The 259,116-nt window shown below is 52.1% G+C and overlaps 1 protein-coding gene across 1 annotated transcript; it reads right to left on the bottom strand.

The window, feature by feature from the left end:
• Positions 1 to 77,773: 77,773 nt before the first annotated feature.
• On the bottom strand, positions 77,774 to 230,047 carry YLPM1 (YLP motif containing 1). Its single transcript, XM_075332314.1, has 18 exons — positions 229,115 to 230,047; positions 197,981 to 201,760; positions 197,608 to 197,710; positions 197,307 to 197,511; positions 197,133 to 197,228; positions 195,891 to 196,080; positions 195,708 to 195,826; positions 195,496 to 195,626; positions 195,278 to 195,340; positions 195,079 to 195,198; positions 193,211 to 193,387; positions 191,298 to 191,381; positions 188,295 to 188,378; positions 186,978 to 187,061; positions 113,192 to 113,243; positions 78,347 to 78,468; positions 78,094 to 78,258; positions 77,774 to 77,938 (listed from the first exon to the last, which is right to left on the bottom strand). The coding sequence occupies exons 1-17, from the start codon at positions 230,014 to 230,016 to the stop codon at positions 78,112 to 78,114; spliced, it is 6,459 nt and encodes a 2,152-aa protein (XP_075188429.1). The 5' UTR covers positions 230,017 to 230,047; the 3' UTR covers positions 77,774 to 77,938; positions 78,094 to 78,111.
• Between the last annotated feature and the right edge of the window lie 29,069 nt (positions 230,048 to 259,116).

Genomic DNA, 259,116 nt, shown 5'->3' with positions numbered 1-259,116 from the left:
CTGCAGCATCTCAGGGTGAGGGGGAGGAGATATCTGCACCATCTCAGGGTGAGAAGGAGGAGACATCTGCAGCATCTCAGGGTGAAGAGGAGGAGACATCTGCAGCATCTCAGGGTGAGGAGGAGACATCTGCAGCATCTCAGGGTGAAGAGGAGGAGACATCTGCAGCATCTCAGGGTGAGGGGGAGGAGATATCTGCGGCATCTCAGGGTGAGGGGGGGGATGATATCTGGGGCATCTCAGGATAGGGGCGGAGGAGATATCTGCGGCATCTCGGGGGGGGGGGGGGGGAGAAGGTTGGGATATATCTGCAGCATCTCGAGGTGGGGGAGATATCTGCAACATATCTGGTGGGGTTGAGATATCTGCGGCATCTCGGGAGGGGGAAGATATTTGAGGCATCTTGGGGTGGGGGGGTTGAGATATCTGCGGCACCTCGGGGTGAGGGGGTCTTTGGCTTCTGGAGGGGGGAAGATATCTGCGGCATCTCGGGTGGGGGGGGGGGGAATTGGCTTCTGGAGGGGGAGGGGGGAGATATCTGCAGCATCTCAGAGGGGTTAGAGGGAAATACAGTTGTGCTCAAAAGTTTACACACCCCAGCAGATGCTTTGCTTTCTTGGCCTGTTTTCAGAGAATATGAATGGTAGCACAGTCCTTGTTTCCTCTCGTGGTCAGTGTCGGGTGAAGCCATTTATCGTCACACTGTGTTTTCTCTCTTTACATCATAATGACAGACCCTGATGAAAAGTTCCCATCCCCCAGTTCTTAATTACGTGTATTGTCCCCTCTAACATCAGTGACAGCGTGAAGTCTTTTGTGGTAGTTGCGGATGAGGCTCTTTATTTTCCCTAAATGGTGAAGCTGCCCATTCTTCTTGGCGCCTCCAGTTCCTATAAATTCCTGGGCTTTCTTGCATGAACTGAGCTTTGCTTGAGTTCTCCCCAGCATGGCTCAATAATATTGAGCTCATGAGACTGAGGTGGCCACTCCAGGACCTTCACTTTGTTCTGCTGTAGCCAATGACAGGTCGATTTGGCCTTGTGTTTTGGATCGTTGTCATGTTGGAACGTCCAAGTACATCCCATATGCAGCTTCCATATGATGAGCGTAAATTTGTCTCCAGTATTTGCTGATATCGTGCTGCATTCATCTTTCAACTTTGATCACGTTTCCTGTGCCTTTATAGCTCACACATCCCCACATCAGCGATCCTCCTCCATACTTTACTGTAGGAATGGTGTTGCTTTCATCATAGGACTTGTTGATACCTCTACAAATGTAACACTTATGGTTGTGGCCTCATCGCTCCAAATTCCCTTGTTCCCGAAGTTTGGGGGCTCGTCTCTGGGCAGTTTGGGGGCTCGTCTCTGGGCCGTCTGGGGGCTCGTCTCTGGGCCGTCTGGGGGCTCGTCTCTGGGCCGTCTGGGGGCTCGTCTCTGGGCCGTCTGGGGGCTCGTCTCTGGGCCGTCTGGGGGCTCGTCTCTGGGCAGTCTGGGGGCTCGTCTCTGGGCAGTCTGGGGGCTCGTCTCTGGGCAGTCTGGGGGCTCGTCTCTGGGCAGTCTGGGGGCTCGTCTCTGGGCAGTCTGGGGGCTCGTCTCTGGGCAGTCTGGGGGCTCGTCTCTGGGCAGTCTGGGGGCTCGTCTCTGGGCAGTCTGGGGGCTCGTCTCTGGGCAGTCTGGGGGCTCGTCTCTGGGCAGTCTGGGGGCTCGTCTCTGGGCAGTCTGGGGGCTCGTCTCTGGGCAGTCTGGGGGCTCGTCCCTGGGCTGATCGGGGGCTCGTCCCTGGGCTGATCGGGGGCTCGTCCCTGGGCTGTTCGGGGGCTCGTCCCTGGGCTGTTCGGGGGCTCGTCCCTGGGCTGATCGGGGGCTCGTCCCTGGGCTGATCGGGGGCTCGTCCCTGGGCTGTTTGGGGGCTCGTCTCTGGGCTGTTTGGGGGCTCGTCTCTGGGCTGTTTGGGGGCTCGTCTCTGGGCTGTTTGGGGGCTCGTCCCTGGGCTGTTTGGGGGCTCGTCTCTGGGCTGTTTGGGGGCTCGTCCCTGGGCTGTTTGGGGGCTCGTCTCTGGGCTGTTTGGGGGCTCGTCCCTGGGCTGTTTGGGGGCTCGTCCCTGGGCTGTTTGGGGGCTCGTCCCTGGGCTGTTTGGGGGCTCGTCTCTGGGCTGTTTGGGGGCTCGTCTCTGGGCTGTTTTGGGGGCTCGTCTCTGGGCTGTTTGGGGGCTCGTCTCTGGGCTGTTTTGGAGGCTCGTCTCTGGGCTGTTTTGGAGGCTCGTCTCTGGGCTGTTTTGGAGGCTCGTCTCTGGGCTGTTTTGGGGGCTCGTCTCTGGGCTGTTTGGGGGCTCGTCTCTGGGCTGTTTGGGGGCTCGTCTCTGGGCTGTTTGGGGGCTCGTCTCTGGGCTGTTTGGGGGCTCGTCTCTGGGCTGTTTGGGGGCTCGTCTCTGGGCTGTTTGGGGGCTCGTCTCCGGGCTGTTTGGGGGCTCGTCTCCGGGCTGTTTGGAGGCTCGTCTCCGGGCTGTTTGGAGGCTCGTCTCTGGGCTGTTTTGGAGGCTCGTCTCTGGGCTGTTTTGGAGGCTCGTCTCTGGGCTGTTTTGGAGGCTCGTCTCTGGGCTGTTTGGGGGCTCGTCTCTGGGCTGTTTGGGGGCTCGTCTCCTGGCTGTTTGGGGGCTTGTCTCTGGGCTGTTTTGGGGGCTTGTCTCTGGGCTGTTTGGGGGCTCGTCTCTGGGCTGTTTGGAGGCTTGTAGGTGAGATACTTTGTGGCATGTGCGCAGTAATGGCTTTCTTCTGGTGACTGGATCATGCAGCCCATTTTTCTTCACGTCCCTCCTTATTGTGCCTCTTGAAGCAGCCGCACCGATAGTGTTCAGTGAGTCCTGGATTTCAGCTGATGGTATTTGTGGGTTTTTCCCGGCAGTTGCGGCTGACGTAGTTGTTGTTCTACCTGATCGTGGTTTGGTTTTTACAGATCCCTGATTTCCCATTTGTTAATCACACTCTGAACACTGCTGACTGCCATTATCAATTCCTTGGATATCCTTTGTATCCCTTTCCTGTTTTATACAATACAACTATCTTTTCCTGTAGATCCTTTGACAATCCTTTTGCTTTCCACATGACTCACAATCCAGAATCGTCAGTGTCTGGAGGAAAGATGCCAGAGTCTGTCTGGACCCAGAAATCACTCAGCTTTTCTGCACTCACTGATTACAAGCAGACAGGGCACAGGCGAGGATGTCGCCTTTATTTATGTCACCTTCGTGCATGTTATCAGCCACAGTCACTGGGGTGTGAGAACTTTTCATCAGGATCATCTGGATGTTTTTGGTTGTGATTATGATTTATAAAGAGAAAACGCAGATGACAATAAATGGCTTCACCCGACACTGAGCATGAGAGGGAAAAAGATTGTGCTACCATTCATATTCTCTGAAGACAGGCCAAGAAAGCAACAAATCTGCCAGGGTGTGTAAACTTTTGAGCACAACTGTATCCGCAGCATCTCAGGAGGAGGGAAGACATCCGCTGCATCTCAGGAGAGGAGGGGGGAATATCCGCGGCATTGGAGGGGGATAATATCCGCGGCATCTTGGAAGGGGGGGGGATATCAACGGCATCTCAAGAGAGGGGGGAGATATCTGCGGTATATTGGGGGCAAACAGATGTCTGCGGTATATTGGGGGGGAGCAGACATCTGTGGCATACTGGGGGGGTGGGGTTGTCCACACCACATCAGTGTGGGGTAGAGGGTGGAGATATCCGCAACATCTCGAGAGGAGGGGGGGGGGGGGGAGATATCCGCAGCATCTCAGGGGGTGGTGAACAGGTATCCGCAGCATCTCGGGGGGGGAGCAGATATCAGCGGTATATCGAGGGGGGGGTAGATATCAGCGGTATATCGAGGGGGGGGGTAGATGTCAGCGGTATATTGGGGGGGGAGGAGATATCAGCGGTATATTGGGGGGGATATCCACAGTATATGGGAGGGGGATGTCTGCGATATATCGGGGGGGGATGTGTGGTATACGGGGGGGGGCAGATATCAGCTGTATATTGGGGGGAGAGATATCAGCGGTATATCGTGGGGGGGAAGATAGCGGTATATTGAGGGGGGATATCCACAGTATATGGGAGGGGGATGTCTGCGATATATCGGGCAGAGGCGATATGCGCGGTATATCGGTGGGGATGTGTGGTATACGGGGGGGGGGAGAGATATCAGCTGTATATTGGGGGGATATTCACAGTATATGGGAGGGGGATGTCTGCGATATATCGGGCAGAGGCGATATGCGCGGTATATTGGGGGGGTATGTGTGGGTGCTTATCTGCGGTATACGGGGGGGGGGGGAGATAGCGGTATATTGGGGGAATATTCACAGTATATGGAGGGGGGTGTCTGCGATATATCGGGCAGAGGCGATATGCGCGGTATATCGGGGGGGATGTGTGGGTGCGTATCTGCGGTATACGGGGGGGGGATATCAGCGGTATATTGGGGGGATATCCACAGTATATGGGAGGGGGATGTCTGCGATATATCGGGCAGAGGCGATATGCGCGGTATATCGGGGGGGGGGGATGTGTGGGTGCTTATCTGCGGTATACGGGGGGGGGGGGGGAGATATCAGCGGTATATTGGGGGGATATTCACAGTATATGGAGGGGGGTGTCTGTGATATATCGGGCAGAGGTGGTATGCGCGGTATATCGGGGGGGATGTGTGGGTGCTTATCTGCGGTATACGGGGGGGGGGGGGGGAGATATCAGCGGTATATTGGGGGGATATTCACAGTATATGGAGGGGGATGTCTGCGATATATCGGGCAGAGGCGATATGCGCGGTATATCGGGGGGATGTGTGGGTGCTTATCTGCGGTATACGGGGGGGGGGAGATATCAGCGGTATATTGGGGGGATATTCACAGTATATGGGAGGGGGGTGTCTGCGATATATCGGGCAGAGGCGATATGCGCGGTATATTGGGGGGGATGTGTGGGTGCTTATCTGCGGTATACGGGGGGGGGGAGATAGCTGTATATTGGGGGGATATTCACAGTATATGGAGGGGGATGTCAGCGATATATCGGGCAGAGGCGATATGCGCGGTATATCGGGGGGGGGGATGTGTGGGTGCTTATCTGCGGTATACGGGGGGGGAGATATCAGCGGTATATTGGGGGGATATTCACAGTATATGGAGGGGGGTGTCTGTGATATATCGGGCAGAGGCGATATGCACGGTATATCGGGGGGGGGGATGTGTGGGTGCTTATCTGCGGTATACGGGGGGGGGAGATATCAGCGGTATATTGGGGGGATATTCACAGTATATGGAGGGGGGTGTCTGTGATATATCGGGCAGAGGCGATATGCGCGGTATATCGGGGGGGATGTGTGGGTGCTTATCTGCGGTATACGGGGGGGGAGATATCAGCGGTATATTGGGGGGATATTCACAGTATATGGGAGGGGGGTGTCTGCGATATATCGGGCAGAGGCGATATGCGCGGTATATTGGGGGGGATGTGTGGGTGCTTATCTGCGGTATACGGGGGGAGATATCAGCGGTATATTGGGGGGATATTCACAGTATATGGGAGGGGGGTGTCTGCGATATATCGGGCAGAGGCGATATGCGCGGTATATCGGGGGGGGGGATGTGTGGGTGCTTATCTGCGGTATACGGGGGGGGGAGATATCAGCTGTATATTGGGGGGATATTCACAGTATATGGAGGGGGGTGTCTGTGATATATCGGGCAGAGGCGATATGCACGGTATATCGGGGGGGGGGGATGTGTGGGTGCTTATCTGCGGTATACGGGGGAGATATCAGCGGTATATTGGGGGGATATTCACAGTATATGGAGGGGGGTGTCTGTGATATATCGGGCAGAGGCGATATGCACGGTATATCGGGGGGGGGATGTGTGGGTGCTTATCTGCGGTATACGGGGGGGGAGATATCAGCGGTATATTGGGGGGATATTCACAGTATATGGAGGGGGGTGTCTGTGATATATCGGGCAGAGGCGATATGCACGGTATATCGGGGGGGGGGGGATGTGTGGGTGCTTATCTGCGGTATACGGGGGGGGAGATATCAGCTGTATATTGGGGGGATATTCACAGTATATGGAGGGGGGTGTCTGTGATATATCGGGCAGAGGCGATATGCACGGTATATCGGGGGGGGGATGTGTGGGTGCTTATCTGCGGTATACGGGGGGGGGAGATATCAGCGGTATATTGGGGGGATATTCACAGTATATGGAGGGGGGGTGTCTGTGATATATCGGGCAGAGGCGATATGCACGGTATATCGGGGGGGGGGAATGTGTGGGTGCTTATCTGCGGTATACGGGGGGGGAGATATCAGCGGTATATTGGGGGGATATTCACAGTATATGGAGGGGGGTGTCTGTGATATATCGGGCAGAGGCGATATGCACGGTATATCGGGGGGGGGGGATGTGTGGGTGCTTATCTGCGGTATACGGGGGGAGATATCAGCGGTATATTGGGGGGATATTCACAGTATATGGAGGGGGGGTGTCTGTGATATATCGGGCAGAGGCGATATGCACGGTATATCGGGGGGGGGGGGGTGTGGGTGCTTATCTGCGGTATACGGGGGGGGGAGATATCAGCGGTATATTGGGGGGATATTCACAGTATATGGAGGGGGGTGTCTGTGATATATCGGGCAGAGGCGATATGCACGGTATATCGGGGGGGGGGATGTGTGGGTGCTTATCTGCGGTATACGGGGGGGGAGATATCAGCGGTATATTGGGGGGATATTCACAGTATATGGAGGGGGGTGTCTGTGATATATCGGGCAGAGGCGATATGCACGGTATATCGGGGGGGGGGATGTGTGGGTGCTTATCTGCGGTATACGGGGGGGGGAGATATCAGCGGTATATTGGGGGGATATTCACAGTATATGGAGGGGGGGTGTCTGTGATATATCGGGCAGAGGCGATATGCGCGGTATATCGGGGGGATGTGTGGGTGCTTATCTGCGGTATACGGGGGGGGAGATATTAGCGGTATATTGGGGGGATATTCACAGTATATGGAGGGGGGTGTCTGTGATATATCGGGCAGAGGCGATATGCGCGGTATATCGGGGGGATGTGTGGGTGCTTATCTGCGGTATACGGGGGGGGGAGATATCAGCGGTATATTGGGGGGATATTCACAGTATATGGAGGGGGGTGTCTGTGATATATCGGGCAGAGGCGATATGCACGGTATATCGGGGGGGGGGATGTGTGGGTGCTTATCTGCGGTATACGGGGGGGGAGATATCAGCGGTATATTGGGGGGATATTCACAGTATATGGAGGGGGGTGTCTGTGATATATCGGGCAGAGGCGATATGCACGGTATATCGGGGGGGGGATGTGTGGGTGCTTATCTGCGGTATACGGGGGGGGGAGATATCAGCGGTATATTGGGGGGATATTCACAGTATATGGAGGGGGGTGTCTGTGATATATCGGGCAGAGGCGATATGCACGGTATATCGGGGGGGGGGATGTGTGGGTGCTTATCTGCGGTATACGGGGGGGGAGATATCAGCGGTATATTGGGGGGATATTCACAGTATATGGAGGGGGGTGTCTGTGATATATCGGGCAGAGGCGATATGCACGGTATATCGGGGGGGGGGATGTGTGGGTGCTTATCTGCGGTATACGGGGGGGGGAGATATCAGCGGTATATTGGGGGGATATTCACAGTATATGGAGGGGGGGTGTCTGTGATATATCGGGCAGAGGCGATATGCACGGTATATCGGGGGGGGGGATGTGTGGGTGCTTATCTGCGGTATACGGGGGGGGGAGATATCAGCGGTATATTGGGGGGATATTCACAGTATATGGAGGGGGGGTGTCTGTGATATATCGGGCAGAGGCGATATGCGCGGTATATCGGGGGGATGTGTGGGTGCTTATCTGCGGTATACGGGGGGGGAGATATTAGCGGTATATTGGGGGGATATTCACAGTATATGGAGGGGGGTGTCTGTGATATATCGGGCAGAGGCGATATGCGCGGTATATCGGGGGGATGTGTGGGTGCTTATCTGCGGTATACGGGGGGATGTGTGGGTGCTTATCTGCGGTATACGGGGGGATGTGTGGGTGCTTATCTGCGGTATACGGGGGGGGGGGGGGGGGAGATATCAGCGGTATATTGGGGGGATATTCACAGTATATGGAGGTGGGTGTCTGCGGTATACGGGGGGATGTGTGGGTGCTTATCTGCGGTATACGGGGGGGATGTGTGGGTGCTTATCTGCGGTATACGGGGGGGGGGGGGGAGATATCAGCGGTATATTGGGGGGATATTCACAGTATATGGAGGGTGGGTGTCTGCGGTATACGGGGGGATGTGTGGGTGCTTATCTGCGGTATACGGGGGGATGTGTGGGTGCTTATCTGCGGTATACGGGGGGAGGGGGAGATATCAGCGGTATATTGGGGGGATATTCACAGTATATGGAGGGGGGGTGTCTGCGGTATACGGGGGGATGTGTGGGTGCTTATCTGCGGTATACGGGGGGAGGGGGAGATATCAGCTGTATATTGGGGGGATATTCACAGTATATGGAGGGGGGGTGTCTGCGGTATATCGGGGGGATGTGTGGGTGCTTATCTGCGGTATACGGGGGGGGGGAGATATCAGCGGTATATTGGGGGGATATTCACAGTATATGGAGGTGGGTGTCTGCGGTATATCGGGGGGATGTGTGGGTGCTTATCTGCGGTATACGGGGGGATGTGTGGGTGCTTATCTGCGGTATACGGGGGGGATGTGTGGGTGCTTATGTGCGGTATACGGGGGGGGGAGGGGGAGATATCAGCGGTATATTGGGGGGATATTCACAGTATATGGAGGGGGGGTGTCTGCGGTATACGGGGGGATGTGTGGGTGCTTATCTGCGGTATACGGGGGGATGTGTGGGTGCTTATCTGCGGTATACGGGGGGAGGGGGGAGATATCAGCGGTATATTGGGGGGATATTCACAGTATATGGAGGGGGGTGTCTGCGGTATACGGGGGGATGTGTGGGTGCTTATCTGCGGTATACGGGGGGGGGGGGGAGATATCAGCGGTATATTGGGGGGATATTCACAGTATATGGAGGGGGGTGTCTGCGGTATACGGGGGGATGTGTGGGTGCTTATCTGCGGTATACCGGTGGGGGGAGATATCAGCGGTATATTGGGGGGATATTCACAGTATATGGAGGTGGGTGTCTGCGGTATATCGGGGGGATGTGTGGGTGCTTATCTGCGGTATACGGGGGGATGTGTGGGTGCTTATGTGCGGTATACGGGGGGGGGAGGGGGAGATATCAGCGGTATATTGGGGGGATATTCACAGTATATGGAGGGGGGGTGTCTGCGGTATACGGGGGGATGTGTGGGTGCTTATCTGCGGTATACGGGGGGATGTGTGGGTGCTTATCTGCGGTATACGGGGGGAGGGGGAGATATCAGCGGTATATTGGGGGGATATTCACAGTATATGGAGGGGGGTGTCTGCGGTATACGGGGGGATGTGTGGGTGCTTATCTGAGGTATACGGGGGGGGGGGAGATATCAGCGGTATATTGGGGGGATATTCACAGTATATGGAGGGGGGTGTCTGCGGTATACGGGGGGATGTGTGGGTGCTTATCTGCGGTATACGGGGGGGGGGGGAGGGGGGAGATATCAGCGGTATATTGGGGGGATATTCACAGTATATGGAGGGGGGATGTGTGGGTGCTTATCTGCGGTATACGGGGGGGGAGATATCAGCGGTATATTGGGGGGATATTCACAGTATATGGAGGGGGGTGTCTGCGGTATACGGGGGGATGTGTGGGTGCTTATCTGCGGTATACGGGGGGGGGGAGGGGGAGATATCAGCGGTATATTGGGGGGATATTCACAGTATATGGAGGGGGGATGTGTGGGTGCTTATCTGCGGTATACGGGGGGGGAGATATCAGCGGTATATTGGGGGGATATTCACAGTATATGGAGGGGGGTGTCTGCGATATATCGGGCAGAGGCGATATGCGCGGTATATCGGGGGGGATGTGTGGGTGCTTATCTGCGGTATACGGGGGGAGGGGGAGATATCAGCGGTATATTGGGGGGATATTCACAGTATATGGAGGGGGGTGTCTGTGATATATCGGGCAGAGGCGATATGCACGGTATATCGGGGGGGGGATGTGTGGGTGCTTATCTGCGGTATACGGGGGGGGAGATATCAGCGGTATATTGGGGGGATATTCACAGTATATGGAGGGGGGTGTCTGTGATATATCGGGCAGAGGCGATATGCACGGTATATCGGGGGGGGGGGGGGATGTGTGGGTGCTTATCTGCGGTATACGGGGGGAGATATCAGCGGTATATTGGGGGGATATTCACAGTATATGGAGGGGGGTGTCTGCGGTATATCGGGGGGATGTGTGGGTGCTTATCTGCGGTATATGGGGGGTGGAGAGGTGAGGTATATCATGCAGGGGACACTGACAGGCCACACAGCCGTCACTCAGCACACGCCCTCTGCCGGACAAGCTCTGCCTCCGCAGCACACAACTCACCCTGTGCCGGACATTGGTAACTGAGCGCCGCAGCGCCGGGGCCAGGCAGCGAGATAACATGGTCGGGAACGGCTCAAGGACACGCCGGAAACAGGACCGGACCAATGACCCAGAGGGAGGAGAAGCGCGTCACTTCCGGCAGGAGCACAGCACGTGCAGCTTCCGGAGCCCGAGAACACGCAGCGTTCTGCCGACGCTCCCGGCCTGGAGACAGGAAGTGCCGAGAGCAGCGGCCTCTAGTGAGCGGCATTACTCCGCACATACCAATGCTACAATGTAGGGGAGTCCTGGAAAGTACCACAACCTGAGGAAAGGGGAGGAGCTCTGCGTAATATCAGGCTATAGGGGGTAATATCAGGCTATAGGGGGTAATAGCAGGCTATAGGGGATAATATCAAGGAATAGGGGATAATATCAGGCTATAGGGGATAATATCAGGCTATAGGGGATAATATCAGGCTATAGGGGGTAATATCAGGCTATAGGGGGTAATAGCAGGCTATAGGGGATAATATCAAGGAATAGGGGATAATATCAGGCTATAGGGGGTAATATCAGGCTATAGGGGGTAATATCAAGGAATAGGGCGTAATATCAGGCTATAGGGGATAATATCAAGGAATAGGGGGTAATATCAGGCTATAGGGGGTAATAGCAGGCTATAGGGGGTAATATCAGGCTATAGGGGATAATATCAAGGAATAGGGGATAATATCAGGCTATAGGGCGTAATATCAGGCTATAGGGGATAATATCAAGGAATAGGGGGTAATATCAGGCTATAGGGGGTAATATCAGGCTATAGGGGGTAATAGCAGGCTATAGGGGATAATATCAGGCTATAGGGGGTAATATCAGGCTATAGGGGGTAATATCAGGCTATAGGGGGTAATATCAGGCTATAGGGGGTAATATCAGGCTATAGGGGGTAATAGCAGGCTATAGGGGATAATATCAGGCTATAGGGGGTAATATCAGGCTATAGGGGATAATATCAAGGAATAGGGGATAATATCAGGCTATAGGGGATAATATCAGGCTATAGGGGGTAATATCAAGGAATAGGGCGTAATATCAGGCTATAGGGGATAATATCAAGGAATAGGGGGTAATATCAGGCTATAGGGGGTAATAGCAGGCTATAGGGGGTAATAGCAGGCTATAGGGAATAATATCAGGCTATAGGGGGTAATATCAGGCTATAGGGGATAATATCAAGGAATAGGGGGTAATATCAGGCTATAGGGGATAATATCAAGGAATAGGGGATAATATCAGGCTATAGGGGGTAATATCAAGGAATAGGGCATAATATCAGGCTATAGGGGATAATATCAAGGAATAGGGGGTAATATCAGGCTATAGGGGGTAATATCAGGCTATAGGGGGTAATATCAGGCTATAGGGGATAATATCAAGGAATAGGGGATAATATCAGGCTATAGGGGATAATATCAAGGAATAGGGGATAATATCAGGCTATAGGGGATAATATCAAGGAATAGGGGGTAATATCAGGCTATAGGGGGTAATATCAAGGAATAGGGGGTAATATCAAGGAATAGGGGATAATATCAGGCTATAGGGGATAATATCAAGGAATAGGAGATAATATCAGGCTATAGGGGATAATATCAAGGAATAGGGGATAATATCAGGCTATAGGGGATAATATCAAGGAATAGGGGATAATATCAGGCTATAGGGGATAATATCAAGGAATAGGAGATAATATCAGGCTATAGGGGATAATATCAAGGAATAGGAGATAATATCAGGCTATAGGGGATAATATCAAGGAATAGGGGATAATATCAGGCTATAGGGGGTAATATCAAGGAATAGGAGATAATATCAGGCTATAGGGGATAATATCAAGGAATAGGGGATAATATCAGGCTATAGGGGGTAATATCAAGGAATAGAGTATAATATCAGGCTATAGGGGGTAATATCAAGGAATAGGGGGTAATATCAGGCTATAGGGGGTAATATCAAGGAATAGGGGATAATATCAGGCCATAGGGGATAATATCAGGCTATAGGGGGTAATATCAAGGAATAGGGGATAATATCAGGCTATAGGGGATAATATCAAGGAATAGCGGATAATATCAGGCTATAGGGGGTAATATCAGGCTATAGGGGGTAATATCAGACTATAGGGTATAATATCAGGCTATAGGGGATAATATCAGGCTATAGGGGGTAATATCAGGCTATAGGGCATAATATCAAGGAATAGGGGGTAATATCAGGCTATAGGGGGTAATATCAGGCTATAGGGGGTAATATCAGGCTATAGGGGGTAATATCAGGCTATAGGGGATAATATCAAGGAATAGGGGATAATATCAGGCTATAGGGGGTAATATCAAGGAATAGGGGATAATATCAGGCTATAGGGGATAATATCAAGGAATAGGGGATAATATCAGGCTATAGGGGATAATATCAAGGAATAGGGGGTAATATCAGGCTATAGGGGGTAATATCAAGGAATAGGGGATAATATCAGGCTATAGGGGGGTAATATCAAGGAATAGGGGGTAATATCAGGCTATAGGGGGTAATATCAAGGAATAGGGGATAATATCAGGCCATAGGGGGTAATATCAAGGAATAGGGGGTAATATCAGGCTATAGGGGATAATATCAAGGAATAGCGGATAATATCAGGCTATAGGGGGTAATATCAAGGAATAGGGGGTAATATCAGGCTATAGGGGATAATATCAAGGAATAGGGGGTAATATCAGGCTATAGGGGATAATATCAAGGAATAGGGGATAATATCAGGCTATAGGGGGTAATATCAAGGAATAGGGGGGTAATATCAGGGAATAGGGGGTAATATAAGGCAATAGAGGATAATATCAGGCTATAGGGGATAATATCAGGCTATAGGGGGTAATATCAGGGAATAGGGGGTAATATCGCTATAGGGGGTAATATTAGGGAATGGGGGTAATATCAGGCTATAGGGGGTAATTTCAAGGAATAGGGGGTAATATCAGGCTATAGGGGGTAATATCAGGGAATAGGGAGTAATGTTTGGGTGCAGGGGATAATTTCTGGATATAGGAGTAATATCAGGGTATAGGGCGTAATATTAGAATATAGATTGTAATATCAGGATATAGGGGTAATATCAGGGTATAGGGTGTAATATCAGGATATAGGGGTAATATCAGGATATAGGGGTAATATCAGGGTATAGGGCGTAATATCAGGATATAGGGGTAATATCAGGGTATAGGGTGTAATATTAGAATATAGATTGTAATATCAGGATATAGGGGTAATATCAGGGTATAGGGTGTAATATTAGAATATAGATTGTAATATCAGGATATAGGGGTAATATCAGGGTATAGGGTGTAATATCAGGATATAGGGGTAATATCAGGATATAGGGGTAATATCAGGGTATAGGGTGTAATATCAGGATATAGGGGTAATATCAGGATATAGGGGTAATATCAGGGTATAGGGTGTAATATTAGAATATAGATTGTAATATCAGGATATAGGGGTAATATCAGGGTATAGGGTGTAATATCAGGATATAGGGGTAATATCAGGGTATAGGGTGTAATATCAGGATATAGGTGTAATATCAGGGTATAGGGTGTAATATCAGGATATAGGGGTAATATCAGGGTATAGGGTGTAATATCAGGATATAGGGGTAATATCAGGGTATAGGGTGTAATATCAGGATATAGGGGTAATATAAGGATATAGGGGTAATATCAGGATATAGGGGTAATATCAGGGTATAGGGTGTAATATCAGGATATAGGGGTGTGAGGTAAAGCCTGGGATATGAAGAGGAATTATGACGAGAAGTCATAATTGCTCTCATCACTCCCTGGCAGTGCCCCCCCCCCTCCCTTCTTGTTCCAAATGTACAGCATCTGGAAGGTGTCACATTCCACTTACACAACTCATGGCCATCTCCTCTGATATGGAGATGAGATGATGTGAGGACAATGGATCCAGGATGACTCCCTGCCGTCACCCTGTAACAAGAGTTGTATCTCATTAGCAAGGCTTGGAAGTAGCCAGACAGAACGACTCCAGTAAAAAATGGTTCATATCTCGCAAGCCATATCTCCGATAAATATGGCAACCATAACAATGGTGTCTCCGCATGTGGACGATGCTGGCACACCCTTTTTATGGAAGTAGGACATTGGGAAACACACCAAACGTGATATCAGCCATATGGGAACTCGTAGACAGGTCATGAGTCCCCTCATTCTGCAGCTAAATTCATAACTGTCACAATGAGAGCATTGGCGTCCGTCTACGACGCTCCCAGGCACAGTTATGGCCAAAATCCCCTTTTCTGGATAATTCTGATCCATGCAGGGGGAGTGGCAGTGCTTCCACGTGAGGTCACTAAGGTAGGAGGAGACCTGGATTTGCCCAGGTTGATAACCCTGCTTCGGCCATTTTCCAAGGTTCTTCTCGCTGGGGGCACGTGCAGGAAACATCTGTGGGAGTTCCTGGAAACCTGGTCTACAGCGCCCCCCTGTGGCCAGACGCAACAAGGTAACTGCTGGAACTGTGTATGCCTGTTTGTAACCCATGCTTTGACTGTAACTGTACTCTGACATAACTGTATATTCTGTAGATTCCCTATTGTATATATTGTAGTTTCTAGTGTGCTTTAGGCGATTAAATTATATAATTAATCTTGGGCTGTTCTGTTATCTCGATCTTGAATCCCACGTCTGTGTGTTCGGCTAATAGTTACCGTGAAGCGGTTGGTGGCAGCGAGTTGTGCCAAGGATTATTGTGGGGAGGCCAGTGAGATTCGGGAAGATATTATATATTCCGCCCGCGGAGGTCGGGGGAATATATACCTTACTCTCACCGGGGACCCTTCAATAATCGGCATAAGTAGTATAGCGGCCTCCTTTCTTATTGTCGGGCAATTCCATAATTGGCCTGACTATAAGAGGGGCGCTAGAGAGCGCGTCACGTGCTCTGTCTGTCGGTCGGGAGGTATGAAGTAGGGGTGACCCCCACTTGTTACCCCCCGATTGTGACGTACTGGTAGCCAGCGCGAGGGATTTCTGAGTGACCCCCCCGGTGGTTTGTGACATATTGGTGGCAAGCGGTGGGATCGAGATAATAGTGTGTGTGAGTGTGAGACCCATACTCCCAGACACTAAAGACTGCCTGCAGCAGCTGTGGCTGCTGGGGTCTTCAGACTAGCTCAACACTAGAGTGTCAGAGTGCAGATACTGTAAGGTGTGTGGAGGCATCAGGTGTCAGTTCTGTGTCAGTGACCAAAAGTCTGCAAGAATGGCTGAGAGCACCAGGAGCAAAGCCAAAGGAATGGCCGATGCTCAGGCCAGAGACGATGAGGAGGTTGTCCACGAGCCCTCCAGGAGCTCGACGCCAGAAAACCGTTCTGCCGAGGACATTGCACAACCGGGCACTGCTGGACAAGATGAGGAGGAGCTCGCCCAAGGTTCCTCAACGAGCCAGATGCCAGCCCTCCGCTCTGCAATGGACAGTGAAGCACCAGGCTCCGCAGCGGGCCGCAGATCACCACGTGCCATTCCACCGAGCCTGGGAGGCTCGGATAGCCTTCTTCAAATGGCTATGGCCCTTCTCCAGGCTGGAGACCGGGATACCTACGAGATACTCATGGCAGAGCGCAGGGCAGAGCGGCAGGCAGCGCGTGAAGAGCGCCAGGCAGAGCGTGACTACCAGCTGCAGCTAGCTCAGCTCCGGCCCTCATCAGCCACACGTGACCTTCAAGACACCAAACTTCCAAAGGTCCGTGTTGAGGACTTCCCAGTGCTGGAGAAGGATGGAGACTTGGACTCTTTCTTGACTGCTTTTGAGCGGACTTGCTTGCAGCACCATCTGAACAAGGACCAGTGGGCCAAATACCTGACCCCCCGTTTAAGGGGTTGTCACAAACCACCGGGGGGGTCACTCAGAAATCCCCCGCGCTGGCTACCAGTACGTCACAATCGGGGGGTAACAAGTGGGGGTCACCCCTCCTTTATACCTCCCGACCGACAGACAGAGCACGTGACGCGCTCTCTAGCGCCCCTCTTATAGTCAGGCCAATTATGGAATTGCCCGACAATAAGCAAGGAGGCCGCTATACTACTTATGCCGATTATTGAAGGGCCCCCGGCGAGAGAAGGGTATATATTCCCCCGACCTCCGCGGGCGGAATATATAAACTCTCCCCGAATCTCACTGGCCTCCCCACAATAATCCTTGGCACAACTCGCTGCCACCAACCGATTTACGGTAACTATTAGCCGAACACACAGACGTGGGATTCAAGATCGAGATAACAGAACAGCCCAAGATTAATTATATAATTTAATCGCCTAAAGCACACTAGAAACTACAATATATACAATAGGGAATCTACAGAATATACATATGTCAGAGTACAGTTACAGATAAAGCATGGTTTACAAACAGGCATACACAGTTCCAGCAGTTACCTTGTTGCGTCTGGCCACAGGGGGGCGCTGTAGACCAGGTTTCCAGGAACTCCCACAGATGTTTCCTGCACGTGCCCCCAGCGAGAAGAACCTTGGAAAATGGCCGAAGCAGGGTTATCAACCTGGGCAAATCCAGGTCCCCTCCTACCTTAGTGACCTCACAGGGAGCACTGCTCCACCCCTGGCTGGAGTTATGGACAAATTCACAACATGGAATATGGGCCATAACTTTGCCTGGGAGCGTCGTAGGCGGACGCCAATGCTCTCATTGTGACAGTTATGAATTTAGCTACAGAACGAGGGGACTCATGACCTGTCTACGAGTTCCCATATGGCTGATATCACGTTTGGTGTGTTTCCCAATGTCCTACTTCCATAAAAAGGGTGTGCCAGCATCGTCCACATGCGGAGACACCATTGTTATGGTTGCCATATTTATCGGAGATATGGCTTGCGAGATATGAACCATTTTTTACTGGAGTCGTTCTGTCTGGCTACTTCCAAGCCTTGCTAATGAGATACAACTCTTGTTACAGGGTGACGGCAGGGAGTCATCCTGGATCCATTGTCCTCACATCATCTCATCTCCATATCAGAGGAGATGGCCATGAGTTGTGTAAGTGGAATGTGACACCTTCCAGATGCTGTACATTTGGAACAAGAAGGGAGGGGGCACTGCCAGGGAGTGATGAGAGCAATTATGACTTCTCGTCATAATTCCTCTTCATATCCCAGGCTTTACCTCACAGGGGTAAGGCCCTGGATATCCTTGGGGACTTGCCTGCTGAGGCAGATCAGGGCTACGACACCATCAAGCGGGCCCTGATCCAACAGTACAACCTCACCCCGGAGTCCTACCGCAAGAAGTTCCGGAGCCTACAGAAGGGACCAAAGGACTCCTGGGCTGACCACCGGCGGGCACTTGCCCGAGCTGCCGACCACTGGACCCAAGGCCTGCAGCTTTCCACCGGACCGGAGATCCTGAACTTGTTCATCACGGAGCAACTCTTGTGGAACTGCCCTGAGGATCTCCGCCAGTTCATCCGAGACCAGAAGCCAAAGGGATCCACGGCTACAGCTGCCCTGGCAGATGACTACACCAACAATCGGGCTCCTGAAGCCAGGAGAGCAGCCACCAGCAGCACCTGGAGAGGGGGTAAGATGAACTCTGCGACTGCCCCACCTGCCCCTAGACTGCAGGGGGTGTCCCCCTCAACTCCCCTCTCCAGGCCCGTGGCAGAACCAAGACGGTGCCACCAGTGCAACCTACCTGGACACTTCAAGGCCATGTGCCCTCAGCGTCCCAAGGCCCCGGCTCCGTCCCCGTCCCAAGGGCCGCCCAAGGTGTATTGTGTGGGTGGGGGTGGTGGTAGGTCCCTGGACAGCTTCCAACCTGTCACCGTCGGCCAGTCTGTGACCATAGGACTGCGAGACAGCGCCTCGGAGGTGACTCTGGTGCGGCCTGAGATGGTGTCCCCCCAAGACTTGATCCCTGGAAAAACCCTCGCTGTCTCCGGGATTGGAGGCATTGACCCGGCGCTGCCTGTTGCTGACATTTATGTGGACTGGGGCGCAGGGCGAGGGGTGAGGGAGGTGGGGGTAACTGATCGGATCCCTGCAAACGTGCTACTTGGGACAGATTTGGGGCAAATAACCTCCCAGTTTGGCCCCGCCCCAAAGGCTGAACCTTCAGCCAGTGCTGACATGACTCCTGACAATGTTAATGTGTTATCTATGAATGATGTAAGGGAGGAGGGAGTGAACTCTGATATTTCTGCTTGCACAGACACCATAGACACACACACAGCTGCAGCTGTGACAGGGGAGGGGGTCAGAGACAGGTGTGACAATGCCTCTACAAGTAACCAGCCTGTGAGCTGGGATCTGTTGCCCTCTGCAGGGATAAGCAGAGAGCAGGGTGCTGCAGGGGGAGGACCAGTGTGTGGGGTGGGGGCTACCACAGCAAATGTGGGGTCCCCAGAGATTTCACGGCGGGGTTCTGTTGCTGCAGAGGGGGAACAGGCAGGTGAGATTGGGGCCGGTCCAGGAGCGGAAGTGCTCCCAGGTAAGATCTCGGTGCAGGGTTCCCCCACAACCGGGGTGTCAGGAAGCCAGGTAGGTCTGCCTGAACCGGCGACTTGGTCAGGAACGGAGGAGGAGCAGGCACGACCCACGGTCGCAGCGGCTGTGGCCGCTGTCACCCGCAGTGGGAGTGCTGGAAGCCAAGGGGCCTCCCGGAGGTCCGATAGCTCTTCCCCTTCTGACCAAGTGGCAGCCGAGTCAGGTGGAGGCCAGGACACAGGTCCCGGGGTACTGACCGAAGATGTGACAGTCTCGTCGATTCTGGCCACATCTGGTCAGGGGTTTCAGGCAGCGTTAGAAGCTGACGACAGCCTGAAAGCTCTAAAGGAGCAGGCGGCACAGCCTCCCTCGGACTCGGACCCGGAGCGAGTGGTCTGGGACCAAGGACGGCTGTACCGGGCCACGGTCCAGCAGGGTTCACCGGAGGCGTGGCCCAGGGACCGACAGTTGGTGGTACCCTATCCGTTCCGGACGGAGTTGTTGCGGATCGCACATGAGATTCCGATGGCCGGACACCTAGGGATCGCTAAGACCAAGGCCAGGTTAAACCAGCATTTCTACTGGCCAAAAATGGGGGCCGATGTGGCTGCCTACTGCCGTTCGTGTGAAACCTGTCAGAGAGTGGGGAAGGCGGGGCCACACCCCAAAGCCCCACTAGTATCTCTGCCAATCATCGATGAGCCTTTCAGGAGGGTGGCTGTGGATCTGGTCGGCCCGCTGGCCATCCCCAGCAGCTCCGGGAAACGCTTCATACTGACGGTAGTGGACTATGCCACCCGGTACCCAGAAGCAGTGGCCTTGTCGTCCATTCGGGCTGACAAGGTGGCCACCGCATTGCTGGAGATTTTCTCCCGAGTGGGTTTTCCCCAGGAAATGCTCACTGACCGGGGGACCCAATTCATGTCCCAGCTGATGGAGACCCTCTGTAAGCAAGTCCAGGTGCGACATCTGGTGGCCAGCCCGTACCATCCACAGACTAATGGCCTGTGCGAGCGGTTCAATGGCACCTTGAAGCAGATGCTTAAGATGTTGGTCGACTCCCATGGGCGTGACTGGGAGCGGTATCTCCCACACCTGTTATTTGCTTACCGGGAGGTTCCACAGGCCTCAACAGGATTCTCACCGTTTGAGCTCCTGTACGGGCGACGTGTGCGGGGCCCCCTGGCTCTGGTGAAAGAGGCTTGGGAAGGGGATTTGGCCACCCCTGGAGTGTCGGTTATCGAGTATGTCATGCGCTTCCGGGACAAAATGCAGGCCTTGACGCAACTGGTACACGACAATATGGCTCAAGCCCAGGCCGATCAGAAGCGTTGGTACGACCAGAACGCTTGTGAGAGGACCTACCAAGTGGGTCAAAAGGTGTGGGTACTGGTCCCCGTACCACAGGACAAGCTTCAGGCAGCCTGGGAAGGCCCATACCTCGTGTACCAGCAGCTCAACCCTGTAACGTACCTGGTCACCCTGGACCCTGCCCGTGGAAGGCGGAGGCCCTTCCATGTGAACATGATGAAGGCACATCATGAGCGGGAGGCATGTGCGCTCCCCGTGTGCAACCTGCCCGAGGAGGGAGAAGCGGAAACCCTCTTGGATATGCTAGCCCAGGTTAGGGCAGGCGGATCCATTGAGGATGTGGAGGTTGGCCACCAGCTCTTGGAGGACCAACGGTCCCAGCTGTGGGCCACCCTACACCCCTTCCGGGGGTTGTTTACCAACCAGCCCGGAAGGACTGACTTGGCTGTCCATCACGTGGACACTGGGGATCATCCCCCGATCCGGCGTTCAGCATATCGGGTCTCCCTGGAGGTGCAGCAACACATGCGCCAGGAGATTGACGAGATGCTGAAGCTGGGGGTGATCCAGGCATCCAACAGCGCTTGGGCCTCGCCTGTAGTCCTCGTCCCTAAGAAGGACCGAACCACCCGGTTCTGCGTGGACTACAGGGGGCTCAATGCGGTCACGGTCGCCGATGCGTACCCAATGCCACGCATCGATGACCTGCTCGATCAGTTGGCCGGGGCTCAGTACCTGACCATCATGGATCTGAGCCGGGGATATTGGCAGATCCCCCTGACTCGCAAGGCCAGGGAACGCTCTGCCTTTATTACCCCATTTGGACTGTACGAGTCCACGGTGATGCCATTCGGGATGAGGAATGCCCCTGCCACTTTCCAGCGGATGGTCAACACCCTGCTCAAGGGACTTGAAGGGTACGCGGCCGCGTACCTGGATGACATTGCCGTCTTCAGTCCCACCTGGGAGGACCACCTAGAGCATCTAGCACAGGTGCTCAGGCGGATCCACCGGGCAGGTTTGACCATCAAGCCGGGAAAGTGTCAGCTGGCCATGAGCGAGGTCCAGTACCTCGGTCACCGGGTAGGTGGGGGAACGCTGAAGCCCGAGCCTGAGAAAGTGGAGGCCATCGCATCCTGGCCCACCCCCAGGACCAAGAAGCAGGTGATGTCCTTCTTGGGGACCGCTGGGTACTATAGGAGGTTTGTTCCATGCTATAGTAGCCTGGCAAAGCCCTTGACGGACCTCACCAAGAAGAAGCTGCCCTCTGCAGTCGATTGGACAATGGACTGCGAGACAGCCTTCCGGGCCCTAAAGGACGCCCTGTCCAGCCCGCCCGTGCTACAGGCAGCCGACTTCACGCGGCCGTTTGTAGTACAGACCGACGCCAGTGACTTCGGCCTCGGTGCGGTGCTCAGCCAGGTGGACTCTGCGAGCCAAGAGCACCCAGTCTTGTACCTGAGCAGGAAGCTGTTACCAAGGGAAGTGGCCTATTCTACAATGGAGAAGGAGTGCCTGGCCATAGTGTGGGCCCTGCAGCGCCTGCAACCCTATCTATACGGGCGCCACTTCATCGTGGAGACGGACCACAATCCCCTCAGCTGGTTGCACACCATCTCTGGGACGAATGGGCGATTGTTGCGATGGAGCCTTGCGCTCCAGCAATACGACTTCACCATTCGCCACAAAAGGGGCCGTGACCACGGTAACGCAGACGGGCTGTCCCGACAAGGAGAGGTCGCGGACGGGCGCACGGGGGAACACCGGAGGGTGCTGCCCCCTAGCGCCCTCAAAAGGGGGGAGGTGTGAGGTAAAGCCTGGGATATGAAGAGGAATTATGACGAGAAGTCATAATTGCTCTCATCACTCCCTGGCAGTGCCCCCCTCCCTTCTTGTTCCAAATGTACAGCATCTGGAAGGTGTCACATTCCACTTACACAACTCATGGCCATCTCCTCTGATATGGAGATGAGATGATGTGAGGACAATGGATCCAGGATGACTCCCTGCCGTCACCCTGTAACAAGAGTTGTATCTCATTAGCAAGGCTTGGAAGTAGCCAGACAGAACGACTCCAGTAAAAAATGGTTCATATCTCGCAAGCCATATCTCCGATAAATATGGCAACCATAACAATGGTGTCTCCGCATGTGGACGATGCTGGCACACCCTTTTTATGGAAGTAGGACATTGGGAAACACACCAAACGTGATATCAGCCATATGGGAACTCGTAGACAGGTCATGAGTCCCCTCGTTCTGCAGCTAAATTCATAACTGTCACAATGAGAGCATTGGCGTCCGTCTACGACGCTCCCAGGCACAGTTATGGCCAAAATCCCCTTTTCTGGATAATTCTGATCCATGCAGGGGGAGTGGCAGTGCTTCCCCGTGAGGTCACTAAGGTAGGAGGAGACCTGGATTTGCCCAGGTTGATAACCCTGCTTCGGCCATTTTCCAATGTTCTTCTCGCTGGGGGCACGTGCAGGAAACATCTGTGGGAGTTCCTGGAAACCTGGTCTACAGCGCCCCCCTGTGGCCAGACGCAACAAGGTAACTGCTGGAACTGTGTATGCCTGTTTGTAACCCATGCTTTGACTGTAACTGTACTCTGACATAACTGTATATTCTGTAGATTCCCTATTGTATATATTGTAGTTTCTAGTGTGCTTTAGGCGATTAAATTATATAATTAATCTTGGGCTGTTCTGTTATCTCGATCTTGAATCCCACGTCTGTGTGTTCGGCTAATAGTTACCGTGAAGCGGTTGGTGGCAGCGAGTTGTGCCAAGGATTATTGTGGGGAGGCCAGTGAGATTCGGGAAGATATTATATATTCCGCCCGCGGAGGTCGGGGGAATATATACCTTAGTCTCACCGGGGACCCTTCAATAATCGGCATAAGTAGTATAGCGGCCTCCTTTCTTATTGTCGGGCAATTCCATAATTGGCCTGACTATAAGAGGGGCGCTAGAGAGCGCGTCACGTGCTCTGTCTGTCGGTCGGGAGGTATGAAGTAGGGGTGACCCCCACTTGTTACCCCCCGATTGTGACGTACTGGTAGCCAGCGCGAGGGATTTCTGAGTGACCCCCCCGGTGGTTTGTGACAAGGGGTAATATCAGGATATAGGGGTAATATCAGGGTATAGGGCGTAATATCAGGGTATAGGGTGTAATATTAGAATATAGATTGTAATATCAGGATATAGGGGTAATATCAGGGTATAGGGTGTAATATTAGAATATAGATTGTAATATCAGGATATAGGGGTAATATCAGGGTATAGGGTGTAATATTAGAATATAGATTGTAATATCAGGATATAGGGGTAATATCAGGGTATAGGGTGTAATATCAGGATATAGGGGTAATATCAGGGTATAGGGTGTAATATCAGGATATAGGGGTAATATCAGGGTATAGGGTGTAATATCAGGATATAGGGGTAATATCAGGGTAGCATCAGGTGTGACGACTCAAGCTTTTAGCCTCTTGTGGACATTAGTGATTTTTGTCCTGAAGAAGGAGCAAGGCTCTGAAACACACAGAACAATAGAATCAGGGATCGTTCCTAGACCTTTCCTTACACTACTCGGCAGGATAGATTAACCCCTTCTTCTGCTTTATCCATTTTTAGTTTACACGGAGTCTGCAGCATCCATCGTACAGCTACGGTATATACTTTTCGTAGTAGTTGTGACTTAATTACCCCAGGTGAGCAATTCCCTGTACTTTCTATCCCTTCTCACCAGGATAAGACCCCTATATTGTGCCTTTTGGTCTCTCCAGCATCTGCTGCTTGTTCCTATCTTTTGGTCTTGCTGGGAATGTACACTGTTTTTTCATGTTGGTGACTGATAATGTCTCACCAATGTGTAGTTCCCGCACCCTGTGGTGTCCGAGTCATGTTTTGCCAACGAGGAAGGAGTGGGGACGTTCAGTGGGATGACTCCTGGTCTATTCAGTCTTTCTGCCGACAGCCAGGCCAGGGGACAAGAGCACCCACTGACCCTCATGTCTCCACAACTGGTGGCAGCGGTGGGATACTACTCCACACCCAGAGAAGCATATAGGCATACCCAGCAGGCCATAGGTCAGGCATACAGGTTTCGAATGCTATCATGACCAACTGTACCAGCTCGGCCTTGGTAAAAGGAACGGAGTAGTCATACAGCATTAGCAGTAAACAACTACTACAGGGGTTGTGCCAGTCAGATTGAATACAGGACCACGGCCACCAGGTCGTTAATTGTTGATATAATCCAGGAATTGTTGATTTAATCTAGGAATTGGTCTGTTGGGATGCCCAGCATGTCGTGGAGGACGATGAAGACCCTGACGAGGGTGACACAGAGGAAGTAAACTACATGCCAGATCAATGATCCCATGCCAGTCTACAATCAACAACCCAGTCCCAAGCAACCCAAATCTGGGAGTTGTTGTCCACAATTGGACCCGAAGCCTCAAGCGAGGAGAGGGCTTATGTTCTGCAAGCAGTTTTGGGAGTTCCAGTTTGCCTACTACCAGTCACTCCATCAGGACTATCCCACTACCCATCAAAAGCACCACCAGCACCTGTGAATTTCCTAATCCACGGCACTGTTATATGTGCAGGCGCCATGGAGACATAGACAAAGATGGTCTCAAAGCCGAGGCCTCATGCCAGGAGCCCAGCTTGTCAACAGCTGCCTAGACAAGCGATCGGGTTCTAGGGGATGCTACCCCTAGTATACACAAGCAGCGGCGGAAGTGATCTATCCAGTTGGATACCCTACCCCAACCAACCTCCATCGTCCCATGCTTGGAGCCCGCCTGAGAGTCCAGCCTACCAACGTCTGTCAAGACAAGCCATCTGGGTGTCTAGGAGATGCTACCCCGGGATACACCACCTGCGGAGGAAGTTATCTACCCTGTCAGACACCCTACCCCAACCAACCTCCATTGCCTCATCCAGCTCAAGGTCAGTGACATACAGGCTCAGGGACCTAGAGACACTGAGTCTTCTGTCACCCTGGTCAGCCCAGATATTATTTCCCCAGAATACCCTTTAGCAGACCACCTCCCTGGCTGGCAGCCAGTGCTCAGACATCCCTCTGGCATGTGTACAGTTGGACTGGTGGACCAACTAGAAAGAGGTTAAAGTGGAGCTCTTGTTAATTTGGGGAACAGCTTAAGACACAAGCTATCCAGCCACTTTGTTACAGCCATCAACCGCACGTAAGCCAAGCAGCACTTTGATGCACACTTCTGCCACCTTTTCCAAGGATAATCCACAATCTTGCCTCCAATACCCTTCTCCGAGCTGATTTTAGTAAGTACATCTGACCAGACTGTGGCCAATTACAGGGGGATAGATAATAAGGAGTTAGGGAAGCCCAATTCATGGTCGCCACCTTAGAGCTTATCTGCAGTGTGGCTGCCTGACCTGGGGGAGCGTCACGGGGTCCTTCTCCCATATCACACAATCAACAGAGCGAGAGATGGCTGTACAATCCAAAGAGCATTTATTCCAAGCAAATCAAATGGTCCATAACATAATCCACAAAACAGAGGGTAAAATTAGTCCAGTAACACAAATATAGTCCGGTAACCGATAAATATCCATGTCTCTCTGAGAAGCCGCAGCTTCCCTCAGAGGTTTAATTTTCTTCCTTCAAGTTCTCAAACAGACTGACTCTTCCCCCCAGGTAAGCAGAGAGTTTACAGTAGATTGATTCCACGCCCCCTCCCCCGACTTAGGAACAAAAGGCTGGCAGGGGAGGAATTAAACCTGTAAATGGGACAATGTACACAGAAGCAGTACAAATAAGACAGTGAACCACGCCCAAACATTAACCCACACAAAATGGTATACAATCCACAATATTCCACCATCACAGGGAGTAATTCAGGGGGAGGTGTATAGATGGGAGCCTCTGTTGCTGACCTCACCACCAAAAGGGCAAAGATTATGGCAATGTCACCATATTGTCCTGAAGAGGACAGGGATGATTGGAAGCCCATCACATCTGGTCAACTGTGACCCTTGCCAGGATCCAGCAGTTTTCAAGGCATAATTAAGAAGGGGGATAAATGTGACGACTGAGCTTTGGCCACTTTGTGGGGGTGAACTGTTCTTAATTAGGCCAGACGTATGGGTCCTATTGTTTGTTAAATCAAGAAAAGTTAACCAGTGCCAAATTCCCAGACTGATCGGAGCGCTATTGTCTGTGAACATATATTCCCTCAGCCCTTTTGTGAGGCAAATCCTGGGATATGAAGATGAATTATGACTTCCAGTCATAATCGCTCATCACTCCCTGGCAGTGCCCCCTCCCTTCTTGTTCTCAATGTCCAGCATCTGTGAAGGTGTTACACCTCCATGGCCATCTCCTGTTATATGGAGATGAGATGATGTGGGAACAATGGACACAGGATGACTCCCTGCCGTGACCCTGTGGTAGGAGCTGCTATCTCATTAGCAAGCTTGGAAGTATCCAGACAGAACGACTCCAGTAAAAAATGGTTCATATCTCGCAAGCCATATTTCCGATAAATATGGCAACCATAAAAATGGTGTCTCCGCATGCGGACGATGCTGGCACACCCTTTTTATGGGAGCGGGAGCTTGGGAAATACCCCAGGCGTGATATCAGCCAATGGGGAACTAGTAGACAAGTCATGAGTCCTCTCATTCTGTAGCTAAATTCATAACTGTCACAATGAGAGCGTTGGCGTCCGCCTACGACGCTCCCAGGCCAAGTTATGGCCATATTCCATGTTGTGGATTTTGTCCATAACTCCAGCCAGGGGTGGAGCAGTGCTCCCTCTGAGGTCACGAAGGTAGGAGGGGACCTGGATTTGCCCAGGTTGATAACCCTACTTCGGCCATTTTCCAGTGTTCTTTCGCTGGGGGTCACGTGAAGGAAACATCTGTGGGAGTTCCTGGAAACCTGGTCTACAGCCCCCCCCTGTGGCCAGACGCACAAGGTAACTGATTGAATTGCATACCTGTTTGTAAACCATGCTTTATCTGTAACTGTACTCTGACATATGTATATTCTGTAGATTCCCTATTGTATATATTGTAGTTCTAGTGTGCTTTAGGCTGATTAAATTATATAATTAATCTTGGGCTGTTCTGTTATCTCGATCTTGAATCCCACGTCTGTGTGTTCGGCTAATAGTTACCGTGAAGCGGTTGGTGGCAGCGAGTTGTGCCAAGGATTATTGCGGGGAGGCCAGTGAGATTCGGGGAGGTTTTATATATTCCGCCCGCGGAGGTCGGGGGAATATATACCCTACTCTCACTGGGGACCCTTCAATAATCGGCATAAGTAGTATAGCGGCCTCCTTGCTTATTGTCGGGCAATTCCATAATTGGCCTGACTATAAGAGGGGCGCTAGAGAGCGCGTCACGTGCTCTGTCTGTCGGTCGGGAGGTATAAAGGAGGGGTGACCCCCACTTGTTACCCCCCGATTGTGACGTACTGGTAGCCAGCGCGGGGGATTACTGAGTGACCCCCCCGGTGGTTTGTGACATATTGGTGGCATAGCGGTGGGATCGAGATAATAGTGTGTGTGAGTGTGAGACCCATACTCCCAGACACTAAAGACTGCCTGCAGCAGCTGTGGCTGCTGGGGTCTTCAGACCAGACCAACACTAGAGTGTCAGAGTGCAGATACTGTAAGGTGTGTGGAGGCATCAGGTGTCAGTTCTGTGTCAGTGACCAAAGTCTGCAACAATGGCTGAGAGCACCAGGAGCAAAGCCAAAGGAATGGCCGATGCTCAGGCCAGAGACGATGAGGAGGTTGTCCACGAGCCCTCCGGGAGCTCGACGCCAGAAAACCGTTCTGCAGAGGACAGCGCCCAACCTGGCAATTATGGACAAGATGAGGAGCAGCTCACCCAAGGGTCCTCAACGAGCCAGATGCCAGCCCTCCGCTCTGCAATGGACAGTGAAGCACCAGGCTCCGCAGCGGGCCGCAGATCACCACGTGCCATTCCACCGAGCCTGGGAGGCTCGGATAGCCTTCTTCAAATGGCTATGGCCCTTCTCCAGGCTGGAGACCGGGATACCTACGAGATACTCATGGCCGAGCGTGAGCGACAGGCAGCGCGTGACGCTGAGGCTGCGGAGCGGCAAGCAGTGCGTGAGGCTGCGGAGCGGCAAGCAGCACGTGAAGAGCGCCAGGCAGAGCGTGACTACCAGCTGCAGCTAGCTCAGCTCCGGCCCTCATCAGCCACACGTGACCTTCAAGACACCAAACTTCCAAAGGTCCGTGTTGAGGACTTCCCAGTGCTGGAGAAGGACGGAGACTTGGACTCTTTCTTGACTGCTTTTGAACGGACTTGCCTGCAGCACCATCTGGACAAGGACCAGTGGGCCAAATACCTGACCCCCCGTTTAAGGGGTAAGGCCCTGGATATCCTTGGGGACTTGCCTGCTGAGGCAGATCAGGGCTACGACACCATCAAGCGGGCCCTGATCCAACAGTACAACCTCACTCCAGAGTCCTACCGCAAGAAGTTCCGGAGCCTACAGAAGGGACCAAAGGACTCCTGGGCTGACCACCGGCGGGCACTTGCCCGAGCTGCCGACCACTGGACCCAAGGCCTGCAGCTTTCCACCGGACCGGAGATCCTGTACTTGTTCATCACGGAGCAACTCTTGTGGAACTGCCCTGAGGATCTCCGCCAGTTCATCCGAGACCAGAAGCCAAAGGGGTCCACGGCTACAGCTGCCCTGGCCGATGACTACACCAACAATCGGGCTCCTGAGGCCAGGAGAGCAGCCACCAGCAGCACCTGGAGAGGGGGTAAGATGAACTCTGCGACTGCCCCACCTGCCCCTAGACTGCAGGGGGTGTCCCCCTCAACTCCCCTCTCCAGGCCCGTGGCAGAACCAAGACGGTGCCACCAGTGCAACTTACCTGGACACTTCAAGGCCATGTGCCCTCAGCGTCCCAAGGCCCCGGCTCCGTCCCCGTCCCAAGGGCCGCCCAAGGTGTATTGTGTGGGTGGGGGTGGTGGTAGGTCCCTGGACAGCTTCCAACCTGTCACCGTCGGCCGGTCTGTGACCATAGGACTGCGAGACAGCGCCTCGGAGGTGACTCTGGTGCGGCCTGACATGGTGTCCCCCCAAGACTTGATCCCGGGAAAAACCCTCGCTGTCTCCGGGATTGGAGGCATTGACCCGGCGCTGCCTGTTGCTGACATTTATGTGGACTGGGGCGCAGGGCGTGGGGTGAGGGAGGTGGGGGTAACTGATCGGATCCCTGCAAACGTGCTACTTGGGACAGATTTGGGGCAGATAACCTCCCAGTTTGGGCCCCCCCCAAGGGCTGAACCTTCAGCCCGTACTGACATGACTCCTAACAATGTTAATGTGTTATCTATGAATGATGTAAGGGAGGAGGGAGTGAACTCTGATATTTCTGCTTGCATAGACACCATAGACACACACACAGCTGCAGCTGTGACAGGGGAGGGGGTCAGAGAAAGGTGTGACAATGCCTCTACAAGTAACCAGCCAGTGAGCTGGGATCTGTTGCCCTCTGCAGGGATAAGCAGAGAGCAGGGTGCTGCAGGGGGAGGACCAGTGTGTGGGGTGGGGGCTACCACAGCAAATGTGGGGTCCCCAGAGATTTCACAGCGGGGTTCTGTTGCTGCAGGAGGGGAACAGGCAGGTGAGATTGGGGCCGGTCCAGGAGCGGAAGTGCTCCCAGGTAAGATCTCGGTGCATGGTTCCCCCACAACCGGGGTGTCAGGAAGCCAGGTAGGTCTGCCTGAACCGGCGACTTGGTCAGGAACGGAGGAGGAGCAGACACGACCCACGGTCGCAGCGGCTGTGGCCGCTGTCACCCGCAGTGGGAGTGCTGGAAGCCAAGGGGCCTCCCGGAGGTCCGATAGCTCTTCCCCTTCTGACCAAGTGGCAGCCGAGTCAGGCGGAGGCCAGGACACAGGTCCCGGGGTACTGACCGAAGATGTGACAGTCTCGTCGATTCTGGCCACATCTGGTCAGGGGTTTCAGGCAGCGTTAGAAGCTGACGACAGCCTGAAAGCTCTTAAGGAGCAGGCGGCACAGCCTCCCTCGGACTCGGACCCGGAGCGAGTGGTCTGGGACCAAGGACGGCTGTACCGGGCCACGGTCCAGCAGGGTTCACCGGAGGCGTGGCCCAGGGACCGACAGTTGGTGGTACCCTATCCGTTCCGGACGGAGTTGTTGCGGATCGCACATGAGATTCCGATGGCCGGACACCTAGGGATCGCTAAGACCAAGGCCAGGTTAAACCAGCATTTCTACTGGCCAAAAATGGGGGCCGATGTGGCTGCCTACTGCCGTTCGTGTGAAACCTGTCAGAGAGTGGGGAAGGCGGGGCCACACCCCAAAGCCCCACTAGTATCTCTGCCAATCATCGATGAGCCTTTCAGGAGGGTGGCTGTGGATCTGGTCGGCCCGCTGGCCATCCCCAGCAGCTCCGGGAAACGCTTCATACTGACGGTAGTGGACTATGCCACCCGGTACCCAGAAGCAGTGGCCTTGTCGTCCATTCGGGCTGACAAGGTGGCCACCGCATTGCTGGAGATTTTCTCCCGAGTGGGTTTTCCCCAGGAATTGCTCACTGACCGGGGGACCCAATTCATGTCCCAGCTGATGGAGGCCCTCTGTAAGCAAGTCCAGGTGCGACATCTGGTGGCCAGCCCGTACCATCCACAGACTAATGGCCTGTGCGAGCGGTTTAATGGCACCTTAAAGCAGATGCCTTAAGATGTTGGTCGACTCCCATGGGCGTGACTGGGAGCGGTATCTCCCACACCTGTTATTTGCTTACCGGGAGGTTCCCCAGGCCTCAACAGGATTCTCACCGTTTGAGCTCCTGTACGGGCGACGTGTGCGGGGCCCCCTGGCTCTGGTGAAAGAGGCTTGGGAAGGGGATTTGGCCACCCCTGGAGTGTCGGTTATCGAGTATGTCATGCGCTTCCGGGACAAAATGCAGGCCTTGACGCAACTGGTACACGACAATATGGCTCAAGCCCAGGCCGATCAGAAGCGTTGGTACGACCAGAACGCTTGTGAGAGGACCTACCAAGTGGGTCAAAAGGTGTGGGTACTGGTCCCCGTACCACAGGACAAGCTTCAGGCAGCCTGGGAAGGCCCATACCTCGTGTACCAGCAGCTCAACCCTGTGACGTACCTGGTCACCCTGGACCCTGCCCGTGGAAGGCGGAAGCCCTTCCATGTGAACATGATGAAGGCACATCATGAGCGGGAGGCGTGTGCGCTCCCCGTGTGCAACCTGCCCGAGGAGGGAGAAGCGGAAACCCTCTTGGATATGCTAGCCCAGGTTAGGGCAGGCGGATCCATTGAGGATGTGGAGGTTGGCCACCAGCTCTTGGAGGACCAACGGTCCCAGCTGTGGGCCACCCTCCTCCCCTTCCGGGGGTTGTTTACCAACCAGCCCGGAAGGACTGACTTGGCTGTCCATCACGTGGACACTGGGGATCATCCCCCGATCCGGCGTTCAGCATATCGGGTCTCCCTGGAGGTGCAGCAACACATGCGCCAGGAGATTGACGAGATGCTGAAGCTGGGGGTGATCCAGGCATCCAACAGCGCTTGGGCCTCGCCTGTAGTCCTCGTCCCTAAGAAGGACCGAACCACTCGGTTCTGCGTGGACTACAGGGGGCTCAATGCTGTCACGGTCGCCGATGCGTACCCAATGCCACGCATCGATGACCTGCTCGATCAGTTGGCCGGGGCTCACTACCTGACCATCATGGACCTGAGCCGGGGATATTGGCAGATCCCCCTGACTCGCAAGGCCAGGGAACGCTCTGCCTTTATTACCCCATTTGGACTATACGAGTCCACGGTGATGCCATTCGGGATGAGGAATGCCCCTGCCACTTTCCAGCGGATGGTCAACACCCTGCTCAAGGGACTTGAAGGGTACGCGGCCGCGTACCTGGATGACATTGCCGTCTTCAGTCCCACCTGGGAGGACCACCTAGAGCATCTAGCACAGGTGCTCAGGCGGATCCACCGGGCAGGTTTGACCATCAAGCCGGGAAAGTGTCAGCTGGCCATGAGCGAGGTCCAGTACCTCGGTCACCGGGTAGGCGGGAGAACACTGAAGCCCGAGCCTGAGAAAGTGGAGGCCATCGCATCCTGGCCCACCCCCAGGACCAAGAAGCAGGTGATGTCCTTCTTGGGGACCGCTGGGTACTATAGGAGGTTTGTTCCACGCTATAGTAGCCTGGCAAAGCCCTTGACGGACCTCACCAAGAAGAAGCTGCCCTCTGCAGTCGATTGGACAATGGACTGCGAGACAGCCTTCCAGGCCCTAAAGGACGCCCTGTCCAGCCCGCCCGTGCTACAGGCAGCCGACTTCACGCGGCCGTTTGTAGTACAGACCGACGCCAGTGACTTCGGCCTCGGTGCGGTGCTCAGCCAGGTGGACTCTGCGAGCCAAGAGCACCCAGTCTTGTACCTGAGCAGGAAGCTGTTACCAAGGGAAGTGGCCTATTCCACGATGGAGAAGGAGTGCCTGGCCATAGTGTGGGCCCTGCAGCGTCTGCAACCCTATCTATACGGGCGCCACTTCATCGTGGAGACGGACCACAATCCCCTCAGCTGGTTGCACACCGTCTCTGGGACGAATGGGCGATTGTTGCGATGGAGCCTTGCGCTCCAGCAATACAACTTCACCATTCGCCACAAAAGGGGCCGTGACCACGGTAACGCAGACGGGCTGTCCCGACAAGGAGAGGTCGCGGACGGGCGCACGGGGGAACACCGGAGTGTGCTGCCCCCTAGCGCCCTCAAAAGGGGGGAGGTGTGAGGCAAATCCCGGGATATGAAGATGAATTATGACTTCCAGTCATAATCGCTCATCACTCCCTGGCAGTGCCCCCTCCCTTCTTGTTCTCAATGTCCAGCATCTGTGAAGGTGTTACACCTCCATGGCCATCTCCTGTTATATGGAGATGAGATGATGTGGGAACAATGGACACAGGATGACTCCCTGCCGTGACCCTGTGGTAGGAGCTGCTATCTCATTAGCAAGCTTGGAAGTATCCAGACAGAACGACTCCAGTAAAAAATGGTTCATATCTCGCAAGCCATATTTCCGATAAATATGGCAACCATAAAAATGGTGTCTCCGCATGCGGACGATGCTGGCACACCCTTTTTATGGGAGCGGGAGCTTGGGAAATACCCCAGGCGTGATATCAGCCAATGGGGAACTAGTAGACAAGTCATGAGTCCTCTCATTCTGTAGCTAAATTCATAACTGTCACAATGAGAGCGTTGGCGTCCGCCTACGACGCTCCCAGGCCAAGTTATGGCCATATTCCATGTTGTGGATTTTGTCCATAACTCCAGCCAGGGGTGGAGCAGTGCTCCCTCTGAGGTCACGAAGGTAGGAGGGGACCTGGATTTGCCCAGGTTGATAACCCTACTTCGGCCATTTTCCAGTGTTCTTTCGCTGGGGGTCACGTGTAGGAAACATCTGTGGGAGTTCCTGGAAACCTGGTCTACAGCCCCCCCTGTGGCCAGACGCACAAGGTAACTGATTGAATTGCATACCTGTTTGTAAACCATGCTTTATCTGTAACTGTACTCTGACATATGTATATTCTGTAGATTCCCTATTGTATATATTGTAGTTCTAGTGTGCTTTAGGCTGATTAAATTATATAATTAATCTTGGGCTGTTCTGTTATCTCGATCTTGAATCCCACGTCTGTGTGTTCGGCTAATAGTTACCGTGAAGCAGTTGGTGGCAGCGAGTTGTGCCAAGGATTATTGTGGGGAGGCCAGTGAGATCCGGGGAGGTTTTATATATTCCGCCCGCGGAGGTCGGGGGAATATATACCCTACTCTCACCGGGGACCCTTCAATAATCGGTATAAGTAGTATAGCGGCCTCCTTGCTTATTGTCGGGCAATTCCATAATTGGCCTGACTATAAGAGGGGCGCTAGAGAGCGCGTCACGTGCTCTGTCTGTCGGTCGGGAGGTATAAAGGAGGGGTGACCCCCACTTGTTACCCCCCGATTGTGACGTACTGGTAGCCAGCGCGGGGGATTACTGAGTGACCCCCCCCGGTGGTTTGTGACACCTTTTGACTACATAATTCAGACGAAATGTCTGCAGTCAGATTGCACTAGCGACTAATGAGAGCAGCCATCTCCCCCAATCCTGTAAGAGAACTGAGTGGTATAAAATGGCCTTACTTCTGTCACCAGGTAGAAGTCTACATCATCTCAGCTGAGGAGCTTCAGTTCCGACTCAGAACTGTTTCACTTCGGATATTCTACGGGATTTCAGCTTAGGATGCACGGAAACAGCTGAAGGTTGACAGAAGTGCTGCCTAAGCTTGCCGCCATCTCTTCTCAGTGGGTGCTAAGCGAGATGCTGCTGGACTGGGATAGTTGGCCATGGAAGGCTCGAAGTTATAAAGACTCTAATCCCTGGTGGGCCAGTGGAAGGGTGAGACTCTTTTCCTTGTTCCATCTTGTGTTCTTGCTGGAAATGTGCAATGTTTTTGCCTTTTGGTGACCAATAAAGTCTTATCGATGTGCGGTTCCCTCACCCTGAGTTGTCTGAAAAATGTTTTGTCCACAGTAGGAGTGCGAGCGTTCAGTGTGATGAGTGTCCATGTGGTCTTTATAAAGACAGCCAGACCAGTGGATGAGAGCACCCACTGACTCTTGTGTCTCCACAACAATGGCTTACAGCATAGTAACAATTTCTATAGAATAATGCCTTACAGAACAGTAACGACCTCTATATTTCAAATCTGTTTTATTAATGAAAATTATTTCGACATACAACCATAACATTTGTAGCAATTACAAAACAAACAATATTTTCTCATTTTCGGGATGACATCCGGAGATCATTGCACTACCAAATTCCTTGGAATTCCATAGATTATCTTTGTACTATTGCTTTATGACAATCCATAAATTATAAGTCAGAATTCCCACTTCTTTTGTCTTCCCGTACTCTAATATATTCATTATCAGTACATGTCTATTATCTTATAAGTTGTTGAATAATCTTTTCATATAAAAGATAAAGCTAGAGAAAGTGCAGATAATGTTTAGAAAAGAGAGAAACAAAAAGAAAGATAAAAGCATAGAAAAGAGGAGATTTGAGAAGAGGGGGGGGGAGATATGAGACCCCTCACGTTTCTCAACTCAAGAAGCTCGCCAAACTCTCTACAAACTCTGGGGACTCCATGAACATAATCCATAGTCCCCAAACTGTAGTAAATTTTTCTGTGTTCCCATTTAGTTCTGCTGTCAGCTCCTCCATTCTCTGGAGGTTTGTCATCTCCAACCAATCCAGCACCGTAGGGCATCTAGTCTGTTTCCAGTATCGGGGGACAGTAATATGGGCAGCCGCCAGGCAAAATCGCAACATGTCCCTCTTTTGTGTTGTTTTTTTTAATAGTTCCTGGGAGAATAGAAAGAAGGGCGACCTGGGGGGACTTTTCTATTGCACCCCCACTCATCTTTTTGTACAGGTAGAACACTGAGTCCCAAAAAGGTAGCAATTTAGTACAGCTCCACCATATGTGTAGCATTGTACCTGTGTCTGTGCCACACCTCCAGCACACATCAGACACAGAGGGAAATATAGCATGTAATTTAGTCGGGTAATGGTACCACCTTGAGAGAATTTTATAACTTTTCTCTGGCGCACGCCAAGGAAAGCTTGTGGGTCCACAGGTACGCTCTGCTCCAATCGTCCTCTGGAATATCCTCTCCCAGTTCCTCTCCCCACCTACAGACAAAGTGAGGTTTATCCGCCCTATTTCTCTGGTTCAGCATTTTATAAATGAGTGAGATGCCATGTCCAGGTGATGACGCCTGTAAAAACACTTTCTCGAAAGGAGTAGGGGATGTCCTCATCCTTCTCTCCCTGTCCTGGTACGAGAGGAAAGATTTCAACTGCATATATTCCATCCAGGAAATCTCTTTCCCTGTGGCCTGCATAGATGTATAAGTTGGTTGGGTGTGTCCCTGGAGCACGTGATAAAAACGAATATCATCCGCCCGAGTATATCTCTCGAATTTTTGGGACTGGCGCCCCGGAGGGAACTTATTGTTGCCGAATATGGGGGTAAGTGGGCACTGCCCCTGAGAGAGATAGCCCTTTTTAATCGCACCATCCCACATCCCCATCGCTGTCCGCATGAATTCCATTCCCTTCTCTATCTGGATCCTACTCTCTTTCCCAAACCATGGTAGTAGATGTAAGGGAGTTCCCAGAATATCCTGTTCGATCACCACCCATTGTTTCGAATTACCATGAAAATGCCAGTCCAGTAATCTCGTTAAGATTGCTGCCTTGTAATATAACTGAAAATTTGGGAGCCCCGCCCCCCTGTCACTTTTGTATCTGGTCAGAGTTTTTATTCCTGTTCAGGGTCTCCTGTTCCCCCAGATAAACCCAGACAAGGCTGTCCGGATCTTGGAGAAGTAACTTAGCGGTAGCTGTATGGGTATTGTCTGAAACAAGAACCTCAGTAAAACGTCCATTTTCATCGCGTTTATAAGCCCAAACCACGCCAGTCTCTTTTTGTCGTATTTCTTTAAGTCCCTGATTGTCCTCTCTAATAAGGGAAGGAAATTATGATGTACAATTTTTATGGGTCCCTAGGTACCATAACTCCCAGATATTTTAAAGCTGACGGTTGCCACTTAAAGGGGATGTTTTGTGATACTCTCGTAAGGTCTTCTGCCGACAAAGTCACGTTCATGGCCTCTGATTTGGAAAAATTCACTTTAAAGTTGCTTAAGTTACCAAACTCCTCGAACTCTTTGAGTAAGGATGGGAAGGATATGTGTGGTTGGAAAATGAACATAAGGAGGTCATCTGCGAATAGAGCCAACTTACAGTTCTCCCCCCAGCCTCTATTAGAGATGAGCGATGTTCGAGGTTCGCCAATTTCATGTTCGAGTGATTTTGGGGGGTGTTCAAGTCGTTCGACGAACTCGAACGATTTGCTAAAAGTTCAGTAGTTCGAGTTACATTCGAGAACGGTTCGATCACCAAAAGCGTGGCTTTTCACAGCTACGTGTGCAGGGAGCCATCGCTGGCAGCCTGCGGTAAGCTGGTAACCAGGGTAAATATCGGGTATCCAAGCAAAGCACTTTGCTTAGTAACCCGATGTGTATCCTGGCTACGTGTGCAAAAATCCCCGAAAGCCACACAGAAGCACTTCCGTGTGACTTCCATCGGATGCCGCTGCAGTCTGTGTCCCGCTCCAGCCCTGTGGCTGCCCGCTCAGCAGTGTCCGCAGCTGCCCGCACTGTAGTGTGTCCGCAGCTGCCCGCTCAGCAGTGTCCGCAGCTTCCTGCACTGTAGTGTGTCCTCAGCTAGCCACACTGCAGTGTCAGCATATGTGTCCATAGCTGCCCGCTCAGCAATGTCCACAGCTGCCCACACTGCAGTGTCAGCAGCCGCGGGGATGACAAGCGCTGCCGTCGGGAGATTAGTAAAGTTTCTTACCTGCGGTGATGAAGTTCCGCCCTCCTGACGTCAACGCTGTCACTGTCCTCCATGGCCGCCGCTTGTCACATCTCCTCTCGCTGCCGACCCAAGACTGTCACCAGCGGTGACGTCACAGGCTCCTGCGATACTTGGTTTGTGAAGGCGGCGGTCAATTAACTCAGTGATGAGCGCTGCTGTCAGAAGTGCAGCGATCACCGCAGGTAACGTACCTCGCTAACCTCCTGACAGCAGCACTCGTCGTGCCCTGCAGTGACCTGGGCTGACCTATTGATGTAAGCTCAGGTCACTGCATTGCTCTCCCAGCCAATATGGAACATTCTGTTCTTCATGGACTGGGACATTGACTATGGTATGGATCGTCGTGGGACCCCCTTTGATTACACCAGACCTGGATTTGTTTTTCTTTCTAATAAATTGGTGAAAGAGGGAATGTTTTGGGGAGTATTTTTTCAACTAAAAATGTGTCTGTAGTCTTTTTTTTTTTTTATTACTGACTGGGTTGGTGATGTCGGGTATCTGATAAACGCCTGACATCACGAACCCCAGGGCTTGATGCCAGGTGACATTACACATTTGGTATTAACCCCATATATTACCCCGTTTTCCACCGCACCAGGGCAACGGGATGAGCTGGAGCCAAGCACCAGGATTGGCGCATCTAATGGATGCGCCACTTCTGAGGCGGCTGCGGCCTGCTATTTTTAGGCTGGGGAGAGTCCAATAACCATGGACCTCCCTTGTCTGAGAATAGCAGACCCCAGCTGTCCGCTTTACCTTGGCTGGTGATCCAATTTTGGGGGGACCCCCACGTGTCTTTTTTTTTTTAATCATTTATTTAATTTAAAATAACAGCGTGGGGTGCCCTCAGTTTTGGATTACCAGCCAAGGTGAAGCTGCCAGCTGTGGTCTGCAGGCTGCAGACATCTGCTTTACCCTAGCTGGCTATCAAAAGTAGGGGGAACCCCACGTCATTTTTTTTTTTAAATGTATTTATATTTTTGGCTAAATACAAGGCTAAGCACCCCTTAGTGCCACATGAAAGACACCAAAGGGTGCAAAATTACAAAATGCAGGAGAGTGAGACATTATGTGTCTTTCTGCCATTATAATGACAGAAAAGACTGATATGAAGTGCACAAGCACAAGAAAATCACCAGAGCGCTCTACGCTGTGAAAAGCCGTAGAAAATGGCACTGGAGTGAACATGTGACCGCGTCATGTAGGATGAAGCTATGGATCCTGGGTAAATGTATGTATTTTACCTCCTTCAATTTTTTTGCAGTACACAAAAAAAACGGAAGGCACACGGATGACAAACGGATGACATACGGACCGTATGCAGAACGGAAACTGATGCCACATGGATGCATCCGTGAAAAAAAACTGACCGTTTTTTGCGGACCGCAAAAACGGATCGGTCGTTTGAATTTAGCCTTATTCTGATCTGCCGTTTATAAACAGCAGGCAGAAATAAGTGAATAGCGCCACCCAGTGTCACAAAATCTCCGGGATTCCAGGGGGTAGCTGAGACCCTGGAGATCATGATTCAGGCCGGTTTTTCCGGTCCCCGCTCACGTGATCACCGGTATACACCGTATACCGATGATCACATTACAGTAAATGACAGCGCCGGTAAAAAATTATTTATCTCCCATCTGGCATGAACAAACATCTCAGATGGGAGATAAATCTCCTCCCTGGTCCCCTCCGATCCCCCGGTGTCGCCAAAGTGCCCCCCCGACCCCCTCCCGGAAATCCAAGATGGCCACGCGCACAGCAGCGCGCTGGCCGCATTCACCCTATTCCTCTGATTTCTGTCGCATGTGCCATGACACATGCGACAGAAAACTCCTCCCCAGGCCCTGCCAGGTCACCCCCCATAACCCCACCGGTGTTCCCCGGTGTCCCACGGTACCTGTGCAGCGTTGATCCCCCGCAGCCCCCTCCTTCACAATAGACACTGCCGCATGCATATAGCGTCTGTCAGCTCAGCTTCCTGTATTCAGACACAGTGAGTGGCGGAAACCATGAATCTGTAAGCTACTGCAATGCCCTGCTCATGAGGTAAGGAACTTAGTTGATCAGGAGAGCTATACTATATTTCCAAATGGAGGTATTTGATTTTATAGTTGCCCTGCTGAACGACTACCAAACATGAGAGTCCGTTATACGCCACAAGTAAACACATCTAAATAGCGAGCTCTGTTGTTTAGTATTCATTCAGCTGGATAACTGGACTTAAAGGGGTATTCCATCTCCAAGATCCTATCCCCAATATATAGTAGGTAGAATAGCAATAATATCAGCAAATACCAATATTTGGAAATGTAGAATAGTTCTCCTGATTAGGCATGCCCTTACCTCATGAGCAGGGCATTGCAGCTTTGATAGCAACAGTTACGACATGGACTCTGCTGCTGTGGACCCGGGGAGAGTGGGTGCAGATTCATTGCACCGACACTCCTCACATGGAGGGTCTGCACTCCTAGAAAATGCGGGATACATTCCCTGAGCGTGTCCCCCCCATATTCTAGATGGTCCAGAGTCGTCGTGGGACCCTTTTTTTTTTCCTTACAATAAATTGGTGAAAGAGGGAATGTTTTGGGGAGTGTTTTTTCAAATATTTTTTTTTTTGCCAATTTTTTTTTTGGTTAGTACTGACAGTTTGTGATGTCGGGTATCTGATAGACGCCATGACGTCACAAACTGCTGGGCTTGATGTCAGGTGACCTTACAGCTAGTATCAACCCCATTTATTACCCCGTTTGCCACTGCACCAGGGCACGGGATAAGCTGGGGTGAAGCGCCAGGATTGGCGCATCTAGTGGATGCGCCACTTCTGGGGCGCCTGCGGACTATTTTTAGGCTGTGAAGGGCCAATAATTATGTACCTTCCCACCCTGAGACTACCAGACTACAGCTGTCTGCTTTACCTTGGCTGGTGATCCAATTTGGGGGGACCCTACTTTTTTTTGTAATTATTATTATTTATAAAATAATTATAAAAAAAGAGCCTGGGGTGACCTCCACATTGGATCACCAACCACGGTAAAGCTGCCAGCTGTGGTTTTCAGGCTACAGCCGTCTGCTTTACCCTAGCTGGCTATCAAAAATGGGGGTACCCCACGTAATTTTTTTTTTTTACTATTTTTTTTAAATAAAAAAAAAATTAATGGGCTTCCCTGTATTTTGATTGCCAGCCAAGGTAACGCCAGGCAGATGGGGGTGGCAACCCATAGCTGTCTGCTTTATCTGCGCTGAGAATCAAAAACACCGCGGAATGCTACATCATTTTTTTTTTTAATGATTTATTTTTACAGTACTGTGATGTCAGGCAATCAAAATACAGGGAAGCCCATTTTATTTTTTGGTTATTTAAATAAATAATTGAAAAAAAATATATATGGGCTCCCGCTGCATTTTTTGTATTGCTAGCTAAGAGTAATCCAAGCAGCTACTGGCTGCTAACACCCACTGCTTGGTGTTACCTTCACTGGCAATGGAAAATCCAGGGAAGCATTTTTTATTTTTTTTTGCCAAAAAAAAATAAAAAAATGACGTGAGCGTCGCCATATTTTTGTATGCTAGCCAGGTACAGCAGGCAGGTACGGCTGCCCCCAACCCCCAGCTGCCTATTTGTAATCGGCTGGGAACTAAAACTATAGGGAAGCCCTTTTTTTAATTATTTCATGAATTTCATGAAATAATTAAAAAAAAAAAACCGACATGGGCTTCGCCCCATTTTTGTGTTCCAGCGAGGTACAACTAGGCAGCTGGGAATTGGAATCCGCAACCCAGGTTGGCCCGAGCTTTCTGGGTCCCTCTGCTGCGAATTGCAGTCCGCAGCCGCCCCAGAAAATGGCGTTTTCATAGACGCGCCATCATCTGGCGCTATATCCAACTCTTCCAGCAACCCTGAAGCCGGGTGGCTTGCTGGGTAATAATGAGTTAATACTAGCTTTGTTTTACTAGCTAGTATTAAGCCAGAGATTCTTAATGTCAGGCAAGCTTGACCCGGCTATTAAGAATCTCCAATAAAGGGTTAAAAAAAAAAAAACACCACAGAGAAAAAATACTTTAATAGAAATAAATACACAGACTCATTCGAGACTCCATGTTTATTACCCCCTCTCAGCCCTCCATGATCCTGCTCTTCTGTCTTCTTTCTCCTTCAACCCATGCAGCTCTGCTACATCAGACAGCACTGCATGGGAGGAAGATGCTGCTGCTACCGTGCAGTCTAATCACTCAGTGAGTGAGCAGAGGCTGTGGGCTGTAAGCGGTGACGTCACCGCTGACAGGTGGGTTACCATAGCAACGGTGCGCCGATCACGTGATTCCCGATGCCGCTATTCACCAGCTGTGGCATCTAGTCCTTGCATGTGGACTGACTCTGTAAAGAGCGCCCACATGCAGGAACGGGGAAGCCGACCATGTACCAGAGCATCTCACCGGTACACGCAGATGCACAAATGAGCACCGCGTACCGGAGAGATGCACTGACAGGACCTAGCATGACGTCTAGCCATTTGACCAGTCTGTAGCCAATGAGATAATAGACACGTGACTGGTCACATGCTATTTTGACATCACGATAGGTCCTATCATCAGTGCTGGTTTCCAGGAGGAAGCAGCGATTATCGGAAGGAAAAGCGGCGGGAGACAGAGTGCAGGACGCATTGCGGGGACCTGTAAGTGTAATGGCAATGTTTATTAACTGTATGTGTACATGTATAATGTGTTTTTATGTGTTTGTGTTTGCCTCCCATTGTTTTCAATGGGGTTCGAATGGTTCGACGAACCGAACCGAACTCGAACGCTAAGGGGGTGGCTCATCTCTAGCCTCTATCCTGTGGATGCTTGCGTTGTTTCTCAAGGTGACCGCAAGATGCTGCATGACGATGACGTAGAGCAGGGGTGACAACGGACATCCCTCTCTCGTTCCATTGTGGACCGGAAACGATGACGATAGAAACCCATTTGTCCTAACTTTTGCTGAGTGTCTCGTATATAGGGACACAATCCTACCCAAAAATTTCTGACCCAAACCCACCTGTCTCAAGGCTGCCATCATAAAGCTCCAACTGACCCGGTCGAAGGCCTTCTCCGCGTCCACTGAGAGTAAACACATGGGGAGAGACTGAGCCCTCGACCGAGCCATCAGGAGGAACAATTTGTTGGTGTTGTCCCGTGCCTCCCGGCCTTTTACGAATCCCACCTGGTCCGTATGTATTATCCCGGGCAGGGAGGGGGCAAGTCTGTTGGCAAGTGCTTTGGAGAAAAACTTCAAATCTAAATTAATCAGTGAAATGGGTCTGTAATTTGTTACCAGCAAGTGGTCTTTCCCTGGTTTGGGGATAACACATATATGGGCTTCAAGAGACTGCGCTACCCACTGGGAGTTTTCAGTTATGGAGTTAAATACTTTAGTCAGAACGGGGATAACTGACTCTGGAATATTTTATAAAACTTAGGGATAAACCCGTCCGGACCTGGGCTTTTACCTGAGGGAGAATCCTTGATAATAGATGCCACTTCTGTCTCTGTAAGGTCTGCTTCCAAATTTTCAACCTCCGTTCTGGGTATAGCCGGTTGGGCCGTTTTAGATATGTAGTCATTTATTTTAAGCTCTAAAGCTTCTTGTGGCATATCCCCAAATTTGCCCTTTATGTTATATAGATCTCTATAATATTTTTGAAACTGTTCCGCTATATGGATTGGGTTCTGGGTCAGAAGGCCATCTGATTTTTTGATCGTAATGATGTGACTGGGGTCCCCCCTCGGATGTAATAACCTAGCTAGTGGTCTACCGCATTTGTCTGCATATTCATACATAAATCTTTTTAGTCTATTCCTGTGGCGCTCGTATTGTCGATCCAAAATGGAACAAGTTCCTCTCTGTTTTTAACTAGCTCCGCCAGTTTCACCAGAGACAATGTCTTCTTGTAGGTCCTCTCTAGATCTGAAATATTCTGGAGTAGAGACATAATGGTTTGGGCTCTCTCCCTCTTAACCCTAGCCCCATGTTTGATCAGAATCCCTCTCAACACACACTTGAGTGTCTCCCATTGAACAGGTAGGGTAGTAGTGTCACCTGAGTGTATCTCCAAGAATTCATCTATCGTGTTCTGCAGGTCCTTCAAACATCCCTGATCCCTCAGCAGATTATCGTTCAGCCGCCAAGACCACGGCTTCCCTGGCCCATCTGGAATAGTAAGGCTCAGGAATATGGGCGCATGGTCTGACCAGGAGATACTGCCTATAGAAGCCTGTATCTGCCAGGTCAGGGCCTTCTGACTTACAAAAAAACGGATTTTTGTGTACTCACCGTAAAATCGTTTTCTCTTAGCCATCATTGGGGGACACAGGACCATGGGTGTTATGCTGCCTATCCATAGGAGGACACTAAGTAGATGCAAAAGCATAGCTCCTCCTCTGCAGTATACACCCCCTGGCCGGGCCAGGCAACCTCAGTCTTAGTACACAAGCAGTAGGAGAAAAAACCAGTAAAAACTTCTCAACAGAGGAACATGAGAAAAAAAAGAGCCATAACCAAATAAGGTACTGAGAGAACCAAGGCCCAACAGGGCAACAGGGTGGGTGCTATGTCCCACAATGATGGCTAAGAGAAAACGATTTTACGGTGAGTACACAAAAATCCGTTTTTCTCTGATGCCTCATTGGGGGGACACAGGACCATGGGACGTTCTAAAGCAGTCCATGGGTGGGTAAACAATAAACAACGCAACCCAAGGACTAGGAACCAGTCCCAGATAGCCAGGAGCGCCTACTGAGGTAGGTACTCCACTATCGTTTGCAGAATTTTCCTACCTAGGTTTGCCTCAGCCGAAGCCTGGGTATGGATTCAGTAATGCTTTGAAACAGTATGTAGGCAAGACCAGGTCGCAGCCTTACACCTCTGTTCCACTGAAGGCTGATGCCTAATGGCCCAAGGGGCGCCAACTGCTTGCGTGGAATAAGTCCGCAGCCCACTAGGAATGGGCTTAAGTTGCAAGCGGTAGACTTCCTGGATCGCAGAGCGAATCCAGCGAGCCAGCGTTGCCTATGAAGCTGCCTGTCCTTTCTTAGGCCTTTCAGGAATGACGAACAAGGAGTCTATGTTCCTAAAGGGGCTGTCCTGGGTACGTAATATCTGAGAGCCCTCACAAGATCTAGCGAATGTAGAAACCTTTCCATCCTATGGACTGGGTGTGGACAAAAAGGAAGTCAGAACAATGTCCTCGTTCATATGAAACGGGGAAATAACCATCGGAAGAAAATCCGGAAGGGGGCATAGAACCACCTTGTCCTGATGAAAGATCAGAAAGGGTTCGCGGCAAGAGAGTGATGCCAGTTCCGAAACTTGTCTGATGGACGTAATCGCCACTAAGAATGTTACCTTCCAGGAGAGAAGAGCAAGAGAAGATTCCTTAAGAGGTTCAAAAGGGGACCTCTGGATACCGTCCAAAACGAGATTGAGGTCCCATGGGTCCAGCGACTGTTTATACAGGGAAACTAGATGGGAAACACCCTTGAGGAAAGTCTTGACTTGCGGATTGCAAGCTAGGCGGTATTGATAGAATATTGAGAGAGATGAAACCTGCCCCTTAAGGGAGCTGAGGGCCAACCCCTTTTGCAACCTGACTGCAAAAAAAAACCCATCAAGAATTCTGGGGATCGCCAGAGGCATAGGTTGGACATTAGATTCCCTGCACTGGAAAAGGAAAGTTTTCCACGTACGGTGGTAAATATGGGATGAAGGCCAGCTTTCGGGCACTGTACAAGGTGGAGATGACCGCAGGAGAGAATCTCCCTCTTTTTAAAGTCCAGGTCTCAATGGCAAGGCAGTCAGCTTCAGGGCTCTGGAGTTCTGATGGGAAATGGGCCCTTGGGTCAGGAAGTCTGGGATGCTTACGAGGCGCCCTGAGCAATTGTCCTAATTCAGCATACCAGGCGCACCTGGGCTAGTCCGGTGCTATTAGTATCCCCGGGACTCCTTCTGCCTTGATCTTCCTGATTACTCGCGGCAGCAGGGGCAGAGGCGAAAAACATGTAAGCTGGACGGAAACGACTTCAGGAGACTAGAGGATCCGCGCCAATGGACTGTGGGTCACATGACCTGGCTAAGAACGCGGGTACCTTTGCGTTCAACCTTGAGGCCATTAGATTATTATTATTTATTATTATTTATTTGTAGAGAACCATTAATTCCACGTCTGGTGTACTCCAGTGAGTGCAGATGTGTGGGAACACTTCTGGGTGGAGAAACCACTCTCCGGCGGCCAGGCCTTGGCGACTTAGAAGGTCCGCCACCCAGTTTTCTACTCCCGGTATGTGTAACGTTGAAAACACAGACCCCCGTTGATTCGGTCCAGGTGAGGATCCTGAGGACCTAGAGATAAGCTGTCTTGCTGCTGGTACCTCCCTGCTGATTGACATAGGCCACAGCTGTTGCATTGTCCAATTGGACCCGAATCAAACGACCTGCTAGCAGAAAAGGGGAATGACCTGAGCGCGAGAAGATCGCGCTGATTTTCAGGATGATTTCTGGGAAGGGATGACTCCTGGGGTGTCCAACGTCCCGAAGCAGTGTAGAGCCAGTACGCTGCTCCCCAGACTAAGAGGCTGGCGTCCGTGGTCAGGAGTAGCCAGTCCACTTGGGGGAGAAAAACTCCTTCTCGATATGGAAGAGGACTGAAGCCACCAGTAAAGCGCATACCTGACTGAAGGTGTCAGGTGAAAAGTTCGTCCAAGGAAAAGGGGCTCTTGTCCCAGGCAGCTAGAACACAAGCTGCAGTGGGCGGTGGTGTGGCTAAGCGAGCAGCACTGCCTCTATAGCCGCCGCTATCGTACCTAGCACTCTCATACTGAATCATATGAAGTGACAGGAGTACGTAGAGGGCAGTGTACCGCTTGTAGAGCGGTCGCCTTGACTTGAGGGAGAAATATCAAGCCCCGAAGAGTGTCCAGGGACATGCCCAGGGAGGTGACGGATTTTGACGCGACCGGGGATGATTTGACTGGAGTCAGAAGCCGCCCTAAGCGGGATAGGGTGCCCACAGAGATCTGCATGCTGGTTGAGCCCTTGATGAGGAGGTCATCCAAGCAAGGCAGAACAGTCACTCTCCTGACGTGAAGGGCACTCCTTAGTTAAGACCCTTGGTGCTGTGGCAGAGCCGAGGGTAGGGCCACAAATGAAAATAAGAAGTCCTGAACCGCGAAGCGGAGAAACTTTGGTGAGCTGGAGCGATGGGTATGTGCAGGTACGCGTCTTTGATAGCTAGGGAAGCAAGGAATTCTCCTTCGACCATAAAGGTAATAATGGACCCTAGGAAGTCCATTCTGAATCTCCTTACGTGCACATGTTTGCTCAGGTGTTAGAGGTCCAGGATGGGACGAACTGACCAGTCTTTCTTTGGCGACCACGATAGGTATAGCCTTGAACCTCTCACCGTCCGGAACAGGTACTGTGAGGCAAATCCTGGGATATGAAGAGGAATTATGATTGCCAGTCATAATCGCTCTCATCACTCCCTGGCAGTGCCCCCTCCCTTCTTGTTCTCAATGTCCACCATCTGGGAAGGTGTCACATCCTAGCAACACATCCCATGGCCATCTCCTGTGATATGGAGATTAGATGATGTGGGAACAATGGACACAGGATGACTCCCTGCCGTGACCCTGTGGTAGGGGCTGCTATCTAATTAGCAAGCTTGGAAGTATCCAGACAGAACGACTCCAGTAAAAAATGGTTCATATCTCGCAAGCCATATTTCCGATAAATATGGCAACCATAAAAATGGTGTCTCCGCATGCGGACGATGCTGGCACACCCTTTTTATGGGAGCAGGACCTGGGGAAATACCCCAGGCGTGATATCAGCCAATGGGGAACTAGTAGACAAGTCATGAGTCCTCTCGTTCTGTAGCTAAATTCATAACTGTCACAATGAGAACGTTGGCGTCTGCCTACGACGCTCCCAGGCCAAGTTATGGCCATATCCCCTGTTGTGGATATTGTCCATAACTCCAGCCAGGGGTGGAGCAGTGCTCCCTCTGAGGTCACTAAGGTAGGAGGGGACCTGGATTTGCCCAGGTTGATAACCCTACTTCGGCCATTTTCCAGGGTTCTTTCGCCGGGGGTCACGTGTAGGAAACATCTGTGGGAAGGATCCTAGAAACCTGGTCTACAGCGCCCCCCTGTGGCCAGACGCACAAGGTAACTGCTGGAACTGTGTATGCCTGTTTGTAAACCATGCTTTATCTGTAACTGTACTCTGACCTATGTATATTCTGTAGATCTCCTATTGTATATATTGTAGTTTCTAGTGTGCTTTAGGCTGATTAAATTATATAATTAATCTTGGGCTGTTCTGTTATCTCGATCTTGAATCCCACGTCTGTGTGTTCGGCTAATAGTTACCGTGAAGCGGTTGGTGGCAGCGAGTTGTGCCAAGGATTATTGTGGGGAGGCCAGTGAGATTCGGGGAGGTTTTATATATTCCGCCCGCGGAGGTCGGGGGAATATATACCCTACTCTCACCGGGGACCCTTCAATAATCGGCATAAGTAGTATAGCGGCCTCCTTGCTTATTGTCGGGCAATTCCATAATTGGCCTGACTATAAGAGGGGCGCTAGAGAGCGCGTCACGTGCTCTGTCTGTCGGTCGGGAGGTATCAAGGAGGGGTGACCCCCACTTGTTACCCCCCGATTGTGACGTACTGATAGCCAGCGCGGGGGATTTCTGAGTGACCCCCCCCGGTGGTTCGTGACATATTGGTGGCATAGCGGTGGGATCAAGATAATAGTGTGTGTGAGTGTGAGACCCATACTCCCAGACACTAAAGACTGCCTGCAGCAGCTGTGGCTGCTGGGGTCTTTAGACTAGCTCAACACTAGAGTGTCAGAGTGCAGATACTGTAAGGTGTGTGGGCGCATCAGGTGTCAGTTCTGTGTCAGTGACCAAAAGTCTGCAAGAATGGCTGATGGCACCAGGAGCAGAGCTATGCAACTGGCCAATGCTAAGGCAGGAGCCGAAGAGAGGGAGGACGGTGCTGTGGACAGCAATGAGGAGGTTGACCACGAGTCCTCCAGGAGCCCGACGCCAGAGAACCGTTCTGCAGAGGACAGCGCACAACCTGGCAATTATGGACAAGATGAGGAGCAGCTCACCCAAGGGTCCTCAACGAGCCAGATGCCAGTCCTCCGCTCTGAAATGGACAGTGAATCACCAGGCTCCGCAGCGGCCCGCAGATCACCACGTGCCATTCCACCAAGCCTGGGAGGCTCGGATAGCCTTCTTCAAATGGCTATGGCCCTACTCCAGGCTGGAGACCGGGAGGGCTACAAGGAACTCCTGGCAGAGCGCAGGGCAGAGCGGCAGGCAGCACGTGAAGAGCGAGAACGAGAGCGACAGGCAGACCGTGACCACCAGCTGCATCTAGCCAAGCTCCAGCCCTCATCAGCCACTCGTGACCTTCAAGACACCAAACTTCCAAAGGTCCGTGTTGAGGACTTCCCAGTGCTGGAGAAGGATGGAGACTTGGACTCTTTCCTGACTGCTTTTGAACGGACTTGCCTGCAGCACCATCTGGACAAGGATCAGTGGGCCAAATACCTGACCCCCCGTCTAAGGGGTAAGGCCCTGGATATCCTTGGGGACTTGCCTGCTGAGGCAGATCAGGGCTACGACACCATCAAGCGGGCCCTGATCCAACAGTACAACCTCACTCCGGAGTCCTACCGCAAGAAGTTCCGGACCCTGCAAAAGGGACCAAAGGACTCCTGGGCTGACCACCGGCGGGCACTTGCCCGAGCTGCCGACCACTGGACCCAAGGCCTGCAGCTTTCCACCGGACCGGAGATCCTGGACTTGTTCATCACGGAGCAACTCTTGTGGAACTGCCCTGAGGATCTCCGCCAGTTCATCCGAGACCAGAAGCCAAAGGGGTCCACGGCTACAGCTGCCCTTGCCGATGACTACACCAACAATCGGGCTCCTGAGGCCAGGAGAGCAGCCACCAGCAGCACCTGGAGAGGGGGTAAGATGAATTCTGCGACTGCCCCACCTGCCCCTAGACTGCAGGGGGTGTCCCCCTCAACTCCCCTCTCCAGGCCCGTGGCAGAGCCAAGACGGTGCCACCAGTGCAACCTATCTGGACACTTCAAGGCCATGTGCCCTCAGCGTCCCAAGGCCCCGGCTCCGTCCCCGTCCCAAGGGCCGCCCAAGGTGTATTGTGTGGGTGGGGGTGGTGGTAGGTCCCTGGACAGCTTCCAACCTGTCACCGTCGGCCGGTCTGTGACCATAGGACTGCGAGACAGCGCCTCGGAGGTGACTCTCGTGCGGCCTGAGATGGTGTCCCCCCAAGACTTGATACCTGGAAAAACCCTCGCTGTCTCCGGGATTGGAGGCATTGACCCGGCGCTGCCTGTTGCTGACATTTATGTGGACTGGGGCGCAGGGCGAGGGGTGAGAGAGGTGGGGGTAACTGATCGGATCCCTGCAAACGTGCTACTTGGGACAGATTTGGGGCAGATAACCTCCCAGTTTGGGCCCCCCCCAAGGGCTGAACCTTCAGCCAGTACTGACAGGCCTCCGGACAATGTTAATGTGTTATCTATGAATGATGTAAGGGAGGAGGGAGTGAACTCTGATATTTCTGCTTGCATAGACACCATATACACACACACAGCTGCAGCTGTGACAGGGGAGGGGGTCAGAGAAAGGTGTGACAATGCCTCTGCAAGTAATCAGCCTGTGAGCTGGGATCTGTTGCCCTCTGCAGGGATAAGCAGAGAGCAGGGTGCTGCAGGGGGAGGACCAGTGTGTGGGGTGGGGGCTACCACAGCAAATGTGGGGTCCCCAGAGATTTCACAGCGGGGTTCTGTTGCTGCAGGGGGGGAACAGGCAGGTGAGATTGGGGCCGGTCCCGGAGCGGAAGTGCTCCCAGGTAAGATCTCGGTGCAGGGTTCCCGCACAACCGGGGTGTCAGGAAGCCAGGTAGGTCTGCCTGAACCGGCGACTTGGTCAGGAACGGAGGAGGAGCAGGCACGACCCACGGTCGCAGCGGCTGTGGCCGCTGTCACCCGCAGTGGGAGTGCTGGAAGCCAAGGGGCCTCCCAGAGGTCCGATAGCTCTTCCCCTTCTGACCAAGTGGCAGCCAAGTCAGGTGGAGGCCAGGACACAGGTCCCGGGGTGCTGACCGAAGATGTGACAGTCTCGTCGATTCTGGCCACATCTAGTCAGGGGTTTCAGGCAGCGTTAGAAGCTGACGACAGCCTGAAAGCTCTAAAGGTGCAGGCGGCACAGCCTCCCTCGGACTCGGACCCGGAGCGAGTGGTCTGGGACCAAGGACGGCTGTACCGGGTCACGGTCCAGCAGGGTTCACCGGAGGCGTGGCCCAGGGACCGACAGTTAGTGGTACCCTATCCGTTCCGGACGGAGTTGTTGCGGATCGCACATGAGATTCCGATGGCCGGACACCTAGGGATCGCTAAGACCAAGGCCAGGTTAAACCAGCATTTCTACTGGCCAAAAATGGGGGCCGATGTGGCTGCCTACTGCCGTTCGTGTGAAACCTGTCAGAGAGTGGGGAAGGCGGGGCCACACCCCAAAGCCCCACTGGTATCTCTGCCAATCATCGATGAGCCTTTCAGGAGGGTGGCTGTGGATCTGGTCGGCCCGCTGGCCATCCCCAGCAGCTCCGGGAAACGCTTCATACTGACGGTAGTGGACTATGCCACCCGGTACCCAGAAGCAGTGGCCTTGTCGTCCATTCGGGCTGACAAGGTGGCCACCGCATTGCTGGAGATTTTCTCCCGAGTGGGTTTTCCCCAGGAAATGCTCACTGACCGGGGGACCCAATTCATGTCCCAGCTGATGGAGGCCCTCTGTAAGCAAGTCCAGGTGCGACATCTGGTGGCCAGCCCGTACCATCCACAGACTAATGGCCTGTGCGAGCGGTTCAATGGCACCTTAAAGCAGATGCTTAAGATGTTGGTCGACTCCCATGGGCGTGACTGGGAGCGGTATCTCCCACACCTGTTATTTGCTTACCGGGAGGTTCCACAGGCCTCAACAGGATTCTCACCGTTTGAGCTCCTGTACGGGCGACGTGTGCGGGGCCCCCTGGCTCTGGTGAAAGAGGCTTGGGAAGGGGATTTGGCCACCCCTGGAGTGTCGGTTATCGAGTATGTCATGCGCTTCCGGGACAAAATGCAGGCCTTGACGCAACTGGTACACGACAATATGGCTCAAGCCCAGGCCGATCAGAAGCGTTGGTACGACCAGAACGCTTGTGAGAGGACCTACCAAGTGGGTCAAAAGGTGTGGGTACTGGTCCCCGTACCACAGGACAAGCTTCAGGCAGCCTGGGAAGGCCCATACCTCGTGTACCAGCAGCTCAACCCTGTGACGTACCTGGTCACCCTGGACCCTGCCCGTGGAAGGCGGAAGCCCTTCCATGTGAACATGATGAAGGCACATCATGAGCGGGAGGCATGTGCGCTCCCCGTGTGCAACCTGCCCGAGGAGGGAGAAGCGGAAACCCTCTTGGATATGCTAGCCCAGGTTAGGGCAGGCGGATCCATTGAGGATGTGGAGGTTGGCCACCAGCTCTTGGAGGACCAACGGTCCCAGCTGTGGGCCACCCTACACCCCTTCCGGGGGTTGTTTACCAACCAGCCCGGAAGGACTGACTTGGCTGTCCATCACGTGGACACTGGGGATCATCCCCCGATCCGGCGTTCAGCATATCGGGTCTCCCTGGAGGTGCAGCAACACATGCGCCAGGAGATTGACGAGATGCTGAAGCTGGGGGTGATCCAGGCATCCAACAGCGCTTGGGCCTCGCCTGTAGTCCTCGTCCCTAAGAAGGACCGAACCACTCGGTTCTGCGTGGACTACAGGGGGCTCAATGCTGTCACGGTCGCCGATGCGTACCCAATGCCACGCATCGATGACCTGCTCGATCAGTTGGCCGGGGCTCAGTACCTGACCATCATGGATCTGAGCCGGGGATATTGGCAGATCCCCCTGACTCGCAAGGCCAGGGAACGCTCTGCCTTTATTACCCCATTTGGACTGTACGAGTCCACGGTGATGCCATTCGGGATGAGGAATGCCCCTGCCACTTTCCAGCGGATGGTCAACACCCTGCTCAAGGGACTTGAAGGGTACGCGGCCGCGTACCTGGATGACATTGCCGTCTTCAGTCCCACCTGGGAGGACCACCTAGAGCATCTAGCACAGGTGCTCAGGCGGATCCACCGGGCAGGTTTGACCATCAAGCCGGGAAAGTGTCAGCTGGCCATGAGCGAGGTCCAGTACCTCGGTCACCGGGTAGGCGGGAGAACACTGAAGCCCGAGCCTGAGAAAGTGGAAGCCATCGCATCCTGGCCCACCCCCAGGACCAAGAAGCAGGTGATGTCCTTCTTGGGGACCGCTGGGTACTATAGGAGGTTTGTTCCATGCTATAGTAGCCTGGCAAAGCCCTTGACGGACCTCACCAAGAAGAAGCTGCCCTCTGCAGTCGATTGGACAATGGACTGCGAGACAGCCTTCCGGGCCCTAAAGGACGCCCTGTCCAGCCCGCCCGTGCTACAGGCAGCCGACTTCACGCGGCCGTTTGTAGTACAGACCGACGCCAGTGACTTCGGCCTCGGTGCGGTGCTCAGCCAGGTGGACTCTGCGAGCCAAGAGCACCCAGTCTTGTACCTGAGCAGGAAGCTGTTACCAAGGGAAGTGGCCTATTCCACGATGGAAAAGGAGTGCCTGGCCATAGTGTGGGCCCGGCAGCGTCTGCAACCCTATCTATACGGGCACCACTTCATCGTGGAGACGGACCACAATCCCCTCAGCTGGTTGCACACCGTCTCTGGGACGAACGGGCGATTGTTGCAATGGAGCCTTGCGCTCCAGCAATACAACTTCACCATTCGCCACAAAAGGGGCCGGGACCACGGTAACGCAGACGGGCTGTCCCGACAAGGAGAGGTCGCGGACGGGCGCACGGGGGAACACCGGAGTGTGCTGCCCCCTAGCGCCCTCAAAAGGGGGGAGGTGTGAGGCAAATCCTGGGATATGAAGAGGAATTATGATTGCCAGTCATAATCGCTCTCATCACTCCCTGGCAGTGCCCCCTCCCTTCTTGTTCTCAATGTCCACCATCTGGGAAGGTGTCACATCCTAGCAACACATCCCATGGCCATCTCCTGTGATATGGAGATTAGATGATGTGGGAACAATGGACACAGGATGACTCCCTGCCGTGACCCTGTGGTAGGGGCTGCTATCTAATTAGCAAGCTTGGAAGTATCCAGACAGAACGACTCCAGTAAAAAATGGTTCATATCTCGCAAGCCATATTTCCGATAAATATGGCAACCATAAAAATGGTGTCTCCGCATGCGGACGATGCTGGCACACCCTTTTTATGGGAGCAGGACCTGGGGAAATACCCCAGGCGTGATATCAGCCAATGGGGAACTAGTAGACAAGTCATGAGTCCTCTCGTTCTGTAGCTAAATTCATAACTGTCACAATGAGAGCGTTGGCGTCTGCCTACGACGCTCCCAGGCCAAGTTATGGCCATATCCCCTGTTGTGGATATTGTCCATAACTCCAGCCAGGGGTGGAGCAGTGCTCCCTCTGAGGTCACTAAGGTAGGAGGGGACCTGGATTTGCCCAGGTTGATAACCCTACTTCGGCCATTTTCCAGGGTTCTTTCGCCGGGGGTCACGTGTAGGAAACATCTGTGGGAAGGATCCTAGAAACCTGGTCTACAGCGCCCCCCTGTGGCCAGACGCACAAGGTAACTGCTGGAACTGTGTATGCCTGTTTGTAAACCATGCTTTATCTGTAACTGTACTCTGACATATGTATATTCTGTAGATTCCCTATTGTATATATTGTAGTTTCTAGTGTGCTTTAGGCTGATTAAATTATATAATTAATCTTGGGCTGTTCTGTTATCTCGATCTTGAATCCCACGTCTGTGTGTTCGGCTAATAGTTACCGTGAAGCGGTTGGTGGCAGCGAGTTGTGCCAAGGATTATTGTGGGGAGGCCAGTGAGATTCGGGGAGGTTTTATATATTCCGCCCGCGGAGGTCGGGGGAATATATACCCTACTCTCACCGGGGACCCTTCAATAATCGGCATAAGTAGTATAGCGGCCTCCTTGCTTATTGTCGGGCAATTCCATAATTGGCCTGACTATAAGAGGGGCGCTAGAGAGCGCGTCACGTGCTCTGTCTGTCGGTCGGGAGGTATCAAGGAGGGGTGACCCCCACTTGTTACCCCCCGATTGTGACGTACTGATAGCCAGCGCGGGGGATTTCTGAGTGACCCCCCCCCGGTGGTTCGTGACAGGTACCATCAACCCCCGCCGTTTGGAGGGAGTGGATTGCTGAGGAGAAGGCCTCGTGGTGTTTTGGAGTGTTTGGGGGGGTTTGAGAGAAAAGACTGACCAGTGGATCGGGTCCAGAATTCAATGTGGTAACCGGAAGACACAAGGTATCACACCCATTTGTGGTCTGAGGCGGCGGCCCAGATGGAGAAGGACGAGACTTCTCGGTATTTGTCTAGACTGCCAGGACGAGGTGGACTCGGGGAGGGCTGAGAAGGTCGGGCCCTGCGTGTCTAGTAAAAAACATCCTGGGCTCTTTTCCTCCCGTGGCGTCAGACAAAAAAAAAAAGAGCCTGTCCAGACGATTGGCAAACCATCGGTCTGGAAAGGAGTACTGTGAGAGGCTTCTTAGAGACCGAGTCCACTCTCCATTATCGGAACCAGAGGGCCTTACGGATGGCTATGGTATTTGAGGCGGCAATAACTGCGCAGGTAGCAGCGCCGAGGGAGGCCTGCATGAGGTACTCCGCCGCTGCAGCAATGTGAACAGTTATATCTGTGAGGGTCTGAGGAAAACTGGTAGTCCTGGTGCCTGTGCGACCCACACGGAAAGGGAGAGGGACCCGCAGCCTCAAGGCGGAGCGATCGAGCTGCTCCACTTGTCTGTCTGTCCGGTCCTTGAAGGAGCATCCATCAAGTAAAAGACAGGAGGGGCCTTCAGGCAGGCAGAAGCTGGGTGAGGGTCCACCGAGGCCGGATCGGCCCAACCCTTAGAGACAGCTAAGCCAAAGGGGTACCGGGACTCTATGAGTTTACGGATACCGAAGCGGCGTCAAAAAGCTCTTTTTTTTTTAAGTTTCTTCACCCTTTTAAAGGAGACTGCAGGGTCAGTAGTAGTGGATGGGAGATCTTCCACATGCAGAGTTTTGGTAGATTGCTGCAATAAGGGAGTCCATCGCAGCTTGATCGCTCGGGGAGGTTGAAACCAAGGAATCATCCCGGTACAAACATCATTCCCCTTCCTCCGGCTCCTCAGAGACCGCGGAACATGTGGGAGAACCCCATCTGTGAACCCCAGAGAGAGACCCATGGGGGTCATGCCCTTTTTCTGATCTGCAACCGGTGAAGCAGAGGGCTGATTCTTATCAGAAGGACCCTCTATAGAGGTGTCATCAGGCTGCGTTCTGTCCAGGGGCCCCGAGGGGTGTAGGACGATGTTGCATAGCCAGCACCAGGTTCTGGGAACTGTGCCCATTCTGGGGGACTGGGAGCCGCAGGCTCTGGGCTGGCAGCGGTTGCTGCGGTGGTGGCGGGGTGGGGGGGGCTACAAAGGCACCGGACTCACAGAAGGAAGAGGTGCTATCATCCCCTAGTAGCTCAGCGTGGCAGGATACATTAATAGTCTTATAGTTGTTGCTGTAGTTGTGCAGGGCATAAAACATGTGACTGCAGCCCCTGGCTGATGAGCCACAAACTCTGATTGTAATGAGGGAGCAATGCTCTGCAGAGTTAATATGTAAGTGAGGCTATAACTCATCCAGAACCCTGATGACCCTTTCCCCCTCCTGCGTCACAGTTCCTGTGGGAAGGAGGAAGCCAGCTCTGAGAGACGCCCACAGGCTCTGATCACAACAAGAGGGAGCAATGCTCTGCAGCAGTGCTCTGCAGATCCTGTGTGAGGAGGGTTACGCGCGCTTTCGTGAGGGAGCGTGGCTTATCGAGTGTCGTAGGGGGCAGGCTTAGCTCTGACAAGAAGGCATGAGAAAATATAATAAACAAAAAAATAGTGGAAAGGGACTCCCCTTCCCCCCTCCAGCCCTGTACAACAATGGTGGACAGAAAAACCTCTAGAAGTGTACCGCAGCTGCGGGTGCACTTAGTCCAGGGAGTTGTCCCCTCCCCCCGCCACAGGTGGAATGCTCTGCAGGTGTCTGCAATCACAGCCCATGTGCATCCACTCAGTGTGACCTTTGCTCCAGTTTCCTGTCAGGGAGCCAGTGTGCAGATTCTGACGCCTGCTGTGCCCGGTCACAGAACGTGTATCAACTCAGAGCCTGCCAGAGGGACTGAGGAATGCTCTGGGGCTCTGGAGGAATCGGAATTATCTCACCTCAGCTCCTGTGGAGATGGCAGTCTGGTCACGCTGGTGCGGAGCGAATATCAACTCAGACCCTGCAAGAGGACTGAGGAAGTTTTTCATCTGCTCTGGGCTCTGGAAAAATCGGAATGATTTCACCTCAACTCCTGTGGAGATGGCAGTCTGGTCACGCTGGTGCGGAGCGAATATCAACTCAGAGCCTGCAAGAGGGGCTGAGGACGTTTTCATCAGCTCTGGAAAATCAGTGCCATGAGACCTGTCGTCCAGTGAGTAACAGCCCAGGATCCAGCGTCGCAGGAGGTGGTACAGGGAGGCAACACTCCGCGTTCCCGCCTGTTGATGGTTTTGGGAAATCGGTCCCCGAAGGAACCGTCGTCCTCTAAAAACAAAAAATTCTTGCTGCAGTAGTCTGCAGAGATGTGCCTCCTATAGACACTAAGCTAAAACTGGGGTTGCCTGGCCCGGCCAGGGGGTGTATACTGCAGAGGAGGACCTATGCTTTTGCATCTACTTAGTGTCCTCCTATGGATAGGCAGCATAACACCCATGGTCCCGTGTCCCCCAATGAGGCGTCAGAGAAACAGGTCTATGCGGCTGTACAAAGAGTGAGCCGGGGAAAAATGTGTAGTCACGTTCTACTGGGTGTAGTGTTCTCCATGCATCTACCAATTTGAGTTCTTAGGTACAAAGAACAAGAAAAGGCGAACGTCCAATTACATCAAAAATTATTTATTTTAATAATATCTTATATATCTGAAATAAATTTCAAACAGAGTGGTGAATGGATATACATAATATAGAAAAAATGGCGGTGAACAATGAACATATCCAGCTGGATATTGCACGTGACTGCTGGCAAAAGGTAACGGTACATAGCTTGCATATAAAAGAAGGCTAAGGACATAATTACATCCTCAATATATGAAAATAATAGCCACAGTAGTATTACAATCTCAAGAACATCATATACAGCTACCTCCAATGTATGAGTGATGGCAAAAAAGTCACACAGGTGCATAGGAAATTCCCGTAGCCACCAATATGGGGTATATATATATCTCAACTAATATAATCAAATAAGCTAATAAGACTTAATAAACAACTACCCCTCTTGGTGTACTAGCCAATTATAGAAGGACAGTCACCTAAAGGCTGATCAATGGTAACCTACAGGGAATTTGATATGCCACTGCAGCTAAATTGTATTAATAGGTAGTCCCCGTCTGCAAACAATTTACATGCCATAAATAGCTAAATAAGATCAAGATGAATTAACATTGATTTTCAAGAATATGAATCTTCCCTCCGTGTCCACCCGTGTATCTAGAACCGTGTGCACTAGGGACTTATGGATGCCTATGGACACCCCTTTGGATTTTGACTCTGGGTTGGGGCTGTGGACCCAGTTAGTGTAATATCTGTCTCTAAAGTTGGGGAGGTGGCCCGTTTTGAAATTTGTTTCTTGAATCAATAATATATGGACTCTCTTTTTTGTGCATGTCAAAAAATACCTGGGATCGTTTTTTCGGGACATTAAGTCCCCTCACATTTAACCCCTTAACGACCTATGACGTACTGGTACGTCATGGATCGTGTGCCGGTAAGCCCCGCCCCCTGCCGCCGGCAGGCGGCCGCGATCCGCGCACATATCAGCTGTTATCAACAGCTAACATGTGTGCCTGCTAACCGCGGGTCGAATCGCTTCCACCCGCGGCCATTAACCCCTTACATTTCGCTGCCAAAATCTGGCAGCGATATGTATATGGGCGCCGCCATGACAGTCACTTACCCCGCCCCCACCGGAAGTCACGTGACATGATCACGTGACTTTCGGTGGTTGCCATGGTAGCACAGGGTCATGTGATGACGCCTGTAGCTAACATGACTCACTTCCTCTCAATGCCGGAATACATTGAAAGTAAAGCAGCAAATCTGCAGTTCTCAGCTCTGTAGCTGAGATCTGCAGATAGTGCAGAGCGATCGGATTGCTGATCGCTATAGCCCCCTAGGGGAACTAGTAAAATAAAAAAAAAAGTAAAAAAAAAGTTTTAAAAAAAACCTAAAAGTTCAAATCACCCCCCTTTCACCCCATTGAAAATTAAAGGGTTAAAAAAATACAAAATACACACATTTGGTATCGCCACGTTCAGAAATGCCCGATGTATCAAAATATAAAATCAATGAATCTGATCAGTAAACGGCGTAGTGGCAAAAAAATTCCAAACGCCAAAATTACGTTTTTTGGTCGCCGCAAATTTTGCGCAAAATGCAATAACAGGCGATCAAAACGTAGCATCTGCGCAAAAATGGTACCATTAGAAACGTCAGGTCGATATGCAAAAATTAAGCCATCACTGAGCCTCAGAGCCTGAAAAATGAGAATGCTACGGGTTTTGGAAAATGGCGCAAAACGTGCGCCACGTTTTTTGGACAAGCTTGTGAATTTTTTTTAACCCCTTAGATACAAGTAAACCTATACATGTTTGGTGTCTACAAACTAGCACTGACCTGAGGCATCACATAGATATCTCAGTTTTACCATATAGTGAACACAGTGAATAAAATATCCCAAATACTTTTGTACGATCACACTTTTTTTGCAATTTTTCCGCACTTGGAATTTTTTTGCCGTTTTCCAGTACACTATATGGTAAAACTTATGGTTCATTTAAAAGTACAACTCGTCCTGTTGAGGAGAGCCATAAGATGAAATGCTTAATTAACTTCTTGACAAGGGATTGTGGGAAATATGTCGATTTGCCTTGCATAATTCAGGTTTCAGATCATATACATGACACAGATATAAAGGTGGCTGCCATTGCCTGTTTCTCCACACCTTGCCTGGAATGCAAGGAATGTCCAGGTGTAAGAAGATACCATATAAGGGAAGACCCCTGGTCAAGCTAGAAGACATCACAGACCGAACCATCAGCATGGATCCACCAGATGACGTCCCTCCCATCACCATCACCATGGATCCATCCAATGATGTCATAGACCCGCCTACAACGACGCCCACCAATCAGCTCATGGACTAACACATTGTTCAACCCACTGACCAATGAACACATCCAAGTATGCTCACTGTGAGGCTGACCATGCCCCTTTGCAAGGTTATATCAGAGCAAGCTCAGTTGTAATAAAGCAGAGCATGGGCTGACTTCTGTCGAGGAAAGATGAATATCCCCCCCTTTCCAGGGAACCCCCCATCCCCATTATCAGAAAGGCTCAATCCCCCCTGGCAAAAATCATAGCAATACTGGGAGGTACATTCTGTTATGAAACAACCCGATGCATTTTAATCCTAGAACTCCTTAAACATCAGACTGGCCTCCCTCCTCTTTCTCTTCGAGGGCCACGCATCCGATCACCAGCTGGGGCGGCGCCCCCTCCCCCCATTGGAAACACCGGCCATTCCTCTATAGGCACCAACGAAATGTCCAAGGCCACAGCAAACGATGGTATATCAGTCGGGTTCCTAAGAACATGCATTCTTCCCGCGTGTCGGACCTGCAGGCGGAAGGGAAATACCCAGCTATATTGAAACTCATACGAACGGAGCATGTCCAGGAGAGGTTTAAGTGATCTTCTCCTTTGTAAAGTGAAACGGGATAAGTACTGCAGAATCTGGACTTGGCTCCCCTCATATGATGGTGAAACTCCACTACGTGGCTTAAACAGGATGGCCTCTTTAAAGGACATAACGATGGACCCTGCAAATCACATCCCGAGGTGTGTCATTCTGTGTAGGTCTAGGGCCAAGCGCTCTATGCACTCTGTCCAACTCCAGGGGCTGGCTTGGTGGTTCACCCAGGATCTCATTAAACATCACTTGGAGGGCTCTCTGGAGATCCTTAGGTTCAACAGACTCTGGTAAGCCCCGGACCCTTAAGTTGTTTCTCCGGCCCCTATTTTCAGCATCGTCCATTGCTTCCACCATATATTGTATTTGGCGAGAATGTTATTCCAAAATGGCCCCTTGTGCCTGAGTGGTGTTTTCCATATTCTGGATTTTAGCCGCCTGTATTTGGTTCTGATTGTCCACTCTTTCCACCTCCCCCCTCAGGGCCAACAGTTCCGTGCGGTATGCCTGTTCCAGCCTTGCTATATATGTCTCCATATCTTCTCTGGTGGGCATAGAAGAGATGTGTGCCCGGATTTCATGAACCAGCACTCCTGGTTCATGTGGTCTTGTTTTATTTATGGCAGGCTCTGACTTTACTTGCATTACCATGTCATATACTGTTTGACTCAGGTTGTGCCTCTCTGCAGATAGGGGATCTCCACTACCAGGGCCCTATTCCCCATTTGCAACACTAATAACCCCCGTTTGGGTTTCATCACTGTCCTCCACCTGTGTCAGGGGTAGGGACATCTCTCCCCCCTCCAGTGGCCTCCACGCTGCAGGTCTGCGATCAGCAATGGCGTGGGTAGCTCCCATGCTCCAGGGTTCCCCTGTACCTGAGACCCTGCACGCTGGCCGTCTAGCGCTGTCAGCTGCCTCTCCTCCGCTGCCCGGGTGGTTTCCTCCCTCTGACGCGGCTGCGGCTTCCCCTGCTTTTCCTTGCCTGCCGACACTATGAGATGCGCTTTCCCCGCGCTTGCTGTCGTGGCGGTCATCTTGGGTGATGTCTGTGGTGCTGTCTTCTGCCTCAGCCCGGTAAGGAAGCCTCTGATCCCCTTCTCCTCTGTCCGTGATGCTCCGCTGCTGCACCCCTGGGATCTCTCTCCTCCTCCCCTGCATATCCTTCTTTCCAAGCTCTTGGGCTGGTTGGCTCGTCAGAAATGTAGTCCGGTGGCAGGAGCTGAGACAAACACGTCCTCACTCCTCCATAGCCAGGACACGTCCTTGTAACGACTGCTATAGAATGTCTTAAAAAAGGGAAGGTGTCATCAAAAAATTTCTTTTTTCAATAACTGAAAAAAATAAAGTATTAATGTTATGTTTAAATAATATTGTTATTAATTGACAAAAATGTATATATAAAAAAAAAATAAAAGTTTGATATTTTCAACTCTTAAAACACTAGGGGGAGCAGCTGCTGAAATCCTGCTGTAGAACTAGCTCACATTACAACTGCAGCAAAAGTGGGCGGAGTCTGCTCTCCTGTTTGTGATGTCACAGCTCCCCCTCCCAATTTGGGTGTTTCCAACAGGATAAGAGAGAATGAAGTTTAGGATCACAGTGCAGAGCCATTTTGTTGTTGGCCGCAAAGTGATCCTAATATGCCTAATGTGTCACCAAGGCTGTGCTGCTGGCCGGGATCGGAAGTCCAAGGTGCATGCAGCGAGGAGGGATGATCCGTAGTGCAGTGCCGCTTAGGCTGCAGATCACCGCTCCCAGCTGCATGCACTCAGCTCAGACCTGCGCCCGCGGCAGCCTGTCCTGTCAGCAATCACAGTACGAGCAGCGGAGGCCCGAGGCAGAGCACATGCGGGAAGGGGGGTGAGCTGCAGAGTGCGGTGGGGGTGAGCGGCAGAGTCAGGAGTAGTACGCCAGGATCCGTTACGGTGCCAGCACCATTGCCCGGCATGGGTACTCACCCCATCAATCCTGGCGGATGACAGGGGGAAAGTGGAGCACACAGCATACATTGTGTGCTCCACAAAGATGGCACTGATCTCCTCCCTCTGCTGTGATCTGGACAGCCCAGGGGGCGCGTCCAGATGACAGCAGGGAGCTGTCCTGTATTAAGTATAGGGTCAGAGTCCAACTATCAGAGTAAATGCACAGAGGGCTGCCATAAAGGAGGTGAGTAACTGTCGTTACACACACAGCTAATCCAGCATGGCAGCCCCCAGTGCCTCCAGTAAAACTAGAATTAAATATCAACTAAATAAACAGTGAATTTAATTTTGTATTAAAAATACTTGATTTCATAATCACTAAGAATACAAAAATAAAAAAGCGACACCTTCCCTTTAAAGAACAGTAACAACCTCTATAGAGCAACGTCTTACTGAACAACAACGACTTCTATACACCGTATGCAGAATTATTAGGCAACTTGTATTCTAGTGGATTTTTTTTTCTTATTCATCAACTATGTTCTCAATCAACCCAAAAAAATCATAAATATCAAAGCTTAATATTTTTGGAAGTTGGAGTGTTTTTTTTTTTTTAGATTTGGCTTCTTAGAAGGATCTGTTTGTGCAGGTAACTATTACTGTGCAGAATTATTAGGCAACTTAATGAAAACCAAATCTATTCCCATCTCACTTGTTTATTGTCACCAGGTAACCAATATAACTGCACAAAATTTAGAAATAAACATTTCTGACATGCAAAAACAAAACCCCAAAACATTAGTGCCCAATATAACCCTTTCTGATGACACTCAGCAGCCGACCATCCATAGATTCTGTCATTGCTTGATCTGTTTACGATCCACATTGCGTGCAGCAGCCACCACAGCCTCCAGACACTGTTCCCAGAGGTGGACTGTTTTCCCTCCCTATAGATCTTACATTTTATGAGGACCCACAGGTTCTCTATGGGGTTCAGATCAGGTGAACAAGGGGGCCATGTCATTATCTTTTTCATCCTTTAGACCTTTACTGGCCAGCCACGCTGTGGAGTAGTTGGATGCATGTGATGGAGCATTGTCCTGCATGAAAATCATGTTTTTCTTGAATAATACCGACTTCTTCCTGTACCACTGCTTGAAGAAGTTGTCTTCCAGAAACTGGCAGTAGTTCTGGGAGTTGAGCTTCACTCCATCCTCAACCCGAAAAGGTCCCACAAGTTCATCTTTGATGGTCTGGTGTGATTTGATAAGTGGGATTTTTTTAAGTGGCGTCAGAAATATACCAGACATGTAATTCATAATATATCCTTCTGAATGCAACCACCTCTTTTGACCTGACAATCCATCTGTTTCATCTACAGGTATGTCATATTGCTACAACAACTGCCCTCTCCATTGAAGTCTATTCTGTCCTGTATCTATATTTCTACTGGTATGTCATATTGCTACAACTGCCTTCTCTTTGAATTAGATACAGTTAGGTCCAGAAATCTTTGGACAGTGACACAATTTTCGCGAGTTGGGCTCTGCATGCCACCACATTGGATTTGAAATGAAACCTCTACAACAGAATTCAAAGTGCAGATTGTAACGTTTAATTTGAAGGTTTGAACAAAAATATCTCATAGAAATTGTAGGAATTGTCACATTTCTTTACAAACACTCCACATTTTAGGAGGTCAAAAGTAATTGGACAAATAAACCAAACCCAACAAAATATTTTTATTTTCAATATTTTGTTGCGAATCCTTTGGAGGCAATCACTGCCTTAAGTCTGGAACCCATGGACATCACCAAACGCTGGGTTTCCTCCTTCTTAATGCTTTGCCAGGCCTTTACAGCCGCAGCCTTCAGGTCTTGCTTGTTTGTGGGTCTTTCCGTCTTAAGTCTGGATTTGAGCAAGTGAAATGCATGCTCAATTGGGTTAAGATCTGGTGATTGACTTGGCCATTGCAGAATGTTTCACTTTTTTTGCACTCATGAACTCCTGGGTAGCTTTGGCTGTATGCTTGGGGTCATTGTCCATCTGTACTATGAAGCGCCGTCCGATCAACTTTGCGGCATTTGGCTGAATCTGGGCTGAAAGTATATCCCGGTACACTTCAGAATTCATCCGGCTACTCTTGTCTGCTGTTATGTCATCAATAAACACAAGTGACCCAGTGCCATTGAAAGCCATGCATGCCCATGCCATCACGTTGCCTCCACCATGTTTTACAGAGGATGTGGTGTGCCTTGGATCATGTGCCGTTCCCTTTCTTCTCCAAACTTTTTTCTTCCCATCATTCTGGTACAGGTTGATCTTTGTCTCATCTGTCCATAGAATACTTTTCCAGAACTGAGCTGGCTTCATGAGGTGTTTTTCAGCAAATTTAACTCTGGCCTGTCTATTTTTGGAATTGATGAATGGTTTGCAACTAGATGTGAACCCTTTGTATTTACTTTCATGGAGTCTTCTCTTTACTGTTGACTTAGAGACAGATACACCTACTTCACTGAGAGTGTTCTGGACTTCAGTTGATGTTGTGAACGGGTTCTTCTTCACCAAAGAAAGTATGCGGCGTTCATCCACCACTGTTGTCATCCGTGGACGCCCAGGCCTTTTTGAGTTCCCAAGCTCACCAGTCAATTCCTTTTTTCTCAGAATGTACCCGACTGTTGATTTTGCTACTCCAAGCATGTCTGCTATCTCTCTGATGGATTTTTTCTTTTTTTTTCAGCCTCAGGATGTTCTGCTTCACCTCAATTGAGAGTTCCTTAGACCGCATGTTGTCTGATCACAGCAACAGCTTCCAAATGCAAAACCACACACCTGTAATCAACCCCAGACCTTTTAACTACTTCATTGATTACAGGTTAACGAGGGAGACGCCTTCAGAGTTAAATGCAGCCCTTAGAGTCCCTTGTCCAATTACTTTTGGTCCCTTTAAAAAGAGGAGGCTATGCATTACAGAGCTATGATTCCTAAACCCTTTCTCCGATTTGGATGTGAAAACGCTCATATTGCAGCTTGGAGTGTGCACTTTCAGCCCATATTATATATATCATTGTATTTCTGAACATGTTTTTGTAAACAGCTAAAATAACAAAACTTGTGTCACTGTCCAAATATTTCTGGACCTAACTGTATGTTGTCTAACTCTTTAATCCAAGTTCACACCTGTCTATATCTTCTCCATCTTAAGTGTATAGCCATCTTGCTGTGAAGTAGTCCAAATGATTCTCTAAGGGGTACTTCTCACATAGCGAGACCGCTGCTGAGTCACGTTTTTTGTGACGCACCAGTGACCTCATCAGTGATTTCGCTGTGTGTGACACTGAGTAGCGATCTGGCTCCTGCTGTGAAATCGCTGCTCGTTACACACAGTGCTTGTTCATTTTTTTGACGTTGGACTCCCGCTGTGAAGCATACATCGCTGTGTTTGACAGCGAGAGAGCAGCGATCTGAATGTGCAGGGAGCCGGCGTCTGGCAGCCTGCGGTAAGCTGTAACCAATGTAAATATCAGGCTACCAAGCGAAGTGCTTTGCTTGGTTACCCGATATTTAGCTTGGTTACTAGCATCCGCCGCTCTCAGGCTGCCAGTGCTGGCTCCCTGCACACATAGCCGGAGTACACATCGGGTAAATAAGCAAAGCGGTTTGCTTATTAACCCGATGTGTACTCTGGCTAGGAGTGCAGGGAGCCAGCGCTAAGAGGTGTGCGCTGATAACCAAGGTAAATATCGGGTAACCAAGCGCTTGGTTACCAAGCGCAGCATCGCTTCCACGCGTCGCTGGTCACTGGTGAGATCTGCCTGATTGACAGCTCACCAGCAACCATGTAGCGACACCAGCGATCCTGACCAGGTCAGATCGCTGGAGCGTCGCTAAAGTGTGACAGTACCCTTAGTTTCTTTCTGCTAATTTACCCCTGCTGTGATTCTGTGCTCTGTCCTAGTACGACCCCTCCCTTCTGCTTACACCTGAGTCATTCTCTAGGCCTTTAGAGATGTATACATTTGATGGTGCAGGTCTGTTATGACCATGGTCTGATGTAATTTCATAAGGTGATTTTTTAAGTGGGGCATCAGAAATATACCAGAAATGTCCCAGAAGTGACCAGAAGATAAAATTTAACTCTGTCACAATTTGTTTTTTTCCCATATTTAACACCTTACTCCCACCATGTTCACCTATGCCCTCACAGTCCTTGCCCCTCTCCTTCGCTATCCCCAAACCCCAGCACTCTCCAAATATTCATCTCCCCTTCCCTCCTGCCTTCTCATCTGTCATCTGCTGACCTGCTCCTAAACCTCAGATCACTCCAAATATCACGCTGACCGTGCCGTCCACTCTCCTTTTCCCACCTGCTCTCCATTTCTCTACTTCTTCTCACTGCTGGTGACATAGCCCCCAATCCTGGCCCCCACAGATGGTACACCCCTCTTTATCACCCACTTATCGCTCCAACCATACTAGTAGCTACCGCAGTCTCTCCAATATAAAATCCATTCCCCTCTCACCTACTCCACCGCTCCCTTTCTCTGGAGCGCTCTGGAATGCCCGTTCTGTCTGTAATAAACTACACGTCATTCACGATCTCTTTAACTTTAGCAATCTATCCTTTCTGGGCCTCACCGAAACATGTCTGACATCCGCCGACACTGCCTCCCCTGCCTCCCCTGCTGCACAGTTCTATGGTGGCCTTCATTTCACCCACACTCCTCGCACTGGCAATAGACAGGGTGGAGGAGTGGGTCTCCTTTCCAACAACTGCATCTTTAACCCAATCCCACCTATACCCTCTCTTGTCCTGCCTTCCTTTGAAGTGCACTCTGTCCGAATCTATTCTCCCTCCAACCTCCAAGTGGCCATCTTATACAGACCCCTGGACCCTACCACTGTCTTCCTCGACCAGCTCTCTGCCTGGCTTCTACACTTTCTCTCTGCTGACATCCCCACTGACAGCCGCCAGCCTCCAAACTCCCGTAGCTTGCTTCATCTTTTGGGCTAACTCAGTGGTCCACCTCTGCCACCCATAAAGATGGACACACACTAGACCTTATCTTCACCCGTCTGTTCCCTTTCTGACCTCACAACTTCCCCCCTCCCCCTATCTGACCACCATCTACTGACCTTTTCAGCCCTGTCCTCCTCACCTGCCCCCCGTCCAGCACTTAGCACACCCCCGCAGAAACCTTGCATACCTCAACATGCACACCCTCTCTGACTCTATCCTACCTCTGTCCTCCATATCGTCACTCCACGACAAAAACAGTGCCACGACTTTCTACAACGCCACTCTCACATCAGCTATTGATTCAGTTGCTCCTCTTGTACATGGCAGAGTGAGATGAATCAAAAGACAACCCTGGCACAACAGCCTCACTAAAAAACTTCGGCAAGTGTCTAGGGCTGCAGAGTGGCGGTGGAAGAAAACGCACTCCCAGGAAGACTTCACCACATTCAAAAATGCAATTCACACATTTCGTTCAGTCCTCACCTCTGCTAAACAGGATTACTTCAGAAACCTCATATCCTCTCTAACACACAACCCCAAACAGCTATTCAATACTCTCAACTCCCTCCTTCGCCCACCACTGCCCCCCTCCAACTTCCCTTATTTCTGCAGAAGACTTTGCCACTTATTTCAAAGAAAAAAAAAAAAAAAAAAAAAAATCGACCAAATAAGGCAAGTCTTCTCTGCTCAGCCACCACAACCCCTTCATATAAGTGACCACTGCCCCTCTCCCATAAACTTCCTCCCCACCATCACCGAAGAAAAGCTTGCATGTCTCCTCTCAAAAGCGCACTTCATCCCATCCCCTCCCCCCCAACCTCACCACTATCCTTATTCCAGCCTTAACCCATATTTTTAACCTATCTTTAACGACTGCTAACTTCCCCTCTGCCTTTAAACATGCAAGTTACACCTATCCTAAAGAAACCTTCACCCAACCTCTACTACCAGCTACCGCCCCATATCACTACTCCTGTTCACCTCAAAACTCCTGGAACAGCATTGTCCATGCTGAACTTTCCTACCACCTCTCATCTAACTCTCTCTTTGACAACCTACAGTCCGGCTTCCGTCCCCATCATTCTACCAAAACTGCCCTGACTAAAATCACAAATTACTAACTGCCAAAACTAACAAGCACTTCTCCATACTCCTACTTCTAGACCTGTCCTCAGCCTTTGATACTATCGACCACTTCCTTTTATTACAGATCCTCTTACCTTGGTGTCAAAGATCTTGCCCGCTCTTGGATCTCTTCATACCTTTCCAACCGCACTTTTAGTGTCTTCCACTCCCACACAACCTCTTCATCCCGCCCTCTCTCTGTTGGCGTCCCTCAAGGCTCCGTCCTGGGACGCTTACTTTTTTCTATCTATACATTTGGCCTGGGACAACTCAAAGTCCCATGGCTTCCAGTACCACCTATATGCCGATGATACTCAGATCTACCTGTCTGGCCCAGATGTCACATCTCTGCTGTCCAGAATCCCAGAGTGTCTATCTGCTATATCCTCCTTTTTCTCCTCTTGCTTCCTAAAGCTCAATGTGGCCAAAACCGAACTAATCTTTCCTCCATCTCACCTACACTCTCCACCTGATCTATTACAATAAATAACACCATGCTCTCACCAGTACCCAAAGTTCGGTGCCGCGGAATGACCTTTGACACTGCCTTGTCCTTCATACCACACATCCAATCCCTCACCACCTCCTGCCATCTTCAACTCAAAACTATTTCCAGAATCCGTCCTTTCCTCAATTCGCAATCTACAAAAATGCTAGTGTGTGCCCTCATAATCTCTCGCCTCGATTACTGTAACATCCTCCTCTGCTGCCTCCCTGCTAACACGCTCGCCCATCTCCAGTTCATCCTTAATTCTGCTGCCCGACTGATCCAAGTCTCTCCTCAATACCACCCCACTTCTCTCTGCAAGTCCTTCCACTGGCTCCCAATCTTCCACCGTATCCAATTCAAACTACTAACACTGACCTACAAAGCCGTCCATAATCTGTCTCCTCCGTATATCTCTGAACTAATCTCCCACTACACTCCAATACATCACCTCCGATCCTTCCAAGATCTCCTCTCTCATTCAACTGACTCACAAGACTTCTCCCGAGCATCCCGTCTTCTGGAACTCGCTGCCTCAACACGTTAAGACTATCTGCTACCCTTGCAAGCTTCAAACGGAACCTGAAAACTCATCTGTTCAGAAATGCCTATAATCTACAATAACCTCATTGCTTCTCCACCGTGCGGAGCAGCCGCCTGACCACCATGTGGAGCTGTTGCCCAACCTACACCCCACCTACTGTCTCCTCCCCAAAATCCTATAGAATGCAAACCGGCAAGGGCAGGGCCCTCTTCCCACTGTACTAGTCTGTCTACTGTAACTTGCATATGTATTCTGTATGCAACCCCCTTCTCATGTACAGCACCATGGAATTAATGGTGCTCTATAAATAATAGTAATAATACCAGCCCATACCAGTACCCCACCTCCACCTTGCTGGCGTCTGAGTGGAACTCTCTGCACTATACTGATCCAGCCCCTGGCCCATCAAGAGTCACTCATTTCATCAGTTCATAAAACCTTTGAAAAATCAGTCTAAAGATATTTCTTTGTTTCTTGGTCAGAGGTGGTGGTTTTTCAGCCTTCCTTACCTTGGCCATGTCCCTGAGTATGGCACACCTTGTGCTTTTTGATACTCCAGTAATGTTGCAACTCTGAAATATGTCCAAACTGGTGGCAAATGGCATCTTGGCAGCTTCACGCTTGATTTTCCTTTAATTTATGGGCAGTTATTTTGACAGCTTTGGCTTTATAAAGCCTCAAAAAGGCAGAAATTGCTGGAAATCAAGTAGCTGGGAAGCTGCACGAACATGTTTGTCTGCACTGAGCCTGTACTTGGTTTGCAACTGAGACCCACTTAGGTGATAATAGTTACCATCAATGAGCACAAATATCTGCAGCGATCACAATAAAGCATAATCACAACCCAGTGTGTTCAGGAGCCTGCGCTGCGGCCACGGGAAGCCTGGTGTCCGGTGTACTGCTGGCTGCACAAAGTTTTTCCTCACATGCTCCTCATAGCGTCCATACGCTCTGTCGCTGTCTAATGGGGACACATCCTTTTCCAAAGAGGAACCTTAACGGCACAGTAAAGATACCACCCCGAAGCAAGTCATGCAAGACTCAGATTTCTTATGAAATACTTGATAAATTTTTATTGAATACTACAAGAAAATGCAAAGACATGGTCCAGAGGAACTTATTATTCCAGAGGAGCTCACTATTCCAGAGGAGCTTACAGCACTGCTCTCCATATTACAGAACCCTTGACAAACAACTGACCAGACATGAGCAAAAGACAAGCACCAAAACAGCAGATATGTCCATCTGTACAGCAGGGTTCACACGGTGCGTTCCACCACATTAGTAGGATTTGGGTGCATGTGTCGGCGAGACCACGGGCTGTAATGATGCAGAGTCACCATCTGCTCTGTAAGGGATCGTTTTCTACCGTTTACATCTAATTGAGATGGGCAGTAACACAATCAACTCAACTAGACGAAAATTCTACCCAGCAGAGCATGCGGTGATGCCGTGCCCACATCGGCACATACTGCCAGATCCTGTGTTCTGTGGACAGAGTGGAAAACGTTTTGTGAACTGAGCCGAAGCCGTCCAAAAACAGAAAAAATGGTGCAACAACCTCCCAGAGACCAGACGATCCTCACCTGTACAACAGGTGCTACGAATGTACATTTCAGGGCTGGGATCACACAATCTCCACCGAGGATTCGGCTTTCTGTACCGGTCTCTACTGTCATACTAAATTTACTCCATACAGTCTTCATGAAGAAGTAGGGGAATATACAGTGCTGTGCAAATTAATTGGGACAAAACAAAAAAACACATTTTTGAATATTTAATAATAAAATGTTATAATGCACTGTTACATACCAATTTTAGTAAGAAATATGTCCTTTAGCAGATGAGATTTTCAATGCAATTTGGTATTGATTCTACCAAGTTGTTGCATAGATTCTTCATCATGGAACCACACTTGTATGGCACTATTTATCAACACCCCACCTACTGTCTCCTCCCCATTATCCTATAGAATGTAAGCCCCCAGGGGCAGGGTCCTCTTCCTTCTGTACCAGTCTGTCTATTATAACTTGTATATGTTCTGTATGTCACCCCTCTCATGCACAGCACCATGGAATTAATGGTGCTCTATAAATAAATAATAATGCGTTCTTCGGTTGTACAGTCCATTTTGCCGTTTCTTCACAATGCTCCACACATTGTCTATAGGATGGAAGTCTGGGGAATTGCCGGTCCAGCACTTTTCCTTTATTTTCTTCCAGGAATTTCTTCACACACTTGGAATTGTGACATGGAGCCAAATCTTGTTGGAATGACCCTTCAAATTTACGCATAGATGGCACAATAAAATGTTTTAAAACGTCCATGTATTTGGATGGATTCATCATACCATCAACAAGAAATAAGCTCCCTGCACCATCAGCTGTAAAAAAGCCCCAAAACATGTTTTGAGGGTGTTTTACAGTTTGTTGCATGTGATCAGCTCGCAATGGTTCATTTTTGCTTCTTCTAACAACACTTGCTCTGTACCCTTGAACAAAAACATGGGTTTCATCACTGAAAATTACCTTTGTCCAAGATTTATATTTTTTGCCCATGCAAGTCGTTTTGCCTTCATTGGAGATGTCAGAAGTTGTTTCTTTACTGGCTTTGTTGCCCTCCGACCAACTTCCAGAAGCCTGCGCCGGACAGTCCAATCGCTAATCTCAATATCTGTAGCGGACAAGTCTCTTTGCAGGTCTTTACTTGTTTTTCTTGCATTAATTTGACTATTTCTGATGTGTTTTATCAGTTCTTGGTGTCGTTTTCCTTTTTCTTCCACATTTCCCTTTTCAAAGAAGTTAAAACTGGTTTGAATCACTGACTGGTAACCAACTTACGATTTTACTTAAAAAATGCTATGTCCCAATTAATTTGCACAGCACTGTACCTCAATCACATTAAAGGGATTCTGTCAGCACGTTTTTACAAAGTAATCTGAGAGCACCATAACGTAGGGGGGCGAGAGCTTGATTCCAGCAATGTGTCACGTACTGGGTTGTATTTTGCCATTTCAATACAGTGTTTTATTAGCAGATTATCACTACAGGACAACTTGCCTTGTGCCTCCTAATCCAGGCCCCCACTGATTAGCAGCTGTCACACATTATACATAGAATATGGCCAGGGGTGGCGCAGCTACACAGGGCTCAACAGTCCAAGCTCTGCTAGATCACTACTGCACCCGGATACTGCGTGAAACATCCTTATAAATGGGTATCAGCCCCTACATCATGTTGCTGTCAGATTACATAGCAAAACCCTGCTGGTGTATTTAATTGACAGGTGTGCGAATATGTTGGTTGGGTCTTGCTATCTATTCCCGCCCATCTGCCTCCCTTGCCTTTCTCCTCCTGTCACAGTCATAGACTTTAATTCCAGCACAGGCAGACAGACTGGGCGGGAATAGATAGCAAGACCCGACCAACATATTCCCACCCGTTGCACCTGTCCATCAAATAGGGCATTGCTGGATTGCACACAGGGCATTGCACTCATTTCTGTAATAAAACCTCCAATCTCGGAGTACAAGCTCTGCTCTCATTCAGCATCCGAGCGCTAGAATAGCACCGGCATCACTGTATATAGGAGATTCCTGCTGATTGGTTCCCTTTAATCCCATCAACAGAAAATTTAGTAGCATTTATCTTTGAGGTTGTCTTGTCCATGTTATGAGGTTTACGTAGCCATTTTTATTGAGAATGGATAGGCTTTATAATAGGCATGGTTTGTTTTCTCGAATGAAAAATACTCTATGCAGTTTATGGCTCCTTATTTGACAGTGAAAGGAAGTACAACATCCATGGCCAGAGCATATGATCCGGAGGCAACATGGTGGACAGTCAGTCTTCATCTGTGGGAGATGGTGAAGTGCCCTCCTTCATAGAGGCTTTACACCCAGTTGGGCCTGTATGTGCTTTTCGTCCACTGGATAGTATACACTTCATCATGCAGAATTCTTAAAAGCTCATCAGGAACCCAAAATTAGAAAAAAACACAAAAATTAGCAAAGAAAAATAATCCTTCCAGAATTCTCCCACTGTAAAAGGAGACCAGAGATTAGAACTCTGCTGCCAAGAAGGAAAATTAACCAACCTTTCACCAAACCATCAAGGGCAGTGTACTGATGTAGCCCTGGTAATCTGCCACCCAGCACTCATCTGCAACCTCGACGCACCCGTCCCAGCTGTCCACCATCCTAAAGCTCATCTGCAACCTCGACACAACCGTCCCGGCTGTCCACCATCGCGGAGCTCATCTGCAACCTCGAAGCACCCGTACCGGCTGTCCACCAACCTGGAGTTCATCTGCAACCTTGAAGCACCCGTCCTGGCTGTCCACCATCCCGGAGCTCATCTGCAATCTTTAAGCACCCGTCCTGGTTATCCGCCATCCTGATTGCTCATCTGCAACTTCGACGCACCTGTCTTGGCTGTCCGCCATCTGCAACCTCGACGCACTCGTCCCGATTGTGTCATCCCAGTGCTCATCTGCAAAATCAAAGCACCTCTCCCAGCTGTCCGCCATTCCGGAATTCATCTTTAACCTCGACGCACCCGTTTCAGCTACCACCCCAGAGCTCATCTTAAACCTTGACGCACGCATTCCGGTTGTCCACCATCCAGATGCTCATCTGCAACCTCGACGCACTAGTCTTGGCTGTCCGCCATCCCGATGCTCATCTGCAACCTTGACGCACCAGTCTTGGCTGTTCGTCATCCCGATGCTCATCTGCAACCTTGACGCACCCGTCCGGTCTATCCACCATACCGGAGCTCATCTGCAACCTCAACGCACCCATCCCGGTTGTCCGCCATCCCAGTGCTCATCTGCAAAATTGAAGCACCTCTCCCAGCTGTCCACCATCCCGGAATTCGTCTGTAACCTCAACACACCCGTCCGAGCTGTCCACCACCCCAAAGTTCATCATAAACCTTGACGCACCCGTCCCAGCTGTCCACCATCCTGGTGTTCATCTGCAACACCTTTGTGCCCCCGCTGGCCACCATCCCAGAGCTCATCTGTAACCTCAACGCACCTATCCCAGCTGTCCACCATCCCATTGCTCATCTACAACCTTGATGCACCTGTTTCAGCTATCTGCCATCCCAGCACTCACCTGCAATCTCAATGTACCCATCCCAGTTCTCCATCTCGGCACTCAACTGCAACCCCGATACACCTGTCCCAGCTCTCCGCCATCCTGGCGCTCTCCTGCAAACAATGCACCTTTCCCAGCTCTCCGCCATCCCGATACTCATCTGCAAATTGGTCGCACCCATCCCAACACTCTGCATTCACAATAGAACCCTCCCAGCGCTTCTCTGCAACCTCAATGCACACATCCCAGCATTTTGCCCAATATTCTTGACCCACTAGTCCCAGCACCCTGCCATACTGTACTTTTGCTTTCTAGAAACATGCATCGCAGGGGACCATCACACTTCTGCATCTGTGACACACCTGTCCTATCGCTCTACCAGTTGGATGCATCTGCGATGCAGCTGACCTGATGCTCCACACTACATTGCACTTGTCTGCTTCTTCAACACCTGTCTTTACACTCTTCCATATGGCGATGCGCATGATCAGATCCTCAATTTTAACCTGGCATTTTGCCATGTATCCCATATATTAAAAATAACACAAGACACTATTTTACAGTGAGTTTATTACAATTATTTTGTCTTTCACCCTATTTTTAAAGGATGGACCTCAGTCAGTCACATAAGAAGTGGTGAGTTGTACAGGGATTGCATGCTGACATGAAGAGGCCAACCATACAATCCTATAGGGTTCACATCCATGCTGCAGCTGAGTCAGGACAACACTATCAATGCTCAAGGAGTGGGTATTTCAATACTCTTGTGACAAAGAAAAACAGTATGCATTATGACAATTTCCTGTCCTAATTTTTGGGCTGCATTGTGCTGTTGAGATAAAACATTGCTCCAGCACAGCTCTGCCCAATCATCGTTAGTGCCCCTTACCTTCTTCTGATTAGTATGTGATGTATTGAAAAACGTAGACCCTCTGCCTTGAAGATATCAATTATGTTCCATCAAGAGCCCTACATGGGATGCTCATTGCACTTAATGATGGGCTAGGTCTCTGTTAAGATGCAGATGTGTACAATTCCATAACTGAAGTGGATTGTTCGATGGTTAAGTGAAGTTTAGTCTGTCCGTTTTGAAGATCTCAATTGTACTTAATAACATGACCGAAGTGGGTGCCTGACGCACTGATTGATCGAGCCTTCACATCATCAAGATGCTGGGCGTGAATGACAAAGCCTACCTGTAACGAAGGTGCTATAGTGTTCCATACCCGACACTCGGGTCAATGTGCTAAATGACAGAGCTCCCACATTAAAATGCAGATGGCGCCTTCCTACCAGGACTTGAGTTGGGCGTTTGGCATGTTCAATGATGCTTACCAGTCCTCTATATGTTGCTTAGTTTCAAACCCCGACTTGGTGGGACGGAGGGCTCGTCAAGCAGAACTACATATAGGCATCTCGTAGTGAAGCTGCTGGGTGCACTCCTTACTGTAAGGTGAGGGCCAGAGGTGCAGTCTTCCTGTATTACTTCTTCAGGCAGCCATCAAACATTCGAGTGGCTTGTTACAACACTGAATAATACTCCTGGACAAGCAACACCTTCATAAAATACCTCGAAAGCGATCCAGATGGCTTTGGCCCACAGGTCTTAATGACCACATGTTGTCATCTGCTGGATATCACGGGACGGTGCAGACATTCCCTTATCAATAGTCATTCCGCAAAGTTCTCAACCTTGAGGTCACTTCCAGCCGATTGCTGGCCACGGCCCAGCAGTTTTTTCTTTATGTACACACCTTCTTTAAGGATTTTTTGATGAAAGACAATTTACCTTTTGACAATACTATTGTTGTATGTTCATTGCCATAGCGTTGTATGGACACTTATTTGAGGATTGATGTGACATTATTAAAATCACAGTAATGTTAAGCCTCCATGCACCAGTTACAAGTGCAAAGTTGAAAACAGAACCCCAATGCTTCAGCCAGCAGCGAGAACGTCTGGTCTTACGTGGTCACTACCTTTACTAGTTTCTAGAAAAGGTTTAGAAAACCAACAGCATGGACCAACGACAACTAAAACACGGTGACGAAACGATGAAAGAGCACGAGTGCCGTAGGAAGCATCAGCGTCCCGACATCACTGGTGAGTAGCAAACATTGCATTAAATCAAGGATTCCACGAACAATAGCCAATGTAAACTTCTTGTAGAATGGAAACTTTCCTATTCATGGAGGTAAAAGCCCAGAGAGTACCTTACATCCACAGAGGCTGGAAGGACGCAGCAGCTGCACGACGCTGGATGAAATGTCGAAAGCAAATAAAGGGAAGATGCCAGCTCAGGAGGAAATTATTTTATTGTAGAGTAGTTGGTGGGGTACAGTACACCCCACTGTGAACATGCTGGTGAATTGGGCACGTCCTCCGGTCAGCCTTCGCTCCCGCACACTCCATTGTCCTGCCGCTTCGTGTCACCGCTTCCTTGGATATGTCACCGCTTCCTTGGATATGTCACCGCTTCCTTGGATACATTGACTCCAAAATGATCCATCCAAAGATTGGGTATAGTAAACAGCAGACTCAAAGACGAGGCTGAAGATCTCAGTCCAAAGCTCGTTTATTATACACTGAGCACAGATAACTTAAAACAGACTATAAAACCGACTACTTGCACTGAACTATTACAACATGCGGCTACTACAGGGACCACGGGCACCAAATTGATCCACGCGCCAGGACAGATGCAGCCTGCTCCATCTCTGACCTGGAATGAAGAAAGATCTGTCAGTAATGTAAGGTATACAGAGCTGAATGCATATAAATAACCAGTACTGCGCTCAGGCACGGGCAGACAGCGTGTACACAGGGCAGCTGGCGCATATTCCAAACCACGAGTAACGGCCAGCAGGTCCCACTCACCCACACGGGAGGCATCATTCAGATATACTTGGTGCGGTTCAGCGCTCGCTCGGCCAGGTGCCCGCTTTTATCTGTGATCTTCTCCCAGTCCGTTTGTCCAACAATAAATCCAATTGCCCTTTTCCTGTCTGCATCCTTTTTCTCCTCCAGATCTGCCCATCTGACCTGGGTGGGGAAAGGACAGGTTCATATTGAAGCTAGGTTAGTCCTATAAAGTAGGAGCTGGTCTCAGCTACCATGGACTGGGAATTACCCTTTTCTTTCCAGGCGCTGACTCCCGAGTGTCATAATCATCTGGAAGTTGCAAGTAATCTTCCATACAACCAGCCATTGACTCCCAGTTCCGCTTTCTCGTCTTTAAGCCATCTAGTTTATCTGAAAAGGCAGACAAAATGATTAAAACTGCTGCCGAGAGGAGGCATCATAGACCCCACATGTACAGACCATCAAAGTGACATCACAGCACCACTAATGGCTCCACAGAGATATATCAGACTCTCAAGAGCCTAGCTGGAGTCTAACCACACGAGACCTCATGGGAAAAATAATAGTTCCCCGGAGAGGGGACTCCATGGACCTCACATGTAGAGAGCCCAATGGGAGTCTGACCAGACATGAGACCTTATAGGACAAATAATGGCTCCCCGCAGAGAATGGACTACATTGACCTCACATGCAGAGAGCCCAGCGGGAGTCTGACCAGACATGAGACCTTATAGGACAAATAATGGCTCCCCGCAGAGAATGGACTACATTGACCTCACATGCAGAGAGCCCAGCGGGAGTCTGACCAGACATGAGACCTTATAGGACAAATAATGGCTCCCCGCAGAGAATGGACTACATTGACCTCACATGCAGAGAGCCCAGCGGGAGTCTGACCAGACATGAGACCTCATAGGACGAATAATGGCTCCCCTGAAGAGGAGACTCCATGGACCTCACATGTAGAGAGTACAGCAGGCGTCCATTATGGAGCAGGCAGAAGCCGGTTGGAGTCTGACTTGTCCAGTTATAAGCACCTCCATTATGTAGGCCACCGAATTCAGCGTGACCAAGGATGGGGAAAGGTCTCCAGCACAAAAATGGTAATAGGAGCCAACCAAGGAGAGCCTTGTTGCACATACTACGCGGTAGTGATCATGAGGAGTAAAATGCCGGCAGCAGAACCACTCACCACCTTTATATGACTCTATGGTCCAGTTTTCAGCCCTTACACCACCTCAGAAATCTGATGAGAGGGGATTGGCACTCCCACCACCAATTACCGGTCCACTTGTCATGCCCCTTACAGCATAGGACGTCTGAGGTGTGTACGAGTGTGGAGCAAAAAAAAAAAAAAAATTAAAAATTACACCCTATATCCACTCTACGGCACAAGGGCGCCCCACTCTACGGCACAAGGGCGCCCCACTCTACGGCACAAGGGCGCCCCACTTCGCGGTATGCAGGAGTGGATGTGTAGTTCCTCTCTTGGCTGCTTGAGAAATGGATAAAGACTCTTCTTGATGAGAATCTCCAGCCAAATAATTCATTTAATCAACAGCAAAAACTAAGCGGCTTTGTATCACCATATTTGTTGGTCTCTATAAACACAAGACCTGGATCCATTTAACACACTTCAAGGTATTAATTCTTTTCATTAAGTTTTTACATCTTTTTTTCTTGTTTATGGTTCTGCCCTTGTTCTATTTTTCAGCATTTCGTCAGGTAAAAGCTTCAGCTCGTGACGATTTCTATTTTTTGTAAACTAAAAAGTTTGTCATGCAAAATAAGAAAAACCTACATGCGCGCCACCCACATCTGGTGTGACCGTGCGCGCACACAGGGGTTAATCCACTCCGTAAATTGATCATAAAACAGGACTCTTGGTTTGTTTGTTTTACTTTTTTTTGGTTTTCTTTACTAAGAAAGAAGCAACAAATTCCTCTGCCGAACCCCTCGATGGTCCATTAGTAAATGTGAGGCTCCGGCAGCAGCGAGGGGCCACGTCTGGTCACCTCCTCAGTAACGAGACACAAAAGGAGAACATGAATCTTAATTGAGATAGAAAGAGAAACAACTCGCCGTCTGCCGGACATCATCTACTGAAGACACTTCTCGTACAGAGCACGGTCCCCCTTCTCGTACAGAGCACGGTCCCCCCCCCCGTACAGAGCACGGCCCCCCCCCCCGTACAGAGCACGGCCCCCCCCCCCCCCGTACAGAGCACGGCCCCCACCCCGTACAGAGCACGGCCCCCACCCCGTACAGAGCACGGCCCCCCCCGTACAGAGCACGGCCCCCCCCGTACAGAGCACGGCCTCCCCCCGAGCAGGGGCCCTTCCCCCCGAGCAGGGGCCCTCCCCCCCGAGCACGGCCCCCCCCCCCCCGAGCAGGGGCCCTCCCCCCCCGAGCACGCCCCCCCCGAGCAGGGGCACGCCCCCCCCGAGCAGGGGCCCTCCCCCCCCGAGCACGGCCCCCCCCGAGCAGGGGCCCTCCCCCCCGAGCACGGCCCCCCCCGAGCACGGCCCCCCCCGAGCAGGGGCCCTCCCCCCCGAGCACGGCCCCCCCCGAGCAGGGGCCCTCACCCCCGAGCACAGAGTACGGCCCCCCCCCCGAGCACAGAGCACGGCCCCCCCCCCCAAGGCTCCCCCCTGTACAGAGCACGGCCCCCCCTGTACAGAGCAGGCCCCCCCCCGCGCACAGCCCCTCCCCCGAGCACAGCCCCTCCCCCCGTACAGAGCACGGCCCCCCCAACCCCGTACAGAGCGCGCCCCCCCGAGGATGGCCCCCCCCGTACAGAGCACGCCCCCCCACCCCCGTACAGAGCACGCCCCCCACCCCCGTACAGAGCACGCCCCCCCGTACAGAGCACGCCCCCCCACCCCCGTACAGAGCACGCCCCCCCGAGGATGGCCCCTCCCCCCGTACAGAGCACGGACCCCCCACCCCCGTACAGAGCACGCCCCCCCACCCCCGTACAGAGCACGCCCCCCCCGTACAGAGCACGCCCCCCGAGGATGGCCCCCCCACCCCCGTACAGAGCACGCCCCCCCACCCCCGTACAGAGCACGGCCCCCCACCCCCGTACAGAGCACGGCCCCCCACCCCCGTACAGAGCAGCGCACCAGCCTCGTCTCTCTAACCTACGGGCACAGGACAGGGAATAACTGGAAGGGCAAGGAGGGTTAGTGAAGGTTACAAGGCTCACAAATACGGCTAACTTATGTAAGCTGGTGCCGCAGTCCTCATGGAGGAGACGATCTGAGCGCGAGGATGAAAGGGGAAAAACAATGATCCAAGGATAGGGAAGTGGGAATTATTTCTGTCCTGACGAAGGAGATCAGTTCTAAGAAAGGTGCTAAATAACCAATCAGAAATTCACCATCCTTGGATCAGCGGCCGCGCAGTTTTTTCCTTTCATCCTCCCACTCAGATCAACTTGTGGTCTAGAGTCACACGATTAACCAACAATTTATACATATTCCTAAGAAAAACAGTCACAATTACACATGCAAAACCGCATGAAGGTGCCCACAGGTACAGTGCCAGGGGTCCACGGCCACAAAAGGCCAAGAACAGGCAAGAGATGGGCAAGAAAAAAAAAGGCAGGAAAGGGCAAAGAAAAGTGAGGAAAGTCAGGAAAAGGCGAGGAAACACAAGAAAAGGTGAGGATAGACTGGGTAAGGCAGGGAAAGGCGAAGAAATGCAAGAAAAGGTGAGGATAGACTGGGTAAGGCAGGGAAAGGCGAAGAAATGCAAGAAAAGGTGAGGATAGACTGGGTGTGCTGTTCTATTTGTCTTAGTTAAAACTGTTATTTAATGTTTTTCATGCCTGTCTCTGCTGCCATCTACTGGTCAGACTTTTCAGCTCCTCTGTTTCTTTTGCTCAGCCCATGGGAGTGTCTGATGACCCTCTTGCATCACTTCCTGGCTTGTCATTCCAGTCAGAGCTTTTGTGAGAGCAACATCCCTTACTTGAGCTACTAGGAGCAAAGTCTTCTGACCACACGTAGTAGCTACAGAGGCAAGCATCACTCGAGATTTCAATGCCAGGTACTTGGATTACTGCACTCTGCATGTCCTGACCTTTGGAGAAAATAAACCACCATTGTTTCATCTCAGCTTGTGCATGTTTTCACTCTGGAGTGCTCAAGGTCCTGTCTGCCCCACCTATAGGAAAAACGAAGGTAAGACTCTCACAACCTCTCACAACTACGCACCTTCCATCGCCTTTAAGTGGGGACAGAACACTGGGTAAGGCAGGGAAAGGCGAAGAAATGCAAGAAAAGGTGAGGATAGACTGGGTAAGGCAGGGAAAGGCGAAGAAATGCAAGAAAAGGTGAGGATAGACTGGGTAAGGCAGGGAAAATAGGGAATAGGGCAGGGAAAGGTGAAGAAACGCAAAAAAAGGTGAGAATAGACTGGGTAAGGCAGGGAAAAAGGTGGGGAAATGCAAGAAAAGGTGAGGATAGACTGGGTAAGGCAGGGAAAAAAGGGAATAGGGCAGGGAAAGGTGAAGAAACGCAAAAAAAGGTGAGAATAGACTGGGTAAGGCAGGGAAAAAGGTGGGGAAATGCAAGAAAAGGTGAGGATAGACTGGGGTAAGGTGAGGAAAGTTGAGGAAAAGGAGGGGAAAGGCCATTAAAAAGCAAAACAAAAAGAAAAGAATAGGAAAAGCTGGAAAAGGCAAGAAAAAGGCAAACAAATACAGAAAAAGCAAGGAAAGGGCAAGAAAAGGTCAGGAAATACAAGAAAATGTGAGGAAAGACTGAGAAAAAGAGTGAAAATAAGGGAAAAGCCAGAAAAGGCAAGAAAAAGGCCAGTAATGACCAGGAAAAGCAAGTGAAAGGCTGGGAAGTGTCAGAAATGAACCGTAAAGACAAGAAAAGCCAAGGCAAGTTCAGGAAAGGCCGAGGCTACTGGAGCTCCACAACAATCCCATCTATAGGCACTTCTATGTCAAAAGTGTGAAAAACAACATGACCCAGCACTATTAGGATCTCATACACCCATTTGAGTCATTAGGACCTTACACAGATCCGCATTTTTTTAGGATCTTATAAACCCGGTACTGCGATATTAGGATCTTATAAATCCCGTTCCGAGATATTAGGATCTTATACACCCGGGATTCTGCAATATTCCAATCTTATACACCCAATTCTGAGATATTAGGATGTTATAAACCCGATTCTGCGATATTAGGATCTTATAAACCCGGTTCTGCGATATTAGCATCTTATAAACCCGATTCTGCGATATTAGGATCTTATAAACCCGATTCTGCGATATTAGGATCTTATAAACCCGGTTCTGTATTAGGATCTTATACACCCAATTCTGCGATATTAGGATCTTATACACCCGGTTCTGCAATATTAGGATCTTATACTCCCAGTTCTGCGATATTAGGATCTTATACACCCGATTCTGCGATATTAGGATCTTATAAACCCGGATCCGAGATATTACGATCTTATAAACCAGATTCTGAGATATTAGGATCTTATAAACCCGATTCTGCGATATTAGGATCTTATAAACCAGATTCTGCAATATTAGGATCTTACAAACCAGATTCTGCAATATTAGGATCTTACAAACCAGATTCTGAGATATTAGGATCTTATAAACCCGATTCTGAAATATTAGGATCTTATAAACCCGATTCCGCGATATTAGGATCTTATAAACCAGATTCTGCGATATTAGGATCTTATAAACCCGGTTCTGTATTAGGATCTTATACACCCAATTCTGCGATATTAGGATCTTATACACCCGGTTCTGCAATATTAGGATCTTATACACCCGGTTATGTGATATTAGTGTTGAGGAGAGCCATAAGATGAAATACTTGATTAACCTCTGGACATAGAGCACTGTGAGAAGTGTGTTCAATGAACTCGATTCTCTATACATAAGCCAGTCAGTTTTCAGAGGAAGCCAAGATGGCCCCCGATGACATCACAGACCCTCCCATCAGCATGGATCCACCAGATGACGCCCCTCCCATCACCATGGATTCATCCGCTGAAGTCAGACCCGCCCATCAACAGCAACATGGATCTCCCCATTGGCTAGCTCATGAACTGTCCCACTAAATGTGCATATCTGAACTTGTGTACGCCCCTAGCCTATATCAAGAGGACGCATGATTTCCCGTTCTCTTGGCTGCCATTTTTTACTGTGATCAAGAAAAGATTTCACATCCGATTGTGTCTGGTGTGAACTCGTTACACATGCACTTGGTCCACACCAATTAGGCCAGGCAGTAGGCAACTAGTGGAACTTTGTAAGAGTTCACCTTCACATTAGGAGCGTATACACCCGATTCTGTATTATCAGGATCTTATAAACCCGGTTCTGTATTATCAGGATCTTATAAACCCTGTTCTGTAATATCAGGATCTTATAAACCCTGTTCTGCGATATTAGGATCTTATAAACCCTGTTCTGCGATATTAGGATCTTATAAACCCGGTTCTGAATTATCAGGATCTTATAAACCCTGTTCTGCGATATTAGGATCTTATAAACCCGGTTCTGTATTATCAGGATCTTATAAACCCGGTTCTGTATTATCAGGATCTTATAAACCCGGTTCTGCGATATTAGGATCTTATAAACCCGGTTCTGCGATATTAGGATCTTATAAACCCGGTTCTGCGATATTAGGATCTTATAAACCCGGTTCTGTATTATCAGGATCTTATAAACCCGGTTCTGCGATATTAGGATCTTATAAACCCGGTTCTGTATTATCAGGATCTTATAAACCCGGATCTGCGATATTAGGATCTTATAAACCCGGTTCTGCGATATTAGGATCTTATAAACCCGGTTCTGTATTATCAGGATCTTATAAACCCGGTTCTGCGATATTAGGATCTTATAAACCCGGTTCTGAATTATCAGGATCTTATAAACCCTGTTCTGCGATATTAGGATCTTATAAACCCGGTTCTGTATTATCAGGATCTTATAAACCCGGTTCTGTATTATCAGGATCTTATAAACCCGGTTCTGCGATATTAGGATCTTATAAACCCGGTTCTGCGATATTAGGATCTTATAAACCCGGTTCTGCGATATTAGGATCTTATAAACCCGGTTCTGTATTATCAGGATCTTATAAACCCGGTTCTGCGATATTAGGATCTTATAAACCCGGTTCTGTATTATCAGGATCTTATAAACCCGGATCTGCGATATTAGGATCTTATAAACCCGGTTCTGCGATATTAGGATCTTATAAACCCGGTTCTGTATTATCAGGATCTTATAAACCCGGTTCTGCGATATTAGGATCTTATAAACCCGGTTCTGCGATATTAGGATCTTATAAACCCGGTTCTGTATTATCAGGATCTTATAAACCCGGTTTTGCGATATTAGGATCTTATAAACCCGGTTCTGCGATATTAGGATCTTATATTATTATTTTTTATTATAGCGCCATTTATTCCATGGCGCTTTACAAGTGAAAGAGTAAACGTACAACAATCATTAACAGTACAAAACAGACTGGTATAGGAGGAGAGAGGACCCTGCCCGCGAGGGCTCACAGTCTACAGGCATACAACCGGTTCTGCGATATTAGGATCTTATAAACCTGATTCCGAGACATGAGGATCTTATACACCCGGTTCTGTATTATTATTATTATTATAAGGATCTTATACAACCGGTTCTGCAATATTTGGATCTTATAAACTCGATTCTGCGATATTAGGATCTTATACACCCGATTCTGCAATATTAGGATCTTATAATCCCGGTTCCGAGATATTAGGATCTTATAAACCCAGTTCTGCGATATTAGGATCTTATACATCCGGTTCTGCGATATTAGGATCTTATAAACCCGATTCTGCGATATTAGGATCTTATAAACCCGGTTCAGAGATATTAGGAACTAATAAACCCAATTCTGCGATATTAGGATCTTATAAACCCGATTCTGCGATATTAGGATCTTATACACCCGATTCTGCGATATTAGGATCTTATAAACCCGGTTCTGCGATATTAGGATCTTATACACCCAATTCTGCGATATTAGGATCTTATAAACCCGATTCTGCGATACTAGGATCTTATACACCCGGTTCTGCGATATTAGGATCTTATACATCCAATTCTGCGATATTAGGATCTTATAAACCTGTATCCGAGATATTAGGATCTTATAAACCCGGTTCTGCGATATTAGGATCTTATAAACCCGGTTCTGCAATATTAGGATCTTATAAACCCGGTTCTGCGATATTAGGATCTTGTAAACCCGATTCTGCGATATTAGGATCTTATAAACCCGGTTCCGAGATATTAGGATCTTATACACCCGATTCTGCGATATTAGGATCTTATACACCCGATTCTGCGATATTAGGATCTTATACACCCGGTTCTGCGATATTAGGATCTTATACACCCAATTCTGCGATATTAGGATCTTATAAACCTGTATCCGAGATATTAGGATCTTATAAACCCGGTTCTGCGATATTAGGATCTTATAAACCCGGTTCTGCAATATTAGGATCTTATAAACCCGGTTCCGAGATATTAGGATCTTATACACCCGATTCTGCGATATTAGGATCTTATAAACCCGGTTCTGCGATATTAGGATCTTATACACCCGATTCTGCGATATTAGGATCTTATACACCCGATTCTGCGATATTAGGATCTTATACACCCGATTCTGCGATATTAGGATCTTATAAACCCGGTTCCGAGATATTAGGATCTTATACACCCAATTCTGCGATATTAAGATCTTATAAACCAGATTCTGCGATATTAGGATCTTATACACCCAATTCTGCGATATTAGGATCTTATAAACCCGGTTCTGCGATATTAGGGTCTTATAAACCCGATTCTGCAATATTAGGATCTTATACACTCGATTCTGAGATATTAGGATCTTATAAACCCGATTCTGCGATATTAGGATCTTATGAACCCGGTTCTGCAATATTAGGATCTTATACACCCGATTCTGCGATATTAGGATCTTATAATCCCGGTTCTGCAATATTAGGATCTTATAAACCCGATTCTGCGATATTAGGATCTTATAAACCCGGTTCTGCGATATTAGGATCTTATAAACCCGGTTCTGCAATATTAGGATCTTATAATCCCGGTTCCGAGATATTAGGATCTTATAAACCAGATTCTGCGATATTAGGATCTTATACATCCGATTCTGCAATATTAGGATCTTATACACCCGATTCTGCAATATTAGGATCTTATAAACCCGATTCTGTGATATTAGGATCTTATAAACCCGGTTCTGCAATATTAGGATCTTATAAACCCGATTCTGCGATATTAGGATCTTATAATCCCGGTTCCGAGATATTAGGATCTTATAAACCCGATTCTGCGATATTAGGATCTTATAAACCCGGTTCAGAGATATTAGGATCTAATAAACCCAATTCTGCGATATTAGGATCTTATAAAGCAGATTCTGCGATATTAGGATCTTATAAACCCGATTCTGAAATATTAGGATCTTATACACCCGGTTATGTGATATTAGGATCTTATAAACCCGGTTCTGCGATATTAGGATCTAATAAACCCAATTCTGCGATATTAGGATCTTATAAACCAGATTCTGCGATATTAGTATCTTATAAACCAGATTCTGCGATATTAGGATCTTATAAACCCAATTCTGCGATATTAGGAGCTTATAAACCCGATTCTGCGATATTAGGATCTTATACACCCTATTCTGCGATATTAGAATCTTATAAACCCGGTTCCGAGATATTAGGATCTTATACACCCGGTTCTGCGATATTATGATCTTATAAACCCAGTTCTGCGATATTAGGAGCTTATAAACCCGGTTCTGCGATATTAGGATCTTATAAACCCTATTTTGAAATATTACGATCTTATACACCCGATTCCGCGATATTAGAATCTTATAAACCAGATTCTGCGATATTAGGATCTTATAAACCAGATTCTGAGATATTAGGATCTTATAAACCCGATTCTGAGATATTAGGATCTTATAAACCAGATTCTGCGATATTAGGATCTTATAAACCCGATTCTGCGATATTAGGATCTTATAAACCCGATTCTGCGATACTAGGATCTTATAAACCAGATTCTGCGATATTAGGATCTTATAAACCAGATTCTGCGATATTAGGATCTTATAAACCCGGTTCTGCGATATTAGGATCTTATAAACCCGGATCCGAGATATTACGATCTTATAAACCAGATTCTGAGATATTAGGATCTTATAAACCCGATTCTGAGATATTAGTATCTTATAAACCCGATTCTGAAATATTAGGATCTTATACACCCGGTTATGTGATATTAGGATCTTATAAACCCGATTCTGCAATATTAGGATCTTATAAACCCGATTCTGAGATATTAGGATCTTATAAACCCGATTCTGCGATATTAGGATCTTATAAACCCGATTCTGAGATATTAGGATCTTATAAACCAGATTCTGCGATATTAGGATCTTATAAACCCGATTCTGCGATATTAGGATCTTATAAACCAGAGTCTGCGATATTAGGATCTTATAAACCCGATTCTGAGATATTAGGATCTTATAAACCAGATTCTGCGATATTAGGATCTTATAAACCCGGTTCTGCGATATTAGGATCTTATAAACCCGGATCCGAGATATTACGATCTTATAAACCAGATTCCGAGATATTAGGATCTTATAAACCCGATTCTGAGATATTAGTATCTTATAAACCCGATTCTGAAATATTAGGATCTTATACACCCGGTTATGTGATATTAGGATCTTATAAACCCGATTCTGCGATATTAGGATCTTATAAACCCGATTCTGAGATATTAGGATCTTATAAACCCGATTCTGCGATATTAGGATCTTATAAACCCGATTCTGAGATATTAGGATCTTATAAACCAGATTCTGCGATATTAGGATCTTATAAACCCGATTCTGCGATATTAGGATCTTATAAACCAGAGTCTGCGATATTAGGATCTTATAAACCCGGTTCTGCGATATTATGATCTTATAAACCCGGTTCTGTGATATTAGGATCTTATAAACCCGGATCCGAGATATTACGATCTTATAAACCAGATTCTGAGATATTAGGATCTTATAAACCCGATTCTAAGATATTAGGATCTTATAAACCCGATTCTGAAATATTAGGATCTTATACACCCGGTTATGTGATATTAGGATCTTATAAACCCGATTCTGCGATATTAGGATCTTATAAACCCGATTCTGAGATATTAGGATCTTATAAACCCGATTCTGAGATATTAGGATCTTATAAACCAGATTCTGAGATATTAGGATCTTATAAACCAGATTCTGCGATATTAGGATCTTATAAACCAGATTCCGCGATATTAGGATCTTATAAACCAGATTCCGCGATATTAGGATCTTATACACCCGGTTCTGCGATATTAGGATCTTATAAACCCGATTCTGAAATATTAGGATCTTATAAACCCGATTCTGAAATATTAGGATCTTATAAACCAGATTCTGAGATATTAGGATCTTATAAACCCGATTCTGCGATATTAGGATCTTATACACCCGGTTATGTGATATTAGTGTTGAGGAGAGCCATAAGATGAAATACTTGATTAACCTCTGGACATAGAGCACTGTGAGAAGAGTGTTCAATGAAATCGATTCTCTATACATAAGCCAGTCAGTTTTCAGAGGAAGCCAAGATGGCCCCCGATGACATCACAGACCCTCCCATCAGCATGGATCCACCAGATGACGCCCCTCCCATCACCATGGATTCATCCGCTGAAGTCAGACCCGCCCATCAACAGCAACATGGATCTCCCCATTGGCTAGCTCATGAACTGTCCCACTAAATGGGAATATCTGAACTTGTGTACGCCCCTAGCCTATATCAAGAGGACGCATGATTTCCCGTTCTCTTGGCTGCCATTTTTTACTGTGATCAAGAAAAGATTTCACATCCGATTGTGTCTGGTGTGAACTCGTTACACATGCACTTGGTCCACACCAATTAGGCCAGGCAGTAGGCAACTAGTGGAACTTTGTAAGAGTTCACCTTCACATTAGGAGCTTATACACCCGGTTCTGTATTATCAGGATCTTATAAACCCGGTTCTGTATTATCAGGAGCTTATAAACCCGATTCTGTATTATCAGGATCTTATAAACCCGGTTCTGTATTATCAGGATCTTATAAACCTTGTTCTGTATTATCAGGATCTTATAAACCCTGTTCTGTATTATCAGGATCTTATAAACCCGGTTCTGCGATATTAGGATCTTATAAACCCGGTTCTGCGATATTAGGATCTTATATTATTATTATTTATTATTATAGCGCCATTTATTCCATGGCGCTTGACAAGTGAAAAAGTAAACGTACAACAATCATTAACAGTACAAAACAGACTGGTATAGGAGGAGAGAGGACCCTGCCCGCGAGGGCTCACAGTCTACAGGTATACACCCGGTTCTGCGATATTAGGATCTTATAAACCCGGTTCTGCGATATTAGGATCTTATAAACCCGGTTCTGCAATATTAGGATCTTATAAACCCGGTTCTGCGATATTAGGATCTTATAAACCCGGTTCTGTATTATCAGGATCTTATAAACCCGGATCTGCGATATTAGGATCTTATAAACCCGGTTCTGCGATATTAGGATCTTATAAACCCGGTTCTGCGATATTAGGATCTTATAAACCCTGTTCTGTATTATCAGGATCTTATACACCTGGTTCTGTATTATCAGGATCTTATAAACCCGGTTCTGCGATATTAGGATCTTATAAACCCGGTTCTGTATTATCAGAATCTTATAAACCCGGTTCTGCGATATTAGGATCTTATAAACCCGGTTCTGCGATATTAGGATCTTATAAACCCGGTTCTGCGATATTAGGATCTTATATTATTATTATTTATTATTATAGCGCCATTTATTCCATGGCGCTTGACAAGTGAAAAAGTAAACGTACAACAATCATTAACAGTACAAAACAGACTGGTATAGGAGGAGAGAGGACCCTGCCCGCGAGGGCTCACAGTCTACAGGTATACACCCGGTTCTGCGATATTAGGATCTTATAAACCCGGTTCTGCGATATTAGGATCTTATAAACCCGGTTCTGCAATATTAGGATCTTATAAACCCGGTTCTGCAATATTAGGATCTTATAAACCCGGTTCTGCAATATTAGGATCTTATAAACCCGGTTCTGCAATATTAGGATCTTATAAACCCGGTTCAGAGATATTAGGATCTTATAAACCCGATTCTGCAATATTAGGATCTTATACACAAGATTCTGCGATATTAGGATCTTATACACCCGATTCTGCGATATTAGGATCTTATACACCCGGTTCTGCGATATTAGGATCTTATAAACCCGGATCCGAGATATTACGATCTTATAAACCAGATTCTGAGATATTAGGATCTTATAAACCCGATTCTGAGATATTAGTATCTTATAAACCCGATTCTGAAATATTAGGATCTTATACACCCGGTTATGTGATATTAGGATCTTATAAACCCGATTCTGCAATATTAGGATCTTATAAACCCGATTCTGAGATATTAGGATCTTATAAACCCGATTCTGCGATATTAGGATCTTATAAACCCGATTCTGAGATATTAGGATCTTATAAACCAGATTCTGCGATATTAGGATCTTATAAACCCGATTCTGCGATATTAGGATCTTATAAACCAGAGTCTGCGATATTAGGATCTTATAAACCCGGTTCTGCGATATTATGATCTTATAAACCCGGTTCTGCGATATTAGGATCTTATAAACCCGGATCCGAGATATTACGATCTTATAAACCAGATTCTGAGATATTAGGATCTTATAAACCCGATTCTGCGATATTAGGATCTTATAAACCAGATTCTGCGATATTAGGATCTTATAAACCCGATTCTAAGATATTAGGATCTTATAAACCCGATTCTGAAATATTAGGATCTTATACACCCGGTTATGTGATATTAGGATCTTATAAACCCGATTCTGCGATATTAGGATCTTATAAACCCGATTCTGAGATATTAGGATCTTATAAACCCGATTCTGAGATATTAGGATCTTATAAACCCGATTCTGCGATATTAGGATCTTATGAACCCGGTTCTGCAATATTAGGATCTTATACACCCGATTCTGCGATATTAGGATCTTATAATCCCGGTTCTGCAATATTAGGATCTTATAAACCCGATTCTGCGATATTAGGATCTTATAAACCCGGTTCTGCGATATTAGGATCTTATAAACCCGGTTCTGCAATATTAGGATCTTATAATCCCGGTTCCGAGATATTAGGATCTTATAAACCAGATTCTGCGATATTAGGATCTTATACATCCGATTCTGCAATATTAGGATCTTATACACCCGATTCTGCAATATTAGGATCTTATAAACCCGATTCTGTGATATTAGGATCTTATAAACCCGGTTCTGCAATATTAGGATCTTATAAACCCGATTCTGCGATATTAGGATCTTATAATCCCGGTTCCGAGATATTAGGATCTTATAAACCCGATTCTGCGATATTAGGATCTTATAAACCCGGTTCAGAGATATTAGGATCTAATAAACCCAATTCTGCGATATTAGGATCTTATAAAGCAGATTCTGCGATATTAGGATCTTATAAACCCGATTCTGAAATATTAGGATCTTATACACCCGGTTATGTGATATTAGGATCTTATAAACCCGGTTCTGCGATATTAGGATCTAATAAACCCAATTCTGCGATATTAGGATCTTATAAACCAGATTCTGCGATATTAGTATCTTATAAACCAGATTCTGCGATATTAGGATCTTATAAACCCAATTCTGCGATATTAGGAGCTTATAAACCCGATTCTGCGATATTAGGATCTTATACACCCTATTCTGCGATATTAGAATCTTATAAACCCGGTTCCGAGATATTAGGATCTTATACACCCGGTTCTGCGATATTATGATCTTATAAACCCAGTTCTGCGATATTAGGAGCTTATAAACCCGGTTCTGCGATATTAGGATCTTATAAACCCTATTTTGAAATATTACGATCTTATACACCCGATTCCGCGATATTAGAATCTTATAAACCAGATTCTGCGATATTAGGATCTTATAAACCAGATTCTGAGATATTAGGATCTTATAAACCAGATTCTGCGATATTAGGATCTTATAAACCCGATTCTGAGATATTAGGATCTTATAAACCAGATTCTGAGATATTAGGATCTTATAAACCAGATTCTGCGATATTAGGATCTTATAAACCAGATTCCGCGATATTAGGATCTTATAAACCAGATTCCGCGATATTAGGATCTTATACACCCGGTTCTGCGATATTAGGATCTTATAAACCCGATTCTGAAATATTAGGATCTTATAAACCCGATTCTGAAATATTAGGATCTTATAAACCAGATTCTGAGATATTAGGATCTTATAAACCCGATTCTGCGATATTAGGATCTTATACACCCGGTTATGTGATATTAGTGTTGAGGAGAGCCATAAGATGAAATACTTGATTAACCTCTGGACATAGAGCACTGTGAGAAGAGTGTTCAATGAAATCGATTCTCTATACATAAGCCAGTCAGTTTTCAGAGGAAGCCAAGATGGCCCCCGATGACATCACAGACCCTCCCATCAGCATGGATCCACCAGATGACGCCCCTCCCATCACCATGGATTCATCCGCTGAAGTCAGACCCGCCCATCAACAGCAACATGGATCTCCCCATTGGCTAGCTCATGAACTGTCCCACTAAATGGGAATATCTGAACTTGTGTACGCCCCTAGCCTATATCAAGAGGACGCATGATTTCCCGTTCTCTTGGCTGCCATTTTTTACTGTGATCAAGAAAAGATTTCACATCCGATTGTGTCTGGTGTGAACTCGTTACACATGCACTTGGTCCACACCAATTAGGCCAGGCAGTAGGCAACTAGTGGAACTTTGTAAGAGTTCACCTTCACATTAGGAGCTTATACACCCGGTTCTGTATTATCAGGATCTTATAAACCCGGTTCTGTATTATCAGGAGCTTATAAACCCGATTCTGTATTATCAGGATCTTATAAACCCGGTTCTGTATTATCAGGATCTTATAAACCTTGTTCTGTATTATCAGGATCTTATAAACCCTGTTCTGTATTATCAGGATCTTATAAACCCGGTTCTGCGATATTAGGATCTTATAAACCCGGTTCTGCGATATTAGGATCTTATATTATTATTATTTATTATTATAGCGCCATTTATTCCATGGCGCTTGACAAGTGAAAAAGTAAACGTACAACAATCATTAACAGTACAAAACAGACTGGTATAGGAGGAGAGAGGACCCTGCCCGCGAGGGCTCACAGTCTACAGGTATACACCCGGTTCTGCGATATTAGGATCTTATAAACCCGGTTCTGCGATATTAGGATCTTATAAACCCGGTTCTGCAATATTAGGATCTTATAAACCCGGTTCTGCGATATTAGGATCTTATAAACCCGGTTCTGTATTATCAGGATCTTATAAACCCGGATCTGCGATATTAGGATCTTATAAACCCGGTTCTGCGATATTAGGATCTTATAAACCCGGTTCTGCGATATTAGGATCTTATAAACCCTGTTCTGTATTATCAGGATCTTATACACCTGGTTCTGTATTATCAGGATCTTATAAACCCGGTTCTGCGATATTAGGATCTTATAAACCCGGTTCTGTATTATCAGAATCTTATAAACCCGGTTCTGCGATATTAGGATCTTATAAACCCGGTTCTGCGATATTAGGATCTTATAAACCCGGTTCTGCGATATTAGGATCTTATATTATTATTATTTATTATTATAGCGCCATTTATTCCATGGCGCTTGACAAGTGAAAAAGTAAACGTACAACAATCATTAACAGTACAAAACAGACTGGTATAGGAGGAGAGAGGACCCTGCCCGCGAGGGCTCACAGTCTACAGGTATACACCCGGTTCTGCGATATTAGGATCTTATAAACCCGGTTCTGCGATATTAGGATCTTATAAACCCGGTTCTGCAATATTAGGATCTTATAAACCCGGTTCTGCAATATTAGGATCTTATAAACCCGGTTCTGCAATATTAGGATCTTATAAACCCGGTTCTGCAATATTAGGATCTTATAAACCCGGTTCAGAGATATTAGGATCTTATAAACCCGATTCTGCAATATTAGGATCTTATACACAAGATTCTGCGATATTAGGATCTTATACACCCGATTCTGCGATATTAGGATCTTATACACCCGGTTCTGTGATATTAGGATCTTATAAACCAGATTCTGCGATATTAGGATCTTATAAACCCGATTCCGAGATATTAGGATCTTATAAACCCAATTGTGCGATATTACGATCTTATACACCCAATTGTGCGATATTAAGATCTTATAAACCCGATTCTGAGATATTAGGATCTTATAAACCCGATTCTGAGATATTAGGATCTTATAAACCCGATTCTGCGATATTAGGATCTTATAAACCCGGTTCTGCAATATTAGGATCTTATAATCCCGGTTCCGAGATATTAGGATCTTATAAACCCGGTTCTGCGATATTAGGATCTTATACATCCGGTTCTGCGATATTAGGATCTTATAAACCCGGTTCAGAGATATTAGGATCTAATAAACCCAATTCTGCGATATTAGGATGTTATAAACCCGGTTCTGCGATATTAGGATCTTATAAACCAGATTCTGCGATATTAGGATCTTATAAACCAGATTCTGCGATATTAGGATCTTATAAACCAGATTCTGCGATATTAGGATCTTATACACCCAATTCTGCGATATTAGGAGCTTATAAACCCGGTTCCGAGATATTAGGATCTTATAAACCCAGTTCTGCGATATTATGATCTTATAAACCCAGTTCTGCGATATTAGGATCTTATAAACCCGGTTCCGAGATATTAGGATCTTATAAACCCGATTCTGAGATATTAGGATCTTATAAACCCGATTCTGCGATATTAGGATCTTATAAACCCGATTCTGCGATATTAGGATCTTATAAACCCGGTTCTGCGATATTAGGATCTTATAAACCCGATTCTGCAATATTAGGATCTTATAATCCCGGTTCCGAGATATTAGGATCTTATAAACCCAGTTCTGCGATATTAGGATCTTATAAACCCGATTCTGCAATATTAGGATCTTATAATCCCGGTTCCGAGATATTAGGATCTTATAAACCCGGTTCTGCGATATTAGGATCTTATACATCCGGTTCTGCGATATTAGGATCTTATAAACCCGATTCCGCGATATTAGGATCTTATAAACCCGATTCTGAGATATTAGGATCTTATAAACCCGATTCTGAAATATTAGGATCTTATAAACCCGGTTCTGCGATATTAGGACCTTATAAACCCGATTCTGCGATATTAGGACCTTATAAACCCGATTCTGCGATATTAGGATCTTATAAACCCTATTTTGAAATATTACGATCTTATACACCAGATTCCGTGATATTAGGACCTTATAAACCAGATTCTGCGATATTAGGATCTTATACACCCGGTTCTGCGATATTAGGATCTTATAAACCCGGTTCTGCGATATTAGGATCTTATACACCTGGTTCTGCGATATTAGGATCTTATAAAGCAGATTCTGCGATATTAGGATCTTATACACCCAATTCTGCGATATTAGGATCTTATTAGTGATGAGCGAGTATGCTTGTTACTACTCGGTACTCGCACGAGTATCACTGTACTCGGGCTACTCGGCGGGGACCGAGTAATCTCGCAATACTCGTGCTGTACTCGTGGTCTTCATGTTGGCGCTCTTTTTAGAGCCAGCCCTTATGCAGGGATTGGCTGGCAGACCACTGCAATGCCACAGCCCTGTTGTGGAATTGCAGTGATTGGCCGGCCCTCACAGCATGACCGTGCCTTTAGCCCGACACTTCCCCGCTCGGCTACGGCCCCTCCCGCACTCCACTCCGCGTGTATATATATATGCACGCTTACACACACACGCACGTTTTTTTTTTTAATTTACAGTTTTATGGTTTCTACATGCTGCCGGTGGTCATTTCAGAATAATACTCGGGTCCCCCATAAAATAACATTGGGCTCGGTGCTCGGGCCGAGTACACGAGTATCTTGGGATGCTCGGCCCGAGCCTCGAGCACCCGAGCTTTTTAGTACTCGCTCATCACTAGATCTTATACACCCGATTCCGCGATATTAGGATCTTATACACCCGTTTCTGCGATATTAGGATCTTATACACCCAATTCTGCGATATTAGGATCTTATAAACCAGATTCCGCAATATTAGGATCTTATACACCCGATTCTGCGATATTAGGATCTTATAAACCAGATTCTGCGATATTAGGATCTTATAAACCCGATTCTGTGATATTAGGATCTTATAAACCCGATTCTGCGATATTAGGATCTTATAAACCCGATTCTGCGATATTAGGATCTTATAAACCAGATTCCGCGATATTAGGATCTTATAAACCCGATTCTGCGATATTAGGATCTTATAAACCAGATTCCGCGATATTAGGATCTTATAAACCCGGTTCCGAGATATTAGGATCTTATAAACCCGGTTCTGCGATATTAGGATCTTATAAACCCGGATCCGAGATATTACGATCTTATAAACCCGATTCTGCGATATTAGGATCTTATACACCAGATTTCGCGATATTAGGATCTTATAAACCAGATTCTGAGATATTAGGATCTTATAAACCCGATTCTGAGATATTAGGATCTTATAAACCCGATTCTGCGATATTAGGATCTTATAAACCAGATTCTGAGATATTAGGATCTTATAAACCCGATTCTGCGATATTAGGATCTTATACACCCGATTCTGCGATATTAGGATCTTATACACCCGGTGTCACGAACCACCGGGGGGGTCACTCAGAAATCCCCCGTGCTGAATACCAGTACGTCACAATCGGGGGGTAACAAGTGGGGGTCACCCCTCCTTTATACCTCCCGACCGACAGACAGAGCACGTGATGCGCTCTCTAGCGCCCCTCTTATAGTCAGGCCAATTATGGAATTGCCCGACAATAAGCAAGGAGGCCGCTATACTACTTATGCCGATTATTGAAGGGTCCCCGGTGAGAGTAGGGTATATATTCCCCCGACCTCCGCGGACGGAATATATAAAATCTCCCCGAATCTCACTGGCCTCCCCACAATAATCCTTGGCACAAACTCGCTGCCACCAACCGCTTCACGGTAACTATTAGCCGAACACACAGACGTGGGATTCAAGATCGAGATAACAGAACAGCCCAAGATTAATTATATAATTTAATCAGCCTAAAGCACACTAGAAACTACAATACATACAATAGGGAATCTACAGAATATACAGTTATGTCAGAGTACAGTTACAGATAAAGCATGGTTTACAAACAGGCATACACAGTTCCAGCAGTTACCTTGTGCGTCTGGCCACAGGGGGGCGCCATGGACCAGGTTTCCAGGATCTCCCTCACAGGTCTTTCCCAACCAGGCCCCCGAGCAAAAGAACACTGGAAAATGGCCGAAGTAGGGTTATCAACCTGGGCAAATCCAGGTCCCCTCCTACCTTAGTGACCTCACAGGGAAGCACTGCCACTCCCCCTGCATGGAGTCAGAGTAATATCCCAGAAGGGGCTATTACCTGCAACTCCGGACTGGGAGGTCCGATCGGGACGGTTCTGGTGCCATCAGATCCGCCCGGGTCCCCTCTGCATTTTGAGTCCAAGCACGACTCATTTACCGGACTCCTACTAGCAGTTCTCTATATCTCGCCGCCCCAGGGTGCCATATACACTCCGAGGATATGCACAGATTCGGCTCGAAGTCCCGATTCTAACGATGTAGGGGGTGTATGGCTGAGACGCGCGGTAATATCATAACTGGGTATGATATTACGGAGCCAGCAGTATGCTCTCCTGTGGTGACTAGCTCCCTTTTGGTTTTGCCAGGTCACTGTCCACTTTCTTTGATGAGCGGACACAGCTCCCAGGGGCTCTTCCTCTCTCTCTTTGTTTTAGAGGCCTGAGAGAACACTAATCTCCATATCAGAGGAGATGGCTGTTGGAGGTGTAAGTGGAACACAGACCAGTTCCTTTGACACCTATCTGCTAAACAAACCGTTTATCCCTGTGGTAAATTTTCTGATTGAAGGAGTTGTGTGAAGGAAAGGGGGGGTGACACCAGGAGAGGGCTTCCTGACATAACTTGAATATCATGATTTATCGTCATATCTCCGGATTTACCTCACACCTCCCCCCTTTTGAGGGCGCTAGGGGGCAGCACACTCCAGTGTTCCCCCGTGCGCCCGTCCGCGACCTCTCCTTGTCGGGACAGCCCGTCTGCGTTACCGTGGTCACGGCCCCTTTTGTGTCGAATGGTGAAGTTGTATTGCTGGAGCGCCAGGCTCCATCGCAACAACCTGCCATTCGTCCCGGAGACAGTGTGTAACCAGCTGAGGGGATTGTGGTCCGTCTCCACGATGAAGTGGCGCCCGTATAGATAGGGTTGCAGACGCTGCAGAGCCCACACTATGGCTAGGCATTCCTTCTCCATTGTGGAGTAGGCCACTTCCCTTGGTACCAGCTTCCTGCTCAGGTACAAGACTGGGTGCTCTTGGCTCGCAGAGTCCACCTGGCTGAGCACCGCACCGAGGCCGAAGTCACTGGCGTCGGTCTGTACTACAAACGGCCGCGTGAAGTCGGCTGCCTGTAGCACGGGCGGGCTGGACAGGGCGTCCTTTAGGGCCCGGAAGGCTGTCTCGCAGTCCATTGTCCAATCGACTGCAGAGGGCAGCTTCTTCTTGGTGAGGTCCGTCAAGGGCTTTACCAGGCTACTATAGCATGGAACAAACCTCCTATAGTACCCAGCGGTCCCCAAGAAGGACATCACCTGCTTCTTGGTCCTGGGGGTGGGCCAGGATGCGATGGCTTCCACTTTCTCAGGCTCGGGCTTCAGTGTTCTCCCGCCTACCCGGTGACCGAGGTACTGGACCTCGCTCATGGCCAGCTGACACTTTCCCGGCTTGATGGTCAAACCTGCCTGGTGGATCCGCCTGAGCACCTGTGCTAGATGCTCTAGGTGATCTTCCCAGGTGGGACTGAAGACGGCAATGTCATCCAGGTACGCGGCCGCGTACCCTTCAAGTCCCTTGAGCAGGGTGTTGACCATCCGCTGGAAAGTGGCAGGGGCATTCCTCATCCCGAATGGCATCACCGTGGACTCGTACAGTCCAAATGGGGTAATAAAGGCAGAGCGTTCCCTGGCCTTGCGAGTCAGAAGGATCTGCCAATATCCCCGGCTCAGATCCATGATGGTCAGGTACTGAGCCCCGGCCAACTGATCGAGCAGGTCATCGATGCGTGGCATTGGGTACGCATCGGCGACCGTGACAGCATTGAGCCCCCTGTAGTCCACGCAGAACCAAGTGGTTCGGTCCTTCTTAGAGACGAGGACTACAGGCGAGGCCCAAGCGCTGTTGGATGCCTGGATCACCCCCAGCTTCAGCATCTCGTCAATCTCCTGGCGCATGTGTTGCTGCACCTCCAGGGAGACCCGATATGCTGAACGCCGGATCGGGGGATGATCCCCAGTGTCCACGTGATGGACAGCCAAGTCAGTCCTTCCGGGCTGGTTGGTAAACAACCCCCGGAAGGGGTGTAGGGTGGCCCACAGCTGGGACTGTTGGTCCTCCAAGAGCTGGTGGCCAACCTCCACATCCTCAATGGATCCGCCTGCCCTAACCTGGGCTAGCATATCCAAGAGGGTTTCCGCTTCTCCCTCCTCGGGCAGGTTGCACACGGGGAGCGCACATGCCTCCCGCTCATGATGTGCCTTCATCATGTTCACATGGAAGGGCTTCCGCCTTCCACGAGCAGGGTCCAGGGTGACCAGGTACGTTACAGGGTTGAGCTGCTGGTACACGAGGTATGGGCCTTCCCAGGCTGCCTGAAGCTTGTCCTGTGGTACGGGGACCAGTACCCACACCTTTTGACCCACTTGGTAGGTCCTCTCACAAGCGTTCTGGTCGTACCAATGCTTCTGATCGGCCTGGGCTTGAGCCATATTGTCGTGTACCAGTTGCGTCAAGGCCTGCATTTTGTCCCGGAAGCGCATGACATACTCGATAACCGACACTCCAGGGGTGGCCAAATCCCCTTCCCAAGCCTCTTTCACCAGAGCCAGGGGGCCCCGCACACGTCGCCCGTACAGGAGCTCAAACGGTGAGAATCCCGTTGAGGCCTGTGGAACCTCCCGGTAAGCAAATAACAGGTGTGGGAGATACCGCTCCCAGTCACGCCCGTGGGAGTCCGCCAACATCTTAAGCATCTGCTTTAAGGTGCCATTGAACCGCTCGCACAGGCCATTAGTCTGTGGATGGTACGGGCTGGCCACCAGATGTCGCACCTGGACTTGCTTACAGAGGGTCTCCATCAGCTGGGACATGAATTGGGTCCCCCGGTCAGTGAGCATTTCCTGGGGAAAGCCAACTCGGGAGAAAATCTCCAGCAATGCGGTGGCCACCTTGTCAGCCCGAATGGACGACAAGGCCACTGCTTCTGGGTACCGGGTGGCATAGTCCACTACCGTCAGTATGAAGCGTTTCCCGGAGCTACTGGGGATGGCCAGCGGGCCGACCAGATCCACAGCCACCCTCCTGAAAGGCTCATCGATGATGGGCAGAGATACCAGTGGGGCTTTGGGGAGTGGCCCCGCCTTCCCCACTCTCTGACAGGTTTCACACGAACGGCAGTAGGCAGCCACATCGGCCCCCATTTTTGGCCAGTAGAAATGCTGGTTTAACCTGGCCTTGGTCTTAGCGATCCCTAGGTGTCCGGCCATCGGAATCTCATGTGCGATCCGCAACAACTCCGTCCGGAACGGATAGGGTACCACCAACTGTCGGTCCCTGGGCCACGCCTCCGGTGAACCCTGCTGGACCGTGACCCGGTACAGCCGTCCTTGGTCCCAGACCACTCGCTCCGGGTCCGAGTCCGAGGGAGGCTGTGCCGCCTGCTCCTTAAGAGCTTTCAGGCTGTCGTCAGCTTCTAACGCTGCCTGAAACCCCTGACTAGATGTGGCCAGAATCGACGAGACTGTCACATCTTCAGTCAGTACCCCGGGACCTGTGTCCTGGCCTCCACCTGACTCGGCTGCCACTTGGTCAGAAGGGGAAGAGCTATCGGACCTCCGGGAGGCCCCTTGGCTTCCAGCACTCCCACTGCGGGTGACAGCGGCCACAGCCGCTGCGACCGTGGGTCGTGCCTGCTCCTCCTCCGTTCCTGACCAAGTCGCCGGTTCAGGCAGACCTACCTGGCTTCCTGACACCCCGGTTGTGGGGGAACCATGTACCGAGATCTTACCTGGGAGCACTTCCGCTCCTGGACCGGCCCCAATCTCACCTGCCTGTTCCCCTCCTGCAGCAACAGAACCCCGCTGTGAAATCTCTGGGGACCCCACATTTGCTGTGGTAGCCCCCACCCCACACACTGGTCCTCCCCCTGCAGCACCCTGCTCTCTGCTTATCCCTGCAGAGGGCAACAGATCCCAGCTCACAGGCTGATTACTTGTAGAGGCATTGTCACACCTTTCTCTGACCCCCTCCCCTCCTGTCACAGCTGCAGCTGTGTGTGTGTCTATGCAAGCAGAAAAATCAGAGTTCACTCCCTCCTCCCTTACATCATTCATAGATAACACATTAACATTGTCAGGAGGCATGTCAGTACTGGCTGAAGGTTCAGCCCTTGGGGGGGGCCCAAACTGGGAGGTTATCTGCCCCAAATCTGTCCCAAGTAGCACGTTTGCGGGGATCCGATCAGTTACCCCCACCTCTCTCACCCCTCGCCCTGCGCCCCAGTCCACATAAATGCCAGCAACAGGCAGTGCCGGGTCAATGCCTCCAATCCCGGAGACAGCGAGGGTTTTTCCAGGTATCAAGTCTTGGGGGGACACCATCTCAGGCCGCACCAGAGTCACCTCCGAGGCGCTGTCTCGCAGTCCTATGGTCACAGACCGGCCGACGGTGACAGGTTGGAAGCTGTCCAGGGACCTACCACCACCCCCACCCACACAATACACCTTGGGCGGCCCTTGGGACGGGGACGGAGCCGGGGCCTTGGGACGCTGAGGGCACATGGCCTTGAAGTGTCCAGGTAGGTTGCACTGATGGCACAGTCTTGGTTCTGCCACGGGCCTGGAGAGGGGAGTTGAGGGGGACACCCCCTGCAGTCTAGGGGCAGGTGGGGCAGTCGCAGAATTCATCTTACCCCCTCTCCAGGTGCTGCTGGTGGCTGCTCTCCTGGCCTCAGGAGCCCGATTGTTGGTGTAGTCATCGGCCAGGGCAGCTGTAGCCGTGGACCCCTTTGGCTTCTGGTCTCGGATGAACTGGCGGAGATCCTCAGGGCAGTTCCACAAGAGTTGCTCTGTGATGACCAAGTCTAGGATCTCTGGTCCGGTGGTAAGCTGCAGGCCTTGGGTCCAGTGGTCGGCAGCTCGGGCAAGTGCCCGCCGGTGGTCAGCCCAGGAGTCCTTTGGTCCCTTCTGCAGGGTCCGGAACTTCTTGCGGTAGGACTCCGGAGTGAGGTTGTACTGTTGGATCAGGGCCCGCTTGATGGTGTCGTAGCCCTGATCTGCCTCAGTAGGCAAGTCCCCAAGGATTTCCAGGGCCTTACCCCTTAAACGGGGGGTCAGGTATTTGGCCCACTGGTCCTTGTCCAGATGGTGCTGCAGGCAAGTCCGTTCAAAAGCAGTCAAGAAAGAGTCCAAGTCTCCATCCTTCTCCAGCACTGGGAAGTCCTCAACACGGACCTTTGGAAGTTTGGTGTTTTGAAGGTCACATGTGGCTGATGAGGGCCGGAGCTGAGCTAGCTGCAGCTGGTAGTCACGCTCTGCCTGGCGCTCTCGCTCTTTACGCGCTGCCTGCCGCTCCGCAGCCTCAGCCTCACATGCTGCCCTGCGCTCCGCAGCTTCACGTTCTGCCCTGCGCTCTGCCATGAGTTCCTTGTAGCCCTCTCCCGGTCTCCAGCCTGGAGTAGGGCCATAGCCATTTGAAGAAGGCTATCCGAGCCTCCCAGGCTCGGTGGAATGGCACGTGGTGATCTGCGGCCCGCTGCGGAGCCTGGTGATTCACTGTCCATTGCAGAGCGGAGGGCTGGCATCTGGCTCGTTGAGGACCCTTGGGTGAGCTGCTCCTCATCTTGTCCATAATTGCCAGGTTGTGCAATGTCCTCTGCAGAGCTGTTCTCTGGCGTCGGGCTCTTGGAGGGCTCGTGGACAACCTCCTCATCGTCTCTGGCCTGAGCATTGGCCATTCCTTTGGCTTTGCTCCTGGTGCTCTCAGCCATTGTTGCAGACTTTTGGTCACTGACACAGAACTGACACCTGATGCGCCCACACACCTTACAGTATCTGCACTCTGACACTCTAGTGTTGAGCTAGTCTGAAGACCCCAGCAGCCACAGCTGCTGCAGGCAGTCTTTAGTGTCTGGGAGTATGGGTCTCACACTCACACACACTATTATCTCGATCCCACCGCTATGCCACCAATATGTCACGAACCACCGGGGGGGTCACTCAGAAATCCCCCGCGCTGGCTACCAGTACGTCACAATCGGGGGGTAACAAGTGGGGGTCACCCCTCCTTTATACCTCCCGACCGACAGACAGAGCACGTGATGCGCTCTCTAGCGCCCCTCTTATAGTCAGGCCAATTATGGAATTGCCCGACAATAAGCAAGGAGGCCGCTATACTACTTATGCCGATTATTGAAGGGTCCCCGGTGAGAGTAGGGTATATATTCCCCCGACCTCCGTGGGCGGAATATATAAAATCTCCCCGAATCTCACTGGCCTCCCCACAATAATCCTTGGCACAAACTCGCTGCCACCAACCGCTTCACGGTAACTATTAGCCGAACACACAGACGTGGGATTCAAGATCGAGATAACAGAACAGCCCAAGATTAATTATATAATTTAATCAGCCTAAAGCACACTAGAAACTACAATACATACAATAGGGAATCTACAGAATATACAGTTATGTCAGAGTACAGTTACAGATAAAGCATGGTTTACAAACAGGCATACACAGTTCCAGCAGTTACCTTGTGCGTCTGGCCACAGGGGGGCGCCGTGGACCAGGTTTCCAGGATCTCCCTCACAGGTCTTTCCCAACCAGGCCCCCGAGCAAAAGAACACTGGAAAATGGCCGAAGTAGGGTTATCAACCTGGGCAAATCCAGGTCCCCTCCTACCTTAGTGACCTCACAGGGAAGCACTGCCACTCCCCCTGCATGGAGTCAGAGTAATATCCCAGAAGGGGCTATTACCTGCAACTCCGGACTGGGAGGTCCGATCGGGACGGTTCTGGTGCCATCAGATCCGCCCGGGTCCCCTCTGCATTTTGAGTCCAAGCACGACTCATTTACCGGACTCCTACTAGCAGTTCTCTATATCTCGCCGCCCCAGGGTGCCATATACACTCCGAGGATATGCACAGATTCGGCTCGAAGTCCCGATTCTAACGATGTAGGGGGTGTATGGCTGAGACGCGCGGTAATATCATAACTGGGTATGATATTACGGAGCCAGCAGTATGCTCTCCTGTGGTGACTAGCTCCCTTTTGGTTTTGCCAGGTCACTGTCCACTTTCTTTGATGAGCGGACACAGCTCCCAGGGGCTCTTCCTCTCTCTCTTTGTTTTAGAGGCCTGAGAGAACACTAATCTCCATATCAGAGGAGATGGCTGTTGGAGGTGTAAGTGGAACACAGACCAGTTCCTTTGACACCTATCTGCTAAACAAACCGTTTATCCCTGTGGTAAATTTTCTGATTGAAGGAGTTGTGTGAAGGAAAGGGGGGGTGACACCAGGAGAGGGCTTCCTGACATAACTTGAATATCATGATTTATCGTCATATCTCCGGATTTACCTCACACCCGGTTATGTGATATTAGTGTTGAGGAGAGCCATAAGATGAAATACTTGATTAACCTCTGGACATAGAGCACTGTGAGAAGTGTGTTCAATGAAATCGATTCTCTATACATAAGCCAGTCAGTTTTCAGAGGAAGCCAAGATGGCCCCCGATGACATCACAGACCCTCCCATCAGCATGGATCCACCAGATGACGCCCCTCCCATCACCATGGATTCATCCGCTGAAGTCAGACCCGCCCATCAACAGCAACATGGATCTCCCCATTGGCTAGCTCATGAACTGTCCCACTAAATGGGCATATCCGAACTTGTGTACGCCCCTAGCCTATATCAAGAGGACGCATGATTTCCCGTTCTCTTGGCTGCCATTTTTTACTGTGATCAAGAAAAGATTTCACATCCGATTGTGTCTGGTGTGAACTCGTTACACATGCACTTGGTCCACACCAATTAGGCCAGGCAGTAGGCAACTAGTGGAACTTTGTAAGAGTTCACCTTCACATTAGGAGCGTATACACCCGATTCTGTATTATCAGGATCTTATAAACCCTGTTCTGTATTATCAGGATCTTATAAACCCTGTTCTGTATTATCAGGATCTTATAAACCCTGTTCTGTATTATCAGGATCTTATAAACCCTGTTCTGCGATATTAGGATCTTATAAACCCGGTTCTGTATTATCAGGATCTTATAAACCCGGTTCTGTATTATCAGGATCTTATAAACCCGGTTCTGTATTATCAAGATCTTATAAACTCGGTTCTGTATTATCAGGATCTTATAAACCCGGTTCTGTATTATCAGGATCTTATAAACCCTGTTCTGCGATATTAGGATCTTATAAACCCTGTTCTGCGATATTAGGATCTTATAAACCCGGTTCTGTATTATCAGGATCTTATAAACCCGGTTCTGTATTATCAGGAGCTTATAAACCCGGTTCTGTATTATCAGGATCTTATAAACCCGGTTCTGTATTATCAGGATCTTATAAACCCGGTTCTGTATTATCAGGATCTTATAAACCCTGTTCTGTATTATCAGGATCTTATAAACCCTGTTCTGCGATATTAGGATCTTATAAACCCGGTTCTGTATTATCAGGATCTTATAAACCCGGTTCTGTATTATCAGGATCTTATAAACCCGGTTCTGTATTATCAGGATCTTATAAACCCGGTTCTGTATTATCAGGATCTTATACACCCTGTTCTGCGATATTAGGATCTTATAAACCCGGTTCTGTATTATCAGGATCTTATAAACCCTGTTCTGCGATATTAGGATCTTATAAACCCGGTTCTGTATTATCAGGATCTTATAAACCCGGTTCTGTATTATCAGGAGCTTATAAACCCGGTTCTGTATTATCAGGATCTTATAAACTCGGTTCTGTATTATCAGGATCTTATAAACCCTGTTCTGCGATATTAGGATCTTATAAACCCGGTTCTGTATTATCAGGATCTTATAAACCCGGTTCTGTATTATCAGGATCTTATAAACCCGGTTCTGTATTATCAGGAGCTTATAAACCCGGTTCTGTATTATTAGGATCTTATAAACTCGGTTCTGTATTATTAGGATCTTATAAACCCGGTTCTGTATTATCAGGATCTTATAAACCCGGTTCTGTATTATCAGGATCTTATAAACCCGGTTCTGTATTATCAGGATCTTATAAACCCGATTCTGCGATATTAGGATCTTATACACCAGATTCTGTGATATTAGAATCTTATACACCAGGTTCTGTATTATCAGGATCTTATACACCTGGTTCTGTATTATCAGGAGCTTATAAACCCGGTTCTGTATTATTAGGATCTTATAAACCCGGTTCTGTATTATCAGGATCTTATAAACCCGGTTCTGTATTATCAGGATCTTATAAACCCGGTTCTGTATTATCAGGATGTTATAAACCCGATTCTGCGATATTAGGATCTTATACACCAGATTCTGTGATATTAGAATCTTATACACCCGGTTCTGTATTATCAGGATCTTATAAACCCGGTTCTGTATTATCAGGAGCTTATAAACCCGGTTCTGTATTATCAGGATCTTATAAACTCGGTTCTGTATTATTAGGATCTTATAAACCCGGTTCTGTATTATCAGGATCTTATAAACCCGGTTCTGTATTATCAGGATCTTATAAATTCTGTTCTTTATTGTTGGACTTTAAGTTAGGCTGTGTGCCCACGCGGCAATGTATCTGTAGATTTTGCCGCGGAAAATTTGTGGATTTATCTGGATTTTCTAGATAAATCCGCAGGTTTCAGCATGTACAGACACTCCCCATGTTATCCTATGGGACATGGGGAGTGCAGTGTCCACGCTGCGGTATGTGCGGCTGCGTCCACGCTGCGGTATGTGCGGCTGCGTCCACGCTGCGGAATGTGCGGCTGCGTCCACGCTGCGGAATGTGCGGCTGCGTCCACGCTGCGGAATGTGCGGCTGCGTCCACGCTGCGGAATGTGCGGCTGCGTCCACGCTGCGGAATGTGCGGCTGCGTCCACGCTGCGGAATGTGCGGCTGCGTCCACGCTGCGGAATGTGCGGCTGCGTCCACGCTGCGGAATGTGCGGCTGCGTCCACGCTGCGGAATGTGCGGCTGCGTCCACGCTGCGGAATGTGCGGCTGCGTCCACGCTGCGGAATGTGCGGCTGCGTCCACGCTGCGGAATGTGCGGCTGCGTCCACGCTGCGGTATGTGCGGCTGCGTCCACGCTGCGGTATGTGCGGCTGCTTCCACGCTGCGGTATGTGCGGCTGCTTCCACGCTGCGGTATGTGCGGCTGCGTCCACGCTGCGGCATGTGCGGCTGCGTCCACGCTGCGGCATGTGCGGCTGCGTCCACGCTGCGGCATGTGCGGCTGCGTCCACGCTGCGGCATGTGCGGCTGCTTCCACGCTGCGGCATGTGCGGCTGCTTCCACGCTGCGGCATGTGCGGCTGCTTCCACGCTGCGGCATGTGCGGCTGCTTCCACGCTGCGGCATGTGCGGCTGCTTCCACGCTGCGGTATGTGCGGCTGCTTCCACGCTGCGGTATGTGCGGCTGCTTCCACGCTGCGGTATGTGCGGCTGCTTCCACGCTGCGGTATGTGCGGCTGCTTCCACGCTGCGGTATGTGCGGCAGCGTCCACGCTGCGGTATGTGCGGCAGCGTCCACGCTGCGGTATGTGCGGCTGCTTCCACGCTGCGGTATGTGCGGCTGCTTCCACGCTGCGGTATGTGCGGCTGCTTCCACGCTGCGGTATGTGCGGCTGCTTCCACGCTGCGGTATGTGCGGCTGCTTCCACGCTGCGGTATGTGCGGCTGCTTCCACGCTGCGGTATGTGCGGCTGCTTCCACGCTGCGGTATGTGCGGCAGCGTCCACGCTGCGGTATGTGCGGCTGCTTCCACGCTGCGGTATGTGCGGCTGCTTCCACGCTGCGGTATGTGCGGCTGCGTTCACGCTGCGGTATCTGCGGCTGCGTTCACGCTGCGGTATCTGCGGCTGCGTCCACGCTGCGGTATCTGCGGCTGCTTCCACGCTGCGGTATGTGCGGCTGCTTCCACGCTGCGGTATGTGCGGCAGCGTCCACGCTGCGGTATGTGCAGCTGCAGAATATACTGCGGATGTCCCGCAGCCACACAACTGCATGTCAATTATTCCTGCGAAAATCTCGGCCCTCCGCTATGGAGATAGAGGCCATGACTTCCGCAGGTAAGTCGCACGAATGTCTGCAGGTTTTCCGCAGATATTTCGATGAATCCTGCAGCTATGTATATCTGCGGAATCCGAGGATCTGCTGCGGGAAACCTGCGGCCGTACATGCAGATATATCCGCAGTTGCGAGCTCCCGTGGGCACATGACCTAAAGGCCCAGTCACACACACAGATAAATCTTTGGCAGATCTGTGGTTGCAGTGAAATCATGGACATATTGTCCCATTTGTACACAGCCACAAACCTGCCACTGATTGTCCACAATTTCACTGCAACCACAGATCTGCCGCAGATTTATCTCTGTGTGTGACGGGGCCTTAAGAGTCTTTTGAATCTCAGAGATAATTAAATGTCAGGATGAACCTTGTTCTCACGGTGGGGAGAGGATCTGATCCGCTGCCGGTTTTGCAGTTTTCCCCCAACACAGAATGGAGCGACCTGTAATTATTATGGGAACTTCAACTGTGACCGAATACAAAAGAAATTGTACTGTATGATTTACAGGGCGGCACGGTGGCTCAGTGGCTAGCACTGCACGGTGGCTAGCACTGCACGGTGGCTCAGTAGCTAGCACTGCACGGTGGCTAGCACTGCACGGTGGCTAGCACTGCACGGTGGCTCAGTAGCTAGCACTGCACGGTGGCTCAGTGGCTAGCACTGCACGGTGGCTCAGTGGCTAGCACTGCACGGTGGCTCAGTGGCTAGCACTGCACGGTGGCTCAGTGGCTAGCACGGCACGGTGGCTCAGTGGCTAGCACGGCACGGTGGCTCAGTGGCTAGCACGGCACGGTGGCTCAGTGGCTAGCACGGCACGGTGGCTCAGTGGCTAGCACGGCACGGTGGCTCAGTGGCTAGCATTGCGGCTTTGCAGCGCTGGGGTCTAGTGTTGAAATCCCATGAAGGACGACACCTGCAAGAGTTTGTATGTTCTCCCCGTGTTTGTGGGTTTCCTTCTGTTTCTTCCCACACTCCAAAAACTGATCGGGGATTAATATTCTGAGCCCCAATGGAGGCAGTGATGCTGCTGTACGGAAAGCGCCGAGCAATCATTAGCGCTGCATAAGTGAGGACTGTTATTATTAGCTTTTATTACATGAAACAAGGGTTTGATACAAGAGGAAAACAGAAGTTAATATTTGGTAGAAACCTTTGTCTGCAGTTACAGAGGTCGGAGGTTTCCGGTGGTTCTTCACCAGGTTTGCACACACTGCAGCAGGGATTCACCGACTCCTCCATACAGATCATCTCCAGATCTTTCAGGTCACTTCTCCATACAGATCCTCTCCAGATTTCTCTGGTCGCTCCACCATACAGATCATCTCCAGATCTTTCAGGTCACTCCTCCATACAGATCATCTCCAGATCTTTCAGGTCACTCCTCCATACAGATCTTCTCCAGATCTTTCAGGTCACTCCTCCATACAGATCTTCTCCAGATCTTTCAGGTCACTCCTCCATACAGATCTTCTCCAGATCTTTCAGGTCACTCCTCCATACAGATCTTCTCCAGATCTTTCAGGTCACTCCTCCAGACAGATCTTCTCCAGATCTTTCAGGTCACTCCTCCAGACAGATCTTCTCCAGATCTTTCAGGTCACTCCTCCATACAGATCTTCTCCAGATCTTTCAGGTCACTCCTCCATACAGATCTTCTCCAGATCTTTCAGATCACTCCTCCATACAGATCTTCTCCAGATCTTTCAGGTCACTCCTCCATACAGATCTTCTCCAGATCTTTCAGGTCACTCCTCCAGACAGATCTTCTCCAGATCTTTCAGGTCACTCCTCCATACAGATCTTCTCCAGATCTTTCAGGTTTCGGGGCTGTTACTGGACAACATTAAGTTTAAGCTCCCTCCATAGATTTTCTCTAGGGGTCAGGTCTGGAAACTGGCTAGGTGACTGCAGGACCTTGAAATGCTTCTCACAGAGCCACCCCTTAGTTGCCCTGTGTTTCGGGTCACTGTCGTGCGGGAAGACCCAGCCACGACCTATCTTAAGATGCTCTTACTGAGGGGAGGAGGCTGTTGGACAAAATCTTGCGATACATGACCCCATCCATCCTCTCTTCAATGCAGTGCAGTTATCCTGTCCCTTTTGCAGAAAAGCCCCCCCCAGTATGATGTTCCCACCCCCACTCTTTATGGTTGGGACGGTGTTCTTGGGGTTCTACTCATCCTCCTTCTTCCAAACACAATAAGTGGAGAGTTGATACTAAAAGTTCTTTATTGGTCTCATCTGAGCACATGACCTTCTCCCATGCCTCCTCTGGATCATCCAGATGGTCACTGGTGAACTACAAACGGGCCTAGACATGTGCTGGTGTGAGCAGGGGGACCTTGCATCCCTGCGGGATTGTAGTCCATGACGGCATAGTGTATTACTAGCGGTAATCTGAGACTGTGGTCCCAGCTCTCAAAGTCATTGACCAGGTCCTCATGTGTAGTTCTGAGCAGATTCCTGACCTTGATCACAATCATCCTTACCTCACGAGGCGAGATCTTGCATGGAACCCCAGACCGAGTAAGACTGACAGTTACCTTGTGTTTCTTCCATTTTTTAATAATTGTGCCAAAAGTTGCCGCCATCTCACCAAGCTGCTTGCCTATTGTCCTGTAGACCATCCCAGCCTTGTGCAGGTCTATAGTTCTGTCCCTGGTTTCCTTAGACAGCTCTTTGGTCTTGGCCATGGTGGAGAGTTTGGAGTGTGATACAGGTAAAGAGATGAAATAGGGGCAAATAATGCAGGTAATGAGCGCAGAGTAGGAGAAAAACACCAGCTCTGTGAGAGCAGAATTCCTGCTGGTCGACCGGTGATCAAATACTTATTTCATGCAATAAAATGCAAATTAATAATTTATAAATCCTACAATGGCATTGTCTGGATTGTATTCTGTGAAGTGAAACCTAAGATACAAATTACAGCCCTCTCCATTCTTTGTAGGGGGAAAACTGCAAAATCAGCAGCGGATCAAATACTTATTTTTCCCATTGTATAACTACAGCCCAACGTGGCAAACTGCGGTGAAAACATTAAAAAAGCATAGGAAGCAATGCAGGTTCTGGAGGAAAGCTGCTGTGGGCTGAAGAGAATGGCCGACGCTGCCTGGGCCGGCCGACGCTGCCTGGGCCGGCCGACGCTGCCTGGGCCGGCCGACGCTGCCTGGGCCGGCCGACACACAAGTGCTCGCTCGGCGCAGTGCGACACAGCAGCGTCAGCCGTGGCCCGTCACAATGAACCTACATACAGATCACCTGCACATTTGTGGCGCTGCCCCGCACTCACCCAGCTTGGCTTCGGAGGTGTCCATCTCCCATTTGCTTTTCGGAAGATATCCCTGTATTGTGGGGAGAAATGTCAGAAGGGTTAAAGTCAAACAGACAAATGGTGCAAGTCAGCAGCGGGCACAGAGGAGCGGCGTCACATCACGCTGCGCACTCCAGAGGCGCCGGCCCTGGGGTTATTACATGACCAGACTCCGTGTACTCCATGTGGATCAGTCGACATAATTGGCCTATTTTAGAAGAGTGCCACCATATTGTGGATGGCAGGACGTGTCAGCGATCAGTACACCGTGCCCTGCAGGGAGTGATGTGGAGAGATTAGTGAGGGAGGGGTGTGCGGCAGTGCCGGCCATAGCCACACTGTAGTGGTAGAGCGGTCACAGCTGCTGCAGCGCATCACTCTGCCTGACTGGAGCAACAATGCAGTGTGACGACGGCCGGCACAACCTTCTCAGCACTCAGGATTAGAAGTGTCCTGTAGTCGAAGCCATGCCGGGGATCACGTCTGGCTGGCAGGTGGTGGGTGGGCTCGTCACAGCGGGCACCTGAGCGTCTGACTAGTTAACCCCTTCCCGGCAAGATTACATGCAGGGTGAGTTCCCTGCATCATGGGCCGCGCGGCCATGGCTGACAGGAGCCGGCATTTGTACTGGAGCAGCGAGTGCTACAATGATACGGCCATCGCCAGCTCCGCTCTCATAAGAAAATAGTCAGAAAAAAACGGTTACAAGAAGCAAACTGAGCAATAAAAAGAAGCAAACTGAGCAATAAAAAAAACAAAAAACCGAGCAATAAAAAAAAAGAAAACCGAGCAATAAAAAAAAAAAACCGAGCAATAAAAAAAAGAAAACCGAGCAATAAAAAAAACAAAAAAAAGAAGGGAATTTTGTTACTTACCGTAAATTCCTTTTCTTCTAGCTCCTATTGGGAGACCCAGACAATTGGGTGTATAGCTACTGCCTCCGGAGGCCACACAAAGCATTACACTAAAAAGTGTAAGGCCCCTCCCCTTCTGGCTATACACCCCCCGTGGGATCACGGGATGCTCAGTTTTAGTGCTAAAGCAAGAAGGAGGAAAGCCAATAACTGGTTTAAACAAATTCACTCCGAGTAACATCGGAGAACTGAAAACCGTTCAACATGAACAACATGTGTACCCGAAAAAACCAAAAATCCCGAAGGACAACAGGGCGGGTGCTGGGTCTCCCAATAGGAGCTAGAAGAAAAGGAATTTACGGTAAGTAACAAAATTCCCTTCTTCTTCGGCGCTCCATTGGGAGACCCAGACAATTGGGACGTCCAAAAGCAGTCCCTGGGTGGGTAAAGAAATACCTCATATTAGAGCTGCAAAGACAGCCCTCCCCTACGGGGAGGCAACTGCCGCCTGCAGGACTCTTCTACCTAGGCTGGCGTCCGCCGAAGCATAGGTATGCACCTGATAATGTTTGGTGAAAGTGTGCAGACTCGACCAGGTAGCTGCCTGGCACACCTGTTGAGCCGTAGCCTGGTGTCGTAATGCCCAGGACGCACCCACGGCTCTGGTTGAGTGGGCCTTTAGCCCTGAAGGAACCGGAAGCCCAGCAGAACGGTAGGCTTCAAGAATTGGTTCTTTGATCCATCGAGCCAGGGTGGCTTTGGAAGCCTGCGACCCTTTGCGCTTACCAGCGACAAGGACAAAGAGTGCATCGCAGCGGCGCAGGGGCGCCGTGCGGGAAATGTAGATTCTGAGTGCTCTCACTAGATCTAACAAATGTAGATCCTTCTCATACCGATGAACTGCATGAGGACAAAAGGAAGGCAAGGAGATATCCTGATTGAGATGAAAAGAGGATACCACCTTAGGGAGAAACTCCTGAATGGGGCGCAGCACTACCTTGTCCTGGTGGAAGACCAGGAAAGGAGCCTTGGATGACAGCGCTGCTAGCTCAGACACTCTCCGAAGAGATGTGATCGCTACTAGAAAAGCCACTTTCTGAGATAGTCGAGAAAGTGAAACATCCCTCAGAGGCTCGAAGGGCGGCTTCTGGAGGGCAACTAGTACCCTGTTCAGATCCCATGGATCTAACGGCCGCTTGTACGGGGGTACGATATGACAAACCCCCTGCAGGAACGTGCGCACCTTAGAAAGTCGTGCTAGACGCTTCTGAAAAAAGACGGATAGCGCCGAGACTTGCCCTTTAAGGGAGCCGAGCGACAAACCTTTCTCTAACCCAGATTGCAGGAAAGAAAGAAAAGTAGGCAATGCAAATGGCCAGGGAGACACTCCCTGAGTCGAGCACCAGGATAAGAATATCTTCCACGTTCTGTGGTAGATCTTAGCCGACGTGGGCTTCCTAGCCTGTCTCATGGTGGCAACGACCCCTTGGGATAATCCTGAAGACGCTAGGATCCAGGACTCAATGGCCACACAGTCAGGTTCAGGGCCGCAGAATTCCGATGGAAAAACGGCCCTTGGGACAGTAAGTCTGGTCGGTCTGGTAGTGCCCACGGTTGGCCGACCGTGAGATGCCACAGATCCGGGTACCACGACCTCCTCGGCCAGTCTGGGGCGACGAGTATGACGCGGCTGCAATCGGATCTGATCTTGCGTAGCACTCTGGGCAAGAGTGCCAGAGGTGGAAACACATAAGGGAGCCGGAACTGCGACCAATCTTGCACCAAGGCGTCTACCGCCAGAGCCCTTTGATCGCGAGACCGCGCCATGAAGGTCGGGACCTTGTTGTTGTGCCGAGACGCCATTAAGTCGACGTCCGGCACCCCCCAGCGGCAACAGATTTCCTGAAACACGTCCGGGTGAAGGGACCACTCCCCTGCGTCCATACCCTGGCGACTGAGGAAGTCTGCTTCCCAGTTTTCCACGCCCGGGATGTGAACCGCGGATATGGTGGATGCTCTGTCCTCTACCCACGTCAGAATCCGCCGGACTTCCTGGAAGGCTTGCCGACTGCGTGTCCCTCCTTGGTGGTTGATGTATGCCACCGCTGTGGAGTTGTCCGACTGAATTCGGATCTGCTTTCCTTCCAGCCACTGTTGGAAGGCTAGTAGGGCTAGATACACTGCCCTGATTTCCAGAACATTGATCTGAAGGGTGGACTCCTGCTGAGTCCACGTACCCTGAGCCCTGTGGTGGAGAAAAACTGCTCCCCACCCTGACAGACTCGCGTCTGTCGTGACCACTGCCCAGGATGGGGGTAGGAAGGATCTTCCCTGTGATAAAGAGGTGGGAAGAAGCCACCACTGCAAAGAGTCCTTGGTCGTCTGGGAAAGGGAGACTTCCCTGTCCAGGGATGTTGACTTCCCGTCCCATTGGCGGAGAATGTCCCACTGAAGTGGGCGCAGATGAAACTGCGCAAACGGGACTGCCTCCATTGCTGCCACCATCTTCCCTAGGAAGTGCATGAGGCGCCTTAAGTGGTGCGACTGACCTTGAAGGAGAGACTGCACCCCTGTCTGTAGTGACCGCTGCTTGTCCAGCGGAAGCTTCACTATCGCTGAGAGAGTATGAAACTCCATGCCAAGATACGTTAGTGATTGGGTCGGTGACAGATTGGACTTTGAAAAGTTGATGATCCACCCGAAAGTCTGGAGAGTCTCCAGCGCAACATTCAGGCTGAGTTGGCATGCCTCTTGAGAGGGTGCTTTGACAAGCAGATCGTCTAAGTACGGGATCACCGAGTGTCCCTGAGAGTGCAAGATTGCTACCACTGCCGCCATGACCTTGGTGAAAACCCGTGGGGCTGTCGCCAGACCAAATGGCAGAGCTACGAATTGAAGATGGTCGTCTCCTATCACGAAACGTAGAAAGCGTTGGTGCTCTGTAGCAATTGGCACGTGGAGATAAGCATCTTTGATGTCTATTGATGCAAGGAAATCTCCTTGAGACATTGAGGCAATGACGGAGCGGAGGGATTCCATCCGGAACCGCCTGGCGTTCACATGCTTGTTGAGCAGTTTTAGGTCCAGAACAGGACGGAATGAGCCGTCCTTTTTTGGCACCACAAAGAGATTGGAGTAAAAACCTTGCCCTTGTTCCTGAAGAGGAACAGGGATCACCACTCCTTCTGCTCTTAGAGAGCCCACCGCCTGCAGAAGGGCATCTGCTCGGTCGGGGTGTGGGGAAGTTCTGAAGAACCGAGGCGGAGGACGAGAACTGAACTCTATCCTGTACCCGTGAGACAAAATGTCTGTTACCCACCGGTCGTTGACCTGTGGCAGCCAAATGTCGCAAAAGCGGGAGAGCCTGCCACCGACCGAGGATGCGGAGGGAGGAGGCCGAAAGTCATGAGGCAGCCGGCTTGGAAGCGGTTCCTCCGGTTGCTTTCTTGGGGCGTGAGTGAGCCCGCCAGGCATCTGAGCTCCTTTGCTCCTTCTGATTCCCTTTGGACGAGGAGAATTGGGGCTTGCCCGAGCCTCGAAAGGACCGAAACCTCGACTGCCACTTCCTCTGTTGAGGTTTGCTTGATCTGGGCTGGGGTAAGGAGGAGTCCTTACCCTTGGACTGTTTAATGATTTCAGCCAATTGCTCACCAAACAGTCTGTCTCCAGATAATGGCAAGCTGGTTAAACATTTCTTGGAAGCAGAATCTGCTTTCCATTCCTTTAACCACAAGGCTCTGCGTAAAACCACAGAGTTGGCGGACGCCATTGAGGTACGACTCGTAGAGTCCAGTATCGCATTGATAGCGTAGGTCGCAAACGCAGACATTTGCGTAGTTAAGGACGCCACTTGCGGCACTGCTGGACGTATGATAGAGTCCACCTGCGCCAGACCAGCGGAAATAGCTTGGAGTGCCCACACGGCCGCGAATGCTGGAGCAAACGACGCGCCGATAGCTTCATAGACAGATTTCAACCAAAGGTCCATCTGTCTGTCATTGGCATCTTTAAGTGAAGCCCCATCCTCCACTGCAACTATGGATCTAGCCGCAAGCCTGGATATTGGGGGATCCACCTTTGGACACTGGGTCCAGCGTTTGACCACGTCAGGGGGAAAAGGATAACGTGTATCCTTAAGACGTTTGGAGAAACGTTTGTCTGGATAAGCATTATGTTTCTGGACTGATTCTCTGAAGTCAGAGTGGTCCAGAAAAGCACTCAATTTACGCTTGGGATACCGGAAATGGAACTTCTCCTGCTGTGCAGCTGCCTCCTCTGCTGAAGGGGCTGGGGGAGAAATATCCAACAGTCTATTGATGGCCGCTATAAGGTCATTTACCATTGCGTCACCATCAGGGGTATCTAGATTGAGAGCGGTGTCAGGATTAGACTCCTGATCACCCACCTCTGTCTCTTCATACAGAGACTCTTCTCGTTGAGACCCTGACCAGTGTGATGACGTCGAGGGTCTTTCCCAGCGAGCCCGCTTAGGCTGCCTGGGACTGTCATCCGAGTCAGAGTCTTCAGCCTGTGATGCCTGGGACCCCCTTGAAGTACGGATTAGTTCCAACTGAGGGGGACCGGGGAGCATAGACACAGCAGTGTCCATGGTCTGAGTAACTGGCCTGGACTGCAAGGTTTCCAGGATTTTTGTCATAGTCACAGCCATCTTATCAGCAAAAGAAGGGAATTTTGTTACTTACCGTAAATTCCTTTTCTTCTAGCTCCTATTGGGAGACCCAGACGATTGGGTGTATAGCTACTGCCTCCGGAGGCCACACAAAGCATTACACTAAAAAGTGTAAGGCCCCTCCCCTTCTGGCTATACACCCCCCGTGGGAACACGGGATGCTCAGTTTTAGTGCTAAAGCAAGAAGGAGGAAAGCCAATAACTGGTTTAAACAAATTCACTCCGAGTAACATCGGAGAACTGAAAACCGTTCAACATGAACAACATGTGTACCTGCAAACAAACCAAAAATCCCGAAGGACAACAGGGCGGGTGCTGGGTCTCCCAATAGGAGCTAGAAGAAAAGGAATTTACGGTAAGTAACAAAATTCCCTTCTTCTTCGGCGCTCCATTGGGAGACCCAGACGATTGGGACGTCCAAAAGCAGTCCCTGGGTGGGTAAAGAAATACCTCATGTTAGAGCTGCAAAGACAGCCCTCCCCTACGGGGAGGCAACTGCCGCCTGCAGGACTCTTCTACCTAGGCTGGCGTCCGCCGAAGCATAGGTATGCACCTGATAATGTTTGGTGAAAGTGTGCAGACTCGACCAGGTAGCTGCCTGGCACACCTGTTGAGCCGTAGCCTGGTGTCGTAATGCCCAGGACGCACCCACAGCTCTGGTTGAGTGGGCCTTTAGCCCTGAAGGAACCGGAAGCCCAGCAGAACGGTAGGCTTCAAGAATCGGTTCTTTGATCCATCGAGCCAGGGTGGCTTTGGAAGCCTGCGACCCTTTGCGCTTACCAGCGACAAGGACAAAGAGTGCATCGGCGCGGCGCAGGGGCGCCGTGCGGGAAATGTAGATTCTGAGTGCTCTCACCAGATCTAACAAATGTAAATCCTTCTCATACCGATGAACTGCATGAGGACAAAAGGAAGGCAAGGAGATATCCTGATTAAAATGAAAAGAGGATACCACTGTCACAAACCACCGGGGGGGTCACTCAGAAATCCCCCGCGCTGGCTACCAGTACGTCACAATCGGGGGGTAACAAGTGGGGGGTCACCCCTCCTTTATACCTCCCGACCGACAGAGCACGTGACGCGCTCTCTAGCGCCCCTCTTATAGTCAGGCCAATTATGGAATTGCCCGACAATAAGCAAGGAGGCCGCTATACTACTTATGCCGATTATTGAAGGGTCCCCGGTGAGAGTAAGGTATATATTCCCCCGACCTCCGCGGGCGGAATATATAAAATCTCCCCGAATCTCACTGGCCTCCCCACAATAATCCTTGGCACAATTCGCTGCCACCAACCGATTTACGGTAACTATTAGCCGAACACACAGACGTGGGATTCAAGATCGAGATAACAGAACAGCCCAAGATTAATTATATAATTTAATCAGCCTAAAGCACACTAGAAACTACAATATATACAATAGGAGATCTACAGAATATACATATGTCAGAGTACAGTTACAGATAAAGCATGGGTTACAAACAGGCATACACAGTTCCAGCAGTTACCTTGTTGCGTCTGGCCACAGGGGGGCGCTGTACCCAGGTTTCTAGGATCCTTCCCACAGATGTTTCCTACACGTGCCCCCAGCGAAAGAACACTGGAAATTGGCCGAAGTAGGGTTATCAACCTGGGCAGATCCAGGTCCCCTCCTACCTTCGTGACCTCAGAGGGAGCACTGCTCCACCCCTGGCTTGAGTTATGGACAATATCCCAACATGGAATATGGGCCATAACTTTGCCTGGGAGCGTCGTAGGCGGACGCCAATGCTCTCATTGTGACAGTTATGAATTTAGCTGCAGAACGAGGGGACTCATGACCTGTCTACGAGTTCCCATATGGCTGATATCACGTTTGGTGTGTTTCCCAATGTCCTACTTCCATAAAAAGGGTGTGCCAGCATCGTCCACATGCGGAGACACCATTGTTATGGTTGCCATATTTATCGGAGATATGGCTTGCGAGATATGAACCATTTTTTACTGGAGTCGTTCTGTCTGGCTATTTCCATAGCCTTGCTAACTAGCTAGCAGCTCCTACTACAGGGTGACGGCAGGGAGTCATCCTGTATCCATTGTCCTAAAGCCACCTAATTTCCATATCACAGGACATGGCCATGGATTTGTTGCTAAACCAGTTGTGTGAAGGGAAGGGGGTAGTGACACCAGGAGAGGGCTTCCTGACATGACTTGAATGTCATGATTTATCGTCATATCTCCGGATTTACCTCACACCTCCCCCCTTTTGAGGGCGCTAGGGGGCAGCACACTCCGGTGTTCCCCCGTGCGCCCGTCCGCGACCTCTCCTTGTCGGGACAGCCCGTCTGCGTTACCGTGGTCACGGCCCCTTTTGTGGCGAATGGTGAAGTTGTATTGCTGGAGCGCAAGGCTCCATCGCAACAATCGCCCATTCGTCCCAGAGACGGTGTGCAACCAGCTGAGGGGATTGTGGTCCGTCTCCACGATGAAGTGGCGCCCGTATAGATAGGGTTGCAGACGCTGCAGGGCCCACACTATGGCCAGGCACTCCTTCTCCATTGTAGAATAGGCCACTTCCCTTGGTAACAGCTTCCTGCTCAGGTACAAGACTGGGTGCTCTTGGCTCGCAGAGTCCACCTGGCTGAGCACCGCACCGAGGCCGAAGTCACTGGCGTCGGTCTGTACTACAAACGGCCGCGTGAAGTCGGCTGCCTGTAGCACGGGCGGGCTGGACAGGGCGTCCTTTAGGGCCCGGAAGGCTGTCTCGCAGTCCACTGTCCAATCGACTGCAGAGGGCAGCTTCTTCTTGGTGAGGTCCGTCAAGGGCTTTGCTAGGCTACTATAGCATGGAACAAACCTCCTATAGTACCCAGCGGTCCCCAAGAAGGACATCACCTGCTTCTTGGTCCTGGGGGTGGGCCAGGATGCGATGGCCTCCACTTTCTCAGGCTCGGGCTTCAGCGTTCCCCCACCTACCCGGTGACCGAGGTACTGGACCTCGCTCATGGCCAGCTGACACTTTCCCGGCTTGATGGTCAAACCTGCCCGGTGGATCCGCCTGAGCACCTGTGCTAGATGCTCTAGGTGGTCCTCCCAGGTGGGACTGAAGACGGCAATGTCATCCAGGTACGCGGCCGCGTACCCTTCAAGTCCCTTGAGCAGGGTGTTGACCATCCGCTGGAAAGTGGCAGGGGCATTCCTCATCCCGAATGGCATCACCGTGGACTCGTACAGTCCAAATGGGGTAATAAAGGCAGAGCGTTCCCTGGCCTTGCGAGTCAGGGGGATCTGCCAATATCCCCGGCTCAGATCCATGATGGTCAGGTACTGAGCCCCGGCCAACTGATCGAGCAGGTCATCGATGCGTGGCATTGGGTACGCATCGGCGACCGTGACCGCATTGAGCCCCCTGTAGTCCACGCAGAACCGAGTGGTTCGGTCCTTCTTAGGGACGAGGACTACAGGCGAGGCCCAAGCGCTGTTGGATGCCTGGATCACCCCCAACTTCAGCATCTCGTCAATCTCCTGGCGCATGTGTTGCTGCACCTCCAGGGAGACCCGATATGCTGAACGCCGGATCGGGGGATGATCCCCAGTGTCCACGTGATGGACAGCCAAGTCGGTCCTTCCGGGCTGGTTGGTAAACAACCCCCGGAAGGGGAGGAGGGTGGCCCACAGCTGGGACTGTTGGTCCTCCAAGAGCTGGTGGCCAACCTCCACATCCTCCATGGATCCGCCTGCCCTAACCTGGGCTAGCATATCCAAGAGGGTTTCCGCTTCTCCCTCCTCGGGCAGGTTGCACACGGGGAGCGCACATGCCTCCCGCTCATGATGTGCCTTCATCATGTTCACATGGAAGGGCTTCCGCCTTCCACGGGCAGGGTCCAGGGTGACCAGGTACGTCACAGGGTTGAGCTGCTGGTACACGAGGTATGGGCCTTCCCAGGCTGCCTGAAGCTTGTCCTGTGGTACGGGGACCAGTACCCACACCTTTTGACCCACTTGGTAGGTCCTCTCACAAGCGTTCTGGTCGTACCAACGCTTCTGATCGGCCTGGGCTTGAGCCATATTGTCGTGTACCAGTTGCGTCAAGGCCTGCATTTTGTCCCGGAAGCGCATGACATACTCGATAACCGACACTCCAGGGGTGGCCAAATCCCCTTCCCAAGCCTCTTTCACCAGAGCCAGGGGGCCCCGCACACGTCGCCCGTACAGGAGCTCAAACGGTGAGAATCCTGTTGAGGCCTGTGGAACCTCCCGGTAAGCAAATAACAGGTGGGGGAGATACCGCTCCCAGTCACGCCCATGGGAGTCGACCAACATCTTAAGCATCTGCTTTAAGGTGCCATTGAACCGCTCGCACAGGCCATTAGTCTGTGGATGGTACGGGCTGGCCACCAGATGTCGCACCTGGACTTGCTTACAGAGGGTCTCCATCAGCTGGGACATGAATTGGGTCCCCCGGTCAGTGAGCATTTCCTGGGGAAAACCCACTCGGGAGAAAATCTCCAGCAATGCGGTGGCCACCTTGTCAGCCCGAATGGACGACAAGGCCACTGCTTCTGGGTACCGGGTGGCATAGTCCACTACCGTCAGTATGAAGCGTTTCCCGGAGCTGCTGGGGATGGCCAGCGGGCCGACCAGATCCACAGCCACCCTCCTGAAAGGCTCATCGATGATTGGCAGAGATACTAGTGGGGCTTTGGGGCGTGGCCCCGCCTTCCCCACTCTCTGACAGGTTTCACACGAACGGCAGTAGGCAGCCACATCGGCCCCCATTTTTGGCCAGTAGAAATGCTGGTTTAACCTGGCCTTGGTCTTAGCGATCCCTAGGTGTCCGGCCATCGGAATCTCATGTGCGATCCGCAACAACTCCGTCCGGAACGGATAGGGTACCACCAACTGTCGGTCCCTGGGCCACGCCTCCGGTGAACCCTGCTGGACCGTGGCCCGGTACAGCCGTCCTTGGTCCCAGACCACTCGCTCCGGGTCCGAGTCCGAGGGAGGCTGTGCCGCCTGCTCCTTAAGAGCTTTCAGGCTGTCGTCAGCTTCTAACGCTGCCTGAAACCCCTGACTAGATGTGGCCAGAATCGACGAGACTGTCACATCTTCAGTCAGTACCCCGGGACCTGTGTCCTGGCCTCCACCTGACTCGGCTGCCACTTGGTCAGAAGGGGAAGAGCTATCGGACCTCCGGGAGGCCCCTTGGCTTCCAGCACTCCCACTGCGGGTGACAGCGGCCACAGCCGCTGCGACCGTGGGTCGTGCCTGCTCCTCCTCCGTTCCTGACCAAGTCGCCGGTTCAGGCAGACCTACCTGGCTTCCTGACACCCCGGTTGTGGGGGAACCATGCACCGAGATCTTACCTGGGAGCACTTCCGCTCCTGGACCGGCCCCAATCTCACCTGCCTGTTCCCCTCCTGCAGCAACAGAACCCCGCTGTGAAATCTCTGGGGACCCCACATTTGCTGTGGTAGCCCCCACCCCACACACTGGTCCTCCCCCTGCAGCACCCTGCTCTCTGCTTATCCCTGCAGAGGGCAACAGATCCCAGCTCACAGGCTGATTACTTGTAGAGGCATTGTCACACCTTTCTCTGACCCCCCCCCCTGTCACAGCTGCAGCTGTGTGTGTGTCTATGGTGTCTGTGCAAGCAGAAATATCAGAGTTCACTCCCTCCTCCCTTACATCATTCATAGATAACACATTAACATTGTCCGGAGGCACGTCAGCACTGGCTGAAGGTTCAGCCTTTGGGGCGGGGCCAAACTGGGAGGTTATTTGCCCCAAATCTGTCCCAAGTAGCACGTTTGCAGGGATCCGATCAGTTACCCCCACCTCCCTCACCCCTCGCCCTGCGCCCCAGTCCACATAAATGTCAGCAACAGGCAGCGCCGGGTCAATGCCTCCAATCCCGGAGACAGCGAGGGTTTTTCCCGGGATCAAGTCTTGGGGGGACACCATCTCAGGCCGCACCAGAGTCACCTCCGAGGCGCTGTCTCGCAGTCCTATGGTCACAGACCGGCCGACGGTGACAGGTTGGAAGCTGTCCAGGGACCTACCACCACCCCCACCCACACAATACACCTTGGGTGGCCCTTGGGATGGGGACGGAGCCGGGGCCTTGGGACGCTGAGGGCACATGGCCTTGAAGTGTCCAGGTAGGTTGCACTGGTGGCACCGTCTTGGTTCCGCCACGGGCCTGGAGAGGGGAGTTGAGGGGGACACCCCCTGCAGTCTAGGGGCAGGTGGGGCAGTCGCAGAATTCATCTTACCCCCTCTCCAGGTGCTGCTGGTGGCCGCTCTCCTGGCCTCAGGGGCCCGGTTGTTGGTGTAGTCATCGGCAAGGGCAGCTGTAGCCGTGGACCCCTTTGGCTTCTGGTCTCGGATGAACTGGCGGAGATCCTCAGGGCAGTTCCACAAGAGTTGCTCCGTGATGAACAAGTCCAGGATCTCCGGTCCGGTGGAAAGCTGCAGGCCTTGGGTCCAGTGGTCGGCAGCTCGGGCAAGTGCCCGCCGGTGGTCAGCCCAGGAGTCCTTTGGTCCCTTCTGTAGGCTCCGGAACTTCTTGCGGTAGGACTCCGGGGTGAGGTTGTACTGTTGGATCAGGGCCCGCTTGATGGTGTCGTAGCCCTGATCTGCCTCAGCAGGCAAGTCCCCAAGGATATCCAGGGCCTTACCCCTTAAACGGGGGGTCAGGTATTTGGCCCACTGGTCCTTGTTCAGATGGTGCTGCAAGCAAGTCCGTTCAAAAGCAGTTAAGAAAGAGTCCAAGTCTCCATCCTTCTCCAGCACTGGGAAGTCCTCAACACGGACCTTTGGAAGTTTGGTGTCTTGAAGGTCACGTGTGGCTGATGAGGGCCGGAGCTGAGCTAGCTGCAGCTGGTAGTCACGCTCTGCCTGGCGCTCTTCACGCGCTGCCTGCCGCTCCGCAGCCTCAGCCTCACGCGCTGCTTGCCGCTCTGCCCTGCGCTCTGCCAGGAGTCCCTTGTAGCCCTCCTGGTCTCCAGCCTGGAGAAGGGCCATAGCCATTTGAAGAAGGCTATCCGAGCCTCCCAGGCTCGGTGGAATGGCACGTGGTGATCTGCGGCCCGCTGCGGAGCCTGGTGATTCACTGTCCATTGCAGAGCGGAGGGCTGGCATCTGGCTCGTTGAGGACCCTTGGGTGAGCTGCTCCTCATCTTGTCCATAATTGCCAGCTTGTGCGCTGTCCTCTGCAGAACGGTTTTCTGGCGTCGAGCTCCTGGAGGACTCGTGGGCAACCTCCTCATTACTGCCCACAGCACCGTCCTCCCTCTCTTCGGCTCCTGCCTTAGCATTGGCCAGTTGCATAGCTCTGCTCCTGGTGCCATCAGCCATTCTTGCAGACTTTTGGTCACTGACCCAGAACTGACACCTGATGCCTCCACACACCTTACAGTATCTGCACTCTGACACTCTAGTGTTGAGCTAGTCTGAAGACCCCAGCAGCCACAGCTGCTGCAGGCAGTCTTTAGTGTCTGGGAGTATGGGTCTCACACTCACACACACTATTATCTCGATCCCACCGCTATGCCACCAATATGTCACAAACCACCGGGGGGGTCACTCAGAAATCCCCCGCGCTGGCTACCAGTACGTCACAATCGGGGGGTAACAAGTGGGGGGTCACCCCTCCTTTATACCTCCCGACCGACAGAGCACGTGACGCGCTCTCTAGCGCCCCTCTTATAGTCAGGCCAATTATGGAATTGCCCGACAATAAGCAAGGAGGCCGCTATACTACTTATGCCGATTATTGAAGGGTCCCCGGTGAGAGTAAGGTATATATTCCCCCGACCTCCGCGGGCGGAATATATAAAATCTCCCCGAATCTCACTGGCCTCCCCACAATAATCCTTGGCACAATTCGCTGCCACCAACCGATTTACGGTAACTATTAGCCGAACACACAGACGTGGGATTCAAGATCGAGATAACAGAACAGCCCAAGATTAATTATATAATTTAATCAGCCTAAAGCACACTAGAAACTACAATATATACAATAGGAGATCTACAGAATATACATATGTCAGAGTACAGTTACAGATAAAGCATGGGTTACAAACAGGCATACACAGTTCCAGCAGTTACCTTGTTGCGTCTGGCCACAGGGGGGCGCTGTACCCAGGTTTCTAGGATCCTTCCCACAGATGTTTCCTACACGTGCCCCCAGCGAAAGAACACTGGAAATTGGCCGAAGTAGGGTTATCAACCTGGGCAGATCCAGGTCCCCTCCTACCTTCGTGACCTCAGAGGGAGCACTGCTCCACCCCTGGCTTGAGTTATGGACAATATCCCAACATGGAATATGGGCCATAACTTTGCCTGGGAGCGTCGTAGGCGGACGCCAATGCTCTCATTGTGACAGTTATGAATTTAGCTGCAGAACGAGGGGACTCATGACCTGTCTACGAGTTCCCATATGGCTGATATCACGTTTGGTGTGTTTCCCAATGTCCTACTTCCATAAAAAGGGTGTGCCAGCATCGTCCACATGCGGAGACACCATTGTTATGGTTGCCATATTTATCGGAGATATGGCTTGCGAGATATGAACCATTTTTTACTGGAGTCGTTCTGTCTGGCTATTTCCATAGCCTTGCTAACTAGCTAGCAGCTCCTACTACAGGGTGACGGCAGGGAGTCATCCTGTATCCATTGTCCTAAAGCCACCTAATTTCCATATCACAGGACATGGCCATGGATTTGTTGCTAAACCAGTTGTGTGAAGGGAAGGGGGTAGTGACACCAGGAGAGGGCTTCCTGACATGACTTGAATGTCATGATTTATCGTCATATCTCCGGATTTACCTCACAACCACCTTAGGGAGAAACTCCTGAATGGGGCGCAGCACTACCTTGTCCTGGTGGAAGACCAGGAAAGGAGCCTTGGATGACAGTGCTGCTAGCTCAGACACTCTCCGAAGAGATGTGATCGCTACCAGAAAAGCCACTTTCTGTGATAGTCGAGAAAGTGAAACATCTCTCAGAGGCTCGAAGGGCGGCTTCTGGAGGGCAACTAGTACCCTGTTCAGATCCCATGGATCTAACGGCCGCTTGTACGGGGGTACGATATGACAAACCCCCTGCAGGAACGTGCGCACCTTAGAAAGTCGTGCTAGACGCTTCTGAAAAAAGACGGATAGCGCCGAGACTTGCCCTTTAAGGGAGCCGAGCGACAAACCTTTTTCTAACCCAGATTGCAGGAAAGAAAGAAAAGTAGGCAATGCAAATGGCCAGGGGGACACTCCCTGAGCAGAGCACCAGGATAAGAATATCTTCCACGTTCTGTGGTAGATCTTAGCAGACGTGGGCTTCCTAGCCTGTCTCATGGTGGCAACGACCCCTTGGGATAATCCTGAAGACGCTAGGATCCAGGACTCAATGGCCACACAGTCAGGTTCAGGGCCGCAGAATTCCGATGGAAAAACGGCCCTTGGGACAGTAAGTCTGGTCGGTCTGGTAGTGCCCACGGTTGGCCGACCGTGAGATGCCACAGATCCGGGTACCACGACCTCCTCGGCCAGTCTGGGGCGACGAGTATGACGCGGCTGCAATCGGATCTGATCTTGCGTAGCACTCTGGGCAAGAGTGCCAGAGGTGGAAACACGTAAGGGAGCCGGAACTGCGACCAATCTTGCACCAAGGCGTCTACCGCCAGAGCTCTTTGATCGCGAGACCGTGCCATGAAAGCTGGGACCTTGTTGTTGTGCCGAGACGCCATTAAGTCGACGTCCGGCACCCCCCAGCGGCGACAGATTTCCTGAAACACGTCCGGGTGAAGGGACCACTCCCCTGCGTCCATACCCTGGCGACTGAGGAAGTCTGCTTCCCAGTTTTCCACGCCCGGGATGTGAACCGCGGATATGGTGGATGCTCTGTCCTCCACCCACATCAGAATCCGCCGGACTTCCTGGAAGGCTTGCCGGCTGCGTGTCCCTCCTTGGTGGTTGATGTATGCCCCCGCTGTGGAGTTGTCCGACTGAATTCGGATCTGCTTTCCTTCCAGCCACTGCTGGAAGGCTAGTAGGGCCAGATACACTGCCCTGATTTCCAGAACATTGATCTGAAGGGTGGACTCCTGCTGAGTCCACGTCCCCTGAGCCCTGTGGTGGAGAAAAACTGCTCCCCACCCTGACAGACTCGCGTCTGTCGTGACCACTGCCCAGGATGGGGGAAGGAAGGAAGGATCTTCCCTGCGATAAAGAGGTGGGAAGAAGCCACCACTGCAAAGAGTCCTTGGTCGTCTGGGAAAGGGAGACTTCCCTGTCCAGGGATGTTGACTTCCCGTCCCATTGGCGGAGAATGTCCCACTGAAGTGGGCGCAGGTGAAACTGCGCAAACGGGACTGCCTCCATTGCTGCCACCATCTTCCCTAGGAAGTGCATGAGGCGCCTTAAGTGGTGCGACTGACCTTGAAGGAGAGACTGCACCCCTGTCTGTAGTGACCGCTGCTTGTCCAGCGGAAGCTTCACTATCGCTGAGAGAGTATGAAACTCCATGCCAAGATACGTTAGTGATTGGGTCGGTGACAGATTGGACTTTGAAAAGTTGATGATCCACCCGAAAGCCTGGAGAGTCTCCAGCGCAACATTCAGGCTGAGTTGGCATGCCTCTTGAGAGGGTGCTTTGACAAGCAGATCGTCTAAGTAAGGGATCACCGAGTGTCCCTGAGAGTGCAAGATCGCTACCACTGCCGCCATGACCTTGGTGAAAACCCGTGGGGCTGTCGCCAGACCAAATGGCAGAGCTACGAATTGAAGATGGTCGTCTCCTATCACGAAACGCAGAAAGCGTTGGTGCTCTGTAGCGATCGGCACGTGGAGATAAGCATCTTTGATGTCTATTGATGCCAGGAAATCTCCTTGAGACATTGAGGCAATGACGGAGCGGAGGGATTCCATCCGGAACCGCCTTGCGTTCACATGCTTGTTGAGCAGTTTTAGGTCCAGAACAGGACGGAATGAGCCGTCCTTTTTTGGCACCACAAAGAGATTGGAGTAAAAACCTTGCCCTTGTTCCTGAAGAGGAACAGGGATCACCACTCCTTCTGCTCTTAGAGAGCCCACCGCCTGCAGAAGGGCATCTGCTCGGTCGGGATGTGGGGAAGTTCTGAAGAACCGAGGCGGAGGACGAGAACTGAACTCTATCCTGTACCCGTGAGACAGAATGTCTCTCACCCAACGGTCTTTGACCTGTGGCAGCCAAATGTCGCAAAAGCGGGAGAGCCTGCCACCGACCGAGGATGCGGAGAGAGGAGGCCGAAAGTCATGAGGTAGCCGGCTTGGAAGCGGCTCCTCCGGTTGCTTTCTTGGGGCGTGAGTGAGCCCGCCAGGCATCTGAGCTCCTTTGCTCCTTCTGAGTCCCTTTGGACGAGGAGAATTGGGGCTTGCCCGAGCCTCGAAAGGACCGGAACCTCGACTGCCACTTCCTCTGCTGAGGTTTGCTTGATCTGGGCTGGGGTAAGGAGGAGTCCTTACCCTTGGACTGTTTAATGATTTCAGCCAATTGCTCACCAAACAGTCTGTCTCCAGATAGCGGCAAGCTGGTTAAACATTTCTTGGAAGCAGAATCTGCTTTCCATTCCTTTAACCACAAGGCTCTGCGCAAAACCACAGAGTTGGCAGACGCCATTGAGGTACGGCTCGTAGAGTCCAGTACCGCATTGATAGCGTATGTCGCAAACGCAGACATTTGCGTAGTTAAGGATGCCACCTGCGGCACTGCTGGACGTATGATAGAGTCCACCTGTGCCAGACCAGCGGAAATAGCTTGGAGTGCCCACACGGCCGCGAATGCTGGAGCAAACGACGCGCCGATAGCTTCATAGACAGATTTCAACCAAAGGTCCATCTGTCTGTCATTGGCATCTTTAAGTGAAGCCCCATCCTCCACTGCAACTATGGATCTAGCCGCAAGCCTGGATATTGGGGGATCCACCTTTGGACACTGGGTCCAGCGTTTGACCACGTCAGGGGGAAAGGGATAACGGGTATCCTTAAGACGTTTGGAAAAACGCTTGTCTGGATAAGCATGGTGTTTCTGGATTGATTCTCTGAAGTCAGAGTGGTCCAGAAAAGTACTCAATTTACGCTTGGGATACCGAAAATGGAACTTCTCCTGCTGTGCAGCTGCCTCCTCTGCTGAAGAGGCTGGGGGAGAAATATCCAACAGTCTATTGATGGCTGCTATAAGGTCATTTACCATTACGTCACCATCAGGGGTATCTAGATTGAGAGCGGTGTCAGGATTAGACTCCTGATCACCCTCCTCTGTCTCATCATATAGAGACTCTTCTCGTTGAGACCCTGACCAGTGTGATGACGTCGAGGGTCTTTCCCAGCGAGCCCGCTTAGGCTGCCTGGGACTGTCATCCGAGTCAGAGTCTTCAGCCTGTGATGCCTGGGACCCCCTTGAAGTACGGATTAGTTCCAACTGAGGGGGACCGGGGAGCATAGACACAGCAGTGTCCATGGTCTGAGTAACTGGCCTGGACTGCAAGGTCTCCAGGATTTTTGTCATAGTCACAGACATCTTATCAGCAAAAATTGCAAATTCTGTCCCCGTCACCGGGGCAGGGTTCACAGGCGTCTCTGCCTGGGCCACTACTACCATAGGCTCTGGCTGCCGAAGTGGCACAGGGATTGAACATTGCACACAATGGGGGTCATTGGAGCCTGCCGGTAGATTAGCCCCACATGCGACACAAGCAGTGCATACCGCCCGTGCCTTGGCACCCTTGCGTTTTGCGGATGACATGTTGTTGTCTCCTCAGAGTAATATAGGGTATAAGCCAAGAAGCGACCGTACAGTGCAATATCAATATATATGGTACAGGGAAAAAATGCACCAAAAAAACACTGTGGCACTAGTGGGGCCAGCACTTATGTGCAGCTTACCGCCCGCAGAAACGCGGGTGTGTGGTCAGCAGAGTCCCTTGTCTGGGTCCCCCAGAGCCTGTGTCCTTTCTCCAGCCAGACTGCATGCAGGAATGGCTGCCGGCGTCCTGTGGAGAGGGGCGGGCCCTGGGCGTGTTGAGACCAAGAGTGGGAAACCTGCGCCCCACTGTGCCCAGTGAGAGGGCTGGAGTATGTAAATAAGACTCCAGCCCTCAGCGCTGACTATGGAACAGCGTCTCTCCCCTTCCCCTGATTGACAGGGTGGGGGCGGGAACGAAGCGGAGCTAGGCCGCAAAAGCCGGGGACTAGATTTATGAGCGCTGCCGCCGTAAAAGCGCGGTCAGCGCGAGTCCCCGGCGCACTACAAGTCCCAGCCGCGCCGCCGCTCCCGGAGCGGCCGGTGCGGTAGTTCCCAACAATAAAATCACTCAGCTAAGCTGCAGTGACTGTAACCCCAGCGCGCAGCGCTACTGTCCCCGGCGCACTAGCACACCCAGCAAGTCTGGAGTGTGCGTGGCCTGTCTGTGCGGGGACACAGAGTACCTGAATGTTGCAGGGCCTTGTCCCTGACGGTACTCAGCTCCTCCAGCAGGTTCTCTGGGTCTGTGGATGGAGCCCGGCCTCAGGGTTTGGGGGCCGGTAAGATCCCACTTCCACAGAGCCCCTCAGGGGGATGGGGAAGGAAAACAGCATGTGGGCTCCAGCCTCCGTACCCGCAATGGGTACCTCAACCTTAACAAACCACAAGTGGGGTGAGAAGGGAGCATGCTGGGGGCCCTATATGGGCCCTCTTTTCTTCCATCCGACATAGTCAGCAGCTGCTGCTGACTAAACAGTGGAGCTATGCGTGGATGTCTGACCTCCTTCGCACAAAGCTTGAAAACTGAGCATCCCGTGTTCCCACGGGGGGTGTATAGCCAGAAGGGGAGGGGCCTTACACTTTTTAGTGTAATGCTTTGTGTGGCCTCCGGAGGCAGTAGCTATACACCCAATCGTCTGGGTCTCCCAATGGAGCGCCGAAGAAAGCACGGTCGGCGCTAAGTCCCCGGCGCACCACAAGTCTCAGCCGCGCCGCCGCTCCAGGGGCGGTCGGCGCGGCAGTCCCCAACACATAAAGTCCCTCAGCAAAGTTGCAGAGACTGTAGCCCTAGCGCTCAGCGCTACTGTCCCCGGCGCACTAGCACACCCAGCAAGTCTGGAGTGTGCGCGGCCTTTCCATACGGGGACACATGGTACCTGTTAATGTTGCAGGGCCTTGTCCCTGAACGGTACCCAGCTCCGTATCCAGCAGGTTCTATGGGTCTGTGGATGGAGCCCGGCCTCAGGGCTTGGGGGCCGGTAAGATCCCACTTCCTCAGAGCCCCTCAGGGGGATGGGGAAGGAAAGCAGCATGTGGGCTCCAGCCTCCGTACCCGCAATGGGTACCTCAACCTTGACAAACCACAAGTGGGGTGAGAAGGGAGCATGCTGGGGGCCCTATATGGGCCCTCTTTTCTTCCATCCGATATAGTCAGCAGCTACTGCTGACTAAACAGTGGAGCTATGCGTGGATGTCTGACCTCCTTCGCACAAAGCTTGAAAACTGAGCATCCCGTGTTCCCACGGGGGGTGTATAGCCAGAAGGGGAGGGGCCTTACACTTTTTAGTGTAATGCTTTGTGTGGCCTCCGGAGGCAGTAGCTATACACCCAATCGTCTGGGTCTCCCAATGGAGCGCCGAAGAAATTGCAAATTCTGTCCCCGTCACCGGGGCAGGGTTCACAGGCGTCTCTGCCTGGGCCACTACTACCATAGACTCTGGCTGCCGAAGTGGCACAGGGATTGAACATTGCACACAATGGGGGTCATTGGAGCCTGCCGGTAGATTAGCCCCACATGCGACACAAGCAGTGCATACCGCCCGTGCCTTGGCACCCTTGCGTTTTGCGGATGACATGTTGTTGTCTCCTCAGAGTAATATAGGGTATAAGCCAAGAAGCGACCGTACAGTGCAATATCAATATATATGGTACAGGGAAAAAATGCACCAAATAACACTGTGGCACTAGTGGGGCCAGCACTTATGTGCAGCTTACCGCCCGCATAAACGCGGGTGTGTGGTCGCCAGAGTTCCTTGTCTGAGTCCCCCAGAGCCTGTGTCCTTTCTCCAGCCAGACTGCATGCAGGAATGGCTGCCGGCGTCCTGTGGAGAGGGGCGGGCCCTGGGCGTGTTCAGACCAAGAGCGGGAAACCTGCGTCCCCACTGTGCCCAGTGAGAGGGCTGGAGTATGTAAATAAGACTCCAGCCCTCGGCGCTGACTATTGTGCAGCGTCTCTCCCCTTCCCTGACTGACAGGGTGGGGGCGGGAACGAAGCGGAGCTAGGCCGCAAAAGCCGGGGACTAGATTTATGAGCGCTGCCGCCGTAAAAGCGCGGTCAGCGCGAGTCCCCGGCGCACTACAAGTCCCAGCCGCGCCGCCGCTCTCCGAGCGGCCGGCGCGGTAGTTCCCAACACCTAAAATTACTCAGCTAAGCTGCAGTGACTCTAACCCCAGCGCTACTGTCCCCGGCGCACTAGCACACCCAGCAAGTCTGGCGTGTGCGTGGCCTGTCTGTGCGGGGACACAGAGTACCTGAATGTTGCAGGGCCTTGTCCCTGACGGTACTCAGCTCCTCCAGCAGGGTCTCTGGGTCTGTGGATGGAGCCCGGCCTCAGGGTTTGGGGGCAGGTAAGATCCCACTTCCGCAGAGCCCCTCAGGGGGATGGGGAAGGAAAGCAGCATGTGGGCTCCAGCCTCCGTACCCGCAATGGGTACCTCAACCTTAACAAACCACAAGTGGGGCAAGAAGGGAGCATGCTGGGGACCCTATATGGGCCCACTTTTCTTCCATCCGACATGGTCAGCAGCTACTGCTGACTAAACAGTGGAGCTATTGCATGGATGTATGACCTCCTTCGCACAAAGCTTGAAAACTGAGCATCCCGTGATCCCACGGGGGGTGTATAGCCAGAAGGGGAGGGGCCTTACACTTTTTAGTGTAATGCTTTGTGTGGCCTCCGGAGGCAGTAGCTATACACCCAATTGTCTGGGTCTCCCAATGGAGCGCCGAAGAAAAAAAGAATCTTCTGATTTTGGGTCTGATCGTGAGGTCAACGTCCGACCCACCTGAGCACACGGGGAACAGCCACATTACTACTGTGCCTACGGGGGAACAGCCACATTACTACTGTGCCCACGGGGAACAGCCACATTACTACTGTGCCCACGGGGAACAGCCACATTACTACTGTGCCCACGGGGAACAGCCACATTACTACTGTGCCCACGGGGAACAGCCACATTACTACTGTGCCCACGGGGGAACAGCCACATTACTACTGTGCCCACGGGGAACAGCCACATTACTACTGTGCCCACGGGGAACAGCCACATTACTACTGTGCCCACGGGGAACAGCCACATTACTACTGTGCCCACGGGGAACAGCCACATTACTACTGTGCCCACGGGGAACAGCCACATTACTACTGTGCCCACGGGGAACAGCCACATTACTACTGTGCCCACGGGGAACAGCCACATTACTACTGTGCCCACGGGGAACAGCCACATTACTACTGTGCCCACGGGGAACAGCCACATTACTACTGTGCCCACGGGGAACAGCCACATTACTACTGTGCCCACGGGGAACAGCCACATTACTACTGTGCCCACGGGGAACAGCCACATTACTACTGTGCCCACGGGGAACAGCCACATTACTACTGTGCCCACGGGGAACAGCCACATTACTACTGTGCCCACGGGGAACAGCCACATTACTACTGTGCCCACGGGGAACAGCCACATCACTACTGTGCCCACGGGGAACAGCCACATTACTACTGTGCCCACGGGGAACAGCCACATTACTACTGTGCCCACGGGGGAACAGCCACATTACTACTGTGCCCACGGGGGAACAGCCACATTACTACTGTGCCCATGGGGAACAGCCACATTACTACTGTGCCCACGGGGAACAGCCACATTACTACTGTGCCCACGGGGGAACAGCCACATTACTACTCTGCCCACGGGGGAACAGCCACATTACTACTGTGCCCACGGGGGAACAGCCACATTACTACTGTGCCCACGGGGGAACAGCCACATTACTACTGTGCCCACGGGGAACAGCCACATTAAATCGTTACTACTGTGCCCAAAACACGATAGATAGTGATGAAAACGTTGAACTCCCTCAACACAATCAGGAGCAGTAACAGCGCCCCAAAACCAGCATCAGGGGAGTCGGGCAATAGACACAGGGGGTGAGTGCAAATTCCTGAATGTTTCCACAAAAGCTAAAAACTCAGTGTCACGAACCACCGGGGGGGTCACTCAGAAATCCCCCGCGCTGGCTACCAGTACGTCACAATCGGGGGGTAACAAGTGGGGGTCACCCCTCCTTTATACCTCCCGACCGACAGACAGAGCATGTGACGCGCTCTCTAGCGCCCCTCTTATAGTCAGGCCAATTATGGAATTGCCCGACAATAAGCAAGGAGGCCGCTATACTACTTATGCCGATTATTGAAGGGTCCCCGGTGAGAGTAGGGTATATATTCCCCCGACCTCCGCGGGCGGAATATATAAAATCTCCTCGAATCTCACTGGCCTCCCCACAATAATCCTTGGCACAACTCGCTGCCACCAACCGCTTCACGGTAACTATTAGCCGAACACACAGACGTGGGATTCAAGATCGAGATAACAGAACAGCCCAAGATTAATTATATAATTTAATCAGCCTAAAGCACACTAGAAACTACAATATATACAATATGGAATCTACAGAATATACATAGGTCAGAGTACAGTTACAGATAAAGCATGGTTTACAAACAGGCATACACAGTTCCAGCAGTTACCTTGTGCGTCTGGCCACAGGGGGGCGCTGTAGACCAGGTTTCTAGGATCCTTCCCACAGATGTTTCCTACACGTGACCCCCGGCGAAAGAACCCTGGAAAATGGCCGAAGTAGGGTTATCAACCTGGGCAAATCCAGGTCCCCTCCTACCTTAGTGACCTCAGAGGGAGCACTGCTCCACCCCTGGCTGGAGTTATGGACAATATCCACAACATGGAATATGGGCCATAACTTTGCCTGGGAGCGTCGTAGGCGGACGCCAATGCTCTCATTGTGACAGTTATGAATTTAGCTACAGAACGAGAGGACTCATGACTTGTCTACTAGTTCCCCATTGGCTGATATCACGCCTGGGGTACTTCCCAAGCTCCCGCTCCCATAAAAAAGGTGTGCCAGCATCGTCCGCATGCGAAAACACCATTTTTATGGTTGCCACATTTATCGGAAATATGGCTTGCGAGATATGAACCATTTTTTACTGGAGTCGTTCTGTCTGGATACTTCCATAGCCTTGCTAATTAGATAGCAGCCCCTACCACAGGGTCACGGCAGGGAGTCATCCCGTGTCCATTGTTCCCACATCATCTAATCTCCATATCACAGGAGATGGCCATGGGATGTGTTGCTAGGATGTGACACCTTCCCAGATGGTGGACATTGAGAACAAGAAGGGAGGGGGCACTGCCAGGGAGTGATGAGAGCGATTATGACTGGCAATCATAATTCCTCTTCATATCCCAGGATTTGCCTCACACCTCCCCCCTTTTGAGGGCGCTAGGGGGCAGCACACTCCGGTGTTCCCCCGTGCGCCCGTCCGCGACCTCTCCTTGTCGGGACAGCCCGTCTGCGTTACCGTGGTCCCGGCCCCTTTTGTGGCGAATGGTGAAGTTGTATTGCTGGAGCGCAAGGCTCCATCGCAACAATCGCCCATTCGTCCCAGAGACGGTGTGCAACCAGCTGAGGGGATTGTGGTCCGTCTCCACGATGAAGTGGCGCCCGTATAGATAGGGTTGCAGACGCTGCAGGCCCCACACTATGGCCAGGCACTCCTTTTCCATCGTGGAATAGGCCACTTCCCTTGGTAACAGCTTCCTGCTCAGGTACAAGACTGGGTGCTCTTGGCTCGCAGAGTCCACCTGGCTGAGCACCGCACCGAGGCCGAAGTCACTGGCGTCGGTCTGTACTACAAACGGCCGCGTGAAGTCGGCTGCCTGTAGCACAGGCGGGCTGGACAGGGCGTCCTTTAGGGCCCGGAAGGCTGTCTCGCAGTCCATTGTCCAATCGACTGCAGAGGGCAGCTTCTTCTTGGTGAGGTCCGTCAAGGGCTTTGCCAGGCTACTATAGCATGGAACAAACCTCCTATAGTACCCAGCGGTCCCCAAGAAGGACATCACCTGCTTCTTGGTCCTGGGGGTGGGCCAGGATGCGATGGCCTCCACTTTCTCAGGCTCGGGCTTCAGTGTTCTCCCGCCTACCCGGTGACCGAGGTACTGGACCTCGCTCATGGCCAGCTGACACTTTCCCGGCTTGATGGTCAAACCTGCCTGGTGGATCCGCCTGAGCACCTGTGCTAGATGCTCTAGGTGATCTTCCCAGGTGGGACTGAAGACGGCAATGTCATCCAGGTACGCGGCCGCGTACCCTTCAAGTCCCTTGAGCAGGGTGTTGACCATCCGCTGGAAAGTGGCAGGGGCATTCCTCATCCCGAATGGCATCACCGTGGACTCGTACAGTCCAAATGGGGTAATAAAGGCAGAGCGTTCCCTGGCCTTGCGAGTCAGGGGGATCTGCCAATATCCCCGGCTCAGATCCATGATGGTCAGGTACTGAGCCCCGGCCAACTGATCGAGCAGGTCATCGATGCGTGGCATTGGGTACGCATCGGCGACCGTGACAGCGTTGAGCCCTCTGTAGTCCACGCAGAACCGAGTGGTTCGGTCCTTCTTAGGGACGAGGACTACAGGCGAGGCCCAAGCGCTGTTGGATGCCTGGATCACCCCCAGCTTCAGCATCTCATCAATCTCCTGGCGCATGTGTTAATGCACCTCCAGGGAGACCCGATATGCTGAACGCCGGATCGGGGGATGATCCCCAGTGTCCACGTGATGGACAGCCAAGTCAGTCCTTCCGGGCTGGTTGGTAAACAACCCCCGGAAAGGGTGTAGGGTGGCCCACAGCTGGGACCGTTGGTCCTCCAAGAGCTGGTGGCCAACCTCCACATCCTCAATGGATCCGCCTGCCCTAACCTGGGCTAGCATATCCAAGAGGGTTTCCGCTTCTCCCTCCTCGGGCAGGTTGCACACGGGGAGCGCACATGCCTCCCGCTCATGATGTGCCTTCATCATGTTCACATGGAAGGGCTTCCGCCTTCCACGAGCAGGGTCCAGGGTGACCAGGTACGTTACAGGGTTGAGCTGCTGGTACACGAGGTATGGGCCTTCCCAGGCTGCCTGAAGCTTGTCCTGTGGTACGGGGACCAGTACCCACACCTTTTGACCCACTTGGTAGGTCCTCTCACAAGCGTTCTGGTCGTACCAATGCTTCTGATCGGCCTGGGCTTGAGCCATATTGTCGTGTACCAGTTGCGTCAAGGCCTGCATTTTGTCCCGGAAGCGCATGACATACTCGATAACCGACACTCCAGGGGTGGCCAAATCCCCTTCCCAAGCCTCTTTCACCAGAGCCAGGGGGCCCCGCACACGTCGCCCGTACAGGAGCTCAAACGGTGAGGATCCTGTTGAGGCCTGTGGAACCTCCCGGTAAGCAAATAACAGGTGTGGGAGATACCGCTCCCAGTCACGCCCATGGGAGTCGACCAACATCTTAAGCATCTGCTTTAAGGTGCCATTAAACCGCTCGCACAGGCCATTAGTCTGTGGATGGTACGGGCTGGCCACCAGATGTCGCACCTGGACTTGCTTACAGAGGGCCTCCATCAGCTGGGACATGAATTGGGTCCCCCGGTCAGTGAGCATTTCCTGGGGAAAACCCACTCGGGAGAAAATCTCCAGCAATGCGGTGGCCACCTTGTCAGCCCGAATGGACGACAAGGCCACTGCTTCTGGGTACCGGGTGGCATAGTCCACTACCGTCAGTATGAAGCGTTTCCCGGAGCTGCTGGGGATGGCCAGCGGGCCGACCAGATCCACAGCCACCCTCCTGAAAGGCTCATCGATGATTGGCAGAGATACCAGTGGGGCTTTGGGGTGTGGCCCCGCCTTCCCCACTCTCTGACAGGTTTCACACGAACGGCAGTAGGCAGCCACATCGGCCCCCATTTTTGGCCAGTAGAAATGCTGGTTTAACCTGGCCTTGGTCTTAGCGATCCCTAGGTGTCCGGCCATCGGAATCTCATGTGCGATCCGCAACAACTCCGTCCGGAACGGATAGGGTACCACCAACTGTCGGTCCCTGGGCCACGCCTCCGGTGAACCCTGCTGGACCGTGACCCGGTACAGCCGTCCTTGGTCCCAGACCACTCGCTCCGGGTCCGAGTCCGAGGGAGGCTGTGCCGCCTGCTCCTTAAGAGCTTTCAGGCTGTCGTCAGCTTCTAACGCTGCCTGAAACCCCTGACTAGATGTGGCCAGAATCGACGAGACTGTCACATCTTCAGTCAGTACCCCGGGACCTGTGTCCTGGCCTCCACCTGACTCGGCTGCCACTTGGTCAGAAGGGGAAGAGCTATCGGACCTCCGGGAGGCCCCTTGGCTTCCAGCACTCCCACTGCGGGTGACAGCGGCCACAGCCGCTGCGACCGTGGGTCGTGCCTGCTCCTCCTCCGTTCCTGACCAAGTCGCCGGTTCAGGCAGACCTACCTGGCTTCCTGACACCCCGGTTGTGGGGGAACCCTGCACCGAGATCTTACCTGGGAGCACTTCCGCTCCGGGACCGGCCCCAATCTCACCTGCCTGTTCCCCCCCTGCAGCAACAGAACCCCGCTGTGAAATCTCTGGGGACCCCACATTTGCTGTGGTAGCCCCCACCCCACACACTGGTCCTCCCCCTGCAGCACCCTGCTCTCTGCTTATCCCTGCAGAGGGCAACAGATCCCAGCTCACAGGCTGATTACTTGTAGAGGCATTGTCACACCTTTCTCTGACCCCCTCCCCTCCTGTCACAGCTGCAGCTGTGTGTGTGTCTATGCAAGCAGAAAAATCAGAGTTCACTCCCCCCTCTCTCACATCATTCATAGATAACACATTAACATTGTCCGGAGGCACGTCAGTACTGGCTGAAGGTTCAGCCCTTGGGGGGGGCCCAAACTGGGAGGTTATCTGCCCCAAATCTGTCCCAAGTAGCACGTTTGCGGGGATCCGATCAGTTACCCCCACCTCTCTCACCCCTCGCCCTGCGCCCCAGTCCACATAAATGTCAGCAACAGGCAGCGCCGGGTCAATGCCTCCAATCCCGGAGACAGCGAGGGTTTTTCCAGGTATCAAGTCTTGGGGGGACACCATCTCAGGCCGCACCAGAGTCACCTCCGAGGCGCTGTCTCGCAGTCCTATGGTCACAGACCGGCCGACGGTGACAGGTTGGAAGCTGTCCAGGGACCTACCACCACCCCCACCCACACAATACACCTTGGGCGGCCCTTGGGACGGGGACGGAGCCGGGGCCTTGGGACGCTGAGGGCACATGGCCTTGAAGTGTCCAGGTAGGTTGCACTGGTGGCACAGTCTTGGTTCTGCCACGGGCCTGGAGAGGGGAGTTGAGGGGGACACCCCCTGCAGTCTAGGGGCAGGTGGGGCAGTCGCAGAGTTCATCTTACCCCCTCTCCAGGTGCTGCTGGTGGCTGCTCTCCTGGCCTCAGGAGCCCGATTGTTGGTGTAGTCATCGGCCAGGGCAGCTGTAGCCGTGGACCCCTTTGGCTTCTGGTCTCGGATGAACTGGCGGAGATCCTCAGAGCAGTTCCACAAGAGTTGCTCCGTGATGAACAAGTCCAGGATCTCCGGTCCGGTGGAAAGCTGCAGGCCTTGGGTCCAGTGGTCGGCAGCTCGGGCAAGTGCCCGCCTGTGGTCAGCCCAGGAGTCCTTTGGTCCCTTCTGTAGGCTCCGGAACTTCTTGCGGTAGGACTCTGGAGTGAGGTTGTACTGTTGGATCAGGGCCCGCTTGATGGTGTCGTAGCCCTGATCTGCCTCAGCAGGCAAGTCCCCAAGGATATCCAGGGCCTTACCCCTTAAAAGGGGGGGCAGGTATTTGGCCCACTGGTCCTTGTCCAGATGGTGCTGCAGGCAAGTCCGTTCAAAAGCAGTCAAGAAAGAGTCCAAGTCTCCATCCTTCTCCAGCACTGGGAAGTCCTCAACACGGACCTTTGGAAGTTTGGTGTCTTGAAGGTCACGTGTGGCTGATGAGGGCCGGAGCTGAGCTAGCTGCAGCTGGTGGTCACGGTCTGCCTGTTGCCGTCGCTCCGCAGCCTCACGCGCTGCCTGCCGCTCTGCCCTGCGCTCTGCCAGGAGTTCCTTGTAGCCCTCCTGGTCTCCAGCCTGTAGAAGGGCCATAGCCATTTGAAGAAGGCTATCCGAGCCTCCCAGGCTCGGTGGAATGGCACGTGGTGATCTGCGGCCCGCTGCGGAGCCTGGTGATTCACTGTCCATTGCAGAGCGGAGGGCTGGCATCTGGCTCGTTGAGGACCCTTGGGTGAGCTGCTCCTCATCTTGTCCATAATTGCCAGGTTGTGCGCTGTCCTCTGCAGAACGGTTTTCTGGCGTCGAGCTCCTGGAGGACTCGTGGGCAACCTCCTCATTGCTGTCCACAGCACCGTCCTCTCTCTCTTCGGCTCCTGCCTTAGCATTGGCCAGTTGCATAGCTCTGCTCCTGGTGCCATCAGCCATTCTTGCAGACTTTTGGTCACTGACACAGAACTGACACCTGATGCGCCCACACACCTTACAGTATCTGCACTCTGACACTCTAGTGTTGAGCTAGTCTGAAGACCCCAGCAGCCACAGCTGCTGCAGGCAGTCTTTAGTGTCTGGGAGTATGGGTCTCACACTCACACACACTATTATCTCGATCCCACCGCTATGCCACCAATATGTCACGAACCACCGGGGGGGTCACTCAGAAATCCCCCGCGCTGGCTACCAGTACGTCACAATCGGGGGGTAACAAGTGGGGGTCACCCCTCCTTTATACCTCCCGACCGACAGACAGAGCACGTGACGCGCTCTCTAGCGCCCCTCTTATAGTCAGGCCAATTATGGAATTGCCCGACAATAAGCAAGGAGGCCGCTATACTACTTATGCCGATTATTGAAGGGTCCCCGGTGAGAGTAGGGTATATATTCCCCCGACCTCCGCGGGCGGAATATATAAAATCTCCCCGAATCTCACTGGCCTCCCCACAATAATCCTTGGCACAACTCGCTGCCACCAACCGCTTCACGGTAACTATTAGCCGAACACACAGACGTGGGATTCAAGATCGAGATAACAGAACAGCCCAAGATTAATTATATAATTTAATCAGCCTAAAGCACACTAGAAACTACAATATATACAATATGGAATCTACAGAATATACATAGGTCAGAGTACAGTTACAGATAAAGCATGGTTTACAAACAGGCATACACAGTTCCAGCAGTTACCTTGTGCGTCTGGCCACAGGGGGGCGCTGTAGACCAGGTTTCTAGGATCCTTCCCACAGATGTTTCCTACACGTGACCCCCGGCGAAAGAACCCTGGAAAATGGCCGAAGTAGGGTTATCAACCTGGGCAAATCCAGGTCCCCTCCTACCTTAGTGACCTCAGAGGGAGCACTGCTCCACCCCTGGCTGGAGTTATGGACAATATCCACAACATGGAATATGGGCCATAACTTTGCCTGGGAGCGTCGTAGGCGGACGCCAACGCTCTCATTGTGACAGTTATGAATTTAGCTACAGAACGAGAGGACTCATGACTTGTCTACTAGTTCCCCATTGGCTGATATCACGCCTGGGGTACTTCCCAAGCTCCCGCTCCCATAAAAAAGGTGTGCCAGCATCGTCCGCATGCGAAAACACCATTTTTATGGTTGCCACATTTATCGGAAATATGGCTTGCGAGATATGAACCATTTTTTACTGGAGTCGTTCTGTCTGGATACTTCCATAGCCTTGCTAATTAGATAGCAGCCCCTACCACAGGGTCACGGCAGGGAGTCATCCCGTGTCCATTGTTCCCACATCATCTAATCTCCATATCACAGGAGATGGCCATGGGATGTGTTGCTAGGATGTGACACCTTCCCAGATGGTGGACATTGAGAACAAGAAGGGAGGGGGCACTGCCAGGGAGTGATGAGAGCGATTATGACTGGCAATCATAATTCCTCTTCATATCCCAGGATTTGCCTCACACCTCCCCCCTTTTGAGGGCGCTAGGGGGCAGCACACTCCGGTGTTCCCCCGTGCGCCCGTCCGCGACCTCTCCTTGTCGGGACAGCCCGTCTGCGTTACCGTGGTCCCGGCCCCTTTTGTGGCGAATGGTGAAGTTGTATTGCTGGAGCGCAAGGCTCCATCGCAACAATCGCCCATTCGTCCCAGAGACGGTGTGCAACCAGCTGAGGGGATTGTGGTCCGTCTCCACGATGAAGTGGCGCCCGTATAGATAGGGTTGCAGACGCTGCAGGCCCCACACTATGGCCAGGCACTCCTTTTCCATCGTGGAATAGGCCACTTCCCTTGGTAACAGCTTCCTGCTCAGGTACAAGACTGGGTGCTCTTGGCTCGCAGAGTCCACCTGGCTGAGCACCGCACCGAGGCCGAAGTCACTGGCGTCGGTCTGTACTACAAACGGCCGCGTGAAGTCGGCTGCCTGTAGCACAGGCGGGCTGGACAGGGCGTCCTTTAGGGCCCGGAAGGCTGTCTCGCAGTCCATTGTCCAATCGACTGCAGAGGGCAGCTTCTTCTTGGTGAGGTCCGTCAAGGGCTTTGCCAGGCTACTATAGCATGGAACAAACCTCCTATAGTACCCAGCGGTCCCCAAGAAGGACATCACCTGCTTCTTGGTCCTGGGGGTGGGCCAGGATGCGATGGCCTCCACTTTCTCAGGCTCGGGCTTCAGTGTTCTCCCGCCTACCCGGTGACCGAGGTACTGGACCTCGCTCATGGCCAGCTGACACTTTCCCGGCTTGATGGTCAAACCTGCCTGGTGGATCCGCCTGAGCACCTGTGCTAGATGCTCTAGGTGATCTTCCCAGGTGGGACTGAAGACGGCAATGTCATCCAGGTACGCGGCCGCGTACCCTTCAAGTCCCTTGAGCAGGGTGTTGACCATCCGCTGGAAAGTGGCAGGGGCATTCCTCATCCCGAATGGCATCACCGTGGACTCGTACAGTCCAAATGGGGTAATAAAGGCAGAGCGTTCCCTGGCCTTGCGAGTCAGGGGGATCTGCCAATATCCCCGGCTCAGATCCATGATGGTCAGGTACTGAGCCCCGGCCAACTGATCGAGCAGGTCATCGATGCGTGGCATTGGGTACGCATCGGCGACCGTGACAGCGTTGAGCCCTCTGTAGTCCACGCAGAACCGAGTGGTTCGGTCCTTCTTAGGGACGAGGACTACAGGCGAGGCCCAAGCGCTGTTGGATGCCTGGATCACCCCCAGCTTCAGCATCTCATCAATCTCCTGGCGCATGTGTTAATGCACCTCCAGGGAGACCCGATATGCTGAACGCCGGATCGGGGGATGATCCCCAGTGTCCACGTGATGGACAGCCAAGTCAGTCCTTCCGGGCTGGTTGGTAAACAACCCCCGGAAAGGGTGTAGGGTGGCCCACAGCTGGGACCGTTGGTCCTCCAAGAGCTGGTGGCCAACCTCCACATCCTCAATGGATCCGCCTGCCCTAACCTGGGCTAGCATATCCAAGAGGGTTTCCGCTTCTCCCTCCTCGGGCAGGTTGCACACGGGGAGCGCACATGCCTCCCGCTCATGATGTGCCTTCATCATGTTCACATGGAAGGGCTTCCGCCTTCCACGAGCAGGGTCCAGGGTGACCAGGTACGTTACAGGGTTGAGCTGCTGGTACACGAGGTATGGGCCTTCCCAGGCTGCCTGAAGCTTGTCCTGTGGTACGGGGACCAGTACCCACACCTTTTGACCCACTTGGTAGGTCCTCTCACAAGCGTTCTGGTCGTACCAATGCTTCTGATCGGCCTGGGCTTGAGCCATATTGTCGTGTACCAGTTGCGTCAAGGCCTGCATTTTGTCCCGGAAGCGCATGACATACTCGATAACCGACACTCCAGGGGTGGCCAAATCCCCTTCCCAAGCCTCTTTCACCAGAGCCAGGGGGCCCCGCACACGTCGCCCGTACAGGAGCTCAAACGGTGAGGATCCTGTTGAGGCCTGTGGAACCTCCCGGTAAGCAAATAACAGGTGTGGGAGATACCGCTCCCAGTCACGCCCATGGGAGTCGACCAACATCTTAAGCATCTGCTTTAAGGTGCCATTAAACCGCTCGCACAGGCCATTAGTCTGTGGATGGTACGGGCTGGCCACCAGATGTCGCACCTGGACTTGCTTACAGAGGGCCTCCATCAGCTGGGAAATGAATTGGGTCCCCCGGTCAGTGAGCATTTCCTGGGGAAAACCCACTCGGGAGAAAATCTCCAGCAATGCGGTGGCCACCTTGTCAGCCCGAATGGACGACAAGGCCACTGCTTCTGGGTACCGGGTGGCATAGTCCACTACCGTCAGTATGAAGCGTTTCCCGGAGCTGCTGGGGATGGCCAGCGGGCCGACCAGATCCACAGCCACCCTCCTGAAAGGCTCATCGATGATTGGCAGAGATACCAGTGGGGCTTTGGGGTGTGGCCCCGCCTTCCCCACTCTCTGACAGGTTTCACACGAACGGCAGTAGGCAGCCACATCGGCCCCCATTTTTGGCCAGTAGAAATGCTGGTTTAACCTGGCCTTGGTCTTAGCGATCCCTAGGTGTCCGGCCATCGGAATCTCATGTGCGATCCGCAACAACTCCGTCCGGAACGGATAGGGTACCACCAACTGTCGGTCCCTGGGCCACGCCTCCGGTGAACCCTGCTGGACCGTGACCCGGTACAGCCGTCCTTGGTCCCAGACCACTCGCTCCGGGTCCGAGTCCGAGGGAGGCTGTGCCGCCTGCTCCTTAAGAGCTTTCAGGCTGTCGTCAGCTTCTAACGCTGCCTGAAACCCCTGACTAGATGTGGCCAGAATCGACGAGACTGTCACATCTTCAGTCAGTACCCCGGGACCTGTGTCCTGGCCTCCACCTGACTCGGCTGCCACTTGGTCAGAAGGGGAAGAGCTATCGGACCTCCGGGAGGCCCCTTGGCTTCCAGCACTCCCACTGCGGGTGACAGCGGCCACAGCCGCTGCGACCGTGGGTCGTGCCTGCTCCTCCTCCGTTCCTGACCAAGTCGCCGGTTCAGGCAGACCTACCTGGCTTCCTGACACCCCGGTTGTGGGGGAACCCTGCACCGAGATCTTACCTGGGAGCACTTCCGCTCCGGGACCGGCCCCAATCTCACCTGCCTGTTCCCCCCCTGCAGCAACAGAACCCCGCTGTGAAATCTCTGGGGACCCCACATTTGCTGTGGTAGCCCCCACCCCACACACTGGTCCTCCCCCTGCAGCACCCTGCTCTCTGCTTATCCCTGCAGAGGGCAACAGATCCCAGCTCACAGGCTGATTACTTGTAGAGGCATTGTCACACCTTTCTCTGACCCCCTCCCCTCCTGTCACAGCTGCAGCTGTGTGTGTGTCTATGCAAGCAGAAAAATCAGAGTTCACTCCCCCCTCTCTCACATCATTCATAGATAACACATTAACATTGTCCGGAGGCACGTCAGTACTGGCTGAAGGTTCAGCCCTTGGGGGGGGCCCAAACTGGGAGGTTATCTGCCCCAAATCTGTCCCAAGTAGCACGTTTGCGGGGATCCGATCAGTTACCCCCACCTCTCTCACCCCTCGCCCTGCGCCCCAGTCCACATAAATGTCAGCAACAGGCAGCGCCGGGTCAATGCCTCCAATCCCGGAGACAGCGAGGGTTTTTCCAGGTATCAAGTCTTGGGGGGACACCATCTCAGGCCGCACCAGAGTCACCTCCGAGGCGCTGTCTCGCAGTCCTATGGTCACAGACCGGCCGACGGTGACAGGTTGGAAGCTGTCCAGGGACCTACCACCACCCCCACCCACACAATACACCTTGGGCGGCCCTTGGGACGGGGACGGAGCCGGGGCCTTGGGACGCTGAGGGCACATGGCCTTGAAGTGTCCAGGTAGGTTGCACTGGTGGCACAGTCTTGGTTCTGCCACGGGCCTGGAGAGGGGAGTTGAGGGGGACACCCCCTGCAGTCTAGGGCAGGTGGGGCAGTCGCAGAGTTCATCTTACCCCCTCTCCAGGTGCTGCTGGTGGCTGCTCTCCTGGCCTCAGGAGCCCGATTGTTGGTGTAGTCATCGGCCAGGGCAGCTGTAGCCGTGGACCCCTTTGGCTTCTGGTCTCGGATGAACTGGCGGAGATCCTCAGGGCAGTTCCACAAGAGTTGCTCCGTGATGAACAAGTCCAGGATCTCCGGTCCGGTGGAAAGCTGCAGGCCTTGGGTCCAGTGGTCGGCAGCTCGGGCAAGTGCCCGCCTGTGGTCAGCCCAGGAGTCCTTTGGTCCCTTCTGTAGGCTCCGGAACTTCTTGCGGTAGGACTCTGGAGTGAGGTTGTACTGTTGGATCAGGGCCCGCTTGATGGTGTCGTAGCCCTGATCTGCCTCAGCAGGCAAGTCCCCAAGGATATCCAGGGCCTTACCCCTTAAAAGGGGGGGCAGGTATTTGGCCCACTGGTCCTTGTCCAGATGGTGCTGCAGGCAAGTCCGTTCAAAAGCAGTCAAGAAAGAGTCCAAGTCTCCATCCTTCTCCAGCACTGGGAAGTCCTCAACACGGACCTTTGGAAGTTTGGTGTCTTGAAGGTCACGTGTGGCTGATGAGGGCCGGAGCTGAGCTAGCTGCAGCTGGTGGTCACGGTCTGCCTGTTGCCGTCGCTCCGCAGCCTCACGCTCTGCCTGGCGCTCTTCACGCGCTGCCTGCCGCTCTGCCCTGCGCTCTGCCAGGAGTTCCTTGTAGCCCTCCTGGTCTCCAGCCTGTAGAAGGGCCATAGCCATTTGAAGAAGGCTATCCGAGCCTCCCAGGCTCGGTGGAATGGCACGTGGTGATCTGCGGCCCGCTGCGGAGCCTGGTGATTCACTGTCCATTGCAGAGCGGAGGGCTGGCATCTGGCTCGTTGAGGACCCTTGGGTGAGCTGCTCCTCATCTTGTCCATAATTGCCAGGTTGTGCGCTGTCCTCTGCAGAACGGTTTTCTGGCGTCGAGCTCCTGGAGGACTCGTGGGCAACCTCCTCATTGCTGTCCACAGCACCGTCCTCTCTCTCTTCGGCTCCTGCCTTAGCATTGGCCAGTTGCATAGCTCTGCTCCTGGTGCCATCAGCCATTCTTGCAGACTTTTGGTCACTGACACAGAACTGACACCTGATGCGCCCACACACCTTACAGTATCTGCACTCTGACACTCTAGTGTTGAGCTAGTCTGAAGACCCCAGCAGCCACAGCTGCTGCAGGCAGTCTTTAGTGTCTGGGAGTATGGGTCTCACACTCACACACACTATTATCTCGATCCCACCGCTATGCCACCAATATGTCACGAACCACCGGGGGGGTCACTCAGAAATCCCCCGCGCTGGCTACCAGTACGTCACAATCGGGGGGTAACAAGTGGGGGTCACCCCTCCTTTATACCTCCCGACCGACAGACAGAGCACGTGACGCGCTCTCTAGCGCCCCTCTTATAGTCAGGCCAATTATGGAATTGCCCGACAATAAGCAAGGAGGCCGCTATACTACTTATGCCGATTATTGAAGGGTCCCCGGTGAGAGTAGGGTATATATTCCCCCGACCTCCGCGGGCGGAATATATAAAATCTCCCCGAATCTCACTGGCCTCCCCACAATAATCCTTGGCACAACTCGCTGCCACCAACCGCTTCACGGTAACTATTAGCCGAACACACAGACGTGGGATTCAAGATCGAGATAACAGAACAGCCCAAGATTAATTATATAATTTAATCAGCCTAAAGCACACTAGAAACTACAATATATACAATATGGAATCTACAGAATATACATAGGTCAGAGTACAGTTACAGATAAAGCATGGTTTACAAACAGGCATACACAGTTCCAGCAGTTACCTTGTGCGTCTGGCCACAGGGGGGCGCTGTAGACCAGGTTTCTAGGATCCTTCCCACAGATGTTTCCTACACGTGACCCCCGGCGAAAGAACCCTGGAAAATGGCCGAAGTAGGGTTATCAACCTGGGCAAATCCAGGTCCCCTCCTACCTTAGTGACCTCAGAGGGAGCACTGCTCCACCCCTGGCTGGAGTTATGGACAATATCCACAACATGGAATATGGGCCATAACTTTGCCTGGGAGCGTCGTAGGCGGACGCCAACGCTCTCATTGTGACAGTTATGAATTTAGCTACAGAACGAGAGGACTCATGACTTGTCTACTAGTTCCCCATTGGCTGATATCACGCCTGGGGTACTTCCCAAGCTCCCGCTCCCATAAAAAAGGTGTGCCAGCATCGTCCGCATGCGAAAACACCATTTTTATGGTTGCCACATTTATCGGAAATATGGCTTGCGAGATATGAACCATTTTTTACTGGAGTCGTTCTGTCTGGATACTTCCATAGCCTTGCTAATTAGATAGCAGCCCCTACCACAGGGTCACGGCAGGGAGTCATCCCGTGTCCATTGTTCCCACATCATCTAATCTCCATATCACAGGAGATGGCCATGGGATGTGTTGCTAGGATGTGACACCTTCCCAGATGGTGGACATTGAGAACAAGAAGGGAGGGGGCACTGCCAGGGAGTGATGAGAGCGATTATGACTGGCAATCATAATTCCTCTTCATATCCCAGGATTTGCCTCACACCTCCCCCCTTTTGAGGGCGCTAGGGGGCAGCACACTCCGGTGTTCCCCCGTGCGCCCGTCCGCGACCTCTCCTTGTCGGGACAGCCCGTCTGCGTTACCGTGGTCCCGGCCCCTTTTGTGGCGAATGGTGAAGTTGTATTGCTGGAGCGCAAGGCTCCATCGCAACAATCGCCCATTCGTCCCAGAGACGGTGTGCAACCAGCTGAGGGGATTGTGGTCCGTCTCCACGATGAAGTGGCGCCCGTATAGATAGGGTTGCAGACGCTGCAGGCCCCACACTATGGCCAGGCACTCCTTTTCCATCGTGGAATAGGCCACTTCCCTTGGTAACAGCTTCCTGCTCAGGTACAAGACTGGGTGCTCTTGGCTCGCAGAGTCCACCTGGCTGAGCACCGCACCGAGGCCGAAGTCACTGGCGTCGGTCTGTACTACAAACGGCCGCGTGAAGTCGGCTGCCTGTAGCACAGGCGGGCTGGACAGGGCGTCCTTTAGGGCCCGGAAGGCTGTCTCGCAGTCCATTGTCCAATCGACTGCAGAGGGCAGCTTCTTCTTGGTGAGGTCCGTCAAGGGCTTTGCCAGGCTACTATAGCATGGAACAAACCTCCTATAGTACCCAGCGGTCCCCAAGAAGGACATCACCTGCTTCTTGGTCCTGGGGGTGGGCCAGGATGCGATGGCCTCCACTTTCTCAGGCTCGGGCTTCAGTGTTCTCCCGCCTACCCGGTGACCGAGGTACTGGACCTCGCTCATGGCCAGCTGACACTTTCCCGGCTTGATGGTCAAACCTGCCTGGTGGATCCGCCTGAGCACCTGTGCTAGATGCTCTAGGTGATCTTCCCAGGTGGGACTGAAGACGGCAATGTCATCCAGGTACGCGGCCGCGTACCCTTCAAGTCCCTTGAGCAGGGTGTTGACCATCCGCTGGAAAGTGGCAGGGGCATTCCTCATCCCGAATGGCATCACCGTGGACTCGTACAGTCCAAATGGGGTAATAAAGGCAGAGCGTTCCCTGGCCTTGCGAGTCAGGGGGATCTGCCAATATCCCCGGCTCAGATCCATGATGGTCAGGTACTGAGCCCCGGCCAACTGATCGAGCAGGTCATCGATGCGTGGCATTGGGTACGCATCGGCGACCGTGACAGCGTTGAGCCCTCTGTAGTCCACGCAGAACCGAGTGGTTCGGTCCTTCTTAGGGACGAGGACTACAGGCGAGGCCCAAGCGCTGTTGGATGCCTGGATCACCCCCAGCTTCAGCATCTCATCAATCTCCTGGCGCATGTGTTAATGCACCTCCAGGGAGACCCGATATGCTGAACGCCGGATCGGGGGATGATCCCCAGTGTCCACGTGATGGACAGCCAAGTCAGTCCTTCCGGGCTGGTTGGTAAACAACCCCCGGAAAGGGTGTAGGGTGGCCCACAGCTGGGACCGTTGGTCCTCCAAGAGCTGGTGGCCAACCTCCACATCCTCAATGGATCCGCCTGCCCTAACCTGGGCTAGCATATCCAAGAGGGTTTCCGCTTCTCCCTCCTCGGGCAGGTTGCACACGGGGAGCGCACATGCCTCCCGCTCATGATGTGCCTTCATCATGTTCACATGGAAGGGCTTCCGCCTTCCACGAGCAGGGTCCAGGGTGACCAGGTACGTTACAGGGTTGAGCTGCTGGTACACGAGGTATGGGCCTTCCCAGGCTGCCTGAAGCTTGTCCTGTGGTACGGGGACCAGTACCCACACCTTTTGACCCACTTGGTAGGTCCTCTCACAAGCGTTCTGGTCGTACCAATGCTTCTGATCGGCCTGGGCTTGAGCCATATTGTCGTGTACCAGTTGCGTCAAGGCCTGCATTTTGTCCCGGAAGCGCATGACATACTCGATAACCGACACTCCAGGGGTGGCCAAATCCCCTTCCCAAGCCTCTTTCACCAGAGCCAGGGGGCCCCGCACACGTCGCCCGTACAGGAGCTCAAACGGTGAGGATCCTGTTGAGGCCTGTGGAACCTCCCGGTAAGCAAATAACAGGTGTGGGAGATACCGCTCCCAGTCACGCCCATGGGAGTCGACCAACATCTTAAGCATCTGCTTTAAGGTGCCATTAAACCGCTCGCACAGGCCATTAGTCTGTGGATGGTACGGGCTGGCCACCAGATGTCGCACCTGGACTTGCTTACAGAGGGCCTCCATCAGCTGGGACATGAATTGGGTCCCCCGGTCAGTGAGCATTTCCTGGGGAAAACCCACTCGGGAGAAAATCTCCAGCAATGCGGTGGCCACCTTGTCAGCCCGAATGGACGACAAGGCCACTGCTTCTGGGTACCGGGTGGCATAGTCCACTACCGTCAGTATGAAGCGTTTCCCGGAGCTGCTGGGGATGGCCAGCGGGCCGACCAGATCCACAGCCACCCTCCTGAAAGGCTCATCGATGATTGGCAGAGATACCAGTGGGGCTTTGGGGTGTGGCCCCGCCTTCCCCACTCTCTGACAGGTTTCACACGAACGGCAGTAGGCAGCCACATCGGCCCCCATTTTTGGCCAGTAGAAATGCTGGTTTAACCTGGCCTTGGTCTTAGCGATCCCTAGGTGTCCGGCCATCGGAATCTCATGTGCGATCCGCAACAACTCCGTCCGGAACGGATAGGGTACCACCAACTGTCGGTCCCTGGGCCACGCCTCCGGTGAACCCTGCTGGACCGTGACCCGGTACAGCCGTCCTTGGTCCCAGACCACTCGCTCCGGGTCCGAGTCCGAGGGAGGCTGTGCCGCCTGCTCCTTAAGAGCTTTCAGGCTGTCGTCAGCTTCTAACGCTGCCTGAAACCCCTGACTAGATGTGGCCAGAATCGACGAGACTGTCACATCTTCAGTCAGTACCCCGGGACCTGTGTCCTGGCCTCCACCTGACTCGGCTGCCACTTGGTCAGAAGGGGAAGAGCTATCGGACCTCCGGGAGGCCCCTTGGCTTCCAGCACTCCCACTGCGGGTGACAGCGGCCACAGCCGCTGCGACCGTGGGTCGTGCCTGCTCCTCCTCCGTTCCTGACCAAGTCGCCGGTTCAGGCAGACCTACCTGGCTTCCTGACACCCCGGTTGTGGGGGAACCCTGCACCGAGATCTTACCTGGGAGCACTTCCGCTCCGGGACCGGCCCCAATCTCACCTGCCTGTTCCCCCCCTGCAGCAACAGAACCCCGCTGTGAAATCTCTGGGGACCCCACATTTGCTGTGGTAGCCCCCACCCCACACACTGGTCCTCCCCCTGCAGCACCCTGCTCTCTGCTTATCCCTGCAGAGGGCAACAGATCCCAGCTCACAGGCTGATTACTTGTAGAGGCATTGTCACACCTTTCTCTGACCCCCTCCCCTCCTGTCACAGCTGCAGCTGTGTGTGTGTCTATGCAAGCAGAAAAATCAGAGTTCACTCCCCCCTCTCTCACATCATTCATAGATAACACATTAACATTGTCCGGAGGCACGTCAGTACTGGCTGAAGGTTCAGCCCTTGGGGGGGGCCCAAACTGGGAGGTTATCTGCCCCAAATCTGTCCCAAGTAGCACGTTTGCGGGGATCCGATCAGTTACCCCCACCTCTCTCACCCCTCGCCCTGCGCCCCAGTCCACATAAATGTCAGCAACAGGCAGCGCCGGGTCAATGCCTCCAATCCCGGAGACAGCGAGGGTTTTTCCAGGTATCAAGTCTTGGGGGGACACCATCTCAGGCCGCACCAGAGTCACCTCCGAGGCGCTGTCTCGCAGTCCTATGGTCACAGACCGGCCGACGGTGACAGGTTGGAAGCTGTCCAGGGACCTACCACCACCCCCACCCACACAATACACCTTGGGCGGCCCTTGGGACGGGGACGGAGCCGGGGCCTTGGGACGCTGAGGGCACATGGCCTTGAAGTGTCCAGGTAGGTTGCACTGGTGGCACAGTCTTGGTTCTGCCACGGGCCTGGAGAGGGGAGTTGAGGGGGACACCCCCTGCAGTCTAGGGGCAGGTGGGGCAGTCGCAGAGTTCATCTTACCCCCTCTCCAGGTGCTGCTGGTGGCTGCTCTCCTGGCCTCAGGAGCCCGATTGTTGGTGTAGTCATCGGCCAGGGCAGCTGTAGCCGTGGACCCCTTTGGCTTCTGGTCTCGGATGAACTGGCGGAGATCCTCAGGGCAGTTCCACAAGAGTTGCTCCGTGATGAACAAGTCCAGGATCTCCGGTCCGGTGGAAAGCTGCAGGCCTTGGGTCCAGTGGTCGGCAGCTCGGGCAAGTGCCCGCCTGTGGTCAGCCCAGGAGTCCTTTGGTCCCTTCTGTAGGCTCCGGTACTTCTTGCGGTAGGACTCTGGAGTGAGGTTGTACTGTTGGATCAGGGCCCGCTTGATGGTGTCGTAGCCCTGATCTGCCTCAGCAGGCAAGTCCCCAAGGATATCCAGGGCCTTACCCCTTAAAAGGGGGGGCAGGTATTTGGCCCACTGGTCCTTGTCCAGATGGTGCTGCAGGCAAGTCCGTTCAAAAGCAGTCAAGAAAGAGTCCAAGTCTCCATCCTTCTCCAGCACTGGGAAGTCCTCAACACGGACCTTTGGAAGTTTGGTGTCTTGAAGGTCACGTGTGGCTGATGAGGGCCGGAGCTGAGCTAGCTGCAGCTGGTGGTCACGGTCTGCCTGTTGCCGTCGCTCCGCAGCCTCACGCTCTGCCTGGCGCTCTTCACGCGCTGCCTGCCGCTCTGCCCTGCGCTCTGCCAGGAGTTCCTTGTAGCCCTCCTGGTCTCCAGCCTGTAGAAGGGCCATAGCCATTTGAAGAAGGCTATCCGAGCCTCCCAGGCTCGGTGGAATGGCACGTGGTGATCTGCGGCCCGCTGCGGAGCCTGGTGATTCACTGTCCATTGCAGAGCGGAGGGCTGGCATCTGGCTCGTTGAGGACCCTTGGGTGAGCTGCTCCTCATCTTGTCCATAATTGCCAGGTTGTGCGCTGTCCTCTGCAGAACGGTTTTCTGGCGTCGAGCTCCTGGAGGACTCGTGGGCAACCTCCTCATTGCTGTCCACAGCACCGTCCTCTCTCTCTTCGGCTCCTGCCTTAGCATTGGCCAGTTGCATAGCTCTGCTCCTGGTGCCATCAGCCATTCTTGCAGACTTTTGGTCACTGACACAGAACTGACACCTGATGCGCCCACACACCTTACAGTATCTGCACTCTGACACTCTAGTGTTGAGCTAGTCTGAAGACCCCAGCAGCCACAGCTGCTGCAGGCAGTCTTTAGTGTCTGGGAGTATGGGTCTCACACTCACACACACTATTATCTCGATCCCACCGCTATGCCACCAATATGTCACGAACCACCGGGGGGGTCACTCAGAAATCCCCCGCGCTGGCTACCAGTACGTCACAATCGGGGGGTAACAAGTGGGGGTCACCCCTCCTTTATACCTCCCGACCGACAGACAGAGCACGTGACGCGCTCTCTAGCGCCCCTCTTATAGTCAGGCCAATTATGGAATTGCCCGACAATAAGCAAGGAGGCCGCTATACTACTTATGCCGATTATTGAAGGGTCCCCGGTGAGAGTAGGGTATATATTCCCCCGACCTCCGCGGGCGGAATATATAAAATCTCCCCGAATCTCACTGGCCTCCCCACAATAATCCTTGGCACAACTCGCTGCCACCAACCGCTTCACGGTAACTATTAGCCGAACACACAGACGTGGGATTCAAGATCGAGATAACAGAACAGCCCAAGATTAATTATATAATTTAATCAGCCTAAAGCACACTAGAAACTACAATATATACAATATGGAATCTACAGAATATACATAGGTCAGAGTACAGTTACAGATAAAGCATGGTTTACAAACAGGCATACACAGTTCCAGCAGTTACCTTGTGCGTCTGGCCACAGGGGGGCGCTGTGGACCAGGTTTCTAGGATCCTTCCCACAGATGTTTCCTACACGTGACCCCCGGCGAAAGAACACTGGAAAATGGCCGAAGTAGGGTTATCAACCTGGGCAAATCCAGGTCCCCTCCTACCTTAGTGACCTCACAGGGAGCACTGCTCCACCCCTGGCTGGAGTTATGGACAATATCCACAACATGGAATATGGGCCATAACTTTGCCTGGGAGCGTCGTAGGCGGACGCCAACGCTCTCATTGTGACAGTTATGAATTTAGCTACAGAACGAGAGGACTCATGACTTGTCTACTAGTTCCCCATTGGCTGATATCACGCCTGGGGTACTTCCCAAGCTCCCGCTCCCATAAAAAAGGTGTGCCAGCATCGTCCGCATGCGAAAGAAGGGAATTTTGTTACTTACCGTAAATTCCTTTTCTTCTAGCTCTTATTGGGAGACCCAGACGATTGGGTGTATAGCTACTGCCTCCGGAGGCCACACAAAGCATTACACTAAAAAGTGTAAGGCCCCTCCCCTTCTGGCTATACACCCCCCGTGGGATCACGGGATGCTCAGTTTTAGTGCTAAAGCAAGAAGGAGGAAAGCCAATAACTGGTTTAAACAAATTAACTCCGAATAACATCGGAGAACTGAAAACCGTTTAACATGAACAACATGTGTACCCGCAAACAAACCAAAAATCCCGAAGGACAACAGGGCGGGTGCTGGGTCTCCCAATAAGAGCTAGAAGAAAAGGAATTTACGGTAAGTAACAAAATTCCCTTCTTCTTCGGCGCTCTATTGGGAGACCCAGACGATTGGGACGTCCAAAAGCAGTCCCTGGGTGGGTAAAGAAATACCTCATATTAGAGCTGCAAGACAGCTCTCCCCTATGGGGAGGCAACTGCCGCCTGCAGGACTCTTCTACCTAGGCTGGCGTCCGCCGAAGCATAGGTATGCACCTGATAATGTTTGGTGAAAGTGTGCAAGCTCGACCAGGTAGCTGCCTGGCACACTTGCTGAGCCGTAGCCTGGTGTCGTAATGCCCAGGACGCACCGACAGCTCTGGTTGAATGGGCTTTCAGCCCAGAAGGAACCGGAAGCCCCGCAGAACGGTAGGCTTCCAGAATTGGTTCTTTGATCCATCGAGCCAGGGTGGCTTTAGAAGCCTGCGACCCCTTGCGCTTACCAGCGACAAGGACAAAGAGTGCATCAGAACGGCGCAGTGGCGCCGTGCGGGAAATGTAGATTCTGAGTGCTCTCACCAGATCTAACAAATGTAAATCCTTTTCATACCGGTGAACCGGATGACGACAAAAAGAAGGTAAGGAGATATCCTGATTAAGATGAAACGAGGATACTACCTTAGGGAGAAACTCCTGAATGGGGCGCAACACTACCTTGTCCTGGTGGAACACCAGGAAAGGAGCCTTGGATGACAGAGCTGCCAGCTCAGACACTCTCCGAAGAGACGTGATCGCTACCAGAAAGGCCACTTTCTGTGACAGGCGAGAAAGGGAAACCTCTTTCAGAGGCTCAAAAGGCGGCTTCTGGAGAGCAACTAGTACTCTGTTCAGATCCCATGGATCTAACGGCCGCTTGTACGGGGGCACGATATGACAGACCCCCTGCAGGAACGTGCGCACCTTAGAAAGGCGTGCCAGACGCTTTTGAAAAAACACGGATAGTGCCGAGACTTGCCCTTTAAGGGAGCCAAGCGACAAGCCCTTTTCTAACCCCGATTGCAGGAAAGAAAGAAAAGTGGGCAATGCAAATGGCCAGGGGGATACTCCTTGTGCAGAGCACCAGGATAAGAAAATCCTCCACGTTCTGTGGTAGATCTTAACAGAGGTGGACTTCCTAGCCTGTTTCATGGTGGCAACGACTCCTTGGGATAATCCTGAAGACGCTAGGATCCAGGACTCAATGGCCACACAGTCAGGTTCAGGGCCGCAGAATTCCGATGGAAAAACGGCCCTTGGGACAGTAAGTCTGGCCGGTCTGGGAGAGACCACGGTCGGCCGACCGTGAGATGCCACAGATCCGGGTACCACGATCTCCTCGGCCAATCTGGGGCGACGAGTATGGCGCGGCTGCAATCGGCTCTGATCTTGCGTAAAACTCTGGGCAAGAGTGCCAGAGGCGGGAATACATACGGGAGCCTGAACCGCGACCAATCTTGGACTAAGGCGTCTGCCGCCAGAGCTTTTTGATCGCGCGACCGCGCTATGAATGCCGTGACCTTGTTGTTGTGGCGGGACGCCATTAGGTCGACGTCCGGCACCCCCCAGCGGCGACAGATTTCCTGAAACACTTCCGGGTGAAGGGACCATTCTCCTGCGTCCATACCCTGGCGACTGAGGAAGTCCGCTTCCCAATTTTCTACGCCTGGGATGTGAACCGCGGATATGGTGGATGCTGTGTCCTCCACCCACGTGAGAATCCGCCTGACTTCCTGGAAGGCTTGCCGACTGCGCGTCCCTCCTTGGTGGTTGATGTAAGCCACCGCTGTGGAGTTGTCCGACTGGACTCGGATTTGCCGTCCTTCCAGCAACTGCTGAAAGGCTAGGAGGGCAAGATACACTGCCCTGAGTTCCAGGACATTGATCTGAAGGGAGGACTCCTGCTGAGACCATGTCCCCTGAGCCCTGTGGTGGAGAAAAACTGCTCCCCACCCTGATAGACTCGCATCTGTCGTGACTACTGCCCAGGATGGGGGTAGGAAGGATCTTCCCTGAGACAACGAGGTGGGAAGAAGCCACCATTGCAGAGAGTCCCTGGCCGTCTGGGAAAGGGAGACTTTCCTGTCTAGTGACGATGACTTCCCGTCCCATTGGCGGAGAATGTCCCATTGAAGTGGACGGAGATGAAACTGCGCAAAGGGAACTGCTTCCATGGCTGCCACCATCTTCCCTAGGAAATGCATGAGGCGCCTTAAGGAGTGCGACTGGCCTTGAAGGAGAGACTGCACCCCTGTCTGTAGGGAACGCTGCTTGTTCAGCGGAAGCTTCACTATCGCTGATAGAGTATGAAACTCCATGCCAAGGTATGTTAGTGATTGGGTCGGTGACAGATTTGACTTGGCAAAATTGATGATCCACCCGAAAGTCTGGAGAGTCTCCAGCGTAATATTCAGGCTGAGTTGGCATGCCTCGAGAGAGGGTGCTTTGACAAGCAGATCGTCCAAGTAAGGGATCACCGAGTGTCCCTGAGAGTGCAAGACCGCTACCACTGCCGCCATGACCTTGGTGAAAACCCGTGGGGCTGTCGCCAGACCGAATGGCAGAGCTACGAACTGAAGATGGTCGTCCCCTATCACAAAACGTAGAAAACGTTGGTGGTCCGTAGCAATCGGCACGTGAAGATAGGCATCTTTGATGTCTATTGAGGCAAGGAAGTCTCCTCGAGACATTGAGGCAATGACGGAGCGGAGGGATTCCATCCGGAACCGCCTTGCGTTCACGTGCTTGTTGAGCAGTTTTAGGTCCAGAACAGGACGGAAAGAGCCGTCCTTTTTTGGAACCACAAACAGATGGGAGTAAAATCCTTGCCCTCGTTCCTGAGGGGGGACCGGGATCACCACTCCTTCTGCTCTCAGAGAGTCCACCGCCTGCAGTAGGGCATCTGCTCGGTCGGGGTGTGGGGAGGTTCTGAAGAACCGAGGTGGAGGCCGAGAGTTGAACTCGATTCTGTACCCGCGAGACAAAATGTCTGTTACCCATCGGTCTTTGACCTGTGACAGCCAAATGTCGCAAAAGCGGGAGAGCCTGCCACCGACCGAGGATGCGGAGGGCGGAGGCTGAAAGTCATGAGGTAGCCGCTTTGGAAGCGGTTCCTCCATTTGGTTTTCTGGGGCGTGCGTGAGGCCGCCAGGAATCTGAGTTCCTGTGTTCCTTCTGAGTCCCTTTGGAAGAGGAGAATTGGGCCTTGCCGGAACCCCGAAAGGACCGAAACCTCGACTGCCACCTTTTCTGCTGTGGCTTGCTTGGTCTGGACTGTGGTAAGGAAGAGTCCTTACCCTTGGACTGTTTAATGATTTCAGCCAATGGCTCACCAAACAGTCTCTCTCTAGATAGTGGCAAGCTGGTTAAGCATTTTTTGGAACCAGCATCTGCTTTCCAGTCCTTTAACCACAAGGCTCTGCGCAAAACCACAGAGTTGGCGGACGCCATAGAGGTACGGCTTGTAGACTCCAGGACAGCATTGATAGCATAGGTTGCAAACGCAGACATTTGCGAAGTTAGGGACGCCACCTGCGGCACTGCTGGATGTATGATAGCATCCACCTGTGCTAAACCAGCTGAAATAGCTTGGAGTGCCCACACGGCCGCGAATGCTGGAGCAATAGCTTCATAGACAGATTTCAACCAAAGGTCCATCTGTCTGTCGTTGGCATCTTTAAGTGAAGCGCCATCCTCTACTGCGACTATGGATCTAGCCGCCAGCTTGGAAATTGGTGGATCCACCTTTGGACAGTGGGTCCAGCGTTTGGCCACGTCAGGGGGAAAAGGATAACGGGTATCCTTAGAACGTTTAGAGAAACGCTTGTCTGGATGAGCGTCGTGTTTCTGGATTGATTCTGTGAAGTCAGAGTGGTCCAAAAAAGCACTTAATTTACGCTTGGGATATAGGAAATGGAATTTCTCCTGCTGGGCAGCTGCCTCCTCTGCTGAAGGAGCTGGGGGAGAAATATCCAACAGTCTATTGATGGCCGATATAAGGTCATTAACCATGGCGTCCCCATCAGGGGCATCCAGATTGAGAGGGGTTTCAGGGTTAGAATCCTGATCCCCGTCCTCAGATTCCTCACAGAGAGACTCTCCTCGCTGAGACCCTGAGCAGTGTGATGACGTCGAGGGTCTTTCCCAGCGAGCTCGCTTAGGGTGACTGGGGCTGTCATCTGAGTCAGAGATTTCAGCCTGTGATGCCTGGGACCCCCTTGAAGTACGGATTAGTTCCAACTGAGGGGGACCTGGGAGCAAGGGCATAGCAGTGTCTATGGCTTGTATAACTGGCCTGGACTGCAAGGTCTCCAGGATTTTTGTCATAGTCACAGACATCTTATCAGCAAAAACTGCAAAGTCTGTCCCCGTCAACGGGGCAGGGTTCACAGGCGGCTCTGCCTGGGCAACTACCACCATAGGCTCTGGCTGACGAAGTGCCACTGGGACTGAACATTGCACACAATGGGAGTCGTTGGAGCCTGCCGGTAGATCAACCCCACATGCAGTACAAGTAGTGTACACAGCCCGTGTCTTGGCACCCTTGCGTTTTGTGGATGACATGTTGCTGTCTCCTCAGAGCAATACAGGGTGTCCAGCCAAGAAGCGACCTTACAGTGCAACTATATAATAATTATATATATATATATGGTACCAAGTACACTAATATATCACTGAGGCACTAGTGGGGCCAGCGCTGAAGCGCTGCTTACCGCCCGCTTAAGAGCGGGTGTGTGGTCGCCAGAAATCCCTCCAGTCTGGGTCTCCCAGAGCCTGCTGCCTTTCCCCAGCCAGACCGCACGTGTAATGGCTGCCGGCGTTCTGTGAAGGGAGGGGGGCGGGCCCTGGGCGTGCACAGACAAAGAGCGGGAAGCCTGCGTTCCCCTGTGCCTAGTGAGAGGGCTGGAGCATGTAAATAAGGCTCCAGCCCTCGGCGCTGCCTATTGAGCAGCGTCTCTCCCCTACCCTGATTGACAGGGTGGGGGCGGGAACGAAGCGGCGCTAGGCCGCAGAAGCCGGGGACTATAGTTAGAAGCGCCGCCGCCGTAAAAGCGCGGTCGGCGCGAAGTCCCCGGCGCACTACAGGTCGCAGCTGCGCCGCCGCTCCAGGAGCGGTCGGCGCAGTAGTTCCCACCATGAAAAACGTCACTCAGCAAAGCTGCAGTGACCTAACCCCAGCGTACAGCGCTACTGTCCCCGGCGCACTACAACACTCAGCAAGTCCTGAGTGTGTCCGTGCGTGCCGGGGACACCGAGTACCTGAAAGATGCAGGGCCATGTCCCTGACTGTACTCGTGCTCCGCATCCAGCAGGTTCTCTGGGTCTGTGGATGGAGCCCGGCCTCAGGGCTTGAAGGCCGGCAAGATCCCACTTCCACAGAGCCCTCCAGGGGATGTGGAAGGAAAACAGCATGTGGGGCTCCAGCCTCTGTACCAGCAATAGGTACCTCAACCTTACAAGCACCACCGCGGGTGAGAAGGGAGCATGCTGGGGGCCCTATATGGGCCCTCTTTTCTTCCATCCGATATAGTCAGCAGCTACTGCTGACTACAAACAGTGGAGCTATGCGTGGATGTATGACCTCCTTCGCACACAAAGCTTGAAAACTGAGCATCCCGTGTTCCCACGGGGGGTGTATAGCCAGAAGGGGAGGGGCCTTACACTTTTTAGTGTAATGCTTTGTGTGGCCTCCGGAGGCAGTAGCTATACACCCAATCGTCTGGGTCTCCCAATAGAGCGCCGAAGAAACACCATTTTTATGGTTGCCACATTTATCGGAAATATGGCTTGCGAGATATGAACCATTTTTTACTGGAGTCGTTCTGTCTGGATACTTCCATAGCCTTGCTAATTAGATAGCAGCCCCTACCACAGGGTCACGGCAGGGAGTCATCCCGTGTCCATTGTTCCCACATCATCTAATCTCCATATCACAGGAGATGGCCATGGGATGTGTTGCTAGGATGTGACACCTTCCCAGATGGTGGACATTGAGAACAAGAAGGGAGGGGGCACTGCCAGGGAGTGATGAGAGCGATTATGACTGGCAATCATAATTCCTCTTCATATCCCAGGATTTGCCTCACACTCAGTTTGGGATGAAAGAGGTCACATGGCCCCGGGCACAACCCACTAGAATGTGACGGCCCCGTACACAACCCTATAGATAGTGATGGTCCGGGACCGCTCACTTCATCCGCACACAACCCTATTGTCACAAACCACCGGGGGGGTCACTCAGAAATCCCCCGCGCTGGCTACCAGTACGTCACAATCGGGGGGTAACAAGTGGGGGTCACCCCTCCTTTATACCTCCCGACCGACAGACAGAGCACGTGACGCGCTCTCTAGCGCCCCTCTTATAGTCAGGCCAATTATGGAATTGCCCGACAATAAGCAAGGAGGCCGCTATACTACTTATGCCGATTATTGAAGGGTCCCCGGTGAGAGTAAGGTATATATTCCCCCGACCTCCGCGGGCGGAATATATAAAATCTCCCCGAATCTCACTGGCCTCCCCACAATAATCCTTGGCACAATTCGCTGCCACCAACCGATTTACGGTAACTATTAGCCGAACACACAGACGTGGGATTCAAGATCGAGATAACAGAACAGCCCAAGATTAATTATATAATTTAATCAGCCTAAAGCACACTAGAACTACAATATATACAATAGGGAATCTACAGAATATACATATGTCAGAGTACAGTTACAGATAAAGCATGGTTTACAAACAGGTATGCAATTCAATCAGTTACCTTGTGCGTCTGGCCACAGGGGGGCGCTGTAGACCAGGTTTCCAGGAACTCCCACAGATGTTTCCTACACGTGACCCCCAGCGAAAGAACACTGGAAAATGGCCGAAGTAGGGTTATCAACCTGGGCAAATCCAGGTCCCCTCCTACCTTAGTGACCTCAGAGGGAGCACTGCTCCACCCCTGGCTTGAGTTATGGACAATCCACAACATGGAATATGGGCCATAACTTTGCCTGGGAGCGTCGTAGGCGGACGCCAATGCTCTCATTGTGACAGTTATGAATTTAGCTACAGAACGAGGGGACTCATGACCTGTCTACGAGTTCCCATATGGCTGATATCACGCCTGGGGCAGTTCCCAATGTCCTGCTCCCATAAAAAGGGTGTGCCGGCATCGTCCGCATGCGGAGACACCATTTTTATGGTTGCCATATTTATCGGAAATATGGCTTGCGAGATATGAACCATTTTTTACTGGAGTCGTTCTGTCTGGCTATTTCCATAGCCTTGCTAACTAGCTAGCAGCCCCCACTACAGGGTCACGGCAGGGAGTCATCCTGTGTCCATTGTCCCTAAGCCACCTAATTTCCATATCACAGGACATGGCCATGGAGGTGTAAGTGGAACACTGAGAACAAGAAGGGAGGGGGCACTGCCAGGGAGTGATGAGGGATTATGACTGGAGTCATAATTCATCTTCATATCCCGGGATTTGCCTCACACCTCCCCCCTTTTGAGGGCGCTAGGGGGCAGCACACTCCGGTGTTCCCCCGTGCGCCCGTCCGCGACCTCTCCTTGTCGGGACAGCCCGTCTGCGTTACCGTGGTCACGGCCCCTTTTGTGGCGAATGGTGAAGTTGTATTGCTGGAGCGCAAGGCTCCATCGCAACAATCGCCCATTCGTCCCAGAGACGGTGTGCAACCAGCTGAGGGGATTGTGGTCCGTCTCCACGATGAAGTGGCGCCCGTATAGATAGGGTTGCAGACGCTGCAGGGCCCACACTATGGCCAGGCACTCCTTCTCCATCGTGGAATAGGCAACTTCCCTTGGTAACAGCTTCCTGCTCAGGTACAAGACCGGGTGCTCTTGGCTCGCAGAGTCCACCTGGCTGAGCACCGCACCGAGGCCGAAGTCACTGGCGTCGGTCTGTACTACAAACGGCCGCGTGAAGTCGGCTGCCTGTAGCACGGGCGGGCTGGACAGGGCGTCCTTTAGGGCCCGGAAGGCTGTCTCGCAGTCCATTGTCCAATCGACTGCAGAGGGCAGCTTCTTCTTGGTGAGGTCCGTCAAGGGCTTTGCCAGGCTACTATAGCATGGAACAAACCTCCTATAGTACCCAGCGGTCCCCAAGAAGGACATCACCTGCTTCTTGGTCCTGGGGGTGGGCCAGGATGCGATGGCTTCCACTTTCTCAGGCTCGGGCTTCAGTGTTCTCCCACCTACCCGGTGACCGAGGTACTGGACCTCGCTCATGGCCAGCTGACACTTTCCCGGCTTGATGGTCAAACCTGCCCGGTGGATCCGCCTGAGCACCTGTGCTAGATGCTCTAGGTGGTCCTCCCAGGTGGGACTGAAGACGGCAATGTCATCCAGGTACGCGGCCGCGTACCCTTCAAGTCCCTTGAGCAGGGTGTTGACCATCCGCTGGAAAGTGGCAGGGGCATTCCTCATCCCGAATGGCATCACCGTGGACTCGTACAGTCCAAATGGGGTAATAAAGGCAGAGCGTTCCCTGGCCTTGCGAGTCAGGGGGATCTGCCAATATCCCCGGCTCAGATCCATGATGGTCAGGTACTGAGCCCCGGCCAACTGATCGAGCAGGTCATCGATGCGTGGCATTGGGTACGCATCGGCGACCGTGACCGCATTGAGCCCCCTGTAGTCCACGCAGAACCGAGTGGTTCGGTCCTTCTTAGGGACGAGGACTACAGGCGAGGCCCAAGCGCTGTTGGATGCCTGGATCACCCCCAGCTTCAGCATCTCGTCAATCTCCTGGCGCATGTGTTGCTGCACCTCCAGGGAGACCCGATATGCTGAACGCCGGATCGGGGGATGATCCCCAGTGTCCACGTGATGGACAGCCAAGTCAGTCCTTCCGGGCTGGTTGGTAAACAACCCCCGGAAGGGGAGGAGGGTGGCCCACAGCTGGGACCGTTGGTCCTCCAAGAGCTGGTGGCCAACCTCCACATCCTCAATGGATCCGCCTGCCCTAACCTGGGCTAGCATATCCAAGAGGGTTTCCGCTTCTCCCTCCTCGGGCAGGTTGCACACGGGGAGCGCACATGCCTCCCGCTCATGATGTGCCTTCATCATGTTCACATGGAAGGGCTTCCGCCTTCCACGGGCAGGGTCCAGGGTGACCAGGTGTGAGGTAAAGCCTGGGATATGAAGAGGAATTATGACGAGAAGTCATAATTGCTCTCATCACTCCCTGGCAGTGCCCCCCTCCCTTCTTGTTCCAAATGTACAGCATCTGGAAGGTGTCACATTCCACTTACACAACTCATGGCCATCTCCTCTGATATGGAGATGAGATGATGTGAGGACAATGGATCCAGGATGACTCCCTGCCGTCACCCTGTAACAAGAGTTGTATCTCATTAGCAAGGCTTGGAAGTAGCCAGACAGAACGACTCCAGTAAAAAATGGTTCATATCTCGCAAGCCATATCTCCGATAAATATGGCAACCATAACAATGGTGTCTCCGCATGTGGACGATGCTGGCACACCCTTTTTATGGAAGTAGGACATTGGGAAACACACCAAACGTGATATCAGCCATATGGGAACTCGTAGACAGGTCATGAGTCCCCTCGTTCTGTAGCTAAATTCATAACTGTCACAATGAGAGCATTGGCGTCCGCCTACGACGCTCCCAGGCAAAGTTATGGCCCATATTCCATGTTGTGAATTTGTCCATAACTCCAGCCAGGGGTGGAGCAGTGCTCCCTGTGAGGTCACTAAGGTAGGAGGGGACCTGGATTTGCCCAGGTTGATAACCCTGCTTCGGCCATTTTCCAAGGTTCTTCTCGCTGGGGGCACGTGCAGGAAACATCTGTGGGAGTTCCTGGAAACCTGGTCTACAGCGCCCCCCTGTGGCCAGACGCAACAAGGTAACTGCTGGAACTGTGTATGCCTGTTTGTAAACCATGCTTTATCTGTAACTGTACTCTGACATATGTATATTCTGTAGATTCCCTATTGTATATATTGTAGTTCTAGTGTGCTTTAGGCTGATTAAATTATATAATTAATCTTGGGCTGTTCTGTTATCTCGATCTTGAATCCCACGTCTGTGTGTTCGGCTAATAGTTACCGTAAATCGGTTGGTGGCAGCGAGTTGTGCCAAGGATTATTGTGGGGAGGCCAGTGAGATTCGGGGAGAGTTTATATATTCCGCCCGCGGAGGTCGGGGGAATATATACCCTTCTCTCGCCGGGGGCCCTTCAATAATCGGCATAAGTAGTATAGCGGCCTCCTTGCTTATTGTCGGCAATTCCATAATTGGCCTGACTATAAGAGGGGCGCTAGAGAGCGCGTCACGTGCTCTGTCTGTCGGTCGGGAGGTATAAAGGAGGGGTGACCCCCACTTGTTACCCCCCGATTGTGACGTACTGGTAGCCAGCGCGGGGGATTTCTGAGTGACCCCCCCGGTGGTTTGTGACATATTGGTGGCAGCGGTGGGATCGAGATAATAGTGTGTGTGAGTGTGAGACCCATACTCCCAGACACTAAAGACTGCCTGCAGCAGCTGTGGCTGCTGGGGTCTTCAGACCAGCTCAACACTAGAGTGTCAGAGTGCAGATACTGTAAGGTGTGTGGAGGCATCAGGTGTCAGTTCTGTGTCAGTGACCAAAGTCTGCAACAATGGCTGATAGCACCAGGAGCAAAGCCAAAGGAATGGCCGATGCTCAGGCCAGAGACGATGAGGAGGTTGTCCACGAGTCCTCCAGGAGCCCGACGCCAGAGAACAGCTCTGCAGAGGACATCGCACAACCTTGCACTGCTGGACAAGATGAGGAGGAGCTCGCCCAAGGTTCCTCAACGAGCCAGATGCCAGCCCTCCGCTCTGCAGTGGACAGTGAAGCACCAGGCTCCGCAGCGGGCCGCAGATCACCACGTGCCATTCCACCGAGCCTGGGAGGCTCGGATAGCCTTCTTCAAATGGCTATGGCCCTTCTCCAGGCTGGAGACCGGGATACCTACGAGATACTCATGGCAGAGCGCAGGGCAGAGCGGCAGGCAGCGCGTGAAGAGCGCCAGGCAGAGCGTGACTACCAGCTGCAGCTAGCTCAGCTCCGGCCCTCATCAGCCGCACGTGACCTTCAAGACACCAAACTTCCAAAGGTCCGTGTTGAGGACTTCCCAGTGCTGGAGAAGGATGGAGACTTGGACTCTTTCTTGACTGCTTTTGAGCGGACTTGCTTGCAGCACCATCTGAACAAGGACCAGTGGGCCAAATACCTGACCCCCCGTTTAAGGGGTAAGGCCCTGGATATCCTTGGGGACTTGCCTGCTGAGGCAGATCAGGGCTACGACACCATCAAGCGGGCCCTGATCCAACAGTACAACCTCACCCCGGAGTCCTACCGCAAGAAGTTCCGGAGCCTACAGAAGGGACCAAAGGACTCCTGGGCTGACCACAGGCGGGCACTTGCCCGAGCTGCCGACCACTGGACCCAAGGCCTGCAGCTTTCCACCGGACCGGAGATCCTGGACTTGTTCATCACGGAGCAACTCTTGTGGAACTGCCCTGAGGATCTCCGCCAGTTCATCCGAGACCAGAAGCCAAAGGGATCCACGGCTACAGCTGCCCTGGCAGATGACTACACCAACAATCGGGCTCCTGAAGCCAGGAGAGCAGCCACCAGCAGCACCTGGAGAGGGGGTAAGATGAACTCTGCGACTGCCCCACCTGCCCCTAGACTGCAGGGGGTGTCCCCCTCAACTCCCCTCTCCAGGCCCGTGGCAGAACCAAGACGGTGCCACCAGTGCAACCTACCTGGACACTTCAAGGCCATGTGCCCTCAGCGTCCCAAGGCCCCGGCTCCGTCCCCGTCCCAAGGGCCGCCCAAGGTGTATTGTGTGGGTGGGGGTGGTGGTAGGTCCCTGGACAGCTTCCAACCTGTCACCGTCGGCCAGTCTGTGACCATAGGACTGCGAGACAGCGCCTCGGAGGTGACTCTGGTGCGGCCTGAGATGGTGTCCCCCCAAGACTTGATCCCTGGAAAAACCCTCGCTGTCTCCGGGATTGGAGGCATTGACCCGGCGCTGCCTGTTGCTGACATTTATGTGGACTGGGGCGCAGGGCGAGGGGTGAGAGAGGTGGGGGTAACTGATCGGATCCCTGCAAACGTGCTACTTGGGACAGATTTGGGGCAGATAACCTCCCAGTTTGGGCCCCAACCAAGGGCTGAACCTTCAGCCAGTGCTGACATGACTCCTGACAATGTTAATGTGTTATCTATGAATGATGTAAGGGAGGAGGGAGTGAACTCTGATATTTCTGCTTGCACAGACACCATAGACACACACGCAGCTGCAGCTGTGACAGGGGAGGGGGTCAGAGAAAGGTGTGACAATGCCTCTACAAGTAACCAGCCTGTGAGCTGGGATCTGCTGCCCTCTGCAGGGATAAGCAGAGAGCAGGGTGCTGCAGGGGGAGGACCAGTGTGTGGGGTGGGGGCTACCACAGCAAATGTGGGGTCCCCAGAGATTTCACACCGGGGTTCTGTTGCTGCAGGAGGGGAACAGGCAGGTGAGATTGGGGCCGGTCCAGGAGCGGAAGTGCTCCCAGGTAAGATCTCGGTGCAGGGTTCCCCCACAACCGGGGTGTCAGGAAGCCAGGTAGGTCTGCCTGAACCGGCGACTTGGTCAGGAACGGAGGAGGAGCAGGCACGACCCACGGTCGCAGCGGCTGTGGCCGCTGTCACCCGCAGTGGGAGTGCTGGAAGCCAAGGGGCCTCCCGGAGGTCCGATAGCTCTTCCCCTTCTGACCAAGTGGCAGCCGAGTCAGGTGGAGGCCAGGACACAGGTCCCGGGGTACTGACTGAAGATGTGACAGTCTCGTCGAGACTGGCCACATCTAGTCAGGAGTTTCAGGCAGCGTTAGAAGCTGACGACAGCCTGAAAGCTCTAAAGGAGCAGGCGGCACAGCCTCCCTCGGACTCGGACCCGGAGCGAGTGGTCTGGGACCAAGGACGGCTGTACCGGGCCACGGTCCAGCAGGGTTCACCGGAGGCGTGGCCCAGGGACCGACAGTTGGTGGTACCCTATCCGTTCCGGACGGAGTTGTTGCGGATCGCACATGAGATTCCGATGGCCGGACACCTAGGGATCGCTAAGACCAAGGCCAGGTTAAACCAGCATTTCTACTGGCCAAAAATGGGGGCCGATGTGGCTGCCTACTGCCGTTCGTGTGAAACCTGTCAGAGAGTGGGGAAGGCGGGGCCACGCCCCAAAGCCCCACTGGTATCTCTGCCAATCATCGATGAGCCTTTCAGGAGGGTGGCTGTGGATCTGGTCGGCCCGCTGGCCATCCCCAGCAGCTCCGGGAAACGCTTCATACTGACGGTAGTGGACTATGCCACCCGGTACCCAGAAGCAGTGGCCTTGTCGTCCATTCGGGCTGACAAGGTGGCCACCGCATTGCTGGAGATTTTCTCCCGAGTGGGTTTTCCCCAGGAAATGCTCACTGACCGGGGGACCCAATTCATGTCCCAGCTGATGGAGGCCCTCTGTAAGCAAGTCCAGGTGCGACATCTGGTGGCCAGCCCGTACCATCCACAGACTAATGGCCTGTGCGAGCGGTTCAATGGCACCTTAAAGCAGATGCTTAAGATGTTGGTCGACTCCCATGGGCGTGACTGGGAGCGGTATCTCCCACACCTGTTATTTGCTTACCGGGAGGTTCCACAGGCCTCAACAGGATTCTCACCGTTTGAGCTCCTGTACGGGCGACGTGTGCGGGGCCCCCTGGCTCTGGTGAAAGAGGCTTGGGAAGGGGATTTGGCCACCCCTGGAGTGTCGGTTATCGAGTATGTCATGCGCTTCCGGGACAAAATGCAGGCCTTGACGCAACTGGTACACGACAATATGGCTCAAGCCCAGGCTGATCAGAAGCGTTGGTACGACCAGAACGCTTGTGAGAGGACCTACCAAGTGGGTCAAGAGGTGTGGGTACTGGTCCCCGTACCACAGGACAAGCTTCAGGCAGCCTGGGAAGGCCCATACCTCGTGTACCAGCAGCTCAACCCTGTGACGTACCTGGTCACCCTGGACCCTGCCCGTGGAAGGCGGAAGCCCTTCCATGTGAACATGATGAAGGCACATCATGAGCGGGAGGCATGTGCGCTCCCCGTGTGCAACCTGCCCGAGGAGGGAGAAGCGGAAACCCTCTTGGATATGCTAGCCCAGGTTAGGGCAGGCGGATCCATTGAGGATGTGGAGGTTGGCCACCAGCTCTTGGAGGACCAACGGTCCCAGCTGTGGGCCACCCTACACCCCTTCCGGGGGTTGTTTACCAACCAGCCCGGAAGGACTGACTTGGCTGTCCATCACGTGGACACTGGGGATCATCCCCCGATCCGGCGTTCAGCATATCGGGTCTCCCTGGAGGTGCAGCAACACATGCGCCAGGAGATTGACGAGATGCTGGAGCTGGGGGTGATCCAGGCATCCAACAGCGCTTGGGCCTCGCCTGTAGTCCTCGTCCCTAAGAAGGACCGAACCACTCGGTTCTGCGTGGACTACAGGGGGCTCAATGCTGTCACGGTCGCCGATGCGTACCCAATGCCACGCATCGATGACCTGCTCGATCAGTTGGCCGGGGCTCAGTACCTGACCATCATGGACCTGAGCCGGGGATATTGGCAGATCCCCCTGACTCGCAAGGCCAGGGAACGCTCTGCCTTTATTACCCCATTTGGACTGTACGAGTCCACGGTGATGCCATTCGGGATGAGGAATGCCCCTGCCACTTTCCAGCGGATGGTCAACACCCTGCTCAAGGGACTTGAAGGGTACGCGGCCGCGTACCTGGATGACATTGCCGTCTTCAGTCCCACCTGGGAGGACCACCTAGAGCATCTAGCACAGGTGCTCAGGCGGATCCACCGGGCAGGTTTGACCATCAAGCCGGGAAAGTGTCAGCTGGCCATGAGCGAGGTCCAGTACCTCGGTCACCGGGTAGGTGGGGGAACGCTGAAGCCCGAGCCTGAGAAAGTGGAGGCCATCGCATCCTGGCCCACCCCCAGGACCAAGAAGCAGGTGATGTCCTTCTTGGGGACCGCTGGGTACTATAGGAGGTTTGTTCCATGCTATAGTAGCCTAGCAAAGCCCTTGACGGACCTCACCAAGAAGAAGCTGCCCTCTGCAGTCGATTGGACAGTGGACTGCGAGACAGCCTTCCGGGCCCTAAAGGACGCCCTGTCCAGCCCGCCCGTGCTACAGGCAGCCGACTTCACGCGGCCGTTTGTAGTACAGACCGACGCCAGTGACTTCGGCCTCGGTGCGGTGCTCAGCCAGGTGGACTCTGCGAGCCAAGAGCACCCAGTCTTGTACCTGAGCAGGAAGCTGTTACCAAGGGAAGTGGCCTATTCTACAATGGAGAAGGAGTGCCTGGCCATAGTGTGGGCCCTGCAGCGCCTGCAACCCTATCTATACGGGCGCCACTTCATCGTGGAGACGGACCACAATCCCCTCAGCTGGTTGCACACCGTCTCTGGGACGAATGGGCGATTGTTGCGATGGAGCCTTGCGCTCCAGCAATACGACTTCACCATTCGCCACAAAAGGGGCCGTGACCACGGTAACGCAGACGGGCTGTCCCGACAAGGAGAGGTCGCGGACGGGCGCACGGGGGAACACCGGAGGGTGCTGCCCCCTAGCGCCCTCAAAAGGGGGGAGGTGTGAGGTAAAGCCTGGGATATGAAGAGATATTATGACGAGAAGTCATAATTGCTCTCATCACTCCCTGGCAGTGCCCCCCTCCCTTCTTGTTCCAAATGTACAGCATCTGGAAGGTGTCACATTCCACTTACACAACTCATGGCCATCTCCTCTGATATGGAGATGAGATGATGTGAGGACAATGGATCCAGGATGACTCCCTGCCGTCACCCTGTAACAAGAGTTGTATCTCATTAGCAAGGCTTGGAAGTAGCCAGACAGAACGACTCCAGTAAAAAATGGTTCATATCTCGCAAGCCATATCTCCGATAAATATGGCAACCATAACAATGGTGTCTCCGCATGTGGACGATGCTGGCACACCCTTTTTATGGAAGTAGGACATTGGGAAACACACCAAACGTGATATCAGCCATATGGGAACTCGTAGACAGGTCATGAGTCCCCTCGTTCTGTAGCTAAATTCATAACTGTCACAATGAGAGCATTGGCGTCCGCCTACGACGCTCCCAGGCAAAGTTATGGCCCATATTCCATGTTGTGAATTTGTCCATAACTCCAGCCAGGGGTGGAGCAGTGCTCCCTGTGAGGTCACTAAGGTAGGAGGGGACCTGGATTTGCCCAGGTTGATAACCCTGCTTCGGCCATTTTCCAAGGTTCTTCTCGCTGGGGGCACGTGCAGGAAACATCTGTGGGAGTTCCTGGAAACCTGGTCTACAGCGCCCCCCTGTGGCCAGACGCAACAAGGTAACTGCTGGAACTGTGTATGCCTGTTTGTAAACCATGCTTTATCTGTAACTGTACTCTGACATATGTATATTCTGTAGATTCCCTATTGTATATATTGTAGTTTCTAGTGTGCTTTAGGCTGATTAAATTATATAATTAATCTTGGGCTGTTCTGTTATCTCGATCTTGAATCCCACGTCTGTGTGTTCGGCTAATAGTTACCGTAAATCGGTTGGTGGCAGCGAGTTGTGCCAAGGATTATTGTGGGGAGGCCAGTGAGATTCGGGGAGAGTTTATATATTCCGCCCGCGGAGGTCGGGGGAATATATACCCTTCTCTCGCCGGGGGCCCTTCAATAATCGGCATAAGTAGTATAGCGGCCTCCTTGCTTATTGTCGGGCAATTCCATAATTGGCCTGACTATAAGAGGGGCGCTAGAGAGCGCGTCACGTGCTCTGTCTGTCGGTCGGGAGGTATAAAGGAGGGGTGACCCCCACTTGTTACCCCCCGATTGTGACGTACTGGTAGCCAGCGCGGGGGATTTCTGAGTGACCCCCCCGGTGGTTTGTGACACCAGGTACGTCACAGGGTTGAGCTGCTGGTACACGAGGTATGGGCCTTCCCAGGCTGCCTGAAGCTTGTCCTGTGGTACGGGGACCAGTACCCACACCTCTTGACCCACTTGGTAGGTCCTCTCACAAGCGTTCTGGTCGTACCAACGCTTCTGATCAGCCTGGGCTTGAGCCATATTGTCGTGTACCAGTTGCGTCAAGGCCTGCATTTTGTCCCGGAAGCGCATGACATACTCGATAACCGACACTCCAGGGGTGGCCAAATCCCCTTCCCAAGCCTCTTTCACCAGAGCCAGGGGGCCCCGCACACGTCGCCCGTACAGGAGCTCAAACGGTGAGAATCCTGTTGAGGCCTGTGGAACCTCCCGGTAAGCAAATAACAGGTGTGGGAGATACCGCTCCCAGTCACGCCCATGGGAGTCGACCAACATCTTAAGCATCTGCTTTAAGGTGCCATTGAACCGCTCGCACAGGCCATTAGTCTGTGGATGGTACGGGCTGGCCACCAGATGTCGCACCTGGACTTGCTTACAGAGGGCCTCCATCAGCTGGGACATGAATTGGGTCCCCCGGTCAGTGAGCATTTCCTGGGGAAAACCCACTCGGGAGAAAATCTCCAGCAATGCGGTGGCCACCTTGTCAGCCCGAATGGACGACAAGGCCGCTGCTTCTGGGTACCGGGTGGCATAGTCCACTACCGTCAGTAGGAAGCGTTTCCCGGAGCTGCTGGGGATGGCCAGCGGGCCGACCAGATCCACAGCCACCCTCCTGAAAGGCTCATCGATGATTGGCAGAGATACTAGTGGGGCTTTGGGGCGTGGCCCCGCCTTCCCCACTCTCTGACAGGTTTCACACGAACGGCAGTAGGCAGCCACATCGGCCCCCATTTTTGGCCAGTAGAAATGCTGGTTTAACCTGGCCTTGGTCTTAGCGATCCCTAGGTGTCCGGCCATCGGAATCTCATGTGCGATCCGCAACAACTCCGTCCGGAACGGATAGGGTACCACCAACTGTCGGTCCCTGGGCCACGCCTCCGGTGAACCCTGCTGGACCGTGGCCCGGTACAGCCGTCCTTGGTCCCAGACCACTCGCTCCGGGTCCGAGTCCGAGGGAGGCTGTGCCGCCTGCTCCTTAAGAGCTTTCAGGCTGTCGTCAGCTTCTAACGCTGCCTGAAACCCCTGACTAGATGTGGCCAGAATCGACGAGACTGTCACATCTTCGGTCAGTACCCCGGGACCTGTGTCCTGGCCTCCACCTGACTCGGCTGCCACTTGGTCAGAAGGGGAAGAGCTATCGGACCTCCGGGAGGCCCCTTGGCTTCCAGCACTCCCACTGCGGGTGACAGCGGCCACAGCCGCTGCGACCGTGGGTCGTGCCTGCTCCTCCTCCGTTCCTGACCAAGTCGCCGGTTCAGGCAGACCTACCTGGCTTCCTGACACCCCGGTTGTGGGGGAACCATGCACCGAGATCTTACCTGGGAGCACTTCCGCTCCTGGACCGGCCCCAATCTCACCTGCCTGTTCCCCTCCTGCAGCAACAGAACCCCGCTGTGAAATCTCTGGGGACCCCACATTTGCTGTGGTAGCCCCCACCCCACACACTGGTCCTCCCCCTGCAGCACCCTGCTCTCTGATTATCCCTTCAGAGGGCAACAGATCCCAGCTCACAGGCTGATTACTTGTAGAGGCATTGTCACACCTTTCTCTGACCCCCTCCCCTGTCACAGCTGCAGCTGAGTGTGTGTCTATGGTGTCTATGCAAGCAAAAATATCAGAGTTCACTCCCTCCTCCCTTACATCATTCATAGATAACACATTAACATTGTCCGGAGGCATGTCAGTACTGGCTGAAGGTTCAGCCCTTGGTTGGGGCCCAAACTGGGAGGTTATCTGCCCCAAATCTGTCCCAAGTAGCACGTTTGCAGGGATCCGATCAGTTACCCCCACCTCCCTCACCCCTCGCCCTGCGCCCCAGTCCACATAAATGTCAGCAACAGGCAGCGCCGGGTCAGTGCCTCCAATCCCGGAGACAGCGAGGGTTTTTCCAGGGATCAAGTCTTGGGGGGGACACCATCTCAGGCCGCACCAGAGTCACCTCCGAGGCGCTGTCTCGCAGTCCTATGGTCACAGACCGGCCGACGGTGACAGGTTGGAAGCTGTCCAGGGACCTACCACCACCCCCACCCACACAATACACCTTGGGCGGCCCTTGGGACGGGGACGGAGCCGGGGCCTTGGGACGCTGAGGGCACATGGCCTTGAAGTGTCCAGGTAGGTTGCACTGGTGGCACCGTCTTGGCTCTGCCACGGGCCTGGAGAGGGGAGTTGATGGGGACACCCCCTGCAGTCTAGGGGCAGGTGGGGCAGTCGCAGAATTCATCTTACCCCCTCTCCAGGTGCTGCTGGTGGCCGCTCTCCTGGCCTCAGGGGCCCGGTTGTTGGTGTAGTCATCGGCAAGGGCAGCTGTAGCCGTGGACCCCTTTGGCTTCTGGTCTCGGATGAACTGGCGGAGATCCTCAGGGCAGTTCCACAAGAGTTGCTCCGTGATGAACAAGTCCAGGATCTCCGGTCCGGTGGAAAGCTGCAGGCCTTGGGTCCAGTGGTCGGCAGCTCGGGCAAGTGCCCGCCGGTGGTCAGCCCAGGAGTCCTTTGGTCCCCTTCTGTAGGCTCCGGAACTTCTTGCGGTAGGACTCTGGAGTGAGGTTGTACTGTGGGATCAGGGCCCGCTTGATGGTGTCGTAGCCCTGATCTGCCTCAGCAGGCAAGTCCCCAAGGATATCCAGGGCCTTACCCCTTAAACGGGGGGTCAGGTATTTGGCCCACTGGTCCTTGTCCAGATGGTGCTGCAAGCAAGTCCGTTCAAAAGCAGTCAAGAAAGAGTCCAAGTCTCCATCCTTCTCCAGCACTGGGAAGTCCTCAACACGGACCTTTGGAAGTTTGGTGTCTCGAAGGTCACGTGTGGCTGATGAGGGCCGGAGCTGAGCTAGCTGCAGCTGGTAGTCACGGTCTGCCTGTCGCTCTCGCTCTTCACGCGCTGCCTGCCGCTCTCGCTCCGCAGCCTCACGCTCTGCGTGCCGCTCCGCAGCCTCAGCGTCACGCGCTGCCTGCCGCTCTGCCCTGCGCTCTGCCAGGAGTTCCTTGTAGCCCTTCTGGTCTCCAGCCTGGAGAAGGGCCATAGCCATTTGAAGAAGGCTATCCGAGCCTCCCAGGCTCGGTGGAATGGCACGTGGTGATCTGCGGCCCGCTGCAGAGCTAGGCGATTCACTGTCCCTTTCAGAGCGGAGGGCTGGCATCTGGCTCGTTGAGGAACCTTGGGTGAGCTCCTCCTCATCTTGTCCAGCAGTGCCAGGTTGCGCAATGTCCTCGGCAGAACGGTTTTCTGGCGTCGAGCTCCTGGAGGACTCGTGGGCAACCTCCTCATTGCTGTCCACAGCACCGTCCTCCCTCTCTTCGGCTCCTGCCTTAGCATTGGCCAGTTGCATAGCTCTGCTCCTGGTGCCATCAGCCATTCTTGCAGACTTTTGGTCACTGACACAGAACTGACACCTGATGCCTCCACACACCTTACAGTATCTGCACTCTGACACTCTAGTGTTGAGCTGGTCTGAAGACCCCAGCAGCCACAGCTGCTGCAGGCAGTCTTTAGTGTCTGGGAGTATGGGTCTCACACTCACACACACTATTATCTCGATCCCACCGCTATGCCACCAATATGTCACAAACCACCGGGGGGGTCACTCAGAAATCCCCCGCGCTGGCTACCAGTACGTCACAATCGGGGGGTAACAAGTGGGGGTCACCCCTCCTTTATACCTCCCGACCGACAGACAGAGCACGTGACGCGCTCTCTAGCGCCCCTCTTATAGTCAGGCCAATTATGGAATTGCCCGACAATAAGCAAGGAGGCCGCTATACTACTTATGCCGATTATTGAAGGGTCCCCGGTGAGAGTAAGGTATATATTCCCCCGACCTCCGCGGGCGGAATATATAAAATCTCCCCGAATCTCACTGGCCTCCCCACAATAATCCTTGGCACAATTCGCTGCCACCAACCGATTTACGGTAACTATTAGCCGAACACACAGACGTGGGATTCAAGATCGAGATAACAGAACAGCCCAAGATTAATTATATAATTTAATCAGCCTAAAGCACACTAGAAACTACAATATATACAATAGGGAATCTACAGAATATACATATGTCAGAGTACAGTTACAGATAAGAAGGGAATTTTGTTACTTACCGTAAATTCCTTTTCTTCTAGCTCTTATTGGGAGACCCAGACGATTGGGGTATAGCTACTGCCCTCTGGAGGCCACACAAAGCACTACATCAAAAGTGCAAGGCCCCTCCCCCTCTGGCTATACCCCCCCCGTGATATCACGGGTTCTCCAGTTTTAGTGCCAAAGCAAGAAGGAGGAAGCCAATAACTGGTTTAAACAAATTAACTCCGAATAACATCGGAGAACTGAAAAACCGTTCAACATGAACAACATGTGTACCCGCAAACAACAAAAAAACATCCCGAAGGACAACAGGGCGGGTGCTGGGTCTCCCAATAAGAGCTAGAAGAAAAGGAATTTACGGTAAGTAACAAAATTCCCTTCTTCTTCAGCGCTCTATTGGGAGACCCAGACGATTGGGACGTCCAAAAGCTGTCCCTGGGTGGGTAAAGAAATACCTCATGTTAGAGCTGCAAAACAGCCCTCCCCTACGGGGGTGTCACTGCCGCCTGCAGGACTCTTCTACCTAAGCTGGCATCCGCCGAAGCATAGGTATGCACCTGATAATGCTTGGTGAAAGTGTGCAGACTGGACCAGGTAGCTGCCTGGCACACCTGTTGAGCCGAAGCCTGGTGACGAAATGCCCAGGACGCACCCACGGCTCTGGTTGAGTGGGCTTTTAGCCCTGAAGGAACCGGAAGCCCCGCAGAACGGTAGGCCTCTAGAATTGGTTCTTTGATCCATCGAGCCAGGGTGGCTTTAGAAGCCTGCAACCCCTTGCGCGGACCAGCGACAAGGACAAAAAGTGCATCGGCACGGCGCATGGGCGCCGTGCGGGAAATGTAGATTCTGAGTGCTCTCACCAGATCTAGCAAACGTAAGTCCTTTTCATACCGGTGAACCGGATGAGGACAAAAGGAAGGCAAGGATATATCCTGATTAAGATGAAACGAGGATACGACCTTAGGGAGAAACTCCGGAATGGGGCGCAGCACTACCTTGTCCTGGTGGAACACCAGGAAGGGAGCCTTGGATGACAGAGCTGCCAGCTCCGACACTCGCCGAAGCGATGTGATCGCAACAAGAAACGCCACTTTCTGTGACAGGCGAGAAAAGGAAACTTCCTTCAGAGGCTCGAAAGGCGGCTTCTGGAGAGCAACTAGTACCCTGTTCAGATCCCATGGATCTAACGGCCGCCTGTACGGGGGCACAATATGACAGACCCCCTGCAGGAACGTGCGCACCTTAGGAAGACGTGCTAGACGCTTCTGAAAAAACACGGATAGTGCCGAAACTTGCCCTTTAAGGGAGCTGAGCGACAAGCCCTTTTCTAACCCCGATTGCAGGAAGGAAAGAAACTTGGGCAATGCAAATGGCCAGGGAGACACTCCCTGAGCAGAGCACCAGGATAAGAAAATCTTCCACGTTCTGTGGTAGATCTTAGCCGAATTCGACTTTCTAGCTTGTCTCATTGTGGCAACGACTCCTTGAGATAATCCTGCAGATGCTAGGATCCAGGACTCAATGGCCACACAGTCAGGTTCAGGGCCGCAGAATTCTGATGGAAAAACGGCCCTTGGGACAGTAAGTCTGGTCGGTCTGGCAGTGACCACGGTCGACCGATCGTGAGATGCCACAGATCCGGATACCACGACCTCCTCGGCCAGTCTGGAGCGACGAGTATGATGCGGCTGCACTCGGATCTGATCTTGCGTAGCACTCTGGGCAAGAGCGCCAGAGGCGGAAACACGTATGGGAGCTGAAACTGCGACCAATCTTGAACCAAGGCGTCTGCCGCCAGAGCTCTTTGATCGCGCGACCTCGCCATGAATGCCGGGACCTTGTTGTTGTGCCGGGATGCCATTAGGTCGACGTCCGGCACTCCCCAGCGGCGACAGATTTCCTGAAACACGTCCGGGTGAAGGGACCATTCCCCTGCGTCCATGCCCTGGCGACTGAGGAAGTCTGCTTCCCAGTTTTCTACGCCTGGGATGTGAACCGCGGATATGGTGGATGCTGTGTCCTCCACCCACATTAGAATGCGCCGGACTTCTTGGAAGGCTTGCCGACTGCGCGTCCCTCCTTGGTGGTTGATGTATGCCACCGCTGTGGAGTTGTCCGATTGGATTCGGATCTGCTTCCCTTCCAGCCACTGTTGGAAGGCCAGTAGAGCAAGATACACTGCTCTGATCTCCAGAACATTGATCTGAAGGGTGGACTCCTGCGGAGTCCACGTCCCCTGAGCCCTGTGGTGGAGAAATACCGCTCCCCACCCTGACAGACTCGCATCTGTCGTGACTACTGCCCAGGATGGGGGCAGGAAGGATCTTCCCTGAGACAATGAGGTGGGAAGGAGCCACCATTGTAGGGAGTCCTTGGCCGTCTGGGAAAGCGAGACTTTCCTGTCCAGTGACGTTGACTTCCCGTCCCATTGGCGGAGAATGTCCCATTGAAGAGGGCGCAGATGAAATTGCGCAAAGGGAACTGCTTCCATGGCTGCCACCATCTTCCCTAGGAAATGCATGAGGCGCCGCAAGGGATGCAACTGGCCCTGCAGAAGAGATTGCACCCCTGTCTGTAGTGACCGCTACTTGTTCAGCGGAAGCTTCACTATCGCTGCTAGAGTATGAAACTCCATGCCAAGATACGTTAGTGATTGAGTCGGTGATAGGATCGACTTTGGAAAGTTGATGATCCATCCGAAAGACTGTAGGGTCTCCAGCGTAGCATTCAGGCTGTGCTGACATGCCTCTTGAGAGGGAGCTTTGACCAATAAATCGTCTAGGTAAGGGATCACCGAGTGTCCCTGAGAGTGCAAGACTGCTACCACCGCCGCCATGACCTTGGTGAAGACCCGTGGGGCTGTCGCCAGACCAAATGGCAGAGCTACGAACTGAAAATGGTCGTCTTCTATCACAAAACGTAGAAAACGTTGATGTTCTGTAGCAATTGGCACGTGGAGATAAGCATCTTTGATGTCTATTGAGGCAAGGAAGTCTCCTCTGGACATTGAGGCAATGACAGAACGCAGGGTTTCCATCCGGAACTTCCTGGCGTGCACATGTTTGTTGAGCCGTTTTAGGTCCAGAACAGGACGGAACGAGCCGTCCTTTTTTGGAACCACAAAGAGATTGGAGTAAAACCCTTGCCCTTGTTCCTGAGGAGGGACTGGGATCACCACTCCTTCCGCTCTTAGGGAGTCCACCGCCTGCAGCAGAGCATCTGCTCGGTCTGGATGTGGGGAGGTTCTGAAGAACCGAGCTGGAGGACGAGAATTGAACTCGATTCTGTACCCGCGAGACAAAATGTCCGTCACCCACCGGTCTTTGACCTGTGACATCCAAATGCCGGAAAAGCGGGAGAGCCTGCCCCCGACCGGCGATGCGGAGGGAGGGGGCTGGAAGTCATGAGGTAGCCGCTTTGGAAGCGGTACCTCCATTTGCTTTCTTGGGGCGCGTGTGAGCCCGCCACGAATCTGAGTTTCTTTGCGTCCTCTGAGTCCCTTTGGACGAGGTAAATGGTGTCTTGCCCGAACCTCGAAAGGACTGAAACCTCTGCTGCCACTTTTTCTGCTGAGGTTTGGTTGTTCTGGGTTGTGGTAAAGAGGAGTCTTTACCCTTGGACTGCTTAATGATATCAGCCAATGGCTCGCCAAACAGTCTATCTCTAGATAAAGGCAAACTGGTTAAACATTTTTTGGAACCAGCATCTGCTTTCCAGTCCTTTAACCACAAGGCTCTGCGCAAAACTACCGAATTGGCGGACGCCATTGAGGTGCGACTGGTAGATTCTAGGACCGCATTGATAGCGTAAGACGCAAACGCCGACATCTGCGTGGTAAGATGCGCCACTTGCGGCACTGCTGGATGTATGATAGCATCCACTTTTGCTAAGCCAGCTGAAATAGCCTGGAGTGCCCATACGGCTGCGAATGCCGGAGCAAACGACGCGCCGATAGCTTCATAGACAGATTTTAACCAAAGGTCCATCTGTCTGTCATTGGCATCTTTAAGTGAAGCGCCATCCTCCACTGCAACTATGGACCTAGCTGCGAGTTTGGAAATCGGGGGGTCTACCTTTGGACACTGTGTCCAGCGCTTGACCACCTCAGGGGGGAAAGGGAAACGCGTATCTTTAGATCGTTTAGAGAAACGCCTTTCTGGGTGAGCGTCGTGCTTCTGGATTGATTCTCTGAAGTCAGAGTGATCCAAGAAAGCACTCAATTTACGCTTGGGATAAAGGAAACGAAACTTCTCCTGCTCTGCCGCTGCCTCTTCTGCTGAAGGGGCTGGGGGAGAAATATCCAACAGCCTATTGATGGCTGAGATAAGGTCGTTTACCATGGCGTCCCCATCAGGGGTATCCAGGTTGAGAGGGGTTCCAGGAATGGATTCCTGATCACTCTCATCAGACACATCACCGGGAGACTGATTGCGCTGAGACCCTGAGCAATGTGATGACGTCGAGGGTCTTTCCCAGCGAGCTCGCTTAGGGTGGCTGGGGCTATCATCTGAGTCATAATCCTCGGCCTGTGAAGCCGGGGACCCCCCTGTGGGCTGGATTAATTCCAAGTGAGGGGGACCTGAGGACAGAGGCCTCGCCGTGCCCAAAGACTGAGCCCCAGGCATGGATTGCAAGGTTTCAAGGATTTTTGCCATAGAGACAGACATATTATCAGCAAAAACTGCAAAGTCTGTCCCTGTCACCGGGGCAGAACTTACAGGCGTCTCAGCCTGGGTCACTCTCCCTCCTGACTCCGGCTGGCGAAGCAGCACCGGGTCGGAGCATTGCACACAATGGGGGTCATCGGAGCCTGCTGGTAGATTAGCCCCACATGCAGCACACGCAGTACACACAGCCCTGGCCTTGGCAGCCTTGCGTTTTGAGGATGGCATGTTGCTGCTTCCACAGAGTGATCTGGGAGAGCAGCCAGAAGCGACCTTACAGTGCAAGAAATACAATATCTATATATCTGTACACAGTACACCAATACACCGTGAGGCACTAGAGGGACCAGCACAGAAAAATCGCTTACCGCCCGCTTAAAAAGCGGGTGTGTGGTCGCCAGATAGCCCCTAGTCCAGGTCTCCCAGAGCCTTGCGTCCTTCCTCCAGCCAGACTGCATGTAATGGCTGCCGGCGTCCTGAGAGGAAGGGGGGCGGGCCCTGGGCGTTCCTGGCTAAGAGCGGGAAGCCTGCTTCCCTCTGTGCCTAGTGTGAGGGCTGGAGCATGTAAATCAGGCTCCAGCCCTCGTCGCTGCTAGCGAACAGCGTCTCTCCCCTACCCTGAATGACAGGGTGGGGGCGGGAACGAATCGGAGCTGCCGGCGTCCTAGGCCCAAAAAGCCGGGGACTCAATTTATAACCGCCGCCGCCGTAAAAGCGCGGACGGCGGATCCCCGGCGCACCACAAGTCACAGCAGCGCCGCCCGGTCCAGAGGGGGTCGGCGCTGCGTTCCCATACACAAAAAATCCCCCAGTAATCTGTAGGGACACTAACTCCAACGTTGCGGTCCCCGGCGCACTACAACACCCAGCCAGCCCGGAGTGTGTCTGTGCCTGCCGGGGACACAGAGTACCTGTATGATGCAGGGCCTGTCCCTGATCGTACTCCTGCTCCGAATCCATCAGGTTCTAATGGGTCTGTGGATGGAGCCCGGCGTCAGAGCTGAGAGGCCGGCAGGATCCCACTTCCACAGAGCCCTACAAGGGGATGTGGAAGGAAAACAGCATGTCAGGCTCCAGCCCTGTACCAGCAATAGGTACCTCAACCTTACAACACCATCCAGGGGTGAGAAGGGAGCATGCTGGGGACACTATATGTGTCCGCTTTTCTTCCATCCGAAATAGTCAGCAGCTACTGCTGACTAAAATCTGTGGAGCTATGCATGGAATGTCTGACCTCCTTCGCACACAAAGCTAAAACTGGAGAACCCGTGATATCACGGGGGGGGTATAGCCAGAGGGGGAGGGGCCTTGCACTTTTGATGTAGTGCTTTGTGTGGCCTCCAGAGGGCAGTAGCTATACCCCAATCGTCTGGGTCTCCCAATAGAGCGCTGAAGAAAGCATGGTTTACAAACAGGTATGCAATTCAATCAGTTACCTTGTGCGTCTGGCCACAGGGGGGCGCTGTAGACCAGGTTTCCAGGAACTCCCACAGATGTTTCCTACACGTGACCCCCAGCGAAAGAACACTGGAAAATGGCCGAAGTAGGGTTATCAACCTGGGCAAATCCAGGTCCCCTCCTACCTTAGTGACCTCAAAGGGAGCACTGCTCCACCCCTGGCTTGAGTTATGGACAATCCACAACATGGAATATGGGCCATAACTTTGCCTGGGAGCGTCGTAGGCGGACGCCAATGCTCTCATTGTGACAGTTATGAATTTAGCTACAGAACGAGGGGACTCATGACCTGTCTGCCAGTTCCCCATTGGCTGATATCACGCCTGGGGCAGTTCCCAATGTCCTGCTCCCATAAAAAGGGTGTGCCGGCATCGTCCGCATGCGGAGACACCATTTTTATGGTTGCCATATTTATCGGAAATATGGCTTGCGAGATATGAACCATTTTTTACTGGAGTCGTTCTGTCTGGCTATTTCCATAGCCTTGCTAACTAGCTAGCAGCCCCCACTACAGGGTCACGGCAGGGAGTCATCCTGTGTCCATTGTCCCTAAGCCACCTAATTTCCATATCACAGGACATGGCCATGGAGGTGTAAGTGGAACACTGAGAACAAGAAGGGAGGGGGCACTGCCAGGGAGTGATGAGGGATTATGACTGGAGTCATAATTCATCTTCATTTCCCGGGATTTGCCTCACACCTATAGATAGTGATGGTCCGGGACCGCTCACTTCATCCGCACACAACCCTATAGAAAAGTGATGGTCCGGGACCGCTCACTTCATCCGCACACAACCCTATAGAAAGTGATGGTCCGGGACCGCTCACTTCATCCGCACACAACCCTATAGAAAGTGATGGTCCGGGACCGCTCCCTTCAGCCACACACAACCCTATAGAAAGTGATGGTCCAGGACCGCTCACTTCATCCGCACACAACCCTATAGAAAGTGATGGTCCGGGACCGCTCACTTCATCCACACACAACCCTATAGATAGTGATGGTCCGGGACCGCTCACTTCATCCGCACACAACCCTATAGAAAGTGATGGTCCGGGACCGCTCACTTCATCCGCACACAACCCTATAGATAGTGATGGTCCGGGACCGCTCACTTCATCCGCACACAACCCTATAGAAAAGTGATGGTCCGGGACCGCTCACTTCATCCACACACAACCCTATAGAAAGTGATGGTCCGGGACCGCTCACTTCATCCACACACAACCCTATAGAAAGTGATGGTCCGGGACCGCTCACTTCATCCACACACAACCCTATAGATAGTGATGGTCCGGGACCGCTCACTTCATCCACACACAACCCTATAGAAAGTGATGGTCCGGGACCGCTCCCTTCATCCACACACAACCCTATAGATAGTGATGGTCCGGGACCGCTCCCTTCATCCACACACAACCCTATAGATAGTGATGGTCCGGGACCGCTCACTTCATCCACACACAACCCTATAGATAGTGATGGTCCGGGACCGCTCACTTCATCCGCACACAACCCTATAGATAGTGATGGTCCGGGACCGCTCACTTCATCCACACACAACCCTATAGATAGTGATGGTCCGGGACCGCTCCCTTCATCCACACACAACCCTATAGATAGTGATGGTCCGGGACCGCTCACTTCATCCGCACACAACCCTATAGATAGTGATGGTCCGGGACCGCTCCCTTTATCCACACACAACCCTATAGAAAGTGATGGTCCGGGACCGCTCACTTCATCCGCACACAACCCTATAGATAGTGATGGTCCGGGACCGCTCACTTCATCCACACACAACCCTATAGAAAGTGATGGTCCGGGACCGCTCACTTCATCCACACACAACCCTATAGATAGTGATGGTCCGGGACCGCTCCCTTCATCCACACACAACCCTATAGATAGTGATGGTCCGGGACCGCTCCCTTCATCCACACACAACCCTATAGATAGTGATGGTCCGGGACCGCTCCCTTCATCCACACACAACCCTATAGATAGTGATGGTCCGGGACCGCTCACTTCATCCACACTACCTGCCTGAAAGTGACGGCCCAGAAAACTGATAGTAACACGAATGGGGTGATCCAAAACTACGACTTGCCCCACAAAAAAAAAAATACGACAGCATGGAAGAAGGCGAGAAAGACAAAATAGAAAAGCGCCAGGTCGGGAAGGGGTTAAGGCCATTTCATCACCAACAGACTAAAGGCACGGAGATTTAGAGGGGGTTTCTCTGAATGGAGCTGCCTGGAATTGGCTGCAGCGCTGGTGAGGTGTTGTCAGCACTGTAGACAATCACTGAGCTCGGCAGCTGTGAGTAGACAGTAAGTCACCAGGAGCAGAGGCGGAGGATGGATGGAGCAGATGTTGTCCTAACATTTCAAAGTCACCAATCTATGGACCCCCAGTGAGAAGACCCCAACCATCAGCACCGCTGCAGCCTGCCAGACGGACGCTCAGGGCAATTCTATCCTGAATGCTGACAACCCCTCCAGGACGGGCAAGAATCCACGAAGAAGCACGGAGACATGGCCGCTGCTGCCTACCCGCTCGCTCTCCTCCTCCTCCAGCGCCTCCTTCTTCGCTTCTTGTTGCAGCTCCGCGCTCGGGTCAGAGTCCTCCATCTCAACCTACAGGAAAGGAGACGGCAACGCTCAAAAGCAAGCAGAAGTGCCAATGCTACAAACCCCCCCCAAATGTGCCAATACAAGACCCCCCCAAATGTGCCACTACTACAAGACCCCCCCCAAATGTGCCAATGCTACAAGACCCCCCCCAAATGTGCCAATACAAGACCCCACCCAAATATGTCACTACAAGACCCCCCAAATGTGCCAATACTACAAGACCCCCCCAAATGTGCCACTACTACAAGACCCCCCCAAATGTGCCAATACAAGACCCCACCCAAATGTGCCAATACTACAAACCCCCCCAAAACACCCCCCCCAAATGTGCCAATACTACAAACCCCCCCAAAAGACCCCCCCCAAATGTGCCAATGCTACAAACCCCCCCAAAAGACCCCACCCAAATGTGCCAATACTACAAGACCCCCCCCAAAACACCCCCCCCAAATGTGCCAATACTACAAACCCCCCCCAAAAGACCCCACCCAAATGTGCCAATACTACAAGACCCCCCCAAATGTGCCAATACAAGACCCCCCCAAATGTGCCAATGCTACAAACCCCCCCAAAAGACCCCCCCCAAATGTGCCAATGCTACAAACCCCCCCCAAAAAAACCCCCCCCCAAATGTGCCAATGCTACAAACCCCCCCAAATGTGCCAATGCTACAAACCCCCCCCAAATGTGCCAATACTACAAACCCCCCCAAAAAACCCCACCCAAATGCGCCAATACTACAAGACCCCCCAAATGTGCCAATACAAGACCCCCCCAAATGTGCCAATGCTACAAACCCCCCCAAAACACCCCCCCCAAATGTGCCAATACTACAAACCCCCCCAAAAGACCCCACCCAAATGTGCCAATAAGACCCCCCCCAAATGTGCCAATGCTACAAACCCCCCCAAAACACCCCCCCCCAAATGTGCCACTACAAGACCCCCCAAATGTGCCAATACTACAAGACCCCCCCAAATGTGCCACTACTACAAGACCCCCCCAAATGTGCCAATGCTACAAACCCCCCCCAAATGTGCCAATACAAGACCCCCCCAAATGTGCCAATACTACAAGACCCCCCAAATGTGCCAATACTACAAGACCCCCCCAAATGTGCCAATACTACAAGACCCCCCCAAATGTGCCACTACTAAATGAGCGACTCCTCAGTGTGGACGTGTACAGCCCATATTGTGTAGACCCGCTAAACAAATCTATAGTGATTTCACAAACCTCCTCAATGGCGGCGTCCTGCAGCAGAGAGCGGACGTCCAGGCGGATCATGTGCCGCGGAGCTGCCTCCCAGCCATCCGCCATCTAGGGGCAGACACAGGATGACATGACCCGTAATACAGAGGAAGGGGCGAGCGGGACGCCGGGAGCAGGGAGAGGGGCGAGCGGGACGCCGAGAGCAAGGAGAGGGGCGAGCGGGACGCCGGGAGCAAGGGGAGGGGCGAGCGGGACGCCGGGAGCAAGGGGAGGGGCGAGCGGGACGCCGGGAGCAAGGGGAGGGGCGAGCGGGACGCCGGGAGCAAGGAGAGGGGCGAGCGGGACGCCGGGAGCAAGGGGAGGGGCGAGCGGGACGCCGGGAGCAAGGGGAGGGGCGAGCGGGACGCCGGGAGCAAGGGGAGGGGCGAGCGGGACGCCGGGAGCAAGGAGAGGGGCGAGCGGGACGCCGGGAGCAAGGAGAGGGGCGAGCGGCACGCCGGGAGCAAGGAGAGGGGCGAGCGGGACGCCGGGAGCAAAGGCAGGGGCGAGCGGGACGCCGGGAGCAAGGAGAGGGGCGAGCGGGACGCCGGGAGCAAGGAGAGGGGCGAGCGGGACGCCGGGAGCAAGGAGAGGGGCGAGCGGGACGCCGGGAGCAAGGAGAGGGGCGAGCGGGACGCCGGGAGCAAGGAGAGGGGCGAGCGGGACGCCGGGAGCAAGGAGAGGGGCGAGCGGGACGCCGGGAGCAAGGAGAGGGGCGAGCGGGACGCCGGGAGCAAGGAGAGGGGCGAGCGGGACGCCGGGAGCAAGGAGAGGGGCGAGCGGGACGCCGGGAGCAAGGAGAGGGGCGAGCGGGACGCCGGGAGCAAGGAGAGGGGCGAGCGGGACGCCGGGAGCAAGGAGAGGGGCGAGCGGGACGCCGGGAGCAAGGAGAGGGGCGAGCGGGACGCCGGGAGCAAGGAGAGGGGCGAGCGGGACGCCGGGAGCAAGGAGAGGGGCGAGCGGGACGCCGGGAGCAAGGAGAGGGGCGAGCGGGACGCCGGGAGCAAGGAGAGGGGCGAGCGGGACGCCGAGAGCAAGGAGAGGGGCGAGCGGGACGCCGGGAGCAAGGGGAGGGGCGAGCGGGACGCCGGGAGCAAGGAGAGGGGCGAGCGGGACGCCGGGAGCAAGGAGAGGGGCGAGCGGGACGCCGGGAGCAAGGAGAGGGGCGAGCGGGACGCCGGGAGCAAGGAGAGGGGCGAGCGGGACGCCGGGAGCAAGGAGAGGGGCGAGCGGGACGCCGGGAGCAAGGAGAGGGGCGAGCGGGACGCCGGGAGCAAGGAGAGGGGCGAGCGGGACGCCGGGAGCAAGGGGAGGGGCGAGCGGCACGCCGGGAGCAAGGGGAGGGGCGAGCGGGACGCCGGGAGCAAGGAGAGGGGCGAGCGGGACGCCGGGAGCAAGGAGAGGGGCGAGCGGGACGCCGGGAGCAAGGGAAGGGGCGAGCGGGACGCCGGGAGCAAAGGCAGGGGCGAGCGGGACGCCGGGAGCAAGGAGAGGGGCGAGCGGGACGCCGGGAGCAAAGGCAGGGGCGAGCGGGACGCCGGGAGCAAAGGCAGGGGCGAGCGGGACGCCGGGAGCAAGGAGAGGGGCGAGCGGGACGCCGGGAGCAAGGAGAGGGGCGAGCGGGACGCCGAGAGCAAGGAGAGGGGCGAGCGGCACGCCGGGAGCAAGGGGAGGGGCGAGCGGCACGCCGGGAGCAAGGGGAGGGGCGAGCGGCACGCCGGGAGCAAGGGGAGGGGCGAGCGGCACGCCGGGAGCAAGGAGCGGCACGCCGGGAGCAAGGAGCGGCACGCCGGGAGCAAGGGGAGGGGCGAGCGGGACGCCGGGAGCAAGGAGAGGGGCGAGCGGGACGCCGGGAGCAAGGAGAGGGGCGAGCGGGACGCCGGGAGCAAGGGAAGGGGCGAGCGGGACGCCGGGAGCAAAGGCAGGGGCGAGCGGGACGCCGGGAGCAAGGAGAGGGGCGAGCGGGACGCCGGGAGCAAAGGCAGGGGCGAGCGGGACGCCGGGAGCAAAGGCAGGGGCGAGCGGGACGCCGGGAGCAAGGAGAGGGGCGAGCGGGACGCCGGGAGCAAGGAGAGGGGCGAGCGGGACGCCGAGAGCAAGGAGAGGGGCGAGCGGCACGCCGGGAGCAAGGGGAGGGGCGAGCGGCACGCCGGGAGCAAGGAGAGGGGCGAGCGGCACGCCGGGAGCAAGGGGAGGGGCGAGCGGCACGCCGGGAGCAAGGAGCGGCACGCCGGGAGCAAGGAGCGGCACGCCGGGAGCAAGGAGCGGCACGCCGGGAGCAAGGAGCGGCACGCCGGGAGCAAGGAGCGGCACGCCGGGAGCAAGGAGCGGCACGCCGGGAGCAAGGAGCGGCACGCCGGGAGCAAGGAGCGGCACGCCGGGAGCAAGGAGCGGCACGCCGGGAGCAAGGAGCGGCACGCCGGGAGCAAGGAGCGGCACGCCGGGAGCAAGGAGCGGCACGCCGGGAGCAAGGAGCGGCACGCCGGGAGCGGCATGCCGGGAGCAAGGAGCGGCACGCCGGGAGCAAGGAGCGGCACGCCGGGAGCAAGGAGCGGCACGCCGGGAGCAAGGAGCGGCACGCCGGGAGCAAGGAGCGGCACGCCGGGAGCAAGGAGCGGCACGCCGGGAGCAAGGAACGGCACGCCGGGAGCAAGGAACGGCACGCCGGGAGCAAGGAAAGGCACGCCGGGAGCAAGGAGCGGCACGCCGGGAGCAAGGAGCGGCACGCCGGGAGCAAGGAGCGGCACGCCGGGAGCAAGGAGCGGCACGCCGGGAGCAAGGAGCGGCACGCCGGGAGCTAGGAGCGGGGCATACGGGACACCGGGTGGAAGAAGAGAGGCATGCTGGGAACAAGAAAAGGGGCGCGCGGGGCATCGGAAGGAAGGAGAGGGGCATGCTGGGAACAAGGAGAGGGGCACGCGGGGCATAGGAAAGAAGGGTATCAGAGAGATCAAGGGGGTTGGGTGGCGTTGGTCACATGGCGCTCACCTTACTCAGCTCCTTCACCTTGCGGCTGTGCACATTTCTCTTCGCACAGGTCTGAAGATCGGCAGCAACTTCAGCCACATAAACCTGTAACACAATCACAGCAGTCAGTGACCACGAGGGGGCAACAACCGGGACCCCCAGCGTCTGCAAGAAACTGGACCGATGCACATAAAGACCAGGAAGAAAAATAACCTAACTGTAAGCTCTTGTGCTCAGTGTCCTCTCCTCATAGATTGTAAGCTCTTGTGCTCAGTGTCCTCCTCTCCTCATAGAGTGTAAGCTCTTATGATCAGTGTCCTCCTCTCCTCATAGATTGTAAGCTCTTGTGCTCAGTGTCCTCTCTCCTCATAGATTGTAAGCTCTTGTGATCAGTGTCCTCCTCTCCTCATAGAGTGTAAGCTCTTGTGCTCAGTGTCCTCCTCTCCTCATAGATTGTAAGCTCTTGTGATCAGTGTCCTCCTCTCCTCATAGAGTGTAAGCTCTTGTGCTCAGTGTCCTCTCCTCATAGAGTGTAAGCTCTTGTGATCAGTGTCCTCCTCTCCTCATAGAGTGTAAGCTCTTGTGATCAGTGTCCTCTCTCCTCATAGAGTGTAAGCTCTTGTGATCAGTGTCCTCCTCTCCTCATAGAGTGTAAGCTCTTGTGATCAGTGTCCTCCTCTCCTCATAGAGTGTAAGCTCTTGTGATCAGTGTCCTCCTCTCCTCATAGATTGTAAGCTCTTGTGATCAGTGTCCTCCTCTCCTCAGAGTGTAAGCTCTTGTGATCAGTGTCCTCTCTCCTCATAGATTGTAAGCTCTTGTGATCAGTGTCCTCTCTCCTCATAGAGTGTAAGCTCTTGTGATCAGTGTCCTCCTCTCCTCATAGAGTGTAAGCTCTTGTGATCAGTGTCCTCTCTCCTCAGAGTGTAAGCTCTTGTGCTCAGTGTCCTCTCCTCATAGATTGTAAGCTCTTGTGATCAGTGTCCTCCTCTCCTCATAGAGTGTAAGCTCTTGTGCTCAGTGTCCTCCTCTCCTCATAGAGTGTAAGCTCTTGTGCTCAGTGTCCTCCTCTCCTCATAGAGTGTAAGCTCTTGTGCTCAGTGTCCTCCTCTCCTCAGAGTGTAAGCTCTTGTGCTCAGTGTCCTCCTCTCCTCATAGAGTGTAAGCTCTTGTGCTCAGTGTCCTCCTCTCCTCATAGAGTGTAAGCTCTTGTGCTCAGTGTCCTCTCTCCTCATAGAGTGTAAGCTCTTGTGATCAGTGTCCTCCTCTCCTCATAGAGTGTAAGCTCTTGTGATCAGTGTCCTCTCTCCTCATAGATTGTAAGCTCTTGTGCTCAGTGTCCTCTCTCCTCATAGATTGTAAGCTCTTGTGCTCAGTGTCCTCTCTCCTCATAGATTGTAAGCTCTTGTGATCAGTGTCCTCTCTCCTCATAGATTGTAAGCTCTTGTGCTCAGTGTCCTCCTCTCCTCATAGAGTGTAAGCTCTTGTGCTCAGTGTCCTCTCTCCTCATAGATTGTAAGCTCTTGTGATCAGTGTCCTCTCTCCTCATAGAGTGTAAGCTCTTGTGCTCAGTGTCCTCTCCTCATAGAGTGTAAGCTCTTGTGATCAGTGTCCTCCTCTCCTCATAGAGTGTAAGCTCTTGTGATCAGTGTCCTCCTCTCCTCATAGAGTGTAAGCTCTTGTGCTCAGTGTCCTCCTCTCCTCATAGAGTGTAAGCTCTTGTGATCAGTGTCCTCTCTCCTCATAGATTGTAAGCTCTTGTGATCAGTGTCCTCTCTCCTCATAGAGTGTAAGCTCTTGTGCTCAGTGTCCTCTCTCCTCAGAGTGTAAGCTCTTGTGCTCAGTGTGGATTATGTGCCACTATAAAGGGGTTATGGCCTCCTGATGTGACTAGTTAGCTCCGTGTCTCCCCCTAGAGGTGAGGCTATGCATTTACCTCAAATCCTTTGGTTTTCGCCGCACTCCAGAACTGTTCGAAGTGCCGCACGCGGTCGTGGATGCTGTCCAGTATGATGAAGGGGAAGAAGCCGTCATCTAGGGTCTTCTTGAAGGTCTTTAACATTCCGCAGCGGTACGTGTCCTCCATCTCTGGCTCGTACTCGTACTCCATGACCTATAGGAACATAAGGAGTCGGTGTCACATGCAGTTGATGTGTAAAGTGAGGTGTGCTGCATGTGGTGATGTGACCGCGGGCGATGTGAAACGCGTCAGTGTAGGATGAGCGGCGTGTGCTGCATGTGGTGATGTGACCGCGGGCGATGTGAAACGCGTCAGTGTAGGATGAGCGGCGTGTGCTGCATGTGGACATGTGATCGCGGGCGATGTGAAACGCGTCAGTGTAGGATGAGCGGCGTGTGCTGCATGTGGTGATGTGACCGCGGGCGATGTGAAACGCGTCAGTGTAGGATGAGCGGTGTGTGCTAGATGTGGACATGTGACCGCAGGCGATGTGAAACGCGTCAGTGTAGGATGAGCGGTGTGTGCTGCATGTGGTGATGTGACCGCGGGCGATGTGAAACGCGTCAGTGTAGGATGAGCGGCGTGTGCTGCATGTGGACATGTGACCGCGGGCGATGTGAAACGCGTCAGTGTAGGATGAGCGGCGTGTGCTGCATGTGGTGATGTGACTGCGGGCGATGTGAAACGCGTCAGTGTAGGATGAGCGGTGTGTGCTGCATGTGGTGATGTGACCGCGGGCGATGTGAAACGCGTCAGTGTAGGATGAGCGGCGTGTGCTGCATGTGGTGATGTGACCGCGGGCGATGTGAAACGCGTCAGTGTAGGATGAGCGGCGTGTGCTGCATGTGATGATGTGACCGCGGGCGATGTGAAACGCGTCAGTGTAGGATGAGTGGCGTGTGCTGCATGTGGTGATGTGACCGCGGGCGATGTGAAACGGGTCAGTGTAGGATGAGCGGCGTGTGCTGCATGTGGACATGTGACCTCGGGCGATGTGAAACGCGTCAGTGTAGGATGAGCGGCGTGTGCTAGATGTGGACATGTGACCGCAGGCGATGTGAAACGGGTCAGTGTAGGATGAGCGGCGTGTGCTGCATGTGGACATGTGACCGCAGGCGATGTGAAACGCGTCAGTGTAGGATGAGCGGCGTGTGCTGCATGTGGACATGTGACCGCGGGCGATGTGAAACGCGTCAGTGTAGGATGAGCGGTGTGTGCTGCATGTGGACATGTGACCGCGGGCGATGTGAAACGCGTCAGTGTAGGATGAGCGGCGTGTGCTGCATGTGGACATGTGACCGCGGGCGATGTGAAACGCGTCAGTGTAGGATGAGCGGTGTGTGCTATATGTGGTGATGTGACCGCGGGCGATGTGAAACGCGTCAGTGTAGGATGAGCGGCGTGCTGCATGTGGTGATGTGACCGCGGGCGATGTGAAACGCGTCAGTGTAGGATGAGCGGCGTGTGCTGCATGTGGTGATGTGACCGCGGGCGATGTGAAACGCGTCAGTATAGGATGAGTGGCGTGTGCTGCATGTGGACATGTGACCGCGGGCGATGTGAAACGCGTCAGTGTAGGATGAGCGGCGTGTGCTGCATGTGGACATGTGACCGCGGGCGATGTGAAACGCGTCAGTGTAGGATGAGCGGCGTGTGCTGCATGTGGACATGTGACCGCTGGAGCTTTGGGATGGGAGCTCAGTAAGGATGGTGTCTGTATTGTGCGCGGTCTTCTCTCGTTTTGACCGCTCCTCTACGTGTCCCGCCGGGCAGCAGAGTAATTGGGTCCCACGCGTTCTGTAGATCTGGACACTGAGTTGCACGTGGTGAGGTTTTTTTACTACCTTTTTTACGACTTTCTTGCCGGATTCTGGATCTTTCTCCACCTTCTCCACTTCAGTCATGAAATAGTCATCCAGGCTCAGGACTCGAGGAGCAGAACCTCCATTTTCCACCTCTTTGTCCTGAACAGTATGGAGTGTGGTGAGGAGGAGGACAGAAAAGCAGGGGCATAATACACTTGGGCGCTCCGTATGGCCTCACCCTGATCAGCTTGGCCACATGCGTCTTCCCACTTCCTGGCAAACCTCTCATGATAACGACAATCTAAAGAAAGATGGCGTAAGCAGTAAGAGCCCTGAAGGAGCGAGGGGACAGGCGGCAGGGCTGGGGACAGGCGGCAGGGCTGGGGACAGGCGGCAGGGCTGGGGACAGGCGGCAGGGCTGGGGACAGGCGGCAGGGCTGGGGAAAGGGCGCTCACCCGGTCAGGTCTGTTCTGTCGGCCCGGCTTCTTCAGGAGATCGTCCACGTTTTTAGTCTCTGGTTTTTTTTCTGGTGGAGGCACAGGCGGGGGGAGCACCGGCCTGTCTTCTGGGTAGGGCCTGCGAGTTGCTTTAAGGAGGAGAGAGAAGGTTACTTTATAGTTTACCTGTTACATAGACAAGTCTTATGGATGAGAAGAGACTTTCTAACCGGCAAATGCAGGTGGTGGTGCCTCAAAGGTTGACCGCTCCGGCTTCCTCTCGTAGGAGGGTTTGTCAGAGCCAGTGCGACGATTTGTGCTGTCCTTATCGCGGAAAGAGGACGATGACCTGCAGGAGTGGCGCACGTGAGCAAAGAGCGGAGGTGACAGTGGAGTCGGCGTGTAACTCTTACCTTTCCTCCCGTGAGTGACGATCACGATCGAAGCGCTCTCTGTCATGGTCTCCTCTGTCCCGGTGACTATCCAGACGATCTCTGTCACGCTCCCGCTCGTATCCCCGGCGATCCAGGTGTTTACTGCTTTGCCTTTCAAAATATGGATCCCGATCCCTGAGGTCTCGATCGAAGCAATCGATCAAATAATCTGGAGGCAAAAGATGGAGGTGACTTCAGCCACTACCCCAGCACACCTCGCAGCGGCCCACAAGGGCAGTGTCCACGGGTGGAGAATGCTGTGGCTTTCACCTGGAGATTTACGGATGCTGCACCCCCAGCGGGTGAGTGTAGCGGTCAAGTGGGGCGAGTCCGGTGCGCACCGACTCAGGATGCCCCTAGCACCGAGGCTGAAAAGCTGCCTGACCCATCATCTGGGAGGACTGACAGCACATGTGGAGAAATTTGGAGATTTTGCGTGTGTTCTCAGAGTTCCTCAAGAAAATCATGGTAACATCTGGTTCAGACCAGAGTGTCTGCCCTTAATATTAGAAAACTAGGGAGAAGCCACCAGGACCCTCACAGTACAGGGTTTGTACCAAGTCCATAGGATATGCAGTAACTTGCTGACCGGGGGGGGGCTGGACAGATCGGACTCCTGCTTCACGGACTCTGCTGTCTTCAGTAGAAGACGTAGGGAGTCATCACCTGCCACTGATTATACCACCAGGACCCGCACAGTACAGGGTTTGTACCAAGTCCATAGGATATGCAGTAACTTGCTGACCGGGGGGGGCTGGACAGATCGGACTCCTGCTTCACGGACTCTGCTGTCTTCAGTAGAAGATGTAGGGAGTCATCACCTGCCACTGATTATACCACCAGGACCCGCACAGTACAGGGTTTGTACCAAGTCCATAGGATATGCAGTAACTTGCTGACCGGCGGGGCTGGACAGATCGGACTCCTGCTTCACGGACTCTGCTGTCTTCAGTAGAAGACGTAGGGAGTCATCACCTGCCACTGATTATACCACCAGGGCGCTCACAGAGGAGGGCTGCTGTGCTCCCGGACGTAAGCGGACATTTATAAAGGGCTTGTCCAGCAATGGTGTAACTAAAAGAAACTAAAATCCTAACAGAGAAAGAACGAGTCCATGTATATGGACGTACAGGACTGGAATGTGCACCCCGGCACATCCGCCCTCCAAGTGTTGCACCTCCGCTATGGTACGGGGAACCAGGCTGGCCAGAGATCTCATACCTGTGGGAAATGAAGAGCTCCCAGTCTCCAGGGCAGGCTCAGGCAGTACCACTCTCTCCCCATAGGGCATCTGTTCCACTTTCCCCACTGTGACATCTAGTACAGAGAAATGAGCATCAACTAATAGCAGGAGGAGCAGGCATGGCAGAGAAGAAAGGCCTGGGGTCCACTCACCTCTACCATGGGCGTAGTCTACTGTCTGCTGAATTCCTGGCAGTCTGGATCCCAGAGAAAGGTTCGCAGACTGACCCGCTTGTCGTTCTTCATCCCATAGTCCACTGAATGAGTCTTCATCCCAGTGCTCAGCCGCCCCTCGCACAGATGAGGCCAGGCTGGAGGTCGCAGCCCCCTCCACATTTCCCAAAGAGCTTGGAGGCATCTGAAAGCAAAGCAAATTAAGTAATTATACGGCTACATGGGATTAAGGTTTAGGGTGATGCCCAGGTCTGATGGCCCCTCAGCAGGGCCTGCTCACCTGTAACACCTCCGGCTGAGGAGCTGGGACAGGGTTCAGGGAATCAGATGGATTCGAACCGTTGAAAAAATTCTTCAGATTGTCCAGTTGTTCCTTCTGCTCCCTGCAGGTAATGAGGACAAGGGATTACAAGGAGCTCACCCTTCATCTCTGCCGCTATCAGTCTAGGAGGAGCGAGCAGATTGGGAGGAATAGGTCTAAGCCTGGTATTAGGGCAATTCTGACCTCAGATATTCGTTCAGCTCAGCCATTACTAAAAATCAGAGCATGGCTCACATGACGTAGAGGAAAAGCTGAAATATCCTCTACAGGTGGCTACAGGTGGCCATCCACATCTGTCACTACTACAAAAGTACCACACAACTTAACTCACCGAAGCATTTTCAGCTCCTGAGCGGCCTTCAGTATGATCTCGTGCTGTCTTTGGCTCAGGGCGACCACCCCATGGCTAGAAGGTTCTGGGTCCGGTCCTGTGGACGGGGCTGGAAGAACATTCATTTCTTCTCCCATTACTCTCTCAGGTGGATACCATCGTTCATCTCTGGGTTCTAGATTTGGACTTTCTAGAAACTCGTTGCGCTTTCGGTCCTCACGCCATTTAGGAACGTCAGAATATTCGCGAACCCTGAACTCCATGCGTTCATGAAAATCTCTGTCAGACAGATTTCTGTCTAGCCTCCATCTTTCCTCTGGGTAGTTGTCGAGAGGTGGAAGAGGCAACGAAGACCGTGGCTGACCAGGGGAGAAAGGACGATGTGGTGACTGAGATCTCCGGGAAGGCAGCCAGTCTCTCTCCCTGTGAGCAATATCAGGATCTCCTGGGATTCTGGAAAAATCTTGATCATCTTTAAGTAAGTAACGTATTTCTGCTCTGTCATAATAGCTTCCACGGTCTGAGCTGCTCTCCCGAAGCCAAGGGTCACACCTAACATCCCGAGGCAGGGGTGGAATGGGCCCTGTGTGTCGATCGTCCCTGAAATATGGGTCTCCAGAAAACTGTGGTTCACCATCACGCCAGTATCTATCCCTTTCCCAGTTCTCATTTCTTGGCCCTTCACCAGGAGGCTCTCTCCTCCCATCACCCAATACAGGATCTAAAAATCTCTCTCTCTCAAAAAACCTAGGTTCTCCAAGGAAGGCATCACGCTCAAATGGTGGCGTGTCATCTGGACCCTCTCTGAACACTACTTTCTCTCCTAAAAATGGGGCCCTAGGCTCAAAATCTCTCTCAGTGGAAACATCCATTATATCACAACTTCCTGGTCTGGGAGGGAGCCGATCACGAATAAATCCCCTTGATCGCCCCCTGGAAGGAAGATTAAATCTGAGATCAATATTACCTCTCATTGGACCTTTACTGGAAAAGTCACCAGGATAATATTCAGGCTCGTCAGACAGATCATAGTCCCTGTAATTACTTGGTCGTACCTTCTCAGGGTGTAAATGACTTTCAACACTGTCCATGTCTTGATTAGGAAAATTTTGCCTCAAATTCCTTCGATGACCTTCCGGACCAGGCATTCTGGAGAACTGCTCTCTCTCCATGAAAGGTTCATGGTCTGAGGGAATTTCAGGCTCAATCATTGATTTCCCAAGATCGGACCCTTTATAAAAAGATTGTGCTCTTGGATCTACATCGATGGGCTGATCATACAGATAGTCTTCATCTGGGGGAATGTCTTCACTGAACCCCTCATCAGAAACAGGAGGGCGAAAGTCTAGCGGCCTCACAGGTGGAGGCATCCTAGGCGCACCCAGTCTAACAGGGCCAGCTGCTCTAACCTGCCCAGGCCCAACTTTGGGAATGCTTTGTCTAATTAAGGGAGAAACCCAAGGGAAACTAGGCCTAGCAGGTGGGGGTGGCCTAGGGGCTCCAGGTCTCACAAGGGGTGATGCTCGGGGAACACCAGGTCTAATTGGAGGAGGCCCCCGAGGTGCTACTGACCTGATAGGAACAGCAGTCTGAGGAGCTGCAGGCCTGAAAGGAAACTGAGCCTGCAAGGCTACTGGTCTGACAGAAGGAACTGCTTGAGGTCCAAACTTAACAGGCGTGGCAATATGGGGTGCAGCAGGTCTGATGGCAGGAGCCGCAGAAGCAGCACAGTTATCAGGGGACACGTGGCTGCCATCTGGCTTTGCCGAAGCAGTTGCATTAGTTATCAGAAGAGGTGGGACGGTGGGCTGTTTGGCCTCCATTCTGGGAAGGCTTGAATCAGCAGCAGGTTCTTTTGAAGAACGAGCGGCCGATGATTCTTGGAGAACACTTAACTTGGCCACGTTCTTCGTAGTTATCTCCGCGCTGGGATCCATTTTTGAGTCAAGACCAGGTAAAGACTTCTCAGATGATGGAATGGATTGCATTGTAGGAAAGCCCTCAGTTTTGGGGAGACTGGAATTGGTGGTCTCAGCAGCTTTCTGCCCTACAGGAGAAGCTGGGCCAACCATTTGAGGTGGTGCTGAAACGGTGGAGATAATTTCTTTATTAAGCGAGCAGTCTTTTGATGTCTTGTCACTGTTCTCCACCTCCACACTATCAGTTTTTCCAGAGTCTACACTGAACACCTGACTACCCACCGTGAACATGCTGTGAATTGGCGCAGGTAGCGTAGGGGCATTTTGCTCATCAGATTTGACTTTCACCTCAGGTGTTTCTTTTCCATCCCTACTATCGAGAGGTAAACTATGACAACTCTTCTGGTTATCAGGAGCAAAACCAAACTTTTCCCACTGCCCTCCACCCATGGCATCACGACCTTCTTGTCTATTCCACCGCTCATCCACATGTATCCCTTTATGTGCAGGATTGTTTATAGGCAGTGGAGGCCTAGCCTCCATCATACCACCCTCTGGATGCCATGCTGGTGTATCAGGGTCCTTATTATATGGGGCTCTTTTACTTTCCCAACCATCTTTAGGGCTATTCATATCAAACCTTTCATGATCTTCAGAGAAGCTCCATTTTACATTAGAGGTGCTGTCAGGTCCAAACTGACCCATGGTGGGGGCAGCTTCTGAACCCCTAAATCTGTCTGGAGGGAGGCTAGGACCACCAAATCGATTTCTGGGTGTTGAGAATCTAGTGCCTTCATCATGAGGTTTAGGATGATCATCTGGACGGCTAAACTGATCTTGATGCCTACCTTCAGCGCCACCAGGCCTGTTTGTCGAAAGTCCCTCAGAATTGCTAATTCGCTCTCTACTGAAGCCCCCTGGGCCAATAAACCTACTATGTGGCGGTTCACCAGGAAATCTAGCTCGTCCACGGGGAGGCATCTCTGGAGTACCAAACCCGAAGCGATTTGGGCCATGAAATGGAATAAACTTGTCTACTGGGGGTCCCTCATTATTTCTAGGAACACCGGCACCACCATAATGGTCTGGTGCATTTTCTGCAATGCTCCATCTGTCTTGAGGTTCTCTATTGGGACCAAACCAGCTGTCATGAGGGGGGTCTGAAGGAGTCCAGCTGTAGTTAGGAGGGTCCCGCCATTTATTACCCATGTCATCCCTCTGGCTATCTGGCCTGTCTAGGTGAGAGGTTTCATGTTTTTTTCTCATATCTCCTGGAAAGGTTTCATCCCTCTCTATACCCTGCCGAGCTGGAGCATCAGTGCAGAGATCAGGAGAATCCATGATATCTGAGCTTTCCTGAGATCTGCTTGTCCCAACACTAAAACTGTTGCTTTTCACATCCCATTTGTCTCTAGAAGTCTTGTCCCAGTTGTGGTCTGTGGGCCGGTCCCAGGTTTGCGGCTCTTCTGGCTGGTCCCACCTGTTTTCAGACACATGAGGCTGCTCGTCCCATTTCTTTACAGGAAGCCCTCCCTGAACCTTGTCCCATTTATCAGCACCTCTATGACCTCCAGCTCCTACCCACGTTTGTTTACATGGCGTCTGGATCCGATCAGCGGGCTCTGAACTCTGCATGGATCGGTCACCATCTGCAGGGTCAGCTGCAGGATCCACACGCTGATCCTGGGTGAACGCCGACCTCTGACCTTGGAAAGAATCATTAGCAGAACGGAAACCCTGAAGATTGTTTCCTTCAAAAAATGGACGTGGATCACAAAAACCAACAGGAGCCCTTGGCCCAGAAACCCTTCCTCCTCGAGGAGCAGAGAATCTTGGAGTCTCAAAACCTGGAGCAGAAAACCTAAAAGGAGAAAACAAAAACCTTAGGGAGATATTATATAGATATACAGACATATACATATACACACATCCATAAACCGGGATATCTATATATCTATCTCTACATATACATACATACATATATACACATACATACACACACATACATACATACATATACACACACAAACACATATATATATATATACACACACATATACACACACACTATATTATATATATACACACATATACACACACTATATTATATATATAAGGAAGACACTACCAGAAAGCTTCCAGAGAGAATTTGAAACACAAAGGAAGACACTACCAGAAAGCTCCAGAGAGAATTTGAAACACAAAGGAAGACACTACCAGAAAGCTCCAGAGAGAATTTGAAACACAAAGGAAGACACTACCAGAAAGCACAGAACAAAAAGTTCCAGAGAGAATTTGAAACACAAAGGAAGACACTACCAGAAAGCACAGAACAAAAAGTACAACAGCTTGCAATTATTACCATCTTTTCAGCTAGCCATTAAAAGGTATCAACCACTGAGGACTCTCAGTTCTTTTAAACAATTTTTTTTATATATATATATATATACACATACATACATACACACACACACACACACACACACACACACACACCTATACACATATATATATTACAAACATACACATAGATCCATATACAGAGATAGATACTGTGTACGGAAAGTATTCAGCCCCCTTTACATTTTCCCTGTTTCCTTGCAGCCATTTGGTACATTTTTTTCTCAGTAATGTGCACTCTGCATCCCATCCCCCATCGACAAAAAAAATGTAGAAATTTTTGCAAGAAAAACTGAAATATCACATGGTCCTTAGTATTCAGCCCCTTTGCTCAGTATTGAGTAGATGCACCCTCCCTTTTGAGCTAGTACAGCCATGAGTCTTCTTGGGATCCTGGATTTGGGGATCCTCGGCCATTCTTCCTTGCAGATGCTCTCCAGTTCCGTCAGGTTGGATGGTGAACGTTGGTAGAAGCCATTTTCAGGTCTCTCCAGAGATGCTCAGTTGGGTTTAGGTCAGGGCTCTGGCTGGGCCGGTCAGGAATGGTCACAGAATTGTTCTGAAGCCGCTCCTTTGTTATTTTAGCTGTGTGCTTAGGGTCATTGTCTTGTTGGAAGGTGAAGCTTCAGCCAGGTCTGGATCTTTCTGTACTTGGCCGCATTCATCTTTTCCTTCAAATTACAGCCAGTCGTCCTGTCCCTGCCCCCATAGAATGATGCTGCCACCATGCTTCACTGTGATGAGGTACCTGGTTTTCTCCACACATACCGCTTAGAATTATCACCAAATAGTTCTATCATCGTCCCATCAGAGCAGAGAATCTTATTTCTCAGTCTGCGAGTCCTTCATGTGTTTTTTGCAAACTCTATGCGGCTTTCATATGTCTTGCACTGAGGAGAGGCTTCCGTCGGGCCACTCTGCCATAGAGGCCCGACTGGTGGAGGCTACAGTGATAGGTGACTTAGAGAAACCAAGGAAAAAATTGTGAAAACATACCCTGCTGTAACTAAAAAGCATAGTGCATATAAAATAGGGAACTTAGTAAACACTGTTTTTGATCAAAAAAAAGCATAAAGCTATCCCACTAACGTCAAGGTGTACCCAGTTGGGATAGTACCTACACTCTCTAATATTAAAACCTTACCATGGGTCTAAAATAGGCCTCAATGTGGCTAAGGGCTGAGAGTGACCGGGTCCCATCTCACTGAAAAGGGGGCCACTCCCTGTTTGCACAGCATGAAATGCCCATCTCACTGAAAAGGGGGCCACTCCGTTTGCACAGAATGAAATGCCCATCTCACTGAAAAGGGGGCCACTCCGTTTGCACAGAATGAAATGCCCATCTCACTGAAAAGAGGGCCACTCCGTTTGCACAGAATGAAATGCCCATCTCACTGAAAAGGGGGCCACTCCCTGTTTGCACAGAATGAAATGCCCAGCTCACTGAAAAGGGGGCCACTCCCTGTTTGCACAGAATGAAATGCCCATCTCACTGAAAAGAGGGCCACTCCGTTTGCACAGAATGAAATGCCCATCTCACTGAAAAGGGGGCCACTCCCTGTTTGCACAGAATGAAATGCCCAGCTCACTGAAAAGGGGGCCACTCCCTGTTTGCACAGAATGAAATGCCCAGCTCACTGAAGAAGGGAATTTTGTTACTTACCGTAAATTCCTTTTCTTCTAGCTCTTATTGGGAGACCCAGACGATTGGGGTATAGCTACTGCCCTCTGGAGGCCACACAAAGCACTACATTAAAAGTGCAAGGCCCCTCCCCCTCTGGCTATACCCCCCCGTGGTATCACGGGTTCTCCAGTTTTAGTGCCAAAGCAAGAAGGAGGAAGCCAATAACTGGTTTAAACAAATTAACTCCGAATAACATCGGAGAACTGAAAAACCGTTCAACATGAACAACATGTGTACCCGCAAACAACAAAAAAACATCCCGAAGGACAACAGGGCGGGTGCTGGGTCTCCCAATAAGAGCTAGAAGAAAAGGAATTTACGGTAAGTAACAAAATTCCCTTCTTCTTCAGCGCTCTATTGGGAGACCCAGACGATTGGGACGTCCAAAAGCTGTCCCTGGGTGGGTAAATAAATACCTCATGTTAGAGCTGCAAAACAGCCCTCCCCTACGGGGGTGTCACTGCCGCCTGCAGGACTCTTCTACCTAAGCTGGCATCCGCCGAAGCATAGGTATGCACCTGATAATGCTTGGTGAAAGTGTGCAGACTGGACCAGGTAGCCGCCTGGCACACCTGTTGAGCCGAAGCCTGGTGACGTAATGCCCAGGACGCACCCACGGCTCTGGTGGAGTGGGCTTTTAGCCCTGAAGGAACCGGAAGCCCCGCAGAACGGTAGGCCTCTAGAATTGGTTCTTTGATCCATCGAGCCAGGGTGGCTTTAGAAGCCTGCAACCCCTTGCGCGGACCAGCGACAAGGACGAAAAGTGCATCGGCACGGCGTATGGGCGCCGTGCGGGAAATGTAGATTCTGAGTGCTCTCACCAGATCTAGCAAACGTAAGGCCTTTTCATACCGGTGAACCGGATGAGGGCAAAAGGAAGGCAAGGAAATATCCTGATTAAGATGAAAAGAGGATACGACCTTCGGAAGAAACTCCGGAATGGGGCGCAGCACAACCTTGTCCTGGTGGAACACCAGGAAGGGAGCCTTAGATGACAGAGCTGCCAGCTCAGACACTCGCCGAAGCGATGTGATCGCAACAAGAAACGCCACTTTCTGCGACAGCCGAGAAAAGGAAACTTCCTTCAGAGGCTCGAAGGGCGGCTTCTGGAGAGCAACTAGTACCCTGTTCAGATCCCATGGATCTAACGGTCGCTTGTACGGGGGCACAATATGACAGACCCCCTGCAGGAACGTGCGCACCTTAGGAAGACGTGCTAGACGCTTCTGAAAAAACACGGATAGTGCCGAAACTTGCCCTTTAAGGGAGCTGAGCGACAAGCCCTTTTCTAACCCCGATTGCAGGAAGGAAAGAAACTTGGGCAATGCAAATGGCCAGGGAGACACTCCCTGAGCAGAGCACCAGGACAAGAAAATCTTCCACGTTCTGTGGTAGATCTTAGCCGAATTCGACTTTCTAGCTTGTCTCATTGTGGCAACGACTCCCTGAGATAATCCAGCAGATGCTAGGATCCAGGACTCAATGGCCACACAGTCAGGTTCAGGGCCGCAGAATTCTGATGGAAAAACGGCCCTTGGGACAGTAAGTCTGGTCGGTCTGGCAGTGACCACGGTCGACCGATCGTGAGATGCCACAGATCCGGATACCACGACCTCCTCGGCCAGTCTGGAGCGACGAGTATGACGCGGCTGCACTCGGATCTGATCTTGCGTAGCACTCTGGACAAGAGCGCCAGAGGCGGAAACACGTATGGGAGCTGAAACTGCGACCAATCTTGAACCAAGGCGTCTGCCGCCAGAGCTCTTTGATCGCGCGACCTCGCCATGAATGCCGGGACCTTGTTGTTGTGCCGGGATGCCATTAGGTCGACGTCCGGCACTCCCCAGCGGCGACAGATTTCCTGAAACACGTCCGGGTGAAGGGACCATTCCCCTGCGTCCATGCCCTGGCGACTGAGGAAGTCTGCTTCCCAGTTTTCTACGCCTGGGATGTGAACCGCGGATATGGTGGATGCTCTGTCCTCCACCCACATTAGAATGCACCGGACTTCTTGGAAGGCTTGCCGACTGCGCGTCCCTCCTTGGTGGTTGATGTATGCCACCGCTGTGGAGTTGTCCGATTGGATTCGGATCTGCTTTCCTTCCAGCCACTGTTGGAAGGCCAGTAGAGCAAGATACACTGCTCTGATCTCCAGAACATTGATCTGAAGGGTGGACTCCTGCGGAGTCCACGTCCCCTGAGCCCTGTGGTGGAGAAATACTGCTCCCCACCCTGACAGACTCGCGTCTGTCGTGACTACTGCCCAGGATGGGGGCAGGAAGGATCTTCCCTGAGACAATGAGGTGGGAAGGAGCCACCATTGTAGAGAGTCTTTGGCCGTCTGGGAAAGCGAGACTTTCCTGTCCAGGGACGTTGACTTCCCGTCCCATTGGCGGAGAATGTCCCATTGAAGTGGACGCAGATGAAACTGCGCAAAGGGAACTGCTTCCATGGCTGCCACCATCTTCCCTAGGAAATGCATGAGGCGCCGCAAGGGATGCAACTGGCCCTGCAGAAGAGATCGCACCCCTGTCTGTAGTGACCGCTGCTTGTCCAGCGGAAGCTTCACTATCGCTGCTAGAGTATGAAACTCCATGCCAAGATACGTTAGTGACTGAGTCGGTGATAGGATCGACTTTGGAAAGTTGATGATCCATCCGAAAGACTGTAGAGTCTCCAGCGTAGCATTCAGGCTGTGCTGACATGCCTCCTGAGAGGGAGCTTTGACCAATAAGTCGTCTAGGTAAGGGATCACCGAGTGTCCCTGAGAGTGCAAGACTGCTACCACCGCCGCCATGACCTTGGTGAAGACCCGTGGGGCTGTCGCCAGACCAAATGGAAGAGCTACGAACTGAAAATGGTCGTCTCCTATCACAAAACGTAGAAAACGTTGATGTTCTGTAGCAATTGGCACGTGGAGATAAGCATCTTTGATGTCTATTGAGGCAAGGAAGTCTCCTCTGGACATTGAGGCAATGACAGAGCGGAGGGTTTCCATCCGGAACCTCCTGGCGTGCACATGTTTGTTGAGCCGTTTTAGGTCCAGAACAGGACGGAACGAGCCGTCCTTTTTTGGAACCACAAAGAGATTGGAGTAAAACCCTTGCCCTTGTTCCTGAGGAGGGACTGGGATAACCACTCCTTCCGCTTTTAGGGAATCCACCGCCTGCAGCAGAGCATCTGCTCGGTCTGGACGTGGGGAGGTTCTGAAGAACCGAGCTGGAGGACGAGAATTGAACTCGATTCTGTACCCGCGAGACAAAATGTCCGTCACCCACCGGTCTTTGACCTGTGACATCCAAATGCCGGAAAAGCGGGAGAGCCTGCCCCCGACCGGCGATGCGGCGGGGGGGGGCTGGAAGTCATGAGGTAGCCGCTTTGGAAGCGGTACCTCCATTTGCTTTCTTGGGGCGTGTGTGAGTCCGCCACGAATCTGAGTTTCTTTGCGTCCTCTGAGTCCCTTTGGACGAGGTAAATGGTGTCTTGCCCGAACCTCGAAAGGACTGAAACCTCTGCTGCCACTTTTTCTGCTGAGGTTTGGATGTTCTGGGTTGTGGTAAAGAGGAGTCTTTACCCTTGGACTGCTTAATGATGTCAGCCAATGGCTCGCCAAACAGTCTATCTCTAGACAAAGGCAAACTGGTTAAACATTTTTTGGAACCAGCATCTGCTTTCCAGTCCTTTAACCACAAGGCTCTGCGCAAAACTACCGAATTGGCGGACGCCATTGAGGTGCGACTGGTAGATTCTAGGACCGCATTGATAGCGTAAGACGCAAACGCCGACATCTGCGTGGTAAGGTGCGCCACTTGCGGCACTGCTGGATGCATGATAGCATCCACTTTTGCTAAGCCAGCTGAAATAGCCTGGAGTGCCCATACGGCTGCGAATGCCGGAGCAAACGACGCGCCGATAGCTTCATAGACAGATTTTAACCAAAGGTCCATCTGTCTGTCATTGGCATCTTTAAGTGAAGCGCCATCCTCCACTGCAACTATGGATCTAGCTGCAAGTTTGGAAATCGGGGGGTCTACCTTTGGACACTGTGTCCAGCGCTTGACCACCTCAGGGGGGAAAGGGAAACGCGTATCTTTAGATCGTTTAGAGAAACGCCTTTCTGGGTGAGCGTCGTGCTTCTGGATTGATTCTCTGAAGTCAGAGTGATCTAACAAAGCACTCAATTTACGCTTGGGATAAAGGAAACGAAACTTTTCCTGCTCCGCAGCCGCCTCTTCTGCTGAAGGGGCTGGGGGAGAAATATCCAACAGCCTATTGATGGCTGAGATAAGGTCGTTTACCATGGCATCCCCATCCGGGGTATCCAGGTTGAGAGGGGTTCCAGGAGTGGATTCCTGATCACTCTCATCAGACACATCACAGGGAGACTGATTGCGCTGAGACCCTGAGCAGTGTGAAGACGTCGAGGGTCTTTCCCAGCGAGCTCGCTTAGGGTGGCTGGGGCCATCATCTGAGTCATAATCCTCGGCCTGTGAAGCCGGGGACCCCCCTGTGGGCTGGATACATTCCAAGTAAGGGGGACCTGAGGACAGAGGCCTCGCCGTGCCCAGGGACTGAGCCCCATGCATAGATTGCAAGGTTTCAAGGATTTTTGCCATAGATACAGACATGTTATCTGCAAAAACTGCAAAGTCCGTCCCTGTCACCGGGGCAGAACTTACAAGCGTCTCAGCCTGGGTCGCTACCTCTCCCGACTCCGGCTGGCGAAGCAGCACCGGGTCGGAGCATTGCACACAATGGGGGTCATCGGAGCCTGCTGGTAGATTAGCCCCACATGCAGCACACGCAGTATACACAGCCCTTTTTGCCTTGGCCGCCTTGCGTTTTGAGGATGACATGTTGCTGCTTCCACAGAGCGATCTGGGATATGCAGCCAGAAGCGCACCTCACAGTGCAAGAAATACAATATCTGTACCCAGTACACTGATACACAGTGAGGCACTAGAGGGACCAGCACAGAAAAATCGCTTACCGCCCGCTTAAAAAGCGGGTGTGTGGTCGCCAGATAGCCCCTAGTCCAGGTCTCCCAGAGCCTTGCGTCCTTCCTCCAGCCAGGCTGCATGTAATGGCTGCCGGCGTCCTGAGAGGAAGGGGGGCGGGCCCTGGGCGTTCCTGGCTAAGAGCGGGAAGCCTGCTTCCCTCTGTGCCAAGTGAGAGGGCTGGAGCATGTAAAACAGGCTCCAGCCCTCGTCGCTGCTAGCGAACAGCGTCTCTCCCCTACCCTGAATGACAGGGTGGGGGCGGGAACGAAACGGAGCTGCCGGCGTCCTAGGCCCAAAAAGCCGGGGACTAAATTTATAACCGCCGCCGCCGTAAAAGCGCGGACGGCGGATCCCCGGCGCACCACAAGTCACAGCAGCGCCGCCCGGTCCAGAGGGGGTCGGCGCTGCGTTCCCAAACACAAACAATCCCCCAGTAATCTGTAGGGACACCAACTCCACGTTGCGGTCCCCGGCGCACTACAACACCCAGCCAGCCCGGAGTGTGTCTGTGCCTGCCGGGGACACAGAGTACCTGTATGATGCAGGGCCCGGTCCCTGATCGTACTCCTGCTCCGTCTCCAACAGGTTCTAATGGGTCTGTGGATGGAGCCCGGCATCAGAGCTGAGAGGCCGGCAGGATCCCACTTCCACAGAGCCCTACCAGGGGATGTGGAAGGAAAACAGCATGTCAGGCTCCAGCCCTGTACCAGCAATAGGTACCTCAACCTTACAACACCATCCAGGGGTGAGAAGGGAGCATGCTGGGGACACTATATGTGTCCTCTTTTCTTCCATCCGAAACAGTCAGCAGCTACTGCTGACTAAAATCTGTGGAGCTATGCATGGAATGTCTGACCTCCTTCGCACACAAAGCTAAAAACTGGAGAACCCGTGATACCACGGGGGGGTATAGCCAGAGGGGGAGGGGCCTTGCACTTTTAATGTAGTGCTTTGTGTGGCCTCCAGAGGGCAGTAGCTATACCCCAATCGTCTGGGTCTCCCAATAGAGCGCTGAAGAAAAGGGGGCCACTCCCTGTTTGCACAGAATGAAATGCCCAGCTCACTGAAAAGGGGGCCACTCCCTGTTTGCACAGAATGAAATGCCCATCTCACTGAAAAGGGTGCCACTCCCTGTTTGCTGTCCATCCCCCTGGCTGTGTGTCCTGTTGGGACCCGGTCACTCTCAGCCCTTAGCCACATTGAGGCCTATTTTAGACCCATGGTAAGGTTTTAATATTAGAGAGTGTAGGTACTATCCCAACTGGGTACACCTTGGCGTTGGTGGGATAGCTTTATACTTTTTTTGATCAAAAACAGTGTTTACTAAATCCCCTATGTTTATATGCACTATGCTTTTATTTCGTTACAGCAGGGTATGTTTTCACCATTTTTTCCCTTGGTTTCTCTTTGTCTTATGGCCAGTGTGAACATGAGCTCACAAGCTCCATGTATACCATCTCATACTCCGGCTCACTTTTTTGTTTTTATGTGTTTTTTTGTTTTTATATAGTGATAGGTGACTTTGTGGACCTTTCTCCCATCTCCCTACTGCATCTCTGGAGCTCAGCCACAGTGATCTTGGGGTTCTTCTTTACCTCTCTCACCAAGGCTCTTCTCCCATGATTGCTCAGTTTGGCTGGACGGCCGGGTCTAGGAAGAGTTCTGGGGGTCCCAAACTTCTTCCATTTAAGGATTATGGAGGCCACTGTGCTCTTAGGAACCTTGAGTACTGGAAAAGTTCTTTTGTAACCTTGGCCAGATCTGTGCCTTGCCACAATTCTGTCTCTGAGCTCCTTGGGCCGTTCCTTTGACCTCATGATTCTCATTTGGTGTGACATGCAGTGTGAGCTGTGAGGTCTTATATAGACAGGTGTGCGCCTTTCCAAACCACATCCTATCAGTGTAATTACACACAGCTGGACTCCAATGAAGGAGAAGAACCATCTCAAGGAGGATCACAAGGAAATGGACAGCATGGGACTTACATAGAGTCTGAGCAAAGGGGCTGAATACTTATCACCATGTGATATTTCAGTTTTTCTTGTTTAAAAAATTTGCAAATGTTTCTACATTTGTCTTTTTCTATAAACGTGGGGGATGGGGCGCAGAGTACATCAATGAGAAAAAAAATGGCTGCAATGAAACAGTGAAAAATTGAAAGGGGTTGCAATACTTTCCGTACCCACTGTATATACATATACACATTATATACACACACACACACACACACACACACACACACACATATAAAAAAAATGTGTATATAATATACATATATTGTTTATACATACATATATAATATATATTATATATATAATAATATACACATACATATATATACACACACACACATATATATATACACACTGGAGATGAAGATGGGATCACAAGGTCTGATCTGTAGCTTTTTTCAGAAATACTGTTATCTCCATTGATGACCATGCTCTGTTTTTGTGTAAGGGGTGCACCTGCCACTAGAACAGGGGTTACACAAGATCCAAAGTATCAACATAAATCCTTTATTTTACCCAAAATAATTAGAGAGCAGCAATGACTGTAGAGAGAGGATCAGGAAATGTTCTGCAGGTAACAACAGTCACAATCAGTAGGACGTGCACCGGTCGTCGCTGTGAATGACTAACTGCGGACACAGGACATCACTAGCCTCTCACACTGCTCTGGGGGAATTTTGGCCCACTCTTCTTGCAGTCTCTTCCACAGGACATCACTAGTCTCTCACACTGCTCTGGTGGGATTTTGGCCCACTCTTCTTCCAGTCTCTTCCACAGGACATCACTAGTCTCTCACACTGCTCTGGAGGGATTTTGGCCCACTCTTCTTCCAGTCTCTTCCACAGGACATCACTAGTCTCTCACACTGCTCTGGGGGGATTTTGGTCCACTCTTCCTCCAGTCTCTTCTACAGGACATCACTAGTCCCTCACACTGCTCTGGGGGGATTTTAGCCCACTCTTCTTCCAGTCTCTTCCACAGGACATCACTAGTCTCTCACACTGCTCTGGGGGGATTTTGGCCCACTCTTCTTCCAGTCTCTTCTACAGGACATCACTAGTCTCTCACACTGCTTTGGGGGGATTTTGGCCCACTCTTCTTCCAGTCTCTCCACAGGACATCACTAGTCCCTCACACTGCTCTGGGGGGATTTTGGCCCACTCTTCTTCCAGTCTCTTCTACAGGACATCACTAGTCTCTCACACTGCTCTGGAGGGATTTTGGCCCACTCTTCTTCCAGTCTCTTCCACAGGACATCACTAGTCCCTCACACTGCTCTGGGGGGATTTTGGCCCACTCTTCTTCCAGTCTCTCCACAGGACATCACTAGTCCCTCACACTGCTCTGGGGGGATTTTGGCCCACTCTTCTTCCAGTCTCTTCTACAGGACATCACTAGTCTCTCACTGCTCTGGAGGGATTTTGGCCCACTCTTCTTCCAGTCTCTTCCACAGGACATCACTAGTCCCTCACACTGCTCTGGGGGGATTTTGGCCCACTCTTCTTCCAGTCTCTCCACAGGACATCACTAGTCCCTCACACTGCTCTGGGGGGATTTTGGTCCACTCTTCTTCCAGTCTCTCACACTGCTCTGGGGGGATTTTGGCCCACTCTTCTTCCAGTCTCTTCTACAGGACATCACTAGTCTCTCACACTGCTCTGGGGGGATTTTGGTCCACTCTTCTTCCAGTCTCTTCCACAGGACATCACTGGTCTCTCACACTGCTCTGGGGGGATTTTGGTCCACTCTTCTTCCAGTCTCTTCCACAGGACATCACTAGTCCCTCACACTGCTCTGGGGGGATTTTGGCCCACTCTTCTTCCAGTCTCTCCACAGGACATCACTAGTCCCTCACACTGCTCTGGGGGGATTTTGGCCCACTCTTCTTCCAGTCTCTCCACAGGACATCACTAGTCTCTCACACTGCTCTGGGGGGATTTTGGCCCACTCTTCTTCCAGTCTCTCCCCAGGACATCACTAGTCTCTCACACTGCTCTGGGGGGATTTTGGCCCACTCTTCTTCCAGTCTCTTCCACAGGACATCACTGGTCTCTCACACTGCTCTGGGGGGTGTTGTGAATGTCAGTTATGCTTTGGCTGCTGGGAGGCTCCCTCTTGTGGCCAGGAATGGTTTGGACAGAGACCAGGTGTGTTGAGCAATGGGCTTTTCCATTGCTAACTCTCTGCTTATTTAAATCCTGGTCTGATAGCAGGCTATGCCGGATGTCAGTTGTTCTTTGTTCACCAGCCTGCTTCATCCTGCTCCATACCACATCTACCTCAGATAAGTGCTTGCTTTTTATTTGTTGTTTGGTTCTTTTACTCTTATCTGAGTTTGTCATTTGCTGTGGTTGTTTTCAGTTTATTTGCATGCAGAGATCTTCCCTTTCAGTTGCTTGGCTGGGAAACTCCCTGCAGTTATGTTTGGAGTATTGCTCCTATTAGTCCATGTGTTTGTGGCTTTTTGAATTTGTAATGATTCTTGTTTTCTGTTCATTGGTATGACAAGAGCGCCTGGTATAGGACGGAGTTCAGATCGTGCGATCTGAGGGCCTTTTTGTACTATCAGGAATTTGGAATTTTGCAGGGTTTTTCTCTGGCCACCATCAGCCCCTTTCCTGTCCTTTCCTATTTTAGTCAGTGGGGGCCTCACCTTTTGCTGATCCTATCATCTGTGTATTGTGTTTTCCTATATCACCGCAGTCTTTGAATGTGGGGGGCTTGCTATTCTTTATCTATTTTCTGAGGCAGGGAGTTATTCATCTTTCCTTCCTTTAGGATAGCTAGTTCTCCGGCTGGGTTCGCAGTGCACAGGATGTTAGTTCACCCCTCGGCTACTTCTAGTGTTGATGGTTAGTAAGGTGATGGCGGCCAGATTAGTTGCCAATACTCTTGTCACCTTTTACCAATGATTTGTGGTGGTCTTCCATGGTTCCGGATCATAACAGTACATCCGGACAACTGTTGTGAATGTCAGTTATGCTTTGGCTGCTGGGAGGCTCCCTCTTGTTGCCAGGAATGGTTTGAACATAGACCAGGTGTGTTGAGCAATGGGCGTTTCCATTGCTAACTCTCTGCTTATTTAAATCCTGGTCTGATAGCAGGCTAGGCCGGATGTAGTGTTATGATCCGGAACCATGGAAGACCACCACAAATCATTGGTAAAAGGTGACAAGAGCATTGGCAACTAATCTGGCCGCCATCCCCTTACTAACCAACACTAGAAGTAGCTGAGGGGTGAACTAACATCCTGTGCACCGCGAACCCAGTCGGAGAACTAGCTATCCTAAAAGGAAGGAAAGATGAATAACTCCCTGCCTCAGAAAATAGACAAAGAATAGCAAGCCCCCCACATTCAGACTGCGGTGATATAGGAAAACACAATACACAGATAGATGATAGGATTAGCAAAAGGTGAGGCCCCCACTGACTAAAATAGGAAAGGACAGGAAAGGGGCTAAGGCTATGTGCGCACGTTGCGTAAATTCATGCAGTTACGCTGCGCTTTGCAGCGCAGCGTAACTGCATGCGTCCTGCGTCCCCTGCACAGTCTATGGAGATTGTGCAGGGGCCGTGCGCACGTGGCGTCTCAGAGCGCAGCGCTTCGGCTACTGCCGAAGCGCTGCGCAAAAAGAAGTGACATGTCACTTCTTTCCTGCGCTTTGCCGGCAGCTCCTGCTCTGTCTATGGCAGGAGCTGCAGGCAGAGCGCATGGAATCGGCGCTCACTACGGACATTTCTGCAGCGATCCAAAGCGCACATGTGCTCTTCAGATCGCTGCAGAAATATCTGCAGGGCTAGTACGCAACGTGCGCACATAGCCTAATGGTAGCCAGAGAAAAACCCTGCAAAGAAGGGAATTTTGTTACTTACCGTAAATTCCTTTTCTTCTAGCTCCTATTGGGAGACCCAGACGATTGGGTGTATAGCTACTGCCTCCGGAGGCCACACAAAGCATTACACTAAAAAGTGTAAGGCCCCTCCCCTTCTGGCTATACACCCCCAGTGGGATCACTGGCTCACCAGTTTTAGTGCAAAAGCAAGAAGGAGGAAAGCCAATAACTGGTTTAAACAAATTCACTCCGAGTAACATCGGAGAACTGAAAAACCGTTCAACATGAACAACATGTGTACCCGAGAAAAAACCAAAAATCCCGAAGGACAACAGGGCGGGTGCTGGGTCTCCCAATAGGAGCTAGAAGAAAAGGAATTTACGGTAAGTAACAAAATTCCCTTCTTCAGCGCTCCATTGGGAGACCCAGACGATTGGGACGTCCAAAAGCTGTCCCTGGGTGGGTAAAGAATACCTCATGTTAGAGCTGCGAAGACAGCCCTTCCCTACGGGGAGGCAACTGCCACCTGCAGGACTCTTCTACCTAGGCTGGCGTCCGCCGAAGCATAGGTATGCACCTGATAATGTTTGGTGAAAGTGTGCAGACTCGACCAGGTAGCTGCCTGGCACACCTGTTGAGCCGTAGCCTGGTGTCGCAATGCCCAGGACGCACCCACGGCTCTGGTAGAATGGGCCTTCAGCCCTGATGGAACCGGAAGCCCAGCAGAACGGTAGGCTTCAAGAATTGGTTCTTTGATCCATCGAGCCAGGGTGGCCTTAGAAGCCTGCGACCCTTTGCGCTTACCAGCGACAAGGACAAAGAGTGCATCCGAACGGCGCAAGGGCGCCGTGCGGGAAATGTAGATTCTGAGTGCTCTCACCAGATCTAACAAATGTAAATCCTTCTCATACCGATGAACTGCATGAGGACAAAACGAAGGCAAAGAGATATCCTGATTAAGATGAAAAGAGGATACCACCTTCGGGAGAAACTCCTGAATGGGGCGCAGCACTACCTTGTCCTGGTGGAAGACCAGGAAAGGAGCCTTGGATGACAGCGCTGCTAGCTCAGACACTCTCCGAAGAGATGTGATCGCTACCAGAAAAGCCACTTTCTGTGATAGTCTAGAAAGTGAAACCTCCCTCAGAGGCTCGAAGGGCGGCTTCTGGAGGGCAACTAGTACCCTGTTCAGATCCCATGGATCTAACGGCCGCTTGTACGGGGGTACGATATGGCAAACCCCCCTGTAGGAACGTACGCACCCTAGTAAGTCGTGCCAGACGCTTCTGAAAAAAGACGGATAGCGCCGAGACCTGTCCTTTAAGGGAGCCGAGCGACAAACCTTTTTCTAACCCAGATTGCGGGAAAGAAAGAAAGGTAGGCAATGCAAATGGCCAGGGAGACACTCCCTGAGCAGAGCACCAGGATAAGAATATCCTCCACGTTCTGTGGCAGATTTTAGCTGACGTGGGCTTCCTAGCCTGTCTCATGGTGGCAACGACCCCTTGGGATAATCCTGAAGACGCTAGGATCCAGGACTCAATGGCCACACAGTCAGGTTCAGGGCCGCAGAATTCCGATGGAAAAACGGCCCTTGGGACAGTAAGTCTGGTCGGTCTGGTAGTGCCCACGGTTGGCCGACCGTGAGATGCCACAGATCCGGATACCACGCCCTCCTTGGCCCGTCTGGGGCGACGAGTATGACGCGGCTGCAGTCGGATCTGATCTTGCGTAGCACTCCGGGCAAGAGTGCCAGAGGTGGAAACACATAAGGGAGCCGGAACTGCGACCAATCTTGCACTAAGGCGTCTGCCGCCAGAGCTCTGTGATCGCGAGACCGTGCCATGAAGGTTGGGACCTTGTTGTTGTGCCGGGACGCCATTAGGTCGACGTCCGGCCTTCCCCAACGGCGACAGATTTCCTGACACACGTCCGGGTGAAGGGACCATTCCCCTGCGTCCATGCCCTGGCGACTGAGGAAGTCTGCTTCCCAGTTTTCTACGCCGGGGATGTGAACTGCGGATATGGTGGAGGCCGTGGCTTCCACCCACATCAGAATCCGCCGGACTTCCTGGAAGGCTTGCCGACTGCGTGTCCCCCCTTGGTGGTTGATGTATGCCACCGCTGTGGAGGTGTCCGATTGAATTCGGATCTGCCTTCCTTCCAGCCACTGCTGGAAGGCTAGTAGGGCAAGATACACTGCTCTGATTACCAGAACATTGATCTGAAGGGTGGACTCCTGCTGAGTCCACGTACCCTGAGCCCTGTGGTGGAGAAAAACTGCTCCCCTCCCTGACAGACTCGCGTCTGTCGTGACCACCGCCCAAGACGGTGGTAGGAAGGATCTTCCCTGTGATAATGAGGTGGGAAGAAGCCACCATTGCAGAGAGTCCTTGCCGTCTGTGAAAGGGATACTTTCCTGATCAGGGATGTTGACTTCCCGTCCCATTGGCGGAGAATGTCCCATTGAAGTGGACGCAGATGAAACTGCGCAAACGGAACCGCTTCCATTGCCGCCACCATCTTCCCGAGGAAGTGCATGAGGCGTCTTAAGGAGTGCGACTGACCTAGAAGGAGAGTCTGCACCCCAGTCTGTAGTGACCGCTGCTTGTCCAGCGGAAGCTTCACTATCGCTGAGAGGGTATGAAACTCCATGCCAAGATACGTTAGTGATTGGGTCGTGACAGGTTTGACTTTGAGAAGTTGATGATCCACCCGAACGTCTGGAGAGTCTCCAGCGCAACATTCAGTCTGAGTTGGCATGCCTCTTGAGAGGGTGCCTTGACAAGTAGATCGTCCAAGTAAGGGATCACAGAGTGTCCCTGTGAGCGCAAGACTGCTACCACTGCCGCCATGACCTTGGTGAACACCCGTGAGGCTGTCGCCAGACCGAATGGCAGAGCTACGAACTGAAGATGGTCGTCTCCTATCACGAAACGTAGACGAAACATTGGTGCTCTGTAGCAATCGGCACGTGGAGATAAGCATCTTTGATGTCTATTGATGCTAGGAAATTTCCTTGAGACATTGAGGCAATGACGGAGCGGAGGGTATCATCCGGAACCGCCTGGCCTCCACGTGCTTGTTGAGCAGTTTTAGGTCCAGAACGGAACGGAAAGAGCCATCCTTTTTTTTTTTTTGGCACCACAACCAGATTGGAGGAAAACCGTGTCTTGTTCCTGAAGAGGAACAGGGATTACCACTCCTTCTGCCTGCAGAAGAGCATCGGCTCGGTGGGGAGGTGGGGACGTTCTGAAGAATCGAGTCGGAGGACGAGAACAGAACTCTGTCCTGTGAACGTGGGCACACTGTCCCTCACCCACCGGTCTGGGACCTGTGGCAGCTAAATGTCGCCAAAGGCGAGCGAGTCTGCCATCAACCGCGGATGCGGAGAGATGAGAGAGCTGAGAGTCATGAGGAGACCGCCTTGGTAGCGGTTCCTCCGGCTGCCTTCCTTGGGCGTGATTGAGCCCGGCCGGAAGCTGAGCCCCTCTGAGGCTTTTCAGCCCTTTTGGACGAGGACAATTGGGACCTGCCCGAGCCTGGGAAGGACCGAAACCTCGACTGTCCTTCCAGGACAGCATTAATAGGGTAAGTCGCAATGCAGACATTGCGAGGTTACGGACGCCCCTGCGGCACAGAAGTACATGTGCTCAAGACCAGCTGCGCAAGAACAGCTGAAAAGCTTAGGGTGCCCATACGGCTGTGAATGCCGGAGCAACCGACACGCCGATAGCCTCATAGACAGATTTCAACCAGAGTCCCTCTGTCTGTCAATGGCATCTTTAAGTGAAGTCCCATCTCCACTGCAACTATGGCTCTAGCCGCAAGCCTGGAGATTGGAGAATCCACCTTTGGACCCTGGGTCCAGCGCTTTACCACGTCAGGGGGGAAGGGATAACGTGTATCCTTAATACGTTTGGAGAAAACGCTTTTCTGGGAAGCGTGGTGTTCCTGGACTGCTTCTCTGAAGTCAGCGTGGCCAGAACAATACTCAATATACGTTTGAGCTACTGAAATGGGACTTCTCCTGCTGTGAAGCTGACTCCTCCGCTGGGGGAGCTGAGGGAGAAAGATCCAACATTCCATTGATGGACGCTATAGGATCATCCCTTATGGCGTCACCATCCGGTGTATCCGGATTGAGAGCGGTGTCAGGATCAAAGTCCTGATGAGCTACGTCTGCCTCATCATACAGAGAGTCTTCCTGGGACCCCCCCGGAGCACCGATTTCGAATGAGGGTGGCCAGGGAGCAATGATCCAGATTGCCCATGGCCTGTGCGGACTGCAAGTCTCTATCCCAATGCAACTCCGTCCCTGTCCTTGGACAGGGTTGAGAGGTGGTTCCTTTGGCCACGTCAAGTAGAGACCCCGGCCGACCAAGTGCTACAGTGGAGCATTGCACACAATGGGGTTCAGTGCCGTGGAACAGTATCACATGCAGTAGAAACAGCAACGAAAGCCTGTGTTGCTTATATGCTGCTGCCGACTAGCCATCTAGGAGTATAGAGCCAAGAATGGCGACCGTACAGTGCAATGTATAGCATACAAGCATAAAGTACAAATGAACACTGCAGCACATGTAATACAAGCAGCATAGAAAGCCTGTGCCTTGGCACCCCTGCTTTTCTGCTGCTGTAGACTAGCCATCTAGGGGAATATCGCCCAGAATAGCGACCATACAGTGCAATGTATAGCATACAAGCATAAGTACAAATGAACACTGCAACACCTGCAGTACAAGCAGCATAGAAAAAAACCTGTGCCTCAGCACCCTTGCTTTTCTGCTGCTGTAGTCTAGCCATTCTATGGGGAATATAGCCAAGACTAGCGACCGTACAGTGGAGTGTATAGCATACAAGCATAATACACATGAACACTTCAGTACGTGCAATACAAGCAGCATAGAAAGCCTGTGCCTTAGCACACCTGCTTTCCTGCTGCTGATGTGTCGCCATCTAAGAGGGCATATAGCCAAAAATAGCGACCTATGCAGTGTAAGCATAAAATACAAAGGACAAATGCGGTATTTAGTGTCAGCACTTCAGGTGCCGCTTACCGCCCGCCTATAAGCGGGTGTGTGGTCGCCCTAGTCCTGTGCCTGGTTGCCCAGAGTCCGTTCTCTCAGCTCGGACTGCAGTAATGGCTGCCGGCGTCCTTCTCCAGCTCGTGTGAGTAGGGGCGGGCCGTGGGCGTGCCCCAAGTCAGAGCGGGAAACCGGCGTCCCACAGTGTCCAGTGAGAGGGCTGGAGCATGTAAATAAGGCTCCAGCCCTCGGCGCTGCTGATTGTACAGCGTCTCTCCCCTACCCTGATTGACAGGGTGGGGGCGGGAACGAAGCGGAGCTAGGCCGCAAAAGCCGGGGACTGGATTTATAAGCGCCGCCGCCGTAAAAGCGCGGTCGGCGCTAAGTCCCCGGCGCACTACAAGTCCCAGCCGCGCCGCCGCTCCCGGAGCGTCCGGCGCGGTATTCCCAATACATAAAGTCACTCAGCTAGGCTGCAGTGACTAACCCTTTACTGTCCCCGGCGCACTAGCACACCCAGCAAGTCTGGAGTGTGCTGTGCCTGTGTGTACGGGGACACAGAGTACCTGAATGGTGCAGGGCCATGTCCCTGAACGGTACCCAGCTCCGTATCCAGCAGGTTCAATGGGTCTGTGGATGGAGCCCGGCTTCAGGGCTTTGGGGCCGGTAAGATCCCACTTCCTCAGAGCCCCTCAGGGGGATGTGGAAGGAAAACAGCATGTGGGCTCCAGCCTCCGTACCAGCAATAGGTACCTCAACCTTACAAACCACAAGCGGGGTGAGAAGGGAGCATGCTGGGGGCCCTATATGGGCCCTCTTTTCTTCCATCCGATATAGTCAGCAGCTACTGCTGACTAAACAGTGGAGCTATGCGTGGATGTCTGACCTCCTTCGCACAAAGCAGAAAACTGGTGAGCCAGTGATCCCACTGGGGGTGTATAGCCAGAAGGGGAGGGGCCTTACACTTTTTAGTGTAATGCTTGTGTGGCCTCCGGAGGCAGTAGCTATACACCCAATCGTCTGGGTCTCCCAATGGAGCGCCGAAGAAATTCCAAATTCCTGATAGTACAAAAAGGCCCTCAGATCGCACGATCTGAACTCCGTCCTATACCAGGTGCTCTTGTCATACCAATGAACAGAAAACAGGAATCATTACAAATTCAAAAAGCCACAGACACATGGACATAAAGGAGCTATACTCCAAACATAACTGCAGGGAGTTTCCCAGCTAAGCAACTGAGAGGGAAGATCTCGGCATGCAAATAAACTGAAAACAACCACAGCAAATTACAAACTCAAATAAGAGTAAAAGAACCAAACAACAAATAAAGAGCAAGCACTTATCTGAGGTAGATGTGGTCTGGAGTAGAATGAAGCAGGCTGGTGAACAAAGAACAACTGACATCCGGCATAGCCTGCTATCAGACCAGGATTTAAATAAGCAGAGAGTTAGCAATTGAAACGCCCATTGCTTAACACACCTGGTCTATGTCCAAACCATTCCTGGCCACAAGAGGGAGCCTCCCAGCAGCCAAAGTATAACTGACATTCACAACAGGGGGGATATTGGTCCACTCTTCTTCCAGTCTCTTCCACAGGACATCACTAGCCTCTCACACTGCTCTGGGGGGATTTTGGCCCACTCTTCTTCCAGTCTCTTCCACAGGACATCCCTAGTCTCTCCCACTGCTCTGGGGGGGATTTTGGTCCACTCTTCTTCCAGTCTCTCCCACAGGACATCACTAGTCTCTCACACTGCTCTGGGGGGATTTTGGTCCACTCTTCTTCCAGTCTCTTCCACAGGACATCCCTAGTCTCTCACACTGCTCTGGGGGGATTTTGGTCCACTCTTCTTCCAGTCTCTTCCACAGGACATCACTAGTCTCTCACACTGCTCTGGGGGGATTTTGGTCCACTCTTCTTCCAGTCTCTTCCACAGGACATCCCTAGTCTCTCACACTGCTCTGGGGGGATTTTGGTCCACTCTTCTTCCAGTCTCTCCCACAGGACATCACTAGTCTCTCACACTGCTCTGGGGGGATTTTGGTCCACTCTTCTTCCAGTCTCTTCCACAGGACATCACTAGTCTCTCACACTGCTCTGGGGGGATTTTGGCCCACTCTTCTTCCAGTCTCTCCCACAGGACATCACTAGTCTCTCACACTGCTCTGGGGGGATTTTGGTCCACTCTTCAAGTCTCTTCCACACTTCTTTGACTCTTGTTGGTTTCTTGGCTATAACTTTGTCAGCAAGGATTTTTCAGAGGTTTTCTATTGGGTTTAGAGCAGGACTCTGGGTTGTGGCCATTTCATTGTTTCCAGGATCTTCTTTCCCCGTTTTGCTGTTTGACAGGGGACATTGTCCTGCATGAAAATTGCTGGCTGATAGAGTGATGAACATAAGTAAGGAGCCGCGTGTTGTGAAGAAGGTGAAGATAGGTTGGCACAGTGGCTCAGTGGTTAGCACTGCAGTCATGCAGCGCTGGGGTCCTGGGTTCAAATCCCACCAAGGACACCATCTGCGAGGAGTTTGAATGTTTTACCTGAGTTTGCGTGGGTTTCCTCTCACACTCCAAAAATATACTCCTAGGGAACCTAGATTGTGATCCCCAATGTAACAGTGTTGCCAATGTATGTAAAGCGCTGTGGAATTAACAGTGCTATATAAATGAATGAATATTATTAGGATCCACACTTCTATCACTTTGCCATGTAGCTGTATGAGAGGTGAAACTGCTGCTGCAGAAAACATTCCCCAAACCATGACCCTTCTCCACCGCCGCTCACTGACTTAACACACTTTGGGTTCAGTGTTTCCCCAGTTTGTTAATGAACATAATGTTTCTCATCAGACCCAAATAAATTAAACTTATTTTCATAACTAAAATTAGCTGTGGACAATTCTACTCTGTCCACACAACATGCTCCTCACCAAAGGTGAGTCTAGCCTTGTGACTCTGCTAATGAGAGGTTTGGAGACTGCAGAGTGGGCTTTCAGTCCAAATGCTCTTACACGTCCGAGACACTGGATGACGAGACAGATCCTTACCCTGTTCAGTGGTGAACTGGCAGCAATTCCAGCTGCAGCGTGTGAACGATTACCCATGGAGAGTCTCTGCATTGTTTTGTCCTCTCTTGCATTTGTCTTTTGAGGGCGACCAGCCTTCTTCGAGGACTTGAAGGAATTTGTGATGTTGTGAAGATACAATATTCCCGAAATCTCAGACTTGGAACAACCAACTTCTCTTCCTCTGGCTGATACGGTCACCTCTTTGGCTTTCATCTGGACAACCTGCTGCCGGAGGGTTTTAGTCACTTTGGAACAGCAAAGTCAGTGCAAACTGGAAAGTTCAGCGCCAGTTACATCGGGTTTGTCAGATAATGAAGGAAATTAGCACCAGGAGCAGATTAACCCCAATAACCTGCAGGGGTCTGACAGTGTTCTCTAATTGTGACCCAGGTTATTTACATTTATCTCATTCAAATTTTTATTATTTGCTTTATAATAAATTCAATTTATGAAATAAGCAGAAAATCCTGCAAGTTTCTTCATGTGAGAAGATAATCACAGAGGACGACAATGACGGCAACATTTAGGAAATTGTGTGATCTCTAATTTTATCTCCAGTGTATGTACACACAGATCCTGCAAAATGGCAGCTTTTCCGGTTTTGTTTTAGTAAAATGTGAATTGTTCTTTATTCTATAATCTACTGACGACGTCTCCGAATTTCCAAGCAATACATTGTATTTATTTCTGAAAATGAGAAATGGTGAAAATAACAGAACAATGCACAAGATGCGCAGAACGCACAGAATGCACAGGACGCACAGAATGCACAGGACGCCCAGGACGCACAAGATGCGCAGGACGCCCAAGATGCGCAGGACGCGCAGAACGCACAGGACGCGAAGGACGCGCAGGACGCACAGGACGCACAGGACGCGCAGAACGCACAGAATGCACAGGACGCACAGAATGCACAGGACGCACAAGATGCGCAGGACGCGCAGAACGCACAGGACGCGCAGGACGCGCAGGACGCACAGGACGCACAGGACGCACAGAACGCACAGGACGCCCAGGACGCACAGAACACACAGAATGCACAGGACGCACAGGACGCACAGAACGCACAGGACGCCCAGGACGCACAGGACGCACAGAACACACAGGACGCCCAGGACGCCCAGAACGCACAGGACGCCCAGGACGCCCAGGACGCACAGAACGCACAGGACGCCCAGGACGCCCAGAATGCACAGGATGCCCAGGACGCCCAGGACGCCCAGGACGCCCAGGACGCCCAGGACGCACAGGACGCACAGGACGCCCAGGACGCCCAGGACGCACAGAACGCACAGGACGCACAGGACGCACAGGACGCCCAGGACGCCCAGGACGCACAGAACACACAGAACACACAGAACACACAGAATGCACAGGACGCACAGAACACACAGAATGCACAGGACGCACAGAACACACAGAATGCACAGGACGCCCAGGACGCACAGAATGCACAGGACGCACAGAACGCACAGAATGCACAGCGCTTTCACACCTCAAATAATGCAAAGAAAACAAGTTAATCATCATTTACACAACAATACTAATAATGTTTTATCTCAGGAAGAGTCAGAAATCAATATTTTGTGGAATAACCATGATCATTAATCCCAGCTTTCATGGTCTTGGCCGCTTGCCACCAGACTTCACACTGCTTTTGGGTGACCTTATGCCCCTCCTGGTGCAGAAATGTAAGTTCTTCTTTGATGGCTTGTGACTATCGATCTTCCTCTTAATTACATTCCAGAGGTTTTCCATGGGGTTCAGGTCTGGAGACTGGGCTGGCCATGACACGGTTTTGATGTGGTGGTCCTTCATCCACACATTGATTGACCTAGCTGTGTGGCATGGCGCATTGTCCTGCTGGAAAAAACAGTCCTCAGAATTGGGGAACATTGCCTGAGCAGAAGGAAGCAACTGTTTTTCCAGGATAAACTTGTATGCGGCTTGATTCATACGTCCTTCGCACAATTTAATCTGCTCAATTCCAGCTTTGCTGAAGCCTCCCCAGATCATCACCGATCCTCCACCAGATTTCACAGTGGGTGTAAGACACTGTGGCTTGTACGTCTCTCCAGGTTTCCGTCTAACCATTAGATGACCAGGTATTGGGCAAAGCTGAAACTGACAATGCGCCATGCCACACAGCTAGGTCAATCAATGTGTGGATGAAGGACCACCACATCAAAACCCTGTCATGGCCAGCTCAATCTCCAGACCTGAACCCCATTGAAAACCTCTGGAATGTAATCAAGAGGAAGAAGGATAGTCACAAGCCATCAAACAGAGAAGAACTGCTTACATTTCTGCACCAGGAGGGGCATAAGGTCACCCAAAAGCCGTGTGAAGACTGGAGGAAAGCAGCCAAGACGCAGGAAAGCTGGGATTATACATCATGGTTATTCCATAACATATTGATTTCTGAATCCTTCTGAGGTAAAACATTATTATATTGTTGTGTCTAAATGATTATGGACTTTTTTTCTTTACATTATTTGAGGGATGAAAGCGCTGTGCATTATTCTGTTATTTTCAATATGTCTCATTTTCATAAAATAAATACAATGTATTGCTTGGAAATTCGGAGACGACGTCAGTAGATTATACAATAAAGAACAATTTACATTTCACTAAAAAATGTCTGAACATTTTGCAGTGGTCTCTTAATTACACACACACACACAAATATATACATATACAGTATATATACATATATACACATACAAACATATATACATATACAGTATATATACACACACACACACACCACATAAGATAGATATTAGCGCTATCACATCAGATATATACGGCTATCAGTAATATCACACCAGACATGTGTGCGCGTGTGTGTGCATATTAATTATTATATATATATATATATATATATATATATATATATAGATATAGATATCCGCGCTCTCACATCAGATATATACAGATATCCGCGCTCTCATCAGATATGTACAGATATCCGCGCTCTCACATCAGATATATACAGATATCCGCGCTCTCACATCAGATATATACAGATATCCACGCTCTCACAGATACAGATATCCGCGCTCTCATCAGATATATACAGATATCCGCGCTCTCATCAGATATATACAGATATCCGCGCTCTCATCAGATATATACAGATATCCGCGCTCTCATCAGATATATACAGATATCCGCGCTCTCACATCAGATATATACAGATATCAGCGCTCTCACATCAGATATATACAGATATCCGCGCTCTCACATCAGATATATACAGATATCCGCGCTCTCACATCAGATATATACAGATGTCCGCGCTCTCACATCAGATATATACAGATATCCGCGCTCTCATCAGATATATACAGATATCCGCGCTCTCATCAGATATATACAGATATCCGCGCTCTCACATCAGATATATACAGATATCAGCGCTCTCACATCAGATATATACAGATATCAGCGCTCTCATCAGATATGTACAGATATCCGCGCTCTCATCAGATATGTACAGATATCCGCGCTCTCATCAGATATATACAGATATCCGCGCTCTCACATCAGATATATACAGATATCCGCGCTCTCACATCAGATATATACAGATATCCGCGCTCTCACATCAGATATATACAGATATCAGCGCTCTCACATCAGATATATACAGATATCCGCGCTCTCACATCAGATATATACAGATATCCGCGCTCTCACATCAGATATATACAGATATCCGCGCTCTCACATCAGATATATACAGATATCCGCGCTCTCATCAGATATATACAGATATCCGCGCTCTCACATCAGATATATACAGATATCAGCGCTCTCACATCAGATATATACAGATATCCGCGCTCTCACATCAGATATATACAGATATCCGCGCTCTCACATCAGATATATACAGATATCAGCGCTCTCACATCAGATATATACAGATATCCGCGCTCTCACATCAGATATATACAGATATCCGCGCTCTCACATCAGATATATACAGATATCCGCGCTCTCACATCAGATATATACAGATATCCGCGCTCTCATCAGATATATACAGATATCCGCGCTCTCACATCAGATATATACAGATATCAGCGCTCTCACATCAGATATATACAGATATCCGCGCTCTCACATCAGATATATACAGATATCCGCGCTCTCACATCAGATATATACAGATGTCCGCGCTCTCACATCAGATATATACAGATGTCCGCGCTCTCACATCAGATATATACAGATGTCCGCGCTCTCACATCAGATATATACAGATGTCCGCGCTGATACAGATATCCGCGCTCTCACAGATATCCGCGCTCTCACAGATATCCGCGCTCTCACAGATATCCGCGCTCTCACAGATATCCGCGCTCTCACAGATATCCGCGCTCTCACAGATATCCGCGCTCTCACAGATATCCGCGCTCTCACAGATATCCGCGCTCTCACAGATATCCGCGCTCTCACAGATATCCGCGCTCTCACAGATATCCGCGCTCTCACAGATATCCGCGCTCTCACAGATATCCGCGCTCTCACAGATATCCGCGCTCTCACAGATACAGATATCCGCGCTCTCACAGATACAGATATCCGCGCTCTCACAGATACAGATATCCGCGCTCTCACAGATACAGATATCCGCGCTCTCACAGATACAGATATCCGCGCTCTCACAGATACAGATATCCGCGCTCTCACAGATACAGATATCCGCGCTCTCACAGATACAGATATCCGCGCTCTCACAGATACAGATATCCGCGCTCTCACAGATACAGATATCCGCGCTCTCACAGATACAGATATCAGCGCTCTCACATATATACAGATATCAGCGCTCTCACATATATACAGATATCAGCGCTCTCACATATATACAGATATCAGCGCTCTCACATCAGATATATACAGATATCCGCGCTCTCATCAGATATATACAGATATCCGCGCTCTCACATCAGATATATACAGATATCCGCGCTCTCACATCAGATTTATACAGATATCAGCACTCTCACATCAGATATATACAGATATCCGCGCTCTCACATCAGATATATACAGATATCCGCGCTCTCACATCAGATATATACAGATATCCGCGCTCTCACATCAGATATATACAGATATCCGCGCTCTCACAGATACAGATATGAGTACCATCACATCAGATGTATACAGATATCCGCGCTCTCACATCAGATATATACAGATATCCGCGCTCTCACATCAGATATACAGATATCCGCGCTCTCACATCAGATATATACAGATATCCGCGCTCTCATCAGATATATACAGATATCCGCGCTCTTATAGATACAGATATCCGCGCTCTCACATCAGATATATACAGATATCCGCGCTCTCACATCAGATATATACAGATATCCGCGCTCTCACAGATACAGATATCCGCGCTCTCACAGACAGATATCCGCACTCTCATCAGATATATACAGATATCAGCACTCTCACAGATATATACAGATATCAGCGCTCTCACATCAGATATATACAGATATCCGCGCTCTCACATCAGATATATACAGATATCAGCACTCTCACAGATATATACAGATATCAGCGCTCTCACATCAGATATATACAGATATCAGCACTCTCACATCAGATATATACAGATATCAGCGCTCTCATCAGATATGTACAGATATCCGCGCTCTCATCAGATATGTACAGATATCCGCGCTCTCATCAGATATATACAGATATCCGCGCTCTCACATCAGATATATACAGATATCCGCGCTCTCACATCAGATATATACAGATATCCGCGCTCTCACATCAGATATATACAGATATCAGCGCTCTCACATCAGATATATACAGATATCAGCACTCTCACATCAGATATATACAGATATCAGCACTCTCACATCAGATATATACAGATATCCGCGCTCTCACAGATACAGGTATCCGCGCTCTCATCAGATATATACAGATATCAGCACTCTCACATCAGATATATACAGATATCCGCGCTCTCACAGATATGAGTACTATCACATCAGATATATACAGATATCAGCACTCTCACATCAGATATATACAGATATCAGCACTCTCACATCAGATATATACAGATATCAGTAATATCACATGAATGGTCAGGAATATTTTCGGAAATAAACATTCAGGCGAGGACTCCTCGCAGCCTTACCTGGGTGCTGGAATGTCCATTGGTTGGGTGGTCAGGGGTACAAGAGGTGCCGTTTCCTTTTCCGTTAGCTCCGGCGGGCAGGGTGGATATAGTAAAGGCTGAGAGTCATCTTTGGGATCAGGGCGACTCTCTGATGACTGTGTAGTTGGCATCTGTGGCGGGGGTTTATGGGCAGGAAAAGATGGGGCATTCTTGGTCTCGGCAGTATATGGGGAGGACTTGGCATTCTTTAGAGCTTGCTGGGCTTGGTAGGAGAGTACTGTGGGGGGAGGTTTATCCTCAGAAGGGTCTGTTACAGATGAATGGGCAGAGGAGCCAGATTCAGGGGGTGGCAACACAGAGGTGGTGGTGGAGCTCATCTTGTCAGGTGGTGGAGGCACCTCAGTGCTGCTCATATTGTCGGGTGGTAACGGTGGTGGCACAGCTTCCATGGATGTAGTACTACCAGGTGGTGGAGGGGGAGGGGCACTTGTTGCAGGTGGCAATGGAGGTGCAGACACTGGGGGCAGAGGGGGTGCAGCTTCAGGAAAAGCTGCTGCTGGCACAATAGGTAAGGGCGGAGGGGGAACTGTACTATACATTGGAGGCACAGGTGCAGAAAATGGAGGAGGCATTCCGGGTGGGACAGCAGGGGGCACAGACGGAGGCATGACTGGAGAATATGCTGGGTACTGAGGAACAAGGTAATGGTTGCCCCCATATTGCTGCTTCAAACCTTTCAGAGAGGTAACTTTGTCTTTGAGCTGAGATTTTGTGGCTTTCATGTGCGCCTGCCACGATGTCCACTGCACATGGTAGTCCTGCAGCTGGTCCTTGTGTGGGTACGTCTGGAGCAGCTCCTGCCACTTCTTAAACTGACTCTCCCACTCCTGGAGAAGAGGCACAAACTGCTTCTGCTGCATCTCGTAGTGCTGGATCTGCACATCCACCGACATGGCCTGCAAGCAAACATGCAGCAGTGAGAGCTCCCGACAAGCCAGCCTCAGAGCTGCAATCCTGAATACAGCCACAACCAGGGTAACCGCTCCCGACAAGCCAGCCTCAGAGCTGCAATCCTGAATACAGCCACAACCAGGGTAACCGCTCCCGACAAGCCAGCCTCAGAGCTGCAATCCTGAATACAGCCACAACCAGGGTAACCGCTCCCGACAAGCCAGCCTCAGAGCTGCAATCCTGAATACAGCCACAACCAGGGTAACCGCTCCCGACAAGCCAGCCTCAGAGCTGCAATCCTGAATACAGCCACAACCAGGGTAACCGCTCCCGACAAGCCAGCCTCAGAGCTGCAATCCTGAATACAGCCACAACCAGGGTAACCGCTCCCGACAAGCCAGCCTCAGAGCTGCAATCCTGAATACAGCCACAACCAGGGTAACCGCTCCCGACAAGCCAGCCTCAGAGCTGCAATCCTGAATACAGCCACAACCAGGGTAACCGTGCAGCAGTGAGAGCTCCGACAAGCCAGCCTCAGAGCTGCAATCCTGAATAGAGCCACAACCAGGGTAACCGCTCCCGACAAGCCAGCCTCAGAGCTGCAATCCTGAATAAAGCCACAACCAGGGTAACCGTGCAGCAGTGAGAGCTCCCGCCAAGCCAGCCTCAGAGCTGCAATCCTGAATACAGCCACAACCAGGGTAACCGCTCCCGACAAGCCAGCCTCAGAGCTGCAATCCTGAATACAGCCACAACCAGGGTAACCGTGCAGCAGTGAGAGCTCCCGACAAGCCAGCCTCAGAGCTGCAATCCTGAATACAGCCACAACCAGGGTAACCGCTCCCGACAAGCCAGCCTCAGAGCTGCAATCCTGAATACAGCCACAACCAGGGTAACCGCTCCCGACAAGCCAGCCTCAGAGCTGCAATCCTGAATACAGCCACAACCAGGGTAACCGCTCCCGACAAGCCAGCCTCAGAGCTGCAATCCTGAATAAAGCCACAACCAGGGTAACCGTGCAGCAGTGAGAGCTCCCGCCAAGCCAGCCTCAGAGCTGCAATCCTGAATAGAGCCACAACCAGGGTAACCGCTCCCGACAAGCCAGCCTCAGAGCTGCAATCCTGAATAAAGCCACAACCAGGGTAACCGTGCAGCAGTGAGAGCTCCCGCCAAGCCAGCCTCAGGGCTGCAATCCTGAATACAGCCACAACCAGGGTAACCGCTCCCGACAAGCCAGCCTCAGAGCTGCAATCCTGAATAAAGCCACAACCAGGGTAACCGTGCAGCAGTGAGAGCTCTCGACAAGCCAGCCTCAGAGCTGCAATCCTGAATAAAGCCACAACAAGGGTAACCGTGCAGCAGTGAGAGCTCCGACAAGCCAGCCTCAGAGCTGCAATCCTGAATACAGCCACAACCAGGGTAACCGCTCCCGACAAGCCAGCCTCAGAGCTGCAATCCTGAATACAGCCACAACCAGGGTAACCGCTCCCGACAAGCCAGCCTCAGAGCTGCAATCCTGAATACAGCCACAACCAGGGTAACCGTGCAGCAGTGAGAGCTCCGACAAGCCAGCCTCAGAGCTGCAATCCTGGATAAAGCCACAACCAGGGTAACCGTGCAGCAGTGAGAGCTCCCGACAGGCCAGCCTCAGAGCTGCAATCCTGAATAGAGCCACAACAAGGGTAACCGTGCAGCAGTGAGAGCTCCCGACAAGCCAGCCTCAGAGCTGCAATCCTGAATAAAGCCACAACCAGGGTAACCGTGCAGCAGTGAGAGCTCCCGACAAGCCAGCCTCAGAGCTGCAATCCTGAATAAAGCCACAACCAGGGTAACCGTGCAGCAGTGAGAGCTCCCGACAAGCCAGCCTCAGAGCTGCAATCCTGAATAAAGCCACAACCAGGGTAACCGTGCAGCAGTGAGAGCTCCCGACAAGCCAGCCTCAGAGCTGCAATCCTGAATAAAGCCACAACCAGGGTAACCGTGCAGCAGTGAGAGCTCCCGACAAGCCAGCCTCAGAGCTGCAATCCTGAGCCCAGCCTCAGAGCTGCAATCCTGAATAAAGCCACAACCAGGGTAACCGTGCAGCAGTGAGAGCTCCCGACAAGCCAGCCTCAGAGCTGAATCCTGAGCCCAGCCTCAGAGCTGCAATCTTGAATAGAGCCTGTCACAAAACAGGCAGGAAGGAAGTGGAAGTTACAGCACCCCTTTCCACCACCCGACAGACCGAGCACGTGACTCACTCTCTAGCGCCTCTCTTATAGTCAGGCCAATTATGGAATTGCCCGACAATAAGCAAGGAGGCCGCTATTCTACTATGCCGATGATTGAAGGGTTCTCGGTGAGAGTAAGGTATATATTCAAACGACCTCTGCGGACGGAATATATCTAAACCTCCACAGATCTCACTGGTTGCCCCACAATGATCCTTGGCATAAACTCGGTGCCACCAAATCGATTACGATAACTATTACGCCGCACACACAGGCGTGGAATTCAGGATCCAGATAACAGAACAGCCCAAGATTAAATTATATATTTTAATCGCCCTAAGGCACACTAGAAACTACAATATATACAATGACATTTTTGTGTACTCACCGTAAAATGTCTTTCTTGGAGCCTTTCATTGGGGGACACAGACAGTGGGTATTATGGTGTCTCCAGGGGAGGCGTGACACTAGATTTGTATTAGCTCCTCCCCCCACAGCATATACCCCAGCTAGGCAGGAAACTAGCTCAGTTTGGTGTAAAAGCAGTAGGAGGACAACCAAAACCACAAGGGCGGGAGCTGTGTCCCCCAATGAAAGGCTCCAAGAAAGACATTTTACGGTGAGTACACAAAAATGTCCTTTCCTTTCTCGCCTTTTCATTGGGGGACACAGACAGTAGGACGTCCCAAAGCAGTCCATGGGTGGGAGCTGAACTATTAACAGTGTATAACATCAGCCTAAGAGCTGACTAACAACTGCAACTGCAGTGAACACATATCAAAACACTGTCAAGAACCGAGCAGTGGCCACTTATAAATGGGCCACTGCCGCCTGAAGGACTTGTCTTCCAAGAGCAGCATCCACGGAGGCATGCGTATGCACTCTGTAGAATTTTGTAAGCGTGTGCACACTGGACCAGGTAGCGGCCTTGCAAAGTTGGGCCGCCGAAGCCTGATGGCGGATAGCCCAGGAGGCACCCACTGCTCGTGTAGAGTGGGCCCGCACAGATTGAGGGGGAACAAAACCTCGTGCTTCGTATGCCTCACAGATAGCAGTCCTGATCCATCGAGAAATCGTGGATTTAGACGCCGGGTTGCCCTTTTTGTGTCCTTCTGAGAGGACGAAGAGGGCATCGGACTTGCGCAACGGCGCTGTTCTGGAGATGTAGATCCGCAGAGCGCTGACGAGATCTAGAGTGTGAAGGGCTTTTTCAAAGGAGTGGACCGGGACCGGTCAGAATGACGGCAACACAAGGTCCTCGTTTAAGTGGAAAGAAGATACGACCTTCGGAAGAAAGGCGGGGGAAGGCCGAAGGACCACCTTATCATGATGGAATATCAGGTAAGGTGAGCGACAGGAAAGAGCTACCAGTTCGGACACTCGCCTGATAGAGGTAATAGCGACTAAAAAGGCAACTTTCCAAGACAGTCGTTGAAGAGAGATTTCTCTCAGAGGTTCGAAAGGAGGAAGCAGAAGAGCTCCGATAACCAGATTCAGATCCCAGGGGTCTAAGGGGTGGCGATAAGGAGGGACCAAATGCGCTACCCCTTGAAGAAAGGTACGGACCTGAGGGCGAGAAGCCAGCTGCTTCTGGAAAAATATTGACAAGGCAGAAACTTGTCCTTTAAGGGTACTGAGAGCTAGTCCAAAGTCCAGACCGTCTTGCAGAAAGGCAAGAACATTAGGGATTGAAAAGGTAAGGGGCGACCGATTATGAAGGTCACACCAGGAAAGATAGGTCTTCCAGGTCCTGTGATAAATACTGGCGGAGGAGGGCTTCCGAGCATTAAGCATGGTATGAACTACCCTAGAAGAAAGACCCGACTTGGCTAGAATCAACGATTCAAGCGCCACACCGTCAAATGCAACTGTGTTGTATTCTGGTGGAATATTGGACCTTGCGACAGAAGATCCGGGCGGTCGGGGAGACGCCAGGGAGTGTCGCCAAGAAGTTGGAGAAGCTCTAGGTACCAGGCTCTCCTGGGCCAGTCCGGGGCAACGAGGATCACCGGGATTCCCTCCGCTTTGATTTTCTTGATTACTCTTGGAATGAGAGGAAACGGAGGGAAGATGTAGGGCAGGCGAAACTGCGACCACGGAAAGACTAGAGCGTCGGAGCAGAGCGCTAGCGGGTCTCTCGACCGGGATATGAAGGGATGTATTTTGGCATTCAACCGAGACGCCATGAGGTCCACATCTGGGAGTCCCCAACAAAGAGTGATCTGATGGAACACTTAGTCATGGAGGCACCATTCCCCTGCCGCTAGACCTTGCCTGCTGAGAAAGTCTGCGGCCCAGTTGTCTACCCCTGGAATATGGACAGCTGAAATAATGGGAATGTGCATCTCTGCCCAAAGAAGAATCCTGGATACTTCTTTCATCGCTGCCCTGCTGCGAGTTCTTCCCTGACGGTTGATGTAAGCAAGCCACAGCCGTGGCATTGTCTGACTGGATCCGAACAGGGAGGTCCAATAGTAAGGGCTGAAAGTTCTGAAGGGCCAAAAATATGGCTCTGATCTCTAGAACGTTGATGTGAAGGGAGCGCTCGGAAGGAGACCAGCGTCCCTGAACAGTGTGGCAGAGAAACACCGCCCCCCCAGCCTATCAGGCTGGCATGTGTCGTGACTACTTGCCAGTGGACAGGGCGGAAGGACTTCCCTTGAGATAGGGATGAGGCTTGAGTCCACCAGACGAGGGAGCTGAGCGCAGTCCGAGATAGGCGGACTGACCGGTCTAGAGAAGCTGGATTCTTGTCCCAGGAGGATAGCAGATCCAGTTGTAGAGGGCGCAGATGGAATTGGGCAAAAGACATGGCTTCCATGACTGCTACCATCTTGCCTAACACTCTCATCCCATTCCGAAGGGATGTATAACAGCGGGAGCGGAGGGATTGGGCGGCCCGGATCAGGGAAGACCTCGTCTTCTGGAAGAAAAACCCGGGACTGAGCCGTGTCTATCAGCATACCTAAAGGTGATGCACTGATGAGGAATGAGGGATGACTTGTTGAAGTTGATAAGCCACCCTAGCCTTGACAGCGTGTCTAAGCAAATCTGCACGCTTTCTGAGCAAACTTGAAGAGAACTCCCCTTGACAAGTAGGTTGTCCAAATAGGGAACGACCAGGACGCCTCTGGAGTGTAAAATGGACATGACGGCCGCCATGACCTTTCTGAAGACCCGAGGCGCAGTGGCCAGTCCAAAGGGTAGGGCCCTGAATTGGAAATGACTGTGTCCTACGGCAAAGCGAAGGAACCGTTGATGAGAGACACATATGGGAATGTGTAAATAAGCATCTTGAACGTCTATGGAAGCTAGGAATTCTCCAGGTTCCATGGCGGCTAGCACTGCTCTCAATGATTCCATTCGGAAGGTCTGTATCCGTACGAATTTGTTCAGCCGTTTGAGGTCCAAGATAGGGCGGACAGAGCCATCTTTTTTGGGAACGACAAAAAGGTTTTAATAGAAACCTTTGCCGCGCTGTTCCAGGGGCACTGAAATGATAACATTTGCTTTCTGTAAAGAGGCTATGGCCTGAAATAAGGCCTGGCTTTGCGTTTTGGACTTTGGAAGACGAGAACGCAGAAACCTGTTGGCCGGCAGGGAATGGAAATAGATCTTGTAACCTGAGGTGACGATTTCTCGAACCCAAGCATCGTGAGTGTGGTCTAGCCAGATAGCCCGAAAAAGCAGAAGCCGCCCTCCAACAGGAGTCGGGTCTGAGGGATACCTGGCGTCATGCTGAGGGGGCCTGTACAGGGCAAGGTCCCTTAGGTTTAGATTTCTTGGAGTGGGAACGCCAGGAAGTGCCCCTTGAGTGACCGGCTCCTCGATCTGAGCGTTGGGACGATCCTTGTGCTGATGGTTTTTGGGGAGCGGGCCGAAAGGACTGCCTGCGCCAAGAAGATTTTTTAAAATTCCTGGATACAGGCCGCTTTTGTGATAGAATGGTACTTTTACCACCCGTCTCAGATATGAGTTTGTCCAGGGATTCTCCAAACAGACGAAGGCCATGGAAGGGGAGTGTGGACAGGGATTTCTTGGAGGCACTGTCCGCATTCCATATCTTTAGCCACAGGACTCTGCGGGAAAAGACAGCATTGGCTGACGTTAGGGCTGACAAACTAGCTGCATCTAGGGAGCCGTGAAGAAAATAATTAGAGGCTAGACAGAACAAATCAAGGGTCTCAAAAGCCTCCGGAGGAATATTACAAGCGCGAAGCATCCTGCGTAGGTTCTTGCTCCACACACCCATAGCTCTCGCGACCCATGTCAAGGCAAACAGGGGGCGAAGAGAGGAGCCCGAAGCCTGGAAAATAGATTTGACCACAGCATCAACTGTGCGGTCGGACAAGTCCTTGAGAGACGAGTTGTCTGAAAGACTATTACTTACCGGTAATGGGATTTTCCAGAGTCCACGACAGCACCCACGAGAGAGGGATCCGCCCCATTCAGGACAGAAAACCTACAGATAAAAAGGGGCGGTCCCCCTCCCTCATCAGTTAGTTTCAGAGAAGGTGAGAGGAACCGCCATGGATTAGTAACAAGGTAAGAAAAAAGTTAAATAACACCAAAGGGTGAAAAGAAAAAAGGGCAGGGGTGTAAAGGGTGCTGTCGTGGACTCTGGAAAATCCCATTATCGGTAAGTAATATAGTCTTTTACTTTCGCCACGACAGCACCCACGAGAGATTTGGAGAGAGAATACACTTAGGGAGGGACAACCATCTGAAGGACCGATCTCCCAAAAGCAAGGTCTGAGGAGGAAGAAAGGTCCAGCCGGTAGTGTTTGTAAAAGGTAGAGGGGGAGGACCAGGTGGCAGCCTTACAAATACGGTCGATGGAGACATCCGCCATGGCAGCCCAAGAGGAGGCCATCGCCCTAGTAGAGTGAGATTGTACAGGGGAAGGAAGAGGCTCTCGCTTCATCTCATACGCAACGGAAATGGCATCCCGCATCCATCGGGCCAAGGTATGCTTCGTCACCTGACGACCACGTCTGGAACCCTGAAAGGCAACAAACAAAGCCCTATCCTGCCGCCAAGGGGCGGTCCGAGATATATAAGCTAGAACGGTTTCCCTGACGTCTTGGGTGTGAAACCGACATTCTTCTGGTGTGGTAGGGACAGGAAAGAAGGAAGGGAGGACGATTTCTTCACTACGGTGGAACTGGGAAGCTACTTTAGGCAAATAAGCCGGGTCCGTTTTGAGGACAATTCGATCTGGAAAAATCCTAAGGAAGGGAGGATCCACGGACAGAGCCTGAAGATCGCTAACACGACGGGCAGAAGTGAGAGCGACTAAGAGGCAGGTTTTAAGGGACAGTAATTTGTCAGACGCCGAGGTGAGCGGCTCAAAGGGTGGAAGGGTCAGGGCATCCAGAACTAGAGTGAGATCCCAGGGGGGCGGGCAGGTGAGACGGAGCGGCTGACCGCGGTCACATGCCTTGATGAAACGCATGACCCACCTATTACCTGCTATATTGGAATTGTAGAGGGCGCCCAGGGCAGACACATGAACTTTGAGGGTACTGACTGCAAGACCCATATCCCGTCCAGACTGGAGAAACTCCAGAATAGAGGGGATCGGGACCACAGAAGGTGAGGAATCAGGGAAGGAGGCAAGGAACAGTTTCCATACTCGACCATACTGACGGGTGGTTACCGGCTTCCTACTCTGCAGCAGGGTATCCACAAGGCGACTGGAAAACCCGCGGGAGGTTAGTAACGCCCTTTCAAATTCCATGCCGTCAAGTGAAGTCCCTTGACGCGTGGATGAAGGAAAGGACCCTGTGAAAGGAGGTCTGGTCGGGAGGCGAGAACCCAGGGGTCCGTCACTGACATATGTCTCAGGAGGGAGAACCAGGGACGCCTGGGCCAGAAGGGAGCGATAAAAAGAATGCGAGCTTGATCTTCCCTGATCTTCCGAAGGACTGTAGGAAGGAGAATCATGGGAGGGAAGGCATAAGCAAGGCTGTACCGCCAAGGAACCTGAAGGGCATCCAGGACCGTCGGCTAATCTGCCCTGTTCAGGGAGCCAAATTGTTTCAACTGCCTGTTGTCTTTGGTAGCAAACAAGTCTATAACTGGCAGGCCCCAGCACTGCACGATTTGAGCAAAAACCTCCCGATGTAAGACCCATTCTCCCTGACGGAGAGTGTGACGGCTGAGGAAATCCGCTTTGACATTGTCCACCCCCCGGATGTGTACCGCAGAGAGGGACAAGAGACGGGTTTCGGCGAGTTCCAATAGGTGAACCGCCGTGGACATGAGGGAAGAGGACCTCGTCCCCCCTTGGCGGTTGATGTACGCGACCACCGTCTGATTGTCCGTACAGAGCCGTACATGGGTGCCCCTGAGGAGGGGAAGAAAGGACATCAGGGCTTGACTGACTGCCATGAGTTCTTTCCGGTTGGATGACGCAGTTGACTCTTGAGCGGACCAAAGACCTTGGGCCATAGAGTCCCCCAGGTGAGCCCCCAGGGGCTGGCGTCCGTTGTGAGGAGACTGGTGGAGTGAACATGCCATTCCTTCCCCTTGGTTAAGTTCGCCTCCCGCAGCCACCAGGTCAGGGAAGCACGGGCAGTGTCTGTCAAGGTCAGAGGATGATCGAGGGACCCTGGATGGGATCTTGCAGCTGCCAGGACCTCCCACTGTAGCTGCCTGGAGTGAAGCTGGGCCCACTGGACAGCAGGGATACAGGAAGTCAGGGACCCCAACAGAGACATGGCGGAGCGGAGAGAGAGTGACCTGTGACTGTGCGCGTCGTACAATCCTCTGGATTTTGGCCACTTTGTCTGACGGAAGAAAACAACGCTGTTGGCGGGAATCCAGGTGCATGCCTAGGAAAGACTGAAAGGTGGAGGGCGTGAGTCTAGATTTTTGTAGATTCAAAAGCCACCCGAGACGGTCCAGGGTCGACATAGCATGATGGAGGCGGAGGGAACATTGTGCCGCCGTGTTACCCACAACCAGTAGGTCATCCAAATAAGGGACTATGAAAGTCTGGTGTTCGCGAAGGTGAGCAGTGACCTCAGCCATGATTTTAGTGAAAATCCGTGAAGCGAGGGAAACGCCGAAGGGCATGGCCGTGAATTGGAAATGGTGAACGGAGTCGTGAATGGAGAGTGCTACCCGGAGGTACTGCTGATAATGTGGGTGGACCGGGACGTGGTAATACGCATCTTTTAGATCAAGGACCGCCATGTAACAATTGGGGAAGAGCAATTTTATAGTGGTCAGGAGGGATTCCATTTTAAAAGGCCGGTATTTCAGAAAGAGATTAAGCTTCTTTAGATTAATTATGGTCCTAAATGACCCATCGGGTTTTGGTACTAAGAAAAGGGGGGAGTAGAACCCTCGGCCCCTCTGATGTAATGGGACTGGCGCAAGAACCTGCTTTTCCACGAGAGTGAGGACTGCCGACACCAGTGCGTGATGTTGATCTGCCGACCTCCTAGTGGGTGTAAGACAAAAAAAAAAATCGAGGAGGGAGGGAGGTGAATTCCAGCCGGAGACCATGTGAGAGCAAATCCAGGATAAAGGAGCTGGAAGTGATGGTTGTCCAAACGGCCGCAAAAAAACGGAGCCTGCCTCCCACCGGAAAAACCTCATCATTGTTTTGGGAACTTCCGACGGAAGGAAGGGTTGCCAAACAGGGCTCCCTTGGACCCAGAAGCGGGGTTGTCAGATCTGTCCCTGCGGTCGGGCCGGGTGGGTGGGAAACGACGTTTGCGATACGGGTGCCTAGAGGGAGGAGTAAATGCATTAGGGAACCCCTTTTTACTATCACCAGCCTTGGTGAGTATGTCATCCAGCTGAGGACCAAAGAGGAACTCACCCTCACAGGGAAGAGCACACAGTCTCGATTTTGAGGAAGTGTCCCCTTTCCACGACTTCAGCCAGAGAGCTCTCCGGGCTGCATTAGAAGACCCTGCCGCTCGGGCCGCCAGGTGGACAGAGTCGGCAGAAGCATCTACCAGGTAATTAGCCGCGTCTTTGAGTAAGGGTAGCGAGGAAACAATCTTATTTCTGGAGGTGCCAGACTGAAAGGGACCTGGCAGTACATGTTGCAGAAATGGCGGGTTTCAGTGCCCCTGCATAGGCTTCCCAGGTCTTTCGCAGGAAGGCATCGGATTTACGGTCCAGAGGATCTCGCAGGAATCCCATATCCTCGAAAGGCAGCGCCGACTTTTTGGAGGATTTTGCCACTGCCACATCCACCTTTGGTACTTTGCACCATTGAGATAAGTCCGCGTCATCAAAGGGGTATCTTCGCTTCGAAGAAGATGGGAGAAACCCGCGATGATCCTGTTTCTGCCATTCCTTGCGAACAAGAGTTTTAAGGGCCTCATTTACAGGAAAAGACTTCCGCTTCTTCTGAGTGAAACCAGCAAATAGAGTATGATCAGCTGATTTGGGGTTTTTTTCCTCTGCAATACCCATGGTTGATCGAACGGCCTTCACCAAGCCGTCCATCCCATCTAAGGAAAAACATGCTTTTCCAGCCTCGTCAGAAGAAGACGAGGAAGAGGCTGAAGAAGAAACACCATGGCTTTCATCCGAGTCAGAAGACGGGGGAGAATCATGCTGGCGGTGAGTTTTCTTGTGCTTCTTAGACCCTTGAAGGGACTGAAGAGAAGCCTGAATCTCTGTACGGATTAGGTCCCGGAAATCCGGAGGGGGGACAGTAGAAGCCGGAGGCTCCCCCTGTATAGCTTGGATGCAGGGCCCACAAAGTCTTTGTATGTAGTCTTTAGGGAGGGGACAAGCACACAGGGGGCATTCCTTATTATTAGCCTTAGCGGTGCACTTCCTAGGGGCCTGGAACAGAACCGGAAGGGAACATCAGTATAGGGGGACATTCACGAAGTTCACTCACCCATACCAGGAAAAGAACGGATACCGGCTTTGGAGGTGGAGATGAAGGCTTCGCCAGGCGGCCCTTAGAGGATGCAGAGTCTATACAGTCCTCCTTCCTCTTACGACCCGTGGAACTCCTGGTGTCGCTGGAGTCCTTATGTCCAGCATCCCTGGACAGAGAAGGGTCCCGGGATGGGGAGGTGCGTGGACTTCCCATCATGGAAAGGAACGGAGCACATTGCCTGGAGCTCCACTCTCCATTAATAGGGAAGCCCACCTTAGTGCACCCCCCTTCAAGCGCTTCTGCATTTCCGGGCCACCGCCGTAGCAACGCGCGCTTACGCAGCAGGCCCCGGACACACCCCCTCCCGCGCGTACACGCTGCTGCAAAGCACGTGGCGCAGAGGGAGCGCCGGACCCACCGTGCACAGCAACTCACCGCCCAGCAGCATTCTTCGCGTCAGGAGGGATCCACGGGCGTCTCCATGCCATCCGTTCCCCCGGAAGTGCTCCCGTGCACTTCCGGGTCGCTGCAGTCGCGCGCGCGCGCTGACACAACAGGCCCCGGACACGCCCCCCCACGCACACGTGCCCTGCAACCCGGAAGAAGCAGGCACTGAGTCGGCACAGGGAGAGCCTCCGGCCCCACCGTGTACAGCATACTCACCAGCGCGGTCCTGCAGGCGTCCTTTCCCAGGTGGACAAGACCGGACCAAGGGAAAGAGGACGAGGTGCACCGGAGGATGGAGTCCACGAGGGGAGCTCCACCGACCGTGCTTCCGGATCCTGAGCTCCGCCGTTCCCCTATAGACCGCACGGACTCCACTGGACCCAGGTATGGTAGGTTCCGATCCATTCAGGACAGGAAACCAACTGATGAGGGAGGAGGACCGCCCCTTTTTATCTGTAGGTTTCCTGTCCTGAATGGGGCGGATCCCTCTCTCGTGGGTGCGGTCGTGGCGAAAGGAAAAGAGACATAACCGTGTGTTTAGCCAGCCTGGATACTGGTGGATCCACAAAGGGGGGTACTGACCAGGTCTTAACCATTTCAGATGGAAAGGGATGAGCGACTGAAAAGAAGGGTTTTTTATTAAACCTATCAGGGTGATCCCACCGTTTAGATATGATTTGACGAAAAACCGGATCCTGGGCAAAGGACATAGGAGGCTTCTTGACCCGCTTGATTGCCGACTGAGAAGTCGGGTCCGGAGGCTGATCAGAAATCGACAGAGTGATTGACAGCCGAAATTAGTGTGTCTTCTATATGCCTGGACTCAGAAGGGACATCTGAATCAGAGTCAGAGTCTTGGGAATCTTGACTACTAAAAGTCACAGAGCCTGGGTCAGACTGACCATCGCCCGAGTCGGATGAGGCATAGCGGTCACAATGGCGCCTTTTGGCTGAGCCGGGGGGAGGCTGTGGAAGGCTGGGATATCTGAGCGGTAAGGTCATCTAACCTTTTAGACATTAGAAGAGCCCATGCAGGCATTACGTCATCAGACGGGGGTGCTGCCTGGCCGGTGGCCGGGGCAGAATCCAAAACCTGCGCGGCCTCCTGGTCCGGCAACGGGGTCTGTTGTGACACGGTAGTAGGGGCATCGCAGCCCCGGCATAGTCGATAGCTTCGGCCATTAGAAAACGAGCGTCCACATGTGGTACAGGCATAGTACAGGTCCGTAGAGGACGGCTGGGAAGCTTCACCACCCTTGCGGTTACGCATGTCAGCAACAGTCCTATAGTAGGGTTATGCCGTTGTTACTATGAGTGAGGAGCCACTAGCAGTATTATAAAGTTACTGCTATGCACAGCCGGTATATACCGTAGCAAAATGGCATATACTGTCAAACAGTCAGCATATACCTGCAGGCAGAGTCAGTATATACCGCTAACAGCTGATATACACCGCTAGCCAGCAGGCACACACCGCTAGAGAGACAGCGATATACCGCTGAGCAGAGTGGTATATAGTGCTGCAGAAGTGCAGAGCCAAGGAGGCGATCTCACCCGTGTCTGCTCCCCACGTGGAAGATGGCGTCCAGCGTTCCTGGCAGCATGGAGGGGAGAGACGGCCCCCGGAGGCTGATTTGCTGACTGAGGGAGCGGCTTCCAGAGCAGTGAGAGGGGCGTTGCTAGAATGCAGGCAGACGCCGGGGGCTAAATTAATGAGACTCCCCGGGATCACGGCCTGCATCGCCCCACCAGCCCCTTATTAGGCGGCGGTTTGGATGCAGGGGACAGAGAACTCGTCGTCTCCCTACCTGCTCCTGGCTCAGTCTGAAGACGCGTCGGTGATGGATGCGGGGATCTCAGGGACGCATCTTCGGCTCAAGGCTGAAGCAGGTCCTCGGCTCTGCTTAGCCCTCTGGAGCTACCTTGGTGTGAGGTGCTTCCAGGGAGCCTGGAGGGGTACGCAGACCCGACCACTTGGGCGTGAGGGAAGACTGACGGCATGTGCATGCCAGGTTTCCTCTGCCCGTAAGCGGGGGGAACGAGGGTGGAAGGAACCCTGGTATTGCCCCATAATCAAAAATAGGAAAAAATAAAAAAAAAATAAAAATAAGCTGGTCTGGGGCTCAGGCCAGACATGTCAGCCTCCCTGCAGACACTAGAAAAAAACTGAGCTAGTTTCCTGGCTAGCTAGGGTATATGCTGTGGGGGGAGGAGCTAACACTTTCAAATCTAGTGTCAAGCCTCCCTGGAGACACCATAATACCCACTGTCTGTGTCCCCCAATAAAAAGGCGAGAAAGGAATGGAATTTACAGAAATATAATATATATATGTATATATTCAGAGTACATTTACAGGTAAGTTATGGATCACAAGCAGGCGTACAGATCAAGCAGTTAACCTTATGCGTCTGGCTACAGGGGGGCGCCGTTCGACAAGGTTTTCTTGGACGTTCTGGCCTTGAACTCCTATACCCAGGACTCGATGGATTTTTTAAGGAAATTAGAGGGTATATCCCTGGAGGATGACATGATCATGGGGAGTATAGATGTGGAGGCATTATACTCCTCCATTTCTCACAGGGATGGCCTTGAAGCAGCTAAATATTTCCTTAAGGGAAGGGGTTATGAATTCAGAAATCACAATGACTGGTTCTTGCAATTTTTAAATTTCTTCTTAACTAAAAACTTTTTTCTTTTTGATGGCTCGTTTTACCACCAGCTCAGGGGCACAGCCATGGGCAGTCCATGTGCGCCCTCTTACGCAAACTTGCTCCTGAGCTGGTGGGAGGAGACTATGGTTTATTTGTGACGACTCCAAATTTGATGTGGATAAGGTGGATTTTTGGACCAGATTCATCGATGATGTTTTTGTTATTTGGAGAGGCGATTCTGCGAGCTTTACCAACTTTGTGAGCCTTTTGAATGACAATTCTCTTGGACTTGGGTTCACATCCCAATGTAGCCAAAAGGAATGGTCATTCTTAGATCTCTTGGTGACCAAGAACAGTGATGGCACTCTGTCGACCAAAACCTTCAGGAAACCGACGGCAACGAATGCACTTCTCAAATGGGACAGCAATCATCCCAGATCTCTGAGAAGTGGGATCCCTAAGGGTCAATATTTACGGATCAAACGCAACTGCTCAGATCCCATTGACTTTAATATTCAGACTAAGAATCTTAGATGTCGGTTTAAGGACAAAGGCTATCCGAATGGGGTCCTCAAAAAAGCCTTTAAGCAGGCCACCCTGAGAGACAGATCAAGTCTCCTTGTTCCATCTGCACGCAAATCCGAACCACCATCTACCCGCTTCATCACTACTTTTTCCACCAGTTCTTCAGCCATCAGATCAATTTTCACCAAACATTGGTCTGTGCTACAGATAGATGATATTAGTGATGTAATCGGCCCTCGACCCTTGTGTACATTCAGGAGAGGGAGATCGATTGGAAATAGTCTGGTACACAGCCATTTTGTTGCTCCTCCCTGTACGACGTGGAGTCCTTCCAGCTCGAAGGGCTGTTTCCGGTGCTCTGGTTGTGTTGCATGTCCACGCATCTTGCTTGGTAAAACTTTTTATAGCTCTGTTACGGGATGATATGACATACGGTCATTAATAAACTGTCGCTCTAAGGGGGTTATTTACCAAGCAAGGTGCCCGTGCAACCTGGAATACATTGGTAAGACCAGAGAGATGAGAAGAGTAGGCGAACATCTCAAGAGATATAGCCAATAAGAGGGACACGCCATTGGCGACACATATGAATTCCACACATAATGGCGGCGTCTCTGGTCTCAGCTTCATGGGGATAGACCTCGTGAAGCGCCCCTTACGTGGAGGCAACTGGGACCAGAGAGTGTGGCAAAAGGAAAGTAAATGGGTTTTCACACGTAAGACACAGGCTCCACTAGGTCTCAATGAGACCCTCTCTTATAGCGGTTTCCTTTAATTTAGGGACAGAATTAGGGTAAGTTCACACAGTGCGTTTTTTGCGGCGTTTTTGCGCAGTTTTCTTGTGCGTTTTTGCTCAGAAAACTGCATGACTTTGCTTCCCCAGCAAAGTCTATGAGTTTTCTTTTTCGCTGTCCGCACACAGCTTTTTTTAGCTGTGTTTTTGTGGTGCCACAAAAACGCAGCATGTCAATTATTTTTGCGTTTTTCACTGCGTTTTGCACCCATTGAGTTCAATGAGATGTTCAAAAACGCAATGAAAAACGCAAATTACAAATATAGCTGCGTTTTAGTGCGTTTCTATGACTAAAAACGCAGCTATAAACGCATGGGGTGGGCAGTAAAGTGACATGTACAGGACGAGGATTCCTTCTGTCAGTAAATACAGAAGCGTGAATCCTCCCGGTACAGTCACCGCTGCCTCCACCTCCGGTCCTGTGCATGTATGCTGCCGTGCGGCGCCATGTCTGGGTGGGAGGTGGAGGCAGCTGCGAAAACAAAAGTGAACAGTAGAAAAAAAAAATGTCATACTCACCTGTCTGCAGGGTCCCGGTGCCATGCCCGCTCCCAGCTCCTCTCCCGGTACCGCCGCTCCGGCTGTGTGCAGACGGCTGGGACACCTCCGATACCTGCAGGACCTGGCGCTGATCACCTGATGCGGTCACCTGACGCATCAGCTGATTGTAAGTCTCGCGGTGACCCCAGCGCCCGGCCGGCTTAACCTGTCAGCGGATGCCGTCAGGAGACTTCATCCCTGATTACCGGCAGCTCCTGCAGCGATCGGACGGGATCAGACTCGCTCCAGGAGCTGCCGGTAATCAGCACATGGGTGAGTATTTTTTTTGCACTGATGCATCTGCTGATTGTATAAACGGCTTTTATACAATCAGCTGCTGTGTGATGTGATTCAGCCCCTAGAACCTGACACATCATCTGATCGCTTTGCCTTCCAGCAAACCGATCAGATGATATTGGATCCAGATTGGACGGCGCGGGACCCTTGACCCAGGATTACTGCGGAGGGGGGGGTTCTTTATTTCAATAAAGATGGAGTCACTAATTGTGTTGTGTTTTATTTCTAATAAAAATATTTTTCTGAGTTGTGTTTTTTTTTTTTTTTATCTTTACTAGAAATTCATGGTGGCCATGCCTAATATTGGCGTGACACCATGAATTTCGGGCTTAGGGCCAGCTGATAATATACAGCTAGCCCTAACCCCATTATTATCCAGTGAGCCACCCGGCATCAGGGCAGCTGGAAGAGTTGGATACAGCGCCAGAAGATGGCGCTTCTATGAAAGCGCCATTTTCTGGGGTGGCTGCGGACTGCAATCCGCAGCGGGGGTGCCCAGAAAGCTTGGGCACCCTGAACTGTGGATTCCAATCCCCAGCTGCCTAGTTGTACCTGGCTGGACTCAAAAATTGGGCGAAGCTGACGGCATTTTTTTTTATTTCATGAAATTCATGAAATGAAATAAAAAAAGAAGGGAATTTTGTTTACTTACCGTAAATTCCTTTTCTTCTAGCTCCAATTGGGAGACCCAGACAATTGGGTGTATAGCTACTGCCTCCGGAGGCCGCACAAAGTACTACACTTAAAAGTGTAAGGCCCCTCCCCTTCTGGCTATACACCCCCCCGTGGGAGCACGGGTCCCTCAGTTTTAGTGCAAAAGCAAGAAGGAGGAAAGCCAATAACTGTTTCAAAAACAAATTCAATCCGATAGACAATATCGGAGAACAGAACTTATCAACATGAACAACATGTGCACCCGAAAAACCAATACCCTAAGAAAAACAGGGCGGGTGCTGGGTCTCCCAATTGGAGCTAGAAGAAAAGGAATTTACCGTAAGTAAACAAAATTCCCTTCTTTTTCGCTCCTAATTGGGAGACCCAGACAATTGGGACGTCCAAAAGCAGTCCCTGGGTGGGTAAAAGAATACCTCGTGATAGGGCTGTCAAGCAGCCCTTTCTTACAGGTGGGCCACCGCCGCCTGAAGGACTTGTCTACCTAGGCTGGCATCTGCCGAAGCGTAGGTATGCACCTGATAATGCTTGGTAAAAGTGTGCAGACTCTACCAGGTAGCCGCCTGGCACACCTGCTGAGCCGTAGCCTGATGCCGTAATGCCCAGGACGCACCTACGGCTCTGGTAGAATGGGCCTTCAGTCCCGAAGGAATCGGAAGCCCAGCAGAACGGTAGGCGTGAAGAATTGGTTCCTTGATCCACCGCGCAAGGGTGGATTTGGAAGCTTGCGACCCTTTATGCTGACCAGTGACCAGGATAAAGAGTGCATCCGAACGGCGCAGAGGCGCCGTGCGGGAAATGTAGATCCTGAGTGCCCTCACCAGGTCCAACAGATGTAAACCCTTTTCAAAATGGTGAACTGGATGCGGACACAAAGATGGTAAAGTGATATCCTGATTGAGATGAAAGGAAGATACCACCTTGGGAAGAAACTCTGGAATTGGACGCAGAACTACCTTGTCTTGGTGAAACACCAGGAAGGGAGATTTGCAAGATAACGCCGCCAGCTCTGACACTCTCCGAAGAGACGTGACCGCCACTAGAAAAGCCACTTTCTGAGAAAGCCGAGAAAATGAAATCTCTTTCATAGGCTCGAAAGGCGGCTCCTGGAGAGCAATTAGAACCTTGTTCAGATCCCAGGGTTCCAATGGCCGCTTGTAAGGGGGGACGATATGACAAACCCCTTGCAGGAACGTGCGTACCTTAGGAAGTCGCGCTAGGCGTTTCTGAAAAAATACGGATAGCGCGGAGACTTGACCTTTAAGAGAGCTAAGCGACAAACCTTTTTCCAACCCAGACTGCAGGAAGGAAAGAAAAATAGGCAATGCAAATGGCCAGGGAGAAACTCCCTGAGCAGAGCACCACGATAGGAATATCTTCCACGTCCTGTGGTAGATTTTGGCGGAGGATGGTTTCCTAGCCTGTCTCATGGTGGCAACAACTTCATGAGATAAACCTGAGGTCCCTAGGATCCAGGACTCAATGGCCACACAGTCAGGTTCAGGGCCGCAGAATTCAGATGGAAAAACGGCCCTTGAGACAGCAGGTCTGGACGGTCTGGTAGCGCCCACGGTTGGCCTACCGTGAGATGCCACAGATCCGGGTACCACGACCTCCTTGGCCAGTCTGGAGCGACGAGAATGGCGCGACGGCAGTCGGACCTGATTTTGCGGAGCACTCTGGGCAACAATGCCAGAGGTGGGAAAACATAAGGTAGCCGGAACTGCGACCAATCTTGAACTAGGGCGTCTGCCGCCAGAGCTCGGTGATCGTGAGACCGTGCCATGAAAACCGGAGCTTTGTTGTTGTGCCGTGACGCCATCAGGTCGACGTCCGGCGTCCCCCAGCGGCGACAGATCTCCTGAAACACGTCCGGGTGGAGGGACCATTCCCCTGCGTCCATGCCCTGGCGACTGAGAAAGTCTGCTTCCCAGTTTTCCACGCCTGGTATGTGAACTGCGGATATGGTGGATGCTGTGTTCTCCACCCACGTTAGAATCCGCCGGACTTCCTGGAAGGCTTGCCGACTGCGTGTTCCCCCTTGGTGGTTGATGTACGCCACCGCTGTGGAATTGTCCGACTGAATCCGGATCTGCTTGCCTTCCAGCCACTGTTGGAAGGCTCGCAGGGCAAGATAGACTGCTCTGATTTCCAGAACATTGATCTGAAGGGTGGACTCTTTCTGAGTCCACGTACCCTGAGCCCTGTGGTGAAGAAACACTGCTCCCCACCCTGATAGGCTCGCATCTGTCGTGACCACCGCCCAGGATGGGGGTAGAAACGACCTTCCTGTTGACAATGAGGTGGGAAGAAGCCACCACCGGAGAGAGTCCTTGGCTGTCTGAGAGAGGGAGACGTCTCTGTCGAGGGACGTCGATTTCCCGTCCCATTGGCGGAGAATGTCCCATTGTAGGGGGCGCAGATGAAACTGCGCGAAAGGGACCGCTTCCATTGCTGCCACCATTTTCCCTAGGAAATGCATGAGGCGCCTCAAGGAGTGCGACTGGCTCTGAAGGAGAGATTGCACCCCTGTCTGCAGCGAGCACTGCTTGTCCAGTGGAAGTTTCACTATCGCTGAGAGAGTATGAAACTCCATGCCAAGATATGTTAGTGATTGGGTCGGGGTTAGATTTGACTTTGAAAAGTTGATAATCCACCCGAACCTCTGGAGAGTCTTCAGTGCCACGTTCAGACTGTGTTGGCATGCCTCTTGAGAGGGTGCCTTTATCAGTAGATCGTCCAGATACGGGATCACAGAGTGACCCTGCGAGTGCAGGACTGCTACTACTGCTGCCATGACCTTGGTGAAGACCCGAGGGGCTGTTGCCAGCCCGAAAGGTAGCGCTACGAACTGCAGGTGTTCGCTTCCTATAACGAAGCGTAGAAAACGCTGATGCTCTGGCGCAATCGGCACGTGGAGATAAGCATCCTTGATGTCTATTGATGCTAGGAAATCTCCTTGAGACATTGAGGCGATAACGGAGCGGAGAGATTCCATCCGGAACCTCCTGGTTTTTACGTGTTTGTTGAGCAGCTTTAGATCCAGGACGGGACGAAACGAACCGTCCTTTTTTGGTACCACAAACAAATTGGAGTAAAAACCGTGACCTTGTTCTTGAAGAGGAACAGAAGTCACCACGCCTTCCGCCTTTAGAGCGGCCACCGCCTGCAGCAGAGCATCGGCCCGGTCGGGCGGTGGAGAAGTTCTGAAGAAACGAGTTGGAGGACGAGAGCTGAACTCTATCCTGTACCCGTGAGACAGAATGTCCCTCACCCAACGGTCTTTGACCTGTGACAGCCAAATGTCGCCAAAGCGGGAGAGCCTGCCACCGACCGAGGATGCGGAAAGAGGAGACTGAGAGTCATGAGGAAGCCGTCTTGGTAACGGTTCTTCCTGCTGGCTTTTTTGGGCGTGATTGAGTCCGCCAAGAATCTGAGCCTCTCTGATCCTTTTGAGTCCTCTTGGACGAGGAGAATTGGGACCTACCTGAGCCTCGAAAGGACCGAAAACTAGACTGACCCCTCCTTTGTTGGGGTTTGTTTTGTCTGTGTTGAGGTAAGGATGAATCCTTACCCTTGGAGTGTTTAATGATTTCATCCAAACGCTCACCAAACAGTCGGTCACGAGAAAAAGGCAAACTGGTTAAGCACTTTTTGGAAGCAGAATCTGCCTTCCATTCTCTCAACCACAGGGCTCTGCGTAAAACCACGGAGTTGGCTGACGCCACCGCCGTACGGCTCGTAGAGTCTAGGACAGCATTAATCGCGTAAGACGCGAATGCAGACATCTGAGAGGTCAATGGTGCCACCTGCGGAGCAGATGTACGTGTGACCGTGTCAATCTGTGTAAGACCAGCTGAAATAGCTTGGAGTGCCCAAACGGCTGCGAATGCTGGCGCCAACGACGCTCCAATAGCTTCATAGATGGATTTCAACCAGAGCTCCATCTGTCTATCGGTGGCATCTTTAAGTGCCGCTCCATCTTCTACTGCAACTAAGGATCTAGCCGCAAGCCTGGAGATTGGAGGATCCACCTTGGGACACTGGGTCCAGCCCTTGACCACGTCAGGGGGGAAAGGATAGCGTGTATCTTTAAGCCTTTTGGAAAACCGCTTATCAGGATAAGCGTGGTGTTTCTGGATTGCGTCTCTAAAGTCAGCGTGGTCCAGAAAAGAGCTTAATTTACGCTTGGGATATCTGAAATGGAATTTCTCCTGCTGTGAAGCTGACTCCTCCGCAGAAGGAGCTGGCGGAGAAATATCTAACATCTTATTGATGGACGCTATAAGATCATTCACTATGGCGTCACCATCCGGTGTATCTAGATTGAGAGCGGTCCCAGGATCAGAATCCTGATCAGTTACATCCGCCTCATCACACATAGATTCATCCCGCTGGGATCCTGACCATTGAGACAAAGTTGAGGGCCCCTGATAGCGAGCCCGTTTAGGTTGTCTGGGACTGTCGTCCGAGTCAGAGTCGTCACCCTGGGGTGCGTGTGACACCTCTGGAGCACGGAAGTGTTCCAGCTGAGGGGGACCAGGGAGCAATGATTCAACCGTGTCCCTGGTCTGAGTAACTGGTCTAGACTGTAATGTTTCAAGAATTTTAGACATAGTCATAGACAATCTGTCAGCAAAAGCTGCAAACTCTGTTCCTGTCACCTGGACAGCATTCACAGGTGGTACCCCCTGGGTCACGTCTAGCAGAGGCCCCGGCTGTGGAGGTGTCACAGGGGCCGAGCACTGCACACAATGGGGGGTCAGCGGAACCTGCCGGTAGAGCAGCCCCACATGCGGTACAGGGAGCATATAACGTCTGTGCCTTGGCACCCTTGCGTTTTGCGGACGACATGCTGTTGCCTCCTTGTAATCTAGGAGGGTATATAGCCGAGAAAAAACACCAGCAACCGCACAGTGCAAAGTATTTGCAAACACAAAATACCAAGTACACAAACGGCACAAGTGGGGGTGAGCCCTTGAGGGCTGCTTACCGCCCACTGACCAGCGGGTATGAGGCCGCAGAATCCCTTGTCTGGGTCTCCCAGTCTTCCCTCTGCAGCTCAGCGTGCAGGCAGGAATGGCTGCCGGCGTTGTGTGCAGAGGGGCGGACCGTGGGCGTGCCCAAACAAAAGTGCGGGAAACTGCGTCCCCCTGTGCCTAGTGTGAGGGCTGGAGTATGTAAAAAAGACTCCAGCCCTCAGCGCTGATGCTCTATACAGCGTCCCGCCCTCCTCCTGACTGGCAGGTGCGGAGGCGGGAACGAGACAAACTAGGCCGCAAAAGCCGGGGACTGTAGTAATAAGCGCGGCCGTGATATATGCACGGCCAGCGCGGAAGTCCCCGGCGCACCACAAGTCACAGCAGTGTCGCAGTGCGACTGACTCCAGCGGCCTGGCGCGACCGTTCGCCCTAGTCTACCCACTCAGCTGAGCTGCAGTGAGGCAATGGCACAAGCGCAGCAGCGCTGATGTCCCCGGCGCACTAACACACCCAGCAATGCTGCGGTGTGCGCGCGTATGCACGGGGACACAGAGTACCTTGACGGAGCAGGGCCCTGTCCCTGACGATACTCTGCTCCATATCCAGCGGCTTCTCCAGGGGCTGCGGATGGAGCACGGTCTCAGTGCCTGGAGACCGGTAAAATCCCACTTCACCCAGAGCCCTAATGGGGATGGGGAAGGATGCAGCATGTGGGCTCCAGCCTCCGTACCCGCAATGGGTACCTCAACCTTAACAACACCGCCGACAAAGAGTGGGGTGAGAAGGGAGCATGCTGGGGACCCTGTATGGGCCCTCTTTTCTTCCATCCGACATAGTCAGCAGCTGCTGCTGACTAAACAGTGGAGCTATGCGTGCGTGTCTGACCTCCTTCGCACAAAGCAAAAAACTGAGGGACCCGTGCTCCCACGGGGGGGGTGTATAGCCAGAAGGGGAGGGGCCTTACACTTTTAAGTGTAGTACTTTGTGCGGCCTCCGGAGGCAGTAGCTATACACCCAATTGTCTGGGTCTCCCAATTAGGAGCGAAAAAGAAATAGGCAATGCAAATGGCCAGGGAGAAACTCCCTGGGCAGAGCACCACGATAGGAATATCTTCCACGTCCTGTGGTAGATCTTGGCGGAGGATGGTTTCCTAGCCTGTCTCATGGTGGCAACAACTTCATGAGATAAACCTGAGGTCCCTAGGATCCAGGACTCAATGGCCACACAGTCAGGTTCAGGGCCGCAGAATTCAGATGGAAAAACGGCCCTTGAGACAGCAAGTCTGGACGGTCTGGTAGCGCCCACGGTTGGCCTACCGTGAGATGCCACAGATCCGGGTACCACGACCTCCTTGGCCAGTCTGGAGCGACGAGAATGGCGCGACGGCAGTCGGACCTGATTTTGCGGAGCACTCTGGGCAACAATGCCAGAGGTGGGAACACATAAGGCAGCCGGAACTGCGACCAATCTTGAACTAAGGCGTCTGCCGCCAGAGCTCGGTGATCGTGAGACCGTGCCATGAAAACCGGGACCTTGTTGTTGTGCCGTGACGCCATCAGGTCGATGTCCGGCACCCCCCAGCGGCGACAGATCTCCTGAAACACGTCCGGGTGGAGGGACCATTCTCCTGCGTCCATGCCCTGGCGACTGAGAAAGTCTGCTTCCCAGTTTTCTACGCCTGGGATGTGAACTGCGGATATGGTGGATGCTGTGTTTTCCACCCACGTCAGAATCCGCCGGACTTCTTGGAAGGCTTGCCGACTGCGTGTTCCCCCTTGGTGGTTGATGTACGCCACCGCTGTGGAATTGTCCGACTGAATCCGGATCTGTTTGCCTTCCAGCCACTGTTGGAAGGCTCGCAGGGCAAGATAGACTGCTCTGATTTCCAGAACATTGATTTGAAGGGTGGACTCTTTCTGAGTCCACGTACCCTGAGCCCTGTGGTGAAGAAACACTGCTCCCCACCCTGATAGGCTCGCATCCGTCGTGACCACCGCCCAGGATGGGGGTAGAAACGACCTTCCTTTTGACAATGAGGTGGGAAGAAGCCACCACCGGAGAGATTCCTTGGCTGTCTGAGAGAGGGAGACATCCCTGTCGAGGGACGTTGACTTCCCATCCCATTGGCGGAGAATGTCCCATTGTAGAGGGCGCAGATGAAACTGCGCGAAAGGGACTGCTTCCATTGCTGCCACCATTTTCCCTAGGAAATGCATGAGGCGCCTCAAGGAGTGTGACTGGCTCTGAAGGAGAGATTGCACCCCTGTCTGCAGCGAGCACTGCTTGTCCAGTGGAAGTTTCACTATCGCTGAGAGAGTATGAAACTCCATGCCAAGATATGTTAGTGATTGGGTCGGGGTTAGATTTGACTTTGAAAAGTTGATAATCCACCCGAACCTCTGGAGAGTCTTCAGTGCCACGTTCAGACTGTGTTGGCATGCCTCTTGAGAGGGTGCCTTTATCAGTAGATCGTCCAGATACGGGATCACAGAGTGACCCTGCGAGTGCAGGACTGCTACTACTGCTGCCATGACCTTGGTGAAGACCCGAGGGGCTGTTGCCAGCCCGAAAGGTAGCGCTACGAACTGCAGGTGTTCGCTTCCTATAACGAAGCGTAGAAAACGCTGATGCTCTGGCGCAATCGGTACGTGGAGATAAGCATCCTTGATGTCTATTGATGCTAGGAAATCTCCTTGAGACATTGAGGCGATGACGGAGCGGAGAGATTCCATCCGGAATCTCCTGGTTTTTACGTGTTTGTTGAGCAACTTTAGATCCAGGACGGGACGAAACGACCCGTCCTTCTTTGGCACCACAAACAAATTGGAGTAAAAACCGTGACCTTGTTCCTGAAGAGGAACGGAAGTCACCACTCCTTCCGCCTTTAGAGCGGCGACCGCCTGCAGCAGAGCATCGGCTCGGTCGGGCGGTGGAGAAGTTCTGAAGAAACGAGTTGGAGGACGAGAGCTGAACTCTATCCTGTACCCGTGAGACAGAATGTCCCTCACCCAACGGTCTTTGATCTGTGACAGCCAAATGTCGCCAAAGCGGGAGAGCCTGCCACCGACCGAGGATGCGGAAAGAGGAGACTGAGAGTCATGAGGAAGCCGTCTTGGTAACGGTTCTTCCTGCTGTCATTTTTGGGCGTGATTGAGTCCGCCAAGAATCTGAGCCTCTCTGATCCTTTTGAGTCCTCTTGGATGAGGAGAATTGGGACCTTCCTGAGCCTCGAAAGGACCGAAAACTAGACTGACCCCTCCTTTGTTGGGGTTTGTTTTGTCTGTGTTGAGGTAGGGATGAATCCTTACCCTTGGAGTGTTTAATGATTTCATCCAAACGCTCTCCAAACAATCGGTCACGAGAAAAGGGCAAACTGGTTAAGCACTTCTTGGAAGCAGAATCTGCCTTCCATTCTCTCAACCATAGGGCTCTGCGTAAAACCACGGAGTTGGCTGACGCCACCGCCGTACGGCTCGTAGAGTCTAGGACAGCATTAATCGCGTAAGACGCGAATGCAGACATCTGAGAGGTCAATGGTGCCACCTGCGGAGCAGATGTACGTGTGACCGTGTCGACCTGTGTAAGCCCAGCTGAAATAGCTTGGAGTGCCCATACGGCTGCGAATGCTGGCGCCAACGACGCTCCAATAGCTTCATAGATGGATTTCAACCAGAGCTCCATCTGTCTGTCAGTGGCATCTTTAAGTGCTGCTCCATCTTCTACTGCAACTAAGGATCTAGCTGCAAGCCTGGAGATTGGAGGATCCACCTTGGGACATTGGGTCCAGCCCTTGACAACGTCAGGGGGGAAAGGATAGCGTGTATCTTTAAGCCTTTTGGAAAAACGCTTATCAGGATAAGCGTGGTGTTTCTGGATTGCGTCTCTAAAATCAGAGTGGTCCAGAAAAGTGCTTAATTTACGCTTGGGATATCTGAAATGGAATTTCTCATGCTGTGAAGCTGACTCCTCCGCAGGAGGAGCTTGTGGAGAAATATCTAACATCTTATTGATGGACGCTATAAGATCATTCACTATGGCGTCACCATCCGGTGTATCCAGATTGAGAGCGGTCCCAGGATCAGAATCCTGATCAGTTACATCCGCCTCATCACCCATAGATTCATCCCTCTGGGATCCTGACCAGTGAGACGAAGTTGAGGGCCGCTCATAGCGAGCCCGTTTAGGTTGTCTGGGACTGTCGTCCGAGTCAGAGTCGTCACCCTGGGGTGCGAATGACCCCTCCGGAGCACGGAAGTGTTCCAGCTGAGGGGGACCAGGGAGCAATGATTCAACAGTGTCCATGGTCTGAGTAACTGGTCTAGACTGTAATGTTTCAAGAATTTTAGACATAGTCATAGACAATCTGTCAGCAAAAGCTGCAAACTCCGTTCCTGTCACCTGGACAGCATTCACAGGTGGTACACCCTGGGCCATGTCTAGCAGAGGCCCCGGCTGTGCAAGTGCAGCAGGGGCCGAGCACTGCACACAATGGGGGTCAGCGGAACCTGCCGGTAGAGCAGCCCCACATGCGGTACAGGCAGCATATAACGTCTGTGCCTTGGCACCCTTGCGTTTTGCGGACGACATGCTGTTGCCTCCTTGTAATCTAGGAGGGTATATAGCCGAGAAACAGCAGCGACTGTACAGTGCAAAGTATTTGCAAAATACCAAGTACACAAACGGCACAAGTGGGGGTGAGCCCTTGAGGGCTGCTTACCGCCCGCTGAATAGCGGGTATGAGGCTGCAGAATCCCTTGTCTGGGTCTCCCCGTCTCCCCTCTGCAGCTCAGCGTGCAGGCTGGAATGGCTGCCGGCGTTGTGTGAGGAGGGGCGGACCGTGGGCGTGCCCAAACAAAAGTGCGGGAAACTGCGTCCCCCTGTGCCTAGTGTGAGGGCTGGAGTATGTAAAAAAGACTCCAGCCCTCAGCGCTGATGCTCTGTACAGCGTCCCGCCCTCCTCCTGACTGGCAGGTGCAGAGGCGGGAACGAGACGAACCAGGCCGCAAAAGCCGGGGACTGTAGTAATAAGCGCGGCCGTGATATATGCATGGCCAGCGCGGAAGTCCCCGGCGCACCACAAGTCTCAGCCGTGTCACAGTGCGACTGACCCCAGCGGCCGGCGCGACCGTTCGCCCTAGTCTACCCACTCAGCTGAGCTGCAGTGAGGCAATGGCACAAGCGCAGCAGCGCTGATGTCCCCGGCGCACTAACACACCCAGCAATGCTGCGGTGTGCGCGCGTATGCACGGGGACACAGAGTACCTTGACGGAGCAGGGCCCTGTCCCTGACGATACTCAGCTCCATATCCAGCGGCTTCTCCAGGGGCTGTGGATGGAGCTCGGCCTCAGTGCCTGGAGACCGGTAAAGTCCCACTTCACCCAGAGCCGTAATGGGGATGGGGAAGGAATCAGCATGTGGGCTCCAGCCTCCGTACCCACAATGGGTACCTCAACCTTAACAAACACCGCCGACAGAAAGTGGGGTGAGAAGGGAGCATGCTGGGGGCCCCCGTATGGGCCCTCTTTTCTTCCATCCGACATAGTCAGCAGCTGCTGCTGACTAAACAGTGGAGCTATGCGTGCGTGTCTGACCTCCTTCGCACAAAGCAAAAAACTGAGGGACCCGTGCTCCCACGGGGGGGTGTATAGCCAGAAGGGGAGGGGCCTTACACTTTTAAGTGTAGTACTTTGTGCGGCCTCCGGAGGCAGTAGCTATACACCCAATTGTCTGGGTCTCCCAATTAGGAGCGAAAAAGAAAAAAGTGCTTTCCTATATTTTTGGTTCCCAGCCGGGTACAAATAGGCAGCTGGGGGTTGGGGGCAGCCCGTACCTGCCTGCTGTACCCGGCTAGCATACAAAAATATGGCGAAGCCCACGCCATTTTTTGGGGGGCAAAAAACTCCTGCATACAGTCCTGGATGGAGGATGCTGAGCCTTGTAGTTCTGCAGCTGCTGTCTGCTCTCCTGCATACACTATTGGATGTAGTATGCTGAGCCTTCTAGTTCTGCTCCCCCTGACTCTCCCTCCTGCATACAGTCCTGGATGAAGGATGCTGAGCCTTGTAGTTCTGCAGCTGCTGTCCTGCATACACTATTGGATGGAGTATGCTGAGCCTTGTAGTTCTGCAGCTGTCTGCTCTCCTGCATACACTAGTGGAGAATGAAGAACATATTGAAGAAGGAAATTACATCAGACTTTTTTTTTTTAACAATCTTTAATGGCATTGTTCACTGATAAAAAAACGCATTAAGACGCAGTGAGCAAAAACGCAGCAAAAAACGCACCACATCGCGGCAAAAACGCGTGCTTTTTTTGCCACGGGTGTGTTTTTTGCCGCAAAAACGTAGCGTCAAAAAAACGCAGTGTGTGAACCTAGCCTTAGGACAGCTAGGGACTCGCGGAACAGGGGCATCGGAAACTTTAGGATGTGTTAACTCCGTTGTCAGGTAGGGTATAGATAGGGCTCAGTGAAGTTTGAAGTTTCAGGGCCCTCCTTATTTCCTCCTCGTGTGTCCTTGGTCCCCAATTTTATTGCTTCTCTCTGATGTTGTTATCCATTGTATCCACCTTGTTTCCCTCTGTTCTCCAATAATCTTTGCCCTCCCCTGTCTCGGGTTTACTTGTCATAAATACCCATGAGCACCAATTTGATCCAATTTTGTTTTGGGTCAATATAGGGCAAAAATGTTTTGTCTTCGGCGGACATTACTGCTATCAGTTTTGAATGGACCTAATTTTTGTTATTGCCCTTTATGCATTGGGGGTTATTTAACACTATTTGTCACGTGTCCTTTGTATTTACATTGCCTGCGTTATTAACGTGTGCATCTTTATCATCCCTAGATGACGTTTTGCTGGGATGTTTGTTTACCCACGTGACCACCTCACGTGTTGTTCTTGCATGGTCCCCTCCGCCTATGAAACATCTTGGTTTACAAGTCGGGCACGCATGCGCTGTACATCCCGCTTTTTGAGGTGGGTGCGCATGCGTGAGACCCCGTTTTTACGCTGCATTATTTGGGTACATACAGTCTTCAAATCAGGCGTGCATTACGTTTATCTGCACGCCTGTTCTTGATACACCTCTG

Source organism: Anomaloglossus baeobatrachus, unplaced genomic scaffold, assembly GCF_048569485.1.
Source record: "Anomaloglossus baeobatrachus isolate aAnoBae1 unplaced genomic scaffold, aAnoBae1.hap1 Scaffold_289, whole genome shotgun sequence".
NCBI lineage: Eukaryota > Metazoa > Chordata > Amphibia > Anura > Aromobatidae > Anomaloglossus > Anomaloglossus baeobatrachus.
The sequence above is the reverse complement of the archived record's forward strand: the minus strand, read 5'-3'. Positions and strand labels throughout refer to the sequence as shown.

What these genes read in the sequence shown, in the direction of transcription:
- YLPM1 (XM_075332314.1), bottom strand. Translation starts at nt 230,016, where the DNA reads ATGCAGCAGAAGCAGTTTGTGCCTCTTCTCCAGGAGTGGGAGAGTCAG. An exon ending in CGAAAACCAAAGGATTTGAG is followed by an intron (nt 191,382 to 193,210) that starts GTAAATGCATAG and finishes ATTGTGTTACAG; the next exon opens with GTTTATGTGGCTGAAGTTGC. An exon ending in CAGCGCCTGGAAAGAAAAGG is followed by an intron (nt 78,259 to 78,346) that starts GTAATTCCCAGT and finishes TTCCCCACCCAG; the next exon opens with GTCAGATGGGCAGATCTGGA.